The sequence below is a fragment of the Aphelocoma coerulescens genome, chromosome 1, assembly GCF_041296385.1.
Source record: "Aphelocoma coerulescens isolate FSJ_1873_10779 chromosome 1, UR_Acoe_1.0, whole genome shotgun sequence".
Taxonomy (NCBI): Eukaryota; Metazoa; Chordata; class Aves; order Passeriformes; family Corvidae; genus Aphelocoma; species Aphelocoma coerulescens.
This window is the reverse complement of record NC_091013.1, coordinates 78,286,109-78,574,466: the sequence shown is the minus strand read 5'-3', so window position 1 is coordinate 78,574,466 and position 288,358 is coordinate 78,286,109. Positions and strand designations below refer to the sequence as shown.

General features: G+C 40.2%; 2 protein-coding genes across 4 annotated transcripts; both read right to left on the bottom strand.

Annotated features, from left to right (window-relative positions):
- Positions 1-74,826: 74,826 nt before the first annotated feature.
- GUCY1A2 (guanylate cyclase 1 soluble subunit alpha 2) lies at positions 74,827-215,884 on the bottom strand. 2 transcript variants are annotated; one of them, XM_069014608.1, is made up of 8 exons: positions 215,617-215,884; positions 199,767-199,828; positions 199,155-199,276; positions 186,381-187,099; positions 136,975-137,460; positions 118,924-119,067; positions 88,028-88,182; positions 74,827-77,181 (listed from the first exon to the last, which is right to left on the bottom strand). In XM_069014608.1, exons 1-8 carry the CDS (start codon positions 215,869-215,871, stop codon positions 76,974-76,976), a joined length of 2,151 nt encoding a protein of 716 aa, XP_068870709.1. In that variant the 5' UTR covers positions 215,872-215,884; the 3' UTR covers positions 74,827-76,973. The 2 variants fall into 2 exon arrangements, with proteins under 2 accessions (XP_068870709.1, XP_068870717.1); XM_069014616.1 differs by lacking the exon at positions 74,827-77,181 and adding an exon at positions 86,894-87,325.
- Positions 215,885-250,295: 34,411 nt separating this feature from the next.
- Positions 250,296-287,589, bottom strand: LOC138119127 (vitelline membrane outer layer protein 1-like). 2 transcript variants are annotated; one of them, XM_069030694.1, is made up of 5 exons: positions 287,063-287,589; positions 286,666-286,748; positions 271,085-271,182; positions 270,276-270,417; positions 250,296-251,338 (listed from the first exon to the last, which is right to left on the bottom strand). In XM_069030694.1, exons 2-5 carry the CDS (start codon positions 286,672-286,674, stop codon positions 251,267-251,269), a joined length of 321 nt encoding a protein of 106 aa, XP_068886795.1. In that variant the 5' UTR covers positions 286,675-286,748; positions 287,063-287,589; the 3' UTR covers positions 250,296-251,266. The 2 variants fall into 2 exon arrangements, with proteins under 2 accessions (XP_068886795.1, XP_068886785.1); XM_069030684.1 differs by lacking the exon at positions 250,296-251,338 and having other exon boundaries at positions 269,418-270,417.
- Positions 287,590-288,358: the final 769 nt, after the last annotated feature.

Below are 288,358 nucleotides of genomic sequence, written 5' to 3'. Positions count from 1 at the left end.
GGGGCTTAATATCATCAGAAATGTTGATGTGACATTTGGGGTTTTTTCAGACCATCTGATCTACTGCAATTAATAGTCTTGCAACTGCCTTTATTCAGAATCGGTTGGGGTTTTTTGGGTTTTGGGTTTGTTTGTTTTGTTTTTGGTTTTGGTTTTTTTGCTTGGGGTTTTTTTCAGTTTGCTTGTATTTTTCTTTTAAATAGGAAATATTCCTTCAACTGATATAAGCTTCAGACATAAAAGTGCTTCAGCCCACCGTGATGCCTGACGTTATTCCTCCTCAGGTGCAGTTTTTGTCATTTCCCTTTGCTGAACTTCTGGAGGACTCACATCTTCAGGAACATGGTTGTCAAATTAACAGATCCGGCACCTTGTGCAAAATGGGGTGCAGAAGTATCCCAAAAACTTCTGAGGAGAGCAAGGGGCTATTGAGCAACAGTGAACATGCCAAGGGCACGGTCTGGTTCATAAACTGGATAAACTGTCTCTGGACAATCAGGGATCTTCAGAGTGAGGATATGGCCAGCCAAGACTTGGGCCATAAGGAGTGTCTAGTGCTTCTGAGACTGCCAGGTATGTTGTCCTACCTGCTAGAAACACGCTCTGTTTGAGGAGCTGACTTGCCACCTAAACAGCTGCCAGAGGAGGAGAGCAGGTTTAGCTGCATCCAGGAGGATTAAAAGGAACTGTACAGAGACCCTGCAGAGGCAAGAGACTGAACCTGCACCACACCAAAGGAGGGACGACCAGAAGCTGTAATGGTTCAGGGGTGGGTGACAGAGATGGAGGAGGTTGGAGACGTGAGACTTGGAAACAGAGGAAGGCTCCTACTCCATCTTCAGACTGGCAAGGACAGGTTCAGTGGCCTGGGAAGTGACAGAGGGAACAAGCTCCATCATGAAGGGCTTCAGATTTAATCAAACTTGAACCAAGCATTTGCACTAGGAAGAAACAACAGGTGAGAGTGGTTGGAGATCTCCCTTTGTGGAGGACAGAAATATTCACCTACCATCCACATATGTGATCACAGATCAACCCAACACAACAAAATCTGATCAGGCAGAGGAGCAAGATTTTGCATAGAAGAACTTAAGAGGAAACAGACAGCAGTGATGTCTTAGGCACCTAAGCAGGCTAGGGGCAGTGTTTGCAGACTGTCCTGTTAGAATAAAATATCTGTATTTTACTGAGGTGAGTTTCATGCCATCTAGTATCCATTTAAATACCCAGTTCCACTGGTCACAGTATGCTGTCCTTCAGATACCTCTTTCCCATGTGTGGTCAAAGGAAGTGGTCATGCTTGTTGTGTGGGCTGTGCTTCCTGAAAGGAGCTGTGGACTTCTCCAACATACAAATGGAAAGATGTTCTCAGAATCTGAAGGATATATGCTAAAGGTCACGTCATGTCCTCTTTCTTGGCTCTCCAGAGCACACCAGACAAATCTCACAAAACAACACAACGTATTTCTTGGATTTTTAGAGCTGAGGAATGTGACTTTGCTATCAGTGCAGCCACAAGCAGAATGTACAAAAGCCCTGGGAACATCTTGGAGAAATTAATTTGTCAAGGGAATATTGAAGTCATAACAGCTCCCAAGGGAGTACCAGTCAGCATTAAAGACTTTGTACTGTGACTAGCTGGTAGTGAGGGTGGAGTTTAAGCTTTTGTTCTTCCATCCAAAGTGCACAGCCCTTTTAAACAAAATTGGTCTTCATATATGTCACATGAATATTTCCTTTAACTTGCTTTTTAATGTTCCATTCTTTCTTGGAATGCTGCATGTTGTAATTGCATCGTTTCTGTGTGACCATGTTAGCCCTGTTTACTTGAAATTGATATGGAAAATTGCTTAGATGGTTTGTCCCTTCCTAGCAAATACCTTTCACAGAATGACGCTAAATAGGAAAAACTGATAGATTCCTCTTCTACCCTATCTGGACCCTATCCAGATTTCTGTGAGGTGGCTGGAAAGATTCCCATATCTTCTCAGGGTGCCTAGACTCTTAAGAGAGCTGTAAGGGAGGTGGACTACTCTTGGACTTCTGCTGTTCTCATAGCAAATGCAGAGACAGATTTCTGTGAATGCTGAACATACTGTGCAGAGTCCGTGAGCCTCTCTGGGTCCATCGCTATTTATAACAGTTGTTGATTATACTCCATTTTTCTCCCTGAAGGTCCCAAAGGACATTGCAAACATCTGGTTGAACAGCAATCCCCAGATCAGTGACTGTTTCAATCCAGCTGCAACCAAACTAAGGCATGACAACTGCTTAGTGCTTGGAGGGAGGGAAAACAATGGTGTCTTTAATCCTCATACCTCTGTCTCCTGAGCATTTTGAAAAATTTGCAATATATTTTCCAGGATTTCATACATCAGATCCTTCAGCAGGAAGAGTATTTCTTAAAATCAAAGTGCTCATAAATCATAGAAGAATGGCTGCTGTCCATCAACAACATGAAATAAGGCACCTACCTACTCCAGACATTCTAGAGAGAAAGAATTGATGCTGAAGTATGCACCCAGATGGGCTTGCCCATCCTTGTTGAGGTGGCCTTGTATCCACCATTAAAACTCTGATCTTTTACATGACACAGAATTTTATCCAGTAACTCTTATATTCACCTTGGAGTCCTTGGCTGAGGCCTTGCTTTTAGAAAGCTGTTCTGTATTGATTTCAAGTGTTCCAGTAACAAAACCCATCCCACAGCGGCTGATGCATTGTCCCAATAATTTATTGTACTGCCTCTTAGAAGGCACAGCTCATTCTTGCACTAAATTTGGTTAATGTCTTCTTTCAGCCAAGTGCACTGAGTATGCAATTCTCAGACACCGCATTTATGTGCATAAATATGCTCCAATAATAAATTTTTGGTATCTGGCTTGCTTTATCTAGGGAAGATACTATAAATCTATTCTTTTTTGTTCTAATTTATAATGTGTTCTTGGAGTCCTGGTGTTAAATGAATTTAGCACTTTGAAAAAAAATCTTTCTAGCTAATGTGATTTTTCTGGATTAACTTGTGTCCATGACTAAACCTCTTTCCATTCCTAACATATTTGAACAGATTTATAGCAACTTTTCTATGTCTTTATAAGTAAACTGAAGAGAGTCTGGCCTTGGTCTCAAGCACATTGCATGGCCATGTGTGCTGTTAAATATTTAGCACTCTCCATGGTATGAGTTTGGCTTGAGCAAACTGATTTCCCCACAAAACAAATGAGGGAATATTGATATTTCAGAAATCCGAGGGTGGGCAGGAGCAGGATGCCCACAGTGCTTATTTGTTTTCAAAGTCCCTGAGATGCACTCAGTGAGGCCTCCCCAGCTGAGTGTGCAGTGTCAGCTGTGTGAGGACAAGGCAATGCCTTGTTATTTTATTCAGAGAGTATAAACACAACTCCTATGCAAGCCTAAGTAGGCATTATGGAAGAAGTCATTAGGAAGAAATTCTTTACTGTGAGGATGGTGAGGCACTGGAGGAGGTTGGCCAGAGAAGCTGTGGATGGCCCATCCCTGGAAGTGTCCAAGGCCAGGTTGGGTGGGGTATTGAGTAACCTTGTCTAGTGGAAGGTGTCCAAGGCCAGGTTGGGTGGGGTATTGAGTAACCTTGTCTAGTGGAAGGTGTCCCTGCCCATGGAGGGAAGTGTTGGGGCTAGAGTGATAATTAAGGTCCCTTCCAACCCAAACCTTTCTATGATTCTATGACCATGGCAAATTACAGGTGTGTTTATAATAAAACTATTAGGCTTATTCAGAAGGAAGGGGAGGCTCTTGATGTCCCCAGGGGGCTGAGGACCTGCAGCCCATCCAGAGCAGCTGGGGAACACCTGGCTGGAGCTGTTGGATGGCTGGTAGGAAGCTGTAGGTGCTCAGATTATGGATCCACTGAATGGGCAGCTGTCACATACCTAGAGGACCAATCCAACTCCCTTCCTGTGTGCTCAGAGTGCTTCACACCTCTCTGTGGCTGGGAAATCTGCAGAGTATATATACTGTATATGCAGTAGCCATAGGGATGCGTGCAATTGTTACCATCCATAATGTGTGTTGACAGGATGAGTCAAAACATCCACTCTCCTTCAGTGCTATGTTTTATATATAATACCCTATCAGCTGTGTGCAGGAGACATATCCACAGAGGTATGTAGGAGCTTCACCATTTTTAGAAGCCAGACTCCCCCAGTTTCACAGGAAATAGATATCTAAATGCCTTTGTAGAGTGAGTAAAAAGGTCTGGAGGGAGAGTGGCTAATATTTTAAAACTCTTCCTACTCTCTTTTTGTTCTTTCCTTATTTCTGTTGTGTTCTTCTTACACACAACATTACTTTTTTCAGAATTTGAATGAGTATATACATTATGTTACTGTTTTATAATATTATTTCTATAGAGATTATTTTGGCAAGTAAAATTGCCCCCTACATACTGTGATGAAAATATAGCACATTTTAGAATTCATCTGAGTCAGATTTAATTTCTTGACAAGCTGTACATTTAAAAAAAAGTTATTTCATAAAAATTAAACATAGTGCTTATTCAATCATCTGTTGCAACCATCTGCTGCTGATATATTATTTTGATTTATCATCCTAAGCCTGGCAAGACCCCATCCTGTCCCCAAGGAAGTCAACAGCAATTTTATTATTCCCTTCATTCAAAGCAGGATAGAATCTTCATTCAACTTACTACCCAAAGAGAATTATAATGTAATCTTCTTTCACGACTCTGCAGTTAAAAGTTTCTACAGCAATGGCATTGTCATATTGGAATTGTTAGCAAGTTCTATTCAAGCATAGCATCCCTGTCACAAACAATTTACAATCACCAGTAAATTAATTATATTTTAAAATTGACAAGAAAATGTAGCACTAAAGTACAAATATTTTGAAGTGTACTGAGTTACAGGCACTGATCTACTTAAGATGCCACTTATTTGGCACATCAGCTACCACATTAATTAATATTCCTCAAATAGGTATAGTTGGTTTACTTTACATTCAGTTTCCCTGAAGTATATTATCTTTTATATTCTTATATCAAATAAACCAACTATATATGACATAGTAATTGGAGTTTCTAGCTGCCACCTTAAAAATGTATCTGTGATGTCTATATGAACTGCAATATTTTCCTTAAATCCTATTATTGCTGGCTACACTCTAAAATTAGAAATGAAAACTTTGTGTTTGCAAGTGAAACGTGTCCAAATATTTCAGATAACACTCTTCAAGACTAGCTGCTGATTTTTCTAATAAAAGAGCAGCAGGATATTTTCTATTTAAATATTTTTTTAAAACCCTTATTCATATGCACATTCCTTCTTTCTGTACAAAGAAAGATTCTTTTTAAAACAAATGAAGAAGAAGTGCTTCAACTATCCTTTATATGTATGAAATGCAACCATGTTACAGACATATACCACTGCCTGAATGGATATTATCATTTGATGTCCATGTGAATATTTTTATTTTGACAGAAATACATAATATTTTTCCACATAGCACAAATATTTGGCATTTCCTGCCTTCTGAGACAGCTTTTTGAGGAAAAAAAACCCATTTTTAATCCCAAATACAGTTTCAGCCATGAATACTGAACAGCTAGAGGAGCGTGACCATTCCCAGAAATATTTAGGGAAGTGACCAGGGTTAACAGTGAAGAGGCAATACTGTTAACTCCCATGCAAATTTCAAAGCACTGGGCCTAGGTAAAATCAAAGCTAAGTATAAAAACATGAACATATTAAAGCACTTCTCTGCTGCTTAAGATGTTAAAAATTACTCAGACTTCAGTATGTTGTACCTTCCTACAGCTGGAAAAATGAAGTTGACAGCTGTGTATAAATTAATGGTTATTCAAGGGATATTGTAAGGTACACCCAAATGCTGGCTGTGGTTTATGCTCTGAAGTCTAAGGTTAACTGGCTAAAGCTGATGTGGTCTCAAGTGAAATTCTGCATATCAACCCTGGGGCAGATTACACTTATAATTGTCATCAAGTAGTTATGACCACATTATGGATCTCAGCTTGAGTGACAGGAGCTGAATTCAGCAGATTGCATTTAGTATTTGTAAAGTCCTTGGAAAGAAGGTATCCTTCAATAAAGAAGACGAATCCCAGTTAGGATAGGGAGAGTCATTATCTAACTGTGGTTTGGGGATCTTGTGGAACCTGATCAGTAACTGCATTTATCATGCTTAGCCAGAGAGCCAGACTGCACTTCCAACTCCCTGACCTCTCCCTGGGGAAACTGTATCTATAAGTGAAGTAATCATAGTGAAAAAAAAAAAAAACCAAATGAAAGTAAAAATCATTATGATTTCTGAGTATGTTGATAAATCCAGACAAATGTCACTGGGCAGAGGAAGGAACAACTTTTTCATTCTATACAAATCTTTGATCCTATGTGGCCTCTATCTGAGAAAAAACCTGTTTATTCACTTCAAATAAAGAGAGTTTGTTTATTTACTTTACATAAGAGAGTTTTATTTACTTTTCCAAGCAAGCACTTTAAAATAAATAAGTCTGTTGAAAAACAAAATAAAAAAAACCTGCCTGTTCCTCCTACTTAGGAACCTACTACTCTCCACTGAATATAAAGAGAAGACTGATGATCAGAAGTTTTTGAACCCCAAAGCTGAGGTATCTACATCTTCACAGAGCATGAAATTAAAGTGTGACACATTCGTAGGTTGTTGGAGATGCTACCTGTTTAATTAGGTTGGAATTAGAGGCATTATTGGGAGACAATGTACCTTTGATGTTCACTAACACAAAGATACCAGTTTTGATTCAGTAAGCCTCTATCCTGAAGTATGCTGAAAACTGGGAATGCATACAAGGGTAGTTATGACTTCCTGCATTCCCCAGCTCTGCATTTTTCCCTGAGTACAAGTTTCTATCCCCTTGAAGTACATTTCTGACAACAGAGAGGAGAGGAAAGTGACTGAAAGAGCATATGTTTGCCAGGATAAATCGTCAGACCAGCCTGTTTGTCTTCTACAGTAATGTGGCTGGGTTTGTGAACAAGGAGAGAGCAGGGATATCATTCACGTCAACTTCAGCAAGATTTTTGGAAACATCTCCCACAATGTTCCAGTGTTCATGTCTGGACACCACAGTCAAGCCAGGTGGGTAACTATATGGGTAAGAAACTGGATAAGCAAGCTAATCAAAGGTGACATAAATCTCTGCACACACTGCAACAAAATCTAGGGGAAAAATAGCGGGGTTTTTTCAGGTCTTCCTTTTTTTTTCCTACTGGGTCATGGAGGTGTAGCTGAAATAGTATGTCTCTGAGGAGAGGCTGGGGGAGCTGGACTTTAACAGCTTGGAGCTGTGGATTTGGGGAAAACTTAACATCAGGCACCAGTGCCTGTGTGGAGGTCATCAAGATATGCAGCTGGGCTCATCGCAGCCTTGCAGGGTGGGAGAACAAGGAACAATGAGCAGTAACTGAAGCAGGAGAGGCTCACCCTCACTAGAAGGAGAAACTTCTTCCATGAGAGGAGAGTCCGGCAAAGGCACAGGTTTTGCAGCCTTTGTTCTTTTCAAGTACTGACTAGGAGAAGCTCTGAGCAGCTTGGACTGGCCCCAGAGATGAACCTGCTGCAAGCAGGAGGTTGGACCAGGGGCCTCCTGAGGTCCCTCTGTGCCTGAGTTATCCTGTGATCCCATCATCCTCCACTGTTTGACATACAGAGCAAATCTAAAAGGACCTTTTCTCTGACTTGGCATCATCATTCCACTATTCTTCACTAGCAAATGATGAAGAAAAATTAAGGATAAAGGTAGATTCTTTAAAGTAATTTCTTCTCCTTTTTGGTTCCCTGATCCATGTATCTTATTCCATAGCATTCTACCAAAATGCAGAAAAATATAACAATATAACAATGAAATGTATCTTTGGGTTAATCACTTTTCTACGCAGTCCCAAAACAAAAGTTAATTGTTGTAATATAGTTTTCTTACACATCCTGCCAGATGCTTGCTATTTACCCTAAGAAACTGTGATAGTAAGAATACCTACAGAATATTAAGAATGTTTTTTATTTCTCTCAAGAAAATAATTATATGCATTGCTTCCAAACTGTTTGAGTAGCAACAGGTACAGATAAAAGGCCTACATGAATAAAATGTCTGATGATCATGTTACCAGTGGCTGAGAAGTAGATAGAAGAAACACACTCTTCCTCTGATACCTTTACTCAGAATTTTTAAGCTTTTATGACATCTCTTTACTTCCACTTTAAAGAAAAAAAAAAGGGAAAAATCTCTCAGGCAAGAGAGTCACTGGCCTGCTGCTTGCATAAAAAAATGTAATTAGAATTTAGCAACTGTGAATGAAGAAGGACAGAAAGAATTGAAGCCTCAAATTGCTATTTCAAATGTTGAAAAAGGCTGGGTGAATCTGAACTTTGGGCACACTAGGTAAATGAGACCTGGGGGTTGTTTAATTTAGGACAGTGGGAACTATAATCATTTTTGTGTAAGTGGATGCAATTTCATTTCCATAAATGAAGCCAGAGCTGTACTCTTCCTAATCACCCTCTATATTACAGCCTATGTTAGATTAATGTGCTGCTTTTTATTTCCTGTTTTCTCTGTGTTCTTTGGCAAATACTTCACCTTTAAGGGTGACATTCATTTCACCTAATTTTGTCTTTTAAAAGTTGGGCATCTGTCATAGAGTTGAGTATCAGTCATAAAATGCATTCATTGTACAGACAACAGAGATTATAAATGGAGTGATTGCTTTCTTTCCTCCTGCAGTAGAATGTAACTCTGGGACTGCTGGGGAGCAGCAAGGACTCAAGCAAGCTGCCGTGGACCCTCAAGTCTGACCTCCTTCCACCAGACACTCCCACTTCAGTTCTTGGCTGACCTGGCCTCACTGCCAGTTGTTCCCTACATTGATGTTCCAGTTCTCAGCAAGAAAGCTGAGCACTAACAATTAAATTTGTTTCCAGCTTCTTCTGTCTCTCAGCTCACAGAAGATGTTTTAACAGCTTTCCCATCACCTTCCCAGAAGGATTCTCCTGCCCTTAATGCCCAGACTCCAGATTTTCCTTTCCAAGAGTGTTATTTTACTCCAGACAATTTTAGAGATAGGTTTAGACTTCAAAACATCATGCCAATCAGAACTTTCACTTCAGCATAGAATCATAGAATTAAAAAGTAATTTGGGTTAGAAGGGATCTTTAAAGGTCATCTAGTCCAATCTTGCTGCCATCTGCCATGAGGATATCTTCAACTAGATCAGGTTGTCCAGAGCCCTATCCAGCCTGACTTGATTATTTCCAGGGATGGGGCATCTTAACAAATCTCTTGGCAACTGTTCCAGGGTTCCACCACCCTCATAGTAAAAAATCTTCTCCTTATATCCAATCTAAATTGACCCTCCTACAGTTTAAAATCATTGCCCTTTGTCCTATTGCAACAGGCCCTGCTAAAAAGTCTGTCCCCATCTTTCTTTTAAGTCCCCTTTATATATGTGCTATTCCTAATTTAATGGGAAAACACCTCTGAAATACATCAAAACTCTCACAGAAGTAGATATTTATCAGGCCTGACCACAGATCCTTCAGATTTATCTCTCTTTCTCCATATCAGATGTTAACAAAGGAGAAAAAATTTATGTCCTCCTTTCCCTGCTGAAAGCCTGGGAGTCCATAACAGAAGGAAAAGAAACACTGCAGACAATCTGTTGGGAGTCTGTTATGAAGTTCCTCATGTAAAGAATGAAGTAGATGAAGCATTTCCACGAACCACTTGGAGAAGTTTCCCAGGGGCAGTCTCTGTTTCTCAGGGCGGATTTCAACAACATAGACATTTAGTAGTCAGAAAATGCAGGATTGTGCAAGCAACACAGGAGGCTGCTTTTCTTTCCTGATGCAAATCCCAGAGGGGACAATCAGGGTAATGCTCTACCTGACCCATGCTCATAAGCAAGGGATAGCTGTTGAGCCTGGTGTTAGCCAATGGCACAGTATTCAGATGATACCTAGAGAAATGTACTAACAGGGTTGCAATCTGGGTTGGAAAAGACACAAGGTCAGTTCCTACCAGCCACATCAAAGTAGAACCACCTGACCAGGATTAGTCAGTGCATGAGATACTCCAAGGCAGCCATGTCACTGAAAATCACTGCATGTTTTTTCATTAGCAGGCTTTTAGCCAGGCTGAGTGGCACCGCCCTGTCTCTGAGTTCAGTGCAGCATTCTTCTCCTTGCGGTGTGAGGCAGCCACACAGCGATGCAGTTACTAAAGTCCCAAACCTCTCTGAGCCAGAGACTGCCTTTCTCTCCATGATAGTACAATAACTAGCAATGTCAGACACCAGCTTGTTTGCATGTAGGGAACATCAGAGATGTGCGCTACATAGAGGTACCGTACCATGTCAAACAATTAATCCTCTAAAGCTTTCTTTTAAAAACGTTTTCAAGCATTTTTTTCCCTCATGTTGTTTTAGTGATTTAAGGTTTTACAAGTATGAAAAATCAAATATACACAATTACATTTTTATAAACATTTTCCTGTAAAAGATATCTATCTATCTATCTATCTATCTATCTATCTATCTATCTATCTATCTATCAGCAGCATACTGTTAGGCTATTACCCTTTGTGCATCACAATTTGCTCCTTTTAAGTGTACTTTCACAGTGATTGAAGTTAATGATTGAATCTTCTGCTTTAATTACATGTGTCAGAAGTAATTTATCAACAGAGAAGTAATTAATTTGTGCTTTAATAAGCAATAGCTCATATGATCTGTAAAGGAATTTTTAATCTGCTTTTCTGGCCCTTGGAATTCCCAAGGATATTTTAGAGGAGATTGAGTGAGAACCATATTTTCTTAAGTTATTCACAAGTTGTTTTTTTGATGTAGCTTATTAAAAGTGGTAAGAAATCAAGATATTTGGATAAAAGTCATATATAGATACCTTTCCTCAAAACACACACACAGAGTATTTTAAACTTCTGAACACCCATCAACTGACAAAGTTTTCAGCAGAGAAATTTACCTGCAAAACAACAAACACTGTTTAGTGTTACAGTAATTTTTACTTGCAGAAGTGAAATAAGAAAGATATCCCTTCAGATTTGAGAAGACTATTCCAAGCTATAGGTTGGTCTGATTCATTAATAAGGTTAATGATAACATTGCATTGAAGACACAAAGCATCCAGTGAACACCAATAAAATGACAAAGTTTAGCAGGATTACAGCTTTGTTTCACCAAAAAACAAATAGGACTTTTGGATTGTGAAAGACTAATAAATTAAGGGTTGCTGTAACTCACATATGCCTTTAAAATAAAAGGGCATCCTGCTATGAAATTCAGTAGAGCCAGCTAATAAATAAGTGCAATGAATATATCAGGAATAATGAATAATGCTCTGCCAACCAGTAGATGCATTTCTTAGAATAGCAGCCTACGTTTACTTAAATATTTCAGTGTCACCTTAAAATAAAACCTTAGATTTGGCGGAAGGAGTATTTTGACAAAGCATTTCTAACACTCAGCCAAACTACAGAACCTTGTTTAATATCACTTGTTTGCAAAAAGCATTTATAAAATATGCCTTCCTTGAAATTGCTTGTCAAAACATGATATTGAAATTAACATGATATTGAAATTAAAAGGCCACCCACTGTATGGACATACATGAAAGAAAGATGATGGAAAACATAATTTTAGAAATGCACACTTCAAATTTATGGAAAAAATATTTAGAGGAAATCAGACAAAACAAATATAGATGTTCTAATGTCCTCTTAATTGAGCATACTGAGTTCAATGCATAGTTTTTCATGGTGGTCAGATGACCACAAATTCCTTTATAATTGCTTACATGACTACTAAACATTTCATGACGTTTAACAGTTACTTACACTGAGATAGGGCTGGAAGTAATTCACTGTTTTTCATGCACTAGTCTCATCTTTTAAATGCAAGTCACCAATCATAAGCAGAAATTCCATGCAATTCAGAGAGTGAAATACAATGAGCAGGCAGCAAGTAGTCACTATTCCTCTAGAAAAAGCAAGAAATTTAAGGAAATATATCTGTGAATGAGAAAATCAAATGTAATGGAATGAGCCGATCCTCCCTCAGAGAAAACTACTGCAGGTGAGAAGGGGATAAAATCTGATGCCAGTGCAGAAAGCTCTGGGGTGCAAACCCAGGCTCAGAAGGGTAGTGAGTTCTGCTGTGAGATCAGGGTTGACCGCTGTAGGATTTGTCCCATACACTCCAGCCTATCCTCATGTTGTGGCAGATCATACCACACCACATCTCTATCAAAATACCACCTGATGTTTATAGCAAACACTGTTGTGTGACAAGCTCTTGTGCATAGTTTGCTGCCTAAACATCCTCGTCATTTTATAACATGCTGCCGTGTGTTGTGGCATGCATGGACCAGGCTGTTCCCTCATCACAGAGACCTTTCTAACCAAGACTGAAGAGTCATGGAAAGCTCATTCACCAGATGTGGGGTTTTTCATGGGGATTCAGAGATTCATAGGATGCTCACTTTGGCTTCTAGAGCAAGATGCTTCTTGGGCAAGGACAGAGGTCAAATTGTCTTCCTTGGGAATCTGACATTGGGGCTCTTCCTCTCTTCTCCTTTTGGCAGCCAGGCTGTGCCACATGGAGCCCACAAATTTTAGATTCAATAAGTTGGTTCTCATTTACTGTGTCTTCCACAGTAAAGAGCTGAAACTGTTTTGCACAGACACATCAGTGATTCCTGTTCCTTAAACTCTGAGTCTGATTACCTTCAAAAAAAAGAGATGGATGTCCAGAGGAGGCATGGTCTGTTAGAAACTTCAGTTGGTTCCTTCATGATGTAAGACAGTCTTTGTCTAGCCTGCCCTAGCCCTGTGTCTGTACATGCCCTCACGCAGATAAGAAGGCAGCCTTTGACTGTGGGTTTCTCCCAGTGTGTAGATGCTGAGTCTATACTATTCAAATCCTACCCAACACCCTCATTTACTCCAGGGTTTTCCTTTTCTTGTCACACAGAACCACTGAAATAAATGACAACTTGAAGCATTGATAAATATCACCCATTCCGAAACCCTGCTGAAAGCTCCAAGGATTTCAATGTCCTTTTAAGGTTGTCTTGAGCAACCTTATCTTAATCTAAAGACAATCCTGACCAGAGGGGTGGACCATACAATAGCCAGGTTCCTTTGAACCCAGATTTTCCTATGATCCTGTCAGGACCAGTTTTCCTAGCAGCCCTCAATATAATTTTCATGTGCTATTTTAGCCTCTTCTCCTCCAAGGTGTTTCACTAGGATTTTCAACAACATGCACAACATATTTGCCTTCATTACCTTTTATTGTGCCTGGATGGGGTTGAAAGGGAAAGTTCAGAGCTCACCTATAATTTAAAAATTCAAGCCAAGAGATATGGCAAAATAATGTGGAAGGCACTGAAACAGAATATTTTCTGCTCAAGTTTACACATTTGTAATATTTAAAGCTATTCTTCTGTAGTTTAGCTGGACATTCTAATGTGCTTGCTGCCTAAATTGGGGGATTATTTAGATGTGTGAAAAATGCTGCTGTTCAGCTTGGTGCCAGGTGGCAGAAGTGCTGCTCATATCCAATCCAAGAGTCATTGTTCTAGTTTTATATGTCCTCAGGTGACACTAGCATCACTTGGTGGCTGATGCCCCTACGGCATAGATAGAAAAGTTTCCTCTCAAAGTGCTCCAGTAAGGAGATTTATATGCACAGTAAGCTAAGCAATGGAGAAGACTGCTTAAGGAGGCTGCATAATTTCCATGGAGGTTTTCAAGCCCTGAATGGGTGAAGCCCTGAGCTGTCAGGTTCAACCTGAAGCTGAACCTGCATTGAGCAGGAGATTGGACCAGAGACCACCTGGGCTCCTTTCCAGCCTAATTATTCTGTGATGCCAACCCTGCTCATTTGCTAATATATCCTCTATGCAGAGCCACAGTTTCTGTGAGTTTGACAAGGAGAAACATCTTCTAAGACACATCCCTCTGGCAAATGTGACTAGGGTGATACAGAAAGAAAGAACAATGAAATCTGTTCCCCACCCTTTCATTTTGCCACTTCATCAAATGCTGCCTCAGGACCAGATTCAAAACACCTTGCAGCCAGTGAAAAAAACTGACATTTGGATTTGTGTCTTGTTCATTCTGCTTCAGAGTGTGTCAGGGGACACACCTGCTTCAGCACTGTGAGGAGGAACATCATACTGGGACTTGTCTGATGTGTGATCTGAAACACTGGTGTACTCATATTTGGCATCCAAATAAAGGGAGGAGGTTTTGGAGGAAAGGCTGCTTTCTTAAGATATCCAAGAGTCCTTGGTGCACTAGGTCTTGTCGTGCCCTCTAGTTCTGCTCTGTCTGAGCAGAATTGGCTGCTGGATTTTCCTCCTGTTGCCATCACACCATCACTCCTTGCTACTCTATTATTATACTACCGATAATATGCTTCAGTTTTTCACATTTATGCACTGAAAAAGAAACAACATGTAACACAAAAAACAATATAAACTTCACACATATTTAAGATAAAGCAAACAGTACTTGGTTAAACTGTCTCTTCCCCCTTACTGCTTATGACTTTTGTACTACAAGACTGCAAATTGCTGCTTTGGGCAAAGATGACAATCCATACTGGCCAGACTCAGACATGGTTGGTTGTTGCCAGACTTTTTCACATCCTTAAGTTATAAATTTTGTTCTATTTTATGACACATACCTTTCAACAGAAACATCATTCAAAGCTGCATAAAAATATATACACAAGGTGAACATCTTTCCAGAATCTTGCTGGTTTGTTTCCTTTATCTCTTTTTCTTACCACCATATTTTGATGGACTACACATCTTCAGCCTTCCCTTCTTGCTGAAACTATCTGAGAATATTACTTAGAGGAAAGATGTCTCCTTTTTTAGACCATTAGGAATTTAATAAAAGGTTGGAAGGAGGAAAGAGAGTAGATTTTCACAGGCAGAGTGGAAATAACGGAAATGGAAAGAGAAGTAGAGGACAAGGGGTGCTGGGATCATGAATGGAAAGAGAGATTAGGAAGAAATTAAAGTAAAAAATTGCCCAGAAGATTGAATTTTAATTGTCAGCTCAGATACAAATAGGCATTGGGGCAAAGGCAACTCAAGGGAATAAGTGAGATGGGAAAAGGGTAAAATTGAGTTTTTCCCCCTGTGGGAAGAAAGGAAGGAATAGGACTAGGGAGGAGATTTACCATGTTGGAAATGGGGAGGCTGACTGAGAAAAGGAATGGACAAGGAGCTGGATCTTGAGTAAGAATCCAGAGATGGTGGAGGGACTGGGGAACTCCTGGGACAGGGGGAAAGGGGAGGGGTGCAATGGTGGGGGGGCTGCACAGCAAAAGTGATGAGCTGGGAAGAGCTATGGAGGTGAAAAGAGCAATATACTGACAGTGTCAGCCAGAATAGGGGGGACCAAGACTTGCTGACAAGGCAGCCATAGATACCAGTTTAACTAATGCAAGTTGCAGTCCTACCCCTTCCACAGAGTGTATGTTTGGATATTCTGGACACTGCTTTTTTTGGTGCCAATGGTCTCACTTGTCTTTATTTTTTTTTAATAGGAGTTAAAATTAATTTATAATTTCACATAATTAATGAGAGAAAATAGATCCACAGTTTGCAAGACACAATGTTTTCTAAAAATAGATAGAATATAAATAAAGACTGTCTCTCTTGCCTAGACATTGTTCTGTAATTCAGAGCTCGTTGCTCTGGTAACTTCCAAAGATACTTTTTCCTCCTGAACAGAGAAATGAGCTGACTTGTAAAGCCACACAGGCACTTAGTTCAAGCAGATGGTGAGTGACCTCAGAAAACAGGAAAAGAGAAAAGATTACCAAAATTGTCCTGTATTAGGGCTACAGCATCTGTCTTCCAAGGGAAATTTATGAAGTGCTTCTTTTATACAATCCTCTTAACACTTTTGCTCCTAAGTCTGTTATTTAGGTCAGGGAGAAAAGGATCCTTCAACATCTTTTTAAAATGGTCTCATCTCAAATGTGTGACACAGTCACATTGCGATTTCCCTGCACAGTACAAACCATGGTCGTTTTTACATTTGTGAATAGAACAGATGGAGAGGAGAGGAGAGGAGAGGAGAGGAGAGGAGAGGAGAGGAGAGGAGAGGAGAGGAGAGGAGAGGAGAGGAGAGGAGAGGAGAGGAGAGGAGAGGAGAGGAGAGGAGAGGAGAGGAGAGGAGAGGAGAGGAGAGGAGAGGAGAGGAGAGGAGAGGAGAGGAGAGGAGAGGAGAGGAGAGGAGAGGAGAGGAGAGGAGAGGAGAGGAGAGGAGAGGAGAGGAGAGGAGAGGAGAGGAGAGGAGAGGAGAGGAGAGGAGAGGAGAGGAGAGGAGAGGAGAGGAGAGGAGAGGAGAGGAGAGGAGAGGAGAGGAGAGGAGAGGAGAGGAGAGGAGAGGATTTTGCTTTCTCTGTGGAAGCATACTACAGAGTATTTGACAATTATATTGATATCAATTTATTGTTCAGAGTACAAGGACCAGATACAGCTCTCAGAATTTACAGGGAGTAGGAACATTTCCTGCACTCACCCTGTGGACACTGTCAGCAGCAAACTCCAGCTCAGTGTATGTAATGATGATAGAATCAAGGCAGGATTGGTACATTCCAGCCTGGCAATTGATTTCATATAATGTTGGAGAAAGTCAGAGATCTCACACTTTGTTAGGTCCCAGCTGTCCAATGGGCTGTCCCAGTCCTTAAGAAAGCCATGCTTAAAGCTTCACAAAAGCATCTATTCTGCTTTCCATTTGGTGACCTGGAGAAGGGCTGAGTTTCTACAGAAAATCCCATCTGTCCCTGTCCAGTGAGATACAGAAAAATACATTTCTCAAACTGAAAGGCATGTCTTCTTAAGAACCATATGAAGTCATCCTTTTTGTGACTCTCTGATTGCTGTGGACAAACTCCTTTTTTTTTTCAACAGGAAAATAGTGATCCGGGTACAGTAGCACAGGAGCTTTTCTATGCTCTTTTACATCTTACCAGTGATTAAATTATTTTACAAAGTATGCAAGATATAGTAGAATTTATTCATCAAGAGACAAAGCATATTTCAAGCAGAGAAAGATTTTTTGACATCACTAATCTCCACTGTACAGTAATTGATATAAAGCTTATTTTAAAATAATCAGGAATCTCTGAAGCAGTGTATCCAAATGATGGTTCTTCATAGGAAAATTAAAACATGGCTTACTGAAACTAATAACATTATACCATTACTGGTGCTAGCTTAATAACTGGAAAAAGTTCTTTAAGAACTTTCAAAAGAATTCTTAATAAGACAAAAGTTAATTAAGGCCCTTTAAAAAGAACTCTTAGCAGTTTAACAGTTCAGCCAAATCTTTTTATTCATTTCTCCTGCAGGTAGTTTTTGGCCTCCCAACTTCTTGGAGAGAAGCTGGTCCTTCTGGGGATATGCTTTTTCTTGTGGACTGGCACGTATTAGTTTTTTCAAGTACCAAAACAGGAAAAATGTAAATATTTAAATAAATAATTTTAGAAGAAGAGTTTAGGAAAATCATCCATAACCTGTGTTGACAGGGAATCTACCAAAGATAAAAACCTTTGACCCTTTTGTATTAGATTAATCCTGTATGAATGCTGTAAAATGGGAGAGAAACCTGTCTTTAAGACTGGGTATTTGAAAGCAACAGCCTATTTTTCTTGCTGTGCACATGAAGTGAAAATATTCACCATGCTAGTGATCTACTAATTGCAAATATCCTGCCCTGATCTAGTACATTGGTGAGAACTACTCAGTTTACCACCATGTTCACACAATCTACTAGTTTAACCCCTGGTAAGGTTGGTAATTCAGAGAAGTCCCTCACATCAGGAGAGTAGGACCATTTCTTCTGGACCACAAGGGCTTGAAATCAGACCTCAGGGACACACAGCTAAGTCTCATTTGCTGAGATTGCATCAGCCTTGCATAATGCAGTGGGTCAATTCAAGATTGACAGTTTCAGCATTTGGATGCAATGTTCACACCTATTACTTTATACCACAGATTTAATGGTAGTTAAAAGTGTTCCTTGTGATTAAGAAGTGGCTATTGTTCCACTAAAATTCACGTGGAACCAGTCTTATATGGACAACATGGAAGTACTAACGTTGCCACTCTTGCTTATGAATATCGTTTCAGGTACAAATATTTCTCATAAGTGTTGTAACAGAGTTGTTACAAACCTCAGTGTAATTCAAAATCAATTTTAAAAAAATGAACAACTCTACTTTTACTTCCTAAGGACTCCCTGCTCTCCCATGTTCCAGTGCAGTATACAATCAACAGAACTGTTCTTATACCCCATTCTTCCCTCCTCCGTAAACAGGTCGGACAAGGAATGACTGTGTCTTTTTACCATCTGACACATTATCATTTCACCAAACTATATTTAGCCTGTCTCAATAACCAGGTATCCATTTGGCTTAAAAGGAGGGAAAAAATCAAACCAATATCTTTTAATCTTTGCCTTAAAGCTAAACTAGGAATGAGATTATAGATTTCAGCGGAATCACCTCCAGAAATCACATCAAAAAGGCATAGCTATAACTTATCAGAAAAGGAATATTTTTGTCCCCTCTGCCTGACCAGAAAGAATATGAGTCTGTTAGAGCTCTTAGCTGGGAGGGTGGTTCCTCAGTTTCTTTAATCTCTGGCATCATCCAAGACTTTGCACGAAAATTGCAGGCAGGAGGAAAGGCTATTGCACGTAAACATCATTTTTCTGCTCTGATAGCATAAGCTAAGCAGGTTTGGCCTCGAGGGAACGCTGTGGAGTAAGATGATTAGAAGTTATGGAGTATCTCCACTGAACCTCTTTTTGCAAAATGCAGCATCAGCAGGCAAGGTCTGAGCTTGCTGTCCCTCAGCCTGCTCCTGATTGTGAGACATCTCCTTGGGTTCATGGGGAGAAGGAAGGGTGACAGAAGTCGGCTGTGGTGCCTCCTACTGACAGCTCAGAGACATCCAAGCACTGAAGCCCTCTGTGTGCCATAAATCTGTGTATGACTAGTGTCCACATACCGGTACTACTTTGAGGACACCTCGCATATCTCCTGCAGATAGAGTCCTTTGATGGAGCACAGAATAACAAAAACCTGCAGTCACAGACAGCTTGTCACATCCTTCTGGGCATGAGCATCGCTCACACTTCTTCTGCCTTCTAAAATATACTTTAAAGTATGAACACCATAACTAGACACAATATATCCACTGCTAGGCATACTTAGCCACAGAGAGATATATCATATGCAAAGATAGCAGCATATGGCCACTACCACATACAAGAGAAAATCAGGTTCAAGACCATCTAAGGAACCTGAAATTGCAAGGGTCCATGGGAACTGATGAGATACATCCATGGATACTGAGGGAACTTGCAGATGAAGTGGATAAGCCATCATCCATATTTGAGAAGTCATGGTAGTCCAGTGAAGTTCCGACTGACCGGAAAAGGATCACAACCCTTTGAACCAGGCAGTTCAGTATTTCAGTCCACTCACTGTTCACTAAACTAGGGCGCACTTCATTATTTTGTTGATGATGTTGTTATACAAGTTATACCAAACAACTTTTCCTGGTCTCCCTTCATCAATAAGCCAGTTGTCTCATTGTAGGCAGCTATGTTTAAGCATGATTTTCCTCTTGAACATCCATGCCGACTCTTCCCAATAAACTTTTTATCTGTATGTCTGGAAACAGCGTCCAGTTGCTGTCAGCTAATGCCTGAAGGCTCCTGGAATGCTTATGCACCATAGTGTTTTCCTTCCAGCAGATGTTTCCATGCCAACAGGAAATTCTCTCTCTAACCAGTTCTGCTTGAAGGGTTTCCCTCCACCATTACCCATACCATTGCACAAGGCTTTTCCATTATGGTGTCTTAGCCCTTTCAGATCCTTTGCTTTCCCTAGTTTACCCCCTGACGGGGCTCTTCTCATAAATTTTTCCCATCTGAGATTTTACACATAATGCATATTTACTTCCTAATTTTTACTGGTAAAAATGCTGAGCATCATGAGACTTTATCTCTAGTGTTGCACACCTTCACTAGAAGTAAACCTCCATTCAATGTAAAAAGTTTCATTTTTTATAAACTTCCATCTTTTGGCATTTTCTCATTAATATTTCTGGACGTTTAATACCTGGTTTATGATTCTAAGCATTTTTAAAATCTTGCATTATGTCAATGAAAACTCCAGGAAGTTTGCTATATTTGCTTAGGTTTTACTGACTAAAACAGAAAATGCAGCAAAAAATAGGTAAACAGTTTGCTCAATAAGACTTATTTTCTGTAATTCCATACTTGCTGACACGCCTTATATTCCCCATACATAAGATGTAGGTTATTGAAAACCTTATCACATTTTTTCATTACTTCCATTCCTTCAGCAGTAGCTCCAGCTAGCAGAAGAATCAGAGAGTATTTCAGGCTGGTGACAGTGGATGTGAAAGCATTGCCTACATCAGATGATTGCAATGGATTAAATATGTTAGATTTAATTTCTCCCACAGCTAATGGCTCAGCTGCAGTGGAAGCACTATCAGGAGCCCTTGTATGAAAATGGACTACACGGCAAGGGATTGTGACAAGTCAACTGAATCTATTAAATGAGTATTTAAGACCATGGAGAACAGGAGACCGCCTGAAAATGACAATTTTACATGAACTGCAGTTGAAACCTGGGTGTAGATGGAAACTGGAAAGATCATAAATGCTAATTCAGAAAAGCTGGACACTGATCAATCTTGCTGTACCTATATACAGTTGTATTGGGTCTGGCTGATATGGACTATATTTTCCCCCAAGAGGCCCCCACAGTGCTGTGCTTTGCACTGGTGGCTAGAAAGGTGCTGGTAACACAGACAGCGTTCTGGCTGCTGCTGAGCAGTGCTGGCACAGCATCAGGGCGGTCTCTGCAACATCCCCCCTCACCAGCAGACTTGGGAGGGTCAAGGTCTTGGGAGGGGACATGGTTGGGAAAGCTGACCAAAACTGACTGAAGGGATATTCTATATCATATGACATCTGTTCAGAAATAAAAGCAAAGAGAAAGGAGGAGGAGAAGGGGGGATTGGTTATCATTACATTTGTCTCCTGGAGCAACCCCTACATGTACTGAGGTCCCACTTCCAGGAAAAGTGGCTGGACATCACATGCTGATGGGGAGGGGAGCATAAACCTTTTGTTTTCTTCTTCTTCTGCACACAGCCTAGCTTTTGCTTTGTTACACCACCTTTATCTTGACCCATGAAGGGGTTTTCCACCTTATTTTCTCTCTCACTGTCCAGCTGAGGAGGTGAGTGATTGGGCAGCATGGTGAGTACCTGGCATCCTCCAGCCTCGATTAACCCACCACAGTAGCCAAAAGATCAATAAAACAGAAGAGAGGAAATTCTTCTTTATATATTTTCCCTCACATTCACTGGATCCCTTTCTTCCTCACCACCAAACCACCACCTCTTCTGACCCTAGCATTCAAAAGCACAACAGATATATCCCCAGAGATGGAAGTAGTTATGGCACCCTGATAACCACAAGAATAAAAGGGACATTCCTTTTAAGAACTGGATCAGGAGCAGCCTACCAACAGCCTGAAATGTGCAGCACTTTATTTGACCTAGTAAATACTTCCCTGCAGGGAATGACCATTTTATTAATTCTTCCTCACTATAGGCAGTTGCAGCATTTTTCTGGTGTTTACTTAAACCTCAGGCAGTTTATTAACTTTCAGCTTTTTGGCATCTGACTTATTATAGTTTTGATTTTATTCACAAGGCTCCTTTATGTCTCAAGTTTACATTAGCCATAAAAATTGAAAAATTGAAAAAATATAAAATTGAAAACACACTCTGTTTTCTTGAAGAATATTACTCTGACTAGACAGCTGCACACATTATTGTTGGTGAGTTATATTTCCCTGGAAAAGAAGGGCAAAAGAGGATTTACTCTTCCTCGCCATTGTCTAAATTTCTCCTAGCTTGCAGTCACAGCTGGCATATGTGTCTGATGATATTAGATACAATCCACATTTAACTCTCTCACCAGAAATGCTTCAAAGTGACCTGATTGTCTCAGAATGATATTTAATTTACTTCTAGGTTACTCCAGGTAGGACTCTGAAATACTTTCTAACTTCAAAAGTGCATTGTAGTTTGGATCAAGAGTGTGGTCTGGAAGCAAATAGCTTCATGCGGCGACCTCACAGAACACAAATGGGTTCTTCTAGATGAAGCTAAACCAGAAGAGGACCCCACCTTGGTCCTCCAGCCAGTAGTGGGCCCTGAACTCACAGGGCCATACAAGATCCAGTTAGTCCAGGTGAAACTACCTTGGAAGCAGAGACTTTGGGCTCTCAAATCTGTTTGCTTCTCCACATGGTTGCCATTATGCTGCACTACTTTCTAGCTTCAGCTTGGTATTTGACAACTTAAAAAGCTTGGAGTACTCTTGTAAGGGAGGGAAGAAAAGTTTCAGCTAAGGGGAATAGATTGCCTCCAAAGACCTATTCTAATTTTGCCACTTAGGCATTGTCAGGCATGGTTCTCTAATAGCTAACTCAAATCTGAGAGGGCATGGAGCAATTCCCATCTCTCTGTAACTGTGTGCTTTGATGATAGCCATCATTCATGTCACTGGGAGGCTTAGATATGCCTACCAGGACAAAGGATAGCAGCAGTGCACTTGTACACAGCACCCTGTTTGTTTGACTGGGTGCACCACCACAGCAGGACACACATAGCCTTTAGGCACACTGTCAGAAAGACACAGCCTCTTGAGGACACGTGTGCATTTCCCACTGACACCAGCATATTAACATTTCACTACAGTTATCGTGATGGGGCACCCAAGTGTGAATGTGTTGTCAGTAGTGATTAACTATGTTTTCCAAGTAGGTATTTGGCTTGTTGTTAAGTACCAGCAGCAGTTCCATGTCAGCCTACTGAAGGCATTCAAACACTGCTGATGTTATTGGTGCTGCTCTGATGTCATTGACAATGGGGAACTCACCCTTGAATAAATTACACCCCCAAGGAGTCCTTGAGGGCTTCCATAGTGCAGTGCAATCTCTTTGCCCAATGAGATCTAGCCATTGCTGTGGGATGTATGACTCTTCCACAGACAGGACCAGCCTGCTGCAGATCTAGCCCAGGGAATTATTTTTTCCTTGCAGAGGTTTGTGCTCCTCTCTGGACATTCCTGTTAAGTCTTTGTTGGCAACAAAAATAATGGTTGTTATATTGTCAACTGTAAGGTCAATATTTTTAAGTGCTGCAAATTATACTGTAAATCAGTCCAAAAGAGTGTCAGATGTGTTTTGATAGAAATTGCATGTTAGAGAAGCAAAATGGCAGGACTGAACAAAAGGAATTGAGCCAAGTAAGATAAGGGGGCTGTTATCCTACAGAAGATCAGGGTATAAATCCTTTAATAAAGACTACCGTATGTAGTCAGAGAATTACATGTGTCCTGTCCAATCACTTGATTATTAATAAAGAAATAAAAGAAATAGGTGATCTTTATCAAGTTACACCTTTCTCCCATCCACCTTTTCTTCATCTTCTCTTTCAAGGTACAACTTTTAACTACTTAATATACTCCATATAAAATTCCTTTTTTACCTCAACTGCTGACCTCTCCTTATTCAATAGTAGTTTGCTAGTGTCCTTAGAAAACACATACTGGCTCATGTCTGCATTCCAAAGTAGTATTTTCCTATACAGAAGAGAAGAATAAAATTACTTTTTCTACAAAATATATCAAAACAGGAGTGTCTGGTACAGGCAGTTTTGCTCTGAAGAGTTTGTTCCAGAGCTAATATTTTATCCCACTCCCTCAACAGCATCTTGCTAACAGAGGTTGTGAGAGCTATTTGTACACATCTTCATCATTGTATAGAATACAGAAAAGAACAGAGAGCTCTGGATGTCACATTAGACTGAAGAGTCAAATTCAAATCTTCATCACTGCTTTGCCTTTTGCTCTCTGAATCTTTCCAAGTGAGAACAAGCGTACTCTGCAGTGGAATAATTAAAATTTCAGAGTCATATGTGTTCATGTTTGGATATGTCACTTAGAAATCCAGCTGTTGGCACACCATACCCAGGGTTTCCAGCAATGTTTGTTTGTACTTTGAAAAAAAATAATCCTCTCTTTAGCACCTCACAACACATATTTAGCCTAGCTCAGTACCCCAGTCCTGGCAGCACTGCATGCTCTTTTTCTCCAATGCAATTCTGTCAAATTCTGGTAATCAGAAAGAGTGAAATCCTGAGGAGAAAGCACCAATAAAATCTGAGTTAATATTTCACTGAATTCATAAATATTGTTTTCAACAGTGAGAGTCATTACAAGGTTATTTTATGCAGAGAGACAAAGCAGATCTTAATCTATGAGCTTCATTTCCTATTCTAGATAATACAGACTATTCCTCTCAAATGTAAACAGGAAATCTTGACACTACACAGCTTTACAGTTTTTAATCAAGTAAAAATGGAAGGAATAAATCTTATTTAAATACTATTACATTTGTTGCATAAATTATATTATACATAGTTAATTCTTGTTAATTAAAATTTTTAACTAAAATAGATGTCTGTGATTATGACATCTTATTATTTAGCTGTACACTTTTAAGAAGGAAAGTTGTTAGTCCTTTACAAGTGTCTTTCCTAAGGATTTCCTGGCTTCAGAAGTCATTTTATAATACCAAATGCAACATTGTGCAGGGAATTTCCATACAAAGATTTTTTTGTTGATCTCATTTATCTTGGCAAGGGTAGCTTGTGCCTTTTATGTATACAGAATTTATTGACCTTATCTAGAATCATGACAAGCATAATTTTATGCTATTGTACTAATCCATGTCTGAGACGTTGGGTTTGCTAATATGCCTGCAGGCATGTCAATTTAAACTCATGTAGTGGCTATGCTTCCAAATTTTTCCTACAAACAAGCAAAAAAAGACAGAGCATATTTTATCTCCAGGCTGTATGGGCAGTTTTGGAATCCCAGGCTTCATTAAAGCTCCTTATAGTCCAGATGATTCTTTCATTTTACCTGTAAAGGTGCAGATAAAGGTTTGATCATCTCCTTTGACTTCACATCTTTCCTGTAATGCTGTTAGATTAGCTTACTTTAATGTTTTAATCATGATATATACACAGAAGGGGATGAATCTTTTGCTGCCTATAAATTCCTTTGGACTTTAAACAAGAAAGTAGATGAACAAACACAAAATCCTGGTCAGAAACTTCTTCCATGGCAGATGTGACTGAGGATGTGGCAGAGGGGTTTGTCATTCCTTTAGTCTGGCAACTGCTTCATCAGGGAACATCAGAAACCTGGAGATCAGCAGAGCTTTGGGTCATGTCCGGGATACCTCCATGCAGGAAATTGTTGACTGAAGTCAGTTTGGATCACCTGTATTTTTATTTCTTATCACACCTGGTCAGCTCAAGTGGCCACAAATAGTTTTCCAGCCAGTGGGTGCTAAGTGTTATACTGAAATGTACCAGAGTGGGGAGAAATTGCTCTAAACTTTGCTTTGAAGTTGCCATGGAAACCATCTGCCTCCTAATATCTTGTTTCAGTGTAGCTTTACAATACAGCTTTAGTTGCCAGATGTCTATACGAGAAACTTTTCAGTGTCAAGAGAAGAACAGAGTAGAAAGAAGAAAAGATTTATCTACCACCAGCATATAAATGATAGCTGTTCCTGGGTGACTGAAGTTGAAGTTATGGTGTGAATCATCAAGCTCTACCCTTGGATTAGACACATATCTATTGTTTGACCCATGCTTTTAGCTCCAGCTCATCCAAAAATATTTGTGAGCTGGAATCCTGGAAGATCTCTTTTTTTTTTCTTTTTCTTTTCTCCAGGCCAGCAAGATGCTTTCTGTTTCAAAACACACCAAGTGTTCATTGCCTTAGAGTTTCACTTCTAAAAGTTTCTGCCTGAATTCAGCAACTGGAGATGATAGGTTAGTTTCCACAGTCCCTTCAGTTTCTCTACAAGAGAAGTGCAGGGAAAAGGAAAAAGGCAATCAAAGGAGAGTCACCTCAGGTGCTTCTAATAAGCTACAAACTTATTCTAGCTGAAGAGCTGGATCCTTTTGAAAGCACCTATGCTAGATAGCAGAAAGCAGGCTTTTAGGAATTCCCCAGAAAAACTGAGGACTGGAGAAGTCAGATTTCTTTTCAGATGGGAGTAAAAGAGAATGAAAAGCCAAGGGCTTGCAGGCTGTTAAAAAAACATTTCTTCTGGAAGTCTGACCTTGATACCAGTGAATGTGTGAAATACTATCATGACCCATAAAAGATAGGAGGAAATTTGACCTAGAATGAGACACGCAAAGCTAGAGGCATGCCTCTGAGCAGAGCACCCTCACAGAAACATAGGTCCTGCAATGCCCACTTTCTAGATATCACACACCATCTCCTAGGAATCATATGCTGATCCCTCAGCCCTGGTTGTACTGATCAGCATAAGGAAATAGTAATTTATTTACTATTTAAGTCTGTCCCAGACCTGCCTGGCACATTCATAACACTGTGATCCAGGAGGGAAGAGTAATTCATGTGATGAATTTCTCCCATGAAAAACATATCTCTATACCTCAACAGCAGTGAAAAAAAACCCACCAGCTTTAGACTGGTTGTTTATGTACTGGTCCAACAAATATTCAGAACCTTTTTTTTCTCCCACTTGAATGCCTGTGTCTCCACATTGTCAGCGCATGAAGTGTTTAGCTCAGTGGCTGGCCAAAATGAAATACTACTACTACTCAAGATTCCAACCTTTTATAAATAACACATTACTCTATTTTTAGTGGTAGCCAGGAATTTTAAACTACAACTACTTCACTACACAAACAAGAGCTACTGTGCTACACACCAGGGGGAAAAAAGCCACAGTGAGTCCTGCCATATATGCCACTGGAAGGTGCAGGCAGAAAGAAATAGATAAATGTTGGACAGAAGGTGGGAAGATTTGCACATATCAGTTGCAACACAGAGTACAATGTCATGTTCTACAGATGTCATGCTGCTTTCCTCTAGGAAATCATGCTCCTTCACGCTGGAGAGTCCCCCCTTTTGGTGGTACCATTGGTCTATAGACTTAAGGAAATGCTAGAAGAAACTGCTCATTATTCACAAAAGATGTTGTTCTGATGAGTCCTCATTCATTAAAAACATGCAGCTTTCATCCCTACTTCTATCCCACTCTCACACACAAAATTATTTTCATTTCTTCAGTGTGAAAGTACAAAGTTGACTCCATGCAAGGAAAGACCCAAGCATTTTCCCAAGGTCGTTTTAGCTGCAAAACTGACAAAAGCAACAAAGAAATGCAAATGAGCAAGCATATACAGAAATGTCCCCCAAGGTCTGACCTCCTTTCCTGAAATCAAAGCAAAAAAAGCTTTGCTGAAAGGGAAGGCTATTCCTGACATCCCACAGCAGATAGTATGGCCTGAACTGTTAGTGTCCAGCTGCAGGAAAAATCAGGGACTCAAGCATGTGTATAATCTCTGTACAGCCTCCTCCAGAGTCCAGAGGTGTGGTTCAGTTGCTGTGGGGACAGAAACTTTGTCCAAGCACCCACATATTCTCTGAGAAACAAAAGAGAAACCTTAGTTTTGCATGATCCATCAATGTGGACAGAACTAAGTGCTACGCTGGAGTTTGTCTGGGACAACTGTGCTCGGTTTGACCACCAGATATCTCACCTACCTCCATCACATCATTACACGGCTGCCAGGTAAACAGGACAATCCTGAATCCTTTCTTTTCTAGCCCTAGAAGTGCTTGCCAAAGGGCTACTTGGTTTGTATGATTGGGAAGAGAATGATTGTTATTGCAGGTAACAAGGATTCATTCATTTGTCTGTATTTGGGAGCATGCTACGATTTGGGAGCAGACTAAGTTCTATCTGGACCAAAGGGAGTGCACTGAAGTTAGTTCCTAACATTGATTAGTTAGTTTGTTAGAGTTACATTCTTTTGCTGGAATGGTAATGGTTTAAAACAGTGCTAAAGCAATAATTAAACAGTGGCAATTCAAATGCAGGTACCACGGCTGAGGAAGGGCGCCTTTATGTTTCCTGCAGTTTGTCTCACAATACTGAGATTTATTCAAATGAGTTTGACTAAAACTCACTTTCTACATAAAAGACTTTGAGTGATATGAACCACTGCCACTTAAAAACTCCTTTCATACCATTATATTAAATTATACAAAGGAGAACTAGATTAGACTTTGGGGATCACTGTATCTAGTCTCCTGTTTTTGCAGAAGAGAGTTTACATGAGCTGTTCTGTCTTAATATAAACTAGTGAAGAGATAGGCTGCAAGTTCCAACAAAAAGACAACTATAGAATTTTTTTTTTAAAAAGTAGTTTCATTATACAAGAAAAACATCTAAGCCACAATAACAATACAGTTGCAGTTGTTATCACATATTTCCCTGTACAGCACCCCTTTAGTTGGTGCTATGGTCATGCTGCCATGGCCCCTCTGCCTCACAGGTGGATGGTGTCAGTCTGGTGGGGGTGGAGAAGGTTCAGCGTGCTGTCAGCATCCCGAGTCCTTCACCAGGAGGAGGGATGATGGTTTCTCTTTCTTTGCCCTAGGATCCAGGGGGGGTAATTTTCATGATTATTAGCTCACCTATACACTTCCTTTTTCTTCATTATCTACTATACCATGTTACATGTGAAATTACTGTACATGGTGTATTTTAGATATCTCACTTCTTTCCACTCTTCATTATTCCTAAACACAGTTTTGTCTTCATTGATCTACATCTGCATTTCTTTAGGTAACTACTGGTAAGAGACCTCATTGCACTAGAACCGGGGGGTCTGTAGTGCAAGGCCTGTAGCCCAGCTCTAATCATTTCTTGCTTGCAACCTTCTCCACTGCAATCTGCAAACCCATTTTTCCAGGTCTCTGCTATCTGACAGACTGGAATTTCTCCACACCCCATTATTAAGTCACAGTCATAAATATTTCATTCTACAGGGAATGTCTACTTGCTACTACCATCTATATAAAAAAATATAGTTTCATCATGTACAGATAAGCAAGAGTAAAACAAGCTAGGCATAACTGGATGATCATCAGAAAAATTGGGGTTGTGATTAAATGAGAACAAAACCCTAGGCTGGTAAAAAAAAATTTAAAAAACCTTGCCAAATCAGTACACACCCTGTGACCTATTTCTAGTAATGGAAATACTATATTAATAATCCATGGGAGTAGAGATGAGACAATCATGCTGTGACTTCAGGGTGGGTCTCTGAGCTTCTATTCATTTGGCATTTCAGATAATTGCACTGTTCTCTACTTCAGCTGTTAATTTTTTAACTGTTTTTTTCCATTGATCCAATTGTTTGGGGTTTTCTACTTCCATGGCATTGAACATATGTACAGATATAAAATGAATACCTGAATAATGGAAGAGTTTTTGAAGTGGGAACAAATTTGCCAGAGAAAGAGTTGCATTGGGAAAGAATTCTTCTGCAGAGGTGTTAATTTTAGAATAATTTCTTTCATATTAGGTCCCACTGAAAATAATATTAAAGTAAAAATGGAGTAATGGATCTTGTAGAAAGATCTAGGGGGGAAATATAATTGAATTAAGAACAAATTGGTTGGTCCAGTTTTGATGAATCCATGGACTTAATGTGAAGAGCAAAGATCAGAGGCTTAATTCAGTGCTTTCATTTGAGAACTAGAGAAAGGCTTCAAGCTCTTTTACATGCAAGTCAATCCAATCTGCTTATGGAAAAAAAAATTATCCCATTCTGTCCATTTTCCTGAAGGAATGGAAAGTGTTTACTGTATATGTACATCTCAATCATAAGACATAGAGAATGGAAAATGTAGATAAGCAATTTATCTGGGTTTAGGTGGTCAGGTATGTTAATTTATATGAGGTGGAAGAAGAGAGGATGAGTAGAAAAGTTTTGTTTCTGCTTCCAAGCCTTTGACCTGGACAGGTGAGAGCCCAGTCTCTGTGGGCAGGTCAGGAGCAGCTAGGAAGAGCAGCAGATCTACTAGGCTTAGATAATGGCAATTTGCTCCTCAACTGTTGTTCCTAGCACTGACTGATTATCAACTCAAGTTTCAGCACTTTCTACTACCTGCAAAAGGAAAAAAAAAGGTGGTATTCAAGTTATACCAGCATACTTAGAATTAAGCACAAAAGAACTCAAAAACTTTATACTATTAAAAAAAAAAAACCAAAGCAAAAAAACCCCAACAAACAAACAAACAAACAAATAAAAAACCAAAACAAACCCACAAAAACAAAAAAACCAAAATACAAACCAAAAAAAACCCATAGTATATCTTTACCAGAGTGACTCAAGTCATGGTTATATGAAGATTTATGTTCCATAATGAAACATAGATGTGCTCTGACAAATGTTTCCTCATAGACAACAAGCTCTTCAGCAGCTTCCTCTTTATTTCAGTTCCCAGTCATCCAAATGAATTATCAGAACCTCAGTTTTATTACCACTGACAGAGCAGGCTGTCCTGTCATCTCGTCAGATCACAGAATCATGTTATTGTGGCAATCCTAGAATTGTTTGGGTTGGAAAGAACCTCCAAGACCATTTAGTTCCAATCCCCACTTCCATGGGCAAGGACACCTTCCACTAGACCTGCTTGCTCAGGGCTCCATCCAAACTAGTCTTGAACACTTCCAGGGATGAAGTATCCACAACTCTCTAGCCAGCCAGTTTCAGTGTCTTGCCATCCTCACAATCAGACTGGTTAGGCATGATTTATCCTTGGCAAATCTATGTTGAACTGTTCCCAGTATCTTCTTGTCCTCCATGTGCCCAGCATGTCTTCCAGGAGGTCTCACTCTGATTTTCCCATGGACTGAAGCAAGGCAGAACAACCTGTAGCTCCTGAGGGTGATCTGTTGGCTCATTTGGGATAGGAGTGCAACGTACACTTTCCTCCAGTCATTGGAGACCCTTCTCCTACAGACATTACTTTTAGAGATGATAGAGAGCAGATTGCAAGGAATTTATTAGCTCTCTCAGCAGCCTTGGATGCAGCCTGAGTCAAATGAACCCATGCAGGTCAAGCCCGTGCAAGCATTCCCAGTCTTTGTTTACTTCTGGTCATACTCCTCCTCCCTAAACCCCTTCACAGGAGAACTCAGATAAGCTAAGGGAAAGAAAACAATGAGTGTTTTAGATTTAAAATGTTGTTTAAACATGTACTGAAAGGATGTTGTGTGTTCTACTGCTGTTAGTTGTGAAAACACTTGGGATATCTTCAGTAAACATCATATTTTCAAGACAATCAACTTTGCATGACATTAGTTCATGCATACAAATCACATAGATCTTTCACTTCCTAAGCAGTAAGTCTGGCAGGAGAATAGATAATGAGTCTGAAAGAAGCTTTGCAAGGTGCAGGCACATCTGTCAATATAATCTATTTTCTTAGGCATGCATTTTGTAGCACAAGAAATCAGCATCAGAGAATCACAGAATGGTGGAAATTGAAAGGTGCCTCTGCAGGTGATCCAGTCCAGTCACCCTGCTCAAACTAAGGTCACTTGAAGCAGGTTGCTCAGGGCTAGGTCCAGCTGCATTTTGAATGTGTTCAAGGATGGAGACTCCACACCTCTCTGGAAAGCCTGTTCCACCGTTTGATCACTCAGAGTAAAAAAAGCTTTTTTTCTTATGTTTAAATTAAAAAAGATTGAACTATTTTTAGTCTCACTTGATGGGATTCTTGTTAACTAATTTTTGGCTGTGAGAGGCAAATATTGATTAAGATTCATGTAATGTCATAAGATGTCATGACCTATGATTGAATAAAATTAATCTTCTTTCAAAATCCATCTTTTCACCTATTACGGAATGACATAGACAGATAAGCTTAAACACACAAGATATGAATCCTACCCATGGTAAGTTTTCTTCCACAGAACCACACAAAGTCAAAAATGAAACAAAAGAAAGAACCCAGCCAAAAGAAAAGAAAAAAAAAAAAGAAAAAAAAGGCAAAAGAACTGTACTTCTCTGCTTTGAAAACAATCATTTCCAGTAGCTAGGATTTAAAAGACACAGCTATTTTGTTGTCTTCTTTGCTCTGCTATGCTTTGCTTACCCTGTCTGCTGATGGAAACCATATTTATGGGATCCATTGTGTTAGAGGAATAATACAATATCTTATCCCATTCCACTTGTAACTTCTAAGCCTGCTGGTTAACTTCATCTACTGTTAAACTGGGAAAGGCACCACATGAGAGTCCAGAGCCAATAAGTCCTGTGAAAATTTGTCAATTGTTGGTATTGATAATGGTTGATAATGATGAAAAGGAGAGTAGGATTGAGTGATCATCTATTTTGAGAGTTAATAGCCTATGGACCTGACATGAGTACTAGATGGCCAGTTAGTGCACTTGTAATTCCAACCTAGCTACGGGACCTGTTTTTTTTTTGCCTTGAAAACAGAAAACATACATGGAACACAGTAGCAAGGGAACGATTTGGGAGTAGGGGAAGCAAGAGGGATATTGGGCATGTGATAATCTAGATAGTATCATGGGAATTCAGGGAACACAGAGAACCTGGGGATACTGCAGAGGGAGCAACAGGGGGATGGATATAAGACATAATCTTATATGAGAAGTGAGTTTCAGTAGCTCTTAATTCACACAGTACCTCATGCAGTCAGGAACTGGAGTGTGATTGGACAGCAAACGCTCTAATAGCCAGTTTCTGCCCTCAGTTATAGAGCTATAAAAGTAGAATAACTCCCCCATTTGTTATTTTATTCCTAGTTATCACAAGGTGACCCATCTGTTTATATTTTCTGATGCAATGCATGGTGATGGCAAATTGAAATTCCCATCAAATGACAATATTTTGCATATACTTAGCAGCATCTAAGAAACCAAGAGCTTCACAATGTCATATCCTGATTTGTCAAATAGAAAACTACCATCTGATTAACATTTTAAGTGTCAGAGTTGCTTGGATGACACATTTAGCAAGACACAAAATAACTTCAGCCATATGCTTTAAAATATGATAAGAGAATAAAGAGAACTAAGCATAAGTAGTAGCCTAATCCATGGCCCGGACTAAAATGATGGCTGCCTACATTTAGGCTCTGAAAAGTCTAACTAATCATTTTCTCAAACGAATGTTTTCAAAAGAGCTGGGAAATCCAAACTACTCCTGATCATCTCATCTGCAAATTTAGTGCAAGGAAAGCAATCTGATTTGGGATCAAAAACCTTTCTTGAGATGATTTGGTGGGTGCTGATACATGTAACCCAGGTGTCACCCCTTTGCTTTTCATCAGGTGAGAGAGAAGAGTCTTAGATCTTTTACTAGCCTGTGAACCATTAAGTGGGAACACCTTCAATAAGAAGTACATAAACCAAATTCTATTCACTAAATGCCAAAAACTACCTGCTCCATACATATCACAGAGTCAGTTGGTCTGTGAGGATGTTACGGTAAAGACCAAAAGCCTTGCTTTTGCCAAAGCAATGTCCACTGCTTTCCCCTCATCTACCAAGTTACTATTTTCACTGTAGGAGATGATGGTGTTCCTAAGGCCCAATTTATCCTGTGTGTCTGTGCTCACTACTCCCAATCACTTCCCTGTCTTTCATAAGTCTGGAAACAGTCCCCAGGAATGTCCCAGGATTGAGGTGAGGCTAGTCAGTCTGTAGTTCCCAGGATAGACTTTCTTGCCTTTCTTGAATGTCGGAGGGGTATTTGCTTTCTGCCCATTCCAAAACTCCTCCTGTGATCGCTACAATCTTTCAAAAGTAATTGAGAGCAGCCTCACATCAGCCAGCTCCCACAACACTTTTGGGTGTATCCCATCAGATCCAAATAACTCGCATATGTCAGATTTTATTTAAATCTTCCCCAACCTGATTTCTTGCTTCAGCCTTCCCCATTGATTTCAGGGGTCTGGGATTCCTGAAGGCAAATATTACCAATAAAAACCAAAGCAAACAAGGTGTTGAGTGTCTTGGCATTTTCCATGTCCTCTGGTATCAGGTCTTCTGCCCCTTTCAGCATCAGGCTCACATTTTCCCTCGTATTCCTTTTTCTCCTGAGGTACCTGTAGAAAAATTTCTCATTGATCTTCATGTCCCTTAAAGTTTCAATTCCAGGTGGGCTGGGGCTTTCCTAACTGTGCACTCTTGAACAGTGCCTCTATATCCCTTTTGAGTCACCTCTTCCTGTTTCCAAATCTTACATACTTTTTTTTTTTGTGTTTGAGTTTTGTCTAGAGAGCCCTGCTCATGAGGGCAGAACTGCTGCTGTCTTTGCTTGACTTTGTACACATTGGGATGGAGACACTGCATCCAAGTTTCCTAAGACAAGCTAGACTTGTCTAGCTTGATGCCCAGTGTAATGTAATTCCTCCTCAGCCTCTATTCCTTCTGCTAGAGAAAGGCGCAGGGATACAGTCGTTCTTCCCTGTGTTATATGCAGCTGAGCAAAAAACTGAGCACAGGGAGTCATCATTTCCTAGGCTTTTAGCAATCCAGTCATATATGATCAGGTTTATTGAGCTCTTTGAAAAACAAATACATAAATCTCACCCTGTACTTGTGTAATACATAGGAAAATGTTCCGGTGTTTCAGCGTTAAGTCAAATAGCATATTTGACAATGTTATTTCTGCAGATGTGTAATACAATGTGCTTTTTCAGGCATTTGAACAATAATGTCCTTTACAGCGTTCTTGAGATTTTTAAAAAGTTGCACTTTTTGTTGTCATGTATTTAAGCATCCTTAAATATAATAGACATGTTGCATCATATTACCAACATTTCACATTACTACTTAATAAGAAGCCAAAAGATAAATGTCAGCAGGATGATTATACTTTCACCTTTCACTGTACCAGTGAGGAAGAATTAGACTGCAACCCAATAGAAAAGAAGTGCTACAATATGGAGTTGAAAATACAAGGTGACAGCCTAGGAAAAAAACCCCGTATTGCTTTTATGCAGCAGAAATTTCTGGTTCTCTTAGAAAAATAAATTAGATGTATCATAGATCTGAAAGGGAAAGTTAGATCTATAAGCAAAGTTGGAATTCAAACTGATGTACTTCTGCTTTTGGGATAATAAAAGAGAGTCTTGTGGGTAGATGGGGAAGAAAGAGACCAAGGGACAGACCAGTAAGAATTAGGTTAAAAAGGAAGCAAAAATGTGACTGAATGCTCTACAGGTGAAAGGCAGAAAGGGTAAAAATAAGTAAGGACAAGTAAGTCCTTACTTATCAAGTAAGGACATAATTTATTCACCTATGGAAGAAGAGCTCTGGGGAAGAAGAGATGCAAAGGAGGATATTTCTATAAATGTACACCTTGCCAGCTTTTAAAAGTAACAAGACAGCAGAGTGTTCAGATAAATGCAAGTGAAAAGAATTAATACAATCTTGCAAGTGTGAAAGAAATATTTAAGATTTGTTCCTCCTCCCCCTTTTTTTTGTTTTGCTTTTTGTTCATTCTTTGTTTTTTTCATATATACAGATCTACTTACATCTCTGGTTTATATAATGATAGCTGCTTGAAGCTGGGACTCTTCTGTAAAGTCTCCAGACATTGCTGAGCACAACGACGACCATTCTCTGCCTGGGACTTCCAAATGCTACCAACCACCCCCCACTCCCACCCCCCTTAGCTTTTGCTCAGAAAAAACAGTATACATTGCAGGGAAAAGTGATTTTTAGAGTGATTTATGTCAGCATTACGTAAATAAATGTCAGACACTTTGCAGGTTACCAGATTCAGACACTATCTGAATATTTAGGCACTTAAATTTAGGTGTCTACATGAGCCGGAAATCTAACCTTTGATGCTTAAATGGGGATCTGGCTGGTGCAAATATGGGCTCTGGAGAGCCATTTATCTCCTCTAAAAGCAAACACCTACATCTGGACAGGTAAATAGCTCTCTACACTCCATTGGTTGACTTGACTAAATCTCCCTTGATTTTAATGGGAGCTTATATGCCTGGCTTGGAGGTTAAATGTGTTAATAGGTTTTTGCATTATAATTAGAGAGAGAGCAGCACTCATGTGGCAGAACTGGAAGATCCTCACTTGCTATGCTGGTTTTTCTAAAATAGACTTTGTGTCACATATCTGTAGATGTCTGAACCTTTATCTAAATCCTACCCTCAAATCCAGAATGCTCAATACTCTGTTTAAAAAAAAAAGAAAATTAAGAATTTCAAAAATAAATCACACCACACCTCCAATTCATTATGGCCATGACTTACAGTATTGACTTCTGGAGAAAGGAGAAGGGGAAAGGGAAAATGAACTGTGAAAAAGAAAGGCCTTTCTAGATCCAAAGTTATTATCAGAACTGGTAAGGCAAAATCATCCTTCTAAGTGGATTTTGGGGGAGGAAGGGTGTTGATTCTCCAGTTTTATCCATTTTTATATGTGTCTCCTAATGACTACCTGATACAAAGCTGTCAGTACTACAAGATTCTAGTACCTGGCATGATTTTGCCGGTTAGCCACGGGTTTTACTGACACATAGTTTGATTAGAGCTCAAGAAAAGCCCACTTTTAAGGCAGACACAAAAGCACATACATTTCCAGTTCAGACACAGATCACTTCAGAAGAGCTACTAAATAAATTCAGAACAGTCCATTTTTACCATGCTGTAGTGCCTCCTTCCTTAATTGTCATGCAAAGACTACAGTGAATTTCTTTCAAGTTACTCCGAGTCAACTGGAAGACCTTTTAAAGCAATCTCTGCTTTAAAGAACCTTCAATAAATTGCTATAATTATTTTTCTAGCTGAAACAATTAGTAAATAATTGAATTTTTTTCATGCCTTTCGTAATTTCAATTATAAGCTCCTAAGTGCTTTGTTAGTTCTGGCAGCTCGTGATGTTTTTTCCCTGAAAGGGTTAGTGCTCTAGTAGGCACTTCATGTTAACTAGGTGTGAGCAATTGAGAATATTAATTTGTCAAAAAAGAAAATATATGAGTGTGGCAAGCTCTAGGTGTTTATAACTGATGCGAAAACACAAAGCTGTGTCAGTCTTCTCCCTGGCCCATCACAAACTGGGTGCTGTTTGAGCCAGGCCAGCTTCACCAGAAGACCTGCTGGTCATCGGGGCGTTGTCACGGAGAGATAAGTGACCAGGTATGGGAATTAAATCAGATGATGGGATACTATACGATGGTGAACATGGTACATCACAGCTGTGACATAACTGTGGTCATGTCAAATGGAATACGAACAGAGGAAATGTTATTTGAGGGAAAGGACCTCAAGCTGAATTGTGTGAAGTTGCTTTCACCAACCAGAATACTTTCTTCTTTTCAGTTGAATACATACCCAAAGAGGATTCAGAAGATTATTTCTTACATAGGTAGATGAGGCAGCCACTCATCTGGGAAGCAAGGTTTCATTGACAATACAAAAAAAATGATACCTTTACACTCTGAATAAGGATTTTAAACTCAGTCTTGCAACAAAACCGTAGCGAGCCAGAAAATTATTTATTTAATTAAGGTTTTTGTTTTAATAAGAAGATGGTGAGATCAAGGTCCAGCTTGCATACCAAAGGTTTGAAAGCCAGTATTGTGGCATAAGTATCTCTGCTCAGAAATAAATCTGTCTATTGTATTTTATGGTTTATTCCATAAGAGCCAATACCAATAAATTATTCCCTGAAAGGGGTTTCCTTCCTGGTTTCATGCAGCAAATCAGAATCAAAGAGAATTGCAGAAATATTTGGCCTTCCTGATTGATACTTCTGGATCTAAGGATACCCTACTTCAAAATTCAGAGGAAATACTTTGGAAAAATCCCCATTAAGCAGAATTGAATTACAAGCATAACTGTTATCATGAAAACTCAATCCAAAGGGGATTTTGCTGTGTCTTTCTTTGTATGTCTGTCTTCTGTGTTCTCCCAATTATGGAAGAAATCTCATAAATCAAGAAAAAGTTTTCACGTAATTTTCAAGTAAGACAGAACCGGAATATCCTTGGAGACAAAGGGAAAAAGTCCTCCCAGTTCAGCAGACCCATAAGTTTCAAACCACTGGAGTAATCACTGTGAAGACATCAACATCCAAACCCAAATGGATAAGGTTCCTGACCTTCATGTTACTGAACCACTGGCATACTTTATATATTTCATCTTCATGGCTTCCTTGTCCAGTCTAAGTAATGCCAATGTCAATACCCAACTTAGCATAAAGCAACACTTTCAGTGAAAAAATAGGTAAATTAATAAAAAATGCTAAAGTATTAAAGAAAAACCGATTTCTCATCTAGTGTAGCTGGACCTCTATCTCCCAATGGCCTTTCCACAACACAGAGTTTGCCATTTTCAAAATGATCCACACACGCTACTCTGGGGTAACCTCAGGGTCTGGTCAGCTGGCATTTTCCTCCCAGTAAACCCTCAGCCAAGCAGCCTCACAAGTGTGCAGCTCATGTCTCCAGTGTGTGAGGTACATGGAAAGCAGCTCTGCCTGGCAGCCAACTCAGAAGATTCCAAAAGCATGACTCATTAGTTCCTTTTCCAATTTTTAGGGAAATTTTTTTTCTCTAATTTTTTTGGTTGCCTTTCCCTATGTAAAAAACAGTACCTTCTAATCCCTGCTTCAAACATTTCCATAGGTTGCTTCTTTGGTAGGGAGTCTTAGGAGGAACTCAGAAGTATCTGAAGAGCAAAGAATTACAACAAAGTGGGCTGCAACTTCCTTATTAGCAGCAAGAGATGTTTTCACTGATTCCCTGCTGTTTACAAGTATCCAAGAGAAAATAGGGCATAATGGGGAATCAGAGAGAGACTAGTTCAGAAGGCATCATCAGCAGACTGGAGGGAGGTGCCCAGTAGTGCCTCCAGTAACTTCTGTCAGCCTCTACCCCCAACCCAAGGAAAAGAGTCTTGATGGATCACAGCGTTAGCACCTTGAAGAGTTGCATGGTGCTAATCAATACAGCTTGTTGTGAGGGCCGTGCTTCTGATGTGAAGGCTATCCTTGTCAGCTCCACTTTGCCTGGTGCCTGCTCCTCCTTGGAACTTCTATTACGTTGTTAAGAGCAGGCACGGTGCCACCCAACAGATGGTTATGTGTGTAGGCATGTTGGAAACCTGGTATGTACCCATCTAATGCCAGATTTCTCCTCCAAATAGGAAAAATGTGTAGAGCTTCTGCATTCTTTGTTGTCTAAAGTCGTATCTACTTTTAATACTCCTGGATACTTTCTGGCATAGTGAGACTGACTTTTGGTCTCTTGTACAGAAAGAGAAATTATTCCTGAGAGTGAGGAAAGAGATTGTGAGGGATGTCTCTGTGCAACAAAATCGATCTCTATAAAATGTGGGGTGTTGAGTGGAAAATGAATGGGTTTAAAGTTCCTCCAGAGAAGAAGTATACCCTAGAGTGGATATAAAGGTATATTCCTCTCATGTGAGAAACTTCTCAGTTATCTCCAGATTTCATCCCTGTTATTATACATTCCACTAGTCTCCTTCTTGCTATACAATATGACAGGAGGCTTGCTCCTCTCAGATTGAATATGATATTAAACAGGATTTTGCTTCTCATGGCTCAGTGGCTGAAATCTAATTTATGCAATGCACACAAAAGAGAAAAAATAATGTTATATTATTACATATTATATTATACAACCCAATAAAATCTACACAACAGGTTTTTTTTCAATACAAATAGCCATTGCAAGGTAATTTATGCATCTGTTCCACTGTTAGCATTTCACTTAGAAAGAAATACTTTCTAGGAAACTAATCTAAACCTTTCATTCTGTCCCTGGCCTTGCTTTCAGATTTTCCTCAGCAACTCATAGCAGAGAAAGGGATATTCCTGTTCATTGCTTACTGCCATCAGACTTAGTTGTTTTACTGCTTTTCTTATCTCCTTATCTCAGTACCAGTATAACATAGCTGCTTCAGAAACAATCACAGTTCTACATGGCTGTTTTGTTTTCAGCTGAAATCCCTTTTTATTCTGTTAGCTGTCTGTGCTTCACAGCACACATCGCCTCTTCCTCAGATGGATCTCTGTGATTCGATTTCCTCTGCTTCACCACTCTTCTCTGTAGCTGGTCTAATCTAACATCAGGTTTCTTGGTGCAAAATCAATTCTGTCGGGCTGCTTTCAAGGGGTTTTGAAGAAACTGATATGAGTAAAAATTGCAATAGAGGAAGTCAGGGCTTCCAAATATTTGGATGCCAAATTGCTGATTCATATCATTTTAAGGAGAAAGAGATGAAGCCTCTGCTTCTAATAGGAGAATCAAGACTCCCTGCTCCAGTTTTAAAATTTGTTATTGAAAGTAGGCTTTCAGCTCAGTCACCTTGTCTACATGAACGAGGGCAAAGCAAAGATACTTTCCTGTATTCTTTGATCAGCGTTCCCAGCTCCCTGACCTGTTCTGTATCTGGAAATTCTAAACAGCTTGAACATGGTGAGAAAAACAAAAATATCCCAAACAAAAAAATCAAACCAACCAACAAAACCACCAAAACAACAAACAAAACCACCAAACCAAACCAAAATCTCAAATAAGCAAACAAACAAAAAACTGCTTTTAAAGGGTACTTCTAGAAGGTATTAAAAATGTTAACAATATGGAAGATTATGCCTTTAGTTGTGGAAGAGTTAATGCATGGTGATCTTGCCTTTGAATATAATAACTGAGTGAACTGGAGACCATGCTTGGTGTGAAAAATATTTTCTATTGGCAAGAATATGTTTGATTGAGGTTACAGAGAGGGCGCTGTGGCGGGCTTGACATTTTTTGGCTACCACAGCCCCACTCAGATTCTCCCCTTCCTCATCAGGACAGCAAGAGGAAGTAGATGAAAAAAATCTTGTGGGTTGATATAAAGAGATTTCATAAAGAGAGGGAAATCCTGCACTTATTACTGTCATAGACAAAACAGACTCAATTTGACAAAATTAATATATTATCATTTAATAACAGGTTATTAGTCCTGTCAGCAAACCTGCTCCAGCATGGGCTCCCTAACTCTACGGAGCCACAGGTCCTGCCAGGAAACTGCTCCAGCATGGCATCCTTCATGGGCTGCAGGTGGATATCTGCTCTACAGTTAACCTCCAAGGGGTAATTTCAAAATCTTTCCATGATTTTTTCCTAAAATATTTACGACTGGAGCTTTATGTTCTTAAAATACTACATATTGCTACTACAAAACCCTCATAACTGTTTCTATTAGATACTTTACATTTCTTCTTTCCCTCCTTCTCTTAAGGTCATATTAATGGGCTTATGCTGTACCATGGATGATCATAAATGGTTGAACGTGATTCTTGAGAAATTTTCTGCACTAAGTGCAAGACCCTTTGAATGGGGCTACTCTTCATATGATGTTCATATGTTTCTCAGAATTTTTATTCACACTAAAGGTGAAATTCCAAATTTTAAAAAGCTTTACAAACTTACACAAGGTCTTTTCTGGTTTTCTGTGTGGTGGGATGGGAGATGGAATGGAGAGCAGATGCTTTTATAAACAACTCCTGAATTAATGTTTTCTATATGATAATCTGAAAATGCAGGAGACAAAGTTGGAAATCCATTTAACTCCTTTTCATTTATTCCTTTCTCCATCTGTGAGTTGTATTACTTGTGGGTGAGCCAGTGGAAAATAGGAAATGGATGAAGGTGGTAGATCTGCTTACTTAAGGAGAAATATAACATTCCCAGCACAAGAAAACCAAAAACTGAAGTTTCACTATGCACAAAAAGCATTATCACAGAACAAGAATGATACAAAAGAACGGACAGAATCCTACCTACAAAATCTGTCCACAAAATATGAAACCTGAAAAAGCTATTAATTCTATTCAGAACATGACAATAGAACAAAGAACTTTAGACTGCAGAACAGATTATATAGGCAAGTGAAATGTGAAGTTGGTAAGTACAAAAAATCCCCCTAAACTACTTGTTCTTCAACAGTTGAATTAGAAATCTGTTGGTTTTGCCACCTGAGGAAAGAAAGCCATGTATCATTACAGGTAAATCACTGAAACACCTACTTAACGCATCACAGTGACAGAAAAAAGCAAATGATATGTCAAAATGCACATAAAAAGGGATTGAGGAGAATAGTGGAAAACTAATGCGATTATGTTGCTAGTTATACAACCCCAGCCACCATTTCTTGAGAAAAATAGCACAGAATTATAGAGGGCTTGAGAGAAGGGCATAATTATTAAGAACACAGGAAAACACTTAAGGGGGGATTGAAAAGAGTGCCGTTGTTTCTTTTAGAAAGGAGATTAATAAGAGGAGATGAGAAATAACTGTACTAAATAAAAGAATGTGACAGAAAAGGTAGATGGACAATTTCTGTTTCCTCTGGCTTGTGATGCCAGACTATGGAGATATGCTAGCAAACCTGAAAGCTGGCAGAATGAAAACTGATAAAACCCATTCCCTACAGGAGATAATTATGAGTGTGGAGCGAATGCATTGATAGAGGTGCAGTTGAGGTCAAGGATTCTGCAAGGTTGGATGAAATTTGAATGGTTACATGAAGTAATGCCAGAAAGAATATCAGAAAGAAGATAAAGCCTCAGTTTTCAGATCTAAACCCAGTCTCTAACTTCTAGGAACAGGTAGAAAGCTCTCAGTACCAGGCTTCTTTATGTTTCATATAAACTGCATTTCTCACTGCTATTAGTAAGATTCCCACAGTATGGCCAATGGAATTTCTCACATCACTCTATTTTACAGTGTTGTTCCGATTGCATTTTGGGTCTGTTCGCAGTAACATGACAGCATTGCAGATGGTGTAAAAGCCTGTCTCCAAAAAACAATTCAGTCATCACTTCCATTTTCAAAACCCAGAGATGAGTCATTCCCCTCCCACAGGTAAATGTATTTGTATGAACATCAAGCTCTACAGACTTGTATGTATATCCTCACAGTGGAAAAATTAAAAAAAAAATAATGCAGCAGAGTCCTTCTCTGTATTGATAAAAGGCAGGTTTCAGCCCACCCTTAACCACTCTCCAATTTACCAAGTGCTTTTCAAGCAAGTGTAATTCAAAGTACCCAAATGGGTACTGCACTTGCACACTGGACTGTGGTAAAGGGAATATAAAAAGTACAGGTTGGTAAGTGAAGGAATGTGAAAAGTGTTCTTTGGACAGAGCAGGCATGCAGTGGTCAGCCATAGTTCATAGAAGACCACAGAATCACAAGACGATTCAGTAACTTCACTAAAGATGGGGCAAAATGTACCACCAGCAAGTCTCTGGTGACACAAAGGTGGGAGAATTTGCTGATACACCAGAGGGTTGTGCTGTCTTGGAGAGAGACCTCAACAGGGTGGAGAAATGGGTGATCCTTCCCCTTTTATTCAGCACTGGTGAAGCTACACCTGTAGAACTGGACTTTTTAGTACAAGAGAGACATGGATGTACTGGAGAGAGTCCAATGAAGAGCCTCTAAGATGATTAAGGAAGAGTAACATCTGAAATACGGGAAAAGTCTGAGAGAAAAGTCAGGAATGTTTAGCCTGAAGAGAAGGCTCAGGGGGATCTCATCAGTATGTGTCAGGGTCACCTGCCTTGGAGATACTCAAAGGCCATCTGGATATGGTTGTGAGCAGCTGGCTCTAGGTGGCCCTGCTTGTTCATGGGGGCTGGACCAGACAACCTCCAGAGGTCCCTTTGACCTCAACCATTCAATGTTTCTGTGTCTTGTTACACGGGCTCGTGTCCTGCATTACTGCAGCAGACTACTCTGGAGCAGGGCTGACATTCAGCTTTGGTGCATTTCATGAGATTCCCACTGGCCTGTTCCTCTAGGCTGTCCATGACCCTCTGAATAGAAGCCCTGACCTCACGCAAATTGACTTGTCCCCCAAATTTGGTGACGTCAGCAAACTTGATGAGAGTTCATTATCTAAAGGAAATAACTACACAGATGCCATTAGTATAAGCATTTTATCTGTCACTTACTGAGCATCTGTTAAGAATGAGGGGTCTCTCCACTTTGCATAAAGCAGGATCTCTCAGACTCAGCTAAGGAATCTTAAACCTTGAGAGGCATCAGTTCATCCTAATCGGCAAACAGACAGTTTTCCATCTACATTCACTCAAAAGAAAATAGGAAAGACCCTGAATTAACAAAAGTTAATCCCCACTTGTAGAGAAAAGGTTATCCATTGCTGTTGCTAAACCCCATACTTCTGCATTTACAGCTAATTCTGGCATAGTCCTGCTCTGCTGGCCCCTGAGGCTTCTTTATTTTACTTGTCCAACAATAGATATCTCTGTCAAGTTGAGTAGTATGTTAGATAGCAAATATCCTTAGTACCACAATGTTTTAAAACCCACACAGATTTCACAGCAGCAAGGATGACTGCCAAGCCAAAAACCAGGGATAGGAAAAGACATACATCCCTTTCTGTTGTTTCAGCTGTCAGAAACCTGTGATGCACTTCCAGCTCTGGCTTTGCTGGTTAATCTGGTCGTAAGTATGTCCTTTGTGGGTGGCTTTTCCAAATCTGTGTTCTTGCGCATATTTTGCTCAGATAAGGACAAGCATGCACGCTGTCTTCCCACACCAGGCTGTACATCAAGCTTTATCTACACCATCACCTGCACTTGGAAGAGACTGAAATGGCTGTACCTGCTGCTTGTATGTGGAAATGATTTTTAATAAGCACATTGTACCGGGCATGGAATGAGAGAAAGGACAGGACAAGCTGCATCATGGTGCTTTGTGGGAAGTAGAGTGCTGGATTTGGCATGTCACCCAAAGAGCAAAAGAGGGTAGGTGAAGGGCTTTGTCAGTAGTTCCTGGCACGCCTCTCACATTCCCACTGCTGCTGCACCTGTGGCATACACAGGCTCTCCTTGGGTGGTGCATCAAGCGCTGGATGACTTGACCTGGAGTGCTGTATCAAAACACCTGGGCACAGCAGGCTGGACAGGGAGCAATACACAGCAAACCTGTGTGCACGCACTAAAGGGCAAGCCAAATCTCCATATCCCAAATTCTAGTAATGCAGACTTCCTCTTATCTCCTGAATTATTACTATAACTCACCAAAATGTGCCAGAAGAAGAAAAAAACAGTGTCCATTACTAAAATATTTTACATGACTGTGTTGCCTACAGTCAGCACCAGTGATTCAGGCTTGCTCACAGATTGACAATTTCATAGCATCATAGAGTCACAGAATGGTTTGTTTTGGAAGGGACCTTAAACATCACCTAGTTCCACGCTGCCATGAGCAGGGACACCTTCTGCTGGACGAGTTCTCTCAAAGCTGCATCCAACCTGATTGGGATCCAACCATTTGCCTTGGACTATTTGAGAAAAATCGCGTATTTTTTACCTAGGAATCACAAGAAGGCTCTGCCTCTCTGTAATGCTTTTCCTCGGGCTACAGATTTGACCCCTGTAGGCAAAAATCACACTTAATGGACACTGATCAGCCACAGTGTTTGAGTTCATCAGGTTAAGTCAGGGAATTGGGGGGAAATAGTGTATGTTGTTTGGCTAAATAGTATTTTGTCTTAACATGTTATTACAGGAATTTTCTTTTTGATTGAGAAGGCCTCTGAGGCATCTGAAATGCAATGGTGACTCTGTAAATAAAAGGCTGACTTGGCAACCAACTTTGTATTTCTCACCAAGCCACAAGAAGCTGTGGGAGAAACAGAAGAAAGCTGGCAGCAAACTCATAACTTTAAAGAAAAACTTAAAAAAGCCTTAAATGTCTTTTCCTGATGACATTAAAGTTCACTGAAATTCCTGACAAATTCAACGGCAGTTGTGGATAACCTGGACTAACAGAGAGATGTGTCTCCAGTTCTCCCTGTCAGCAGAGGAAACGGCAGCATGGAATTATGGGCTGTTGGGAGGTGTTTTTCGCAGAAAAAAAGCCTGTAAAGCTTCTTCATATCTATAAGGTTGTTCATACATTAAAATTATACAAGTGTATCAGATAAGAAAATTTTCACATTGATTCTCTTCCAATGAGAATCACTGCCAATTCTCTCTCATTTCCTTCTTCTTCCAAATTAAAACCTGTATGATTGTGTATTTTTAAATCTCTTAGCATTGTTCCAGCTGGTGAGATTCTAGGACATTGTTGCAGTATGCCAACCTTTATTGCTAATACAGAACTAAACCAAGCCAATTTGTTTTGTCTGTGGCACAACTGCTAACATCTATGGTACTATTTTCATACAAACTCATTTTATCCATTATGGTCAAGCTCCCTTTCTTCAGCTGGAGGGGTGATAAATTTTAAAGTAGTAAGTAGCAGTTTCCTGTGAGATGAGCATATGAATTTCACCCTAACTTCATGAGAAGATACTGTGACATTTAATGTGAGAAGAAATCATAAAGAAGTATCATTAATAGTTATACTTACTAAGGAACTGTCTGTCCTATAACATTCTTCAGCATTGCTTAAGAGCCTGGGAGGAAGTAAAGAATCCACTATTGTTTACTAAGGCTTTTAAAATTAGTTATTTTAAGGTTATTACTGTATTTCTGAGAGAGATCAGTTATTTTTATATTTATTTATAAAGGCTTCATTAGTTTTCTAAACGTGAAGATAAGGCTTCTGCCACAGTGGTGCAGACACTGACAGAGAATGTTTATTAGATAGACTGATTTATTGAGATCTCTACGCAGGATAATAGAAGGGAAATTGAATCTCTTAGATGAACAGTTGCTGCCTGGTCGGTGATGGGACTCTATGAGGATCATTGTAGCAACATCATCCAAACTGTACTCATGGGGATTTTTTCATATCCAGATGGGCCATGGTCCTACACAACCACACCCACACAAGAAAGGTCCACTGACACTGATTTTCTTCAACTGTGGAAAAGCTTTTCCTATCTCCAGTGTGTACAAAGGACTTTCCTATGTGGCCATTCCTGCATCTGCAGAAGCAATTTCTACTGACCATACAGGTGTCCTGTTTGTCTACAGTTTGGTCAATTCTGCTGCAGGACTGGACTCAGGACATCTTTGGGACTGCAGCATTGTCTGTCCATTGGTCTGTGCATAGGAGCAGCTGCCCAGGGGAATCTGCAGGGCTGCTCAAACTCCCCTGGAGAGCAGCTGTCAAAACTGGTCAAACGCTTCACAGTGAAGCCAGTAGTTCAGCTGAGCACTTAGTCACACATTAGTGCACTGAACCAAACCAGTCTTGTGCCTCATCTATGCTAGGGAGTCCCTGGAGTCCCCAGGGAACAAGTGACTAAGCACACTGGGTGTGCACACATCACTCAACTACAGTGCAAGCTCCAGTTTTCATTTTTTTATCAGGATTACAAGTTAAATCCTGTAACTCTTGCCACGATAAATATATCTGGTAACGAGAACTTCAAAACAGATTTGTATTTGAGTCTTTTGTCAGGCAGAGCCTACTAAATTATTGATGCTAAAGAAAATCAAATAAATATTTCACTGTTTTAATGACAGTGTAAAATACTATTTATTTCCCTGCATAGTAAAGTACTATTTCTTCCCCCTTCAATTTTATTTGCGTGGCTTCTTTTGTTCTGTAGCTCACGGATAATTTCACACCTGCAAAATTTCTGAAGAACTAGGATTATGCTTATCAATTTAAACAATAAAGGCAGACCACTGAGAAACATGCAGACAGCCATTTCACAGCCTGAACTGAAGGCTCCTGGGCTGCTTATGCCAGTGGAGATTTCCTTTTTGCAGCCAGCTGAGAAGCCTTGTGCTCTTAATAATAATGTTATAAGACTCTCAAAGTAAAAATCAAGTGTATAAAACCCCATGAGTGGTAAGAGTAGAAAGACTGTAGTTCACTAGGGAAGCACACACTGTGAGCATGTTCTGTGATGAATACCAGGCAGTTGGAAGCAAATGGTTCTTCTTAGAAGTCCTCCAAGGGCAAATATGATGTCTCCTCTAGCCAGGTCTGTGCACTCTACAGAGGTGGTGCCCAGTCAGGCACAGCATGGGTTACATCCAAACCTTCCTGACCAAATCCTACCAAGAAGCCTGGTAGAGGTTCTTCAGGTAGGCAGCCAACAGAGACAGGAAGAAAAGCTTTCCCTGTGTTTCATGCCACTGGCAAGTTAAGTCCTAGGGGACACCAAGTGATGCTGAGAGGATAGAGACAGTTGTCAAACTGGAGATTGAAAAGAGACAGATTGCTAACAGAGAATGATCAAGGAAGCCCTGCAATCTCTCTGAAGATTTAACACTATGGAGATATAAAGTCAGATACGTGCTGCTACCTCTCTTATCAGAAATAAGGATTATGTTGCTAGAACCAGACTGCTCCAAACTGAATACAGGGTGCATCTGTCTGTCTCAGCTCTGGAAAATGGTGTTGCTGTTGGCCCTAGGCAACAAGGGGTCTGAAGAAGGGACGTTATACTAGGAAGCAGGAAGGAAGGACACTGCAAAAAGCAGTTGTGCTCGCAGGGATTAGCTAACCTGACACTTGTCTAACAGCTTGTTGATATTATGCATTGTGTGCAAGACAGTTTCCAGATGAGTATGTTTGATGCAGTGCTGGTTCTCCAAGGGCTTGTGCCATCTCAAAGAACTGCTTTTACTCCCCCAGATTCAGGGCTGTTGCCAAAAGGTGTTAAATATCTAAACAGCTTTGGACAGAAAAGTGCAGCCTTTGTGATACTTTTCTGTCTATCAATCTTGTAAAGCTGTCTAGACTGTCCCAGGAGAGGGGGTGGAAGTGCAAATCAGATATATGTGTAAGTCTAGAAGTGTAAATCAGATTCTACAAGCATGCCTTTGCAACAGGGTACAGGGAAAAATTGCCCAACATGCTCAAGATGAAAACCCAAGGACACTTTTGAAGCTCTGCTAATAAATTAATCTTCCCTTCTCTGGAATTAAATGAATGGCCAAAATCTTCTAGGAGCTGTGCTCAACAGCTCCACGTCTTTGATACAGTGCAGCTAATACCGTGCTGAAATAGAATCATGACATACAATAGCAGCAGAGCACACCACATGGGGGTGGGTCACAGTGCTGCAAAATTATTTATGTGAGCAGAAGCACTGTCTGGTACCATGGAGGTAATTATGTTTATTATCTGTGAGCCCATGGTGACAGCGAATGTGCCCAGCAATAGCTATATCTCACCAACACAGTAGTCACCCACACTGCTAATATAGTCATGGTCATTTTACGAATTACAACAAAGTAATATCTGAGGAAAGTTATTAAACCTGCTAATGTAACAGTGCCTGTAACATGGTTCTAATATCCACTGTTTATTATTTTAGTTCTTTGCAATAAAAAGCCTGAAACATCATTTCCCTTCCAGGGTTTCTGGCTGTGCCTGAGTTTACTCTGGTCCCAAGAGGAAGGACAATCAAATGTTCCAGTTTTAACAGCTGACAGACCTGAGTTCTGTGTCCTGTCTCGAGACCACAGACAGGCAGCATTTTTTTTTTGTGGGTTTTTTGTTGTTTTGACCTTTTTTTCAAAGATCCAGTGTCATCTTGCAGTTAAGTTGATGCAGAAGATATCCAGCAGAATACAGTTCTGGATTATTGTGTTTATATGTATGCTTTCTAGAAAAATGAACTTGAACCTGCAGAGGCCCATGCTAGTGGCTTTCAATGAAACCTGGGGGTTTTTGTGTAAGGCATTTTCTACTGAGAAAGAAATAAGGTGTTGATGATAAACTATTAGATAAGGATTTTTATATAGAATGAAGACCAGAATAAGTGACATGTATTCTCTTGGGCAAGAACCAACAAGGATGTTAAAGCATGTGCTGTCTTTGGGCTCTGTTCAAATCACCTGCTGCTGCAGCCACCCACCCAGCCAAGGCTGCTTCTCTACCTCCTGGCGATGAGCAAGCAATGAACAGGCAGGGTAAGGAATTGCAAACAACCCAGATATGGTTCCATAGCAGACAAATTCCCTGCTGGTCTACAGGCAAAGCTGAAGGGGAAAAATGTGTCTGTTCCCAAGGCAGTAAAACTTCTGATACCTCTTGCTATATGTTAGCAAGTCAGTTTGTCCTTTAGACCTTATTTTGCCAGCAGGCAAATCTGGACCTCATTTTGCCATTAGGCAAATCAACTCTTCAGACTTCTTGATGAAATGCTGCACTAAATTCTACAGATTGCAAGCAAAGCCTTTAAACTGATTTCCTCCTTGGCACTTCCCAACTTGCAATGCCATTTTGAAAGCAGCCAGTTGTGATGGGAATTCTGTTGCCTTTGTTTTTTCTTCACATACTGATGTGGTTTGCTCCTCAATGTTCCTTTATCCATGAGGGCTCTTGGTATATTACAACTATATTTTTCACTGGCTGAAGCCACATCTCTTTGAATCTTATTCTCTAGCTCTTTTTTTGCTTCACCCAAGTAATTCCCCTGATCTCTTTTTTCAGTTCCTGGGTATGCCAAGAAATTAGTCTGTATTTTAACCACTGTGAAAGTGAATTATCTATGGAAAACATTCTTCATAGCAGAAATGGTCACCAGTGTGCAAAACTGAAAAAAAAAAAGCAGTTATGAGTCATGTTCAGTAAATAATCAGGAAGCAAACATTTAAATAAAAATAACGTATATATTCGATGAAAGTTGCTACAAAGAAATCTGAAGAAAATTCAGCTCAACCAAATCAGGACCACATATAGAAAAGCAAAGCTAAATTATGAACAGCAGTTTTCTTTTTGAAATGGTAAATGAAGCTGCATTAGAAAATAATGAATCTGCACAAAAGATAAAAGCACATTTCGTCAGGAGGACAGCATTCCCTGTCTTTATGTCAGCCTTCCTGTTACTTTTCCTCAGTCTGATGTGACTATGGAAAAGTCTTTCTGTGGAACAGGCTTTTCCTCACTTACTGTCTGTACTTGTCTTTTTCACCTGCTTGCTTTCTTAACCTCTGCAGCAGATGCTATTAAAATAGCTCTGAATAATTCTGTGTATTTAAACTTTGGTTAATTGGAGCCTTCTCTCCTCTTTTTTTTTGGAACTGTTTTGTTTTCCTAGCCTATACATAGATATTTCCTTTTTTATCACATTTCTTCTTCGAAGACCATTTTCTTCTAGGTCCATTTCTTCATTTACACATCATCTAGCGAGGCATGTAGGGAGGGAGTAGGAATCACAAGCATGTCTAAAGTGAGTCATTTCACTCATCTATTCATTCCTGAGTGAGATCCCACATTTTTCAAAATTGACTACATTGGAGCCTAATTAAGGAATTAAGTTCCTAATGGTAGGGAGTGACATTGGAAAGTGCAGCACACAGATTAAAGGAGGAATGCATTTTCATGACATTAATTATTTACATAAGGGAAGAAAATGAACAGGGGTACTGCTATGAGTAAGGCAGAGAATTTCTCATGGCAGTGAGATGGGAAGTGAGCTGAGCTGCCTTGCACTCTTTAAGAGGGGAGGTTGTAAAGAATATCTTGCACTTTTCATGTGTGAATAGTAGAGAAACCCACCACTGTTTTTTGCAGTGGCCTCTGAGAACTAGTTCTTTAATCAAATAAATGCTATGGCATGAACCATTTATTAGAGAGGAGGGACAGTAGAGTGAGAAGTGGCTTTCAGGAAGAAAGAGTTTTATCTCAGAGGGCTTTGTCTCAGTGTTTATTTTAAATGACCATTTTGTACCCAGGGGGACCAGCACAGCAGAGTGCTGCCCAGGAGCAAGTAAGCCACCGGGCTGCCTCTGCTCCTCCTTCACTGCTCCTGTTAGTGACTGGTTATTTTAAAGATTCAACAAGCATTTTCTCTTGCAGGCATTGTTCTGCAAGAAGTTGTGATGTCCTCGGGGATGGAGATACAGATCAGTGCTGCCAGGTGCTGCAAAGCCAGAATAGCCTTGGCATCGCCTGTTTTAGAAAAGGCAACATGGCACCACAGCAACACTTCAGCACAGTGACCTGTGGGTCTTACCAGCACCTGTGACACAGTCTCCACCAGGAATGTCCTAGGTACAGGAGTACTATGGGAAAACCACTAGTGGTTTGGGGTTTTTTTAATGATTTGTAGACAATGAATTTACTGATGAACTAGTTAAGCTTTTGTAAATTATGCTAAAACTAAAAATGCCATCCTTCTCTGACTACTGTATAATTGCCTCGAGAAAATGTAATTAAGACAATATTGATTTACCACACACTTCCAGTGTCACAGATCAGTTATGCCACTGACATTTACACAAGCTCCTTTTGACCTGGAGCATGCAGCAAATTCTCAGTCAAGTAGTAATCTATATTACACTTCCTGGATGTAATAATCTGCTATACAGAATTAAAATTGATTAGGGCTTGATTTTCCAGAGTATCTGAGAAATTCATAGCTTTTTCTGAGACAGAGAAGAATTTTGCTTGATAATAAATCTGAGCCTAAAGTGAAGAATAAGCCTTCTTTACCAATAATCTCCTCTTTATTGCAAGAAAAAATTGTCTTCCTCCATTGGATGCCAGCACAGACATTAAGAGGTAATTCTTTTCTCCTTAGACACTACAGTCTTCAATGTTCAAACTAATTTTAAACTCACACTTATCCTGAAATTCAAGATTATTGTTTTTACTGGTTTCGATGGGTTTTCAGCAGCAGATTTATATAATATAATGGTCTGCAATATTTTTATTACATTATTTAAACAGAAGCTCAGCATCACATTGTAATAGATTTCTGAAGTTTTCTAATGGTGAGAGCAGCATCTCTTTTCTTCTTTTGCCCTTAGCAAGTCCTACCCAGCTTATACTACATCTCCTTCTACCTTCCATATTTTCCCAGACTGATATTTCAGAGGGTTTTGTACTCCAATTTGAGCTCAGTTCTAGATTCTAACTTAAGTCTGATTTCGTGCACGTCAGGAAGTTCTCTTACACACACTCCAGGAACCTTCCAGTCAGTTTCCTCTTTGCTGCATTGTATTTCCAGCAGACAGATGAGAGGAAAACATGGCTCTCACTCCAAACTAGGCACTCTTGCTTCATTTGGCTATGTTTCTGTTGGTGGAGAATCATAGAATCATAGAATATCCACTGAGCCCTGCATAGCACCATCCCCAAGAGTCACACCATGAGCCCAAAAGCATTGTCCAAATGCTTCTTGAACTCTGTCAGGCTGATGCTGTGACCACTTCCTGGGGAGCCTGTTCCAGTGCCCAGCCACCCTCTGGGTGAAGAACCTTTTCCTAATATTCAGCCTACACCTCCTCTGACACAGCTTCAGGCCATTCCCTCAGGTCCTATTGCTGGTCGAGAGAGAAGAAATCAGTGCCTGCCCCTCTGCTTCCTCTTGTAAGGAAGAGTATTTCCTCAATGCATTGAACATTTTTTAATGCTTCTGTGTGTTATTGAGAGAGCTAGAGAAATTCTGAGTCCATTTAGAGAAAGAATCTATTAAGGTCTTGGATATCTAGCACAAGATGTCTTACTGGAATTCTGATAACAAAGTGTTAAGTAATGTAAATGAAAAATTAAAATAACTTCTCTAACACTCTTGTGTCTTCAGACCTGAAAGAACTGGAAGGATCAGAAACTGTACATGCATCTGGGACACAAAGAGGAGAGAAAAGTGAAGCTAAGCCTTTTGTTGTATTTCATTATCCAAGACAGCATTTCCCAAGGCAATGAAAAGAAAGAAAGAGTAAAGAAAGAAAGAAATATATAACATTTAGTCCTAAAACTGGGAAGTTTTCATAGGTGTATTGGAACAAGGAATTAATATCAGTAACAAGCTCCATGACCTGCCCTGTAATGACTCAGGTGTGTGACCATGGGTGTCTCTCTTACCTGACACACCACCAGGCCACTGCCACTGTGGAGAGACCATCTAAGGTTTACAAAGTCAGGGCTGAGCAGCCACATCCTGCCAGCCACAGGACTTCGTGACCAGGAATTGTAGATTGCCAGTTACACAATCAGGAGTCCTTTTGGGTGAAAAGGATTGCACTCAGCTTCCCATACTGCTGCAAAGTTCTCAATATCACCATTTTCATGTGCAGGGTAATAACCTGTCAGCTCCAGACAGACAACTGAAATAAAAGCAGTATTTGTTCTTTCATTGCCACCATAGGACAAGCAGTCCAGCTGTATTTGTGCACTGCAGGATTATATTGATTTTTCTGAAAGCAATTACAGTTATTATACAAGACATAGCAGCCAGAGCAAAGGACGACTATTTGCAGAAATAACTGAGATGGGAGGAAAAATGCAAATTATACAATACTATGTCTATTTCCATGGACTTGACTTCACATATGCTGATAGAAGAACGACCTGCGGTGTTCATCTGGTTATCTAGTTTTTCCTTCAAGTAGTGTGATGTTTTTATCTGGGAGATCAATTATAAACTCAGCACCATGTAATTAATTCAGCTGCCTGAATACATTGATGGCATCTAAGAGGTCAATGTTGCATTGGTGACTATGGCCCAGGACCTTCGAAAAAGGTCTTCAGCCATGTAGAAGCTAGAGAGCAAACAAGGTGAACTAGGGCATATCAAGGGCAGGAGAGGTCTGTGTTTTGGAAGCTGAACCAAGATGCCTTGCAGAAAAATTGCTATTTAACTTCCTTTCTCACATTTTTAAGAAAGGTTAGGAGTGCAGGCAATGGTTGAAGACCCTTCATGAGTTCATTCTAATCACACATAAAACAAGAAAAACTGTTTTAAAGAAGATCACAACCTGGATCTGTCAAGAGATACACCAGATGGTAACTCAGCCTCCTCTGTCTCTTGGCTATTATATCAAGCTGCATCACTTTGTATCTCCTTAGCCTACTGAGCAGGAAGAAATGTGAGTACTTTGAACATTTTTGATGCTATATTCTCTACCTAGAGACATACACTTATATCAGGCACACTTTATGTGTATGCCCTTTAAAGGATGCATGGTTCACTCAAAAAGAAACAGGTTAATTAAATTATTATACTTCCCTTAGGCTTTACATTGCTGACAGTCACAAAAATATCCTGAACACACAGTATTCCACATATGATGACATAAGCAGCTTATGCAATGCCACTGATATCTCCCTGTATCTATCAGAAACAGTTCTCTCATGGTTACACTTGTCTTTCTCAATGACACTAGTGCGTATAATCATACACTTCTTGGTCAGTACCCTTCTATCTCTTTTTCTTCTACTGTCACTTCTAAATTATGAGTTTCCAGTTATTACAGGAATACCTGCAATTAATCCTGGCAGACATTACTTATCCTTTCATCCTACCTCTATTTTTTTGTGGTCTGGAGGCTGCTCTATTCTTCGCTTCTTTCATTTGGCTTTGTTGTGTTGATAACAACTCTTTGTTTTGTGCCATCAACAGAGGTAATTTCTTCTCCTCTGTGCTAAGCTCTTTAATGAAAATACTGAATCAAATTGGTCCTCAACCCCAGTTTCTGTTCCACTAAGACTATGCATCTCACACATGCCCATATCTTAGGAGGCCAGTAAAACAGAATTAAAGTATGTGATCTGCTCATACATACCAAGTGTGCAGACCTACAAGAATAGCTTCTTTATTTAGTATATTTATCAATTTTCTTTGCCTCTGTACTGAAATCAAGGAGGAATATTAGATGTGAGGAAACCTAAACAGTCTTTTACACTTAAGTCTGTTACTGAAAATGCCTCAGATTTCATCCTGCAAGGTTTGTGCCCCAGGTACTCAGGTAGAGTCAACACACAATGGAGTGTTTTTTCCATCAAGATGATTAAAGCCCTCCAAGTTTTTCTTGTAACACTGATCTTGGCCCATTGCTGGGTATTTTTTATTGCTTTGATCTATACTTTTGGGTCTCTTTCGTAGGCATAGGGAAAGTGCTGTGAAAGATCACAGGAAACTTGTTTGTACTGAGACATTTCAGAAAAAAATCTTGTTTTTTGATTTGTCTCCCAATAAAGACCACCTCTTTTCCCCCAGACCAGCTCATATGTCCAGACTGCATATTAACAGCAAGTTTCCAGTGCATTACACTACCTCCAGATGCTGTATGAGTTTCAAATTCTCTTCCCCCTATTCCTCCCCCAGCCAGCAGATCATCCTGGACTCTCTTCTTCCAGTGTCTCCAATACCAAAATACAATCCCAGACTTTTTCTTGAAAGATCCATCTACCCAGCAACTTGTCTGGAATGATATCCATAGGGAATGCTATGCAAAGAGGGGATAAAAAGGTATTACAAGACCTCTGGCTGGGACACTCTCCCAGATTCCTGCAACAAAGGATTAGTGGCTTTCTGAGCTGACAATATCATGCAGTTCAACATGTTTCAAATCACTGAGTGATCGACCCTCCATCAGCTTTCCTAACTGCTCCTATTTTAGTTTTTTAAATGTTCTGTTGGCAGTGACAGTCACAATTTGATTACACACTCTAAGAAAAAAAAAAGTACTTTCTCTTGCATTATTTGTTTTTAATCTGCAGCCTGTAACCTCATTAAATGCCCTCTAGTTCTGCCACTGTAAGAAACACAGAATAATCATTTTCTATCCCTTTTCAACATAGTATTCAGAGATTTTTATCATAGTCATGTCTTTTCAAACCTGAGCAATTTTTTCCCATATAATTTCTGGAACATATGCAACAGCTTTCATAATTGTTGTTGTCCTTGTCTGCACAAATTTTTATTCCGATTATATATTTCTGTCCTGGAATTATCTTTAATGCACATGGGCGTTAAGCTGAAGGCATTTCTTACATTCCTTGCATTCATACAGTCACATAAAGGAACTTTATTGGAGAAAATGAGATCTCAAAATGTAGTTTTATATTCATAAAAGAGTAACACAGCTAGTAAGTCTCTGAGAATTGTCTTTATCATAATTTCCTTGTTGACACACAGTATTCTCAAATATATTGTGGACAAGAACTGACTTCCACATACCAGAGTTATTCAAATGCCCATCTAAAAATTTCAGAGTAATTTTCAAGACAGGAATAGGCAAATTATCATTCTCCTTCCTACAAAATGTTCACCAGGCTTAAAGCCAGCTGTGGCAAGAGCAAAAATCCCTGAAATTTTAGGATAGATTAGACTTTCCTCAGGTTTACCTTTAGCCACATAAAAGCCAAGCACATTTAGAACAAAAATGTCAGAATCAAGCCCCAACAACATTTTGAATTAATTGAAATTCCATTTTCTCTCTTTCTTCCATTCCACAGAAAAATAGGGCAACCAATTCTAGTTAATGGTCTTCTGAAAAAAGGCAGAATGAGTCATTTTCTCAGTTGGGGATACAGAAAAGATTAAGAAGGAATGAAACAGTAGGGAGCATGAGCAGTATTTGTCAAGCTGACGACATGAGAGCATGCCAGCTTCCTTTGTTCCTGCATTGGTAGCAAGCAGCTAGTGCTGGGATTTCCCTGCAATGTCACCTGCTCTCTCACTCTGTTCTCCAGGAAGGAAATTTGCTTCTGCTCTGTTGTTCTACAGAACCAAGAACTGAACAATCACAGAAAAGAAATCAGCTGTTGTAGTATCACCCACACCAGACATTTTCTTTCCAACAATCTGCTAAATTTCTTAAGAAGCTCTGCCTCAAAATGCCACAAGTTCAGTCAAGAACAAAGGCTTGAGTAAGCTTTTAGCATGGCCATGTCCATGAAAACCAAAGATAATACATCAAGGGATATACACTAAATGTATTCAGGCATCTAGCATTTTGTTATATTTTACTGTTTTATTTTTTAAAAATAAATTTGGATTTGGGCTAAAAGGTGAGGTTGGACAGGTAGGAGTGAAAAAAAGTTCTTTTCCAGAAATACCTTCGCTGACTTTTTGGACTGTTTCCACTGTATTGGGTTTTAGTATATTCAAATTCTGCTCTCCATAGGTAAGCCATAAACAGAAAAAAGAAAATTTCAATGAGGCTTCACAACTTCTAATAGACTTTTGCATGATTTATTGATGTAAATATACTTCAAATAACTGGTTGGACGTTAAAGGGCAAATGAAATGTTTTTTCTTTAACAGACAACTTGGAAATGAACAGTATAAATAGAACATAGTCATCACTACTTTATTTTATGTCATTCCAATCTACTATCAATTTCTTTTCATATACAAACTTTTTTGTAGTCTTGAATACCTAGAAAACTTGCATAATGAAACATGTTATTTACACTGTGTATGAGTCACAAATAATTACAAATAAAAGGTATACAAAATGGTTAAACTTTATCATTACATGAAAAGCAAGGAAGATACAGTAGATGTTCCAATTAATTATAAATGCTTACATATTTGTACATACATTTCTAATCTGAAATTGCTAGATGATATATCTGATGATTTTGATCAGGAATACTAGTTCTTATGCTCGCACTACTGGAGAGGAAGCAATATTTTCAGACATAATGAGCCACTCAAAAAACATTTATGGAACTGCATAGGATGAAATGTATTCATTTAAAAAAAATAAAAATAAAATATTTGACATTGCAAAATATAAGCATTTTCATTCATGCCCTACAGATACATCGTATATTAAACCAATACTGTAAGATGGCATCGCAAATAAATCATAACAGAGCTATAACATTTTAAAAATAAGCAATTCACATGGCATTTGTATCATAAAATAGCAGATGTGCAGTATTATTTACATTGCAAACCGAAGAGAGAAAAACCCCATGAAACTGCAGCGAACGAACCGTTCGAAACATTGACCACAGACCTGATTCATAAAATACGTAGGCGTGTGCGCAGGATGTGGGTAAGGCCCGGCCCTCGGACGCGCACCGCTGCTCCGGGCGCTGGCACTGCGGAGCCCCGCTGAGGCCCGCTGAGCCCCGGTGAGCCCCGCTGAGCCCCGCTGAGGCCCGCTGAGCCCCGCTGAGCCCCGCTGAGGCCCGGCCGCCGCCCCGCTCCCAGCACCCGCGCAGGGCCCGGCCAAGGCTCCCTCCCCTGGCTCGGGCCCTGCGCCCTCTGCCACCGAGCACCTGCAGGGCCGCAGCCTCCGGGGCCCACGGAGCCAGGCTTTACACCCCAGTGCCGCTCGGGGAAAAGGGCCGCCCCGCTCCTGGATGGAATGCGCTACGCGCCACCGGGCTGCACTGGGGCTCTGCCCGCAGAGCGAGCAGTAGCCAGCACGGGGAACGCTTGCAGAAACCAGCCACTGATGGTTTTGCACAGCAAGGAGTGTAGGATACGGTTTCAGAGCTCTTTGCAGGCTTTTAGCCCAAACAAGGGCTCCTACTATGTAAAACAGGAGACACATGGTTTTGTTTTGCGAGGATTACCAGGAGGTAGGAAGCCTGCAATTGTTCAGAGCACGGGGCTTCTGGCACGGCAGTACTGACCAGGGTTTTGACTGTGCTGCAATAATCTGCTTTATTTCTGAAAGCTTAGGACCACCACTGGTCAGTCCTGATTCACAATAACATTCAAAGTTCATAACACAAAACCTTGCTGGAAACTGAACCCTACTTGCCAAGACCCAGCAGGGTATTTGGGTATTGACCATTTCAGCAACCGATCTTAAAACACTGGTTATTAAATAGTCAAACACCTCCTGCCCCGTGGCAGTATTATAGCTGCTCAGCATAAAATTTACCTATGAAAATTGAGATGGAACTCCTATGAGACGGCTGATCAGTGTTGACCACTGCACTGGAATGGTTTTAAAGTTCCACATCTGGAGCATGAAATTTGATAAATGAGCTCTGCCTCACAATTGCCCTCATTTGTTTCTATCTTTCCTTCCTTCTTATTTTCCTGTATTTCTAGATAGTTTTCATGACACAAGAGAGAGTAGGTGGTACAAATCATGGACGCCTGCCAACATCTGAAATTCCAATTACTGCAAATTCCATTTTTCCTCAGGATTTGCCACACTGAACTGCATGACCATGTGTCTGCCCTAGCTGAGCAACGTGTCAACATGTGTTGTGCCTTTACACATCAGCTCTGCAGCATAAGGTGAGCCCAGTGAACTGGAAAAGTTGGTCTCCCTCTAGCAATAAACCTAAAATATCCATACAAAACTTCTCACCTGAGATGCAGAATTGCCGTGCACGTGTTTAGTGTGGCCTTTAATCCAGGATTTCCAGGCATTGAGCAGCCCAAAAAAATCTACTGACAAGGTTGAAGAGATGTCAAAGAATTCCAGACAGAAAAAAAAGGTACCACAATAGACATAAACGATCTTCTCTGCCATGGGAAAGCAAGTCTGCACATACTACCAGATGCAGCCTGCACATATGAGAACTCGAGTAATGCAGAGACACAAACTCAAGCTATTTTCTTTTTCTTTTTAAGCAATGGGAGAAGGATAATAAATACAGTCTGGGTGGTATCTTGAGCAGCCAACAGCGTCACTGAACTGGTGCATTTCATACTGTGTTATTACAGTGTTCAGAAGAACAAGCTCTGTCAATGACTTCCAGTGAATTAGCTACCTTTGGGACTACTAAAGTCTGGATGGACTTGGCATCTGGATTGCATTTGCCATGTAATTCGTACAAAGCCACTGGGTAACTTATTTTGCTTTGGAGATCTTTTGGCTTCAAAAGAAAGACAGTGAAGGAAGAAATAAATATTTTGCAAGCAGCTGTTATGTGTATCAGCAAATTTTAATGAGGGAAAAAAGAACTCAGTAACTTCCCTGTTGTACCACCTTTTTAACCATATACACAAGAATTTCTTGATTTGTCCTAATATTCTGTCTTCTTTGATCACCTGTTCAGTGCCTTAGCTCTGAAATAGAGGCATCCTGGTCACAATCAGGATCAAAATGTTTTTCAGTGAAGTTTCTCTGGAGAACCATTTTTTATGGATATTGTGCTACTAATATGACAAGAATTAATTAAAGTGAGATACCTACCACAGGATGAGGTCAAAGAAAGTGAGAACTGTCTTGAAGAAAACCTGTACGATTTTTTAAAAAATCCAGATAATTTCTCCAGTACAGTACACTTCCACAAATAACTGGAAGCAGAAATTAGAACAACTTTTATGAAGGTGTCAGTGTCTATGGCAAAGGCTTCATCAAATATATCCATTATAATGACTCAAGAAAACAGCAAAACTGAATAAGCAATGCGAGAACTTCAGAATTTCCTCAGCTGAACTTCAAAGGCTTTTTGTCATTTTTGCTGATCACTAGTAACTCATAAATGAAATTTTGGATCTATTTATCTTTATGAATCAGGTATTGTGCAAAGGTCATGCACTGAAATAGCTCATTACTTTTCCCTTTCAAATGCATTAATGGGTAATCAGTAGGATGGAGCCCACCACAAGTAAACTAGAAGCATGAGAAGAGAGTATTTGTTTACTAGAAATGTTACTGTTAGTATTTAGACAAGGCAAAACTTTGCTTGGTCCTGTGAAGAACAAGAAAACCTGTATTTCAATTATAAACATTTATATGAATACTAGGCTAAAACTAGAGGCATTGAAATAGAAGATGTATAGTATATTGTATATTGCTTTTCTTATAGAGTGTACATTATGTTTCTAATATGATGACAAACGAGTAAAATCTTTTAGGACAAACTAATAGGACCTTATTGCAACAAACACCATTGTAGCAGGTCACACTGTGAAAGCAAGATGTTAAGTCACAACACAGTGCAGGCACGCTGTTAAAAGACAGTCTGGGGTACTCTGAGAAGGCTGTTTCATCCTTCTGCTGCCTGTTAACAACATACCTACATGAGTTTTGTAAAGTTTTTTCTTCTTGTTTTGAGGCCTTCAGTGGCTTTGGAAAAGGAAAGGTAAAAAAGGCAAACTTTGTCCTCAGTTACACTTTGGAAGAATCATATCACCAAAGCCTACTCAAAAGGAGGCAAAAAGACAAAATTAAGAAGTATCAATAGAAGTGGAACAGAATAAGGTTGGTTGTTTCCTCTAAAAAGGCCCAGGCTATTGGCACTGTTTGCATTTGCTAGAAAATAGAAGTGGCTTATCAGGAGGAGAATCAGGAAAGGCATTCACTGATCTCTCTAAGCCTGCAAAATTTACAAATAGCAGCTGCTTTTCCATTTCCCAGCAACGTACAAAGAAAGACCCTTTGCTGTAGGCAGGTCTGTGTAAACAGTTAGACTCAAAATAGTAATTTTAAAACAAGAAGAATAAACTTTAGATTACATTTTTTTTTTCAGAAGCTCATAGGATCAACAGCTATCAAGACATACATTCTGTTATAGGAAGAGCAGTACAAATGTTAAAGCTTTTAAGACCGTGTATAGTTCACTGCACACACAATTTTCCCATGGCCTACACATATGGCACACCAAGTTTTTACATAGACTTGTGTTCCCATGGAGGGATTAATACTGAATTCTGCTGTGTTATACTGGTGCTGCAGCCTTGAATAAGTTGTTCAGTGCCACAGCACAGGCCTGGTTAGTACATACATCATGCATTTCAACTGCTCACAGTCAAAGACATAAATGACAGAACCAAACTTTACTGTTTTGTTTTTTTTTTTTTTTCAAGTAGGTAAGTCTTTGGTTAGTAATAAATTCAGTTGGTTTGGGGAATCAATCATAACTGAAATAGCAACTTTCAACCAGAGGACTTACTGGAACTTCCAGATCACTAAGTCTGCCAAACAAATCCCAATACAAAAACTGAAATGCAGCATGTGATAGGTTGTATGGACTCGGCTTCTATTGGCAGGTGGATTCCTTTGCTGAACAGCTAGTTAAGGACAAGTAATCAGATGCAATTTTGCAATTAATCCCTTGATTTCAGTGTGGGAAGATTGTGGCTTATATGCTTTCTGAGCTTTTCTGTTCATGCCATTTGACAGTAAAACGCTAACCTGCCCCATCCCTTCCCAACAGATTGGAGGCTGATGTTTTAAAATAATGTTCAGATTTACAAAGTACTAAAATTAATCTCTTAACCATTAAGTTGACAGAAAACTCTAGGGACCCTGCCTTACCTCCTCTGTGTATTACTAAAATGGAAATACTGTCACTAATTAGATTATCCTTTGTCTCTAAGAAATTTTACACAAACAGGTTCAGTTCACAAACGTCTCAGTGCTCCAAACCCTGATAGAGCTCTAGTGTTCTATAATGGCATCCAAGATTATTTTAATGCTAAGCAACCACTGTTGATAGTGCAAGGTTGTAATCTTGTTAGTGCAGAACGCTTGTACAAGTCTCTTCAGAGAAGCTTTATCGGACAACACGGACACAGTATTACAAACTACACAAAAAGCATTTGCACCCAGGGGATATTCATCCATTTCCACAGGAGTGCACACTTTGAGATGGTCAATCTTCACATTTTAGGAGGACTAAATATTTTTATCCAGCATCCAAAACAGAGAAGTTTGAAACAAGACCAGCAGCAATTCTCAGCATTCATAAAGCTAAAATTAAAACTGCACTCTACCAAACAGTTCTGTCCCTGTGGTCTGCTCTCAGTAAATGACACACCAGCAATGGGTGGCTCGTAACTCTTCCTAAAATTCCCACTCCTAGAACTGAGCATCATGAACTCAGGTGAAAATCCCTCTTCCTACAATAATCCAAGTTATCTTCACATACGTCTGGTTCTATTATTACAGATGTTTGTGACCACCTTAGATAAGAATTAGCCCTCAGATTTTACTTTGTCAATACTGAAATTAAAGGGAAAAGTTGAAAGATACAACTCTAAGACATCAAAATTAATTGTCCTCTAGCATTACCTTCAGAGGAAATGAAGATGAGCCTGAATGAATCACCAGTTAAATCACCAATTTCAGCTGGTTCCTGAAAAAATTGTTTAAACAAGTATCAGAAATGACTTTCCATTCACATTTTCTTGAATTTCATGACTCCTGATCAGATGGGAGAACCAGAATCACAGTCACAGACAACTGGAAAATTGTTATCACTTCTTCTAGGCTAGATATTGCATGCAAAGTTTAATTTGTTTTCAAAGGCTTTGGGAAGAGATTGAACTATGACTTGGTAGGCCCAGGCTGTGAATTCCATGCCAATAATACTAGCTGGTTTTGCAAGTTTCTCCTTATTACAGATTTATCCCACTGAAATATATAAACATAAACCAGTAGATTATTTTTAGTAGCATTCAGTTCCTTCTCTAAGGTTGGCCATAGAAGCAGAGCAAAGTTGCAAAGAGAATAAGGGGATTATTTGTGGCTATGAAATAATTGGTTGGACTGTCCAGAATGGTGATCTGAAAATGCCTTAATGTTTATGTGTTGCACCCGTGAATTGTACAAAAAGAATACACATAGCCTCCTCAAAACACTATGGGATCCTGCAAAGAAGAACTTTAGCAGAATTTTAGTAACCTGGGAAAGGTTAAACTCATATCAAGAAAGAATGCAAAGTCAGTCCTAGCAGTGGAGCCCACCACAGTCAGGAAAAAAAAAACCCAAACCCAAACAAAACAGTTACTATTATCTTAAAATACTTTGCTGAAAAATACCTGTGTCAATAATCCCTGGGCTCTAAAGAAACTCAAGTTTAAAAACGAAAGGGATGAAGATGAGCTTTTCACTGAAGTAAGGATGGATGCTAAAGGTGCATGATTTGGCTTAGAGTAATCCTAAAGGTAGGTGGTAATATATCCATAATATCTCAAGATAGCTATCAGACAGTGTCCATATATTTTGTATTATTTATCCCTAACTATATTTCTACAAATTTAAGCAGTCTTAACATGTTCTATAAAACACAAAGTATGCCATGGAATGTGTACATTATGTGTAGGACGTGATGCAGATAACTGCTGGTGCTGCTTGTCCTGACATTTCTGTTCCATCACTGAACATTAACACCCTGGTAATAATGGTACACAGACTGCCAGATAAATGGCACTGATACTAATTAAACCCCAAAATCAAGATTACTCTTGACTTGTTTTACAATAAGGACTTCTTCAAGAACAAAAATTTGCAAAAAGAATTCTAGTTTACAAGATATCCAAAGGACAATGAACATAAATACTTTATAAATGTTTTTCACAGTGATTTGATTCGCTGACATAATTTATTATTTATACCCTACACTTGTCAATGCCTCAGATCTGAAATGCAGAGAGTTTGTAGCAGGTGTGCAGAAAAGACACACACTACAGAAAGAATTTCTAAAGGAAGTGGTGAAGGTTATTCCTGAGCTATGCATAGGTCAGCTTGTAAATACATAAGTAAAAAGAATTACTTAAGTCATAGTAGAAACTGCATGCAACTACTGCCAGCCCTGTCTTCAGCTGAGACCCAGCCTATGCCTTGCAGAATTTCTCACCTTGACCGAACAGGTTGAGGTTCCCCATCTACAGTGGATTGGTGCTCCTTCAGGGTCAAACACAGTATGGTGGAATTGCTCTGCTGCAGAAAATAAGTAACTGAAGAAGAGTGAAGAAGTGGTTTGTTTTGTTTAGTTTGTTAAATCCAAGCAAGTAGCAATATGAACTTGCAAAATCATGGCACAGAAGAGAATTCTTTAAAATGCAAATGTTTGAGGCAATGGAAAATAAATACCCACTTTTTAGTAAAGATATGCTGAGGTTTGGAAATTTGCTTTCACTGTAGCTCTGTTATTAGATTTGGGTTTGGGGACTTTAGTTTTTGTTTTTCAGTTGAATAATTCAGCAATAAATTATCTGTCCCTCCCTCCTGCAAAGAAGATGGAAATCTCAACCCAAAAACTTCTTTTTCTTTTTCAGTATTTAAATAATGGCTTTAACATGACTTTCAGTGCCCAACTTGAGGTACTAAACTTTGAAGGGACTGTGGCCAAACTGGTTCATCAGATAATGCAGAAACTGCAAGGTGGATTTAGAAGGTCAGTAAAAGAGAATTAAGACTAAGCCTTGCCATTCTTCTTCTTTGTGATTCCAATTATTTTTAATACAATGTTATGGCTAACTTGCTTTCAGTTGAGCATTTTTTGTTGGTTTGTCTCCAAATATTATGATATTTTGATGTACCTTCACCTCTGTTACTGAATTCACCCTTCTCTGGCAAGCCCATAGTGTCTATTTTTAGCTCCATGAGCTACTAATCCAGTTTCTCTGACAACTGCAATTTGTTGGAAGAAATGACTAGTGCTACGTTGTCTCAGAGCTATGAGCCCATTTGAGAAATCAGCTTCTTAGCTGACCTTTAAAGCAAGTGAGAATAATGTGCCTGCAATTCCACAGGGTTTGGATTTCATTATCACAGCAGTGTGTATGAGAGGGGCTGGCCCTGCTGCACAACTCTGCTTCTCTGTTTTGTTTTCCTGGTAATTATAGAAACTGTTTACTGTACATGGAAAATCTGCAAGTTTTCTCAGCTCTTGAGGACAATACTACTTCTAATCCCTTTTCTCTGGAGAGTAACAGCTCACAGTGTGGAGGACTGCATACTATTGATTCTTCCCAAGAGGAACTTTCCCACGGACTGTCACTGCGGTGAAAATCACCACAGATGTCTAAGGATCAGAATGGCAACTGCAGACAGAACAGAGACAGATGGGAGCAGTGTAGCAGAGTGGCAGCCCTGGTTCTTCCCACTCCTCTCTGGTGCAGAGCATGACACAAATTCCTGTCGGAGAATCTGGGTTCTCCAAGTGCACAACACAAGTACAATTTAGGACAGGTCAGATAGAAGCATTAGTAACTATGATGATAGTGAGAGAATGTCCAGCCAGCACTTCACCCTCTGCTCCCCTTTTTTTCCCAAGTGATGGCAGACACTGTTTATACTGTTTCAAGAAAAAAAAATTGGTGAGGAAAAATTATCTTTTCAATGTTTAAAAAAATATATATCCAGTTCTGGGATGGATGGATTTATTAAGAAGCTATTCCAAGAAAGAATAGAGCAGTAAATAACATGATGGTTTGGAGAGATGCCTCTTGGTGGATATAACAGATAATACACTAGTGTTATTTTAGAGAAAAAGTGGGGAATTAGCAATAATCACAGATTGTTAGTTTTAAGTTGAAAGGAATGTTCTTATAACTAGGATAAACCCCCTAGCCAGACCTCTAAAATCTTAAATATTAATAATTTTACTGTCACATCCCTTTGAATCCCTGGCTGAAGCCTGGCCCTTGCCCCAGTGTATTTGTCTCCGTAAGTACTTGATGTTCTATTCTTTACATCCTCTAATTCTTAACAGCAGTGGAATTCATCTCACCTACAGCACAGCAGCTAATCTGAACTAGTCCTCCACCTCCACACAGTGGTCACTGGGGAGAAAAGTGAAGAGCGTATCTAAGGCAGTGGTTTATCTCATCCCTAAGATTTTCTTCAGGAAAGCTCAGTCTTTGAAACACCAGGATGTCTGCACTGACTGTAGAGGGAACTCACCAGACTAGCTCACACCAAGCTCACACAAGTCTTAGATACCTAAATACAGATCAGCTGAATTTCACTCATACTTACAGCAATTCCCCAAACCCTTGGTTCTCTAGAGGATCCCAGTCCAATAATGGACCCCAGTGCAACTTGGGCACAGTGAGACAAAGGAATAATAAGGAATATTCTAGCATCAAAGACATTAATGGCTGCAACTTAGTGAAATGATAATTTTCCAGCAAGGCAGTATAAATGTCATGTATTAGGATGGTAATTTTGTCTAGAATGGGGTTTTTTTTTTAGATTTCAGTAAAAGGCACAATGCTGTCCTGTCAGTAAGCACATTTAATACTTGGCTTTGGGATGCTCTCTATCTCTTAATAAGCTCTAAACAACTGAGTTGAATCTTAGCCTTACCCAACATGATCTGCATGGCATTTTTGCAGAAGCTGCTGGGTGAAATACTACCTCCTTGGACACTTACTACAGACAACTCTTGGTTGAATGTGCATTTGAAAACTCCATATATAGGTCTGTTTCTGAAGGAATGGTGTGAACAGTGGATTATCTCATAGACTTTGTACCTTTTTATTATGATGCAACACTATTCCAGGCTTTCTTTCTGTTTAGGTATTTCTAAACAATACTTACTTACAGAGCAAAGGAGTCTCCATTTTTTTAAGAAGTGCTAACATTTATCCCTATACACTTTTTAAAAGACATTCTAACTACCACCTCCAAATTTCCAGTTAGCAAAGTACCTCACTTGCTCTGTTTCACATCTAGTTTTGCATTCAGTATTGAAACTCAACAAGGAATTCTTAGTCCTACAGAAAAGCCAAATAATACAAAAAAGCAGGACACTTTTGCATTTTGCATTTAGACTTTTTAGACTTTCTTTTTCCCCCACAATTCTTTGTAACTAGAGATTCAACTCTTATTTAAAATAAAAAACTCAAAAATCACGCATTTCTCATGCAATTCCACTAAAAGTTTAAGGATTATAGACTCTAAAATTCAACCTTATGCCCTCAGAGTTCATGACATTATGTACAATACTTTCTTGCATTTTTTATGAATAATCTATGCGTCATCCAGCTTCCAAACAGATGAAAGCTAGCATCAGCAGCCCATCTATGTACAGCTGCCCTCTCCTACACACAGACTTCACTTTCTTCGGATGCTTCTTATTTATATACTTGAAGGACCTACAAGAAGTTTCCAGAGAGGAGTGTTTACACACTTACACACTGACAAGCATATGGGACTTAACTTAGAGGGAGGATTTCTGACCCACATATCCAAAACTTATTTAGGCATTTAAAACCTCAGGATCATTCAGCAAAGTAAGATTCAATGTTCAGAAAGAGGCTGTGTTTAAGCAGAGAAAATGGGATTGAGAAGTATACCCCTTAATGTGACTTTAAAAATGCTACCTCCTTCTTCTTAGCAAATGCAAATAATCTGAACTGGGCAGCCATGCTTTCAGTGTACAGTTTCAGAATGATTTCAATCAATCAGAAGTGCCATAGAAACTTCTACAATAAATATACCTGTCGGTACCTCCTTTTTCTTTTCCACATGATCCATTCCCTCATGCAATGGCTCACATTTAAAAAAAATTTCTCCTTGATGGTTATTTATTCCTAAGCTTGTTCTTTTGCAGTAAGCTCAGAAACTGTGATATTGATTTAACAGTATGTTCCAATCTCATTAGGGAAGGAAAAAATAATACCTTAGAGATGTACTGGTAATAAACAAAGCCAAAATGGATTAAACAGTATTTGCCCTCTGTGGGTATTAATCAGTTTTAGCATCTATTTACTGTTGTGTATAAAACAGAGGTCATCCATTCTATACACCTGCCTGGTTAATTACTCCTGTTTATCATTCCTGGGTATATCTTATATCTATTACTTGTACTGCTGTTTTTAGGATGTGAGACTAGTCTTACTCTGTGGGCAGTCTTTTAAAATACTGTTTACATCCAAAAATCTTTTCTAATTCTGGTCTATAGTTCTGATTTTGCTCTTCCTTATTTAAGTAAGTAGCAACATATACTTTTAGAAAACTAACAAAAAAACACCACCTCATAAGATCAAATTATTCCATTACATGCTCTTCTTCTCTGAGGAAGAGGATGGAAAGACAAACCATACATGCCAGGGTGTTATTCTGCCATTTAATGTCCTGCTGAAAAGCGATTTGTTAAGGTGATAGGTGTTGTACAGGAGCCTATACAGAAGAGATTAGCATGGCTTTATTTATTGCTTCAAGAGTAGTCATTAGAGAGTATTGCTAAGGAGTAATTGCCTAGAAAACAAGTAGCTCAATGAGAGACCTTCTGCTAATGGAAGGCTAATTTTGGGCCTACAAATTCACAAAAGCACAAAAAAATGTGTGTTAATAATATCCTAGCAACTATCTCTCTGTTCTTTAGAATTTATATATGTTATTATCATCTTGGGATAAGATTTATGCAGGCATTCTGGCATACAGTTAAGGTGAACGTGGCACAGAGGTTTTGCATAACTGGGCTAGGGGCTCAAAGCTCAAAACCTTTTCTAAATCACACTCCTAATGGCATCCCAGAGTTGTGATTGGCAGTGCTGGTATTATATGCAAAGGGTTCAGACACTAGGAGAGAATTGCAGAACCGCAGTAGTCCCTGTTCGTGACAGTCACCATGGCTACGGTGGTAACCCTTTATTTATCCTGGAATATACTTATCTATCCCTCTGCCACTTAGTTTGATTCAATTGACTTTGGCCAATGCAAAATGCTGAAAAGCAGCACAACAGAAGATCTGAGACACAGCACTTGGGCTGAAAAGAATGTAATTCAGTGGGATCAGTCTCACTTATCTTGGCCATCTTAAGAAACAGATGTCTAGTCTAAGTTTGCCATCTGTGGTCACTGAGAAAGTTAAGCATACTCAAGGATTTAGGCAGCCTTACACTCAGTCTAAAGCAGAGGGGACAAGTGCCTGAAGTGTTTACCTGTCCTCCAGTTTTCAGAAGAAACTTGATTGTTGGAATGCCAAAGAGAGCCAGACACTGAAGGCCTTGCTGCAGCCAAGGTGATCAGTGTGTCCCTCTTAATTCATGTTAATTCCACTCCCTCCTTGCTAGCCAGGGAAGACACTTGTTTCTCTGAAATCCTCTCTTCTCTTTTTGTCCGAATTTAAACATGTTCAGCCTCACTCTCCTTTTGGAAACTAAAATCCCTGGAGCAAACAGCTAGTTTAACATCTGCCTCCACTGATCCTTTTGTTAAGGCTGCCAGCAAAGTTGCCACTTTGCATCACATGTTGTATTGGGCTCTCTAATGTGAACCCCAGTCCAGCGGGAAGCAGACTGAGGTGCCTCATGCTGTTTTTAGAGGCCATTTTGTTGCTATAGTGACACAGTGATACTGACCTGGACCACAGATAACTGGAGGTCAACCTAAGCCACAGGAACAAGTTAGCATCTGCAGCGGTGAATGATCTGTTGCCTGTGACTGAATTGTTGCATTCCTCAGTTTCACTGTTCCTCTTGCTTTCATGCATGATTAACAGCCAAGCCACAAAAGATCAATCATGTATATGAGGTTAAACACTTCACAAATTTTTGTTGTAAGCCTGCTCATGCATTGGAAATTAATAACATTGTTAAGGAGTAAATCCTATCTGCACAGATAAATTTGGTGCTTGTGGAAGCTAAAAACATGCCATGGGCTGTTAATGCACTGACTTCACCCAAATACATCAGTGGTAACTTGCACTGAGGTTTTTTCCCTCTATAAGGATGTGAGGGCCTGCTGTGTCACTGTAGCAGTTTTGTCTTTGCTGCAAGAAGAGTGAGATCAACCCTTTAATCCCAGTTATTCTTTAGCTACAAGCAGCTGTGTCAACAATATATGCTAATAAGAACAACAATAGGAGTTATCTATGTCACATACAGTGTGCTAGGGGAAGGAAAGTGGAGTGTTTTGGAGAGCAGAACCCTGACCAAGAGCAGGACATAGCATGCAAGATGATGGAATTATTAACAGTAGCAGAAGCCAATCAACTCCTACTTGTTGAGTCTACTGAACACGCAGCATCTTCAATTCATCCACAGCCTCTCCTGTCACTGGCACCCCCAATCCTGTACAGCATGATGAATAATGCATTACCTTGAGGGAAAGGAACCAACTGTCTCTGAGTTTGACAAGCTTTTTTAAGCTTCTTGTTTTGTTGCTAATTTAAGCACATTGCTATTTCCAATACTACACATGCACAATTTTGCAAAAGATCACCAGAATCCAGAAACGAAGCCAGAAGATCTAAGACTGCATTAGGACAGGGAACTAGCTCTCCTCAGTGAGCTCTGAGCACTCAGCAGAGGTGAGGTAGTGGCCTGAGACTTGAAGAGGAAAACTCAGAATATGTCCTAAGTTTACAGTGCTGCTGCTGGATCACAGACTTCTTGACAGGACGGTCTGCATGAAGCACGCACGTGTGACAGCTTGTGGCGGCTGAAGAATCAGAAAGCTGTCCAGCAATTCAACTTGCCCCAACAACCAATGCAGATTTCAGATTCATTTGCAATCCAACACAGCAGTTTTGAGTGCTATTTTTTTTCATTCATTTTTAAATAGCCTGAGAGAAGGATCTATTCAGAGCAAGTAATATACAATGTGAAATTGGTTATCAGAGTTTACGTTTTAATGCAGTGCTGATGCTTTTAAATGCATGCAGCATGTAGTGGTTTTGCACTCCTTGCTTTATACAGGAAAAAATGGAAGAGGGATGTCCAATATGCCTGATCCTGCTGTCGGGCTTGGTAGGGAACACTGTAAGCACAGGAGGAGATAGCAGTGTGAAATGGCATGTGCACACACATGAACTGCCATGGACTGTTACTGACTCAATCACTAGGATTTCTTCAAAACAGGCAATTCCCATACAAGATTTCCAAGGTTTTAAGAGCTTTGGTTTTCTGTTTGCAGAGGCATGTTTCCAGGCTTCAAAACAGACTCAGATCTGAAACTGTATGTGGGAATGAACAGAGAAGCCAAAACCACAATCACAGTTAATGACTATTGGCTCTCTGGAATTAAAAATGAAATATCCTTTGGGATCCTGCAAGAAAACCACATTTTGAGAGTCCTGGCTTAGCAGCAATTCTCCCATGCAGAGGCTTTTGTCTTTGAATGGCAAATTTTACCAGAGGGATGCAGAACAAAATTTATCCACCACCCTAGCACTGCATCACTATTTCCTTTTTGCTCTGAGTTCATGACCTTATGCACTGCATCAGAGAAAAGCCTGCATGATGGGGAGCTCCAAGTAGAGATAGGAAAAATCTGACACAAGATCTGTAAAAAGTGTTGTGGGGAAATGACTCTCTTTACTTTGGTCTCGTGATTTTTGTACAAGAAACCGGCTACAAAGAGGAGAATGAACCCACCTAGGGAGGTCCTCACATCACTTCCCCTTTGCCTTGTACAGGCAATAAGAAATAGATCTCCTCCCTCTCTCTTCAGAGAGGGTGGATTTGTCCCACACAGAAGCTCAAGATAGAAGATGTGGCTACTGGCAGCTGTGTGAAGAAACACAAGCATGTAAATTCTTGCCCAGAGGAACAAAAGATCATCTGTTTTATAGGAAGGAAAATATTGAAAGAAAATTCCAACTAGAGTATTGGATTTCTGCAACCATTTCAGACCTCTAACCTCTCCACCTCATCATCTCAAGGTATAAAATTCTGAGAACCTTATTTATGAAGACAATGCCAGGCAAATGAGAACCTTTTCCCTTATCACTAAAATAAGTGTTGTTGAAGAAATGTTGAGTCTGAATATCACCTAATTGACATGACAGCATCAATCTTGATAATAAGTTTCATTTAACTTTGTAAAGGTGTCCAACGAAACAACCTTGCAACCTAATATGAAAGGCAGCAGATGCAACTACTAATTTAGAAAGTGCTGAGAATTTGTTTTACACTTTCCTCACATTGACATAGAAAAATGTCCCCAGAGAGCCCACACTTAGTTTCATTAACTTCCCTCGTCATAACACAAATAACACAATACTTAGCATCTGTGCTGTAGTTCTAGATATGCTACCTTTACATAAGCTTATTAAAAACAAAGACTGCATATTTTTATGCAGTCAGTCTACTCTAATTTGGGGCTAGATGATTTATTTGCAAACACTGTCAATGTATTCATGGTGATACTGATACCAATTTTCAGTTTTGTGAAAGATTGTATTGTTTATTAAAGAAGATGCCCTTTGTTTATTAAAGAAGATGCCCTTAAAACATATATATATAATCAAATATACTCATGTTTGCGTATCCGGAATGATATGTATTGCCAAGTATCGCTTCTGCAACCACTGTATTGCCGTACAGATGCTTGCATAACAGGAAAGTGTGGTATGCCAGATACTGTGTGTTCAACTTCTTCCATATAAGAACAAAAAGGATGATATGCCAGATACTGTGTCTTCACTTCTTCTATATATGGACAAAGAACAAAAGGTCGAACGGAGGACATAAGAGGAAGACTACTTACTTCATTCTCAACGACCACCAGAAGGCAGAAGAAGACCCCCTAGCAACAAGCGGCACATGCGCAGAGTGACTCGAAGCAATGTACGAAGACGGAAGTAAAATCATATAAAAAGGGGACAGCTAGAATACATAGGTGTGGCAGTTGGCGGAGCGCAGACTCCCCTGTCACCCAGCGCTGTAATTTGCTCACTTTCTACTTGCTACAATTAATAAACCATTAATTGCTGCTAATCGATGTAGTCTCAATTTATAGCAGTTTTCACACTGATCTCTCTGATTTTAAATTTCCTTATACAACAAACGGTCTCTGAGAGGATGAGGATGGTGATACAAACTGCTTTTGACTGTTTCTCCAATTTGCTAGTAGAACTAGCATTTATTCATCATTTGCTATGAAAATGTTTCCATTGATCAAGATGAGGTGCAGAATTAACCCAGACATTCTTACTGGCAACTGTAAGAGACAAGTTAATGAACTACAAGCTTTTGGTCTAAATCTCTACATTTGTACTCTTCACATAGGACTGTGGGAGGTGAGAAGAGAAGAAGAGCTTGGCCAGAAAAGCTGGTACTTTGACATCAGCACTACTGAACAATGAAGATGTGCCAGAGAAGTCAGACTGAAATCTAAATCCACTAATGGCTATTTGAAAAAATTTCACTCTAGGGAACCAAATAATGACATCAGAACTATGGATTTATTAGCTGCGAAGTGTCATTCCTCTTTCAGTGGTGAAACATGAACTTTGATCCATTTATGATTCTTACACATCTCACTGGTGTTCCCAGGGTAAAAAATGCATGCTACATCCTGTGTATGTGCAAACTAATGGCTATAGGCTAAAACTTGTCATCCTGTGCAGGAAATTCTCAGATCTGTAGTTTGGATAGAAATTCTACAACCTCAGGCTTGAACAGTTTTTGTAAGTAATTTTTCAGATAGGCCATAGAACTCCATATGCTGTTTATCAAGGTAGATAAAAAAATAACTCCTCTAATCCCAAGAATGCGCTAATACCAATAAAAGAAATCTTTAACATCAGTATTCTACAGAAAGTGAGGGAATTTGCATTAAAATAGGTTTCTGGGCTAATTCCCATGCATCTACCCTCCTCAGGCAAGGAAAAAATCACCCCTGCATAGTAAATTCAGATGTCCTCTGTATGCTGAAGTCTGTAAAGGTTCAAGACGGTCCTCTCCCATCCAGAAAGGCTTCAAGGAAAGGAAGCCTGAAACATATTCAGCACAAGCTAGCAGTGCCATGCTGACTTAATCCCATACTCACAGGGGCTTCTGGTCAAAGGGGAAGAATACAGAACTGTCATTCCCTTCACAGAAAGATCCAACTGGATAATCTCGAAATGTGGTGAAAATTACTTACTTATTTTCAAGAGGTGCCTCATGTTATGACTACTAAATCCATAAGCAAACTCATTTCTGTTCTGGATTAGAGAAATGCAGAGTTTCTCATGCCTCCTAGTTGCTGCTGAGTGTTATCTTTGATTAAAGTGATTAGAAGCCCATGTACAGCTAAGCCACTTCGCAATCACGGCACAGATTTAAACTAAAAATCTACAAGCTCAGAACAACATCACCCACTCCAGTATGATCCAAAGGCAGCACACCCACACAGGGAAACTGACCACCATTACTTTTGAAAAGGAAAACCTGAGAAGTAAACAATGCCTGAAAATGTGCCAGATATACATCTTGCTTGAAGTGGATTAATTGAAGGCAGTAATACTATATTAATTTTCAACAGCAAAGAATTGGCCTTTTTTTTTTTAATCGTCTTTGACCAACAAAAATCTTGAACTGCCATTTACATTAAACCTGGAAGAGTACTGCCTTCCCCTTTTTGGTGTTTTTTTTTGATCTTCACTAGATAAAGCAGGGGACCTTCAGGCAATCCAACAATAGAGGAAGTTTCCAAATGACCAGTCGTTATTAACAGAATGGATTTTCAATAATCAGTCTGGACTAGGAGCACAAGTCCTATTAAAAGATGTGGAAAACCAGCATCCAGAGAGCTTCCAGTGTCTGCTGGAATTCCTCAGAATAAGGTTTCACAAGACCAAATTTTTAGAAAAGTTCAGGCTTCTACCAAAAATCAGTTTGGCTGACAATTTAGAGGGGAAACAAGTCCCACTGAAGAGAACGGTTTTTTGTCCACACATTGATCTTCTGCACTTTGTTTGCATTGTCCTGGAAGGACTGGACATACAACACTGTAGGACAAATACTGAACATTATTTTATATAAGAAGACTGTGCTCATCTAAAGCTTTAGCATAAAAATCAGATAAAGTGATTTACCAAAGTGGGGTTTTTATTCTGTAAATATTGATAATTTTGTTGCCAAAAAAGTCAAGAAATGCCTTCTTCCCACTTGTATAACAATAAGGTTTGATAGGTAGAATGTATGAAATATACAGTAACTTCTTCTGAAAAGCTAGCTAAGCTCACTCAGCTTACAGTATGTGGAATGTAATTATCCAGAAAGTGAAATATGTATAAAAATAGGTAAAATTCCTACAATATTTGTATTGAGTCATAATTCCTCCTGCCAGGAAGGTTACAATAGCTCTACAGTATATGTATGAAATGCTTGTTCATAAAGTTAAAAAACATCATTACCTTACTGAAGAACACATTAAATGTAGGAATGCATAATCAGAACTGACTCTCAATTCTGCTTAGCTGGTGCAAATCTACAGAGAACCATCATCCTTTCTGCACAAAACAAGACCAACCTCTAATCTGAGAGTTGGGGTTTTGTTTTGTTGTTTTGTTTGCCATAGAGGGGCCAGACTGAAGTTTATGAAAGAAATTCCTCTGGAAGTGGAAGTACATTGTTTAATATTTTTTCCCTATCTCCACTTTTTTTACTGACAGCAGTTACCCACCTTTTAAAATGATTATTGCCTGACATTACATGGAGCTTTTTACTGCCTGTTCAGAAGAAGGCAGTGAAATACAAAGAACCTCCAACTCCCCTGTCATGACCCAGTTCTGGGCTTGTGCTTTTTTGACGAGTCTTTGATCTGCAGCAGGCCTCATAGGCTAGTCTCCCGGAGGAACATGGTGCCAATGTTGTAAGACACCTTTCTCACTCTGGCAGATGTGATGGAGGGTTTTGGCGGCTTCTGACCACTTCTGACCTCCAGGAAGTAACAGATCCCAGGAATTTCCTTTGGAAAGTTTTCTGGAAGCTCTTCACGGGAACGAGGGATAAAAATAAAATTTTCTTCCTTTTTCAAAAGCCTAGAGAAAAACAAAACAGAGGGATATAAAACACTGTAAAACACATTCCAGAAATGTCCCTTTGGAAGAGGTGGATCCTATGTGCAACCAAGTAAAAAATGAGTTAACACTAAATGAGTAACATGTAAAGAAATTCTAAGTCAGGATCCTCAGCTGATATATAGGAACTTATCATCATTAACTTCAAGGAGCTCTGTTGACGGAGATCAGCTGAAGGAATGGCTCAAAAAAATATTCTCTGAAAATTAGTGTCAGCATTCAGAAAGTAATGTACCAGAAGGAGAACCAAATTTGTAACGGTCATTGTCCAGAACAAATCATTTGGCTTAATTAAGACACTTCAGTCTGGTCAGTTGGGCAAAAATTAACATTTCAGAGTGACGGCTACCAGCAGGTTTCCCACTGGAAGGCAGCAGTGCTTGGGAGCTCTCACAGATAAAAGCAGGGAGGTCAGTTTGTGCCCTTCTCACACTCCGTAGTCATGTATTTCATAAATTGGGTTCAAATACAGCAAATCCAGCTTTAACACCAGAATCAAATCTGACACTATTCATCAAAGTACCCATAGGTTTAATCTAGGATATTTGGTTGGGTCAAAAAGGGATCCAGGTTCCCTGGAGCCATGAAGCCACCTCCTGGGATGCCTGCTCAGGTGGTACAACACCACAGACCTGACTATACTGCCTTCTGCCATTTGCCACCTTAGCCATGGTGCAGAAATCTCTGCCTGGTTAGACCTGAACATTTAGGGCATCTTTATCAAGTATCATCCCTAGAACTAGCTGAACTTGTAAAATAAAGGAAATAATTCTATACATTTTCTTTTTGTTTCCAATTAATTATGTAAATTAAGTTAGTGGTATTCAATCCCTTGCAGCATTGAAAAGAGCAGTTTTGAGACAGTGGTAAATTCTGAGCACAGCTGGATATACAAAAGCATTCTTCCTCTTTTCCCTCCAATGATATTTATTCTTTCCCAGTTTCAATCAGTTTGAAGCTCAAAAACATAATTGGGAAGAACTTTATAAGTTTCAGTGTAATTTTGTAATAGGTAGTTTATTTAATGTCTGTAAAGTTGCTTTCTGGAAAGTAAATGAATGAATGAATCCCGTTACCAGGAGAATTTTGCACGATTATTAGTATATGCAATGGCACTTCCTTCACTGAGTATTTTTCATGGGTTTTGCATGAGACAATCTGTGTGAGCTCATTGAAATATAAAGGCATTTTCTTTCCAGCTTTTAAATAATCACTTAGTTATAAATAGAACAAAGTTTTACCTTTGAACTTCTGTGGAGATCTTTAGTGTGTGGTTTGAAGGTCCAGATTGTCAATTTTATGATCAAAATACTGCAATCTTTTCTAAATTGCATGAGTGTTTGTGGAGGCCTCTACAGAGAAGCTTCTCTCTTTTTATCTCTGCAATGTTTGCAGTAAATATTTCGTATTTGTAAACTACAGCCTTAATAAACTGAAATAACTCTTTACAGCTTCCCAAACTAGATTTCTGCACATTAACAGCTGAAATCTTAGAACTTTCTGAGCTATATCTATAAGCTTTCACTGTAGCCACTCTTCCCCACACTGAGTATTCACTATGGAGCACCCAGCCTTCCTAAAAATCAGTGATTTCCTTATCAGAGTCTAACATCATGTAATTTTAATGAAAGTTACACAAATCCAAAACTGTAAAATATATCATATCTATATTCTTTTAATCAGGTCAGGGCTGGCACTAAGATTAGTTGATATTTTACACAATTTTCTCATAGAAAAAAAGTGCAAGACATTAATTACCCATCTTATTTTCACTTGTTTTGTGAATTGTAACTTGGTTACAATGAAATGCTCCAGGGCTGATAGACAATTATTGAAGATTCCTCCACTGCTGTGGCTTGTGATAGACTCCACATCCCTGTATCAGATGCACGGCTTTAATCAGCCTCTCACCCTCAGAAATTGTCCAGCTGACCTTCATTGGGATAACATTTCAGCTCTCAAGCAAGCATGGCAGGAAACCTTTGTTACCAAATGCTAATAGAAGTTACTTATAATTATGTTCTATCCTACTAATTTACACTTTTAAGGGGAAAAAAAAGAAATTTCTGGCTCATACAATAATACTATTAGAAAGATTTTAATCATGATGAAAATGGCCTCTCGTTAGCTTTCTCCTAAAGAACAGGTTCTTCAAATTCCTTAAATAATATGTTGGTCCTGACACTTGGCTTCCCAGACTGAGAATGAGTTCATAGTTCAGAAATTGCCTCTGATTTCTTATACCTTTGTGTATATATTAAAGAAACAAGTTATCTGCATATTCTCAGTGCATATGGGTGAGGACATTTTTCTGCAGAAATCTTCCCCTCTGATTTTAGGCCACTTGTGATATCAAAAAAGAAAACAACAGCAACTGATGGCTATGGCCATTTCTAAGTTCCTTTAATTCCTTTTCATGGGTACAAAGAACCTCAAAAGATGCTTGAGCCAAGCAGGTGAATGAATATTGCACATCCCCAGGGATGTGCACTGAGCCATCCTGTGGCGGGCTGACCTTGGCTGAACACCAGGTGCCCACCAAGCCATTCTATCCCATGCAATCCATTTTCTGCAATCCCCTCTGGCTCTGGAGAAGATCCAGTGTAAAACCTTCTGCTCTGGAACACTTCCTGGGTGGTGGCCCACAGTTCTGGTTGGCAGCCTCACCTCGTGGACCATTCTCTGAGCACTCCTTTGTGAACAAGTCAGACCACCTGTTGAGAAAGCCTGAAAGAACAATCTACCCAGAGAGCACAATCTTATCCTTTACCTTCAGCAAATTATGTTAAATTCCTGCTTAAACTGTATAAAAAATGTCCCCAGATTGTCCCATATTCAGAGAGCTCAAGCTGAAGTTACACAACCTCCGCAGTTCAGGAATATGCATATAACAACTAGTCTGAAAATATCCCAAAGCATTTATCTTAGCTGTATTTTCTGAATCACTTCTGTGAATTTCCCTTCAGGGCACTATTGCAAAGGGTATTTTTACACTAGGTTTTTCACAGGTTCTAAATTCTGGGTTCCATTCAAGTGGTTCGATACACAATTTACAATTGTGAGCTCAAATTGTGAGGGTCAGGGTACTCAGGCATTCCTATAAATTGTCTGGCATTAGGTCTGCTCTCAGCTTATCTTCTTTGTTGATGTTTCAGGGGAAGAAGCATTTCTTAAACACTGTTTGCAGTTGATTAACTTGACACCTTTTCCTCCTAACCTGAAATCTTCCAAAGCTTTTTAAATCCTTGGTCTGTCATTACCTTGGTGAAAATGCTCTTGCTTTCAGACAAGAAGAGAGAGTATCTAAGAATTATCTTTTTTTCTTTCCAGTTCCTTCATTTAAGAAAAAAACTCAGGAGGTCTGTGTGTGAATGAAAATTGAGATCATACTTAGTGGGAACCTTGAAGAAGCTTTTAAGAGCTGTAGCTCTTTCTTCACATAGATGAAACGATAGAGTACTTTTATTTCAAACTACCTTGGCAAGAAACAGTCACATCTTCATCAGAGTTTCTATATTCAGAAAACCACAGAATCATAGAACATGCTGAGTGGGAAGGGACCCATCCTGATCATAGAGTCCAGCTCCTGGCCCTGCACAGGACACCCACAAGCATCATACCATGTGCCTGAAAGTGTTGTCCAAACACTTCTTGAGCTCTGTGTTGGGACCACTTTCCTGAGGAGCCTGTTCCAGTGCCCAACCACCCTCAGGGTGAAGAACCTTTTCCTGATATCCAACCTAAACCCCCCGACTCAGCTTCATGCCTTTTTCTTGACTCCTGTCATAGGTCACAAGACTGTAGAGATCAGTGTCTGCCCCTCCTCTTCTCCTCATGAGAAAGATAAAGACTGCAGTGAGGTCTCCCCTCAGTCTCCTCCAGGCTGAACAAACTAAGTGACCTCAGCCACTTCTCATACAGCTTCCCCTCCAGACCGTCTCTTCACCCTCCTTTGGACACCCTCCAATAGTTTAATGTCTTTCTTACATCATGGCACCCAAATCTGCCCCCAGCACTCGAGGTGAGGCTGCCCCAGTGCAGAGCAGAGTGGGACAATCCCCTTCCTTGCCTGGCTGGTGATGCTGTGCCTGGTGCCCCCAGGACAGGGTTGGCCCTCCTGGCTGCCAGGGCACTGCTGACTCATGTCCAACTTGCCACTGACCAGGACCCCCAGGTGCCTTTCCACAGTGCTTCTCTCCAGCCTCTTGTTCCTCAGTCTATATACACAAGCAGGGTTGTCCAGTCCCAGGTGCAGAATCTGGCATTTGCCCTTATTAAACTTCATGTGGTTCATATGGCCCAGCCCTCAAATTTGAACTAAGAAATGGTGATTGCTCATCTCTCCAGTTTGAACTAACAGAGACTTGCTCTTACAGAATTATTTGTTGCAAAGCCCTCTATAATGAGTGCATGTTTCCCATGATGATTCTTACTCCCTCCATGCCCACTCTTTGTCTCTTCATCTCTCAGAGATGTCAGACTTCTGTACTTCTTACTGGATTGCTGAATCAAGAGCACAAAAGCACCCACTCAGAACTAAACTTCAATGTGAACTTTGATTTAGAAAAATTGGTCTGTAGAGACCAAAATTCGAACTAAACTTCTAAGAGAAATACAATGCTCTACAACAAAGGACACTATGCAGTGCATTCCTAAACACAGCACACACCAAGAAAAGAACATTGGCCAGGTCAATTTTCCATGAATGCTCTTTTTCACAGGGAGAGATACAAAGAAAAGAAAAAGGTTCTTTCTGCCCTCACTCTAAAAGGACTGTAAAGCCTTTAGTTAACCTTGTTCACATCACCCCATTAATTGATATAATTAGGAAAGTTTATTTAATGGCTTTCCAAATAGGCTATGAGAAGACTGTTTCCTGTTGGACTGCTGCTCCCTTCCTCTGTGGCAACAAGTGTTGCTTGCCTCACCAGCTGGGATCTACTTGATAACATAAACCAGCTCATTTGTTTCCATATGAATATAGATAATAAATTATTACCACACTCATTAGAAATATTGGAATGCTGCTCTTAAAATACTCTGTATAAAGATATGAATTTGCTGTTGTAATGCTAAAAATCAGTGCACTTGGTTCTGAACTTTAGTGGGATTTAATTTCTCCCTCAGTTTCTATGTATGCTATAAACATCAGGAGACTGGAAAAAAAAACGTAACTACATCTATACCTCGTTAATTGCACATTGCATTTATTACTTTTTAAACGATGGCAGTTAATGTATTGGTGCTCTTCAGACAGATCAACTGTGGTAAGGCTATGAAAGGACAAGTAATAATCTTTTATGGAATATATTGCATACCACAGGTAGCTCAGCTTGGTGAGTGTCTGTCTCTGACCTTTAATACTTTTCTGTCTCACCCACCTAAGCAAAAAGAATACTGTGCCTCTGCTCTCTGTTTGGGACATTAGAGGCTCAGTGCACGGGTCTGCATCATTACTACTAAAAGCCTCAGGCTTTACACTGATGTAACAGTGCTGGCCTCAGGACCTGCCTCGATTTCTCCAGGCTTGAGCTTTTTGTAGTTTTAGCAGTTGTGTAGCCAACAGATGACTTTTGCCTAGACATGTTTTAGCTTTAGATTAGCTGTGTGAAACTGTGGGGTAACATACACTGCTAACTACTGAACAGTGATCTAGCACAGTTATTCTGTGTAGAGTGAACCTTCAATAAAAGTGAACCTGGAATAAAAATCCAGTGTCACAAAGCACAAGCACAGCCAGACACCAGAGGCCCAAGGACCACAATCCCAAATCACAGTGACTATGGGGGTGCAGCCTCACAGAAGCAGGCGACACTGGGAGCAGAAACCCAAGAAAAAGATAGTGTGTTTTGACTATGATTCTAAAATTAGACTGGCAATAATTTTTTGTGTCCATGAATAAGCTGTATTCCCATTCTGTCCGTAAATAAATTGCCTGTCCACCAGCATCTTTTGAGAACATACATAGTGAATTGAAACATATAAAAACAAACAGTTTTTTAAAGGATGCTAAGAAATAAAATCTAAAATAATCTGAAAAGGCTCTTGGAGAGAAAGCCATTGGTTTGAACATATGAGGCAGAAAAATATAGATGTAGAGATAGCTATAATCTGTAGGAGAAATAATACATATAAATAGATATAACCTGTAGGAAAAAGAATTGATAAAAAAAAATCTATAAGGAGTTTATTGAAAATCCTAAGTTTAATTTAAAACCCCTGTAAAGAGAGAAGTATAGAAATACTTCTTAGTTACCTAAAACTTCTTTCATACAACTTTCTGTGAAAGAACTATTAAAAACCTACATGGGTTTTAATAAATTTTAAAGGCTGAGAAGCAATTTACGCAGGTGAACACACAATGACCTCACCCAGCTCAATAAGGAGGTACACCTGGGTTGCCCTCTCTCCTAAATCAAAATAAAGATGTGGGATAGAGGCTGTTCATTTTCGCCTAAGCTCAGGTCACAGATGTATCACCCAGCATGTGATAATGGAAAGTATCTGTACCCAACAGTGAGTGCCAGAAGCACATTATCCACAAGGGAAATACATGCTGCAAAAGACCAGAGGTAGAAAGAAGAGGGAAAAAAAAAGAATTAATTTTTAAATAGGAGTTCCTTGACAAACAGGAACTACTATGTTTATCTGCTTTTAATAACTGCTTAGAAATCCCAAAGTATTACATTGCAACACTATTAGGAAAACAAGACAAATGTGGGTATATTATATTAGTACCTCATAAAAATCATTATTAAAGGCTGAAACAAAAAATTAAAAAATATTTAATCTCTCTTCTGTGCTGAAGAGTCTCATAAATCTTACTGTACTTCCTTCCTGACTGTGGAAAATAGGGTAATTCTATTCAATTCAGGATAATGTAGATGAATTAAATAAACTTTGAGCCAATTCTTTTCCTATTCCTTCCTGTCCATATCTTTAAATAGGGACCAGTCTGGGATGCTCAACTTCCTCTCCAGTTTCCACATTTTCACTGGAAGTTTTACCAGAGCTATTCCAGTGATTTAATTTCACAATGCTCAGTGACTCGAAGCAAATGGGGCTCTGTGATCCTTCTGTCGTAAGACCTGTCTGAGTCAAGAGAACAAGATATTTCAAACAGAAGTGAGGCTTCAGATTCAAAAGGTGCAAAAGCCACCTTTGTAAAAGGTGTTGTTTCACACACAGCAGAGCTCTGCCCAGGCAGGTGTAATTGGAGCACAGCTGCCCCAGGCTCACTGCTGCTACTAAGCAACAAATATCACACCTCGTACTTATAATTTTAGACTCTGATTCTTACTTAGGCAGATTACAGGCTTGAAGGGAAGTGTCTGTAACCAATAATTGGTATTCTGAAGTGTGATTATTATTTGAATGCTGATAACACTTTATGATGCATAATCTCTACTGTAAAATGAAAGCTGGTAAGTACTGGACATGTTTTCAGTATCTGCGTGCTTTATAAGCACAAAACTTATATCACAACTTCCATCAGGGGCCAAGGCAGACACAAACACATGATGATAAAAGCCAGCAGCTTCATTTAATTGAAAATTCTGTTGTTTTCATACAAACTGCAAAATTATCTACTTCGGAAAGCACTGATTCTTAGATAATAAAAATATTAACAGCAGTATTAACAGAGTGTACAGCAGCACAGTATGATCAAATAGAAGCACTTAATAAAATATAAAGTCAAATACAAATACATTTCAGTTTGTGATGAACCACTTTATTTATACACAATAAATATATAGTCATACAAATTGTATTTAAGAAAAGTTATATATGGATGCATCAGATCAATCACTACTGTTTATTTGGACGCCACCAGGATATTATGTTAAATCTCATAACTTTCAGAAACTCTGAATAATTCTGCCCCTTTGAGTATTTTTGTAATTGCAGTCTCTTCTGGCCATTGTTTCAACAGTGTCATTTCTTGACTTCTTCCCTGTTTGTTTTCAAGCTTTCAACTATGTCAGAAGGTATGGTTTGAAATCAACTTTTCAAGTTGCCCCATGCACATTCATTTTATCTTTTCACATCATTTCTGAAGCCTGTAATACAAAATTTTTCCTAGCCTGATCATCACTACTTCTAGCCATTCATCTTGAATGATAACTGCATCTCATTCAAACACATATTTTCTTGCCCTTTCTACTTCCTTTACTTATAACCATGTGTCTAGCCTGTTACTTCCACTGGAAGTTCTCTGAATCAAGCACTGAATTTTTTCAGCACAATAACAGCAGACTGTTTACTGAGTACAATAACACAGATAGAAAATACCAATAATTCTGTATTTTGTCGTGCATTGTTTTGCAATTTTATATTACGGCATTACTACATCCTCAGTCACTTTTCTACCTTCTTCCCTTTTTGAAGCAACAACCTAAATCGATAACTTTCTGGAAGGTAAGTACGGACATGATGGTCATATAAGGTGAAAGTTTGGCCATCTTGAAAAAAATCGTTCTGTTCGTACTGGATTTCTAGGATTAAAGGGAAGTGAAAAAAACTGTAGACCCATTTCTGATACAACCTGAAAGATATGCAAGGTGAGAAGATCTGACTCACGTTTTGGTGCCTAGGACTTAGTAAGAATGCTCTCCAAGGTGACTCACATTTGACCTGCTACGGTACAACAGGACCAGTGGCAGCCAGGCCGAGATGAGACATGGGTAAAGAGAAGTTGACTTCTCTGTGCCACAATGTACTAGGAGTCAGATAAAGGGCAGCACAAACCCACAGATTTCTAACAAGCTCCATACACAGGCCCTCAAACTAACTTACAGTCTTTTATCAGCAGTGTGATGAAAAGAAAATACAGTCACAGAACCACAGAATTAATGGGGTTGGAAGGGACCTTTAAAGCCCTTCTAGCCCAACCCCCTTGCAATGAGCATACACATCTTCAGCTAAATCAGGTTGTTGAACAATGACCACAAATCTGTGTCTCAGAGGAGCTGCCATGTCACTCATAACCAAATTCAACAGAACTGGCACTCTCCACTGGTACACAGAAGTGACTCTGGCTCCAGCATGAAGAGAGCTCTGTGCACCACAGGTCCCACAAATACTCACTAGTTATATTTTCATAAAGGTGTCTAGCTCACCAGTTTCTTCTCTCAGGGACACAAACATGAGCAAGCAACACCACAGCCCCAAGTGAAATCACACCACTGAACCACATTTGTGAAGCACTAAGATCTCTCTTCTGAAAAAGTATGGAATGCACTTTCAGAATATCTTGAAGACTACCTCAGAGAACAGCCCTTTATGAGAACTGATCCTGTTCAAGAAAAGTCCAGCTCCCTGTTGTAGGGCCTTGGTTACCTTTTGCCAGACCACAAACCACACACCAAAGGCCCAGCTACTGTGTGATTTTTTGTTACTGGAGCACAAATGATAAACAAAATTATGGTGACTATTCAAACAAGGTTTTAGAGGATTCTTCCTATCCCACAGTGTCTGACCAAGAGCCAAAGGCTGTAGAACGCTGTATATAGAAGGTCCCCAAGACAATTTCTTTTCAAGTGATACCAAATTCCAAACAGAAATTTCCCATATAGTTATTGAATTTATTTTTATTTAAATGAAAATGTTTTCTGTAAACAATAATAGATTGGATTTGGAATTGGATAGATTTGGAGATTAATAGATCGTCTTTCTCTTGCATGTTACCAGACAACTGTATGAATCTATTTCTGTTCACTTTATGATACAAAGCCTATTCAGTTATTCTACCTCTTGTTCAATTTGCTACACTTGCTTCATTCTCAAAATCTGATCTCAAGTGAATGGGGTCTTCAGAAGAACGTCACTTTATGCAGCACTTTAATTACTTTTAACTTTAATTTCTGACTGATTCATATTTTAGCATAACAGACACTTGAATACTTGGATGAAGAAATCCCATTTAAGATTTTTATTTATTTAGATAGCTATGGGGAAAAAAATGAGATTCACAGTTCTGAATAGGGAAAAAAAAAGAAAAAAAAGGAATATTGAGTGAGCAGCTGTGTACAAATTTACCACACAGTCTCAAAACCTTACTTCAGAAAATTACTTCAGATACAGAACACTGGAAGATTGAGATCTCCTGCCAAAAAAAAAAAAAAGTGAGTGCATCAGCTGTAATCCAAGCAGTAGAAATTCTAATAGTCAAACTGTCAAATTTGAACAATAAGGAACACCTTTTTTATTCAGGAGCTGTTCCTCATAACCAGATTTAATCAAGCCTTCTTTCCATTTGCATAATTTCTTCAAAACATTAGGGATAATGCTTTGCCATTTACAATCTTTTCCCTACGTTAAGAGAATGCTTGAATCAAGCATGTCTTTACAGTGCTAAATAAGAAATTTTGTCTTCAAGAAAGCATAAAATCTCCTTGTAAGCTTGGCTTTACTGGCAAAGTTAGACTTCCTTCTAAGACCATGGGAGTGTGCTTTCTTTCATGAACCATGTTTAGAAGGTGGAACCCGAATCCTTAGTCAAAAGCTGTAATAGTGCATAAAACTATGTTACTTTGAGAGATACCTCCACTTTTTCTGTTAGATGTTATTTTAGGCTGGAATGGCTGGCCTTTCTGTGCCACCTTGCCTCCACTGCCTGACTTCTTTGCACATTCTGGCACAAACCTGCAAACGAAAGACCGACATCCCCAAGCAACACCTCTTTCCAGCTGTCCTGGTGCCCTGCTGACTCTCTGTTGAAGTTCATTGTTGAGGACAGAGCATGTTACAAGATGGAACTGAAAACAGGCTGAAATAAAAACAATAGGGAAGGATTAAGAGGACTTACTGGTACGTGGTGGGACTGACATTGATGCGGCGTGGGTGACTTCCTGACTCGAACTTGCTTGCAAGAGTGACGTTGTTCCCAAAGAGGCAGTAGCGTGGCATTCTCACACCAACGACGCCAGCCAGCACTGAACCTGAGTGAATGCCTATCCTCATCTGGAAAAAACATGGGATCCATGTCAGGCTGCCTCTCTTGTGCCACCAATGGGAATGTCATTAGCACTTAATTACAAGCAATTCTTTCAAATAAAGAATAAACCAGAGAAGAAAGAGTGAAGAAAACAGGTTCTTCTATGCCACTAGCTTAATTCAGATGCAGTTAAAAGAAAGAACAAAAACATGGGGGTTTTTTTACTTAAACTATTTTATTCCTCTGTGCACATTTTCTGGAGACTGTGACAATAAAAATAGAAATCACGAACAGAATAGGACGGGATCACCCAGAGTTACTTGCAATATCAACCATCTAATTACACAAATAAATACACTAAAGAGGGCTATTTTTGCTACCAATTCTAACACAGGCTTCAAATCAAGGCCAAATCTTTCTCAAACTGGCAGGAAGAGTAGTTAAGTGGAGTGAATGAATAAGTTACTTTTATCTCCTTCATATTTTTCTTCTAAACTCTTCAAGGTCTAAGGTCTTTCTCACTTTGTCAGACTGAGAGATATTGCAGTGGTGAGAATGCTGAAGACTGAGGCACCAATGATTTTTAAAGTAATTGCATCCTCCTCAAAATAAGGAGGAATAAATCCCCAGCAAATTAAAAAAACTCATGTGACTATTCTAGCAATCATCCCCTGTAACTGTCTGAGATATGGCAATTGCACAGACCTGTAAAGCTCAGAGTCATCATCCAAGTTTCTTTCAGAGCAAATAATCAAACAGAGATTTATTTTGCATACATTTTAGCTGACAATTGTGTTTGCCAAGAAAATAATTTTTACAGATAGGGAAGTCTTTTTCTCTTGTTAACTCTGTAACAGCAAAAAATTGAAAAGAATATATTTGTATCTTCTGAGGATACTCTTGCTCATAGCAACTGGAGTGCTGCAAAACATGAGGTGAAGGAAATAAATAACAGCTATTAAGAGGGTCTGATGGGGTATGGAGTGACTTACCTAACACTGTACTCAATATGGTCCATTCACTCAATTCACAGTTATTGCACTGTGCTTTTGTCCATCAGTCCTTATTTTTTTTCATAACAAAATTCATATGGTTTCAAATACAAATTAAAAAATCAGTGTTACTCCTTTTTTGTGTAAAGAAAATGCCACCATTTAGTAAGATTGGTGTCCATGAAGTTCTAAGGACATATGGGACCCCACAGTATTTCACTGACTATGGTTCTTCCCACATGCCCAAGACTTTTACCATGCAGTTAAGCACTCTTTTAATTTTGTTCCTCTCTTATATGTCACAGACAATGGGTTTAGAATTGTATCTGCTATACAGTAAGCTCATGCATAACATAAGAATATATTCTCTATTCAATGTGATACTACTTACAACATTCTCACAGGCAGCCTAAAACCCTCAATTTTCACAACAGTGCTGTTAATTACACAGTAGGTTGTTTGGTTTTTGTTTTCTTTTTCTTTTTTTTTTTTTTTTAATTCTGTGAATAAGTATCAGTCACCTTAATTCAACTTTCAAACCTTTACTATGGTTTGGAAGGCAACCACTGAAATCCTTCTAATACTCTATTCCATAGGGTTGGGGAGCATCAACAAAATTGGTCTGCCTACTAACATCTGTGCAAACTCATAATCCTTATATTACTTTGGTCATATTTCCTGCTTTTGCTACAACACACATTTAAACTCCACTGACCATTACCAGTGGAAAAAAGTGCTCCTGCAGTCATGAAGTGAGCAAACAGCCCTTCTCCATACAGTTGAGGTCAGCACCTTCCCTTAGTGAAAGACTATGAGCAGGAAGTCTTGCTCACACAACAGCAAGCATCCTGTCAGCATTCAGTAAATAATAAACAACTTATTTACAATGTCTTGTTCTTGTGAGATGGGAGGTGAATTAGTCATTTTGCACACAATTTTAAGAACAGAGCTAATGAAACCTATTTGTTCCACTGCTACTCTGTGTACTTATTTAAAAATCACAAATTAACTGTGTGCTGTGACCTCTTCTAGGGTACATTCAATGACATGTGAAAGCCAGATCGAAACTGCAAGAAAAAGTATTAGCTTTGTTTTCCTCTAAAAACAAAGGGATAAGAGTATATATTAGAGTGGAAGGATAATATGATAACAAAAAATGTATTAAGAAAATAAAATTTGCTTTTGCAATATATGCAGTGAAAGTTGAAGTTATTGTTGGTTGGTTTTTTACTTTCATTTCTTCCTTTTCATTGCTTCCTTTTACATGGCCACAGTATTTTTTATCACTCAGTGCTTCAGTGACACAGGTGAGGGTTCTTCTATACTATTGTAAGAGCTTTTTAAAAAACACATGCTCCTACAATAAAAAAGGTAGATATAGTCTCAAAAACACAGGTTAAATTACATAGAGTGTCAAAACCTGAAGTTTTCATTGGGTGGAAGAAAGTTGATGTAGGCTTTCTCATTCAACCATAGAGATGAATTATGCAAAGAATGGCTTACAATAAAACTCCACTTCTGCTTTATTATATAGCTCTCTACAAGAAAAGAGCTTGCAAACACTGATGCTATTGCCATAAAGTATTCTTTGATATGCCTTCTTATACCGAGAATAACCATTACACTGGTCATATAGTACTTTTTAGTGAAATATGTTTACTTAAAATGTGTTTTCAAGATTTTACTTCATTTGCAAATACATTATTTTGGCTTTTTCCTCACTGAGTTGAAAAGTCTTGTGTTAACAGCTTAAGGCTCTTTTTTACAAAGGAAGAAAACGTGTAATCAAATTATTAACAAGACGGCACTTACTGGGGCACATCAATGTTTCACATTACCTTTGCAGGAAAAGAAAATCTGCCTAGACCACATAACTTAGGAAAATAATAGCAACAGTTATACCTGTATAGTTACAGTTCCCAAGCTATATTGTATATGTAGCCCCTATCAGTGCTTTCCCAGAACAGTCACCATTAAATATTAATAATAGCACAGAAAGTGAAAATTAGGTGACAACACTAGGATGCATTATTTGTCTATCAAAACTCTGTTTACTCCTTTTAATAAATGTGCAGTACAAATTATACATTTATAAACTGTCTTAAATGGAGCGAATTTAAGAAAATGCATGCTCTTCATCTGTACCAACTGCTCCTTTGTATGTCCCTAATTATTTGGCTAAAGATAAAAATGCAGCGTGTAACCGAACTCAAAAGTTCAGAGACATTACGCATACAAATGGAAAGATAGGTCTTCGGAAACTATCACAAAGAGGAGACAGCCATGAAAAAAACAACCAGTAAATACCACTCCTCCAGTAGTTAAGGAACAGTGAAGAGACTGACAAAAGCCAAAGACATTTCTAAAGCATGATACTGGAAGGCACAATGGTAAAAGAAACATGAACAGGTGGGAAAAATAGTGAGAGACCTGTGAGAAATCTTTTACATAAAGAGGGACAACTTGAACTGAGTACAATGGAAAGATCCAGAATGGAAAATGAGAAGAAAAGATTAACAAATCTGATCTTTGCAAGAGTTGTGGTAATAGTAAAGTGGAGAAAAGCTGATGAGTCAGAGGTGTAAAAGAAAAGCAGCCTGCACTGATCAATGTAGTATGAGAGGAAAGACATGGCTATGTGAAAAGCAAAAGAAGCTTCCAAAACTTGTACAGAGAAAGTGGCAGTATTTGGATATTTCTTACAGGGTAAGGCACAGAGAGCAGAAATGGCTAATACTGAGTGGCAGGAAGGATAGTGATTTTGTTTAATAGTGATAAAGAAAATTCCTAAGGAAAGATGAGGAGTACTGAAGGAGTCTGAAGGAGTACTGAAGGTCATCTAACGGGGAAATGTGACAGAAGAGGTATCAATGAGAACTGATAGTCCAGACTGGACTGCAAGAGGAAAGTCAAGAACAAACAGGAACAAGGATGAACAACACAAAAATATTTGTTCTTTTTCTAAACTGAACATTCTGTTACTGAATTTTTCTGATGTCCTAAATCTTATGTTACTTCTTTACACCTCCTCATTGCCAAAGGATGATTTTCCTTTTCCATATCTAGAAGAGCTGAGGTTTTTGCTTTGTTTAGTTTTGTTTCTTTTTTTATCTGCTGTGCAATTTCAATTACTTGCAATAGCCTGAATGCCTTCTTAGGCACCATACTGAAAACTGCACTCTTCCATCAAAATAAAGCCTATTCCAACTGAGATGAGAGTAAATGCAACACTGACAATTCACAACCCATCCATAGCTGACTTTATGGCGAAGAGGCAAAAATATTTTAATAACAGTAAAGGATGCAGTGGCTTGCCTGAAGTAAATTTCATCATTGCTAATTTGTTTCTTAATAGCTTTTTCTGTTAATCAGTACTCTCACATTAAAAAAAAAAAAATCCAGTCATTTTCTTTATGTACAAAGCTCTTGAGCTTTTTCTCTTTTGAAACCTTGTTGAAAAATGTATTCTTCTTTCTCTTTCCTCATTTCTCCACATAATTTTCAAGGCAAAAATTAGAATGCAAGTGGAAAGACAGTCTGAGAAGTAGCACTTGTCTACTCAAGAACATTTTATAAAACCTCCTCAAATCAATATTTTTTTTACCAATACATGTTTGCATATTGATAGCCAAAAACCGCATTAACCTTACTTCCCTTCAGTCAAAACTGAGGCATTGCATCACAAATATTAAAAATAATTCCTTTGTTAATTAGACCACAAAAAATGGTTCAAGCTGTAATGATTGCTGAAAGGAAAATTAACTGGGTTTTTAACTATTCCTCAAGCTTCTTATGCACATGGTGCTGTGCAAAAATATTTGCAGTCTTGGTTATGGGCTTACAAACCTATTTTAAAAAGCATAACTCATCCTTTATTCAGAAGAAAAGAGACTAATAAGCAACAGCATGAAGAATTGCATAAGGGTGTGACTGTGAAGAATGATTTCTGAATTGAAAAGAAAAGGACTGCAAATATTTTTGCACAGCACCATGTGCATAAGAAGCTTGAGGAATAGTTAAAAACCCAGTTAATTTTCCTTTCAGCAATCATTACAGCTTGAACCATTTTTCTGTGGTCTAATTAATAAAGGAATTACTGAAATGAACTGAAAGGCAGAGAAAGGCAGGAAAAGGAAGAGTCTGTGGGTACCTTTCTTTTTGTCTTCCAGTAAAGAGTAGTTGATGCTAAAACCAGAGTTTCCAACTCAAACCAAAGGTAACCATGTAACCTGTCTCCTGATAAGCAACAATACATGCTCATTTCCAAAGTTCTTTCTCTGCAACTAGCAATTTTTAGTTCAGGGATTTCCTGAGCCAAAAGAAATTCTTTTTGTAGAGAAAAGGTGTTTGATGTTCACAGTTCCTCCTCAAATATGAGCTACGATTAACATTTCTGCACACATTCTTTCTTCCCACCACACACACAGAAAGAAGGACCTTAATAAACAGTTCTCGCACTCTGAAAAACACACTCCCATGCCAGAGAGAAGTCTCAGATTGCCTCACAGGTTAACTGCATCCAGGACACAAAATTCATTTTCACGGAACTGTCTGCCTTACACAGACACAGATGAAGGAGAGAGGGCAGGCTGGGAAGTAGGTGACACAGTTTGGAAGGCAACCACAGCCAGAAGTGATCCCCCACTCAGCCAACTTGGAGCTTTTCAAGCATCAATAATGTGACTGACTGACAGCTGCCCAAGACTTTGTGCAGAGCTGGTAGCAGAGCTCAGGGCTGGTACAAGGCAGTAGCTGTATGAAAATAGCTCCAGGCACACGGATGTCCCAAGCCAGAGAAGCATTTAAATAGAAGAGGAAGCATTCTGCTGGATCAGTACTTTTGATATCAGCTTCAGTAATGCACGTTGGTATCTGTACAGTAACATTTCTCAGACAAAAGCACTCCTCACTTTCTGCCCTAACATACTTAGTGATACTCTGTGTTTCAGTATGGACCTTCTCCCTTCTCTCCTTGCAGTGTCCTTCAGAAACGAAAAAGTCACCTCTCACTATGTCTCAGCTATTAGTCCATGACACACAGACAAGTCCTTTCAAACAGAATCTGCCAAATTCTGTAAGATGTTTTCTGCTCTAATATTTTCTAGTACCTTCTACAAAAGTTCTATCTCTTAAATCTCAACATGTGCCTTACACAGGGACATTTACTTGTAAAATGTCTTAATGCAAAATAGACCCTCCAGAGCTCAGAGGTCTAAAATCAGGGCCACACACTGGTGAGTCAATGTGCCTTTCCGCTCCTTCAAAGAACTGCAAGTTGATAGGACTGACAGCTATGTCCTGACATATGCTTTAGTGTGTGGGTTATCTGTATTCTTAGATAGATTTATAAATATCACAGTGCCTTTCTGGAAAGGGACATATGACAGTACAGCTCACTACAGAATTGTTGCCAAGGAACAGACCTGCTCAGAGGAAAATTTAGATCACTTGAATTTCACAAGGTGTTCTATAGAACAAAACTGCTGGATATACTTCCCCCTGTTTGAACAACATTTGGAGAAATAAACACTTAACGTTTTTCTAATCAGAATTTCCTAGACTTCTTACTCATTGAATTATTCAACCCATCTGAAGAAAAATACACAGCAAATTATACAAGGACAATGAAAAAACAGTAATAAACTAATAAAGAGTGAATGCCTTGGGATCAATAAATCCATTTTAAATAGTTATTGGGTAAAGCAATCACATGGTTTGTGCTGAAGAGATGCAATTAAATTATAACCAACGTCATGCACATTACATATGTACATCCCTGGGCTATGGTCTTGGCATACAGTGATTTCTACTGAATGTGGAAAAAGGAGCTATGAAGCATTTCTACATAAAGAAGCCCCAGACTTGAAGGGTGAAATTATTTTTATTTTTCCCTTGAAGTTCTTCCACTATGATCTAAGCAAGGCCTGCTTTGAATAGCGGTTGGATTAGTTAACCTTCAGAGGTTCCTTGCAGCTTCCTTTATTTTACAACTCTGTATTTCATAACCTGTGCTGAAAAATTACCTACCTGTGAGTCTCCATCATCAGTATGAGGTAGAATTAGATGAAGTAAAAACAAAAACAAAGACTCAGACTAGTTGTGGGAGCTCACTAGTTCTAGCATCAAAAGAAAGTTCACATTGTGGAAAGTTTTTTTAAGCCAAATGGCATCATGTGAATTCACTATGGCACTGCTCAGTGTCTAGGTTAGAAGAGGATTTGGGTCATCTGTAAGGAAACTTCTGACCTGAAATTATTTACTGGAGGGGCTTGTGGGTGGAGAGGTGGGTGTTAAATGATGTAAACCAGAATTTTTAGAGTTGCTAAACAGAAAAATAAAACCTATATCCTTCCTCTAAGATTGCAAAGAAGAAACATTAAAGTTAATGTGCTTCCTCATGAGCTGCTTCTCTCTCACCAATAAAACATTGCATTTCATTGCTGATGGGGCATTTAATCAAAAACATCTTTTATTGTTTTCTTTAAATAGTAATTTCCACAGTAGGAATTTAATTACTATGTGAACCTGTGTGTTCAGGCACTTAAAAAAGAGCTAATCAGTCACACAAGCCCACATAGCAGTGGAGGATTTTTCCCAGCCTCCTCTCCACTGACACCCAAAAAAGAAAAAAATTCATCAGAAAGTTCTCTTTGATCCCTGGTGTAGGAGGACATCTTTGTCTCACAGTGCCATCATATGACATATACTGAATGGATTGGGTGATACTTTAACAAGGATAAATGATACATGCTCAAAATATTTAAGCGAACAAAAAAACTGTATGCAAAAAAAAAAAAAAAGAAAAAAGTTTGACCTAAGTGTTTTAACCTTAAGAAACAACATTTGATACTTTTGCTAATTTAGTCATTAAATTTCACCTAATTTCAACCACCTAGAAGTTAGCCAGCTCATTTAGGTTAGATTTCTAGACTCCTGCTTAACACATGAGGTAAACAACCTCCGGGCTGCAATTCTTCACGTTCCAAAACTGGCACACAGGACAGGCTGAATCAGTCACTCCTGAAGCTGTCTAACTCTCCTGGTGGAACAGAAAGGGCATTTAATGGTAAGTTTAACCTGGACACCTCATAAACAGACAGCGAAAAAAAGGTGAGATGAATCCAACTCTCAGCCTGGCAAAGTTGAAACACTTTTTCCTTTCCTTAAAATAAGCTACACTCTCGTGCCTAAATCATCAAAAAATTCTGGTGTTGATGGATAGGATCAGAAGATCATTCTATTTGTAGAACTGCAGAAATTTCTTCAGATGTTTTAATATAATGGTCTTTGAATCTAGCCTGCAATCTCTGAAACTGCAAAATGAAACGACCTTTCAATGGCAGAGTCATGCTTCATCTTCTGACCACAGTACATGTTTTCAGAGATGAAAGTCAGAGTGATCTGCTTTGGGAAGAGCTTGGAACCAATAAACAAGGATCTGCTGCACAGCAGCTTTTAAATAGAACCACTGATCTCTAACAATCTCACAGTTTTACTACTAGAAGCAACCTTATCTAGCCTCTACAATAATGATGTATCAGAGCCTTCCCAAAGGCTTCCACACTATTAATAAAACCTAAATTGTTGCCAATGTCATTTAAACCTCCACCACTGAAAGGTATTTTAATACTTATTTGCATGAAGAGGAGACACATTTTAAGTGTGGGGTTTCTACTGGATCCCCCAGCTTCTTTCAATCAGCACCAAGGCAGATATAATCAAAATCAAAAAATTATTAAACTCCCTGCTCCATATGGACAGTATAGACACGACAAAAAAATCAGTGAGTCAGGTTTTGAAAATATACCTGTCCTTAAGTTGGGAAAAGCAGAGAGATTAATTCTTTCAGCACTTCTCAGTCTAACAAACAATACAGCCAATTAAATTGTTCAACAAATGATTGAATGTGGCACTTATTGCTATGGTCTAGTTTACAAGGTGGTGATCAGTCAAAGGTTGGTTGGACTCAACAATTCAGGAGGTCTCTTCTAACATAAATGATTCTATGTGATTCTGTGAGTCTGTGATACACACAAATACCCGAAACAAGTCAATATATGGCCTTTTTTGAAACAGTAAATCAGGGAATGACCACATGAAAGATAAAAGGCTAAGAAAACCCCAAGCTGTGTATAAAGAATGCTTAGAATTGAAGGCTATAATAGCTAAAAAATAGTTTACTTCCTTGTGAAGAAACTAAGGGCACTGCTACCATCATAGAGAGCTGAATACTAAATGTGTAGCATGACAACTTTTTCTCATGCTCAAATAAAGCTTGTGTAATAAATTAGTTTGTAAAGAGAAGAAAGTTGCCATGCGACAGCTGGGACATACAGATACTTTATACCTTATATGTTCCACTGTTTGAACAGCTCACTATATTAGATAATCCTTAAATCCTTGCTCGAAAATGATAATGCTGCTGTGTTCTTTTGCTTGTTCACCAGTTTGTTCTTAAGAACTGCAATTTCTATAGACTGAACACAAGACAATGTAAGATGACGACAATTATTTTTGCAGAACTTACACAACTCTTATGCCTGGAGCAAGTCTCCACAGCTGGCAGTGGTGATTGCATACAAAGGGAAATGAGGTTCTGTGACTGCATGGATCCTATAAACAAAGAGACTGAAAGACGTTCACCTTGGCTGTAATTGGGAAGGGGTTTATTAACACTCCTTTATCGGCCTTTGTACTTCACCATCACAAAGCTGCAAATCTTTGCAGGGAAAGTGAATTTCCTCCTCAGTGAGTTCAAAATACACATTCAAATAAAATTATTTTTCTACAGTCTTTCAGACAAGCAAATTCACACAGTTGAGAATCACTACTTCATACAACAAAGGGAATTAGCACAAAAAGAAAGGCAGCCGGTTTGCACTGAACTGAGGATTTTAGCAAATTATCTAAGCATTTAGTGAGTCTCCTGATTCCTGTATAGACAGCACTTCAGCAAGTCAATCAAACTTTCTTGACACCACAAAACAAATCATAACAAAAGCTAGGATCAGAACTCAGAGAGTATTCTGTACAGCTCTGTTGCCTTCACTGAAAATCTAGGTTAAAAAAAGGAAATTTGTAAATAAAATGGCTAATGAATGAATGAAAAATCACTCAGTAACTCATACAAAATGTAGCATTTTGTATTCCTAGAATTAAGGTGGAAATCTACAAGCACTATGGTTGTTACTGAACATCAGATGTACCATGAATACAAATGAGATACTATTTCATCGTTTGTTTAAATTGCTTCAGAGAAAACTGGTAACTGCACTACAATTTTAAGAAGATGATTCAGGATAAATTTGAATGTTCTGGTGTTTTAATGACTAGAAAGATTCTGATCTTATTTTCAAAAAATTAGCAAATGAAGGCTTGATGATGTCAAGGATATGACAAAATCCAAACAGAGACAAATTGTTCCCAGATGAAGGTGAATCACTAAGGGAAGAAAAGATTTCAATGTTAAGTCTAATGACTTTCCTTCATTTCATTCAGTGATCTCCCCCACTGTGTCTTACACTCATCCCTCTCTCAGAGACACGCTGACAAAGAACGGCAACATGTACGGCTGTTTTGGGCTTGTAAATTCTGTAAAAAATAACAATCTTAATGCATTTATTATAAGAAATCCTTTTATGTAGGTTATGCATTTTGCAATTGCAAAAATTCAAATGTTGATATGCTTAGTCAAGATTATCTCTGCCCATCATCACCAGCTTTTATCAACTAATTTATATTTCTATAATTCACAAACATATAGCCAAAAGCTAAAGTGTGCTTATGCTATTATTTGTGTGAGCAAAAAAAGACAAAAAAAGAAAGTCAAAGACTAAATCTCAATTATCCTTGCATGTTCTTTTGAAAATGAAACACTAATCTAGTTTGGGAGGCAGTAGAAGACGACAGTATGGCATATCTGTAACTTCCTTGTTTGTCACTGCTGCCCAGCCAACCTTTAATGACACTAACTGGGTGCATTTGGCTGCTGAGGGGCACAGATGCCCAGCCCTGGATTTCACTTATCCAGCATTTTTATTGCTTGCTTCTTTCCTGCTGTTGCTCCTGTCAGATTATGCTTTATTTGAAACTTTTCCAGTCAAATTCTTCAACCAAGAAGTGGGTGAAGAATCTCTCTTGGTGCAACGTTTGCTGACAAGTCCTTTAGCTCTTAGTCCCATCCTTTACTTCTTTCCTCCCAAAAGCATGCAAGATGTGATTTCATGGAAAGAATCCTTTTATTTTCTGGTGCTTTGTTCTTTGTCAGTGTGTCTCTGAGAGGAAAATGAGTGTGAAGATTAAATCTCGACGATTTGATAATTTTTATTTGTGTTTAACTTGAGTTGAAATTTGTGGATAAATGAAGTAGATAAAATCTCACTCATACTTGTGTGCAATAAATAAAATTCAGCATAACTTATTTTTATTTGCTGTGTTTGTTAATGATCTGCAGTAAACCGCACAGTGCAAGTCAACAGATCATGCAAACTGAATGTATCTAGAAATATACTCTGAATTAAAAATACACAATTCAAGAGAGAAAGTTGGGAAATTCTGAGGGAAGACCAAAATGAACTTAAGGTAGCATGCAATATGGCCACATGAAAAAGTAATCTGGGGTTATGAACATGATCTGACACCTACAGTTCCTTCCTACAGACTTCAACCTCACCAAGCCTATTAAGACCTAGGTATTGTCAACAGGTGTGATTTCTGAAAAGATCAAGAATCTCTTCAGAAAGGATTTGATTAGAAGGAAACTAAAAATCTGTAAATACTCACAGCTTGGCTAATTAATACTCAATAGGGGAAGCATGATAATCATCTACAAGTATGTGCAAGATGCTAGTATCAAGGAGGGACATACGGGGACACAACTAGAAGTAATACCATTTAATGAAGACATAGGTCAATATCCAGCTTACCTAGACCTAAACAGGCTGTACTGTAGTGACAGTGACAGGTTCCTGAGGTAAGTGAGCTAAGTTACATCATTTCATTATGGCACTACTGAAACACTTGAAAACACACTGTGAGGATGTTGACAGCAAGACGGACAGGATGCATTAACATATGTGTGTCTTTTTTAACTCTAACATCATACTGCATTGAAGGAAAACTCATTAAAAAGTGGCGTTACATTTGAGGGTTTCAAATGACTGCTGCAAAGTCTGTTTTCCTGTCATCCTTAAGAACAGATGGGGTGGGAGAAATATTTTTTAATGTCCTGAAGCCACTTAAAAAACCAGAACTTTGAATTTCAGTTCTAAATTAAGTGTAACTTGGTTCACATTGTCTTTAGAATTTCACTAAAACTAAAAAAATGAATAGCACAGCAATTATGTTAAACCAATTTTACTTAAACTATAAACTCAGATTTTTAACTTCCTTTTTTTTAATAATCTCATGATGATCTATGTCAACAACATACTTTGCAGTATCAAGCACACACCATGAACAGCAAAAAACAGTGTAATCTTGACAGAAAACATAAGTATTTAGACAGTCATCCTCTTGTGATGGACTGTCAGTTCTGTTAATGCACTGCAATCATACCTAGTCATGTTATTTTGGCATTGGTCTGTTCCTCATCACAGATGATCACAGCTAAGCTTCCTGTGGATAACTATCAAAACAAACCCTTTCACAGGAAATACTTTGGCTGTTGTACATTCATCCTCCATGAGAATGACAGAAAGAATCACCTCACTGAAGGGCAGCAGCCTCCAAAGTACTACACAGCTACATTCTACGTGCTTTTGAAGCACGTGCCCCAACTGTTCCTATTTACTCTACATTGCTTCACTTTAAAAAAGGGTTTGTTCTGCGTGAAATAGAACTGTTAGAGGAAATTAAAGCAGTAGCTCTTCTCAAGATGTACACCAAAGTTACAACAAACTCATGGGCATATCAGGATGTAAATCAACATTTGATCTTTCAGATCTGTGGAGGCATTTAGTATGGTAGAGGCACTTAGTATGAGGAACTAGATCAGTCCAAGTAAAAATCTCAAAACACATTAAGTATAGATGCAAGGGCCTCAGCACAAACTCCATCAGTCCACTGATCCTTTTCTGTTGCACTGATCTACTGGAAGAGCTGGCACACTTAGTGTGTCATGAGTGACAGGGGCAACAGCAAAAATAACCACATTACATTGGCCTTTCAAACCTGTGATCATGAATTTAAAAATTTAGTTGCTAAAATTCTAATCAGTGACTGACATTCTATAACAATAAATACATGACCAAGTAAAAAAGTTACGGCTCTAATAGAAATGTTCAGGACTGAAATGTAAAATGAAAACAAGGCCATCTTTAATTAGAGTGGTAAGGCTCATAAAAGAAGAGATTCACTTACATAAAAATGCTGTAGATGATCCTTGAACAAAACTAGTCAAAACATATTTAAGATTCCTCATTGCAAAAGTGTTTTAATCCCAGAAGCTTCCCACATTAAGGGTTTGGCTTCATACACTCCAAAGCTGTAGCACGTTAAATTCTAATTGCTTCATAAAAGGTAGGCAGTGTGTGTACAAAAGATACTTGCAACAAAAGACTGCATTATGGTGTGTCTCAAAGCTCATTACAAAGCAGCTAATACAGTGGACTGTGTCTGATAAATCACCAAAATTTTTCTTCATTTAGCGTTATTTAGAACTTGATCTTGGTTTGTAAGCAAATTTACTTCTAGTAATCCCCATGGGAAAGATGAATAATGTTCAGACTACATGTTCCACAGACACCATTCCCTATTGTAAAATTGAGGAAAGAGTAATGAAAACTCTTTTCCTTTTCTCTGAAATAAATTAAATATTTTCTATAAAAATAAATAGGAGCTTTCTTCAAATCAGCAACCATCCAAATTCAGGCAGCTGAACTTAATATGCAAATTTGAGCAAAGAGAAGCAGATCTTCTCCTTTAAAATGTACATTTTATTAATGTCTGTCTAAATCAGAGAACAGCATATCTCAAAAGGCATGCAGATTTTTTTACAAATTATGCTTATGTGTGAAGAACCTGCTTACGAGGTTCACATTAATCATGAGGAAATCTTGCCAAGCAAACACAAGTTCTTTGTATCTATAATTTCTGCCACACTAAGAAAGGCTATTTTTAAATTTGAAATACCTTTAGAGCTATTACCTGCACTGTACATTTCAGTGAGGCATACAGATTCCAAGGTGTGTTAAGAAAAGCTTGTTCAGATCTGACCCAGCATAGCCAGAGAAACACGGCACTGCTGCTGGGTCAGCCCAAGGAGATGCAAGAAGGACTGTCCTGACACAAACCATGGCAGTGGTCAACACCCATAAAACATTGTCAGAACATGACAAATGAAGCGTAATAGCTTTCCAGCTTCCCTAGCTTCCAACCAGCTCTGAGTCTTCTGAGGTAAAAATATATCACCTTCTGCTGAGTTCCATGTTCTGTGATGCCCTCACTAGATTGTTATGACTGCTCAAACTAACTGCACAAACCTGAACAGGTAACTCTGAAATTTGCCTCTCCCTTAGTTCCAACATATTTCTGGTTGTCTTTGTTTGCAGCCGATTTTTCAAAGCTATGCAGTGAGTGGATTCCTCAAATGTTCATGGGAGGACTGAAGGGAGGCTTTGTTATAACCTTCAGCCACTAATTAATGGCAGCTTACTTGACTGCAGCTCCTCTTTCCTTGGTCTGCCCTCCTGGCTGTAAGTACAGAGCAATAATAAACCTGACCTCTAACTCCACAGTAAGGCTCCCTTTTTTCCTCTACATATCCTCCACTTCATTTAAATTAAGTAATTCATTACGTACATACATTAGCATACAATGACTTTTTAAATAATCTTCATAAAAATGGAATCAGTTCTGCTCAGCCTGGAGATGTCTGGAAACCTTTCCCAAAAATTATTTCTAAAAGTAACATTTTTGAAAATGTGCCATTTCTGTGGAGGTCACAAGTGGTGCTTCTGACGTCACCTCAGTGCAGTCCTAGAGAGCTTAAAACAGAAGGTAGCATCAAAGCACATGATTTAGCTCGCTGCTTTTCCACCCAGTTAGCCCCGTGCTGACACCCACAGCTGACAGCACGCTGCAGCAGATCTGAATTACACACAGAGCAGTGTTCAAACCTTGTTAGTGAACTCTCACTGACTCTAAAGACGCCTGGAAAAGGATTTGGGTCAAAGGCAGCGTAGAACAGCAGAGGGCAATGCAAGCTGGTAAGCAGACAGTATGCTGTGAGATGCTTAGGATGCCTGGGTTTATGGAGAGCAGCAATTGGGAAGGGAAGAGGGACCTGTGGCAGTTAAGGGTGTGACACAAGATAAAACACAGGCCTCCTTCAAGACATTCATGGGAAGGACAACAATACATGTTTATCCACTCTAAACCACAGTAATCTTAAATGCTGTAGCTACCAAATCCTAAAGACCATAACCCATATGCCTGAGCATAACCATATGGAGTAAAAGAGAACCTCGTTTATAGAAAATTACTTAAAAGCAAAATTCAAGACAACAAAAGGAACAAGAGTGGAAGAGCATGGAGCAAGGGGACCAATGACAGTTAAGTTTCGGTATGCTAAGCCCGTAGTGAAACTTGGCAGCAACAGAAAAAGATGCACCATCTGTTTTTCATGCACCAGTAAGAATTCCAGATGTGTCACAGTATCCATGGGAAAACTACAATTCCTCTAATAATACTGGGTTATAAAGGTATCAACTTCTGTTAATCCAAACTAATCAGAGAACACAAGTCACATTGTCATTTTGGAACCTTGTCCAACTAAATTGACAATAGGCTCAGGAAATAGTAGCATCTGGATTATTCATAATATTGTCATTACAGTCTAAGACAAATCCTGAGATGGACTTAGAAAACTTTGCAGAGTAAATTCAAGTGAATGCTTTACATAGATGGCAACCTCCACCTCTCCCCATATTCACATATGCATAGACCCACATCCTACCACGGAAGCCACAATTCCAGTTGAAGATTGGCTCTTTGCTGGTGTTCTTGGAAAGGAAGCAACAGAAAAACTGGTATTACAGACCTCTCAGAAATTTCCACAAATTTCAGTGCTTTCTACAGCCTGTAAACCTGCTATTCAGTTCTGCATGCAGATTTGCTGTTCAGAGGTGTCTTTCCTATTGGCTTTTTGCTCCTTTTCCATTTCTGCGGAGGAGAGAGGGAATGTATACACAGAAGAACTTCCAGGAAGCCATCAGGGTTCCATATATCTTTCTGGTTTTCAGAAGACCAAACTAAAAGCAGTCATCTGGTGCAATTTGGTCATAGCTCCAAACAGAGGCATTTATAACCTAATTTTTTTGAGTTCAGATGCCCACTAAACATATATGAGATTATAAGACATGTATTTATTTCTCACTTTCCAAATTCTCGGAAAAACTTTTTGATTCTTCTTGCAAAACATTGTTTAAAACTTAGATTTCATTTTAATATTAGTGTTATGTGGGCTGTGCAACAATGATTCTTGCTGTTAGGGTTAGCAAGAAAATTCCATTTTGTACACATTACATGTTTTAAACATCTTTCCTGAGAAACAAAACTGAAATGACAAAACAATGACAGGCTCAAGAACAGCCACTATCCTATTTGGGGCTTAATGGTACTCCCTAGAATGGAGTGTGGGACATTCACCTTTTTCTAATGGCTAAGCTTGGTTTTCCTCACTCCCCTTAAACACTGGCTGGTTTTAATAACTTTTTGTCTTACCAGAAATGCCATCCTAATCTATTAAAAAAACATTAAATCTAATGCATTTTACAGTAAAGATTGGTTTAATATGAGAAAAATATTTCACCAGAAACAAACAAAAAAAAGAAACCTCAGATAGATCTTCTAACAGAACTGTGAAAACCAGCAACAAGCATGACATACACCTAATTCCCACTTCTAAGTGAAGGGAAGTGGAGCCCCATACTACCACTGTCCAGGATGCAATGGTCAGCCTCAATGAAAACCAGACTGGAAACTCTGAACTGTCTTATAGATTGCAGTTTGTAGAGTGTGGCTCCCTAAGTTAGTGACAATGCAACTGGAGAGACAGTTCTACTGCGAGAACAGCCCTTCTCCATTCTGCAAAAGGTACATTTGCAAACAATCACTTTGATTCTGAATGGCTGTTCATTTCTTTTCAGTCAGCAACAATCAGACCAAAAAACTCAATGTGTTTACAAGGGAACAGATCTCAGCAAAATTAATCTCATTTCCTTTAAACAATAGTCTTCGTGCGTGAACAAGAGTAGGCTTTATTATTTAGCTATTTGCCATTCATTTTCATGCCTCAAAAGCTTTTCTTCTGTCCAGAGAGCAAGAACATCACATAAATTAGGTAACCAATACACACAATGCAACAAATGGCAAACATCAAGGAAGAGCTCATGAAAAACTAGAAGGCTAAAACTTCTTTGGCAAATGCCCAAAAATAATGAAAGCTCTGAGAACAGAAGAAGGCTGTTATAGTGTCCTCAATATGTTTATGACTAGCAATTTCATAAGCTTCCTATGAGTCTGTTGAAGAGGAAATGGCAGTGTATAAACAAACCATGAAGACACGGTCTAGTGGTGGACTTGGCAGTGCTGGGTTAACAGTTGGACTTGATCTTAAAGGTCATTCCCAACCTAAATGATTCCATAACATCCTATTCCATTCTACAAAAATCTGTAGGATAACCACACTGAAATAGATACCGTGATCTCGGTCACAGCAGACAGAAGTTTTGTTGGTTTCGTTATCTGAGCTATCCTAGCTATTAAATATGTCATTCCTTCAGAAAAAGGAGTTGACATTTATCTGCAGAGATCTGTGACTAGGAACAGGCAATAAATTAGATAAGAATGTTGGAACAACTGTACTGAATCAGACCAAAAGACCATCTAGTCCAGTACTGTGGCCTTGGAAGCAGACATAACAGAGAGCCCAGTATGCAATAGATGGTACCCTGGAGACAAATGGGGTTAAAATGAAGGACTCACTGAAGCCTGTGAAGACTTTTTTCTAGACATGATAGAGCAAAGGTTCCAGGGAGTGCCAAACAGGATGCAGTCATACTTTGTTCTCATCGAAGGTTAAGAAAAGTGAGACTGCAAATTTGAACATCAAATAGCTTCCTATGAGATGTGAAGTTTTGTGATACACACATCTAGAAATAAAACCCCTAAGTTTGAACTCCATGTCATCTTTAATTTTTACCTTTGGAAAAGTTACTATTCGCAGTGAAAAGGAAACTGATATTTTGGAGTTCAAAATAATAAAACTATCTTCATCCTACAAAAACACCTTGTCCATGCTAAAATTAGCATGTATTGAAATTAAATTAATTAGTGTTTCAGAGTTTGTATAGGAAAAGGGTCACTAATTTTCATATTGTCTTGGTGAATATAAGCTAAGAATAACCACCCTGAGCAAACTCTTGAAGAAAAATAGATGGCAATATAGAGAAGAAACTGTTCCATCTTTCTGTACATATATATATCCCTTTCAGTATCTATAAACTGATGGTCAGAAATGACAGTTTCACCTCAGGAAATCAAAGTCCAAAAAAGGCAGCTAAATGCAAAAAGATTTTCTACTCAAGTAAAAGGACTTGAGTTCAGGTCCCAAACCACTCACATGTACAAAGGTATAGTTAGCTAACCAGGTTTGAAATTATCTATAAACTCTGGACTGTATTTGATTAAATAAATAGGCATTTTGGTCAAAAAGACATCTGAATGTTCTCTGGGTTCAAGCAATCAGCGTGCTGTGAGATGATCCCATTTTCAAAACATTTTAAGGAAGGTGCAGTGACCAAGTAGTGAAGATGGCATATAAAACCAGGTCTGTAAAGTGGGAAAGATAAAAAAACCATACACAGATGCCAACTGAAATAAATAAATACACAAATAAATAAAAGATCAAAGTCCTATAACCAGGGACTATAAATACAACTTTTTGAGTATACTATCTGCTTTAAAGTTCAGAGTGTGTAGTGGTTTTCATTGTTCTACTTGAGATGACTCCCAGATGCCTGATTTTTAGTCCACAAAACTCAATTATTTTCTATCATAACACCTTGAGATCATAGCATTTACTTAAAAAAAAAACCACAGAAACACTTATTGGAATAATGTGTCATTTCGCATTATATATTTGTTGTCACTGTCATAGATCAGTTGAGAAAAAGAAAAGACTTCTTCAAGTTAGGGTTTTGTAACAGACTGCTTCTTTTAAGTAGATCATATTGATACTCCCAAGGGAAACAATAATTCTGCAGTGTTGCTTGTGGCTACAGAGTGGGCACCACTAAGGAGAAATGACAGCAGTAAAGCAGTAACAAGAGCAGTTAGCCCCTGTCCCAAAGAACTGTATGGCAGTTAAAAAACTTTCTCATTTTTAGGATTATTCTTCTTCTTCTGGTAAAGGTTTTTACTGATTTTTTTCATCCATTTTTTTAAATGCAGCACAAATGGACCTACTACAAAGTAAGCTGTCACAGAAAGAAAAACAGGTATTCTACAGAGAGATGATAGAAAAGATAAATTTTTCAAAAGGCACATAGGGATTTAATTACTCACTTTCCATTAAAATCTTTGTAAGAGGTGTCACTACTTCTACAGAAAAGTGAAAATATACGCTGTTGTAAAGATGTTATGTCTCCCAGATGAACATCAAATTTTAACAATATAAATATATCATCACATTACCTGGGCCAGAATAACTAAAGAGCTCATTAAAGTCTGGATCTGCATGGCTAGGAAGCAGCCTTGCTGAAAGGGATCTGGGGGTCCTGGTGGACAGGCTGGCAGGGTCAGCACTGCACTGCTGCAGCAACAAAGGCACTGGATCCTGGGCTGCCTCTGCAGGGGCATCGCTGGCACAGACAGAGACATCACCACCCCACTCTGCTCAGCCTTCATCAGGCTGCACCAGAGCACCGTGCCCAGCGCTGGCCCCCACTGCTCAGGAAAGACACAGATAAACTGGAGCGTCCAAAGAAAAGACATGAAGATGATCACAGGGCTGGAAAACCTGCTCTGTGAGGGAAGACTGAAGGAGTTAAGCCTTTTTTTCCCTCAGAAGAGACACCTAAGGGAGGAAACTCATCACAGTATTCCAGTACTTAAAGGGCAGCTACAAACAAGACAGAGACTCTTGGAGGACACAAGAACATGACAAGGGGTGATGGGTACAACTTGCATCAGGAGAGGTTTCATCTCAACATAAGAAAGAAATTTTTACAGTGAGAACAATCAATCACTGGAACAACATCCCTAGGGATGTGGTGAAGTCCCCATCAGTGGAGGTGTTTAAGCTGCCCTTGGACAGGGTGCTCAATAATGTCATCTGGGCACAAAAAGTTGGACCAGCTGTTCTTCTGAGATCCTTTACAGCCTCAAAGGTTGTTCTATGATTTTGTGACTTTTGATAACTTTGTTCTAATCAGTTTTTGTCATTTTAGATATTAAAATAATGGTGAAAGGCTTGACCAGTATTAGAATATTAAGCTAAATGCCAAGAATCATCTTACTCATCTAGGAAAACTATATCTCAGCAAGAAATTTCCAGGGCCTTTTGCTTTATGGTATGGAGATTTTGCAGGAGGGAAAAATGGGATCTCAGAAATACATCTCTTCCCATCTTCCTTCTCAGTGTTGATTCTTTTTCCTGGAACAAAGTTCCAGAGTAGATAAAAATCAGGTCTTTCTTCAGGAAAATGATCACTTCAACCCTTCCAAGTTCTGCCAGGTGGAGAAATGCCTGTACATTCTAATCCACTTTTATTTATACCACTTTCCCCTTTCTTTTTATTGATGCAATCAAATAGGTCACATGGTAGGACTAAGCAACCTCAGATTATTTGTGCCTTGTTTTCCCTCCTCCATTCAAAACTAATGTTTTTGCCTCTCCTCTCTTCTCTTTTCAAAATACTAAAGCAAAACCACAATCCAATATAAATATGGAAATTTTTTTGCTAAAAGAAAAGTTCAGATTATTCAATATAAAGTCTTTGAAGAGGATTATTTGCATTGAATTACTTTTACACTAGTTCAGACTTAAAAGAGGTATTTGAACAGAAAAGGCTGTCGCAAATTCCTCTGAAGTACTGGCATTTTTTCCAAAATACTCTATGTCTCATATGAAAGGAAGCTGAAATGCCATGAAACATTTAGTTTATGGATTTATTTATGACAGGAAATGCATTCTTCCTTAGGGAACTAAACTATTCTGAAACTGTTGAACAATGTTGCTGAACTTGTCAGCTTCAAACAGAAGGCCAAGGATAATCCTCCAGCATCCACCCCCCATCTGAACTGTTCCCTCAAATATAGCACAGTGTAATGACTCACTGTTTAGCTCAGAATAATGACAACAGTTGTGCCATAGAGTTTTTTAACTGGTGCTTAAAACTGCAGACTTTGACTTTTCTTCTCTGAGCTGTGCATGTTGGAGAGAACGGGGGAAGCCAAGTAGCGAATGACCAAATGCACTTTCTTCTTAAACTTGCAGAGCAGAGCAGATGCTGGCAGCTGCTTCTGAAAATGCTGTAACTGTGGATGCCAGAGTATTGAGCCAGATCTGCATAAAGGTTAGCATTTCTACAGGATTACCCAGTGGGGCTGAGAAAGACACTGATCTCCATGAGACAAGCCACGAGCAGTTCCTCTGGGACTCAGTGCAAGGCTCTGCTTGCAATCCAGGGCCAGGAAACACAAGGACAACTGAGGTGCTCTTCACTGCATCATGAAAAAGCTTTGCATCTTTCCTCCAGTGACCATAAGCCTCCCAGAAAATTTATATTAAAGGGACCAGAGAACTAATAGGTCGTGAAAAGGAGAACTATGCCCTTCAAATATGTAAAGGAAGTCATACAGTATAAAATAGTGCAGGCAGCTCAGATCTATTTTTTTTCCTTTTTGTATTTCCAGTTACACCTTATCCAAAACTACTCATGCAGTAGCAGACAAGGGAGAGGGAAGAAGCAGTAGAAGGGACGAGGGAGGCCCTTTCTTGAATCTTTTTCTCCAGACTGCATCTGGATGAAAGAAGAAGGAGCTATGTCAGCACTGTCACCTAACCCATGGGCGCCCAAGCTGCATTATCCAGGATATATATATATGTGTTATTTTAGCACACTGCAGATATAATACCATCTCTTTCTTCTAGTGGAGGGCCAAACCAAAGGACAAGGTAGATTTGCCCTACTCACTGCCAAAACCTACAATTTATGATACATTGTGACTCCAGATAAAGTAAACCATTTGGATTAGGTGACTAAACTGTTTGGACCCTTGGAAGAGAGACAGAAACTGGGTATCAGTGATTTAATGGTAGTTCTGAAACAATATTGTCCAGTTTAGAAAAGACAATGTACATAACTGAGATTACAACAGTAAATAAATATCACTAGCTTCCTTATTTTCAAGCAGGCAGACCACAAAGCAGGTGCTGACAGCTCAGCCACTGAAGGGAAAGGCAGATACTGTAGCAATGCAGCACAGGGTAGCAGCCACCTGAAAGCATCTCAGCAGCAGGAAACACAGACACTGAGATAGCAACCACCTCTACAGCTTCAAAGGGCATGGCATTTTCATCTCTGCATCTCCCTCTGAGGCCTCTGGGATCACCTGTGCCTATTAACCCAGTGAGGTAGCAATTCAAGCCTAGCATTTTCTGGTCATGCTTACTGCGTAAAAGCCAATCAAGCATTATTTTTATGCATAGCCTGTGCTTGTTTCTGAGTGTATTACTGCTTATCTTCCGTGAGTCCTTGTAGGTTTGTGTATTCTCATATCACTTCTTCTGTCAATTTTTGTGTAATATTTTTCATCTCTTCTCCATCTCAGGAGATAAGAAAAAATACTCTTGTAGCATGGTGGAAACCTGACTTTTTAAATTTTATGACAGGAAGACATATCGATGGAAGAAGAGAACATACTTTTGGGACTTAGGAGAAATAAAATTTTGCTACTCAGTTACCCTGGATTCCCTAGCTCAATTCTTTAAACATTCATAAATTATTTCAAATTATATGGTTTTATGTCTCTATTATATTTAAACATATAACAACATCATTGTACATGCTGCAATTCTAACTTTAGATTTTTGTCCCTTCTTCCCTTCATAAAGATGCAGCAATATCAACCTTCTGAAATGCTGTATACACCACAGATTTAATTATTTATTCACCTGGTGGGTTGTGTTTCTACTGTTATTATTGCTTATTTTTTGTCTGCATAAAGAGTCAATGTACAATAGCAACAACAGAAAATTTCGGCTTCAGCATGGGAGTCCTGCACTGACTGTAACAGTCAAAGCCAGAACGTGAAGTTCTGGCAGCTGCAAAAAATGTCCCAACCCAAGCCCAGGGGCAAAACAGTATCATAGGATATCTTCCATCCTAGATAAATGAGAATGCAGTGGTCTTTTTCTTCATAAAGATCACAAGTTCAATGCTTTACTCTCTTTAAAGTTCTGGGTTTTTTTCCCCCCAGGTCATTTTCCCAGTAACTACTGGTATTTAGTACTCTGAAGCCAGTTTTGATCGGTAATTTAACAAAATCTGGTAGATATGCCTGATGATTTTTTTTTTTTTTTTATCATAAAGCGTTCTCAGCCAAAAAGTGTTTTCTATGGAAAATTCCCAACCAGTTCTATTACGAGCCAGACATCTGGAGTATTAGTTGGAGGCGTTTGTGTCTGGAATGACTTCTGAACCATGAGAGATGTCACACCGTGACCTTAAAGCTAACCCCACAACCCAGCTGCATATCCTGTGGCCCCTGCAGGGATCTAAACCTTGAAATCCTTGCTGGTTTTCCCTGTGCATGTCCTTATAGCACCTGGAGATGGAAATTAAAGTATCTTCTCACTGTGAGACACTAGGACAAAGCTACAAGTTAGGTGCAGCCACCACAGCAAGGTTTAGTCTCCCTTGAGGAAGAGGAAATACAACTGAATTACAGAGGCGTTTCCATATGCAGCTAAATCTACATACTGTGAGTCACAAAGAGCTGTGAACATGTAGTAATCACTGTGAACTAATAAACAGTGGGAAAGTTCACAAGCTGCCCTGGATAACTGCCCTGGTTTCTACAAGTATGCTTTATCTCTGCCACAGGGACAAGTATAGATGGAATGGCACTTGTGTTTCCTATTTGCCAGAGAGGAACGTCAGAGAACACATGGCATGAAAGGACAATGTCCAGGTCTAATGACAAAACCTCTTCTCAGCTGATCTTCACATTATTAATTAACTCCCTGCTTGTCTTTTAGGTCTCTTTCTCCCAGCAGTCGAAAAAAAAAAAAATATATATGTAGTTTTCTAATTTATTCAAGTTGGGTTTACACTGGGTTACCAATCCCAATGTCATGCCTCTGCCTGGACACGCGGATCCTTATGTTGTGCAGACTCAAGTCCTAGTAGCTTTGAAAATCTACCTTTGTCATCCTCGGCAGACTTTATTAAGAACTGAAATGTGTGCCATCTGAAAGAATGACCAACCCTTTGGGAAACTTCCCTCTTCAGCAGACTAAGTGCCAGTCTAATTTTTCAGACCAGATTTTCACACAAAGCTGCTGCTGTGCACCCACTAGTCCTATAAACCCCACTTTGCCTTGTTACTGCAACACATGCAGTAACGCTGTCCTACAGTGGGTATAACATATGACTGTACATGACAAAATTCCTTCAAAAAAAAAAGAAGTTGCAAATAATGGGTGTGGTTTGGGGTTTTTAAAGATGATTATTAAAATCACACAAAAGGAATAAATTGAGTGAAAATGACTGGCGGGCTGAGGATAATGAGTTTTCCCTTAGAGTAGTTTAAGGAAACTTGCAATTTCCCACATGCCTGGTGATACGTGCTTCAACCAGCTCCTCTCATTTTGCATTTCCAAAGGCACTGGGCTAAGCTGAGGAAGTGCAATTGTGAACTATCCCAAGTCCAGGGAATTGTCACCTGGGATGACTTTGCCTCACCATCTCCCAAGCATGCTGTCAAGAAAAAGTACCAAGCTTCCCTGACATGCAGCTCTGAATGCTCCCCAAAGCTGCTGAGATGCTCTAATGCTGGTAAACCTGTGAAACTACAAGCTCTTGAAAGTCTCGTAATGCACAGGTTTCTTTTGTGGAACCGTTTCTGATTTTCACTTTTAACCCAAGGATATTTCTAATTTCAAGTTCTGCAGGCTGCAGTGGGGTATTATATACCTTCTAGAGTCTGATGTAGACATTAGGTACAAGGCGAAGTTGCTAGGAGACCACAGATGGAGCAAGGAGCATTGCAGTAACGCAGCAGCTTTTCACACAGGGCTGATGAGAACGCCTGCATCAGCAGTCAGCCCTTCACAACTTGAAACAAACCAGACAACCTTTTGCTGCTTACGTAAAGATGCACATTGGGTGAGGACCATTAAATTGCTATAAAACAAGCACACCACAACCTGAATAATAAGCAAGGCAAGAAACACTGAAAAGGATTACACAGATAACACTTGCTACTCTCCCTCATTTTTGGGAATGGCCCCTTCACTTAGAAAACAAAAATCCCATTTATACAAACAAATGTTGGCACTTGCTACTTGTGTCCTGGACCCAAGTGGCATATCACTGAAATACAAAGGGGAATACTTAATGAACCAGCAGAAGATACTGTGCACTCTAAAATTCATTGCCCATTTCCAAGTTATTTAGAAAAGTGTGTCACTCACTGTGGCCATGAGCCATTACAATCCACAGAGCCCTTTTGACTCTTCTGTGCCCTTACTCATGAGTCAGAGTTCATGCTAATTAAAATTTACCACTTGGCAAGCAGAGATTAGAGGTTTACCAAACTCAGGCTTTCATTGTTCCAGTCATTCCATCACAGGTATTTAAATAGACAACATAAACCAAATCTAATGCAGCTGCATGGCTGTAAGGTCACAGATCTTAGACATGCTAATGGTCCCACCCATAAAGCATTATTTGTCACCTGTGTATAGAAAGTTGAAGTATAGAAAATCTGGATCACATCTAAAACTCAAATGGAAAAGCTGTGACTGAACAAAGCTGTGAAACTGTGTTTCAGTTCAGCTCCTTCCAGTGGGATCATCCATCTTGAGAGGTCATTAACCTGTTCACTGTTGAGGTAGGACTTACCTGACAAATATTAATTCATGTATTTCATTATAAAGTAGACACTGAAAGAATATCAGATGAATACAGACTAAATTTACTCTCTTCATTTAAGAGGGAGCTACAGTAACAAGTTTAGCTGTACCTGTTCACATTGTCATGTTTGTAATTAGATTGTAATGTTTGAAATTAGATGATGTTAATGCCTACACTGTTTGAGTGCAGCTTACAAATCCAATAATAAAATAGCTTTGGCAATGGACATCTGAAAGTTAGAAGCTTCAAGTGTGTCAAGTACTCTATCTTGATAACAAAGAAACAACTGAGCCAAGTACCAGATTATGTGCTGTGCAAACACAAGGTCCCATCTACCTCACCTGAGAATAAAGTAATCAGATTGAAGCCAGTATCAGCTAGAAATTTTCTGCACTACTCTATTTAGAGTACTTCACATACCAGGCATTAGAAAGTGAGCAAAAAGAAAGGTGAGGATATGTATTTGCTTCAGTTTGTGATTACAGTATTTACAGGTCTAATTCTCATGTTATGGTAACATAAATAATTTGACAGATACATGACATTTTTCTGCTGTAGCAAAACATTTTACAACGTGTTTCAAATTGCTGTGGTAGGGCTTAACCTTTATGTTTTAGACAAGAACACCTGCACACAACTAATCTAGATAATTGTAGTTAATTTCAGCAGCTTCATGTAAATCATTTACTTTTCCTCTGTGAGTTCCCAGCTCTTATCTCTTCATGACCCTATTACACACACCTTCGTACACCACAAAAATAAGCAGATAATTTTCTCTCGGGAAATCTCATTAGTAGAAACTAGGTATGTTCTGCCACAGCAGCCCTTTTGAAAAAAAAAACTGAAAAGGAGCTCTTTCTCTTTCTTTGGGACATACACTGCACATTGATTAATTAGGTAAGATTTGAAGCATGATAAAAAGTTATCTCAGCATTAACATTCTACAGGAATCCTATATCTGCATTGCAACCTTTCACTGAAGGTCAATGGCCTGGAGAATTCTTCTTACAGTATTATCTCTAGCTATTAAAATTAATGTAATTCCACTTTATCTAAAAAAAAGTAGTAAAATATGAAGCACATCCTAAATTCAAGTAACACTCACTTCAATGTAGGAGGCAATTTTAAGTCAATATTTTCAGACTAAAGTCATAAAGCACTATATATAATTAGTTGTACAAAATGTAAATCAAAGGAGTGCTTCCAGACTAAAATTCTATGCTGAAAGGATAAAAATGTATATCAAATTCTACACACAGCGTCTGCAGCAAAACTCCCTCTTTTGTACTAAGGCCTTGGATCATTCTAAAGTAATGGGATTTTGCCTCTAGTAGAACTGAGTTTAAAAAAATCACACAGGCCAGATAGACCTGGCCATTCTCCATCACTCACAGGGGGATGATCAGCCCATTTTCTGTTACAAATATTTCTTTCTAGGAGGGCAGGCTGTGTTACAACACTGGTGATAGGATTTGTGGGTGTTGCCCTAATACAGTTCGCTCTCTCTTTCTGCAAAACAACAGTTTCTCATTACCCTTCGAGTCACAGGCTTTTCACCCAGGTATAAGGAGTGCAGGCACAGAGTCTCCATCCTGCTCATGCATTTGTGCTGCCTCTGGCTCTGCTGGAAGTACCAAATGCCTGAGTATATGTCAGCTGCACACCATGGTGCTCTCATCAGCCTGCTATGAGCTCTGACTAAGAGCAGGGAGCGTCATCTGGATATAAACCAGACCTGCTTCATACACCTGGCCACCATCCTGAGGTCCATCACTGCTTACTGCCCCCACGAGCATTGCTCTAAGGGGCAGATTTTTCATAAAGTGCACATGGTTGTACAAACAAGTCATTTTTGTGATCTCTACAATGAAAACCTTCATACAATAACTGAGTACACAGATAGCAAGCCTCACTTGATCATCTGCTAATGCACTTTATAGGTGAAAATCTTATCCTAATTTCCTGTTTATGTGATATGGTATTTTTTTAATTTATTGATTTACTTTTTCATCCTAACTTTTTGAGACTTTGTGTCACTTAATAAGATATCCACTGCTATCACAGGGGCGAACATTTCAAGAACTACAAAAAGTAAATCCTTGTATTCTGTTGAATTCAGCCTTGAGATGACAACAAAATATATCCACCAAAGTATTTTAGAAAATACATATATTCTATAAACCATGATCATAAAGTTAGACATATCAAACTGAGTAACCATCAGTAATGTAAAAGAACAGTGTTGTTTACTCCTGAGATCAGAAGGCAGGGACCTCCTATTTGTAGGAACTATGTTTTGAAAAATTGCCTTGTCTGACTTTTTCAAAATGGCTTTTACACTGCTCTGAAGAATAAAGTCAGAATTCAGTCACAGCAAATCACGAAAGATGTCAAAGTTATTAAATGTTGGGCATGAGGAAAGGTGCCCTTTGATTTCAGATTCTTTTCAAATACCCAAATACTGATGAAGGTTTTTCAGCATAATAGAACAAAATCTGCATTAGGATTTTTTATCCAACACACTTGTCAAGGCTCAGAAAATGTGACTTATACTTGTTAACATGAATCACAGATAAGAATTAAGGTCAAAATACAGTCAAAACCCTGAATTTGTTTTGCCAGGTGTATCAACAGGACTGCTCAAAGCACCCACAATACAGTACAATTGAATTTGCTGTTTAAAAGTCAGGCCACATATAAATATCTTATAAAGTACATTGTGTACTTTGTTCTTAATGTTAATTAATATTTATAGATTTTATTGACAAGGCTTAATTGCAAAGGCTGTCACGCCAAGGTTCTGAGCTGAGTCCGTAGTAATTTTTACGGATACTTAGGGGCTCCTTGAATGCCAATTAAGTCCACCTCCTGACTGCACACAGGACAACTTAAAAGTTAAGCATTTATTTAAGAGCATTTTCCAAGAGCTTAAACACATACAGGCTTGGGGCCATGACCACTTCCCTGTGGAGCTCATTCGAGCGCTTGACCACATTTTCCTTCTATCCAACCTGAACTTCCCCTGATGCTGCTTTAAGACATTTTTATGCAAATGAAACTTTTGCTAATGGGAATCTGTGGCACAATGGGCCCCTTCATGGTTTTTTGAGGGAAAAACTGCCAACTAACAAAAATAGGGGTCACTCTAGCCAATTTAACATTGGCTGGAAGGCAAAAGTCATGCCAACTGAATTTAGAAACAGTGAGTACGCTTCTAACTGTGATGATCATTGACATAGCCACTAGGAAAAACTATGCATTCCTTGCCATTTGTGGCAGGACTCATGTGACAGAGTGTAGAAGCTCACAGCAAAGACATCCACATTTAGGTTAGGTCCATAGATTTCCCTTACAGACAACTGAAAAAGCACACGTTTTTAGGGCATGATTCATCTCATCCTAGAGTAGACACCTAAACTAGGACAAACTAAAGTAGACTTCTCCCAAAGTCCTTATTGCAATAGTTTACAGGGTAAATATATCCATGAGAGATTTTAAAACAAATCAGAATATGCCTCTATGAAAGATGAGCCTTATTTCTAAGCACAATTTTAGGTTACGTACAAAGGTAACAACATTCTACAGTATCACCATCCCTCCTGCCCTGAAATCTATTACACCTAAAGCTGAAGACAGGACAATTAAGAAATGATCATGAGCTTCTCAGTACCTCTACTTTCAGTTTAAGTATGATGAACTGACTTTTTTCTTCTGAATTCTAAAGGAAGTTTATTAGCACTTTTTGAAAATATTTGGTTATTCCCAGCATTTTATTCTACACATTTTTCCTCTGAATGTCTTTATAGTCTTTATTTTACAGGTTTTCTTATGCAGACAGTGAAAATATGAGGACTTTTCTGAAAAGTAATGCGTGGTAATGAAAACCGTCACAAAAAGTGAGTCTCAGAGTAAAATATACACCTTCAAAATTTTCCTACAATTGCAGCAGAGACTCAAAAGAAAGTGAAAATATGAAGAGGTTCTGGAAGACAGCTCTCCCAGCATGTACCAGTGTAGTTAGCACATATTAATCAGCAATAGTTATTGGAAAAATAAATAAAACCAATCAAAAATATATATTTTAGTAGCATTAAATTAACACCTGCTTGAAATAGTCATACATCAAAACTGAAAATGCTATGTCTTATGGTATCTCCAGGCAACCTTTGTCTCTTAATGCTTATTTTGTGTTCAGTGAATGTTCACATGAAGCTTTAAAAGAATTTTCTTCAAGATCCATAGTCCAACACTTTTTTCAGAATGATATTCTTTTGAATATGTTGGTATAGGATCTAAAGAAGCAGAACAGCAGAGGAACTTGATAATGTTACAAAAGGACATCTGGTTTTCTCCCTCCTGCTACCTCCTGTACCAAACTAGGGGAAGGAAATGGCATAGCATGGGAAGGAAGCACATTAACAATGAGAAAGAGCAGGCAGTCTACAGATCCTTCTTTTATGCAGGTTGACACCAACTTGGAAAAGAGGCATGTGGCCCGTAAGAGCTGCAGACATATTGATGCAACTGTAAATTCTCTAGTAATAAACAGATTTCTACAGACAGAACACAATGAAATGAATCAGGTCTGTGTATCACTGACTAGCTGAGAATGAAGAGCAAAGGGGGTTACCTTAATAGGGCTTCCATCTGGAGTGAGAACCTCTTCTGAAAGCTCCATCATCTTCAGTGCCATCAGGGCAATGGCTTTGGCATGACTAAGGCTTTTCTTATGGAGCCCTGCTGCAACACAGTACGCATCACCTATTGTTTCCACCTGCAGCAATCAGACAAACCAAGTGTCACAGTACGATAATGAGAGCAGAACCCCGCCATTAGGGCTGCAATCAAATACTGTTGCTTAAAACGTGGGAGCAAAACATCCATAAATAAGCAATTAGACAAAAGAGCATAATTACCTGAGTCTGCAAACAGGTGCAGTCAAAACCCGACATGAAACAGCACAGTGATTTATCACCATTATAACCAAAGAAGATCATCTAGAACAGTGTATGGCATCAGCTGAGATATGACAACATTTTCCCACAGCAGTAACACAGAAAATTGCATTTTCCGAAATAAGAAATTGCTTGCAGCTTCATTTCATACTATCCTGGCTGAGTTTGCTGTTGGGTAAGAATAGTGCTGCATAACTGTAATTCATAATTAGTATTTGATATGCTAGAAAATTGTATCAGGAAAAGAATTAGAAAAAGCAAAACATCACCATAAAGAACAGTGAAGACTATCTAACTTCTCATTAGTGGGTAGCTTTTCCTGGTATAATTTATGAACAGATGCTACTGCTACAGACTTCTGACTGCACCTTTCTCCCTTATTTTCAAATAAGAATTGGCAGGCTCTCTACTATGCAGGCTATCTACTATGCAGGCTGTCTTACTCTGCATTCCCTACCTGCAGGCATGAAGTTCAGCAGACTTATCCCTCTGGTCTCTTCAGGCAGGCCTTACTGCTCTCTTATCCCGATTTTCTTTAGAAGACCTGCCCCCCAGGAGGAAGTGGGAGCAAAACGAATTGCAGAAGCCCTCTGGCTCTGGATAAAGGCAGCCAGAGTAACACTGCAGACCTCAAGGTCTGCAGCTTTATTTACAGCATTGTGTTTTGCAGTCTGTTTGCTCACACATCTGTAACATTCTCGCACAAAATCCATTAACACGGGCCCAAACAGACCTCAAGGATTAGTTTAGGTTTTGTGACATAACTAATCTGGCTTTCACCCTGCACACAACACTACAGGAATGCCAGAAAATGCTTCAGCAAAGACTAGGGTGAGAAGAAAGCAAGCACTGAGAAAGGAGTTATTCAGAGAATAAATATAGCTGATTCTTCTCTCTGCAGAGAATCTACTAAGTAGTAGACCTGGACCTTCTCAGATTAATTTCCAGTCTTGATAAATTGGAATAGTATCTCAATACATATAGTACTTGAAAAAGTAAGCATTACAAGTAAATGTACCCAGACCACGAACTGAGAACAGAAGTAAGAGCTAATACTTCCCACAACCAAACTTAATCTGCTGCAAGCCCACTGTGAAGTTTGCCACCTTAACCCTTCTGGCCGATTGTGCAGGAGGACGTAAATATAGATAAGAAGCTGAGGGTTTCTCATGAGCTGAGACAGCCATTAGAGCTCCTTCGACACCTCTGAAAGCTCCAAATAGCACTTGTATGTAGAACAAAACATGTAGGAGCAATCAATATTGCTGTCTGCCTGCCTGTTTTACCCAAGCCATATCTCAGGATGTCTGTCCACAAGTAGAAGAGACTACCAATGCTCTGCAGTTTAGGAGGTTGTTTCTCCAAAGGTAAAAGGATGGGCAAGTATATTGCAATGGCTAGTGAAAATTGTAGAAACTGGGCAAAAAAATAAGCACAGTGAGAAGAAGTATCAGAAGTTAAAAAGACAGTTTGGAAGAAATAGATGGTAAAAAATTCTCTAAATTGGAAGGCAGGATTAGCAGAAATCCATTGTCATTCTTGAAAATCATGAATAAACATCAGTAGGAATAGATTCAAAGGGGTTACTACAGAAAGAGTTGAGTCTGTGATGCCAAATACAAAAATTAAATACAAATTCTGCTCCTTGTTGAATGACCTTATTTCAGAATGACTTTTCCACTAAAGTTGGTTGCACAGAACTGGGATCATATACTGTTCCACCAGTGTTTAGACAAAACTACTTATTTTGTTAGCTTCTTCCCCCTTGGAAATTTCCATAGCTGTAGTTTAACAGCTAAATTCCACACACTGAATATACTGTACTACCAGAAAAATGGAACTGAAGCTGCCTCATGTTAATCTTTATATAAAAATAAAAATGATAATAACACCATTACTCTTTAAAGTGCTTGTCCCTATGGAGTTCATCTGACAGCAATACTGGAGAACCAGGGGAAGGACTAGGACTGCTTAGCCTGACCTGGTAGTTTAAAGTGGATGTGATGAGTACTGACAAGGCTGTCTAATGATTTACCATTCTGTGACCCTGTTTTCACTTCTAAGATTTTCTCCAGCTAAGCATTTAAGCTTGAATTTTCATTATGAGTATCTCCACCCAACTTTAACCTTGGTTCCCTCCTTCTCCAAAATCAGATTTGACAAATCTTCCAGAAGTTCCAGGAGTTCCTGTAATTCAGATTGTTCATGGCATTTTCATTTGGTCCACTTGTATGGAGTCATAAAATCATGGAATGGTTTTGGTTGGGACACCTCAAGATTATCTAGTTTCAGCTCCCCTGCCATGGACAGAGACATCTTCCACTAGACCAGGCTGCACAAAGCCCCATCCAGCCGGCTTGAACACTTCCAGGGATGGAGCATCCACAGCTTCTCTGGGCAACCTGTGCCAGTGTCTCAACACCTTCATTGTGAAGAATTCTTCCTTATATCAAATACAGTCACTTTTGGTTCATAACCAATGACTGTTGTCCTGTAACTATAGGCCTTGGTAAAATGTCTCTCTCCATCTTTCTTACAAGCCCCATTTATGTATCAAAGGTCGCAACATGATCCTCTCTTTTCTAGGCTGAACAACCCAATTCCCTCAGCCTATCTTCACAGGAGAGGTGCTCCAGCCCTCTGGCCATTTTCATGGCCTCCTCTGGACTCACTCCAACAGGTCCACGCCCGTTTTTTGCTTAGGACCCCAGAGCTGGATGCAGCACTGCAGGTGGGGTCTCACCAGAGCAGAGCAGAGAGAATCACCTGCCTTGACTTGCTGGCCACATTTTTTTTTGATGCATCCTGGAGTATGGTTGGCTGTTTAGGCTGCAAGTGCACAATGGTGGCTCATGTCTAAGTTTTCATCTACCAATATTCCCAAGTCCTTCTTTGGAGGGATGGTCTCAATCCCCCAGTCCATATTAATACTGGGGATTGCCCTGACCCAGATGCAGAACATTCAGTTGGCCTCGCTGAACTTCACAAGGGTAGGTGAGGACATTAAAACAGAGACTGCAATAAGAGTGATTCAGAACTTCAGGGCTCCTGAGTGAGTCAGATGCACACAGGGAAGAAGGGAATTTCTCTTGTCTCAGCTGAAGAGTAGCAGTTGGACTAGAAACACAAAGCACTGCTTATAGCTTGCTCCAAAGTGTCCTCTGGGTAGATCCTGAAACTGTGCACACCAGAGAACAACCTACTCCATAAATATTCAAGTAAATGTCAATAGGATTGAAAGAAAAGGCAGGCACTACTCAAAGTGTCTAAAAATGGCTGCACTCAGAATATGATATTCTTCAAGATGATGATATATAGCAATAAAACTCCAGAGGAAATCTCTGCCATGTGATAAACTAGATTCTGAGCTTTTGACTTTGTAATGTGACTATTAAGATGCAGTAGTAGTAGTACATTTGATTTTTATATCCTTCCTAGATACATATGCAGGAAAAGATATTTTCCTTTCAATTTTGTAAGACTGGAATGCCTTATCCCACTTCTTTAAAAAAATTAATACTCTGTTTGGAATATTAAAGCTGGTTTTGCATATGACTGACACTTTACCATTGATAAGATTTAGTATTATTTTTTCTAATTAAATCATCATTTCTTACTGCTGTTAGTAGTTCTAGCAATTCACTGATTGCCTGGCCTACTGTTACCAACTTCTCATCCCTTTTCACTGATTCATACTTACCATAGCCAGCTTCACTGGAGTTTTCATTAATTGGGAATTAATACACAGCACCATAGAAGAGAAACTGAACTTGGATTTCAAAATTAGACCAATCTTTAAAAACTGCACGATAGAATTTTATTCTTAACTAACAACTCAAGAATCCAGGTAATATTGCAGCTACTTACACTTAAAAAACCCTCCTCTAGAGCCTCCTGTAACTCCCAAATCACTGGAAATGTCCAAATGTTTTCCAGTCAGGCCCTCAACAAATCCCGTATTAAAGTTAATAATTATTTGAAGTGGTTGTGTGTACTCTACAGTTCAGGAAAACTTTCTAGACAGTCATCCCAACACTGCGGAATACGGAAGAGTGATAATGCATAACACTTGCAGCAGGAAGTAAATATCTTCTGCTTTCAATAAGTCATTTTCTATAAACCCAGCTTCTGTTAGTCCTTGGTAGATACTGTATGCATGCTTTAGATATGAACAGTATTTTTACAGAAGGTGAACCCCATAGTAATTGTTTTACTGACACTTCTTCTTAATCCATAACCATTTGAGATGGAATTTTGAGATGGAATTGAACTTGCAGATCAATTTGGTAGCACAGAAGTCAGACTGTAATTTCTCCAATTCTAATGTGTCCAGAGAACAGAGATTAATAACCTGATCCCTGGGCAGCTCCAACAGGTCTCCCAACTACCAGTAGCTAAACCTTGTGTTGTCTTACGTTATTAAACTGAGAAACTGGAAGTTTTAGCCAAATTATGTTCTGCGGGTATAAAGTCAGGGTGTTGATTCAGTGGCAGTTTTTAAGGGAAAATGTGGTGCATTGAAGTAACATCCCTGCTTTGCATCCTTCCTCATGAATTCATGAATATGCACCAGTCATTATATTTGTGAACTTCTAGAAGTAACAAAGGAAAACTGAAGTGTCACACTTCATTTTACAGAGTGACACACATGGGGCAGAGATACCATTCTGTAAGTGAAACTTGAAATGGCAGGCTAAAGATTTTTCATCTAAAATATTCAGGAATTCAAATAGTCTAATGAGTCTTACTTGGAACCTTTTTCAAAGCACAGCTTGGAAATAAACATAAAAAATGTAATTGCAGGGGTCACTCTGTGGTAATTCTAAACTGGAATTCCTACTGCAATCAGAAATATTAAATACATTGAAAGAAATAGCTGGAGGGAGAATTGGCTCTAGTTTTAGTCCTGTCTCTCTCAGCAGGTTTCCTGTGAAAGCCTAATATATAATTTGTATTAGAACTATTACAATGGAGTACTCATTACTATTTTTTTCATGTAAGAGACACAAATAAGTCTATGTGCAGTTTGTGTGTGTGTTTTATTGGGTTAAATTATACTCATATCAATAAGGCTTCTTTGTTTACAATCAAAATGAAATACATACCAAAAATGGGTCTGAAAATTCAAAAACTGCTGTCTTTTTTCAAGAAGAAAACCTACCATTAACAGTACATCTTTTGTAGATCCTTAACCTTCCTCTGAAGGGTGCTTGTGTAGTATTGTTTTCATCTCCAAAATACTCACAGGGCTGTATAGGTATTTATTATCTCACTTGTAAGGGCTGTAATATTTAGTATCCATTTCACTGAAAATAATTTATGTCACTGTCCCTTATAGCCTCTTCAACAGAGGTTTTTTCAATGTAAATTGGAAATAAAAAGTTAGACTGCCTTCCAGTTCAGGATGCAGAGCTACGGGATACTCCTGTTACACACAGATGACCAGAATATAAGATTACTTTGGAAAGCAAATATGTAAGAATTGTATATCAAATGTTTGTTCAAGGCTTCTCTTCCTCGAGAAAAGGTTCATGTTTGATGAAAAATGTATTATGCTGCTCAATTTTTTTTGTGTGTGTTTTCCATTGACATGTACAGATAACCTATGTAAGCGGATCATACACATAAAGTTTAGATAGAATAACCAGACTTAGATATTCTTCAGCCATGTCTTGATTTCTTACCCTTCTTTTTATAGAGTAACAGATGTTTCTTCCAACTGAATTGAGTTTCCATATGCATCAAATCCTGCTTGTGGTCGCCCCCCTTTCTGTTATTTTAATCACCAGAAATATTTATTTCTGCTTAAGTAAGTATGTGTTCATAATCACTGTAATTTTAAGTTGGCAAGGAAACTTGGAATATTAAATAATTTCTCTGTGCTCCACACCCTGTTTACAGACACAGTGTACAAAGTGTATATGCTATATTTAGCTGAAGAGAAGATCATTACTAAATTGTTTCTTATCACATATGAGTAATCTGCCAAGAGCCTGAAACTATCCTACTGCTGGGAGATACTCTATAAAACTTTTCTTTATGAAATTGAGATAATAACAGACAGCAGTTGTAATTATATCAGTTTCCTCTTAAAGAGCTTGAGAGTGAAGAGAACAGAAATAATGAGCAGGGAATGGGGTAACAGTTTATCTAACTGAAGTTTTAATGCTCTTCTGTTCATCACTTAACTATTCTCTCTGAGAAAACTAACTTTTCTAGTTTGTTTGTGGGTCGTTTTTTTTACCTGCACTGAGGAGCATTATTCTCCATCTTAACCTGCCTCTCCTTTTGCCTGTTGCCTATGCATGTTTACCCTCTCCCACCCAAATACAGACACAGCATTCTCGGTGCATAAAATGTGTACTGAGTAGTTAACACTTTTCAAAATATAGTATGTAAAAAAAATCTATAATTTTAAAATTTATCTTTTATAACAAAATCTTTGGGGTGTTTTTCCTGATAATAACATTATTTGCACCTGCATCGACCTACAGTTGATACCAAACTGGGGGGACAGTTCAATTGTCAATTTGCTCTAGGGCAGGGCTGCCATCCTGAGTGACATGTACAGGCAGGATTAATTGGAAGCTTATGAAATTCAGGAAGGACATATGCAAAGTCCTGTTCCTGGGAAAGAATTTCTCTGGAATTGATACAGCTAACTTCCTGAAGAGCAGTTCTTTGAGAGAGACCCTGGGGGTCATGCTGGACAGTAAATGGCACATGGGCCAGCAATGAGTCCTGGGAACACAGACAGCCAATGATAGCCTGGATGTATGAACAGAGACCAGGGGAAGTGCCAATCACCCCCTATCACACCCAATCACCCCCTATCACACCCAATCACACCCACATCCAGTCTGGGGCTCCTCAGTACAAGACAGAGATTGATAAACTGGACCCAACTCAGGAGGGGCCAGCAAGGTGGTGGGGGCTGCAGCACCTGGGAAAAGGGGCTGGGAGAGCTGAGCTTGTCCAGACTGGAGCAGTGATGGTTTCATGGCACTTGAGAGAATAGAGGTGGGCTCTCCACAGCGATGGAGGGTGACAGAGCAAGAGACAAAAATGACATCAGCGTCCTTATGGATTAGGAAACAGGGAAACCTGTGAAACTTACTGACAACAAGGTCTTACTCAGATAAAAAGAAGCTTTTTAAAGCAATCAAACCTCTAAAGACGGGGAAGATTTTCATAGATGCTTCAGCAAATACGGGGATAAGGAACATAATCTTTGTATTTTGCAGCATAAATCTCAAAATGAAAATGCTAGAAAAAAGTTTGCTATATATACCTGACATTTCATAAGTAGCTCACGAGGCATCTTGTATTTCTTCAAGCAGCCACATTCAGTACTATCAAGAATGGCCCATCATAATGCACTGGTTTGGCAGATTCTACTGTAATCCAAGCTAAAACTATACGGTATGCCCTATTCCCAAATATAGCTATTAGTTATGTTACTAATTGTTTCAATGGGAGCGCACAATGATGAGGTGTTTTGACAAGAATCATCACATCCATTTGTATGATTTCTAGAAAGTCAAGCTTTGAATTAATCAGTACAGTATTGTAAGGGATCCTATTGAGAGACAACAGAATATCCATGCTCAGTGGTGATAGGAGTTACTCCAGTGGCACTATAACAAAAAGCAAAGAAAGTAGGAAAGAAGCAACTTGGGTTGATGTTGATTGTATGAGAGAAATTTAAATGCAGTGAAAATTCCTTTCGGTCAGTCAAAATACACTCTGTGCGTTAACCATAGCATGGCATCAAAGTATAACATGATTAAATAACTATAAAGCACATGAAAAGTAGATGACAATAGCAGGGAAAAAGCAGTATTTCAGCCATACAGACCGAAAGTTGCTAAGATGTAGCAGCTGTAATCTACACAGGTGAGATTCAGTTCACCTAACTAGAAATATGTCTCATATAGCAATTTGAATATGAGTTATTCATTCTCAATTCTCTTCATAATCAATGGACTGAATGGGAACTCCTGCAGTCATCTGAACTGTGCTAAGAATCTCCCTCAGAAAAAAATGAATCTCACACTTAAAAAATTCACACCCTATAAAATCAAACTTTCCTTTGTTGCCTGTGAGGATAAGAATAAGTCTAAATTACTAACTCTATGCTATAATTAGCATAGTTTCACCTCTACCTCAGAACTGTAGAAAAGAAAGAATTAACAAGACAATGTGAAGAGGCAGAAGGGCAGATTGAACTTGGAAGATCACAGAGGCAGGTCAATTTTCGAAGAAGGACATGGAAAGTTCATGGAAATCAAACAGTTCTTTAGGAATGCTAATCTCTACATTGTCTGATGAACCTTTCTACACGTCACAGCTAAGTTTCCTTTCTAGTCTTCAAGATTAATCCAGCATTTATCGGAGATATGAACCTTAAGTGATTCTTATGATGAGGTCAGCAACAAAATCAATGCCTTCTAGCGTATTCATTTTGATTTGAAGATTCAGTTACTTAAGCAGCAAAGTCAGAGTAAGTTCTATATGTACTCCTCAGCCTAGACTTACTGGAGCACATCTTAGCTTCCAGCACACCCAGGCTGCATTTCCATGGTAGCATATAAATATAAAAGGAGATGGTTTTTTAAGTTTCATCCCAGCATGAAGCCAAAATGCAGAATGTGAATGGACATGGCACTGGAAATTATCAGGAACTACAGTAAAGACCTATGCCTTCACAAAATGTTCATTATCCTGTTTATCCATATTTCATTCCATATGCAAGACTGAACTATACAGTACCTCAAAACTACACATTTCTTTCACCAAAGCTGAAATGTCTTCCCTCTAAAGGAATACAGTGAAATTCAGCCTTAATATGAAATTCTTGCAAGTATAACTGTAAAGGAAACCTTTGAAGATATTAGTATCTCCCAAAGGGCCTTTCTTTCACCTGTTTTCTGCCCTAAGTTGTACAGCAGGAGAATAAGGAACAGGCTGTGGTATATGGCAAAGTGGTGCTTCAGACTTATCGTTTGGGCTTCATTATTCCTATCCATGACTTCTAGTCCAGCAGCAAACAGGACACTTTTTAAACTGGGACAAAGACTGAAGAAAATGGAGATTCTCTCCATTTTAATTTCAAGTCAGCAATCTCAGCAGACATCACAGGAACAATTTATTTGATATCCATATTCTACCCCAAGATGTTATTGACATCTCCTGTATTTCCCTCTACCCAAATTGTTCTCTCTATATCTCTGCAGATCACTAACAACCTTACAACATTCTCATTCATAATGGAACTCACATTTATCAAGTGTCAGTCACACAAAAATGAAGCTTCAATTTCATCTGCTCATCTATACTCTTTCTACAGTACCTGAAGAGAAAAGTGAATTTTCAGGGCATGATGCATTCCATCCTGAATTCTGTAAAGCTCTTTTTTTCCCAAATAGTACAGCAGGATGCAAATGTGTGTATCTTTGCTTAATTGCCTGCTTCCATGCCCAGACTGTCATTTGATATGGAAGACCCTTCCCATGTTGTCATCAGAATGCTTTTCTGGGCATTGGATGAAAAACAGATTTATGTGGGCCACAGGCTTAGTTTGTGAAACTCTTAGAAGACTCTAGGGGAGCTCCGTGCCTTTGAAAGTGCACCACAGTGGGCATGTTCCTGCTCCCACAAAGTACCCCAGGCCACGAAAAGGACTGCATGAGTGTGCTGACTGCTAGTGCTATGATACCATTTGTCAGCACAACAGCAAGATCCTGTTTAGCTCAAAAAGTTCTGGATCTTGGCATGCATATTCTGGCATGCAGGTCGGGGATGTTATTCATCACTAAGCGGAGGGAGAGCAGATGTGAAGTATTTTGGGCAGCTTACGGTACAAAGACTTGAACAAGTCATTTACTCTAAAATACAGATTCTAAGGAAAGAAATAACAAATATATGCCAGATAGAAACCAGATAAGGTTATTTCCCTGAGACATTAAGTGTGTGTGCTCTTTCTCTGGAGGTGGTGTAAGTACAGTTCCAAAAAGCCGCCTCTGAGCTTGGCCTAGGGATTTTTGATCCTGAGGTAGTTCTAGATCCACATTTCTGTCTACATAGCAAAGAGCGAATACTGTCCTTTCTCAAATTAATCAAAACCTGTTTGGTTTTTTGCTGTTGTGTGAATACAAATTAAGGCCTAATTCTGATTACATTTTGAAGTTTTCTCTGTGTTTTTTTCTACTGCTAAGATTTGTCAGAAAAGCCTTGAAACAGTTGAATTTTGCAGCACTGTGGAGCTTAACAACATTAGTCAGCAGTAAAGCACTATTTACAGGTTTCCAAATCTCTGGTATATTATAAAAAACTTTCTTCTTTGGAAAGGATTTTAAAGTTTTTAAGATAGGATTTGAGAACACTTGTTCTCAAAGAATGTCCTTCAGCTCCTACTTAGTATTTCACTCTCTTAGGTTCTGTCTTTAATGTTTTCAAAATCAACTCCTAGGCAGTGAAATCTTATGCCCAAGTTTCAAGGTAACTTTGCAACACTTTTACAACGTGACATTATGGTTCTTGACTTCAGGAAAACACCTCCCATGTGAGAAGGGGTGGATTACAGATGTCAACCTATGAAGTTCAGAATTCTGTTCTTCTTGTAAAGCTCATTTTTTAAAAGAAGTGACTTCCTATAAAACCAGCTTCCTTTCCCAGGAGCCTAATTAAGAAGAAATTGCTCTTACCAGGCCTGGGGGCATCTTATTTTTAGTGAGTTTAATGATGTTACATACTGGCAAGTTCAGGAGCATTTTGCTAGAAGAGCTGTGTTTGAACTCTTTCTATAGCACCTACTTATCTTTCAGCATGCAATATGTGGAGGAACTCTTTCATCTACACTCTAACTCAGAGTGCTACTTCCTCTACAGAAGAAAAAAGACAAATAGTACTTGCTGTGTAGAATTACTACCTAGTATTTTAAAAGAGGGTTTTTTTCACTCATTGAAAGAGAGTCATGCCAGAAGACTTGTGGTCTACATAACATCAACATCAGGTTTGCACACAACAGCCACAGAATACAAAAGTCATAGTGCATAAATTATTTCTCTCTTCTGTAGGCAAATACGAAATTGCAAAAATCAAACCAATTATCTCTGATGAGTAGAAAACGTCCTGGCTGGTATTCTGCCTTAATGCAATGTCAAAGTACAGAACTGTTCAACAAAATAAGAAAATATTAAAATAATCATGTATGACATAAGACACACATTTCAGTTTAATGTCCTTCTCCAGATGGAAGAGTGGTCTTAATTTGCTATAGATATCCCCAGTATTTAACCTCCTAGTGAACCACAGTATCTTCCTCAAGGTTACACAAGCTTTAATTTCTGTGTCCTGAAATTTGTATGTTGTTTAGTTCCTATTAACTTACTTAAGTATCTTCCATGTTCACTTCAATAATTTAATAAATTAAGGTACAGCTATGAATGCTATTTGCATGAATGAAAATGTTGCATCTTGGTATATAAAAGCCCAGCCATATGTTGTCACAGCTGTGCTATGTATCCTCTAGATCTAACACAACACCAGACTGCTTAAAAATGACAAGAGCCAAAGCAGAGGGGAAGTGAAATTAGTTTTCTCCAGTCCCTCAGAGGTTCTTAAATTTAGAAGGTGGAAAAACTTGACAGAATAAAAAGGACATAGCATCAGAGAGACCTGTGTGCTACATGAGGGAATGCCTTTAGCCATGGTTCCTGCCTAGCCATAGAATATGGGCTCACTCCCCAATATGGAGCAGAGGGGATACCCTTCTTGGCTCTATTCAAGTTAAAGGTCAGCTTATAGCCAGGCTTCACATACAAACTGAGGGCTTGGAAAGTGCTCCCAGGACCTGTAAGCTGGACATAGATTCTAAGGCTCCCATGCAACTTGAGAGAAATGGACCAGGGCAGTTACAAATGTGTCCTTTCCAGATAAGAGAAAAGTTAAAGGAGACAAAAAAAAAAAAAAAAAAAAAAAAATAGAAGGAATTATATACAAGTATGGTATTCCTGAAGAAGCAGAGAAGTAGTTATATACAGAAACAGAAGTCTAGGTCCTTTAGAGGATTCTTGGGTGATGTATTGCAGGAGAACATGCACAGATGTTTTAGTGCTTTGTGCAGGGCTGTATGTTTATAAAGCAAAGAATAACTCCTCTGGAGCCTGAGTGTCTGTTTGCTTCATTTGCAGATCTTCCTAAAGACAGAAAGTGTAAATTGTCCACAACGCTGGAGAAAAGTACATGCTTGAAGTAATGGGAAGTCTTAAGTTCTTGGGTGGTGTGTTACAGCAGATCTGCAGGGAAAATCCGTGGAACCTTTTGTGTTTCTTTTTTTTTTTTAAGGTTTGTTTTTTTTCCCCTTAACTTAACCCAAGAACAGTTCTGAGTTCCCCAAAGACACAGCTGCCCCAGCTTTGCTCTAACTTCATGTTGGAGTGAGATGCCAGTGTGCCATCAAGTCCACATATGGGAAAAGAGTCCCAGGAGGAGAAAGTGTCATTGCCTGCTCAAAGACAGAAGAAAGAAGGTTCAGGAACCCTCTGTGGTGGGACCCAAACAGAGCAGTGTGCTGCAGGCAGCTCTAACAGGCTGGGTGGCACCACAGAGAGAGCGAGCTTCTGGGCAATGGAAATTTTTTTCTATTACCCATTTTCATCTGTTACACATTAAAAACCCGTTGACTTTAAACTATCAGGAAGAAGCAACACCTAGTGCACTGATAATCCTCCAGACTGCCCCATTTCATTTTTAAAAAAATATTTTATGTGCAATACTTTATCATATTACTCCTGTAAGAGTATCACTATCATTTTACATATCTTAATTGCACTTCCTGCCTTTTGCAAATGCCTAAGCTGAAGTTTAGAATGTCAAAACTTCTCAAAATGGCCATGTATTTGTACTGAACTTAAAAGGTTATAACTGGACAGAAAGTTGGCAGAAATAGTGGCCATAGATTTTACATGAAAACTTGGGGACTATGTTTTTTAACTTATGAAACATAAAGCCTGGAAAACTTCCGAATAGTCTGAAACTCATGACCCTGTTTATTGAAGTATTCTTTAGTCATTATAGCACTGATAATAAGGTCGAGAACATGTATTTGGATACAAGATGTATTAGTTCTCAAGAGGGGATAGTCATGGCACTGAGAATGTACTGGTATTTTCTGTAAAATGAATACAGATTTCTGCAACTTAAACTACCAGTACAAAAATGTAAAGCAATATTCTTAGAAAATGGGAGTTTAAAATTAGGTTCCTAAAAGCATTATATCATAACCTAAACATAAACAAAACTGGTGAGTATCAGTCTTGAATAATTGCAGGACAGTCCAGATTTGCCATCCTTTTTCAGTCTCCGGTCTTTACAATGAGCAAACATTAGGGCTGTAGACAGTGTTAGGCATATAAAATCAGAAAACAAAGATCTAACATGCTGAGTGAATCATGTTGCCAGGAAAAAAAGCCCAAGGAAGCTGTGTGGTACCACTCAGAAAGAGTGCCAGTTTAGCCAAATAATGAAACCAAAAAGAAAGCAGAAATTCATATAACAATGTTGTGGATTCTGACTGTAAAATTAACGTATGTAAGTATATTGTCTTATATAAATACTCAATAAACTTTCAATTAAAATTTTTACAACGAAGATGTATAGCAAAGAAATTCTGGCAGCTGACACAGTTCATTTTCAAGAAACATTTAGGACTCTCTGCTTAGACATGGAAAGTGGGACTTAGCACCTCACAGAAAGTGTAGTGTCAAGGAAAATCTGCAATGTCTTCAAGGGCAAATGCAGCCCTATTTAGAGAAGGGACACAGAAACTAACACCTACAGGATCGGGTCTGGTTCTGCTCTGTTTGGCTTGACATTACCAAGCCAACATATATAGCCACACAGTCATACACAGCCAAAAAAACATGCACAGTAAATGCTGCCTTTACACAGTAGTTAAAGGGTGCACAGGGGAAATGTTTCAGAAAGGAAACTGAGGGGAAAAGAGCTGAGAAAGCAGGCCTACAAAGGCAGAAGGGCTCAACAAGAAACAAATATTTTAAATGAGCCAATGTCAAATACATATTACATGAAGGAGAAACAGAAGCTGTGGGAATATTAAGCAGGGAAGATTTCAGACTGCAGGGTTAAGTTTTAATGCCAGCAGACATGGCTGCAGCATATCTAAAGAGCTGATTTGATAAAGAGATGGCTTAACTGAAGCATCATTTCCCAGTACTTGGCTGACAAGCAACAGAACTCAGATGCAGAAAAAAACAGGTCAAAACAGTCAGGCCAACAAGTACATATTTTACCCAAAGCCACAGCTTTCAAAATTTACTGAGCTATCTCTCCCATGACTTCTTCTCCTGGAGTCCATGTTTCTATTTGCATGTCCACAAACACCAGCCTGCCAAGCATCTGCAGCTACACTGCTCTGAACTGCACTCTCTGCTTGACAGCATCTTTTTCTCCCATTCCTCAGCTCCAAACCAAATATAATTAGCTTGGAGAGTCGGCAGCACCAGTTTCCAAATGCATCACCAGGTCTTAGGTCTTTCACCTCCTTGCCCTTCTGTGATTATCACGAATATGTCCCTCCTAATATTTTCACCAAGGGTGTATGTCAGCAGATTCTTTCCCAGGTTTCACTCTCTAAAACACAGATTCTTCTAGATTGCTAAAACTGTCACCCAGGCTCATAACACCGTGCATCTCAATTATGGCAATGTTCTCCCTCAGCCTGGACAAATGTAATCTGTCATGATTGGTATCCATTCAAAATGCTGCTGTGAAATTCATTTTCTGAGCCCATCATCTGTCTGTGTCATTCCTAGCTGTGCTTCCATCCATTGGATAAGCTTTCCCTACCTCATCAGTTATAACTACCTACTTTGATTCTCAAGAAATTTCAAAGTCTAACTCATCACCCTTCAGCCCTCTCCAAGCATTTTTAGTCTGTATCACAGACAGCTGTATAACAGCTCATTATGCTTGTCCTCTATGTCTGGCTAGTTAAATGTGAGGATCTTTGCTCCTTCTGTGCCATATTTCTCTATAAATGAAAATATTATGTTCATTGTCCGAATCCAAGATTAGAAGCACTGAGGTTCTGAATACAAAATTCTGTAACAGTAAAGGTGGGTAAATAATTTACAGCATGGAACTTATTTATTGAATTTTGCTTAATTTTCTGTTTACAAAATGGTGAATTTGGTATTCAGATGTACCCACCAAATAATCTTTGCAAATTATTCCTGCCATGCTGCTTAAAAACAAGCAAATTTAAAAATTGATGTATTTAGGTCACATAATAAATTTCTGTAGCCTAGTTACACAAGTATATCTTTGAGGTGGGCTGGGTACAAAGCCCACCAAAGTGGTGATTAAGTATCTAAAAGTCACTACCTGACAATAACTTCTAAAATCAGAATTGTTGTGGTGGTGATCATTCCTAGCAATAAACTTTGCTTCCAGAATATCACCTGAAACAAATGAAAAAGATATAAACACACAAGCTATTTTCATTTTAAAATGCAAATGTTTTCTTTCAAAAGGATTGCTATTTTATTTGAAGTCTGATTCTCTAGTGAAACAAAAAAGGGTTCATTGCCTGAGTTTTTTCTTTCTGTAGTGCTAAACTGAGTCATTTTCACTTAACCCATCATATTTCTTTTTTAGATTTCTGGTTAAAAAAAAAAATTAAAAACATTTGGAGGGGAGAAAAAACGGTGCATACAGCTCCAGAACAGCCACAGAGCACAGTGCCTTGTTTATTAGTGGGTGGTGGTTGGCATCAGGGGACACGTAGGGAGGGTCCTGGGACAGGGGGAGTAGGGAGATAAGGAAAATTCAGGATGAAAGGATCTGAGAAGGAACCGCCTATATTATGGCAGCAACAGCAGAGAAAGGGTGTTAGAGCTGTAAGCCATTCTTCCACAGAAAAACAGGTTTTATTCATACCTTTGCTCACAGAATTACATGGGAGTCTTGACATGGAAGTGCTTATTCCTTTTTATGAATGCATAAATCTCATCTTGCTTATCTCAACAGCTATGACCTTATTTCACTGGTCAGGACAGTCTTCTCATAAAGTAACATCTTTTTAGCCACAGTAGCACAAAGCTAGGTGAAAGGCAGAAAGCCATGGTCTAAATGATATAATATTCATGACCTATGCATAAATATTCCTCCTTAGTGTTCTCACAGGACTCAGCCAACCTTCCTTACAGTCAGGTCATAGAGTTTTGCATACTTTATATCCTTCAACCATAATTTTCAACAAAGAATGTTCTGAATGCTTCAAAACAGCTGAAATTAATCACCAAGGAACACAGTGAATACACCCATGTGAAGCACGTGAACACACAGCATGTGAAGCATGGTTACTAGGTATCACTCCTGACTCTGGGTCAGAAGTTCCTCAAGTCCTGCTCCCAGAGCTGGGTCCTAATCCAGTGGAGCAACATCAGACTAACACAAACTGAGATCGCACTCACCATCTTTTTCAACTGTATCACTGTAACAGTTTTCAAATGAGGGCTGGTACCTTCCACTGCATTCGTGTCCCAACATGGCCTTTGGCTTCTGAGCATTAGTAAAACAAACCCCTAACCCAGGAGCCCAACTCCTTTACAGTGTGCTTGTTTACTTTGGTAAAGTGCCCTACCAACCTTTAGCTATACCATTTTCAGTTCTATCTGTGGTACGTGCTATAACGTTTCACCCCTGATTATTATTATTTAGGTGGGTAATAATTATTTTTCAATTCCTTTTGAAGTGCATTAAAGGCTAAATTTAAAGGGGCAGCACACTTATGAGATCTTTATCTCTGCAGCCTATCAACAAATACTATATGAAACAGTTTGAAAACTGTTAGTTTGCAAACCTCAGACATATAATAAAGTCAACATGTAATTTTACATCCACATTTCTTTTCTCTTGTGCATTAACATATAAAAGAAACTTGCTCTATTTCTTCTATCAGAAAATTAAAGGTATTCCATATACAACACAGTCTGTAGGTTTCACAGGATAATTACACAGATAATATCTTCAGTGCCTTTATTAAATTCTACCTCCCCTCTTTTTCTCTCAAATACATACTGGACACCAAATCCATTTCAGAGAAGTGAAGATGAGTTCTCTAATGGGACCAACATGTGACACTTCCTTTGGAACATGGCACAACAGTGCCATTTCCCACTCATTACACTGTGCACGGACATCTGCTGTCCTCTTCCTGTTTTTCAGTGGAAGTTTCTTACAATAACTTTTTTTAGTGAATGCTCTGCTCCTTATGGAAAATTTTAGTTAATTCAAAGGAAAGATAAATGCCTAAACCCTAAAGCATTCAAGTGGAAAGTGAGTGCCTCCCAGGAGCTGCAGCTTGGGTTAGGATTCATCACTGTGCACTTCATCCTTAGGATGCTGTTGCTAATGTGTCATCTAAAGGAAACCAGGCTATCATACAGGAGATGTACATTTCTATAAGGAAATGGGAATATGAGGCCTATATTCCCATGAAAGTACCATGATGACAGTTTCATACTAAAGCATTTGAGTTTCAATGGTCGTATTTCAGATTTGGGGTTTTTTGCACATAAAACAAAAATATTGCCTTCATATTTTTATAGGGAAGGTCTTCAATTTAGGAAGAAAGCTACCGGGATTCTTTCTGCATTCATTTCAACTAGCTTTTGCTAGGTTAGGACTTGAGCTATTACCTTGTAGATGTCAAGGAATCCACACTGGTGGTCGAAGCGCGTGTAGAGCTCGTTGAGCATGCTGATGACCTGCATGGGCGTGCACTGAGCACAGATGGCAGTGAAGCCAACAATGTCCGAGAAGAGCATGGTGACATCATCAAACTTCCTGGCCTGAACCTGCTGCCCCTGCCACAACTGCTGAGCCACCTCTTCAGGGAAAATAGAAATAAGGAGATCTACTGTCTTCTTTTTCTCCTCTTCCAGGGCTTGGTGTGTACATTCTAGTGTTGCCTTCAGCTTATCCATTCGTTTTTTCAAGCCATCCTGTGCCTTTGCTTGCTCCCCAACCAATATGACATCACGAGTAGCATCATGGATAGGTATGTCTGAAAGATGGAGGCCTCGGCCCATTAGCTCATCCAGCTTATCCACACAGGGGGAACCCAGAAACAGTATCGAGTTTGATTCTGGCACATGAATCATTTGTCCTTTAATTTCCATCACCTGCAAAATAAAAAAAACTGAGTTTAGAAAAGGGGAAAAATCAGCTGATAGATGTGGATCCTCATTCTACTTTCTCCGTCTTTCCTTTTCAGCTAAAACAACAAACTGTAGCCTTTTATACAGAAGCCTCTTGCACTCACCTATTCAAGTAATGAGACTCACACAGTTTGCTCATCAAATTGAGTCAAAAAACAGCCTAAATCGTCACAAAAGTATTCCCAAATCAGATGTTGGATTTTATTTGTACCCAATTAAATAAGAAAGCAATAATATGTGTTCTCAGAGTGATGTCTAAATATTGCTCCTGGAATGTACGTGGCCTTACAAGCAAATTCCAGAGTTGTTCTTTCTCTGTTACTTAGCTATAAATTACGAAAAGCAAAAAAAAAGTAATGAGAAATTGCAACTGTCTGAAAGCAGGTTAGTGAAACGAAGTACCTTCTGTTCTTTTTTAGCAAAATAGCTAATACAAGTCAATTGTGGCCATTTTACAGAGGAATCAAATAAAAATAGATGTGAAAAACAACTCTATAAAATAACAAAGGGCATGAAAATATCGTACTAGTCCTCCTGTTTCCTCTTTTCCTTCTCATACATGCAGCAGAGTTGAAGGCTGACATTCAGTTAGAATCTGCAGATTTCTTGGTGATAGAGATTCATCCAATTTTTATTTGTGGAATAGTAGAAGGAACAGTAAGGAATGAGCATCAGGTGGTTTATAGCTTTTGCAACTGCCTGTTAAATGGCTAGATGTTTTGAGTGTTGTCCAAGGGTTGCTATCACCAAGGCCATGGATTGTTACCTCTTGCTCCATCATGGCAGTCGAGCACAAAACTACCAGACTGAAATGAACACTGAAAACTAAATTAAATCAGACAAACTGTATCTCTTTGTAAACACAGCTTGCCATAGCCTCTGTCATGAAGAACAACCTGATTAATGCCTCCATTCCAGGACTGCACAAAGACCAGGGCAATACTGTGCTACGTGATCTAAAATACCCACAGCCCTTAACCCAAGGATCTCATAGTCAAAACAAGCACAACACACAAACCTTATGCATCTAAGCATGGTGTTAGGCACCATAATGCCCTATATCTGTGTTTTTGTATTCTACACAATCTCTTGAAATAAAAAGGTCTCCTCCAGTCACCATTTCTTTCATCATGTAGCCATTTGCTCACTGTAACATGATTCACTTATCATTTAATCCTCCTTCCATCCCTAATCCTACCAAGCAAAACAGAAAAACCTCCATCAGGGAACCCAGAGGTGTCTGCAATAATGATGTGATTTAAGTGTCCAGTGGCCTGAAAGCTCCTGCTGAAGTGACAGCTAATCCTACATGGTACTTCCATATTTGGAGGAGATTTTAGGAAGCTACTCTTTCTATTAGTTCTGTTGGTTTGTTGTTTTTTTTTTTTTTTTTTTACATTAGGTAACATACTGTCATTGCAGACTCTATGGCAACATGGGAATTGAGCCTATCCTGTCCCCATTGCCCTCTGCCTTCTCTTCTAGCAACCTAACAGATGCAGCTTCTGATGTCAGCCAGGGAACTCAGCAAGTGAAAGTAAATGCAAATAATTAAAATTGTCAAATTTTTTAATTTATGTTCCTGCACACCTACTAATATTTACATTTCTAAGCCCTGCTTGCTCAGCTTCACTCTGGGACATTCATCTCTGTGAGAAAGCTAGTCAGCTACCTACATGAGCTGATTTAATGCTCCATGGCTAAGTGTTCTTTTTCTACTTTTGAAACAAGGCTCCCTGGAAAATAGGATGCTTTCTTCATGCATGCAGCCTCATGCTTTCAAAAGGGCACATGTAAAATTGTTTTAACTCTGAAGTACAAGTTGCCAAATATGAAATACATGGTACAGCAATTCTAAATTCTCTTCCTGTTTTGTTCCCTTTTGCTGGAGAGTTTCCTGTTTGTAGAATTTCACTCTTGTGTGAAATAAAGGTATCTCATCACTTTCCTCTTCCATCTCCAGGTGAAAAAAGGGTGTTTTCAGCTCAGGAGGTGAGAGTGTGACCACAGACCCTGGCTGAGCCAGCCTGCCCTGGGGGTGAGCTGCTTGTCAGCAAGGCAAGGCACCTGGCTTGGAGTCATGTTTCTCCTGTTAACCTGCTGTGAGACTAGAAGAAAATTAATGCATCCTCCTGTGCCACCACTTCACCTCTGTCAGTTTGAGGTGTTAAACTCTTTGATGTGATCTCTGTCTGTGTTAATGTATTGTGCCAACCATCCCCGGGTGGACTTTTCTCAGGAAACACTGACTGAGTAAATAATGTACTAAACAGGCACTCTGGAGTCCTCTGCTCTACTTCTGGGTAACCTCAGGCAAATTATCAACCCTGACTTCTTATCTGGCCTTTTAGCACAGCAGGAACGATGCTATTGACCACCCTGTAACACACTTTGAGACTTCGTGTGAAAAGCAATAAAAGACAGACAATCCTGTAAAATGCCTAACTAATAATAACCAAGTGAGCTGACCCCCTGCTTCAACAAGGTTGAGCATTTTTAGAAACTTTTGCAGAGATAGTCTCCCTACACAACTGATTAGCTTCCTAAAACTGTCAAAGGTTCAGTGCTATTTCAGCTTTACCCCCTGACTATTATTATCACTTGTTCTGCTTAACAGGAATTGCTGATGTTTCCTATCCCTTCTTTCATGTTACGTTAGTGATTCTGTCATCCTGCTCTCTCTTGATGACTGATGGATATTTTAGAAAAAGTCTTGCCAGTCTCTTCAAGTTGCCAAATCAGGGAACAGGACAACAGACACGAAGCTGCCCCAGCTTTCCTGGAAAGAAACACCCAAATCTTGTAAAGAACAACAGCAGAGAAGAGCTAAGACTGCATCATTCTTCTCAGTTTTTGCAAAGCCCTTTCCTTTCCAAAGAAGCTTCAGAGATGATTCAGACTCTTTCTAGCAGACTTCAGTCTGCAACTGTGATCCAGCATGACTTCCATATCTTCTCTTTGATTTCTCTTGCTTCTTATATTCTTCTTTGTATCTTAAAGTAGAGCTGATGATATAGGATATCTGGTTTACCTGAAGCTTGCCATAGTAAGTCACATTTCTGGGCACCTCCCCAAAGCTGGACAGCTTTACACCTGGACCATAACCCTACATGCAATCAGAATAGCATCATCCATCTTGTAAGCAGGGAAAGATTGAAACATTTCTGTCATCAGTTGTATTTCATTACTCCTACATTTCATTGCCTTCCTGTCTCTTTAATTATATTCTCACTGAAAAAAATTAGAATAATTCCACCACTTTCAGAGGACATTTTCCTGATTTACAATGGTATAAGAGAACATTTTGAAATGAGCAATTGCATATCATATTTTACAGTATTATGTTGCTGTGAAATGACAGCGCAGCCTAAGTAGTTCTGGGATGGAAAACAAAAAACCTATCGCTGAATTTTAGTTCCACCACAAACCCACTGCAATGAAAGGGAGCAAACAGTTCCTGATTCTAAGGAACTCTTTCAGTCTCTCTCCCCAAAGACCTGCCTTGGAAATACTGACAGATTCTAAAGCTGCTGTTCGAGAATATGGAGAGTCTCCTACTGAGCAGTGCACCACCAGCTACTTCATTAGGTACACAATATCCAACCCTCTGCACACCCTCTGCACACTCTGGATGCAAGCCATCCTAGGATCAAAGAGCTTATGAATCAAATGCCAAATCCACTGCCTAATCTTTACGGAAAAGCACAGGGAAAAGCTTCACCGGTTGCACTGAGGGAGGATACCACTCTGCACAAAGATGTGTGTTTTGGAATAGTGACTGAGAGAAGGTGTACACATCTCCTCAAAATGATTAAGGAAATATAAGATGTTATCTTTGAGAAATAACTGGGGGGCTTAAAAAATAATTTTCTTTTTCAGTAGGCCAGACCTCTTCTGCTGCCTCTGAAATCCACAAATTTTAATAGAGCTGCTCCTTTGATTTTGATCAGTGCATAAACCCTCCCAAACTGTGATTATAGTCTTCTTTTTTTAGATTTATTTATTGGGAGTAGGTTAGAAACTTACAGTGCTAGGCCCCACTTTCATACACAGTTACATATGCATGCTTGATTTCATACAATGAACAAATTCAGTAAGAGTAAACAAAGCTGCTTCCTTAAAAGGCTCATAGTTATTTAGAGGATGGAAAGACTGGGGCACAATCAGCATATGATAAATCAACCTGGACACCATCACCATCATCACTTCAAGGCACAAAGAGTATAGGGCAACTTTCAGAAAGGAGGTCCAGCCTGAATTTTAAAACAACTGGACTTCCCTGAATGTCCTATAGGATACAGGGCAGTGTCTCAGGAACATTTACAGCAAGGTATTTCATAATATTTGAGCAGTTAGAGGCTTAGGGGATTTTGTGAACACCGGACAAGGCGACAGTCCACTTGCAGAAAGAAATGTAATGACTCTGCCTGTTATGTTTCCATGACACATCTAGAAGGGCTGAAAGTATAATGGACAACACTGGAATTAAAAAAAAAAAAAATCTCTTAAATTGGAAAAATGGGCGGAAGCCGGAATTCAAAACAAGGGCAATAAATATGCTTAGGCAGAAATAATCAAATGCAAAAGAATGCAAGCAGGATAACTGTCCCTAAGAAGCTGGCCCTGAGTGCAGAGTGGAACAAATGAATGTAAGTCAATATGTCATGCTGTCATTAAGAAAGAAAACACTATACAGGACTACATAAACAAAAATAGAGCTTGCAAAACACAGGAAGTAATCCTTATTCTGTGACCACCATTTTTCAGGCCCCAGATGGGCAAATATGTTCCTTTTTAGCATAACAAAGAGGTGGATCAATTGGAGAGTCTGGTGAAGAGCAGTGAATGTGGTGAAAGGTCTAAAAAATATGACCTACAAAAAAAAATTTTAAACATTGGCTGGTTTACCCCAAGGAAAAAAATCTAAGGGTGGGCATATGAAACTGTTCAAAAACACTTAATGCCAATGCAAAGAGATCAAACTCTTCTACAAATCCAATGGCAAAAGTTTTGGAAAAAAGGCCCTGGTGATCCTGGTGGACACCAAACTGAACATGATCCAGCAATGAGCACTTGGATCAAAGGCTAACAGTACTCTGGGCTCCGTTAGTAGGAGTGTTGCAGCAGGTGGAGAGAAATGATCCTTCCCCTCTGCTCAGAACTGGTGAGGCCACACCTGGAGTTTTGGGATCCACAGTACAGGGGATGCATGGACATGCTGGAGAGTATCCAACAAAGGTCAACAAAGGTGACAGGAACCTGGGACATGTCTCCTGTGAAGAAAGGCTAAGACAGCTGGGACTGTTTAGCTTGGAGATGAGAATGCTTAGCATGATCTTATCCATGTACATAAGTACCTTTGCAGTGGTGCCCAGAGACAGGACCAAAGGCCACAGACTAACCAAAGGAGGCTCCCTCTGAACATCAGAGAACACTTTTTTTATATAGAGCGACCAAGAACTAGTACAGGTTGCCTACTCAGGTTGTGGAGTTTCCATCCTTGGAGATACTCAAAAGCTACATGGATGTGGTCCTGGGAAACTGACTCTAGGTGACCCTGCTTGAGCAGAAGGTTGAACCAGATGACCTCCAAAGGTTCCTTCAACCTCAGTCTATAAAATGACCAAAAAGTAAAAGGCTCGAATTGGAAAAAATGAGTTTAATATGGGATATTCTTCTATTCATAGGGAGAGTGAGAATGGAAACATCAAGGGGTGAGGAGTTGGATTATGCATTAATGGAGATTTGTGAGAACTGTCAAAGGTGATCAGTCTGTCTGGAAAGCAGAGGAATGAACCAGTGACTTAAAAGAAATCTAGGTAGAAACAGGAAGGAGAGAGGTAGTAGGGTATCATTTTGCATTCAAACAAAAATGACGCAAGTTTTTTCTGGGGTAATTAATGTAGTGCCAGTGTAGATCATGTGGAATTGATTGATTCAGTCAGTTTACAACTCTTTCTACAGGCAACAACTGAAACAGGTGTTTCTGGAATAAAAGTCGTGTGATCTACGTGAGACATCTAAGTCATGGTCAAATGAGTCATGCCCCATGTGTAGAAATACCTACATTTCCCTGTTCTGAAGGGAGCACGAGGCTTGGACATACATGCCTATACTGGTCAGTTAAGTCTACCTCCTATCAGAATAAACTTAATTTACAGGAGTGAATGTGCTGCTGTGCATTGAAAGACACATAATTGCCAATATGTAAGTATATTAGGGGAAATATGAGTTCTCTGTTGGTTTAACAGATTTCTATATTAAATGCTCCAAACCTCAATTCAATAAAATGAAAAGGTATGACTGTAAAGTTACTGCTGCTCTGTGGCTGGCTGACCACCAGAGAGGAAGACCATGACTCTGACCTTAAAAAGAGAAAAAGGAACTGGCATTACAACCTCTCCAATACTCCTGCTCTGCTTGTAGAGTGGGGTAAGTCAGAGCGACAGCTAGCAAAACTAGCTGTGGAGAAAGATTCATGAAAATGGGAAAAAATCATATTCTAATGAAACCCTGATTTGCTGTCTTATCTGTAGACAAAAATAACACCAGCTTCCATTACACCTATGTTTTATTGAAAAAAAATATGAGAAATACATATCCTCTCCACAGAAATGAAAAATAACTTTTCAGTCGATGCCTGATGCAATTGAATAAACTAGACAAGGTTTGCTCAGCACAACTCAGGATGTGCTTGGGTTCTTGTGAAATTGTAACTCTCAGCATTTGCTTACAAGTTTGTATTTCCAGCTCAATGCATTGTCAAAAGAATATAATTCCACACAGCAACAAAGTGAATGTTAAAAATTTCTCATTATTTATAGCAAACCCTGGAGTGTTTCATAACATGCAATAGTCTTCAGACCAAAGTGACCAAATTTAACATTTTCTTTATGTCATAGATACCTCACAAACCCAGATTGGCAGCAAAAAATATTGTACCTTTAGGAAACCCAAAATTTTGGTGGGAATAGACTCATTTTCTATAATGTAAAAAAGAAAGTGATAGAGAAACATTAATATCTTTCAGTTGTAAATCTGGATCTCTAAAATAATTTCTTGGTATCAAAAGAGTAAGTGTGGCAGATTGAAAGCAAACAAATTAGGGTTAGATAGGATCTGCTCCACAAGAAGCATAGGTATGCATGACAAATCAAAAGCATGAATTCACCTGTAATGGGGAAAGGGGAAGAGGTAAAGGAGATGACTCTATCCTTAACACATTAGTCTGCCAAACCAACTAGATAAACAAAAGGCAACACTAGATCCCCCTGAAAAAGGTCATGATGATTTACAGTTTATCTTTTCTTGCTTCAAGACACAGAAATTGCTTTTAAGAAGGTACTCCTGACTGCTACTTGGATAAGTCCAAGATAAATCTAGCCCTGTGGAATAAAAACAACGCGAAAAGGATTCCTTCAAAGGAACATCTATCTTCACAAGGCAGCCAAGTGCCATAATTCAACCCTATGTGCTCCTCGGTCAGCTTCCCTGACAGATGCTCCAAGCAGAGGAGTGGGTCAACTCAACATGGCAGACAGGCAGAACATGGCATGGGCAACACCAGACAGTGTTCTTCTAAAACAAGAAGAAACTCACCAGTGTTTCGAAGAGAATTTCAAAATCCTCAAAATCAACCCACCAAGAACAGATTGAATTTTTTTCCATTAATGAATACCTTTATATACTTAAACACGACCTGTGTGAGTTCCAAAGGCACCTATGGCCTGACAGTCCTTGTCCAGTCTTCCAGGACTCCCCTGGCCCTGTCCAGGGCCCTGGACCCCATGCCAGGCCCTTGGGCTGTCAGTCCTGCCTCAGCAATGCTCTCACAGCCCTGCCCTGCTTAGCCACAGGCCCATCCAAGGGCCCGAGGCCCAGCCCAATGTCGGCCTTTCCCCATCCCCAGGGAGGTGCCAGTGCTGCTGCCCCCACATTCCCAGCCTGGGTGCCTGGGACAGGTCCTGCCTGCCAGGTGCTGCCCCTCCACCCTGCAGACTCCCACGGCTCCCGGCACTCAGGGGCCCTGGGCCCTGCTGTACCCTGACAGCATCCATAAAACATTCTACCAAAAACACCTATCAATCAAGGAGCATCTGGACAATGTTCTTGGCCATATGTTTTAGTTTTAGGTAGTCCTGTGAGAAGGAGGGAGTGGGACTTCATGAAGCTTATGGGTACCTTTCAAGGTACAACTCAAGATACTCTATGATTTTCATTTTACTGCAAAATCTATTTCATCCCCTAAGATTGCTTTCAGGTTGTACACACTTCAATTAGCAAGCTAGATTTTTCAACGTATCAACAGTACATCTCTCTGCTTCTTTATTAAAAGCCAGGATACCCTGTGCAGATATTCAGCTGCCCATCTTACTCCAACAACACAGAGTTACAAATGTGCAGCATCAGTGTTAAAAACGTCTGCTTTGGTCAGGAGCAGAGTAGTGGAAATAATTTTTAGAGACACTCTCATTTGTTTAGAATCATAGAATGGCTTAGGCTAGAAGAGACTGTAAAGATAATCAAGTTCCAACCCCCCCACCAAAGGCAGGGACATCTTCCTCTAGACCATCTTGTTCAGGGCCCCATCCAGCCTGGCCTTGGAGAACTCCAGGATGGGGCATCCACAGCCACTCTGGGCAAAAAGCTCAAGATCTGTGAACTGTAAAAGTGGTGATAGCAATAAACATGCTCCAAGCCACATGCTTGCATTAATTTTGCATTTCAACTGAAGCAAAATGCATTTTTGTGCTGACAATCCCACCACATTTTAATTACAACAGATCAATCAAAGTATAAGGGACATTTCCCATATTTAATATTGTCTCTCTTTATGAAAGACAAATGAAGGAGATTACATTTCCAATTAATGTTTGTTAAACATCTGGTTAAAAATAAAAGCTATACATATTTACATAATCAAATCTCTATCTCATGCTTGTAAAAACCTTTATCACTGACAAATATTACGTGTCAGTTTGTTAAAGACAGATATTTTTTATCTATTTCTGTCAATGTCAACCAAGCAAAATTGTGGAGAAATGTGTCAGTATACTGAGGGGAGTGGAGAGGTTGCCATTTTCCAAAGTGTTGTTCCTTTTTGGATTATTTCCTACTGCCTTCAGCCCAAGATTTGTGCAGGTGCATGAATCAGTCTTTCATCTAATCCTTCCATTAGCAGTGTTCACCTCCTAACAACAGCTTCTCCTTTGAAAGTGATCTGTCCCAGCTGCCTGAGATGACCTGCTAGCAGGAAGTACTCTTACTTACGTGATATTTCTTGCAAGTATTTTTCTTTCTCAGATTCAGGTTCACTTGTTTCTTTGTGGAAATTGCTTTTTAGCAAAAAGCAGTGAAATGGTTAAATAAGTGCATATGTTTATTCATGAAAACAGTAGGCAAGGAGCAGCAGAAGCAGTTTTCCCCTTTGATCTGTGAGAACAGATATATATAGCAACCATTAGGAGCTGTGACATTTCATCACCAACCTAGGTATCTTAAAATTCCTGTGATTAAAACATCTCTTAGCCCATGCACTAGCTAGCTTGCAGAATTTTTCTCCTTTAGGACTTATAGGATCCGATTCTTTCCTTAATTCATCTTAAGTATATAAATCTGCTCGAAATTCCTGCCAGCACCACACCAAGGAAACTGATGAGAATTAGAGTCCTCTGTTGGTATTTTTACTTGGCTTTAATTTTTATTATCCCATATATCATGTACTCTTGCAGCTTTGATAAAAGACTCTACCATTAGAATTTGATATTGGGATTAATCAGTTCTGGTCTCTTGGTGCAGTATAAATTTTCGGAACATGAAGAGAAGAAATTTCTTCTTTTCCCAGTCCAATCATTCTTAAGTTAGATGTAATAAGAAAGACCCATTCTACCTCTCACTGAAGTAATTGTAAATATATCAAGCTGGTTTTAGTGGGAACGGTACCAGGCCTTTAAAATTACATTTTCTACATTTTTCTTAAAAAGGCTGAATTTCTTTTAGTGTGTTCAACATAATCCATTACATCATTAGGAGACCTTTCATCCATAACTTGTTATAAGTAGCATATTTGAGAGGTACCAGTAAAAGACAATCTTCATGTGGCATCTCTTACAGGCTACGTTAACGAATTTGGGAAGAATGCACTGGCCTGGTTTAGTAGTCTCAGGTTACGGGTGTCATTTTTAATCAATTCCACAAAGTATTTATTTTACAACCCATCAAGAAATGAAAAGCAAAAACATTAAAATGCCTTTAACTTAACTATAAATAGAACATAGAGTGTGAGAGGGAACAGTCAGATGTAGTGAATATTCACATTTCTGTGCACATTAAAATATGTTTAGCTTCCATTTTCTTCACTGCACCTAACTGATTTTTCCTTGATACAGTAATAAAGAAAATGAAGAAAAAAAAAACAAGTCGAAGGTCATGTTGTAAAAACAAAACATGGTCAGTCTCTATTGCCTTGACTTTTCTAGCACAAATTTTAAAAAGCAGTTAAGCAGGTTGTTTCAGTGACTCAGGCTGACAAGAAATAAGATGTTCCCAGGGTCTTAGCTGCTCACCACTGCTGCATGTGGGCCACCAAAGCCTGGAGGGAGCATGGTGGGATGGGGCAAGTGTGAGTGTGAATGAAAATGGGAGACCCAGCCTTTACAGCAAAGAAGGACAAAGGAAGTGATCAGTCTAAAAATACTAAGAACTGCTACCTCACGAAGCTCCCCACTCAGCTTGCAGACTCCTGACCTTGGATACCTCAGGGGAGCTTTGCACAGCTTCTCAGGGCTTGCTGTGGGTAGGCAGATCGCAAGCCAGCCAGCCCCAGAAATCACAGGACTGCCCTAGCAGGGCTCTGCCTCAGCTGAAGCACCCTGCCGAGAAGCAGAAAATATTTGCTCAGGGGCAGCATGATGCAAACACAGCCACCTTGCTTTTGGAGCATGGCCAGCTTACCCAGGACAGGCTGAGAGGCTGAATAGAGCTAATGAAAAGCTGTCTGTACACAGCTCTAACCAATTTACAACCTATGCAAAAACTGACCTGCAGCTAATTTGGAGATATGAATTCCCTAAAGACCAGAGCACTTGATGAGCCTCCCCATTTTCAGCATTTTGACTCCCACAATTCTTTTGAGTATTAAAGCCTTTAAGTCTAAAATCTGTATTTCAAAAGTCAGTTTGAAAAGATCTAGATGCCTTTCAAAATTTCACACTTTGGATATTTACTCCCTTTGGAAGAATCAGAAGGAGGGGAAGAGGCAGAGAATTCAGGAGTGGTTAAGACCAGGAAAAAGCAGTGGGGAAGGTTTTAAGATTTGGTTATACTTATCATTATCCTACTTGATTGGTAATAAATTAAACTAATCTGCCCAAGTCAAGTCTGTTTTGCCCATGACAGTTACTGATGAGTGACCTCTCCCAGAACTTCCTCTCCCCTGTGCAGCTGAGGAGTGGAGCCCTGCCTAAAGTCTCCTATGAAAATGGTCCCATGAGAAGAGCCAAAAAGAAAACATTCTCTTCGTGGAAATTAGTCTACCTTATTTTCTTCAGGTTTTACCTAGAAATCTGCAGCCTTTTAGCCTAAAACTTTGAGCTAAGTTTTACTGAGCATCCGTAATACATGTGCTCTCAGTAGCTGTTCTGCATTTTCATTTATTTAGGTTTACATGGCCTATCATTGACTCATGTACTTCATTTACATGCACAGGCTCTCATAAATAGTCTCTTCCTTGAGCACAAGTCAGGATATACCTGGATTCAACAAGCCATAAGACCAGTGTGGAGCCTAGTTAATGTATTACATTGAAATTATTTTGCACTGATACCAGATATTGCTAGAGTGCTATAATATCATATAATACATAGATTTTTCCTACACACTTACACTGGAAATCCTCTATTATGAGCATTATCAGTCTTCGTTTTGCAGTACTCAAATTAACACATACACAAAACCACGGAATCCTTCCCTAGCTTTCAAATATAACTTGCAATATTTGGCTAGACATGGTGTCCTCCAGAATGCCTAATTTTTGTAATTGCATTGTTTTTCATAATCTTTTAATAAATTATTAAGACTATAGAGAACACATAAAGGAATATTAAATGTTATTGCATTGTCAGGCTGATGATTCTATGAAATAAAACACTGGTTGATGTACTGAGAATACAGAGTATTGGACTTCTCAAGTGTGATCATATAATTTATTTATAAAGTTAAAATAAGTTAAACTAATTCTCTCAAATACTCTATTCTTGCACAATATTCCATAAGAATTTTTTTTTAAAAAACAGTAAAATTTAGCAGTCCTTAATCACACTGCAACAGTCTTTTGATTTAAATCAATGGCATTATTCACAGTTTAGTCGATTTCTTAAAAATAAGAAACTATTCTTATATCTGTCGAGGAAATGAGAGAGAATTAAGGTAAGAAGAAATGACACAGAAAAGCAGACTGATTATTGCCTGTTTCTGTGTTAAAACACAAATTTTCTCACAAGACAGTATGAGATCTTTTGTTTAAACAAATTTTCCAATTGCTTTCATGGCTCTCCAGAAGGGATGCTCTTGAGCTATGGCAATGAAAAGGCTTAATTTGAAGTCATATGGAATTAACGGGGAGGCTGTTTTTGAAAGCAGCACGCTCTAGGACACAGGGTCACAAATGAGTGGAAAATCCCTCCTTTCTCAAATGATCAAAATATGTTCACCTTTTATTGCAGCACACAAAACATTCTAGGTCATATCTACCGATATACACAAGTATATGCTGCATCAGTGGAAATAAATGGGAAGTCTGGCACAAACACCTCTCTGATGACATTTGTGATTTGTCAGTCATAGCTAAACAGTGTTAACTAGCCATTTTCCCCAATTTCTTCCCACACATGTTTGTGAAAGGAAATAACAGCCTTTGCTCAACAGGCAAGAAAATAAGATATTGTTTATCAAAATTCATTTTGATGTATTAGTGACTTGTGAAAAGATGGAAGAATGAAATTTCTTTCTTTCCTTTCTGCTTTGGTAGATGGCCCCTGAGTCAATTGAAAACACCTTTGTATTCCATACACAATAACCCGGCTGAAGTATGTTAAATGATCACAGATTACCAAGGCATTTCCCTTGCTTTTAGGACCCCAGAGTAAAAATTCTGACACAGTGAAATAAATGGATAAACAGCCAACTTAACTACGTCAAGATTTTCACTGAAGCTTTTTCCTATGCTCTCAAATTATATACTATTTGAACATGGATGACCATATATATAAAACACATTCTCTGCTGATTGCAAAGGTTCACAACACCTTAATGCTCACAATTCACAAAAGCAGTTAACAGCTGAAGTCAAGAAAAAAATTAAATCAAAGCTTATTCTGTAAAAGCTTTCCAGAGATCAGCTTCCATATGCTGACTTGCTCACTTCAAATCACCAGATGCCTAAATTCTGCAAAGGTCAATCAAATCTCAGAGTTTCATGTGTGTAAATCAACATCATCAGGAAAACTGTCTTGGATTCACACAAGAAGAAATGACAACATTGCTGTCTCACAGTGCCTTAAAATTTAATCTGTTATATCAGGACATTCTTGTTATAGAACTTAAAATTTCTGATTTTGTATTAAAATCAGATCACACAAGAAATGAAAAATTTTGGAGATGCAAGATTGTTCCAAATATTTTCGTCTGGAACAGAATAAATCTTCCAGAAATAACCCTAACACTGAAATTAATTAGTGAAACAACCTGAAAGTTGTTTCTTCTGAAGTGAGAATTCAAACTGGAAACATATCTGAGAAATGTATTTTAAACTTAACTGTTTCTCATAGTTGGTGACAGTTTCATATTCAAAGCTGTTGTAGCCACACAGTTCCAGCAATGGCAACTTTAGCAAGCTCTTCAGTCACTCTCAAAAATATTCCCTCCTTAAGGTAAGATTGGGAGATGCATTCTTAATAGTTACAGAAGACACTGACAGTAGCTGGTCAAAAATACCGTAGCAAAATACCTTTTTGTGTCGGAAAATGATAATTCAAGGAAAGAGATGTATTTCACAGCTATACATTACTTACGCCAAAGGATAAAATATGTATCCCTGTGGATATTCAAAACTCTTCAATCCTACAATGAGTGAGTAAAGTGATAAAACATAAAAGTTATGGTTTTATTGAAACAAGCACTTTCAATCAAAAAAGGTGGTAAGGTTGCATAACTTGAAGGAATATCCCTTACTATATACAGATAAAGAAAATTATATTTTCATATACATCAATACTATCAGATTGAAGTTAGGTTCAGGTTATAAATATTTTAATTAAATCTCACTTAGTGATATTTGGGCCAAGAAGAACAGAAACATCTTTGTCCTGATGCAACACAGCAGACTTCTAAAAATCCATTTCAGATGAATTCTGGGCATACCACTCCAATGAATATTCTTTATCAAACCTAGCTGGCATTCTGCTAACAGAGACTGATTCCTTTGCTTAGGCTATATAATGCCAAAGTGATTTCCCCCTCTTTGTTTTCATTTTGACTTCTGTACACCTACCCAGGTGTAATATCAGACCATATTTTTCTTGGTTAGACCAGCAAAGGCTGCATGCTGTGTTTTCTCATGCTGATGCTGCTGTGCTATCACTCTCAATTAAACAACCAATTCCATGAACAGCCTGTATTTGGCAAATAGTATCAGCTTTACACACCTACTGATTAGCCAGGCTGAATCCCTAACACAGAAGTAATCATTTACCTATGCATATTCATACATCAACCTTGGAATAGAATGTGTTCTGTTCAAAAGGAGGTTAATAATGTACTTTTTACCAGCACTGTGATAATACTACAATTACAGCACTAGATTTGCTGTGTTAGTCTAAGCTTTATGTTCCTGCCCTCTGTCTGCTGTTGACCAACACCAGACAGCTTAGACTGAATTACCAGGGCTGCTGATGTACTTTGTACTCAGGAGACATGTTTGGTTTTATGGGGGTTTTTGGAAGTGGTTTTGGAGGTTTGTTTGGTCTTGGCTGTTGTGTTGTGGTGGGGAGGTTTCCTGAGAGCTATCTTAAAAAAGTCTAAGAAGCTGCTGCTTGAGGTGAGGAGGAAGAGATCAGGATTCCAAACTGACCTAGCTAGAAAGCTAAATACCCCACATGGGGTGCTAATGACAAAGTCACACTGGGAGCTCAGAGTCAGCACAAGCAGAACTTCTCTCCCATTTAAGCAGCTTTGCTGTGAGGAGTTCTCGGCCTTGTTTCAATGCAGCTAATTTTTGGTGTTCTGAAATATGTTTTTGACTTAGCCACTAATGCCTTTCCCTTTCTTATAAAAACAGATGGAAAACTCTTTGATGGGATGACTTGCATTACTCTTTGTTCGACAGTGGGAGTAAAAAGTTTAAATGCCTCCAGAGAATCTGGTTTCATCTCTCTGGTTACTGAATTTTCCAGGTGATCCGAGGCCAATTCCCAAGTATCTTCCTTCTCATCAGACTTACTGGTAATCAACAACAATCTGCTATCTATATCATCTGGCAAAAACATCTTTAATCTGGAAAGGAAGCTTGCTTTTCTAACACAGTTCAGACATCATACTTGTCCTCTAGCTGGTTTGATTCTTGTTCTCCTTCCTCCATATCATTCAAAAGAAATGGCAGCACTTAAACCTGACAAAATAAGACTAAGAACTAAATAAGAGTTCAAGTCCATCTACTGTAATCTCTTGACATTTGATTTTAACACTTTTTTTCTCTTCTTTTTTTCTTCTCCTTAGTAAATTCTGGCTTTTGTCATAAACTTTGGCTAGTGATGTCAGGAAACATGTTCTCATTTTCAGTAGTATAAATTTAAAATAATTCCCACTGCAGTAATCCAACTTATTCCACATGTGCAGCAATATAATAAAGCAGTACTTGATTTACAGCTGCTTCCACAAATTGACAGTTTACTGGCATCAAACCTGATACTTTTTTATTTCTTCATGCAAAAGCCAAAACAAACAGCTTTTTTACATAGGTTTCAATTTGATTTTCCTTAGTTTTTCTTAATGTTAAGTAGTCTAATAAATGTACATATATTTGAGAACTCTGACATTTTACAGGTTTATGCTACTTCTTTCTAATTCCAACCACAGAACATAAAAAGTCCTTTAATTGGATGGATCAGAAATTAAAACACACAAGATCTGTTACATCTATTGTATGTCTAGCCAGAGATGCTGTTTTGATTTACTCTAAATAAGTCTCATCTGTCTCAAAAAGAATACAAGCTTCTAAAAGAAAGATGTGTATGTGTACTAGGAAAAAAAAACAAAAACAAAAACAAAAACAAAAAAAAAACCACGAACAAACAACCAAACAAACAAGTGAGGAAATTATCAATATTCTCAAAAGCATCTGCTTCTGGCAACCAAGTTTGGAATTTTTAAGAGAAATAAAATTATGAAAATTATGGGATGAAAAATATCTTTCAAATACTTCACATTCAGCACCCACCATCACACCTGCATGTCTCAGTTGTCATATCCCCTTTTTTTTTTAACATTGCCAAACACAACTGAGACACAACATTACCCACAGTGTTGTGTCCCTTTAGTGGCTTCGGGCTGCTTCAAAGCTATAACTTTTCTTATGATGGATCAGATTGTAATGTAGTGTTACATTATTACAGAAAACTACTCTGGATGTCTCTTTCATGTTTATATTCTTTGTAGAATCTCATTTAATTAGTGAAATGTTCATAATAAGGTACATGAAAGCAAACAGTAGAAATGAAGTTCGCTTCATCCTTCCTCTTGGGGTGCAAAGAGAGCCTTATTGACTTACCAAAAATGAGAAAAATTTAGCAGAACAGATTACAATAGTAAATATATTGAGAGTAAATATTTTTGTGCTTCAAATCCTATAATCTGCAATGTAATTTGTGGTCAGTAACACTCATTTTCAGCAAGTATGAGCGTTCGTTTTATTCTGTTTTGCATGGAAGAGGAGTAGGTTCTACAAAGGAAAGAGCATATATTGTCTTTAAAAGAAATTGAAGTAAAAAATCATTAAATACAACAGAAGCTTCATCCTCATATAGCTAGGAGTCATTCCTTTCAATCTTGAATGATTCAAGACTATGTTTAATTTGTTTTCCCAATCTTGCAGCGTAATTCCTCCTTTTCTGGAACCTATGCAACATCAAGTGTAAACAGACACACTACTAAAATGTAGTTTCTGACGCACATGTACAACCACATAACAAATCTAAACTTGGCTCAATCATCTTTTCTTGCCATGTCTTTGCGTATCTTCCTAAAGCAGCCTCAGTAATTACTGACATCACATGGAACAATTATGGACATTGTATCAAAACAAAAGGCAGCAGATTGCAATAATTTTAGATGGTAATGAATCTAACATTAGATTATCAGAACCCTAATGAGAACCAAGGTGGTTTGAAATGGCATGCTCGAATCAGAATTTAATTTTGTATTCCTTTTATAAAGATCAGTAATTTAAACTTCCTGAATGTGTTATAATCTCTAAATGACATGGTGTAATGGCTCTTGCCTCACAAACAACGTATCAGAGAGGACATACATGCTTAATTTATGTTGCATGAATTCTTGTAACACATACGCAGGTGGAAAACAGATAGTTAAAATATATATACATATATATAAATCTGCCAAAATATAAAGGAAGTGCCAAGCACAAAAATCAGTGGCCCCTGGAGCTATTTTGTATATCAGAACTTGTAAGAATAAAATTATCTTTTTCCCTATTTTATTGTTTGAACATATTCCAGATTTCTAAGCACAGTATAAGCATGGTCCCTGCTGGTTTGGAAAAACTGCAGCAAGAATAAATATGTCAAAGGCCATATAAAACTCCATGCCAAAGAAGTCTTGGCTCTAAAATGTAATAACTGAGATCGCCTGAGAGCTCCCAGATTATCAAAGCAACCACTCAAAACTGTTTTTCCACGGAGTTAAACAATATAAGGCTCCTTCTAAGATTTTGCATTAAGGCTCTCCCATCTGTCTGGAAAAGGCCCTTTCCTCCCCTGTTTTCTTATAACTATATTAGAGAACATTTGTTATCTCAACTATAACTTTTTCAAGCTAAAATCCCATTCTCAGTGAAGCTATGAGCACATGAGCTTTGTGAGATTTTGCTGTTATTTTCACAGTCTCTCTATTCTTTCATTAACTGTGAGTTGACTAAGATTCAAATTATGTGTTTTCTGATATTCCACCTTGTGGGTGCTGTAAATAATAAGCAGCACCTTGTGCACTTCCTACTTTAGGATCCAACCCTTCAAACAGTTCCAATTCTGTCAGCAGTCACAACTTCTAGGACAGTTAAACAACAAAAAATGAGCAATGGATAGTGATACATGTCACTTCGTTGCTACGTTTAAATCTCACAATTAAAGATTAAAAGCCCCAGCCAAATAAAAACTTTTTTTGCAAGATACTGTACATTTCATATCAGTTAGAGCTTAAGATATATTCCATCTGTTTCTATACTGAAAACGAAATCAATACTGGGAAAATCTTATTGATAGCACCAATTATATAGTACATTGCCTCACTAACAAGAAGCATGAATCCAACTGGGATAAATCCTTCTCTCACTTACACTGAACTCTACAAAAATAAGACCATTGAGTCGATGCAGTTAGACCAGATTTACAGCACTGTGATTGAAAGCAGACCTCTTTGCTGTCTTGGATGAGTGAAAGAGGATTTGGCAGGAGAAAAGAAACAATCATGAAGCAAATTCCAACTCTCTTCTTACTGAAGAAGTCTCCCTGACTTCAATAGAAACAGGATCAAGCCAGCGTTCAAGCTTAATCAAACTGCTCTTTTTTTAAATCTAGCAATTATTGTCATGTCGTTGAGAAAAAAAAAAAACAGCTATTAAAAGATTATAAATGTTCAAAGATAATTATAAAATATAATCTCTGGAACCATAGAGAGGAACTTGTTACATTTATTTAAACTAAGTCTCTTAAAAAAATTACTAATGAAGAAAAAGATCTGCTAAAAGAACAAAAAACCCTTTTCTGTTGGATGCTAATGTTGTTGATATTTTTCTTCTTGGCTGAACTCTGCAGGTAAGTTTGTACTTAGCAGATATAATAAAGCAAAAATAAGAAATTATATCATTACTGTTAGCCAACCATGTCCAATTTCACACTAGCTGTCACTAGCAGCAAGTGTGTGCCCCTTAAATTAAAGAAATGAAGTTAATTTGGCACACCCTGTAGCATGCCTTTTTGTCACAGGACAATGATGAAGCCATTAGTCAAGAGGTTTAAAAATCCTGAGACTGTTCAAACTGAACAGCCAAATTAAGGAGCTAAAATGCATGACAACATGGAGAATGTCTTTCAGTAGCCTGCCATTTACAGACCAGACTGCATGAAGGGACCTACACTAAAGGGTGTATTCTGATTTTATTGTAACCTCCCCTAGCTGTTTTGTTGTTACTGATTTACAGAACAGAACCAGGAGGCTGTTTTTCATCAACATACATTTTCCCTCCTTCCTTCAAAATGTGCAGCTTGAGCAGCGAGCTACACAAAGTCATTATCTCTGTTATCTCAATTATTACTGCTGGCTAGCCAGAAAGAACCAAGAGCCAGCCCCACAAAAAGGATTTAGACAACTTAAACAGCACTGCAGCACCCTTTCTGCACAAGACATAAACAGTGCAAGGTCTCACACAGCTGTCTGGGACACGTGGGTTCCCTGGGCATCTCCCTGCTGACCCTAAACATGCTGTAGGGGCCTGTACCCATGCCCAGAGGTGCCCCAGAGGGGTCTGCAGCAGCCAGGCTCCTGCTTGATTCTCTTTCCAGATCAGGCCTGTGATTTTAGTCCTCTCCAGCAGCTAAGAGCAGGTCAGGGCTGGCAGAGCCCACTTTGCTCTCTCCTGGCACGTGCTGCCAGCCCACTCCTGTGAGAGACTTGCTGGCACTGCTCCCGTGCGAGCTGAGGAAACCTGCTGTGGGCATGGGATACAAGACAACAGGGAGAGATTTGGGCCATTAAATGGGTTAAGCAATGAGTCTCTGGTTTTGCATTCACTAATGAACCAGTTATCATGATCCTGGGTGTGAGGTAAATCAAACAAACTAAATAAATGTGCCTCTTCCTAGCTGACACATCTAATTCTTCATATGATTCAGTCCGTAACAACTCCCAAGTATGTCACTATTTTTCTCCTTTTGAGCCCCACCTAATTTTTAATTAATTTCTTCCGAGCTAATCAGGACAATTCATCAAACTGGACTGCCAAAAAGGAAAATTAAAAACCTTGGGTAACGGTGCTTTTATGGTACATTTAACAAATGTATTTCAGCTTTTTCCTCCAAAAGAAATCTGATATTCTACAGAAAACAATAACCTCTGCTACTCATATCAAGCCTAAATGGCTTTGTAATGGCATTATTGCAAAACTAAATTTTTTTAAATGTCACCATCATTAGGATTTGCTGTGAAAGTGAAATATGCTGCAAATAAGTGTTTCATTCTAGTTGCTCTTTACAGAAAATGAAACATGCCAGGCGGACAGTTTCCAAACATGCTGCAGGATTTGATTCTGTCATTAATAACTAAGATTGACTAGGAATTTAAGCTTATCATTTGCTACTCATAACAAAAATTGTATTATCTTTCCTGCAGGAAATAATTTAAACATGTTCTGATCTGTCCAGTTGACAAAAGAGTCAATACACCTCCTTTCTGTACTAAGTACATCTTTTGAGAGGAAATAGCAGTATCTGTGGTCAATCCTCAAGTTTTGGTATATTTGTGGCAATTCATCTCTTTTCAGGGAACCATTTCAAGCATATTCCAACCTTCAAAAAGGTTCAAAAAGATGTAGATGAGATTCAGAGTCTTGCACTAGAACTGTGCTGCTGTGCAGAAGTAAGACTTTGTAAATTTACAACTTAGTAAAGGTGAAACAAACTTATGGAGAAGAATTTTCCTTAAAAAAAAAACCAAACCACAGAAAAATCAAAACCAACACAAAAGAAAACCAGCTATTGCCCACTAAAACTGAATGAAAAAGGAGTAAGTAAAAAGTACCTTCAGTAGTCATGAACATGAAAAATCCCTGCTAACTACTAATTCAAATGCATGGTGAACCATCATCATCACGAGGTGTTATTCTATGATACAATCATGTGTCTTACCATTTCACAGTGGAGCATCACGGCTTTCAGCATTGCATGAATTTGGGGGTAGCACACAAATAACAATATATGCATCTAATAAGCATGGTGCAACAAACCATAAAATGTGGGTATTAAATTCACTGAGTGGCACATTTACATTAATAGCATTTGACATATTCTGTGGTATTGCTCTTGGCTTCCTACCACTGCTCCAAAAGAGCACAGGTCTCCCACACTTCCACCAGCCCTAGGAGACCTTCTCATGTGCTGTAGGGCATTTCAGTCACACCAAATTAATTCACTGTAGACAACTGAATTGAGCCCTGGGTACCTGTTTTCCTGTGCACTGCCTGGGGAGATGTGTGTGCCTCAAGAAGGTAACTGAAAAGCCTGTCTGTTCAGCAGACAGACAGACTGTCTAGAACAGTGGCAGAACAATGGTGAACATGAGATTTAAGATTTTTCCTATCTGCAGATACTCCAACAAGGTGTTTTCAGGATCCAAAATTATCTAGTCAAAGGTTTTCTTTAAAGATCAGGGTTCACTTGAATTAACTTCCTGCAACTTTCAAGTTGACCTTGGAGGCTGCACAGAAAAGAATGAAAGGCTCATACAGCTCATAGCACAGTAATTATGATTGAAACATTTAATTGTTTCAGCAAAATAGTAGATGCAGATGATACTCATCCATTATAGTGTTTTAATTTGGATTGAGATATCACTTCAGAAGCAAAGCCTGGCAGAGCAGGCTTAGAAAGCAGACTGCTCTCTAGGAGTTTCCCTTCTGAATTCCACATTCCAAAGGGCAGCCAGCCCACAGGACCAGATGAGAGCCCATCCACAGTCAAACCCACAGAAATACAAATAATGTCAGTGCTGAGTACTCAACAGTGGCTGTTTTGCCCTCCAGGTCTGTTCCTAGCGCTCCACAATGCTTGCCAGTGTAGACACAGTCAGCTCTCATGACTGTCTGATTCTAATCCAATGTTTATATAAAGCAAAATTCTTGAATAATTTTGGGAGTTAATTTCATGTAGGCTAATCTGTCTAATGTGCCCTTTCTGACATACAGTTTAGGCCTCTTGCATTATGCCAGCTTAAATTTATTCCAATTTGCTAGCATATGTATCTAAAGCTAAACTTGGAAAACAGCTATGAAATTGTCATGACCCCTGTTCCTCCTTGCCTAGAAACTCAAGCAGTCATCTTGTTCAAATAGTAAATGAATGCAGTACACTTCTGACTGACTGAATGTCACTTTACCCAGGTTTGAAGGTCCTTGTAGCAGAAACCTGCTGCAGCAGAGGATCAGCCCTGCATCTTTTCTGTTTCTCAAATAATCACACTGCCAGTTGCCATTAGTAGGTGCTGCTTATCTATCAAAAATACATTACTGCTTCAGAAAACAACCCATTTCTATGGTCATGGATTTCTACTTGTTTTACAACATAAGACTGTACATAGGATTTTCAAAACCATCTAAAGTGTTTTGGAGCCATATTAAATATCAGTTTGGTCTTTATTCTAAACAGCTACTGAAAATGCTGTTGCATTGCCATTGCATGTAAGGTTTGGTCCTTACCTCAAGTACCAATTTGTCACAACATGTCCTGTGGTTGCAAATAATAAACTGAGTTGGTATTTTGTCCTCAAAGCCAGCTAGCTCTGCAATTCCTGAAGTCCATTATAAAACTGGTATTCAATATTTAATATGCCAGACCTTCAGCAAAGGATTGAGACATAGCAGAGTATTTTTCCAGCCCACATACAGGTATATTTTTCAGTAATCATAATCTATCTAAGTTTTTTAAAAATTATTTATAGAACAGAAGTTATAGTACATCATCAGTTTCATATGCTTTTTTTTGCATGCTTATGAAGTCTCAGACGTAAACCAAGACAATGTCACCATGCATTTCACTATAGCAGAGTGAATATTAAATGCTCATGGCATTTCCTGTGCACTTTTCCATCCCTTTCATTAGTTTGCTTCACAGGTCATTACAGACCCACCACTTGATTTTGCCCACTTCCCTGTGGGAGACAATCCCATCACACAGTTAATTTTCCCAAATGTATGAATTGCCATTTTTGAAGCAGTTGGTTTTTTGAGCACATGCTGCACGTCATTTCCACCTGCTGCAGCCCTACAGGAGACCCAGGCAAGCTTAGACATGATAAGGCTTCTTGCCACCATCATACCAACAGCAAGGTATGTCCAGATGGTAGGCAGCTTTCCAAATCACTCAGGTGAGTTTCTTTATCCTCTCAGACTTCTATTTGTGGAAGGAACAATGAATTCACAGGTCTACCACACCAGCATATGGTGTAAAACATATAAAACTCTTCACTAAGGAGAGTAAAGACATTTTTGTGGAGGTAAGATAATGTCTTTATCATAATTTTCTTCACACTTAGCATGCTAAGAAGCTCTGATTAAAGAAGAATAGTCTGAGAAAGATGTCCGAAGAGCTGGTACTGGAAAAAAATGGGTGTAATCACCATACAGTCACAGCCACCAGCCAGGGAAGGTACTGAGTAAGTGGGTCTGTAAACCCCTAAGATACCAGTGTTCAGCTGAGTTCAAGAAGACATTGCATTGTTTTCTTCCTGTTTTGCTAGAAGCTCAGACAGCTAAAAAGCTTCATGTTTGACCATGTGAACTGTAGGCGAGCAGAACATTTGCTCGGTCCTAACCAGTTCGTTCATTATGAAATTACTGAAATAGAACTATTTCACACCTTGATAGGCATACAGGATTGTAAATAGGATGATTTTTTTCCACAGTATAATGGAATCCTATTGAAAAGAACACTCAGCAAAAGGTGAGAGCATGTACAGCACTTCGAAAGCACGTGGCAAAGTTTTTCATAAGATAGAAAGGAAATACGTCTGCTGGATAGGATGGTATTCTGTCATTTCAGAAGCAGGGTAAGGGAAGGAATGGAGGACACAGAGTGATCACTTTTTCAGAGGAGCTCCATTAAGATAATGATATTTAAAGGAATTGAATTTGGTTTTTCCTCAGTGATCTAAAAAAACCCACCAAAGAAAACCCCACAGCGATATTGGGACAGCAAAATGTAAGAGTGAACAACTACAAAGTCAGCAGCCAGAAAGGCTGGAAGGGATCTGTAATACAGACATTAAAGGTACTGAGCTTGTAAGTTTAATGATCCTCTGTCATAATGAATGAGAAAGGCAACATTCAATGAAAGAAGAAAGAGAATTAAAAGCATGATAGGGAATATTCTTTTCAATTAACACTGAAAAATAACCTTGTTCAACTACTGGCAAGATTCATCCAAGCAAAGGATTTGGTAATCACTAGAAAACATTTAGTCCTTTATATAGATAATAAAACATCCCAAGTTAATCCATAAAACACTGCCTTCACACCTCACACTAGACAGAAAGTCAGAAAAAATTCCCCATCAAATAAGTTAGTGTGCATTCCACCTTTTAACTGCCTCCAGTTATATTCTGCCAGTCTCTGAGAGAGACAACATCCTGTATTAAATCAGCCAGTCATATGGTACAGACAAATGATTCAGAAATACATGTCTTGCTGTTCTTCAGATCATTACATTCTCCTGAAAAATGGTAATGCAATCTGGAAATACAAATGCCTGGTAATCTTTATGTCTCAGTAAGTCAGACATCTTCAAGCATCTTCCTGGCAGAAGAGATTTAAGGCAACTTTGGCATTAAGCTCATTGGTAGGGGAGGAAGCCCAGGACCTTCAGAGTGGTACAGGACTGTCAGGAATCTAAATCTCACAACTACAGAGACTTGTGTGATAGCTGCATAACTCAAAGGCGACCAAAGGGCCCACCTCACACTAGGAACCCCACAATATTACTTAGCATCAGACAACAGACTGCCTCTGGATCCTGGGTATTTCCTGAAATCCACAATGCCACAGGAAAAGAGCAATAGAGATGGAGTCACCACTTTTGGCCTCAGTTTATTCACCTTCTTTTCTCTTCAGGATCATCTTCTAACCCATGTTTCCCACCCCAGACAGACATATTAAGCGAAGCTCAGAAGCACTGACAAAGCCACCACAGGCTCAGGTATGGGGATTACTAAGTATCCTCAGGGAATTAGGGCTTTTCAAATTACATATACATGACACATGCATACCTATGATGTTTTGTTGTTGCTGGGAGTTTTTTTGGGGGATGGGGGGTAGGGGAGGGGGGGTTGAGTGAAAAATTTTAAGTATAAATGTTCACAGGTAATCAAGCTGCCAACACAACCTGTGTCCTTACACTGTGGGGGAAGTGTTTTTCTTGTAAACCTAACTTAAGCAGATGGCAAAGGCCATCATCTGTTTTATTAATTACACCTGTAAAGAACTCTTGAATGTCATAAGCTAAAACCAACTAATCATTTCAAATGCATTACCCTTCACATGCTGAGAAAGTTAAAAAACAGTGACTAAAAGCTGCTCTGTCTGCATCATAAGCAATATTACAAGCATCTTTTACTACTAAAGGTGACAAACATTTCCCATTAACAGATCTCATTTTCCATTGCTCGTAAATGTGTCACATTTGAACCATTCAGGCTGAAATTTTCCATTTCCAGTATCTCCCTCAGATTGTCATGACATTAGAGAATTTGCACCAAAATCATTTGGGCCATTAAAAAAAAAACCACCAAACAGAAAGTCCTCACGGTTAAAGCAAATCAATCCTAATATAGTAGGAAATAACAGCCCTTACACTGGTGATTTCCAGTACTGTTGTACATAAGGGCACAAATTTGAAATTTACCATCTGTATCAGGCATGTGGTTATGCCATTCCATCAACTCATCCAAATTAACAGATGCCGAGACCCTGTAAAAACGTGTTTATCAGACAGCTGGTAGCACATTTCATCAGATGTATGGCCTGTGTTGCTATTGTCTGAACAGACAATTCCAAACCCCAGATATTATGTGTATTGCTGGTTGAAAACACAGGAACTGAGTGTGAAGAGATGGCTTAATGGCTTAGCATGTACCATAATTACTCACCTTTCTGGGGGGAAAAAAAAAAAAAAAAAAAAAAGCTAGATCTGTAGATAAATAAGATAAAATCTACCTTTTCCCCAAGGATGTACTTTCAGGCATATTTCTCATTTTTTGGCAGCCAAGTAATCTTGTATTTGCTCAACAGCAAGCTACTGAGCTACTTTTCTTACAATATAGAAATACTAATAATATTTTTGGTAGTTAACAATGCAAAGCTCTAGCTTTCAAATTTCTACCATATCACAAAAAAAGAAAGCTCTCAGACCTGAGCAATTTATTGATAACCTTTATAAGCAAAAACCCGCAAGACTTACTAGCAGTATAAATTTAAAAACTAAGAATAGTTAAGAATATTACTGAAGATGCAGTAAGGACCTATGTGACTTTCAAGCTTCTAACTCCAATTTTCAAAGAAGTTAGGTTAATAGACTTCATTTACAGTAAAGATCCTGCTGAAAATACCAAATCAATGACAAGCTTTCTGAATTTTGAAAACTCTCCTGTATTTCTGGAGAAGATTTTCCCTATGCTCACTTCTGAATCATACAAATAATAAAAAATATCAGCCTTCCATTGATTGCAAAAGTTTTAGTTATATAGTGAGACAGACGCTTTTTCCAACTGATCTATGAAAGCCAGTAGCAATACAAGAATCCAGAAGCAGTATTCATGTAGAGACTCTTCCAACTAGACTACAACTTAATCACTCATCTCTATAATGCATAATCAGAACAATACTTTTAAGATTTGTCTCCATATTTCATCTACTGTATTGAGGTTCAACAAATACACAAAACCTAAAATAAACAAACCTGGAAAAATTCCTCACAGTTGCAAGTCAAGGTGACATTTTCACTGAAATGTTAGCTGTGCCACATGTAAACTATTCCAAAGCTGTTATGCAGGACTCCATAGGAATAATGATTTACATATTCAATGCTATTAGCACCATAGTATATCTTCAACATAAATCATGAATGAAAGACAGATAAATAAAGACGACCTTGCCAGAATATTTTGCTTTAAAAACAACAAATGAAAAGAAAATGGAAAATCTCAAATTGGGGTAAATACAGCAGAGATGAACTTTTCCATGTGAGAAACCAAAGTACCCTGTAACAATTCCCAGGGCTATGGCATATTTATATTTAACAAGCTATAGGTAGGCAAAACTGGCTTGTAATTATCTTGCTGGAGGAATATTCCTAAAATGCATACAAAGTCACAGAAACATTAGATTTGGAACCAAGTTGGGTATAGGAATGGGTACAGTAAAAATACACCATGAAGAAAGCAGCTGTAATCTACTATAACCTATGCTGCAGGGCATGCTTTACTTCACAATAATTCTAAGGCATCACTCAGCAAAAGCTGTCCAAACTACTTTACATTTCCCAAAGAGTGGGCAAGTGAACTGTTAGGTTGGCATAGTGCACGCCCTATAAATAACACCAGCACCCCTATGGAAACATTTCCATGAAGCTGATTCTTAACATCTTGTAGCTGATCCGTGTACCTTTTTACTCTGGTCTCTAAAGTAACATAAATATGCATGAGTGCAACACTCACAAACATGAAGCCATTTACTCAAATTGCAATAAAGCCTTTGAAGCACTTTAAAAGTCAAGAGCATGGCCATCTTCTGGAGGGTGCCCTTTGCATTAGAGATGTCAGGCACTGCAGGCAGAGAGCAATCACAAAAGTAAGTTCTACAGAGGTGAAGAAATATGGGCAAAGCCACAGAGAGTGAACAAGAACTGAAAGTTCATGCATACTGCTATTTAATTAAAAACCTCTATGAATAAAAAATGTTACTGAAAATTCTCTGTAGAAAAAAATATACCAAAAAAGGTTAATTTAGCTTTGTTATAAAAGCAGTGTGGATGGGATGTCATGATGCCACCTTTTCTTCTGAAGGTAAAGATGACAGAGGGCAATGCAAGGCACACAGAGAGGTATTTAGCCGTGTCACCATAGGAACCATTTTGCAGAAACGTGTAGGAGCGAAAGAGCTTGAGTGATGGAAGCATTTAGTGGTGGGGAAAAAAATCAACCAACCAGCAACAAAAACCTGAAATGTAAAATCAGCTACAATGTACTGGAAGAGAGCTGAATCTGTGTGGTGCCTGAGTAAATCAAGATTAGAATAGAAGCCTGGTTCAATTCAATGCAAAGACACTGCAGATGCAGAGCGAAATATGCAGTAATGAGAGAAGGGAATTTTAAAGCAATCCAGAGAACTATACAATGAGAAAAAATAAATATCTTCCACACATGGCCGTGGAAGCAAGCTGTGTTTCCTTAGAAACATCAAAACAAAAGTTATGTGACTTTCACTCAGCAATATTTCCTGAGACAGAGTTAGGACCTACATTAAAAGTTTGATCTTAGTATTAGGTACATTTTATGTAAACTAGAGTAATTGCTCTGAAATGAGTAGAGTAATTCCAGTATAAAATCAGGAACTTGTTTTTCAAATATGGAGTTAGTTTTATTGACAAAGATTTGTTTTCATTATTATTTGGTTTTGAAAATGGGTCTACTCCAATCCTTAAATTTTGTCAATAAATGTAACACAAATCCAACCTGGAATGTTCAGCACATATTTACAGCATGTCAAATCAAGTACTTTTGGTTCTGAGCCACCCTGTCATATGTCATAGATTTAAAATGTTAGGGCAAAATGTTTAAGCTAATTCCTGTTAATAAAAAGCCCCACGCATGGAATGTGGTTCTCAAAAACACAGCAGTAGCAGCCAGAGAAACAACATAATCGTCACACACTTAAAGCAAAGCACCCAGAAACACAAACTCCTGCAGTGAGCATCAGCTTTCCATATGTGTCACCTCAAACCTCTGAGCTTTCAACAGGCTTACTGGGTTGGGATAGAAGAATATTATTAGCTAAGCTGTGACTAAACTGATGGGGAGAAAGAACATGACCATGCCCACTGGTCTCATATGTCACCTGAGAGTCTTTCACATTAATGAAATCTTCCTCTGCCTAGGGCATGGTCATTTATATTGTGCATCTTGTAAGAAGCCATCAGGACCTAGATTACTGTGCCTCATGAGTAGCTTCAACATTCTGCACAACAATAAACAAACACCAGATAACAACAAATACATTTAAACGGGAAGAGAGTGACTCCAGCCATCACGGAAGTAACGTATTGGGACATTCTTGCAAGTAGGAGAACTGGTGAAAAATAAAATTGGAACAATTTAAAATGTCACTTGTTCATTTTATGAAAAAATGAGCTGCAATCCCAGCAGCTTTCAGGGTCCTAAATTTACGCAGTTACTGGGATTATAATGAAAAACAGGCAACATAATAAAAATTTTTTTTAGTAAAGTCAGAAGAACTGAAAAAAAAAAAAAAAAGAATTGTTACAGACGATTCAATTGAAAATGAAAATACCCAGAATATTGAAAAAGAAGTAAATTACAGATTGATTAATAGGAAGACTACACAGAGGTACTAAAATAGTTGACTATAGCTAAAACAATGAAGAAATGAGCTGAACATAAACATCCTTTAGAAAGTTTACTTACTCACCTAATAGCTGTGACCAATGAATTTATTCTTTCCAAATTATGTCCTTGTTAATTACAAATGGGACCAATGCCCATTTTACTAGACAGAGCTGATCTGAAACACAGCTAATGGGTCTAATGTGTCCCATCAGTCTCTAATTTGCTACAGAGTGACTCTAAACCAAAACTCTAGATTTGAAAAGGAAATTTTTAAAAAGCTGGTTTGATTATTTTTTTCTAAAAAAGAGAAATATAGTGACATTACCAAACATTAAATACAATTTAATTCATAAAGATTTCCATAGAAAGGTTGCTGAGTGTTTTACCTCCTAGAAGGAAGAGAGGGAAAACACTTACTACATTAACTGATATGATTAAAAGCAAGGTAGTACTCTCAAAATACGAAGGGAAAAGGAGGAAAACAGCAATTTTTAAAAATGTTTGCCAGGCTGTATAGCCCCTTAGATGAGGGCATGAGGGAGTCATAACTAGTCTTATGAAAACAGATGCAGGTGCATGTGTGGTAAAATGAAATCAGAAGAGATGCCTTCAGCAGAGCAGCACCACCCTCATGGTCTTCCCCAGTGCAAGCCACCTCACTCAGCACCCCGGAATGCTACTTCCTGACCCAGCAGCCCAGAAACAGCTTGTGTGCCTATTATTTATAAATTTTGGTATGTTGACCTAAATTCTGAAGAACAAAGTCCATTAATTATACATTCCTTGATTCTGGGAGATATGTGGTTTTATCTGTTAAGTTTCTTTTTTAACATTTTAGTGTGCCTAGGAAACTAATTAATTAGACTGGTACTTTGTTGTGCTCTGTAACAGAAAAAAGATGCATCTGCCTCCAACGGTGTAAGGTCCATATTAAGTTTGAGGTTTTTTTCTCTGTCAGATATGAAGGTCAAACTTTCATCTTAAATTCCATTTCTCCCTTTGTATTCTGTCTAAAGTGGATCACGCTTCATGCAGTCATTAATTATCGTTCATAAATATTTTTTATTTCATTAAAGCAATTCAAATTGAACAAGGAAAGAAAGGACAGATTTTGGTTCCAGCACTTCATACTTATCATGCTAATAGCTATAAGCAGAATTTTTGTGTGTGCCTCTAAGACTCAACTTCACTGTGAGAACACCACAGACCTACCTGAGGAGGAGTACATGGGGGCTGTATCCCAGCAGGTCCCTTGCCATAAATCCTGCAAGGAGCTAGAATTAGCCGAGACCCTTTGCATGTTCAGTGTGAACTGAAATTTAAACCACCTTAATCCATAAACAAAAAGGTATTTCTGTTCCCTCATCCCCTTCATCCCCTTCATCCCCTTCATCCCCTTCATCCCCATCAAAAGATAAGATATTTTAAGAAAATTCCAAGATCCAGACAATCTAAACGTGGGTTATGGCAATAGTTTTATACTGGAGAAATGGTAAATCTTAAAAGCAGTGTATCTAGACAATGGATTATGAGCTAAATTGTAAAAGGGGCAAAAAAAGAAATGCACACATGTGCCACTCCATGTATTTAGTGCCTCACAGTTCAGCAAGAACACAGCATGGCACACCGACTGCCATGCTGACCAAGATTTCAAATGTCGTTTCTGGTTCTAAAGGCTTGCCCCTGCAGACAAACTTCCAAATGCAAAATACAGAGGCCATTCTTGCTTTGGTTTTAAAAGATAGTCAATACAATTTTACAACAGGGTTATTGAGTTTTCTGTTGCCTTTTCTCCTGACAGATTCAGCTCTAAATAATGACTCTTCAGAGCTGCCACTTCTACCCTGACTGTTCCAAATATGTTCTGCCATTGCCATGTCTTCCTTAGGCTAAAGTACTTTTCTATGTGTTACTGCTTTACACTTGTGCTTCCTAGCACTCTAGCATTGTCTTACAACAGCTTTTTCTCTTGACACTCATCTCCCATTAAATCTTACCAATTTTAAAAAAACTTACTGGGTTTAACTTGGTACAATTTTTTTAAATATTCGTAAGGGCTCTTAATTGGAACGGCTTTCTGCTATCCCAGCAAATGGATTCAGCTCAAGGTCTTTGTTGACTGGATCTGAGAACAAACTATAAATGGTTTGGACTGTGAAAATGATATTGGGACTGCTGGTTTAGCCTTGTATCAACACATAGCATGGCTTATCATGTGATGTTGTATTTAGCCAACAGTTTCATACCAAAACAAAGAAAACATTTTGTTCTTATTGGATATTTGAAATGGCCAAACACATCAACTTTCTCAAATCCCAGTATCATATTTATTACTATAGCTTATCTCCCCTGTGAAAGAGTCCATTAATAAACAAATAATATTTAGATAGTCACATCATAGCTGAAAAAAACCACAGAAAATGTCAAATGTTATAACTACACTCTAGTCATCAAGTTATATGAGAAAAATTTAGACCTTTTAAAATATTTTTTCTCTGTTTCTTTCTCCCTTCCTACTTACAGTATTGATGACCTTTCTTTAGTTAAAGAGACAGTGAAACTTCTAAGTTACATAGTACAATGAGGTGGTTTGTGGCAGACTAGCCTCTTTATGGACATAAGAAACGGAAAAGAAAAATATTTCACATTTAAACAACTCATTCCACCTGCTGCCTTACAGAACAGGGAGCCTGGGTCCTGAGTTTCATGAGTGAGCCCAAAAGCTTTTCTCCCTCCAGTCCTTGTGCCATCTTCTGATGGCAGGATTGCCAGATCTATAAAAAGGACTCAGGACCTTCTTTTCATACAAACAGTATTTGTTCATATCTTGGTTCATATTTCAAGATAGAGTTGGAATAGTCCACTCTATTTAGTACTGTGCAGTGTCTTAATATATACAGACTCTTACTGATTTACAAAGAATTCTGTACAGATTCTGAACACTTAATTTTACAAGAAAATCGCACACTAAGTGGACTATATATGATTCTAAGACATCTGTATTCTCAAAAACAACAGAGAAGAAAAAAATTTAAAACTCTAATTAAAAGCTATATAGTAAAAGCATTAGGGGAATTTGCCAGCCAGTAATAGTAGCATCACAAATCAGTGATGCCAAATCACTAATAATGGCAATTCGAGGGCAATTCTACCCCTCGTAGGTGCTTCCTCCAATTCCTACTGTCCTGAACAAAAATCTAAATTACTGAGAGGTAATATTATCTTTCATCTGAAAAAACTTTTAATGCAGTGCATATCAAATTGCTTTCCATGTTCTACATGAATAGGAAATAAATAAGGTTTTATTTGGCAAGATGGATTCAGAGAAAGGAACTGTTTCATTTGACACTGGTAGGCAAACCCCAAACCCTTCAAAAGAAAATTTTTGCAAACGCCTGACAGGACACAGCTACACTACACACCATTGCAATGTGAACTCCTAAAAGCTGTGTTCACTTTTCATTTCTCAGTGGTTTTCCTGATACAAGCATATGTAAATAATGATATATATGGCCTCACTACTGTTTTTCTATCTACTGCCAGAGTGTCTACAGAAGGTGCACTGTGTTACAGTGTACACGTTATGATCAACTTAAGTGCATGGTATAAACAAGGATTACACACATTATGCTTTTCTGAATGCAAACATGGCTACATGCCATATTTTAAATCAATTAAGATGTAATTTTAAAATATTAAATTATTAAAAATTTCAGAAGTAAGAAAATTTTGAATTTTTAAATATCACCAGTGGTATAGCCAAAATATGTGCAGATGACTTTACTCATGGGTTCCTGTTACCTTTAGCAGAAATCTTTGAATAGAAAATGAAAACTCTTCAATGAGCAATAGAAAAAGAAATCAAGCAAACTGGCACTCTTAAAAGTAAGTACATTTCTGGATTATCAGCTGCATTACATTGTATAGGTAAAAAGATATTTCTTCGCCTCTTCTTTTCAGACTCCAGTGCAAAGCAGATAAGAAAGGCTGCCATAGAACTGTTCCTTCTCTCTTAAACAAAATGCAAGGCAACAGAAAATCAGACTTTCTGAATTGCAATTTGATTTTAGTTGTACAGCATGGTGGTCTGTAATTCCAACAAAAGGGTACTTGAAGGAATATATTTTTGTCTGTTTTCATGTTAGTTAAAATCCTGCCTGCCTCTTTTATAGTAATTTGCACAAATCATGTTAAATTTAGTGGAGACAAGACATTTCTTCCAACAAAGATGAGCACTTTTAAGCATTTGTGCACCAAACCCTTGTGCCAGTGCAGTGTCAAGTACAAGACTCTCTCTGGCTATCTCAGCTTGCTGTTTGCCTATATAAGAACTCATTTGTTTCCTACAGCCTTTTAGTTTTTTCCAATCCCTATGTTTTGCAAAAATATACCTGTAACAAACTTATTAACAGTAAATGGGTCCCAATAACTAGGGCATTCAGGTAAACTTTTCAAGATGTTTCTGATCCCAGTTTAAAACAAACCTTCCACTCCCACTCCTCCGGGAGAGGTTATTTTAAATCTAGATCACTTTCATGAACAAGAACAGAGAGTTATATTATTAGATTCTTCTCACAGATCTGCAGTAGCAGATTGACAAATACCCTTTACTGATCCATTTCTTCAAAGGGAATAAACCTACAGATTAAATTAATTTCTTGATCTTAATTCTACTAAGGAGAAGATGGATTTACTCATGGACTTCATAAACTGTTGTGGGATATCAGTCCTGTTCAGCAGAATGCCTTATTTCTGTTAATTTTCTCTAACTAAAGTGTGAAAGCACCAGACAGCCTCTAGGTAGATTACTACATACAAATACAAATGCTTGAAGAATTATACAGGAGATCTGTTAAGCTTAAACACCCAGGGCACTTTTTTTTGCGATTCACACATCACTTCTTTCGAAGAAGTAAGCCCTATGCTTTTTAATCTATGCAAGGATCAAAAACTACCTCTTTTTTTCCAATTCCACAACACATTATCAAACACTGATCATCTGTACAATTTTCACTTCAGCAGACATGATTCAGAAACGCATGCAGATACTCTAGAAACATTAATAACTCTTCAGCTTGTTAGAAAATGGAATCTGTTTTTCCTTCGCGTTTAATCCTTCTGCTTCCCCAGTCATGTGCGAAAGCTCTGCTTGAACAGCAACCACTAACACTGGCTGCATAATCCACCGGATAAACCAATTAACAGAGGGAAGCTTAAGGCCATCTCTGATCTGGCAACTAGCTATTTCTGTCATAAATTTCAATATTGCATAGCTAGGAAAAATGTTACAAAAAAGTCTCCTTTCAGGAGGGGACCCTCAGTAGGAAAATACTCTTGCATCTGCTTAAAGAAAACTCCTGGGTATCGGCTTCTGTGAAGACTAATCAAGGGCATAAAAATTTGCAGTGCTGCTCCCATTAATTTGGATGACTCACTGCCACAATTATTTTCTAATATCAGGGCTATCACAGCTGAAGGATTGAGGCCTCCCACCAGGCAAGGATCTGGAAACCCTGAAGAACCTCAGGTGTGCTTTGTTCAAGGAGAAGCATATTGTACATGTAAGCCTCACCCAAAGAGAAGGGACGAGGATTCCCTCTGCTCCAAACTGCTCATGAAACACAGATAAGCTGAAGGAAATAACAGACAAAGGGATTAGAAGGTAGTTAAATGGAGAGGTACATGTCCCAGAAAACTTCTTCAAAAACATCCAGTCTTCACAGCAAGTGAAGAACCAGTGTGCTGGTTTAGAGAGCTGTTCATGCAAAGTGGAGAGTATGAAAATGAGTGAAAGGGTCAGAGAAGAAGACAGGTGTGCTCTTTGCTTTGCATATAGTCAGCTCGTTTAATAACTCACTGATACAGGTAATTTGCAACATTATTTTAAAACCCATTTTTTCTTCATCACAGCTCTTTCTTTTGAGAGAAAGTTGCATTAGCTGTCTGCTAATACAGAATATGACTGATCTGACTCGGTGATGCTCAGCTGCAACAAGATTGGGATGGGCTAAATGGAACAAAAGGATATCTGTAACAATTTCAAAAAGCAACAGCACTTCTGCAAGACTCAGGCATGCAGCAGCGGTCCTCACTCAGCTGAGATACAGAAGGGGCCTGAGGTCTGAAATAGAGCTTCCAGGTGAGAAACAAGAGCTCACCCAGATGTACAACATCCCTTTCTCAATGTGATCAGTCTGGAGGCAGACACACTTCTGTAAGATCATTAACTCTTAACCAGCCACTCATGCTCTACGAGAAAAGTGGACAACTTCCATGCCCAGAGACCCTCCTGAGGTTGCTTTCCTGGTGATACCCATTAGGCCGCTGACCCGCTGATGGGGAAAGCTGCAGCACTGCTCGGCCAGCAACCCCTGGCCAGCATGGCTCGGGCATCATGTCACTCTACCAGCCATGACTTGGCTCCTCATTCACTGGCCACATTGCACCAGTGTAGAGGTGGATGGAGCTCATCCATAAATTCCAGCAAAACACCACACGGTGTATTTTAGAGTTATTTGTGTGCCCACTATGTTCATGGCCAGCCCTGCCAATGGCGAGTTCACTGTACCGGAGCAATGGGCTAACACATCCTTCAAAGTTTCACCCAGCAGGACTATTGCCATAGAGGCACCTTCTTTGAGTGAAGATTTAATGCCAAGAGCTTTGCTGATAGGATATTTTGTAGAGAACATTTTTATCTATGCCACAAAAAAGCCAACAGATTAAACTCTTCCTTTCATCATCTCAAACACCTCACTCAGGTGTTGCTTCCCTTAGCAGATTGCAGGTTAATTCCTTGTATATTATTAATTTTTAAAATAATGCCTGCATTAAGGTATATTAAGACTCAATATAACAAATATTTCAATTAAAACATCTTAAAACAGTATCTTGGATCTGCTCTATTTTCTTAGATAGTCTTTGGTTAAATTCTCCTTGACTTCACATTGAACTTATATCCTCACCCAGTAATCACTCAGAGCAGCATTTGACAACTTCACTGTAAGATCTCTTAGTGAAAGGAGCCTTGGGTTTAGCCTACAAAAGCCATTTGTAGCTGAACACAATTCCAGAAATTTGGGTGAGTGATCAATCAGTTCTTTCACCTCATAATTTTGTAGAGCTGTACTTTGGCACAGGTGCAAAACAACGTTAGTCACTCCAGATTATTAATTGGTGATTTTTTTGACATTTCCCATAATTAATGGTACAATCTCTACTTCTACAGTGGCTAGAGAAAGAAGTCTTAAAATGTCAATCAAATTAACACATTCAAAAATATGAACCTTATACAACATTTTAAGTCACATTTTGTTGAATGGTAAATTCTTTTTTTAGACAAAAAGGCTTTTTTTTCTAAAGAAGAAAAGGATTATTTATGATTGTGTCTCTTTTAAGCTAAAAAAACACAGCAATACAGTATTGACGACATTAATGACTCCTATTTAGAAACAAAAGTCTAATTCCCAGAACATGCCATATGCATTGCTTCTGTTACCAAAAGAGTTTCATACTCAAGGCACGTGCAGGAGCAGTCACCAAATATAATTCTTGCACTTCATCATCATCGTTGAAAGGTTTGGGTTGCAAGGGACCCTAAAGATTATCTAATTCCACCTACCCTGCCATGGGCAGGGACACCTTCACTAGACCTGGTTGCTCAGAGCCCCATCCAGCCTGGTCCCGAACACTTCCAGGGACGGAGCATTCACAGCTTCCCTGGAAAATCTGTTCCAGTGCATCACCACCCTCACAGGAATGAACATCTATTCTAAACCTATTCCCTTTCATTTTAAAGCCATTCCCCCTTGTCCTATCTCTACATGCCCTTGTAAAAAGTCCCTCTCCAGCTCTTTTGTAACGCCCTTTAGGTACTGGAAGGCTGATATAAGGTCTCCCCAGAGCCTTCTCTGCTCCAGGCTGAATAGCTCCAGCTCTCTCAAAGTCAAATGAAACTTTACTTTCTTCTCCTTACTCAAAATAAATACCTTCTTTCAAAGTAATCCTGTTGTAACTGGGCTGATGATAAATAGTAAGCAAATCAAGATGTGACATCTTACTTATCCTGAGCAAAAGTACCAGGTTTTGGTCCCACAGCAGCAGCACAATATGCTTAGTTTAGAATTGTAACTTATCAGTTCGGGGTCAGGAGATCCTGACCACAGTCACTGGTACTTCTCTTTGGTTTTATGCTGTCATTTTTTTATTCTTTGTTTTCCTACACCTGCACAGCTGACTACACCAATACTCACAGAATGAACTGGCAGCATTCTACTACAAAAAATGTGTAATTTCTGGACAGTGCAAACAGTGGGTTGCTAGGATGGTTCTTCAAGTCCTGCTAGTCCAGTGTAGCACCCTGGTGTGTTCAACACATTCAGTGAGCCCTTATATAATTATATGACACCATGGGAAAAAAACAGAATCAGAGCAGTAAGTCAGTTATTTTTAAATATTGTTTATGTATTTGTTAGTGTTATTCCCATGTCCCTGGAACTCTCTGTGGAGTTCCCCATCACCCAAAATGGTTCCAAAAGCCTTTCAGGACCCTCTGATGCTGCTGAACATAGTTAGGAAACCTCTCAGATGTTTCTGCATTTTTGGCTGACAGAAAATATTCTCTGTTATTTTATGCTCCTATTCCCAGGAACAAATGCCAGAAACTGAATGTTCAAGACACAGAACAGAAGTTATCCAATAACTGAATTTGAAGCCTTCCTGAGCAAAGAGGAAATAGACTGAATCAGCAGTCCTCTGAGATCAGTGAGAAAATTTGATGCCCTTTTAATGATAAGTTCCATGCTTCTTTCACATGAAAATTAAACAATACTGCTTGTCTGCACAGCACTCACATCGCTGCTGTAGACAATATTTTTATAGCAATTTTTCCTTTAAAATGAAAAACTAAATACAATTCAGTGAAGCTGAAAAATCAAAGTTCTTTCAATATGAAGTATCTCCTTCAATACCTGCCAAGCACTGGTATTTTTCCCTTTGGGTCTCAGTGGAGCTGGAATTAACACAGCCTCATCTGTTCTTTCTTGGTAGCTCTCCTCTACTGGCAGTAACAGAACTCTGAGAATTCGGGAGCCCTTCATTACTTTTGCCTGACATCTACCAGGTGCAATGTCCATGGAGGCAGAATTTACCTTCACAGGGGAGTCATCCAAAAGTCTGCACAGCAAAGGACTCTGAGCCACAGCAAGCACAGCCAAAACAATCCCCAGGCTCTGTTAATCCATTCAAACATTCCCTCTGCTGGGTGCCTTTGAGGTAACCAAGCAGGAAATACCAACAGTTTTACCAAAAAAATTGTCACAATTCTTTTAAGTCAAACATTTAAAATATAATTACTTTAGCATTCACTGGAAAGTGTTACACTAATACAAGAAATCAGCCTGTGCTGTGTTGTATGAGATCAGTTTTAATATCATCCCTTTCTAAGCAAGGTTGTCCTGAAAAGGAGAAGCTACTTGACAATTGAAATGATACAACACTCCTTCTGGGGGGTTAGGATCAAAAGGAGAATTTAAGCTTCAAAGACCCCTAGCATCAGTGGAAGGAGGGAACACAACCACGTTCCCTGATCCACACCTGGTGCCCATCCCGCATCTCAGCATCACTGAACTTCTCTGCTCAAATAGAGCCAAAACAGCACCATGTGCTGAAGTGCTGTGACAGCCTACACCCATCACACACATAGAACAAAACAGAAGCCTGCCCAGTTTTCACTTTCCTCCTCTAGCCATTGGGCATGACTTCACTTCTGCTTTGGGATAGGTGTATCTGCCCTTCAACAGCCATGACCGAGAACATCAAAGTTATCTCCGTTTGAATGTCTCTGCCCATTAAAATACCTGCTTAAGAAACTGATTTATTAAGAGACTGTTTGCATATCTGGGGTCATTCTTCAAGCTCTTCCAAACACAGCACAGGCCAAATACTTTTAAGCTCTAAGCTTTTATTTTATGAATTTTCAGAAGCACTTATCTTTGCAACCTGTCAATGTAAGCCATCTTTTTCTAAACACTTCAATATATTATCTGTACTGTCTCAAGTAGGATCCTCTAGACCTGCATTTTCATCAGAACAGACATTTTTAAAGCTACCAGTTCAACATTTGAGGAAGGAAGTACAAGACTAAGTACTGAGACATGACATGGTCAGATCCTACCAACTACAGTGATGACAGCAATCCACTAAAGCCACTCCACTGGAATGTTCCTAGGAAGATGCTGTCAGAAAGATACAGAAAATAATAGCTGGAATCATTTTTATTAAGATTACACAATAAGTTCATAACAACCCCTTCTAGGAAAGGGAAAAAAGGATTAAATCTCTAAATTGTCAAAGAAAAAGAAAGGTAATGTGAAAATTAAAGTGAAATATGTTTTTATTCTTGTTATAGTTGCATAAATCCTGCTCTTCCAGTGAGCCCACAGCAGAATGAGAATCATGACAGAAAAAAGCTGCTGTCCAGTGTGAACAGGAAGATCAATTCCTGTTCTTATAAAAAAAGAAAAATAGTAAACCCTAACATATATAAAACTCTCAAGACAGACAGAAACTACATTGATCAAAATGCTGAAAATAATATTTCAATATGTCTTCATCTAGGACCAAATTTTAACATGTTCACATCTTTCTGAGGTGTTGAAGTACCAAATGTTTATTATTTGTTTGCAATCTGCAAAGAGGAAAACTTTATTTTTTTAAGAGGAAAAGTATGTGTTAGGAGTATCTTACATGCCTGTCCTGTGTCTGTGGAAGAAGAACATTTAATTCTTTTCTAAGTCCTCACTTAAAGCCAAAGGTTAGTGACAGGAACAAATAATACAAACATTATTTTATGGGTTAAGTCGTTTCACTCTCTTTAATCACAACAATATGAGGGGCGTGCTATATGCTTTTTTAAAGGAAATGTATCTTAGATAATCTAGCTGGAGAGAATGTGAATATAATGGTTATAAAAGGCATATTCCAAAAAAATGCAGAATGAAACAAACTATAAAATTTGGAGAATCCTCAAGACAGCACATTAAAAACCTCTACATTATATTTTTTTCTTTGTGATTGCTTAGCACAGGCAGAAGAACCTGGGCTCATCCCTGTGTTCCCTCTAAGCAGTACCTTCGTGGTTTATGTAACTTCTACATCTAATGTATCACTTAGTGAGTTAACTTCTACCTTAGCATGCCCTAAAAACCTTCAAGTGACAAAGAAATATTCTCAGAGTAGCAAATCCAGTTATCCAACTGCTGGTCTGCCTGGCTGGGCTGTACACTTGAATTGTGACTCCATCCTCAACTTTGTAAAGAACTGCAAAGGAAAGGCTCATCCTTCCTGGCTGAGTACTCTGGCCTCCTCAACCATTTCATCACTGCAAAACACATGCTGAAACAATGATTAGCACTACTGGCATGGGCCACCTGCCTGACTATAGGTGATCTGCTGTTATTGACACTGTCAGTCTCCTGGAAGACCCTGGAGTAGAGCAGGTAAATATCACACATCCTTGGCAAGAGCAAAAGGCAGCAAAATGTTACCTAGTCAAACTTACTCATGTCCAGTACTGCTCAGAGAAATCAGAAACACTGCCCCTGGCCAGGTATTAGCAAATCAACACCTGCCTTTAGAGTACTGATTTTTGCAAATCTCTATTATCTCTCTGCTAATTATTCCTAATGCAAAATGTTATTTCCTATGCAAAATTTTATTCCTAATGCAAGTGTTATTTCACAGTAGTATTCCCTTTGATTAGAGTCTTATGACCTACAAAATCTACAATGTCTGATTCACCTACATTCCCAGAATATAATCAGCTCAAATGCAGGGACAAGTCTCAGGCAAAGTATTTTGCTGTTAACTGCCTATTCTGTCTGGGTCCGTGGCCCAGCAAAACATCAGCAAAGTTTTTATTTCATAGAGAGTCTCAAAATCTCAGAGCTTTGCTTCTGTGGAAATAAAGCATGAAAAATTCAGGAGAAGATCCATGCCCAGTGAGCATGAATAAATTAACATATTTAGAGTCAAACCATGCTGTCAACTACAATTTAAATTCAAAAGACTAGATATTTATGAGATATGATTGGAGGAAACAAGCCAAGTAGTCAAAAACTGGTCCAAAACTACTAAGCTACACTCAAAACCAAACAGAAGGGAATCCCACGGTCCTAATTTGAGGTTTGAAGACGAAATTGAAGGTGAAGGGGAAAAGTGATAAGCTTCCTCTTTCATGTGGGCTCTTTGGCCATGCAGGACAGTTCTGCAATAACCTGGGGTACCTCAGGCTTGCCCTCAGGCACGGAGCATGTTCCAGGAGTAGGGTTAGCAGGAGGTGTGGCAATTGCTGGGTAGAAGTGGCCTTACAACTGAAAGCTGACAACACAGGTAGTGCCAGCCCTGGCATTCTCTGCCCCTCAGAGCAATGCACCCAATGTTCATGCTCAGAGGCACACCCAGGTGTTCTGACAGGCTCTGACTTCCCACACATGCACTTATGAGAGCTCCTGCACAAAGCCCACTCAATCCACAGGGAGACACTCCAGACTTTCCCCTTCTTAGTCCATTCAGCCTCTGCAAAGAGACACATCAATAAAACCTCAGCTTGACTTCACGCACTGCCAAGTTTCAAGTGCCAGCACAGGAAGGAGTAAGGCAAAGAGTGACTGAATGTGTCTGCTTTAATTCAACCATCCCAAGGAAAAGGGCTTTTTACTGACATCACACCCATTCAGATTAGATGGCATGAAAAGCACAGTCACTCAAGAACTCAGATAAGCAAATGAGGAAAAACATGAAAATGTATTGTGAACAGCCAACACCTAACTTTAGGCAGTGGAACAAAGAGGTAGGAAAAAATGCATTCCTGAAAATCAAACTGAGTTGTCTCTAAGTATTCTCATCTGGTAATATAAAAATTAATGAAATGCGTTTTGTTCCAGTTATGTTCCAGTTATGTGCTTTAGAAACCCATTCAAAGTTTTTGCAGCAAATAGAGAAGTATGGCCATTTTCATGTCCAACCAGCTTCCTTATCAAAAAATTATATAAATCGTAAGAGGGAAGAGCTTACCATGGAGTCAGATTGTTTTAATAGTCACTTCACTTGACAAAGCAATTTCCATACAGCTTCTTTGTTTTTCAGCTAATGTAAATAAGAAGGAAGTATTTTACCTTTATATTGCTACACTTAAGTCCTATCACTGAAAACACTTTCAAAATGACATTTTCATTGCCCTGTCTTACAGTAGAAATATTAACAATTCTGGGCCAGTTTCACAATGTTATTAAAGCTCTGCACAACTGTTTGTAAGGTAAGTCATGTCATCTGTTGTTTCTCATAACCCATCACAATCTCTAGAAGCAGTCAAGCCAGCCAATCCAATTCATCTTCAAAACCATCAAAATGTATACATATTTTGACAAGCAAATGGGTGGGATATTAGCATTAGCAGAAACAGAAGACACAAACTGGATTCCAAGAGCTCCATGACCCTACAGAGCAATGGGAGCTTAGTGTCAAAATCTGACTGACTGTGAATAAATCAGCTCTAGGAAAAATTACAATTTCTAGATCATAAGTGACAGATGTCCCTTATGCCAGAATGACTTTCGGGCCATTTCATTTTAATTTTATTAGGAGAAGAGGAAAAACAGTTACAGAGCAAAAGCAAAACACAAGATTGTATACAGTGGCTTTTAAATTAATCTGCTAGTGTCAGGACTTCTTGTTTCATTCAACACTGGGCACCACAAACAAGAGATCAGTGCCTGCCCCTCCTCTTCCCCTCACAAGGAAGTTGTAACTGCAATGAGGTCTCTCCTCAGCCTCCTCTTCTCCAGGCTGAACACACCAAGTCACCTCAGCCACTCCTTGTACGGCTTCCCCTCAAGGCCCTTCACCATCTTCGTTGCCCTCCTTTGGACACTCTCCAATAGTTTAATGTCTTTCTTACATTGTGGCACCCAAATCTGCCCCCAGCACTCGAGGTGAGGCCGCCCCAGTGCAGAGCAGAGTGGGACAATCCCCTCCCTTGCCCGGCTGGTGATGCTGTGCCTGGTGCCCCCAGGCCAGGGTTGACCCTCCTGGCTGCCAGGGCACTGCTGACTCATGTCCAACTTGCCACTGACCTGGACCCCCAGGTGCCTTTCCACAGCTCTGCTCTCCAGCATCTCATTCCCCAGTCTCTCCATACATCCAGGGTTACACCATCACACATGGCAAATGCACAGCTGAATGACTGAAAGGAAGTATTTGACTTGGAGATGGCACTTCCTGGTGCCACAGGAGAAGGACTGGATGAATTTGTTTGACTCGGTCAAATAAGACAATGAAAATGAACAGGAGGAATTCCCACTGGTTTCCACTGAATCAGCCTTTATTTTAAAATGAACTGTTGTTTATTACTCAGAACTTCTAAATCTAACTTTCCAGATACAGGACTGTGGTTTTTTCAATCTTGACTCTGGACTGGTTGATTTTTATTTATTTTGCATCTCTCTAAATCAGTACACTGGAAAAAACTCCTGCTGGTGCAGTCTAGCTTATCTACCACAAACCTCTGCTCCCCACTGACAACAGACAAGGTGCTGGCCTAGACAGTCTGCAACATCAATAGAGCTATAAAAAGCCTTCACTACCATTCTGCTGGACATTTTATCATTACAGAGTTGGTGTTTCTTGAAAATCTGAATTATATGTGGCATTTGGAATTTCTTCCAATATAAAAATTTCAGAGGGTCATTTTCATTAAACCCAGTGTTTTGTATTTTAAATGTTGTATTATAATTTGTAATGTTTTTTCCATATAATTTGTAACTTTTTTCCATAACAAAAGTATTTCATGTCTAAAATTACTGGAAAAAAATTTTAACTCACATATATAAATAAAAGTCATTTTTTTGCCAGAACACATTTTGCTGAACTGTTAACTGGGAAGTTATGGTTTTAATAAAATATTCAAAGCAACTACATTCCATCAGAAAAAAAGGTCTGGACATCTCCAGTAATGCAGTTTTAGGTGCATTTAGGTTCTTAGACAATTTCCAAAGCCCTCAGTGGCCTAAGTCAAAGGCCAGTGAGTATCCTGATAAAAACTGATTTATTTTAAAGATGGAAAAGGGCTGTTAGTCTGAGCTGAAGAGCAACAATATAAGGAAAATACAGCTGCACAGTATATGGCAGGGAACCTGATTTCTTTCATGATTCACTTTCAACTTTCTTCACAACTGCATGCCATGTCACTGTTTCAGAAAGGTGTGCCCACGAACTGGGCTGGCAGGGCTCCTCCTGTCGATCTGTGCACCAAGAGGGCTGAGTCTGGATCAAGGTCTCAGGGACAGTGGGTCCCTGCAAGGGCAGCCCCACCTCCTCTCAATCGGCCCAGCACTGGTGGCTCAGCAGTGGCACGTGAGGAGGACATTAGCCAGAAGAGGGAAAGCAGGAGAGTCATTCCTTGTGTTCCCATTCAGCTAAAAACTGAAGCAGCTCCAGCCACCTCACCGTACTGCCAAGGAGAGGAGTATTTATATCATGTCACAGAAGGCCTTGCTCATAAGCGCAGCCTGAAAATGAGGATGTACCGATCGGGAGCTTCCAGCCCCTGTCTGGGCAAGAAAAGGTGGGGGGACACCAACCTGCACTGCATGCCCAACTCACCACTGGGTGAGCAGCTCCCTCGCATGCCAGCACCCTCACCTCAGTGAAGGATTGACATGGATTTCAGAACGCTCCGTCACATGAGTTCAGACTCAGCCCTCTTAATTTAATTTATCCCATATGTGACTCCGCTAACATTCACTGAACTTCTGTGAAGTACTGCTGCATTAACCATGTGTGAAGCCATAAGCTATCAACCCCAAATGGTTAATTGTCACAATAAATTTATTTCTTATTGTTGCAATAAATAATTGCTCCCATAGAGAGGTATAGAATGAGTTTCCTTAGAGAGGTTAAACAGCAAACATTGTGACCTTGTTATTTAGGGAAAATATCCAAAATTTGGAAAATCTGACTGGATGCTAGTGAAGGTCTCTGGTTAAACACCAAAAAAAACCAAAGGAAAAAAAGATACTAAATAAAAATTAGAGTGAAATGTGAAAAACAACAGAATGTTTGTATAAGAAGTACAGCAGCAGGGCCCTTCAGCATCTGGGGAGTACCACACCATAAGAAAAAACCCAAGAACAAGCATTTAGCTGCATGGGAAAACTGGAAACATGGCGTTGGGAATCGCATTTAAAGCTAGGTGTCCATGTTCTTCACGTGTGGAGTTCTTTTTTTTTTGTTTGATCCCTAGAACAATGGGATCCTGTAAATGCTCTGAGCTCCAGAGAACAGCTGGTGACATACCAAATTAACAAAACTTTGCTAAGATATTAATGCATGAGGCTGTGCTTCTGCAAAGGCAGACATACAGCTCTGCAGGAAGTGCTACCTATGACACAGACCTCACAGGCCTTATATCAGAAATTTAGGATAGTCTTATTTATTCCAATGATTCAAGTACCAGTAAATTGAAACATACAAATGAGCCTTTAAATAAATGGGACAAGCACTAAACACCCTGAAACTAAGCACAGGTGGGGTTTCTTATGTTGCTTGTAGGTTTTTAGTTAGGGAAAGATCACAATTTGTGACTTACTTTCATCTGAACACAGAGCTGATGTCAGGACTAAATGAAAATTGTTTTCTTATTCTGTCTTTCTCACTGCAAGTCTGAAAAAATATATAATTTATGTATTGAAATGAAAATAAATGTCTTTTGAAAAGAGGCTGGAACATCTTCTGTTCATTGTAAATTTATTTTTGAATTTATTTTTTGAATTTATTTTTGAATAATAATTTTTTTAAATTTTTTTTTTTTTATGCAATAAGACATCTGAACAGCTTCAACACTGCAGCAGAGTTGTCCGGGTCATATGCCTACAGCTGCCGTTTAAGGTAACCAAGCCTGAAAAGAGTTGGTTATAGCAGAGTCAGATTTATTGTTTTTAAAAAAGATAAGTAGCTCTAAGTGGGATGCTATTTCAGTATGAACTGAATAGAGGTGTGTGGCAGAGAAATAGGGAAATGTCTAAGTCAGTTACTGGCGACTTTTAAGCAAGGTCATGCTTACAGCCACTGATCTACCTGCCTAATACTCAACTTCCAAACAAGCGTTGACAAATTGAAAAGAATTCCAAAATGAGCTAAATGAGTGACATGAGCTATGGGAAAATAATACAGCATGCAGTTCCCAAGGCTCAGTCTACTTTTTTTATCCGTAAAGGACTGAGCATGACATAAACTGTATTGCTATGTCCCTCCTCCCAAAATCTATGTAAGCAAGTCAACCACAGCTTAGGAATCTGTGCAGCTTTCTTTTTTTTTTTAAAAAAGGGAATATCTAGCAAAATGCATCATATGCTGAGATTTTTTTAACTATTCACAAGCAAAAAATTTTTAAAAATGCTTATCAAATGGGTGAGATGGAGGAAAATACCTCTTTGGAAAAACTGATGTTCTCCAATTAATTCCCGTGCCTGCAGCACAACAGCTCCCCTGCACCTCACCATCACCCTTTTGCCTCTCATTTACACCTTACTGTTCAAGATACAATTTTTCTCCTAACTGCTGGCAGGCAAAGGATTTCCTTTACTGCCATCCCCTTCTACCTGCTTCTCTGGGTGTTAGTACTGACTAATCTAAAATCCTGCCTCCAGCAAGCCCCATTCCTGCCACTTCTCCTAAGAGCAAGCCACAAGCATACGAAACCTGTCAGGTAAGAGAATATTTTGTGTGTTTAACTTGATTAAAATAGGGAAAAAGGCTTTGAAAGCTTCCCTCCCCCACCTAAACCTTCTTCCTCTTCAGAGTGATTTACAGCAGACACGTGAAGAGCAGAAGACAGTCAGAGGGCTATGACTCTGTCCTGGGACAGCAGAAGGTTTCTGAGAGGGATAGGCACGTTCCACATGAAGCATCATGAAACCAGACCCCTTCAAAGGAGAAACAAATGTGTCATAAGGTAGCTCAGAGCCAACACCTACATCCCTTTCACACCATGTTTCCTTTTTGTAATTAAAGGCTAGGGTGACACTGAGAACAGACTCTGAAAAATAAACGCTCTTTTGGTTTTTAAAAGGTTGAGTTACATCAACTAATACAAAATAAAAGCACTAGTTTGTTTCTCTTGGGGGAACATGTTTCCGGAGGAAAATGCACCAGACATATGTTTATAGCTGCCAAAGTATAGTGCCAAAGAGGAGCTGGAAATATTGCTGCTGTAAGACGTAACTGTGTTTTGAATCATCATAGAATCACAGAACCATAGAATGGTTTGGGTTCGAAGGCACCTTAAAGATCATCCAGTTCCACTCAGGGCAGCAGTATTTCCAAGGCACCCACACAGACTTTCAAGGCTTTAAGCAAGTTTTAATGTTGGCATTAAGTACAAGTACTTTGGTGCATAAAACTTGGAACCCTACTTCACACCAAAAAGCTTCCCTTTAATTCAAGGATAGGCATTGAGACAAATTCCATCCAGACACTGGAGAACTCCACACTAAAGACATGTTCTCAGCGTACTCAGCTGAATGCACTGAACTCAACATAGGGCTCACTGGTTAAGGCAGCTCTCTCCTAAAACACTGAGGAAGCAGGCAGTGTAGGAGGACAAGTGCCTATTTGAATGACTGGAATGCAATAAAACTGGGATAAGTACCACTTACACCTCTGGTTTCCTTGAGTGCAGGGAGAGAGGTAAGAAGAAACTTATAGGAAAGCAGCATTCCAAAATACGGAAATAAGATATAGTAATGTGGCAATGTGAAACCTGCAGTGAGAATCCTTCAGAATAAATACTTAAAGCTAGTCCCTAGTAAATGGCTTAAAAACTATTCTTAAAATAATATAGCTGGAGTGAAATTATGAATTAGATATGAGCATTTTGCAAAATTCCTCACCCTTTTATTCAAGTTGTACTGTTCAATCCCACAGTGCAGAATTTTCTGAATGGAAATACCATTATTTGCTACAACTTCACAGGCAAAGCTTATAAATCATCTAGGAAAATATTCACTTAGCTGGGGAATATCACTTCACCCCTGTTTGCAAGGCATGAGTGAGCTTTCCAGAGTACACAGGACTTGAGCTGCTTTTCTCTGAGCAAAAAATCCTCTCCCATGACACACATATAAGCACATCCCCTTCCAAATTAATATTCTTACCTTATCTTTACTTTCAGAGTCAGAATCCTCAAGTTTGGTCCGAATGACAAAGGGTGTAGATAACCTCAGGAGAACTCGTTCAAACGTGGCACTGATTTTAGGAGAGACTATGTCAAAGCAGTCGTGGAATTTCAGGGTTTTATGAGTGTCACATCTGAGCTGCTTCCTAAGACCTTCTCCAAGCTGGAGAACCAGCATGTTTGGATCAAACATCAGGTGAAAGGGGAAAGCTCTGCAGAAAGTGCTAATGCTAATCCTCAGGTCTAAGGGGGACTGGGAAGTTCCTGCTGGAAGTGCTTTTGTGGTATTTGCATTTTCATGTTCTTTGATAAGGAAAGTCAAACAACTGCAGTTACCTGGGTTTGTCCCCTCTGAACACAGCTTATCATTTGTGACCTGTTCTACTTCTACTTCCAAGCGGTAAATCTTCTTCGCTGCTGCTTTTATCATTCCTGTCATTGCAAATCCCACAATCTGATGTGGGTGAAAATAATGAAGCATGAGATTGCCTTCAGGGAGTTCTTTGCATAGGAAAGAAGGAGATTCCAGGGTGGCCTGTCTTCCAAATGAAGTTCTAATATGCTCCAGCAAAGCATCAAAGCCATTGAAGAAGTCTTGAAGGGTCCCACCTACAGCTCGAAGAACTCTTTCATTCTCGTCAAAGCAGATATTGAAGAATTCCTCCCCAAACTTTTCTTGCATTTCCTCAAACTTCAGACCTATAGGACAATGAGACACTGATGTCAACAACATAGTATTGTTACTGTGTCACATTTTGCCTTTTTTCTTTATTTGCCCGCTACTTTTCCAAAACAGGGAGAGCAGCTTTTTCACTAGACACCTATCCATAGGTTTCTGTGGTGGTTTGGAATAATCCTAGAAGCCATTTTTTTAAGTCCTCATTCTTTCAGCTTGCTGTCCCAGCCAGTGATTAGTGGGTCTGTCTGCTTTTCCCCACTGGCACCAGTATTCATTACAATTTCCCTGACTTTTGCATGTCACATCCAGGCCACTGTGGGAATGCACCCAGGCATGGCTGCATCCCTTCCACTGCAGACCTGGCTACAAATGAGGCTCCTGCTCTTACAGCCTCTCTGCTCACTGCCTCTGTGAAGGATCCAGCTCTTCCCAGCTTGAAGAATAAGATTCTGAGACTCAAAGTCAGTTGTCTGGCTTTCCATACACACCGTAAAGCCCTGCAGTCAGATTACACTTTTAATAGCTGGGGAAGGGGGATTGTGAGTTTTGCGGGGTTTTTTAGCCAAAATACTTTTCTCATTATAGGCACTGGGCACTGCCACAAGATACAAAGAAATAATTACTCCTTTTGTTGCCTGCAAGGGAGAGCAAAGCCTTTTCATTTTAAGCTTCTACCTACACTCACCCATCTTCAAAAAAACCCTGCCTCTTAAGAGCAGCTAATAGATGGTCTGTGATATCTCACAACATCACTTCAAGTTTCTATCACATAAATTCAAAAGGTTTTAATTTACAGAGGTGATAAGGCTGGCACTGCTGAAGGGATGAAAAAATACCAGTAATGGAAATGTGTATCAAATCCTGTTCCAGTTTGTTATTTACCATTTTAAGGATAACCTACAAAAAATATTTTTGAGATGGTCATTAAGCATTTTCCTCTGTCTTATTTCAAGGAAGATACACTCTATTAAGTTTCATCAGTATATAATCCCCATGTCATAGTAGAGTTACAAAATTAATCAGATGTTTGTATTGTTTTAAGATGTAACAGTATAAAAAGAAATATTAATCAGTTGTCTGTGAATTACAAATATCCAGAGTTTTCAAAGGAAATTAATACAGGAATTAACAACACAGTTTCTTCACTACATTGAAATCATATAGAATTACATTTCAGTCAACTAGTCAAACACCTTAAAATTTATCTTGCATTTGAACAGAAATGAAGGGCAGTTATTTCTTTCCTGAGGGCACAACAGGCCCTTTATTTTAATGTGTATTCTGCATGGTTTATAACATTGGTAATATCCCAGCAGATCACTGAACTTCTCATTGTTTAGACTGCTTTTAGGCTTTTAATTTCGGAAGAACAGAGTGCTTAGTGACTTTTATACCCGAGGTATAACAGGGGCAGAAGTCATGTTGTTTGCAGACAATAACCTTTAATAATCTCAAGGCAGTGACTGAACACAGGCATGGTTAACACAGTCAGTATTCACAAGGGATTTCAGTGTTCCCCAGCTTTGCAATCTGCAATGATAATTTTGTTTGGACCTTTTATGTGATTAATAGCAAATTAAAATACATTAAATTACATACATAAATATGACAACATGAGAACATGACAAAGCATATTTTATAGAAGAAGTAATAGCAGTAACTTGGGAAACTTCATTCAGATGTCATTACTCATAAAGAAATTTGGTCACTAAACTAGGTTATTACAAAAATATTCCCAGGATCTTTTATGACCACAGATGGTCAGCTCTGCAGCTAAGCCAAAAGAAAGTACCTCTGGTACACAATGCCCCCTAATATCCTGACTCAGAAGACTGTGTGCCAATTCCTGACTCATTACCATTACGTCTGCATAACATGGTATTGTAATATCTTACCAAAAAATACTCACTATAACCCAAAAAAATTTAAATTCTAACCCATACCAATAATGTCGTAACTGGATATTAATAGGAAGTAGCTAAAAAATCATCATATTTATATGTATACACAAACAGGTATTCATACTTTCAAATCTCATTGTTCTGTATCGTGAAGAGAGAGCAGCTTTAGAAGTTTGTATGTAAAAGTGAGCAGTCTAGCAGGGGCACCCAAGGCTGTAAGATTGCAGAGGCTGTGAAAGCATGGGAACAGGACAGCATCAGAACCCCCTGGGCTATTCATACAAATGGCCAAATACATCCCACAAAGCTGCCCAAAGCGACAGCGCAGGTGAAGTGCCTTTCCAGTGTATGATACAATTACAGCGGAGCACTCGGCTGCCCCGGCGCCACTAACTGGAAATGAGGTTTGCAGAACTCCTCACTCCTGGACTCTGCTGCTACGAATGCGAGCCTCGTCTCGTTATCATTACTGGGAACTGTGTCTCAGTATTCAGCCTCAGGTTTTGCTGATTGTCTTAGATTGGTCTTGTTGTCCGCCCTGGAGACCTGGCTATTCAGTCTGGACACAACATACTGACTCCAAGCAACGTGAATTATACTATGAAACTCAGGTAAATGACCTGGCTTGAGGACGTCCCACTACTTTTAAAAACATTTGAGCTTTGAATTGAGTTACACATAGTACCAGCAGAAAATTAGATTAGCTCTAATAGAAAAATGGATATGACCCAACTCAACCAAACTGCTGGTCTGTGTTAGTCTGAATTTTCTCTATAATAACAGACACTATGATATACTAAGAAAATTAAAGTAAGTCAAACAACCTTCAAAACCCAAAAAGTATAATGTACCTAGCAAGGAAGTTTCTTCCTAAGCCTTACCAATAAGACATCAATTTTTGCATGAAGCATGATGTTTATCTTTGAATTAAAAATATTTGTTAAAAAATTCCTATTATACAAACACATGCAAACTAATTTTTTTCTGGACTTCTCTGCAAAGCTATTCGCTTCAGTGATGTCTTTGTGTAAAGTTGCACAGAATATTTGAAAGGTATTTTTACTGACTTATTCCTGCCTCTCTTATTGAAACAGATGATGAACAGATGCTCACATACCACTAATTCTGTACATACTTCATTATAACCTTCTCACTTGCTACCATATAAATGATCCAAATCTTTTGCATATCTTCTGTGGATTCCCTACCCCTATTTCTGTACATACCTGTTGTGGTTTAAGCCCAGCTGGCAACTAAACACCATACAGACACTTGCTCAACCCCCCAGCCCAGTGGAATGGGGAGGAAAATCAAAAGTAAAACTTGTAGGTTGAGATAAGAGCAGGTTAATAATTGAAACAAAAGGAAAATATAACAATAATAATAATATTAAGTAGTAATAATGATGAAAAAGAGAAAAATAAAACCCACATGATAAGACAAGTGATGCACAATTCAATTTCTCACCACTAAAGCCAGATTCTGTCCCCATCCAGGTCACTCCTCCAGTTTATATACTGGGCATGACATTCTAATGGTGTGGAATGTCCCTTTGGACAGTTTGAGTCTCAGCTGCACTGCCTCCCAGCTTTCTTGTGCCCCTCCTCATTGGCAGAGCATGAGACACAAAAAAAGTCCTTGGCTAAGGATAAACACTACTTAGCAACGACCAAAACATCAGCATGTTATCAACATTATTCTCATACTGAATCCAAAACACACCAATGTACCAGCTACTGAGGAGAAATTAACTCTATCCCAGATAAATTCAGTACATTACCAGATTGGGAGATAGTTTTATTACATGTAGAAAAACCTTCTTGCTAAAAAAATGAATCCCAGAAGTCACTGTCTCTATAGTGCATACTTTATTACATTTGGAGACTTCTGTGGGCTAGTTGTTATCTTTAAATATTACATTCAGTATGATTTCCAATTTCAATGTATATGGTATTTCCTTTGGTTTTTTCTTTTATGCTGAGAAAAGACAAACAAAATCAAAATAATCTTCTTATAACCTTCAGGTTATGCATCTACATAAAAAGTCCAATCTTTTCAAATTCATCTCACGCTCAAATTTTTTTTCTGTTTGATTTTGCAGTGGAATAATTCAAATTGAATATGGCATTGAAAATGTGAGTCAACTTCTGTTCATCAAAACTGACAATTTGCTATTCTATTCTGAAAAGCTGGCATTTCCATTCTTTCTTTTTCACTGTGGACCTCTAAGCAAAATTCTTATTCAGCTTCCCAGAAAAAAAATAATATTTGATATCTGTATGAGGGCCCAGCACTCCCAAATGCAGAGGCCACTGCACTCTCTTATCACCTCATGTATGACCCCGAAATGGCTTCCTAATGAGCACTGGCGTGCAATTGATATGGAGGTAAAGGTCTTCCTTGGTTTCACCAAGACACTCCACTAAATGGTAGTGATTTAAAATAAACCAAAAACCATCCCAACACACTCTGCTGCTCCCCAACTGAAGTAATTCGTTATTTTGAGCTTCTGTTATTTACAAACCTTCTACTAATATACTGAATGAAGTTCTAAAAATTCACTGGTCTCAATTCGCTTTCATCCTGGAGAGGGATCTACTGTGCTCCTACTATTTAAGCTAAGTTGGGAGGACAAATCACACATCATAATTTTAATGTTTCTTCCTTAGAAGTTTATTTTTGTTGCTTTTCCTTATAATGTCACTTTTATTCTAGTCTATACTGGAGAGAAATTAAACATGTACATTGGAAATAGAGGCAAAGCAACGATAGAATGAAAATATTGCTACAGGCCTCCACTGAAAAGCACTTTGGGATCTATGGCAAATTATTATTCTTTGAAAATATGTCTCAAAGACATTAAGAGAAGAGATCCTATACTTGTCAGGCAGATCCAAAATTACCAAAGTCTTTAAGCACAGGTTCAAAGTACAAATTAAGTATTTCACTGAACTGGAGCAGAAATAGATGACTTCATCCTGTAATAACATGCTAGCAAAAGGTCTTCACTTTCTTTTCAGCAGTTAATGTAAACTGCAAAAACCCTACCAAATGTCAAGGAATTAGTACAATATTTTTAAGAATTTTGTACATTATGAAGTGGAGAAATTAGATAAGAATCTGTTCCTACAAAGAAAATCACAAATCATAGGCTCTTCAGAAACAATCAGAAGATAAACGATGTGATAAAAAAATCAAAGTAATCCATTAACTGGTACAGCATGCAGAAGCAGTTACAAGCCATCCAGTTTTTCCTAAAACTAAATAATGAAGACAATGGCTGCAGAGTGGCCAGCATCTGACTCATTTGGCATTGAAAAATATCTTTTTTTTTTTCTGAGATACCATTCAGAATCTGTAAATATCAAAGCTTAAGGGGCTGGAACAATTAAATATGCAATTCCAGACCTCATACTGTGAACAGAAGTAGAATTTGCCACCTTCAGTTATAGCAAGTATCTCTTAAATGCTTTTGGATTATCAAATTTTTGGCATCACTAACCTCTTTTCCTTAAACAGACCTTTGGACAGAAAGACAGGTGGCAGTTCAGAATTCCAAAGAATGATTTCAGATGGTAGGGAAAGCAACTTTGAGTCTCTGAACAAAAAAGGTTTTCTTGTGTACAGACCAATGCCGAAGGTACATTAGATGAATCATTTGGCTTGTAAGCGAGCCTAATGCCAGTATCTAATTACTGTATAAATTACTTTGATATTACTTCATTATGATTGTGAATTTATATCATCCTGGGAACCCATATAGCATTTTTATATTACCTTTTTGGTGGTTTTTATATAAATACAATAACATCATTTTATGCCCTTACATCTGGTTGTGACACAACTGTAAAATCTGTACAACACTTCTCCTACAGTGACATACAGGGCCTGCATATCTTTCAAGATTTCACAGAATATAAATGAGAACTACTGTAAAAAAAAATTCCTGACACTTGTTCCCCTATATTATTTTATCCACTTTGAATGAGCTGGTTTCTTTCCTTGTCCTCTGACCAACGATAGAAATACCATTGTAATTACTGCCTCTTGGTGAGGATCTGATCACCCGTTCTCAGTATATATATATAAAAGATTCTGCTCAAAACTATTGACACAGGAAGCTCAGATGAGATATTAAGAACAGGCAGCAGAAGAGGCTTTTGCCCTCATACAGTGCTATCAGTAGCAGCCAATTCTGCAAGCAACGCCAAGCTACGTGAAGCAAGGTTATCATGATTTTATGTCCCCCACCACAACTTGGAAAGCTCACTTCTTATATTTGCACAGGGCTTATTAAATGAAAACTGCAATCATTAGATTGGCAATTCCTAAAAATTAGGCCAACCAGGTTTGCTTTATGAGAACTCTAGAGATTAAATGGTAATAAGGGTTTTTTTCATTTCCTTTTTTTTCATTAAAATAAATATATATGTCTTTGAATTAACATAGGGAGCAGAACTTCACTTCCTGGAACAAATAAATTGCAATGAAATCTAAAAACTCTTCCCATGAAATGCAAAATCATCTCTCATAACTCCTCACATATATAAAGGGCTCAACTCATCTGACTAAATATAGAAATCTAATACTCCTTGAGTCTCCATAAGGCATTCAAGACATCTACAAAAGAACCAACAGATAGTTACTGTATCTGCCAAGATGTGGGACCTAAGGGAGACCTACACATTTTTGAAGGTTTGACAGAGGCCACAAGATGCCTCACAGTACCTCAGATAAAGACAAACACCTACAGTTAGTCAATGAATCATGGCCAGAATATGTTCTTTATAAATAGACTTCTACAAGATGCTATTGTACATCATAACTTCAAACCGCTCACTATCTGCTGGTAGTTCATCTGCTTTCTAACAATAAATAGCTCTGATTTGAGAAGAGTGGGATGTCTAAGGCCATTTGGCATAAATGTTTGTCCTTTCCTAATTGAGATGTACTCATCTCAGTTTTGAAATCACAAGAATTACGTGCTTTTTGTTTAGATTACTTTTGTGTTGCCAGTGCACTGTAACATCTGCTCAATAACAGGAGCCCTGTGTGTATAGTTTGGACCCCCCAGGATAAAGTATTATTAGAATCCATTAGTATTGCCAATCCTCTGGGCCGTGTAACATTTCCTTTTACGCCGTTTGTAAACCAACAACTTTAATTATAAATCAGGCCGTGGATCCCAAATTAGTTGCATCCTAATGACTATCTGCAGTTCTTAGTGCAAAGGGAAGTGATGGAAATTTATATACTTTCAATATAGAAGCATTTACAGTTCTCAGACACCTCTCAAGCAGTCAGTGTGCCAAACCTTTGTTTACCTTTTCCAAATACTACACCTGGTCTAATCTCATGGTAGGCTAAGATCTGTCCTGGCACCTCCGTTTCAATTATTTCCTGCCTCTTCAAATATATTATTTCTCAGCAGTTATTTAATAGTTACCAGAATGATCCCAAATTTATTTCTCTTTAACAACAGAGTATCATAGAACCATCAAATCTTCTGAGTTGGAAGGGACCTAGGAGGATCACCAAAATCCAACTCCTACACAGGACAGCCCCAAGAATCACACCATGTACCTAAGAACATTGTCCAAGCACTTCTTGAATTCTGTCAGGTTTGGTGTCGTGACCACTTCCCAAGTGCTCAGCAGTGGAGCAATAAAAACTGAACAGCCTTCACATCAGTGAAGCTCTCAGCCACCCTCTGGGTGAAGAACCTTTTCCTAACATCCAGCCTAAACCTGCCCTGACACAGTTTCATGCCACTGCCTCATGTAAGAGCTGAGATTTTCTTAGTTTCATAAAGGAAACACAGATCTTTAACTTTGACAAATGTACAGAGAAAAAATTACTTTTATGGAATTATGCCCTTTGTACTAAATGAAGGATCAGCCCTGCAAGATATATTTAGGCACGAATTGAGTTGCCCTATATAAAGCAGCCTGCAGCACATGTTCTCTTTGGTAGTGACAAGCAAATGTCACCCAGAGCAAGAACTCTCTAAAACCTTACACTAACAATGAATTCCACCTCCTCCTCGGTGTCTTGGGGAGGCTGAATGCAGAAACATGATTTATCTCCCTAACAGGACAGGGCTCTGGGCCAGGATTCCATACAACTTATCAGCAGGGGATTAGGGAATCCCTAGGGAATTGCAGCTGCGTGGTATCACACTCCAAACAGAAGATTCCCAGAAAGATATACAGACAAGCAAAGTCCTCACACCACTCTCTGAAGCAGAATCAAAAGAAGGACCATTATTATCCCATAAGTTTCAAATGCCTAATGGAAAAAATTCTTGCAATACACCAGAGTCCACATGCAGAGCTGACTTAACAGCCACTGACATGTGCCATGCATTTTTTAAGGAAAATGAAGTAACTGTAGTAAAATTTTAGGAGCCAAATTTTTGTAAGAGATGAAAAAGAACCCTGATGGATAAATTATTTGCTTGAATTTAAAAAAATGGGGGAGAATGTTTTTCTGTACCTTAAGCAGTGGAAAGTCAGATGGGTAAAATTACTTCTCCAGGCCTTTCTGCTGAAAACATCGATCTGATACCAGTGCATTTGTAACTCCCGACTGTGCGACCAAGTGTTATTTATACAGTGTATCTAACATGGTGCTGCAGTACCTGCAATTTAGATACTGAAGTCTAAAATACACAAATGGGCTTTCAAAGACAACACTTCTACCAGGTCATTAGAGACTGGGTATGAACAGCTACTGCTGCTTTGCAGATTTTGCACAACAGCTCTTTTTATATGAATTTAGGTTACTTTTCATTAGTTTTACTATCAAAGTGAGAACAGATTACAGAGTTCCTCAGCAAGATGCAAAGAGGCTCCAAAGGAAATACCAATGCCATTTAAAAGACTGGTAACTGCCTTAGTGAAGCTCCTTTCTTTTTTTTCCCTGTAAAGGACTGAAGAGTGATAAATAGCTCATGTTCATAAAGGCTACATTAATTGTTTGCAGTGTCTGAATAGAGTGTTTGGAGGAGGTGAGGTGAAGGTTGTACAGTTTTTATCTGACTCCTGCATTTGGGATGTGAGAAATATCACGTGATAGATCAGCAGTACTGAGTGGGGTTCAAAAGGGAAAATCGGGCATTTCTCTACTGCTTTGTAAAGCTCAGTAGCACAGACCTTCTTTGAATATCTGCCAAAAAAATAAACAGGAGATAGGTCATGAAGGCTCTATGTCCCGGAATAAATTCCTTACAATAGTAGTTACAGAACAACAAAAAAAGTTTTCATCCCCAATTTCCTGTTGCCAAAGTTTTAATTTGCAGCTACATGAAGGTCTCCTGCTTTATTTTGGGAGCACTAAAGTAAAAATGCACACTCTAATCTTACTTGAAATCAAATTACTTTAAATCATGAGGACAAAAGCAGTCACATTGCTCAAAATGCAGGATGTACAAGGGGGATGAAATTGTCTTCACTTCAAGAAGGTTGAAATCTGAATAGCATTGACATATGGTTTAAAGGATTTAAAAAATCCTGTTATCTCCATTATACAGATAGGCAATTGAGGCACAGAAAGAATAAAAACTTGCCCAAGGTCAAATAGGAAATCTCTTCAGATACAACTTTTCTAACATACCTCAGTATAAGTTTATAGTCACCTAAGAAAGAAATGTGGTAGTAATCCACAGAACATACTTCGTCATGGAAATCTTTTTCTTATCATTATTTCTAAAGTTCAAACCTACACTGTCAATCTCCTCTGAACAGAGTTTAGTGGTGGACTCTGCAGTGCTGCATTAACAATTGGACTTGATGATCTTAAAGGTCTTTTTCAACCTAAAGGATTCTCTGTTTCTATATGCTTATGAAGGACACTATAAAAGTATGCATGCACCAATTAATGAAAGCAGAGTCCATCATGAAGCTGTCTGGACTATTGTGAAGGGATAGAAAGTTAAATTAAATATTCCAGCCTCAGAAGCTGTCATTGCAAAGGAAAACTGTGTGATTCATCTGGTATCAGACACAGTTTACAGCATGTGAACATGATGGACATGGGTTCCTTTAATTACAGTGGTTTAAAGCAGGGAGGCTTCTATTGATGTCTAGACTTGTAGGGGGAGCAACTCAGCAAGGGGACAAGGAGAATCAGGTCCCTACTGCAGGAAGATGGTAACACACTTTAATGCTGACTTGACAAGAGGAAAGTTAGCAGTATTCATACATGATAAGTCACATGCATCGAGCTCAGTGAACAGCTTGCAGTCAGCACTTTCCTGCGAGCAGTGTAAGCACCAGGACCACAGTGTGAAGCATCTGCTCACAGTCTTCCAAGCTTACCAATGATCTCAGCATTTACACTCTTCTGATGAATAAGGAATGCCAAATGACTATTTTAGAGGCGGTTAGAGGATTGGGAGAGGTGAATCATGTTGGCAGTTTCTAAGGTCAGAGAGCAGGAAGCTGCTTCCAAGCATCTTTAGGGAAACATTTTCTTCCAGCCCTAGAGAGAAAGTGCCTCTTACTGCTCATATAAACTAAGAGCCAGATTTGGTCCAACAGTTTCTCGAGCCTTCATCACAGTCAGATCCATGCTTTCCTCCTGCCTCAGCAATGCCAGTTGTTCTATACATACCTCAGTGGTTACATCCCTCTTTCATAGAGGTGGCTCTTACCAGTTCTTATTCAACCCAAAAAATAACTGCGTATGTGAGAATTAATTACACAGCCTCCATTAATTATTTACCTGTTGTGATAGGAGCTACAATTAAAATAAAGAAGCTGGGTTAACTGCTCATTCCCTTATGTTCTTCTCCCAGATAAGGAGAAGCATTGCTTTTAAATTATCTCAGTGTTTTGCTCATAGTGAATGGGAGGGTTTTTTTGCTAAGAACTCATTCTTTATGAGGTGAACTTGTCCAAGAAAAAGTCTCTGCAAACTAATTTTCAACAAAGCCCACTTTAATAGTTCCCCAAGATAGTAATGCTTAGATGTTATCCCTACACTTTGGTCCCCAAAGTCCAGTCTGCCCCTAATAAACACGCACTGTGAGGATACCACTGAAGAAACAGGTTGCACATTACGCAGCCATGCTGAGGTACTAATACTAACATATTGCTTTAAAAGCACTCTGAAGGTGAAAAATTATTCATAACTGTTTCTTAGAACACATACTTTGTGTCATGGTGAAATAAGTACTGAATGTCTAGTCTGGATTTTTATGATATTAAAATGTACCTGGTAACATGAAAAGTCTCTGCTTTGCATGAGTCCTGCCATATCACTCATAGCATTTGTTTTAGACAGCTAACATGCAAATATTTTTAAATAAAGAAAAGAGCTATCTAACACTGGACATGTTTAAAATTTAATTTGTTGTAAATTCTCTCCATGACCACACATGCAAAATACAAAATTCCAACTCCTTCTAGCAGCAGTCAAAGGCATGCAGAACATCCCTGACAGCATCTAGTATTTTACAGAATAAGGCAGCAGATAGCAAAAAAAAAGCATTTTGAAAGTCAGTGAAAACACAGTCATCTCTCAACTAGAACATGTTTGCTGTTTCACAGAGCACACCAAGTCTGTTTAACAGTTTGCAGTAGGAAAGACAGATACACAATGCATATCCTCCAAAAGTATTTGAAGTCAGCAGAATACAATGGTAAAGACCAGAATGTGAGCAGAGTATCACCTCACGATATTCCCCTGTCATGGAAAGCTAAATCTTATCTTCAGTTATCATACACAGTCAGATTTCAGTGTTGTGCTTCTTGCCAAAGAAAATCTAAGTTTCCAGAATGTTTCATGTCTCAGGTACACCCTGATGTTTCTCAGGCCCTCTGTCCACACAAATGATAAGAGTGTCTGTTGTTTTGCAGAAGCCCTATAAAAACACCAGAGATAATTCCAAAACAAGTCCACTTGCCAAAAGCCTTTGAAACTTCTCTAATCACTGGGTATTGCACAACACACATTCACTGCCTTCACTGACAATCAGTCTGGATTGTCTTAAAGACTCAAAATGTATGTAGAAAAGGAGACCAATGTAGTAACAGTGCACTGTTATGTTGCTGCCTATATCCTAAATTTCCACGGTTGTAGCAAAAATTTCTTGCTTCATCATTGGCATTAGGACGGTCAGTAAACTTTCCTTCCAACTAAAGGAAACAAATTCCCTTGAAAAAATACCTACCAAGTACATTAGCCGTACACTGGAGAATTCCTGAGACATCTTCAGTTTCTTCATTGCCAGAGCAGTCTGTATAGGAGCATCTGTTTGATATATTGTGAAAATTCTTCTCTGCATCTCTGTAACTACACAAAAAAAAATAAAGTTATAACAACTCCTTATACAAATGCAAAGTCAACAAATGTCTTTCAGAAGTTGTGGTAAAGGTGGTGGTAAAGACCTTTCAATGATGGGCAGTTTCAGGATTCAGCTGGACAGAGTGCTGAGCCATCTTGTCTAGACCATGCTTCTGTCAAGAAAGGTTGGACTAGATGAGCTTTGAGGTCCCTTTCCAGCCTGATATTCTATGACTGAAAAAGATTTCCTATTCTCTTTTTATAAGAAACATTACAGTTAATTAAGCAGTCGTCATCTGATGGGAGTGTACAGAAGCAGGACTGAACAGCAGTTTACCATTTACATCCAGATTATGTATGGTTATTCCAAAGCATCTTTAAGAATTTGAGAGAAAAAATTTAGGATTAAATTAAAAAGCTTATCATGCAGAGCTGTGAATTGGGAGGCACAGAGCAAAACATTACCATGCACCTTTCACTACCTCACATTAACACTTACCCAATAACCTGATGCTCAAAATGCTGCAGTGTCTTTTGAAGAGTTTGCCGAATGGTCTGAGGCTACGGAAGAATAATTTTAAAAAATTGTGAGATTAGGGAACTGTAGCACAGTTCAATTAACAGATCTTTTAACGCACTATTTTTCTCCAGTTTTATTCCTCTTTATCTTCTACCTGCCATATGCCCCTCGCAACAACAGATACGAAATATTATTATTCATTCCCTGTATCTTACTTCACCATTTAAATAGGAAGAGTTTTACAATGTGGCATAATTAATACTGCTTATAAGGCTAGTTGCACATAACAAAGGAGCCACTTCACTCTCAAAAACAGCTCTCAAAAACTATCACTCACCAACTATCTCACTAATTTAAAATAATTAATTTGAAATAGTCTGCAAGAAAATGCTATTATTTTGTGATGAAAGTATGACCAGGAAAAGGCATTGAGTTTTTAAACTCTCTATGCTCCCTAGAGTATTTTCTAATAAAGAACATTATAAAGATGCAATTTATTTTGGTTTACTTTCCTGACAAACTATGACTCTTCAGTCATCTTTCAAATTATCAGGAAAGTCAAGTTCATCAAAAGAAAATCACGACATGCTTCAAGCACTTCTATGCTATTTTACTTTAATAGGTGTTCACCAAACTACGTATGTGCATAACTGCCTTTATTTGCATTCTTACTACTACTACAGTGTTAAACAAAATACTTATGTATATAAATGTTTATTTTCTATACTACTACTGCTGTTGAGGCTATTATTATTTTGAATGAATTTGTGAGAGATCTTTGGGCAAATAAAGCACATGTGATATCCATGTAATTTTCTCTTGAATTTTCCAAGTCACTTATGGCAAAACATTATTCCTCCTAAATTACTAGGTTTGAATCAAATCTGAGGTTCTTCACCTGTCTATTTTGATCTAGTGCCAGAAGTCAGAGAGAGATGCACAAATGGGGTTTATAAGCTTTCCTACTGTATCAAAAGCACACATGGACATTATGATCAGACTCACAACAACACACATTGAAATTTTAGAGATATTAGGTCTTTTCCTGCCTTTTGGAATAGACATCTAATTGTTTTAGAAAGTAATAGTCAAAATGCCCCTTAATTAGAGGAATTTCATTCTAAAACCACAATCACTTTTGAAAGTCTCAAATTTTGCTTACTGACCTACAGATTCAGCAGTTCAAGAGCTGAGCTTTCTACCTACTCTTGCTCATGAGTACTCTTGCCTTCCTTTGCAGAAGGAGGCATCTGGCCTGATGACAGCAGGAAGAAGAAAGTGTATACCAGGCTACACTAGGTTTGTACAACTGCAAAAAGTTTCTTTTCTTATATCAAACTATAAGAAAGCATCTACACTTTTAACTTAAAAGAAATGCATGCACTTAACAAGAGCATAAGAGGGCTTATAGGAAAGAGGGGGACAAACTTTTTAGCAAGGCCTGTTGCAGTAGAACAAGGGAAATGGTTTAAAACTAGAAGAGGATAGAATTAGACTAGATAAAAGAAAGAAGTTTTATATTACAAGGGTGGTGAAACACTGGAACAGGTTGTCCAGAAAAGTGGTAGGTGACCCATTCCTGGAAACATTCAAGGTCAAGTTGGATGGGGCTCTGTCTGGGCAACCTGATTTAGCTGAAGATGCCCCTGCTCATTCCAGGGAGACTGGACCAGATGACCTTTAAAGGTCCTTCCAACCCAAACTATTCTATGGTCCTATAAAAAAAAAAATAAACTCGACACAGATGCAAACCCTGAAATAGGTTTTTCTTGTTAACTCTATATCAGATAATCGCTTTAATTCTCTGTGGGAGCTAAGTTACGAGTGCCAAAAGGATTTAAAAGTTGTATGTTCTCTTGTAAAACACAATGGAAGCACCATATGAGTGAAATCATCACATATCAAAAAACCATCCCTTCTCAGTGGTACGGCAGATGTTGAAGTCCTCAGGCCTAATGGACTACAAACATATTTCATAGGATGTTCTCAAAGAGATTCAGAAGCTTTCCTGTGCTCAGCAGGCAGAAAAATCCACTCTTCACATATAGAAAAGATGTATTTTCTCACAGCAGCAACAAAGCAAAACAGAATAGCTTTAAGCAGAGAAGTGAGAGCAGCCATTTCCCATCTCCATACAGCATTTCCCTCAGCCCCTACAGAGAGAACATTAGTACTCCACCGGCAACTCCTCTGACATGAATAGGGAGTAATAGAAATGTTTGATTGTGAAATTAAATCTCCATTCTGGTTGTCCCAAAGTGCTTTTACAGCAAGCATATGGAAGGCAGCAATGCTTGGTACCACAGCAGAGAGGAAGAAAACCAGCTTTTTGTATTCTCAAGAAGTTTTGCAGCTTGGAACACCTGAGCAATAGTCCATTAATTGTCTCTGTCTTTCTCATGCCTGACACACATACTGCACTCCTTAACCATGGAAAAATCATTTTGGTTACCTCAAGATTTGACAGTACAAGCAATCTCCTAGTCCTGACCTTATTTAATTGGTAAACATCCCTTCTCCTGCAGTCTGAATGGAAAAAAAAAAAAAAATCCCATGTTATCTTTCTCTCCTGAAAGCTGAATCAGTTGCCTAGATGTTGTCAGACAATTCTAAACAACCCCATGAACTCACACCCCTTTTCACTAGCAACTCCTGTCAAATCTTAGAAATTAAGTACAGACAAAAATAGGATTTACTATTAAAACACAGGTCATAAACAGAGCTCGATATAATGTGCTCAGAGCCAGAACAAAAACAGATCCAAGGAGTCACAAAGTCTTTCTCCATCTCTGGCAAGAATTATTATGGCATGTTGCTGTGCGTTGTTAAAAAGCTGCTATGCTCACCTTCTCAGTTTGCTGTATTTCATCACTGGTGAATGCCATTTTGCCACAGATGTCATTCTGTAACCAGGGCCATGTCTAAACAAAACAGTGAGAAGAGACATGACACCTGTTTACAGCTGCCTGCAAGGGCAGTCTGGTGTATTACTTCTTCCGCTACTGACAATGCATTGCCCATGAGACAGAGAACGACCAGGAAAACATTTCCACCTCTTTTCTGTATCCAGTAACAAGACTGGATGGAGGCAAAATAGCTAAACCTCCTAGTAGCATGGCACACGTGACATCTCCCAGAAGCACAGTTCTACCACACAAGGAGGTAAAAGATAGCCTTTGACCATACACCTCCTCCACTGCAATGCCATATGGGTGCTCAGTGCCACTTATTTACTGGTGAGGTTGTAAAACTTCATGGCTACTCAAAATTAAAAGATTTAATGTAAATGTAAACCAGTGAGTATTACTTAAACAATTAAATGTCAACAACTCCTTTTGATTATGATGATTGATTAATATTTGTATGCATCACAAAGAGGAATAGTCTTATCAGCTCATGTGCCGACAGACAAATCAAAGACAAATTATTGCTATTCCTAACTGTAAATTAATCCAATGATTGCCATACCAGATCACATCCAAGCTCCAGATGGCATGATGATATATAAGGTATAGGGGAACACTGGAGATACTCAGACTGACCTCTTGCATGGCAGAGAATAGACAACTTCCCTAAAATAACTCTGAATTCAGACATCAGGCCATGGCTAACCCTTATGTGTCAGAATAATTTGTAAAACACAACTGAATCATTGAGTCATATAGGTTTGAAGAAACCTCTGGAGGTCTTCTAGACCAGTGTCCTGCTCAAATTTGAGTTAAAACTGGTTACTCAGGTCATTCCTCAGACAAGTTTTGACTGTCTCCAAGGATGACAATCCCATCTCTCTGGGAAACCTGTGCCAGTGTCTAAACACCCTCATAACACATCATTTTCTTCCCTAATTCTGATTTTAAACTCCCATCTTTCAGCTTTGTTGCCTCTCATCCTTCTCCCACTGTGTACCCCCGTAGAAAGCCTGGCTCCATCTTCCCTACCCACCCTGCTCAGTTTAGCTGTAGACTGCAACAAGATACCCCCAAAGCTCTCTCTCCAGAAAAGCTGAACAAACACAGCTTCCCTAGCCTCTCCTCAGATGTCCCACACTCCATCCCCTGACAATCCTGTTAAGTCTTCTGCTGGTCCCAGTATCAATCTCTGAAGGGCGTGCAGAGGTAAGTGGTTACTAGTTCGACTCTGTGACTCTGAGGGCCACATCTGAGCCCTAAGGTCCAGCCCATATCCCACCCACCCCATCACCCACTCAAGCAGTCTGTATCTCATCAGTTTGGTTCTAATGACACTATGGGAGAACATGTCAAAGACTTTCCTAAAGTCAAGGCAGACAACATTCCTTCGTCCACTGAGCCAGTCATCTCATGACAGAAGTCAATCAGGCTGATCAGGTACAATTCATCCTTGGTAAAGGTCATAAATGTGTGTAAGGAGTGTTGAAGGAAATAAAGAGGTAAGATTTTGCCTGGCTGTTCTCAATCACCGCCTTATTATCCCTTTCTGTGCTAAAAGGATTCCAAAAGGACTTGCTCCATAACCTCCCCAAGAATTGAGGCTGATTGGTCTGTAGTTCCCCGGACTCTTCTTGTCCTTCTTGGTGCTGGGTGTGACACTGGCCTTTTCTCTAGTCATCAAGTACCTCCCCTGATTGCCATGACTTGAAGGCTTTCCTATCTCCATCCCTGCATGCCTCAATTGTCTCCCATGCCTGCTTCCAATTTCTGTTGACATCTTTTTCTGCATTTGAACAAATTAACGATTCTGGTGCTTTGAGGGGAGTGTCAAGGAGTCCATAAAGCTCAACAAGCATCTTGAGCCCATTTACCCTATAGTTTCCCATTGGAGCCTGACAAAAGGAGCTATGAAGAAGCCAAAATCTTCTCTCCTGAAGTATGAGGTAGTGATTCATTCCACTTATTTGTCTTTCCCACTTCTCTGAGTGTTTGGAACTCCAGCATCTCAGAATCACTGTAGCCAGAGATGCTTCAACCTTCAGATCTTCAACCAGTTGCTCCTCTTTTGTGAGCAATAGCTCCAGCAGAGTATCCCCACCCTGTCAGCTCACTGATCACCTGTGTTAAGACACTGTCTTCAGCACACTCCAAAAATCTCCTGCATTGCTTGTGCTCAGACCTACTGCCCTTCTAATAGATTTTGAGTTGGCCGAAGTCCCTCATAAATAACAAGGCTTGCTATTTTGAGGTTTCATCTAGCTGTCTAAAGGCTTCCTCTGCTTTCACTTCTTGACCAGACAGCGTGCAGCAGAGGTACCACCACACCCCCTCTGCTCAGCTGCCCTCTGCTCCTGACTCTCATGCTCTGGGCCTCCTTGCTTTGTCCAAAGGGAACTGCCCACACATAGCTGCCATCTCTTTGCATACAGTACCGCTCCTGCTTCTCACCTTCTCAGCCTGGCCTTCCTTAAGAGCCTGTGTCCATCTCCTGCAGCACTCTTGGCCTGAGAGCCATTCCACACAAGGATGTGTGCAATCCCACAGGAGGTCCAAGCTCAGTAGCAACATGGGGATGTCTAATGCCACCTGTTTGCTCCCCATGCTGCCTGCATTTGGGCACTGGCACTTGAGATGGGCTCCCGAACATGCTGCTTTCATGAGGTGAGCCCAAGAGATTCTTCCATCTTTCTGCTCACCCTTTTCTTCAGAGAATGAACCCCCTTCCCCAATAAGCATCATTTAAAGCCCCCTCCACAAGGTTGTGCAGCCAATTAGAGAAGACCTCAGCTCACTTTGTCAGATTCTTGCTCAGCAGTCCTTGCTCCTCAGAGCATATCCCATGTCCATGGAGATCATAGCCCTGCCAGCAACACCACCAACACAGCTACAGACTGCCTACTAGATGTGCCTGCTCCAACTAGATGTGCCTTCCCCCTTCACCAGCAGGATTGAGGAGACCCCAGGGCACCCGCACACTTCACCCTTGCACTCAAGATGTGTAGTCACTCCTGACACTCAGGGTCTTCCCTGGCTGCATCACTGGTGCCCACATGCATGAGCAGCAGTGGTCATAGTCCAAGAGACAAACAAGCTTCGGCAGCCTCTTTGCAACACTTAATGTGCGAGCACTTGGCAAGCAGCAAACCTTCTGCAACAGCACAGCAGCCTGGCACGAGAGCTTCTGTCTCCTCAGGAGAGAGCTTCTGATACCCACCACCCTCCTCTTCTGGAAGCTTCTAAGTGTTGAGGCTCTGCTGGCTCTGCTGCCCCATCCCAAGGGGGATCATCTCTCCCACCTGTTCACAGGGCATTTTACCTTCTCTGTACCTGCTGAATCACAGGTGGAACAGGGGCCTTACTTATGCTGTTAGAAGTGACAAACCTCCATCCCTCTCCATCTTCAGAGTTCCCACTCTTGACTCTCAAAGCTTATCTCCATTTTTCTCCCCTTCCTTTCAACATGGAGCTCAGGTTCTTGGCTCTGCAGGGCCTCTGGAAAGATCTGTTCATCCTCCCTAATGTGTACAGCCTGCTCACTATCTAGTACTGCTCTTCCCCCTGGCACCTCACTGCTCTCTGACCACAGCACCCAGCTTTTGGCACCCCCAGGCAGCAATCTCAGCAGTGGCAGCCCTGCCACGACAGCCACTGTCACTCTGCCAGCCACCACTGTTCACAAGATGCCCTCCTAGAGAAATGTGTCCTTCCTGCTAGATCTCATCCTGCTCTCCAATAGTGCAAAACCAGTTCAAGTCCTGAAGACAGAGGAGTTCCTCAAAATTATTTTGATGATTAAATGGAGAAAATCTTTATAAATATATTTGTCTAAATGAACTTGAAATAATCCTGGTTTTTAAACTCAGACAACTTCTTTTGAAAAAGGTTTCTAGTTTAAACTGTGGGTTTTTTTCTTTTTCTGAGTTCCATTTTCTCTTCTTGCAGCTTCATTGCCTTGGTTTTCAAGGCAAAGGGGAAAGAATTTCCACTTTAACTGCATCCCTTCTTACAAATGTCTTTCCTAAGGCAATCAAACATAAACTTTCCAAACTTCTCGGAGGACAGAGATTTTAGCCTATTCCCTAGTCATTTTCTGTTGCCTCTGAAATGTCTTTCATTTGATTGCAATACCTGTGGAAATAAACACTAGGGCTCATCTGCCCAACTGCAAGCACCCACAGTGATTCATTTCATCCTCTGGTTGGCATCTAATACATGCCTGAGGACTCAGTCTTTATAAATACCCACTTATTTCTTTTGTCTAGAAGAGACATTGAGTGATTCCTTTAGACTTCGACATCTTAAGAGTGTTTAAGTAAGGACAGACAAACCCCACACTGAGGTGACAGAACTGCACACACTATACCAGATGACTCAGTCTAAATTTACATAAATGCAGTTTCAAATTCTCCATCTCCATTCTCCATCTCCATCCCATTTTTTTTGCATCCTAAGATACCTAGACGGAATTAGGAAAGAAAGGGGCTGTATAGAACACTGCCAAGAGAGCAGCCAGGTACACAGACAGTTCCTCCTTAACCCTAACAAAGTTTCAAAGATTTTTCCTTGGAAAAGCTAAGTGGCTCCTAGCTGAGCTTCCGAAGGGTTCCAGCAGCATGCTGTTAAAAACTTGAGTGCTTAAAATTTTTAAACGTAGAAGTTGAAGCACTGAAGAGCGTAACAGGATCAGCTAGAAACCACTTTGCTTCTATCAGAATTTCTTCAAGTATGTCAGTCAGGTTAGGGAACTCCTTCCCACTGCTGTGTCCTGGGGAGTTGCAAAGCCCTTCCTAAAGGAATCCACACGGCTGAATGCAGGAGAGCCTGCGGACCTCAGCCAAATCAGCACTGTGATGCTGAAAGTTTTAAATGCTTCAAATTTCAAGTGTTCAATCACAAACTCAGCAGATGTGTAAGGCTTTAATTGCCAGCTTCACTGCTGGTGATCATTCATTAATGAAAAACATTTCTTTTTTCATATTTCAAAAGCAATTTTAGTCAAGTCTTTGTGCTTAGGTGATTGCAGATCTCTAAGCACACACGAGCAGGTGTGCATCTGGCCCATCTGAAAGAAGATAAATGGCAAAACAGTCATTTTCAGTCTGGGTATTTTTAATATTTAATATTTAATACCCCATGATCATGTAAGCAGAGAAAAACTGTTCTCTCCCTGTCCTTCTGGTCACCAAAATATTGAATTAAAGAGGTTGTAAACAAAGAATCAAGGCTCCAGCTGAAGACAAACATTTATCAACATTCCCAAGTGCCAGGAGTGGAGAGATAAGCATTGAAATTGCTGCAGCTAGGGGAAAGCAGAACTGAAAAAGAAGGCTCCTTTGGCAACCAGCAATGTTCTGATGATGCAGAAAGGAGGAAGACTCCCTAGCAGGTCCTGCACAGCCAGCATCCCTCCCTGTCCCATTCCCAATAGCTGAAGAATAGAATGAACGGGAACAGACAGAAATCAGAAATGCAGAAGCAAAGTCACAACATGAGCAATCATCTGAAATTTTAAAAAATAAATAATCTTTAGGGGTTTAATAGTGCTTTTGATAATACAATCAGGAAAAAAACATAGTTTTGCTCTCTAGCTTCTGGACATTTTAAGGTGCACTCATTTATTAACTGCTTCTATATGAGATAAAAATATATTTTCTTTATGAAGACCAACTTCCCAATTCCAGATGTTTGTACTTTAGATGAAAGCACCCCCTGCTTGCAGACCTCCACGACTAGCAGCAGATTTGGTTTCAAGAGAGGAAGATGCATAATCCCCAGGAGTGGACTGTTTGGGGATCCAGGGCAGGACGACTGACAGCTGGAGGCAAAACAAGCAGCCTGCAACAGCTCACGATGATCCAGATGGGACCGTGCGAGGGTGCAGCGCCTGAGCTCAGCACCACTTGCAGATAAACCTGAGACCATTCTGTTCCTCAGTTCATACAAACTGGGGTCCTCTTCACAGAGAAATGCTTGTGCCTTAATTTAATAAATAACATTGAGATTAAGAATATTACCCAATACTATTTCGTGGCACTGTGAAGAAAATAAACCAGAGCTAAATAATAATCAGAAATTATAAGTTCTGCATCCCCAGCTGCTTTTCAGCTACAAGAATTACAGATATTATGGATGGAAATTGCCTATTACATCATCTAGTCTAACTCCTTGACAGTGAAGGATAAATATCTCAGGGTGCTATCCCTTATAACACCAGCTGGGATCACTTTGCTAATCTCTGAATTTCAGCCTGGTCTGGAATGGACAGAAGATCTGTTCTGTGCTGCAGAGAGAACGTCTTCAGTAGGTAAGAATATAGTAGATGGTCTATTGCTAATGCTCCCTGTTCATCTTTTAATGCAACTGGTATCTACTACATAAAATCATCAGTGCTACTCCAGCTGACTGATAGGAAATGAAAAGCTTTATATGTCAGTCCTTTTCAGGGAATGTTTTCTGCTGAGATAGAAGAAGAACCAATCTCCCCAGTGTAACTGGACCTAATTTCATATGCAGCTCTGCATAGGTATTTATCCCTTCAAAACCTATGGAGAAACCACAGATGTTTTTCGTCTTAATTTTGAAACTTAGTTTGAGAGTTGGCAAACAGACACATATAGAGAGAATCTGGATACAAGACAAAACAATTTATTTTATTCAAAGCACTTCATAGCAGCCTTTAACATTAGCGCAAGAGATAGAAGGAAAGAGGCTCTCCTCTGTATTAACATTATGCATTTTATCAGAGTACAACCAACTGCTGTGAGGTGGTAACTGGCTCTGCTCAAACAGTTTCAAATGAAGGACATGGATGCTCATTTTGATGTAGCCGTGAGGGCTCACTGCTTCCGTAGGGGCATATATTAATGATCATGGCATTCTCGTCTCCCTTATGTCTTCCTCCATTTGCACCTGCACACTTTGGCCAGGGGAGAGGCAGAGAAATGCAAGGCAATTTAGATCAATTTTGTGGGATTACCACTGGTGCTCCCACACTCTGCTCTGTCAGCCAGTGGGTCAGATCTGCCCGTGGGCAAGCCTATTCCCCAGCAGGGATATGCTTGCTGCTTCCAGGCAGCAAACATGTCTGCAATGTATGAATGTTTCCAAAACACTTTTTCTCCAAGCACTGCAGGGAAGTTAAGATTCTGCTGGGAACTGCAGAAACATTAAGAAAGCCAGTACTGCTATGATTGGTCTAAGCGTTAGATGTCAAATACTCAAATTCACACTCAATAAAATTTCATCAAGGTCAATACAACGCTGCAGGCCCTCGGGTGCAGATAATTTTTTTAATATTTTATTTGCTGAGGCTGAATTTTCTTTGCATCAGATGTTAAACTACTGAACAAGACAAACAACCAAAATCCACTGTGATGCTCATATTGATGACATTTTCCAGAATGTTCCTGTTTGAGACATCACAGCTCTATTCCAGGCTATGAAATAACAGATTGATTGACTACAGACTGCTTGTGTGACCTTCTGTATAATGACTTTTGTCTCTGTTAAGTTGAAAGATACTCGGCAAAAGTCTGGGTTTATTATACTTTCAAAAAAAAAAATTCTGTTTGCCTGCTGAAATTAGGAATTAGAAGTTTCTCATAGAATGTGCCTTTCTTCACCATTTTCATGCTTCACACCCACATTCTTGAGAAGGATGTTACTCATGTAAAGCTCATCCAGCTTGAGCTACTAAATGAATAAGCTCCTCACAGCACTGATACGGGTATCACTTGACATTACCTTATTTCATTCAGAAGGACAGGCAGAAGTCATTTCTACAACAGCAGAGCTCAGTGTTAGGAGCTCAGAATACTGGTGCAAATTTTTTCCAAAATCTTACAGAAAAATCAATTGGCTACCTCTCCTGCTAGTGGCAGCAACTTGTTAAAGGAACAGAAGTAAAAAGCTAGTAAAAGGAGTAGTATTCATGGAGATGAAGTGGTAGAGGTTTATGATGGAGCCACGTTTGATATAAGCTGCTACACTGCTACTTCTGTGCCAAAACCCCACCTCCGCTCACTGGAGGATTCACTTGCAATTAAGCAATTTGAAGTTACAGTAGTTCTGTGACATAAGTAATAGCCTACACACTAACATAAATGACTTCCTTTATGTTCACTTTTCTCCCACTGTCAAGGAAAGGGCTGTATTCAAAAAGACAGTTCTTAAATTCAAACTATTTGGTGGCAGCCAGTAGCAACTTCCCGAATTAAACAGGAAAAAAGTGTTCTTACTTTAATGTGTTTTCAACTGGCCCTTTAAAGAATAGCAGAAATCATTCTAAATGAACAGAAAAGTACAACATAATTGATTTTCACGTAACAATTTTATAAGCAATACGTTACATCGGCCATTCAGAGAATAAAATCAAATGGGAGTTAGTCAGATTAATGCTGTAACTTGTGTTCCAGAAAGATCAGCGCAGTGCTTTGGGGTACACAGTCTCCTCTGAATGCACGCCCAGTCACTCTCGGCTCCTTCAGGGATAGTCTGTGCCTCTTAGATGGGAGCAGAGTACTTGACTTTTCAAATCAGTGACAAATTATGTTTTTCTGATTTTGATTCTATTTTCAGCCTGGTATTGGACACAAGTCAAGACAGAACTGGAGCAAATGTGAAAATTGCTGCAAGGAACTAGAATTCAGTACATACTAAATTGCACTTTTAAAGAATCAAGCTATGTCAACTGGTGCTGGGACACCATTCCCATATAGCAGAGCTCTTAAGGGCAGAAAATATTACTTTGAAAACATATAGCATATAGTATCATGTTCTCTACTTATAATTCATCAAAATTTATGGCTTTGTGGGTGTAAAATTCATCCTTTGAACTGGAACACAGTAACAAAGCTGGAATCAAAAGGAGAATGTATCATTAAATTTGCTTGTGATGTGCATATAATTACCAAGTTATTTCTTAAAAAACAAGTCATAAATCAATGTTCCCATTAAGTTCCCAACATTTTATTATTTATCTCCAATAAACTGAGCTGAGCCCGGTGACAAGGGCAACTGTTTGTTTTGAGAGCAGCTGGATCTGGCTCCAGATTTCTCTGATCAGAGTGCATAACCAAAGACCATTTGACAGCGGTTCAGATGAAGAGGATAGAGGGACATCTGTGTTCTGTCAGGAACATGATTTAGGAACATGTTAGAATGGATAGGAGCTGCCTTCACAATTACTCAGCTTTGTGGGAACATCACAGGGATCAAAGGCTGTGAGAGGGCAGAGACGGTCATGGGGCAATATGCAGGGAGCACTGTTGCCAGGATCTCATGAGCCAAAGGAGTCACAAGAGCTGTGTGCAGATCCTGGGATTTATTGCACTGGGCAGCTGAGTTTGGTCCCACCAACCATCACCTTCACACTCAGGTGCTGAGCACGGCCCCCCAACCCTACAGGCCGTGCCTCCACCCTCCTGATGTCAGTGCACTTGGCTAGGCAGCAAACTGGTACTGAGGAGGCAGCAGGGCAGCAACTTGATGAGATGCTCAGTACTTGCACAGTTCGTTTGCTGCGTGCAGCTGTGACAAAAGAGCTGCCTCTCCTCGCATTGTTGCTGCTCTGCCTCCCTGCCTGGTGCACCCTGCTTCCCTAACCTTCCCCAGCAAGGCCTACTCATGAATGCCAACGGTGGGATATGGATGGAGGTCTCATCACCACACACTTTTCCCAAAAATACACAGCTGTTTTGGTGGGACGTGAGCCCTATAATCCTCCTAGTTCCAGCTCTCAAAAAAGAGAGGGTTTGCAGTGAGCATGTTCCAGGTGAACAGCAGCAATCCTTCACCCATCCAGGCACGTCAGGAAACATTTACAAACTCACAGGAACATAAAATGAACCCATGCTGATTGAGGATCAGGTCCCTACCTCCTCTAGTATAACTACTGCAGGAAAACATCTCCAATAACCAATATAAGAGAAAAGCTGGAAAATCATGTGTGCTGGGAAGTGCTAAAAGCTGTTGTCTGGGAACAAGGAGAATAGGGTGGATTCAATGCTGCAACACAGCAAGGTTCACTTTTTAGTATTTTCCCCCAGTCCCACAAAAAGTAATGTTTGTGCAAAGTCACACTCAGCTAAAATTGAGACCAAGATTACAAGTGATAAAAAATTCAGTAACTTATTTTTGCTGTATTTTAGTGTAATATATCTCAAATACTTCATTACTGCATTTCATTCTACAGAATCTCTGACAATTGACAGTACAGCTGTACTCATGAACGCATTGCTTAGAAGATACATTTCAAATACATTCTTGCACTACCACTCATAAGACACAACCTGTTTGCACAGCCTTCTTGCTGCTCTGCCCTATGGACACCCCTCTTGGGTGTCCACCCAATCTTTTGCCCTTTGGATGCTCCTTCCTGCTCTACTCAAGGCTCTCCACATGCCCAGAGCGGCTCTCAGTAGCTCCTTCTACCATTGAGAACTCTCTGCATGGTACAGTAGTATTAAATACACACACAGAATTTTTCGTCCATGAAAACACAAAACAATATTTTACTGCGTACTTCAAGCCTAGTCATTGGTGAAGGAAAGCACAAAAAACTACAGCTAAGTATAAACATCAGGAACCTATTGCATCCTTCAACTTTGAAAGTTGGGATGACGACAAATAACTGCTGCATTCATGTTGGAAGAAAAAACATTAGACCTTGCAGGCTAGATATATAGTATATACATTTGTATGTACATAAATATGCTTATATACTTAACAGAGACCCCTATCTATAGTGTTATGGAATGAAGATCTATCTACGTCTATAAAAAACTATTAGAGCTTTTTCTTTAGAAAGAACATCTGTCAGCGCTCCTTTCAGACTTGCCTTCTAATTTAACCAACAACATGTATGAGTCCTATTAAATCAATTTTATAGGCAAAGTGGGGCTTTTTACTTCTAATTAAAGTTATTCCTGATTTATATCAGTAGATGTGAAAAAATAATCAGATCCAATGTGTTAGACATATGGCAACTTGACTTGTTGCATGAAGGCATATACTCAGTGTCACAGAACTCAGTAAGAAAGCACCAAATAACAAAGCATCTGAACAGTGGTTTCTCTGAGTTAAAAATAAAAAGGCAGGTGACCTGGTTCTTTTCTTAAACCAGGACTAGGACAACAAGCCTTCTTTGACTTAATGACATTAATTTATGCCAAAATGTGTAAGATGGGAGTGAAGCTGTAGTTGCGATGCCAAGATAAAAGGGGAAATTTTAAGTAATGTGTATCACATTAAAATTTTAAAATAGCCTAATTTTTTAGCAATGAGGGTTGCTATAATTACCTCCCAGGGAAACCACGATGTTTGGGGCATCAATACCAAATTAGATTAAATTTTTGCATTCTTAAACAAAATTTCTCTGAGAGCAGGGAGGAAAGAGGACTTGGATCTATCAGAGTTTTACTCATGTCTTAATTCAAGGAATGTGTTTATTTCGAAAATGAATTCAACAACTTATCTGTAAAACTGTAATTGTCTTCTACAGCAACATAATACAGGAGGTAACAGTCAAAGCTTGGAAAACAAATACTAAGGTTATCTCAAAATACTGCACTGAACTACTTCTGAATACTTCAAATATTTTCAGTAACACATGCTCTAATTATACAATTGCATTATTATCAAATTAAATAGCTGCTTTTTTTTTTTAATATACTGAAACAAGACAGGTCACCTGAAATATCATCTATTAATATCAGCATTACAAGACCACAATTCCCAGTGGAGAAGGAAAAAATCAATGGGAAAGAAAAGTCTCAACTGCAACTGGATGACTATTATCTATTTAATGCACTAACTTCTCCCATTAAACAGCTTGTCTACTCCTATCTAGCACTTAAATTCCAAAAAGAAAAGAGTATATTAAAACCAATGCAACCTGAGAGCTGATGGTGATGAGACTCGTAAGGAATTTCCAGAGCAGTCTAACAATATGAAAGAAGATGACCTAATGCCACAATAGCAGATACAGCTGTCCTGCAGATTAAGACTACTTGTTGCAAGTAATGTTTTATGCCTTAATACATTAAAGTATCTCAGAGACCAAACAAGCATTCAGTTGCAGCTGAAACTTTAGGAGGAAATTTTAGTGATGATCACGGATGTATGTATAGGAGCACAGCACAATCATAACAGAAAGGCTGGAGAAAAACCTTCTATTTTACACTAATCTATGAGAACTCCCGAGACACTGATTTCAGTCTTACAAAATTATACCAGCATATCTCATGGGCTCTACCCGAATTCACTCCTGATTTTAACAGCATACAGACAATGGGTCACTGACTCTCAACTACAGGTGTAGCTATCCGGACAATCATTAAGTCGTGGATTTCAAAGACCGCTTTAAAGAAACTGATCTGTCAGGAATGTCTGCGCGTCCAGGAGATACAGGGAAATCTGTTGCTGAAATATTTCCCAACACATAGCCGGAACTTTGTTTTATGCTATTCAGTACAGAGAAGCCCTACAAATGTACGAAGTTCACCTCCCCTCGATGTTGAAGGTACAGTGCGCACGCCACCCATCATACAGATGTAACTTTCTGTATATTAAAAAAAAAAAAAATTGCTAGCACTAGTGATAAGCACTTTATGACTTTGTTTTCATTCAGAAAGGGACTCAGCAGAAATTGTAAACCCAGCCAAAGGAGCAGCTGCGCCTAAGCGTGACTCCCGACCCGATTTCCAGCACCGGGCTGCCGGGAGCTGTACTCCCGCAGGTTTGCGGGGCTGGCAGCCGGCGCGGGCACGGAGAGGCAGCGGGCTCCAGCGGCCCCGCGGGACCACCTGGGAGGGGGGCACGGGCACCGCCGCCTCCTCCCCAACAGGGACCCGACCCCCCGAGGCAGCCGCAGGGCTCCGCCGGGCGCGGGCGGGGGCCGAGGCCGGGCGCGGGGCACTCACCGCGGGGGCCGTCAGGCGGCGGATGCTCTCGCCCAGCGAGTCCAGGTTGACCCGCCGGCGGCGCGGAGCGCGGCGCGCCCCGGAGCTGGCCGCGGCGGCGGCGGCGAAGGGGATGTCGGTGGGGCCGGGGGGGCTGCGGCTGCCGTTCCAGCAAAGGCGGGACAGGGGACACTCGCCTTCCTCCTCGGGGCTCGTCTCCGGGCAGTCCGAGCCCAGCGAGCTGAAGGACTCTGACGAGATCTTGCGGCGGGACATGGTGCCGCGGGCTCGGCGCGGGGCGGCGGCGGGCTCAGCGCGGGGCGGCGGGCAGCCGCGGCGGGCAGCGCCGAGCTGGGCGGGCGCGGGGGCGGCCGCCTCGCATGGCCGCGGGTGCCCCTGGGCGAGCGAGAGGCAGCGGCGGAGCCGCCGCGCCGGGGCCGGCGCAGACCGCGGCGCTGCCCCGCTCCGCAGCTCTCCGGGCCGGGAGCGCGGGTGTCGCGCCGCGCCGCGCCGGGAGCCTTTAAAGAGGCGGCGGCTGCAACCGCGGTGCCTGCTGCCCTCCTCTGCCTCGGCCGCCCGCCCCGCTCTCCCCTCCCCCGGCTCCCTCGCTGCTCCGCGGGGATCACGTGTTGTTTGGAGCCCGTTCCCCCTCCTCCTCCCGCCTCCCCCGCCCCGTTCTCCGCCTGGCGCGCCCGTCCTCGCTCGCCGCGTCCGCCGCCGGCTCCGCTGCCCCGGGCTGGGGAGATGCCCCCACCGCCCGGCGGGGCGGGCCGAGGGCAGGGCCGGCGCGCAGCCCGAGCTCCCGCCGCTGCCGGCTGCGGGGAGGGCGGGAAGGGCGCTCCGCTCTGCGCCCGGCGCTTTGGAGCGGGGCTAAGGGGACGCGGGGAGGCGGCCCGGTACCTCCGCACGGCTCCGCGAGAAGCGGCGGTGACCGCGGGGGCACTGGGGACGATCCCGGGGCCCTCCCGGTGCTGCCGTCCCGGCCCCGCCGCCGCCGCTAGTCCCGCCGCGGTGCTGGACAGCTCCCTGGCAGCTCCAGCGGCCAGGGAAGCCGGTCCGCGCTCCCTGCCAGCCCTCCCCGCCAGCGAACTTTTGAAATGACATTAGGGAGACTGAAGCTTAGGAAATTAATCGTTTTGAAAACTGGGAAGGCAGGATGCCGGCTATCAGCTTTCAGAAGCAAAAGTTGTGGTCTTTGTGCAAGCACTGCTCACGTTAGCACTGTAGGTCATGTCCAAAACAGCAAAGGAACTAAATCCATTCCCCTGCTACAGCCCTGGCAAGAGGAGAAAGGACTGGATTAGAGGACCCAAAGCAGAGGAGCTTCGATCCCGGATGACATGCAACGTGTCTCCTTTTCCTCCAACTTCCCCTGCCCATGCTGTCAGTTTAAAGACACCTAGAGAGATTCATGCCAATAGTGATAACCCCATGTAGTTCTTCTCAGCAAAAATGCTCCAAGGAAATGTGATCTCAGCTGAAGTGGTTCGTCCTACCATCAAGGAAGACAGCTTGTCATTACTTTCCCTTTGTTCAAACAAAACTTATTTTAAAAGGCAATGATTTTAAGATTAAGTTTCTACTCTACCTTTTTCCTGTATTATGACATGTTTTACAACCTTATCCTTTTAAATGTCTGAATGCAGCCTAAACAAGAACTCGCTGAGGAAACTAGGGAGATTTCCACAGGTATGAAAGAGCTTTTGAGCATGGGCCCAGGCAGCACAAGCCAATGTCTGCTCTCAGAGGGGGCATAGGTCTATGGTTCAGTATGATGCTTTTAGTTGGGGCATGACAACCTTTGCCAGGACATTGCTTTCAGTGTTGTCATCCCTGATTCTCTTGACTCACATGGTGTCTTTTTTTTTTTTTTAAATAGAAATATAGATGAAGTCTGATGGTTGAAGCCTGTGGCTTGAAAGGATGTGTAGTAAAGCCAGAGTGTTCCATACTACCTTCTGTTGCCATATGAAGTATTACACTTGGGATGCACAGAATTTCATTTTGCAGTCCTGGTGATGCCCTCGGCAGCCCTAGGACATGAATCAGACATGACTTTACATGCAAGTAAATCACACATGAACCTCCGGATCTATTGTCCTCCTCTGTGTTTCTTCCTTAAGTGATCAACAATATTCATCAGTATCTGAGTGTAGGGAGATGAAACAATGAAACAGTCACTCTGCCTTTTTTCTTCTTCCCTCCAAAGAAATCCTCATTTTCACAGATTCTTTGAGACCTGCTGAACAAGCCTTTGCGGGCCCTCAGGCCAAGCTCCCGCCATTGAGGGGACTCAGGAATTAAGGGGTCTGGAAGGCGCCCTTTGGTGCTAAACATCATCCCTAGCACAGGGTACTCTGTGCTAAGATGTTAACGTTCTTCACACCCTCTAGTTTCCATTAAATTTACTTCCTTCTCATAGACCATTTCATACAGTCCTCGCTGAAGCAAACTACCACTGGTTTCCTGGCTGATGCAGTGACAGTGACAACTGGGTAAGATCCACATAGTTTAGCATGGAAAATGCAAATACATATTTATAAGTTCTAAACTGCTAAAATACCAAAGTGTCAACTAGTTCCATGTGCAGAACTTCAGCTGTAGGGTAAGCAACTTACTTGGAGGTAATTTACATTTTATTCAGCACTAGGGAAAAGGGTTTAAACATGACAAAAATTATACTTTTTAGGTCTTCTGTTTCCTCTTTTTCTTGAAGTTTAAAGTAGCACTTCCCAGTGCAACTTATTGGCAGCATTTGACACCAATGAGGGTGACTCAGTGCTTCTGAGTTACCCTTGCAGCTTTAAAAATTACTTTCCTCATGCTCCTCATGGCCATATTCCTTTTATTTCTATAATATACTGATCCTAAAGTGGAAAGGAAAATTCTTTGCTTCAGTGACTTCCTGAGGTCAGGACTATTATAACCAAATGTACTTGTAAACCAAACCAACTCTTTTCAAGAATGTAAAAGACATTTTCCTTCAACATCTAGATAGTGAAGTTCACAACTCAGCAAAAAATGCCATTAGGTTTTTCAAGTATTCTTTTCTTCAGATGAATCAGAGCTTTGAGTAAACCCAGACACAGTGTTGCTATGCATTGGCTAGTCTGATTAGATACAACCTTTAAAGCTTGTGAAAGTAAGCCTCATAACTGCCCGATCCAGTTACTAAAGATATCAGTAGTGTGCATACTGCAACTCTGTTTGGGATTCATGATGTGAAGTGCACCGAACCAGACAGAAGAACCAGCTGGAAAACTACCAAACACCATCATAATTTGTCTCAAGCTAAATAGAAATGGACAGCAGAACATCCAAGATGATGCAGATCCTGGAGGTGAGTCTGATGAGACAACAAGTCATTCAGTCCATAGTTAATTATTTCCATTTTATTTCTCCTGATCCAGACACAATCTTGGCAAAAGCTAAATACCACAGGGGTTGCTTCATCTGACAGTCAAATGCTTTTGAGAGCCCGTAGACATGGGCATTTACAGCACATAAGAGAACAAAAGTTCTTCTTTTATACAAGTCTCATTAGCCCAAAAGAGTAGTTGGCATGTTATTGGATGAATAGCAGCATGTCTGTAAAATGGATAAGGCTCACTAAAGCAGTGACGTACTACAACAGAGTGCAATGTATGTGTCCCACATGTATTGCAGACACTTTAGAAAAAAATTGAGTACTTTTAATTCTTCTGCAATTTCTAATGCATAATTACTTTTCTCATTAGACAGCTGGCTGAACATGAGCCATCAGTGTGCCCAGGTGGCCAAGAAGGCCAATGGCATCCTGGCCTGGATCAGCAGTGGTGTGGCCAGCAGGACCAGGGCAGTGACCGTCCCCCTGTACTCGGCACTGCTGAGGCCACACCTCCAATCCTGTGCTCAGTTCTGGGCCCCTCACTGCCAGAAAGACATTGAGGGGCTGGAGCGTGTCCAGAGAAGGGCAACGGAGCTGGGGAAGGGTCTGGAGCACAAGTGCTGTGAGGAGCAGCTGAGGGAGCTGGGGGTGTTTAGCCTGGAGAGAAGGAGGCTCAGGGGGGACCTTATTGCTCTCTACAGCTGCCTGAAAGGACGCTGTAGCCAGGTGGGGGTTGATCTCTTCTCCCAGGCTAGAAGTGACAGGACAAGAGGACATAGGCTAAAGCTTGCCAGTGGAGATCCAGGCTGGACATCAGGAAGAATTTTTTTCACAGAAAGGGTGGTTAAGCATTGGATTGGGCTGCCCAGGGAGCTAATGGATTCACCATCACTGAAAGTGTTTAAGAAAACTGGATGTGGCACTTAGTGCTGTGGTCTAGTTGACAGGGCGATGAACTGTCAAAGGTTGGACTTGATGATCTTAGAGGTCTTTTCCAACCTATATGATACTGTGACTCTGTGATCCTAAGGAAAATATTTTGAAAATCACAAATGTTTTCTCATTTTTTGTATATTTTCACGTTTTTATCTTAGTGCTAATGAGCATAATTCACAATACTGAGTTCAGCCCTGACAGAAGATGCATGGTCTTTAATTTCCATTATTCACAATCTGTTAGTTTATTGTTAATTATTCATTATTTTTATTTATTCGTTATTAACTATGCATTTCTCATCAGACATTATATGCTAGAGTTTTGATATTATTTTTATTCACAAATGCTGTTTTTCTGCAGCTCACACAGCCTTGGAAGATTAAAATAACAAAAACAACTTCATCATAGTGCGTTGCATTGTCCTATCTGCCTTCAGTGAGAAAATGTTGGGTGCAAATCTGCTGAAAGTATTTGAAGTAATCCCACTTAGGCGTTAGCTGCACATATCACATGTATCACATATATAGTTCATATCATTTCACCTATTACATTATATGGCTTTTTATAATAATCTTTTTTATAGTACTGCTGAACCTATAAGTACTTAATTTTCCTTTAATAAAAAAGATGGTTGTCACGGGATCAATGTCTCCCACAGAGAAAGTAAACATCTGTTTTGCAAAGCATTTCTAAAGCAGCAGGAGACTGTTATCCTGTGACAACATTGTGTTACAATTACTTTATTGCAGTCAGGCAAAATGAATGATGTGTAGTGAATTTATTCTTTTTTCACTTTCTGCCAAACCTTCCTGTTCTTTATCCAATGACTTCCATCTGGAGTCGTGCCTGGAAGGATGGCTGGGGCATTCTGCCATTCGTCATTAATGATCTGTTCAATTACAGCTGGCTCAAAGAACAAATCAATTCTATATTTCAACTACTCAGAAATATAGTTTATGTGCAAGGTGCAGCAAATTCACATTGGTCTTTGTTGTTCTAGTCATCAGGTTATGTTTGAGTCCATCCTGTTACAAGACATATTACTGAAGCAGTAATGAATCTATTTTACACTGCAAGATGAGCTATTGTGTAATGAAATCAGAAGAATCTGTGTCTTAATACTCATAAAATGTCTTTAATCTGTGACCCTCCGCACACTTTTAGGACTTTTGTTCTCGTGGATGAGAAAAGCAAACAAAGCACTGGTGACATACCACAAGACTCACACTGCCTAGCAGATCAATAGCAGAATCAGGAATTCCTTGTTGCCTAATCTAACTTCAAGCCAACTTTATTCAGGGTGAAATGGCTTGAAACATGAATGGACAGCCTCAGATCCTGAATTTGTAAATTCAGGGATTTCACTATACTCTCTTGCCAAAATAGGATCAAAACTAGACGTCAGGGCTGTGGAAAGAGCTATGTTATATTGACGCCATCACTATTTCACACACCAAAAAATGAAAAAGGTGAAGAAAACCACTGATGGACTGAGAAAAAGAAGAATGCCCAAATAACAGTGCTTTGACTCAGATGATTAGGTAAAATTGAGATTTGCAAATCTCAGGGAGAAGTGAAGGCATACAATTTAACTAATTATCTAGAATGAACACTCAGCTGGCTAAACATTCAGACCTTAAAATTTATAAACTGCAAAAGAAAAACTGTAGCACATCACTCAAAATCTCTTATTTCCATTCCACTTGCACAGAGAGGTAGATTTAGTGAATTCAGCACAGGGTGAGGTAAACTGAACCTCTTCTTGATCAACATTTCTTCTGTGTTCTGAGTGTTTTACCCTGAGGACACCAGGTAGCAGAGGCAGCTTAAGTTCTGCCTCAGAGTTACCTATAAACCCCATCCAAATTCATTTAAAACACTAAAACAGGAAGATGCTGATGGCCATCTTATATGGTCTAGAGCTACCTCTCCCCAGCTGTCTTCACAGCTTGGTCAAGCCACTATTTATAGAACAGCTCCCTGTAGAAAACCAGTTTGTTTCCACTCTAGCAAACATATTTATCCCAGAGATACTTCCTGCTATAAGCAGGTTTTTTGTAAGGATATCAATGTCATCAGCAAGTCTAATCAAAAAAAATGCAATGGTATGTACATACAAAATTAAATCCAATTTGCTTTCAAGCACCCTCTGTATCATAGCAGGGGTTCAAATAGATATGTTTTCCACACTTCTGCAGGAGCTCTGTCCACTCTTCATGCAACACGAGGATCCAAAATGCAAAGAACTGTAAGAGCTTCTTATATTCCAGACAGAGGCTGAATTAAACCAGGACTCTCAAATTTCCTGAGCTATCTGCTAGGACTGCCTTTTCTCCTGAGGAGAGGCAGAGTTGATGCTCATGAGGTAGGGTGCCCCTCATGTCTGTCCCAGTACTCTGGCTTGCTTGTAGAAATTCCCTTTGGTGGTCTTTCACATGGCATGCTCTAGGCAGCCCTGTGGTTCTCAGCAGCACCAGGAAAGCATGTAGCAGCTCTGGAAGCAAAAGCGAGGAGTTAGCAGGCAAGTCCTGGAAAATAAGGGTAATCACAAAGTACTGACCAGGTTTGACTAGGTTTGAACCTGATCCATTGGAGCAGTCTTCCAAGGCAAGCAGTGCTGCACAGCATCTGGGAGGTGACAGCCTCCAGCAGAGCTTGTGTTAGGAGGGCTTTCTGGAGCAGCTCACCAGGACATGGCTGGGAGCAGGACAGTGGGTACTACCAAGGGAGGCCAAGCCAGTGCACATGGCACAGAGTGTTGCACTGCAGCTTCTTTTGTCTTCTCTGAGCAAGCTGATCCTTTCCACAAATATTACACACTTTTGTTACATTTTGTCACTTCACATACTGAACACCTTCCACCAGATGTTTTCCAATTTGAAGTTCCAAAATGTAAATCATTGCCACCAATGTACCTTAGCAACTGGTCTAAGATTAATTCACACTGATATCTTGTCCGATTAGATTACCTTTTTCTATTTTATCTTAATGACAGGAAATCCCACAGTATTTTACCCAGACTTGTTGAAAAGTGAAACTTTGTATCATATAAGGAGTGGGAACAGTTCCTCTTGGAAGCTTCTTTGAATTCTTTCATTGTCTGTAAAGACTAATTCTCATGAAGCCCAAAAAGGAATGAAGAGGTTTTACTTTTGTATAGTTTTAGCAAAAGGAGAGGGAGAAAAAGAACATGCTTATATCTATAGATGTAGATGAAAAGAAACCATCAAGATACTGCCTGAGCAAATAAAAATTATCTACCATATCTAGCTACAGGATATTATTCACGAACACTGAGTCGGCCAAAATGCTGTCCAAATGAAAGATCCTATTGAGCATCTAGATAAAATCTACTGTGACAAAATCTACTCTATTTCACCAAGAGATACCAAATGATCTTGTTGTGAAAGCAACTTCTTCAAGCAATAAAATGCAATGTACATGGCTCCTCACAATGACTGTCCCAGCCTCTTTCATCACATGTATCTTCAACATGAACTTCAGTCTGTCTCAGCCTAGTAGTGCATAGCAGTTTTATGTACTTAATAATATTCAGAACCCTTTCCAGATGTTCAGCTATCTAATCTGCTGATATTTGTGGATACTTGTGTAAAAACATTCCTAATATTCTAGAGAAATATTTGAAAGCATTGCAAAATATGGTGACTTAAGTTTTAGCACCAGATCAGAATCCACTTTTCTGTTCCTTCCATTCTTCTCTTGTACCTTTCATCCTTGAAGATTTAATTGATCTCTTAAACTCATTCTTCACTTTCACTTGGCTCCTTAGAACAAGGCTATAGGCAAATATAAAGTTAAATTATTTTCCTGTCAAATTAGTTCCTGTCACTGTGTTTTGGGGAAGGAACACAACTTTCAAATATGAATGCTTCTGCTACTCAGCACTGTCACTCTTGCTGATGTTACTCAGCATCAGGATACCACAATTTCCTATTCCACAGCTTCTTGTGCCCTTTGCAAAGCAGACAGTTGGTTCTTAGAGGAATGTTTCTATGCAAAGATTACTGTGAATACTAATAGGGAAGCTTTGCACTAAGAGTCATTAAATAAATGTATTTTGTAATGGTGCCATAACTAGAAACAAATATATATCTATATGAGTAATTTCAGCTTCAGAATCTTGAGTTGGAACCTTGCTAAATTGTTCTGCTGAGGAGTGGGAGGAAATGAACAAACAAAAAAGGAAAATATAGGAAAAAAGACCAGTCCTTTTCTCTATGGAAGACTCCTAATGGATTCTCAAGATCTCTTTCGTATCAACATATTTTATGCAAAAAGGTAGACTACTGTGAGGGAGTCACACACCTGGTGGGGGGTTGCAATATACTTGCCATAACATTAATATTTCACTTTTGCAGCATGTTTCATTCCAAACTTCTCAAGGTGATTTGCAAGCAATTACAAAGCAAATATTTGTAATGTGAATAAGCTTGAATAAGCTGAATGGTTTCAGTAGGGAGTTGAGACCAGTGTGGGCCAAATCCAATAGTTTTCATCCCTGCTGATACAGGCTGAGGTGCTCAGCACCTCGCAGAAATCCTTAGGACTTCTTTGAATCCAGCTCTGGGTGAATCAATCTCAAAATCTTTTTACAAGAAAATAAATCCACAAGCAAGGTACATACTGACATAACCAAAATTTTACTGCTTGTAGCAATGCAGAAATAAATTCTATCTACCAACGTTTGCTGCTAGGGGAATAATGTTTAAAAAAACTTGTCTCTTTAGATAGAAGAACAAATATGCCAAGTATTTTTACAGAAAAGTACTATTAAAATCCTGAAATAATTGAACATTTTGCTATTAAGACCAATTGTTTTTGGAATATTTCTTTTTAAAAGACAAAGTAAATCTTAGTTCTCACTGCAGTGGTGCAGCCAAGTGCCTGGTTTGCAAAGAGAGTGAGTGCTGTAGTTAAGGTCACTGGTACAGTTTTCTATAAAATCAGTTTTTCACTTCATTCTTCAGTAATAAGATACAGCTAAAGCTAAACCACAGATGCTTCTGCAAAGCAATGAGAATTTGATTCCAGGGAGGTGAAAGTGCTAATATAGTTGGTTCAAACTATTTGTAGTACTGATCTGTGCACAATGCAAAGTTTCTGCAAAATATCTTGCCCTGTTTTTACCATGAAGTAAAGTATATACCTGCTGTATAATCTCAAACTGATGGCATGGTTTTTCCCTCATGCTCATGGTTTGTCTTCAAGTGTGATATTTTCCATCCCCTGACAACAGTTTAATGCTTCACATGACTCAGCATGAACAAGGTGTCAAAAATGTTAAAGAGCAATTGCCTTGTTGATTGGACACAAATGCAACCCAAAGCAGATGCGTTGCAGCAGAAAGAAGCAGGTTAACATTGAAAACATCCATACTACCTCAAATGCCAAACACTTCCCTAGATTTTAAGAAGCACCTTGAACTCCTTGCAGGTGAAAACTAAGAAAAAGTGTATGGCATTAGGGTGCTATCCCATTCAGTTCATCATATAGCAGAAATTAATTTTTACTCACCACAAAAGCATTAAAATGACTTAATGCAGACAAGATTTGAAAATGGAAGAAAAAAATGTGAAATCACATTAAAAAAATTATAGAGACATGAACAAGAAACACTGAATTTATTGCCATTGGTATTAAAATCAAGACTCTGAGTTGTTCTAAAATTAGTACAACCAATAAGTTCCTGAATAAACAACTTCTCTGAGGAAGTCTGAGAATAAGTAACAGAAGCACTGTGCTACCGTCTGTGGTAGCTTCCTCCTTGTCCACAGCTGCCAGTAATTCTTGAATATTTTATGTTTCAAAATTATTTTTTCTCTTTTTCTTTCCTATCTTCTCCTGTCCTGTTCTGTTCACTGTTATTTATATTAAGAAAATACAGCTCATTAAATATTAAAACCAGTAACTTTTTGATTCAATTGGACTTGTATAAATGTACAGGTATATAAAACAGGCAAAAGCTCTTCTTCTATTGGTAAGGTAAGTGTATAATCAAGCAGAGCAATTTCATCATAACCTGAACACTTGAGACATAGCTGGGAAGAGAAGAATTTTCAGGGTAATTGGATTTTAAACGGTGTGAAAGGTCTTCTGAGGAGTCTCTGTGCTGAGCAAAGTCTCATCTCTGGTAGAACAGAAATATAAGTGTGAGAGACAGGCAGAGAGGCAGATTTGAAGTTGCATCAGGGATAAATTAGAAATGGATAGGTAAAGTACTCATATATACTTTATCAAAGGGAAAATTCTGCTAATTTAAACTTGTCAGTCTTGAGTCAACTTCTCTTTTCCTCTTTGGATTTTATTCAAAGATACCAGTTCTGGCTTTCCACGAAACAAGAAGCCACACTCCACGGAAATCTCTGTTTCCTGTAGACAACACATATCATCTATGAGCCTAACCAGAAGCTGAGTATCTGTCAGTAATTCCACATTAAGAAATTTAGCAATGTAAAATTAACTTTGCTAGCAAATTCTGGAACAGAAACAGGTCACTGTAAACTTCAACCAACATTGCAGCTCTTCCTTAATTTTCTTTGACTTGAAAGAGAAGTAATAAAGGGCTGCAACATTTGTATTCTTAATTTCTTCTTCTGAAATACTTTGGGTTCTTTTACTGTTGATGAGAGAGAAACGTGCATAATGCATGCATACAACTCTGCATTGAAGACAACACAAATAGTAGAGTTTTATCATTTTAGAGGACTGGAATTTATGAAGTTTGAGTGTTTTTTTTCTGGCTAAGAAAACAAAGATGACTAACAAGAAGAAAATCAGGCACTACTGGGAACAACTGAACCATAGACATGAAAGAAACAGAATTTTGTAAAGATGAGGTGATAAATCTCTTTGTGCTAGGTTTTGCATAATCTTGTTGGAAATGAGAAAAGCAACAAGCTACTATATTTGCAAGAAAAATATCAGAGGCAGAAATAGTCATCTTCCATCCTGAAGAAGTGAGTAGAGTTAGTGGAGAGAGGAGATCCCACTCCAAAAATATCAGGGAGCACCTCTACTCACTTCAACATCACAGCCCAGGGCTGGGAATGCGGTTTGGAGCCAGGACTCGGTGGGACTGGTAGAGCTGTCCCTGCTTTCACTGGGCTCCTGGGATGCAAACCTGCCAAGGCCTGCCCCAGCACCCATCACCTTCCAGCCACCACCCCCACCCCCACAGGTGCTGCAAACCCCAATCCTGCTGGAAGGTTCACACTGCCAGGCTCACTGCAGTCAGCTTAACAAAGGGGAAAGGAGGAAATGTATCCAAACTATAGCAACTGTAAAAACAGGAGTGCAATGTGGTCTTCAGGAACTGGCATTACCGAGCAAACACACTGAGCAGCTTTTCCCTGGAATACGTTTGTCTGAATGCAGCATATTTGGTGCAGTATTCTGGTTCTGTAATGTCCAGGTTCTGAACAGCTTAAGCTTTTATTTTATAATGCATATTTCCATCCCTCTGGCTGGGAAGATAACCAGACAACCTTGAAACCTGACCAACACAGGAGTTCTGAGAGTTATGAACTCTCTCACTTCTCATTACTCCTACTGGCATACTGCCTTAAAAGTCTTAATAAAATTTTAAGGAATTGTATTAATTATTTCATTGAACACAATTTCAGGAAACAAAAAAGGACTGGAAGCTGCTGCAGGGAGAAGGAAGAGACATAGAAAGACAACAGAGAGGAAAGAGAAACAGAAAATGAAGACATGAAAGGCAGAGACAAAAGGGGCAGAGAAAGAGCAGTCCGTGGTGTGCTTATATTGCCCAAAAACTATACATTACTATAACATTAGGGACTGAGCCAAGAATAAGCAAAGATAAAATCTAAAGATCCACTGATTCATTTGGCCAAAAGCAAAAACCTGCAATGTTTTACCCTTTGGCTAGTACCTTCACTGCTCTTTACAGTCAACGCACAGAAATAGGCACTTGGGGGTGGGGGATGATCATTTTGTCCTAAAATAGATGGCTACAAATAGGTCAAGTGAATCACTTCTTGAAAATACCCACTTCTCTCAATTGACTCTGAAAGGAACCTAGGGTGACTTACGCTCGTACCAGAGGTAGCTGTAATTGTGTGAGATGATCCTACTCCCCATCCACTATGCAAAGACAAGATGCTTCCCTTCATCTTTACATGCATCTCTCATAAAGACAGTGGAAGTTCCTCTGTAAACCTTTATTGTGGCTCCCAGACTGGATTTTGGTTCACTCCACCAAACAGATTGTAGTAAGTATGGTTATTAGGTAATACAAAATTATATTTTCTGCAGTAACATACCAAATTGGAAGCTAAAAAAATAGTATAATGCCTCCAAAAATGTTAAATAATATTGCAAATATACCTAGCAAATCCTCCATAATTCACACATAATGAGTTTAATTCAAACGCTACAAACACAGAGAATTTTTGTGATTGATATTGAGAGAGGATAAGATTTGGGATCTTAACAGATCTGGAGATATTTCCAGATATTTTACAGAAACCCTACCTACAAATCAAATATATTTTAGGGCCAGATGTGCTGCATGGTTGTTTCATATCCACTGTCATCTTCCTGTGCTGCAGAGCTGCTGGAGTAAAACTCAGGCACAGAGAGTCATGGTGGTGTGGGAAAATCATAATGGTGGGTGAACTTGACCACTGGTCACATCTTCAGTGTTGGACCATACCAAAGGGATCTGTCTTTTGCAGGATTCAGATGATGGCAGCCCATTGACTCCAACCCCTAGGGCACAGATATCTCACCTTTCCTCAAGTGTCAGCTGGGGGCAAACTCTCTGTAAGAGCAAGATTGCTCTTGTACAATGACAGCGTGAAGAACAAATCAAGCCCATTATATCTGTGACAAAAGGAAGCCAGATTGACTTTTACAGTGTAGTATTATGGTGTGAAAAATATTTTGCCAACATTTGTAGATATTTTAAAGACACAGGTTAAATTTTTACTTCATAAATTCCTGCAACAGTGGCAGAATTTTAATTTGTCCTATTAGCTGAGATTTCCTGGAGAGAATGGCAACAGTTAACGTGCCAAAATCCTGTGGGGTTTTCCTCCATGCCTCAGTCAGGCAGATAACGTTTTGGTCTCCAAGGAGTACTCAGGTGTAAAGTGGTAACTCCTTGGGCAGAAAAGGGCTCCAAAATGCAAAAGATGTCATGCTTGTGGATATTTGTGCCTGGCAGAGAGCCGACAGACCTTAATCATATGGAAAACGTGGATACTGTGATTTTTGATGGCCTTTCTGGTTGGCAGTTCCTCTCGGTGTTGAATCACACACCCCCATCTGGCACAACATAAATTGCAGTCATCTGTTTGTCTCTGGGTGAGTGTCCCTTGCCTTTGTGACTGACGGCACAGAATAACAACAATGAAACAAACACCTAAAACAGATTGATCTGGCTTTTGCCTGCAGCAGTTAAAAAAACCAGCAGAGAGCTGTGAGCTCAGCAGTGGCACAATGAATCACAGTGAAGCTCCCTGCCACTGAGGAGAGATGCGGTTTTTTCCCCCGTAGTGCTTGGCTGCTTTTTACACAGCAGCTTTCACCTGCATCTGGGTTTTGTCACAAAACTACTAAAAAAACCATCCAAACAGTGACCAACAGAAATCTTCAAACTCTGCTGGCAATGAGCTAAGAAGGGCAAATATACTAACACTGAGGGAAATATTAATAGTGGGGGAGACACCGTGCAGCTCACACCACTCATTGGTCTGATGTCACGCTTTTGAGAAAGAAAGTGCAAGGTAAAAGCATGTCCTCTCCATGCAGCACATACAACTGAGTGTGAAAAGTCCCCAGGTAACCTTTAACAAGTCACTGCCTTGCTGCAAACATTTAAACACCCTCTGACAGGGTATAAGACCAGTGGGAAGTGGTCACAGCCCCGCCAGAGTCTGGGTCAGTCCGGCTGGCCAACACACAAGAGCTGCCATTCATTACAATCATTCTAGTTCCACTCTGTGCTGGGGAAATTCTTCTTCCCTGGACAAAAATTGGTGAAATATTCTCTCCACCATGGTTTTCCCTTCTAGCCGTTCCCTTTTCCTTCCTCTAGTCTTCATAGCTGGTTCCCCTCAGGATACTCTGTACTCATTTTCTGTCCCTCTTGTGCCTGTGAGCAGTTTTGGGCACCACAATAGAAAAATATTATGATATTAGACAGTATACAAAGGATGGTGAGGGATTTGGAGGGGAAGTCGTATGAGGAGCTGTTGAGGTCACTTTGTTATTCAGCCTGGAGAAGAGGAGGCAGAGGAGAGACCTCATTGCAGTTACAACTTCCTTGTGAGGGGAAGAGGAGGGGCAGGCACTGATCTCTTGTCTGTGGTGCCCAGTGACAGGACCTGAGGGAATGGCCTGAAGTTGTGTCAGGGGAGGTTTAGGCTGGGTATTAGAAAAAGATTCTTCACCCAGAGGGTGTTTGGGCACTGGAACAGGCTCCCCAGGGAAGTGGTCACAGCACCAGCCTGACAGAGTTCAAGAAGCATATTTGGACAATGTTCTCAGGCACCTGGTGTGACTCTTGGGATTGTCCCATGCAGGGCCAGGAGCTGGACTTGATGATCCTCATGGATCCCTTCCAGCTCACTATATTCTATGGTTCTGTGATTCTGTCCTCTCTTCCCACCTCAATTCCCCTTGCACTGAGATGCTGCTGCTGCCTGCTCAAAATCCTGCTGTTGCTCCCCTTCCTCCTGCCATCACCCAAGGCTCTTCCCCTCTGCTTGCAGGGTAGAGGGGCTGATGAAAGGAACAAAGAAGCGCTCTGCCAGCCAAGAGCTGCTGGGAGGGTGAAAAGGCTATTACCACCAAAATTACTGACAATCTCAGTGAAACAAAGCACTTCCAGTGCCATTCTGCTACTAACAGCTTCAACAAAGGTCCTTCCAGGAGACCTTCACATGGAAAATGCATTTTGTGAGTGCCAGCATGGCAGCAGGCACCCAAGCCCCGGAATTCACCTCTCACTCTCATTTTCCTTTTATGGACTCCATGGCCATGGACTAGTCTCCAGAATAACACTTTCTTTCTTTCTCTTGAATGTTTGAATCCCCCAAAATATGCTGTTACCTGGCTTCTCTGCTGACACATTAACAAAACATGGATGACATCAAGGGGGACATTCTTTATCTGCTGTAGGAGAAGCCCCAAATGGTGCAGAGGGCTGTGCCTGGCATGAACTCTGGTACCAGTGAAGAAACTGCTCTGCAGCTAATCCACCCAGCAGTAGCATTTATAAAGCAAATGTTGGGTCAGGAGGTGGTTGGAGAGAGGAGAGTAGAAGGCACAGACCATAGTGGCAGTGTGACAAAGGATTACCTGATCATACAGACAGGCTGGCTCTGGGTCTTCAAGCTAATTAGTGAGACCAGATTAGAAGACAAATACTGTGGATTTCAAAATGGAGATATCTACCAACTGCTAGCCACGTATGACCAAAGAATTGTTAATTGAGCACTAAGGAAGAAAAGCTCCTAAACTAGAATGTTCCATCTGGAAACCTGCCTGAGAGCTTTGCTTGATATAGCAATAGCACTTTTTATCCTGATTTTCAAGGAAGAGGGTATAGAAACTGTTGTTTAGAGAAGCTGTGGATACCCTAGCCTTGGAAGTATCCAAGGGCTTTTGAGAAACCTGTTCTAGTGGAAGGTGTCCCTGCCCAGGGAGGTTGGAACTGAATGATCTTTTACATTCCTTCCAATCCAAACCATTCTATGGTTCTGTGATGTTGTGATATGCTATTGCAATGTCTGTGTGGGGCTGTGAACCTCCCTAGGCCTCCCTATGACACCTGAACCCCATGGCCAGTATTAGACAATTGCTCAGTAATTCTGATCACCTCCTCACCACAGATCAGCAGAGCTTGACTGGCTTCTTTATCAGAGAGGGACAGAGCGGGTTTGAAAAGGGGGAGTACCTCCTGCAACTTCAGGAAAGGAAGCCTGCTACTGTGGAGAGTCTTCTGTAAATAGAATCTGGCTTGGCCTAGATGCACAAACTCTCCAACTAAAGCTGAAGAGGTTTGCACACACCCTCATTCTGAAAACAAAATGCTAATATAATACCATACCATAAGTTGTCTTCCCAAGCTGCCGCTTTTCCTTTTGATTGGCCTGTGTTTGTTCACGCTTTGAATGCATAAACGTACCTGAAAATAGAATACATGTACCATTTTCAAATTAATCTCCAAACTCCAGTTAGCTGTAACTTCCATTCAAATAATTGATCAATCCTATCCAACTTTACAGTGTTAAAAAGTCCCTATCCCTAATTCATGTCATTGCAACTTTTAAATACATTATGATGTTCTCCATAAGAATTTTAGTACATCTGAATGTGCTTAGAAAAAATGGCCTTTCCAGAAAAATTCAAGTGTATTTTTTAAGAATCATTTTTAGTCCATTCTTAAAAATGGTTACATGCCATTGAAAACAATTTCTATCCTCTTCAGTAAATTAAACATTTCTACACTAATAAAAAATCAACATAACAAGAATGATGGAGACTGTTGAAGAAGAACACATTAAGATACACGGGACTCCATTCTCACCTCAGCTGAAGAAAAGTAACCTTGGAACAACCCTGTTGGAACCAGTGAGGTTATGACTGGGCCAAGGGACAGTGAGCAGTATCAGACTTTGCTCTGCCAGCCTCATGCTCTGTTGTTCATTTCCTGCAGCCAAGAGCAACGCTGAAGAAACTCTCCGGAGACACACTGCTCACAATCAGTGGGTGAAGGGCTGTGAGCCAAGCCAGCATCCTTAAAGAACTGCAGTATTCAATATCTAGATCAGGCTTTGTGTTTGCAGCCAGTAAGTCACCTGTCTGCTCTTGGCACATGGCTTAGTGGAATTTCTGCAAACTGAAGGGTAGGTAGCCATGCATGACTTGACCAAGGTTCTTCTCAAGTCAGTTTATGTTGAATTTCTCACAGACACAAGGTGAAATTCATGCTGCAGTAGCTGCAGCTAAGTGGTTGCATAAATTGGGACTATTTTCAGAACCCCATTCAATATTTTTACAACTCTTCACACTTTTACACACATACAGACATACATATGCAGCCACTATCAACTTCAGAGGATTTAATAGTGGCTTTTTGTCTTGGGTACTGGCAAGATAATGACTATAATAATATAGAAATAGCAGTATAATTATAGGACAAAAAGTACGGATCTCTGTAGGCTTTTTTTTGTCAAACTTTCTTACAACCCCACATGTTTTATTTGTGTTAAATGTGAACTTAATTAGTAATCAGAATGCTAGGTCTCTCTTTTAAGTTCTAAACCTCTGATACAAAATATTTTAATATTCTTCTTTTCTTTCTTTGCAGCATGCTAAATGAGGCATTGAAAATTCAACTTTATACTTGATAGCTCTTTCTTTAAAATATCCAGAGAAGGCTATAATTATTTAAATTTTATTTTATAAGTATTTAAACTATTCAGAAATAAAAGAACTCAAACCTAATTAATCATATTTTGACTAATAGAATACTTTAAAAGGTGATTTTTGTTGCCTGGGTTTAAACAGATTTATTGGTAATTTGGAATGAGGGAATGGTTTGCTGTAAGGATGAAGCTTAAGGAAACCAAGCAGCTGAGAAAAGGAAAAGGGTAATGCCTTGCAGTCACCAGTAAGCCTTGTGTTAGTCAGATGCACAACAAGGTGGACTCAGCTCATGAGAGGCAGGGCATCTGTCACAAAACCTGCCGGTCATTCCCATGCAAAGGCAGAAATGAAGGACCACAGTTAATAATAGTGCCAGTGTGCCTTGACCCAAGGTGAGCAGCTGCTCACAGGCTGGAAATCACAGTGTGCTCATGCCTAAATTAGGGTACAAATATGTTCCAATATTTTAAACTTTTGCCATACCCCTTCCTTAGTCATCCACGCTGGAATGAGGTGACAGAGCTCACGGCAGCTAAGCAACTCACTTGGACTACTCATTTTTTCAGAGAGGCAGATGAAGACTCCTTTAAGTGTCAGTTTAAACAACTTACTCTCCTGCATCACCAAGCCACAGCTGGTCAGGGAGCTGTGACTGGAGACCTGGGGCTGGGTGCCATTACCATGGGCTGTTCCACCATACCTGTGACGAGAGTGGGTAGACCCCATTGTTGCAGCAAGGCAAGAAATGTCTAGCTCTAGTTAAACATTGGAATAGGCTGTCTAGGGAGACACCAGGGTCTCCATCAGGGAAGATTTTTAAGGTTGAAAGTCCAGAAGCCAGACAAGGTTTAGGCACAGCACGGCACACACTGGGGCAGGAGGCTGAAGATGACCTCATAGCTTTCCTTGGAGCAGTATTTTTTTCTGAGTATGTCACCGTGCTGCTGCTCAGGAAACATGAGGTATTGCACAGGGTCCTACACTTTGGCTACAACAACCCCTTGCAGCGCTACAGGCTGGGGACAGAGTGGCTGGACAAGGGCCAGGTAGAAAGGGACCTGGGGGTGCTGGTTGACAGCTGACTGAACATGAGCCATCAGTGTGCCCACGTGGCCAAGAAGGCCAACAGCATCCTGGCCTGGATCAGCAATGGTGTGGCCAGCAGCACCAGAGAAGTCATTCTTCCCCTGTACTCGACACTGGTGTGGCTACACCTTGAGTGCTGTGTCCAGTTCTGGGCCCCCCAGTTTAGGAAGGACTTTGAGATGCTGGAATGCATCCAGAGGAGTGGATCACAAGGCTGGTGAAGGGCTTGGAACACAAGCCCTATGAAGAACGGCTGAGGGAGTTGGGGGTGTTTAGCCTGGAGAAAAGGAGGCTCAGGGGAGCCTCTCTGACTGCCTGAAAGGAGGGGATTGGCTTCTTCTCCCAGGCAACAACTGACAGGATGAGAGGACATAGTATTAAGCTGCACCAGGGGAAGTTTAGCCTGGACATTAGGAAAAAAATTTTCACAGAAAGAGTGATAGGGCACTGGAATCGTCTGCCCAGAGAGGTGGTGGAGTCACCAACTCTGGAGGTGTTTGAAAAAAGACTGGATGGGGCACTCAGTGCCATGGTTTAGTTGATAAGGTGGTGTTAAGTCATAGGTTGGACTTGATGATCTCCAAGGTCTTTTCCAACCTAGTTAATTCTGTGATTGTGTGATTCTGCATCTCACTCAGAAATACCCCACACAGATGCTTAGAGCTCTTCAAGCCCTCAAGGGAACATGAACAGATGACCATCCCTGTGAAACAACAGTAAGGGCTTCTACAAACAAAGAATTGCTACCCTGCCTGTATCAAATAATGACTTCTGTACAAAAAGGCCAGTTTCAAGAAATGTTTACGTTTGATGCTCCAAGAGGCTAAAAAATACCTTAGGAAAAGAGATTGAGCATACTGCCTTCTCCTCAGGAACTCAGTGAACTACTGCTGCAGAAATCCGTGTTCTTACCAATTATGTAGGCTGTATAGAGCCTGTGATTCTACTCAGTACATCTCTAACTCAAACTTTTCCGTGAAGATTTGATCAAAGCTTGATGAAAATCAAGTCACACAAGAAACTTGTTATTTATGAATGATTCTGGTGGCTCCATAGTGAAAAATATCTTGAAAATATCACCATCTCAGGGGCATTTGCAAGTGTAGTAAGTTTGGGTAGAGCTTGGCTATTCTCATGAACAAAGAAGAGGACGGAAGAAGGGGTCCAGTCAGGGGTTTGGGGGAAGCTGTAGGTGTGTCAGCCCTCCAAACTGCAGTTCATGGAGGTAACTGTTATGGGACACAACTGGTCATTTGTCTCAGATCTTTGCTTCCCACCTGAGACACCTACACACCCACCTTTCTCACATACACTAAATTAGCACACTAACATCAGTCTTCATTACTGGATTCCTCTGATATGCAAATTGCCTTGTTTTGTCCTTTGATTGTGTTGAAACAATTCATCCCTATTGACCTCCAGCCATCTAGCTAGTCTCCTGCCTTCCCTTGGAAAGAAGAGGCATTGCCAACGTCCTGTCTGTAAGATTCACATTTCCCAGGCACTATCCTCAGTCTGGCGTTGACACTGCTCACTGATAACCCACCTGCACACCAGCACAGCCATCACTGGTGATGGCTAGTCAGATCAGTGAAAACCCAAGACTTTGTGTGAGAAACTATGTGAAAGACTAAGTGAAATTTGTCCTTTGCTGTTCTTGTCCTCATATGGTTAAATGCCTGATAAAAATAAATTATATTGCTTCTGAAGCTGACAAATGATTAATAGTCATTTCCCCACTGTTCATCACCATGGTATTTTGAAAGAGATAATGAAAATTCTCCATTAGGTTAAGTGCTGGGGTTTCTCTTACGGGATCTAAAGAGCCATTGGTCAACTCAGTTTCAGCAAAGAAAAGTTCTTTTTAAAGAAGCTCACAGAAAAAAACTGAAGGCAAATAAAAGGAGCCCATTAATCACTAATTGCAAGTCATGTCATTATTTTTAGGTCTAGTTTGGCATTCCAGGCATTCCTGTCTTCTAACATTATCTATGAGTTTGTACAATTCTTTAACTTTGGGGAAAGGGAGGAAAGGAGGAAAGGCTATCAGTAAGTTACTTACCAAAATGGTGCTTTTTAGTTTTACCAATATGGATTTTTTTTAAGAAGAAAATCTTTACTATCTGTACACGGGTAAGGGTGGTGAGGCACTGGAGCAAGTTGCTCAGAAAGTTTGTGAATGCCCTATCCCTCGGAATGCTCAAGGCCAGGTTGGATGGGGGTCTGATCAAACTGGTCTAGTGTCCTTGCCCATGACAGAGGAGTTAGAACTAGAGGATCTTTAAGGTCCTTTCCAACCCAAATCATTCTATAATTCCATGAATTATATTGAAACTGATGTGCGGTGTGGGTGTAGTGGAATTTCTTCATATTTCACTCACTCTCTATGCCCTCTTTTCCTCCAGGAGAAGGAAAATGTTTTGGAAATATCCATATTTTGTAGATGTCATTTTAAAATGAAACATTTCATGTTTCCAGAAGTGTGGAAGTAGCTGAGCACTAGTTGAGATGCTACACTAAGGAAAAAGAAAAAAACACTATAAGTTTTTATAATCCCTTTTCTTTCCCAAACACCCTCACATTTCATGGCTTTTGGTATCTAAAATACACAGGAAGTTTGGGATATAATCATCTGAATACCACATAACTGATCTCTTTTTTATTGTCTGAGATTAGCAGCAGACTTCTTCCTTCTTGAATTGTGAGAAACAGCTGCACTGAGAATCAGCTTTCTAGAGACAGACATTATGGAATGTTCAGCCACAGATGTTACAGGATGTTTTCTCTTGTATGTAGGCATATCCCTCGAAAACAGGGTGAATACAAGTTATCATTCCCTTTCCCTCATCTGAGTGCCCTACGTATAAAGTTTAGTGAGTTTTGCACATTCTCATTTGTTCTCTGGCCCCAGAGTATTTAAGTTCTGATATAAATTGGAACAGTTTCAACAAGACAGATGAGAAAAATCCACCCCCAGTCCTGACGTCTTAAAGATGTGGTTGACCTTCCCTGCAACTGTGCTCTGGCTCATTAAGAAAGGAGACTTGATCCTAGACTTCCTCACTCAAAGCCATGACTATCCTTGTCATGTTAGGGCACTCTATTTCTGAAAGATATATGATAGAATTGAATTTCTAAATTTTATTTCCATGATTCCAAAGCATCATGGGACTTTACCTAGGACTGGAAGAATGTGAGTCCTTATATTTACCCCATGCAGCTCTCAGGTTATATTACTTTATCACACATTTAACCAGCTACCAGGTAAGTAATAAGTACCCAATTACTGGACAAATTGTACAAACATAACTTAGTTCAAAAAAAGTATAGTTCATGACTCTTCTTTATGTTAATGATCTGACTATTTAGCAACAAAGCCATCCTTAATTTCATGCTCCAAGGTTTTATTCCAGGTAGGCTGCAGTGCTTTTCTATAGAGAGGTACACATCTACAGGGGAGCAATGGAAAGTAATTTCCACAACTGAGCTTATAGTTTGCTAGTTAGAGCATGTATCTCATGGTAAGATAGTATCTCTGAAAGAGGCGTGGAAAAAAAGGGTCTAGGGCTAGAAAAGCATCAAAAAGTACATTTAAACCTGGAATATCTTCCAGCGATTGAGTGGCTGCTCATATTATGCAGGCTGGCAAGCAACATTTCCATTTTCCAGTATCTATATCCCATTTATCATTTTCATTCAGCACTTCACCATAAATCTAAACATCAAAAGCTAAAGGGCAAACATGAGAAAAGAGATAAAACTTCAGCCTGCTTTAAAGCAATAAAAGGGTATTTTAAATTCAGTTTTTCTTTCTGTATGTTGATTTTACACCTTGTCATACATTAAGTCAACCGCAAGGAACTGATCTTGGCCTTTATTATTAGAAAGATCATGCACAAAAGGTGCACGAATTGAAAACCCAGTAGAAATGCAGCTTGTAGCTAGTCACAGAGGGGCTGAGCAAGTTCTCTCTCAGTTATTTGCTCTTTCCTTCCTATTTCATAAATTTTCAGCCCAGTTTGTACCAATGTGTACTTCAGAAAGCGGGATGCTAATTAAGGGAGCTCTTCCTTCCCTCTGCTACCTATTCAATACAACACATATTCCCAGTAATTTGAACAGATCATCCCTTACCAGCACAACATGAGTCAAGGAATGTGATTTCTCTTTCCTTAGGGACCAGTAAGATTCCCCAAACTGAACAGAATGACAGTCAGACTGATAACACCTACTCTATTCCACCTGTTTTAAATAATTTCCCACTCAAGTACTACTCTCAGTGGGGGAAGGAATCATACACTGATTAATTCACTGCTAGAGCTTCCACAATCACTTTTAAAATTTTCTCCAACTCTAACACTTGGCATAACAAGAACACTCAAACTCTTGTACACTATGACTTCACATACTGTTTTCAATTAATCCTCTTTAAACACAGTCTAATGGTTTTCCCAGAGCTTTGTCGTCATAGACACCAGAAGCAAGCAAATGTCCTTGGGACAGGTACCCAGATCTCCAACACATGAGAAGGGCTAACTCCAGGAGGTGGTGTGCACTGGGGGAGAGCAAATAAAGATAAACCAGAGCTTATCTCTTTTCCAGTACCTGGACTGACCCAGAACAAGAAGCAATTCGTGTTGCCTCACTGTACATACCGTGTGTTTGATGCTGTGCAATTGCCTGTGTGTAAGTTTTCACTGAAAACAGTCATTGTGAGAACAGGCCTGCAACTGAAATCATTCTCTAACATGCATCACCCTATCTTGGTAAAAAGGCACATCTCTTTCCCACTTGACACAAAATTAACTGGTCACATGAGGAATAAATATGAATGTCTTGTTGATGATGTCAGTGGGTTTCTCAAACTCAGCTGATGAATCTTTATATTTCTAGCAGTGACTTGCAGAGTCTTCAATTTTGCAAGCATGAATTAACACAAGAGGAATCCAGAGATAACTGGAGTCCAAATTTCCCTGTATTGTCCAGTTTACTTGTCTTACATATACATATATATATATATATAAAAACCTTAAAGAATGTAAGCCATTCCAGAGGGTACCTTCATACCAGTATATTATTTGGATAGCTCTCTTTACAACAGCTTTCATTGCCTTACATGCCAATGCCTCCTTCAAGGTCTAGCCTGGTGCCTGAAGCTTTTGTCATGAATATGCTTTAGCCTGTAGCTCTAGGATGCAGCTCTACAAATGCACGTATGAACTCTTTACACATATTGCTACAGAAACTGATACACATAGGACTCCATTCATATAAGGTGCATTTTCATTTTTGGAAACAGGTATTAATCAAATTCCTATTTTTAAAAATTAAAAAATATTCCTCAGTATGAAAACTAGATTCCACATTGTTAGGCCCAAGTTACATGTTTTCCTATGTCATTCAATGTCCACACATCTCTCTTAAGGTTTATCTTTTTCTTAATGTTCAAAATCTTTCTTTCTTCCTTCCACTTCAAATTGAGTACAATTTCATTCTGCTTTCCAGGGTAGGAATATCCTCATCGCAGCCTAGATTAAAGGAAGATGCTTAAAAATACCCTGTTGCACAGTGTAAATGCTCACTTGAAAATCTTTGGTAATTTAACACTTAAAGTTTGAGGCTTCTGTTTCATAATCTCTTCATAATGTTACATGAAGTTATAAGTCTCAACAGAGAAAGGAGAGAGAGGCAATCCAATTCATCATCAAGTGGAAGTGTTGATTCTGTAGCTGGCACTATGAACCCAAGCTTCCACACAGCATTGGTTACAGTGCCACACAAGGAACCACGCTTCAGAAGAGCTGCATGGTTGAGGTCCTGACAACTTCGTGGGTATCAACAGCCTCAAAGAACTTGCTGTAAGAAGAAAGTTGTTTACACAAGTGAGTTGTCCAAAGAGAATCAGCCGATATCCACTGGCAGACATCCAAGGGAATCCAAGCCTCTTGTTCATCTTCTATTGGGTGACCATGACCTCTCTCACATTTTTCTCAGAGCTGCATCTGACAAGAACAAAACATAGCTGATACCACTTTCACTCACTTTTTACATTGTGCAGATATTAACAAAGGATTTATAAATATACAGATATAGAAATAACATTAGGTAGTACAGAAAATAAATTTATCTGGCACCTTCTGGTCTTTTTGCTATATCTGGAGTAGAGACTTAGAGTATACTCTATTTCCTTGGAGAAGATCAAGTACTGAGTTTTGCAGAAAACAAGGTTTCCAATTTCTTTGAGAGTACCGCTTTTATAATCTCTGTGTCAAGGAGAGATCTGCAGGGAACATCAAAGGTTACTGGGGCATCTCTCTGAAATAGTTCTGGCAGCTGAGTTGGGAAAAAAAGACAAAATAGCCTGTGTGGTATGAAAAAGCTGAGATTGCTGGGGAACATCACCCATTCTTATGCTGATAACTTTTCTGCGTGGTTTTTCTAAATTATTTATTTATTTATTTATTTACTATTTAGCAGCTTGTTAAAGGATGGTGCTGAAGCACGAGAGTTATGTCTGTGTAGTAAAAAGAACTTGTATTTTGTTGGGATTTTGAAGCAAAGTCATATATGTATAACAAATTAACATGGCATATACAAAACAAGCAGGTATTTGGTGACCAAGCTTGCCAGTGGGAAGGTGCAAGGGCATCATTTGGCCAGATCTTGCCTTTTGCAGAATAAAAGTTAGCAGCCACATGCAAATCAAGGATGTTAGAGCAGTCAGTCCTGTTACAAGTAAATGAAAAAAAAACAAATGTTGTACCAAACCCAGCCTCAGCTGCTTTTGACATGTGTTTACTAAAGGAGTGAAGGCAGATTCAGAAAAAGTCAGAAATACAGTCACACTTATTTCACTGAACACTGTCACAAAGACTAAAAATTGAAAACTGCTGTCATTTCTCCTCAAAAAGACAAAGATTTAAAGAAAGAGACACTTCAACCAGTCTCGAAGGACTGGTTTGAGCCAGCTGCTTAAAAGACACTGGGCTTTATATACAGAGCACTAAAGTTATCAAAACTGAGGAATCTTCTGAATCCTTGGCATTTTACATGGTAGTATTTTCAGGGGATGCTGTGTGTTCGCAATGGGGTGCCTCACACAGAGGAAAATCCCCAGAAGATGGCAGGAGCAGTGCTTGCACCTCGCTATGACCAGCAGAGAAAAGTGAGTGAACTTTGGAGACTGACCATTTAGGAGACCCTACACTATGGGGAGAAAAAAAGGTTTTGGTTCAGCATATAATTTGCTAAGAGTTGTATTTTCATTCAGTAGTCACTAACTGACTGTTCTGGGAGGGAACAAGTCACTTGATGAGGGATATCCAACAAATGGTAACTGAGCAGGGGAGAAGAGCTGAGGGATCCACTTGTGCAGAAATGAGGTTATTTGCATTGTGGAAACAGCTAAGGAGGGAGGAGATGGGCTGCAGGAGACATGTTGAGAAAGAAGCCACCTGCAGAAGCGCACTGCATTCCTTAGGGGACTCATGAAGGAGGAGGGAAATGAGGCATTGAATTGTGTGCAGGTGTTCTATAGCTGAGCTGCAATCTGTGGTTAAACTCTGAGTTAAAAGCAAGACCAGTTTTTTGAAAGAGTCTACAAAGCTTGGGCACAGTTTGCTCTTATGCATCTGTCCCTGGAGACTAAATTGTAAATTCAGTCTGCTCGGTGGTAGAATTTCTTGGAAATAAATGTATTTAAACTTCTGGCAATCTGAAGACACAGTTTCAGTGCAGGTGGTCTGGGGCTGCTGGGCTGCAAACCTTCATCTCATGAGGAGGAGAGAGGCAAAGACCCTGTTCTGGGCAGAGAAGCCAAAAGGAGCAAGCAAACCACAATCCGTTCAAATGAGAAAAAACTAAAGGGAGTATGGAACCAGTCTGCTGTAACCCAGATGCAGCAGCTGAGGAAGATTCCCCCAGGAACAATGATTTTTCATCACCAAAAATTAAATGTTCCTAATGAATCTGGGGCTTATCTTAGAAGTTTTGTGAAGCCATCCATAGAATCCATTACTTAGGAGTCACTTTTAGCCAGCTGATAATCTGTGAGGTGTGCCAACGGATTTTTGGAGTCTGTAATGGACCATGTAGGTCATGTGAAGCCAAACATGCTCTCTGCATGACACAAGGGGAAGGAGAAGAGTGAATAGGGACTAATGCATACCAAAAAAAGCAAATATTCTTTAAGAATAGATGTTCTTACTTTCATATAATGTACAAAGGACATATGCAGATATGTTCCTTTAAAGTATGCTACAGCAATTTCTTATGTTTCATGGAAGATTATAAAGACCTAACAGCTGGGACATAAATTTCTTAGCCTGCAGAAATAAGATAAAACCACCCACAATTCTTGATCTGTTCAATGCTACTTTAGATTAAATAAAAATACAGTAACTTTCACACTAGGCCAGATCAAAGGTCCTTCTGGTCCCACTAACTTGACAGAAATAGCAATATGTTTTCAATAACTTCTATATACTCCTCTGACTTTCAGTAGGAGCTGAAGAATTTCTCTTCTGGATGAGAAGTGATAACAGAAGTATTGTCTTTGGTTTTAATGAGAATTTTTCACTAAACACTTTCATTTTGGAGAAAGAAAAGCAATGCTGAAGGCAAATATGTCTTTACTTGGGATTTTTTGACTTTTATTTAGCTCTGCCCCTGGGTGCACTTAGGAAGTTATCTGGAGTGAAGAGCCAGACAGACCATAAATGGTGAGATGGATATTCCAGAATTATAAGACATGTGAAATAAAACATGAAACTTTCTGTTCTGATTTTCTGTTAGAAGCATTCTTATAAATGTTCTGTGTCAGTGACTGTTTTCTTTTCATGCGTCATATTCTGTAGGTCATTAAAGGTCCAGCTGTACTGCTTGGAAAGTAAGGCAGTGCTCAAGAACATCTAAACTTTCCCTTCCAAAGAGGGAAATAACACAAAACTGGCAGAAACTAAATAGATTTTACTTCAAGTCAGTCAAATCCTTATAAGAAATCCCATTTACAACAGACACGTTTTCACCCAGGTCTGGTAACCAGCCCCAGTGCCCATTCACACTTGTAGGCAAACATTGCAGGCTGCTTTGAACTAATTAATTCAATGCAGACTCATTTAAGCTTTTCATTGAGAAGACCTTGGCTGAGTCAGAAATGTGTACAACACTAGAAAATTCTTTAAGAAGAGAGACAAGGAACCAGTGTCTTGATATTAACTGCCTAGATTTTAAAAAAATCATAGAATTATAAGAGGAAGGCAATCAAATGTTTTCTGCCACTCAAAGGAAAGACCTTCCTGTTGAACTTCTCTTAATACAAAAAATTTGCACCCACAACTGATACCTGCTGTCTTTACACCCTGTGATCTAGGAATCTGATCTGCATTCTCTTTGTTTCTTTTTTCCTAAGATACAGTTCAGCCTCCTAAACTTCAGAGCTCTGCTATATTACACAATCAAATTATAAAACTCCAGCTTTTTTAAGCAAAAGACGCACAACACAAATGGCTCATCTGTCAGGGTTTGCTGTGATCTGACTTAGCATTCAATCCAAAGGTGTTTCTGAGATGTGCCAGTGTGCACAATATCATACCTTAATGCATGAATGCTTGAATTCTCTGTGCTGTTGGCCATTATTTATTCACTCATGCGTCCTTCCATTTTCCCCTTTGGAGCAATCGCCTGCCTCTCAACAAAAAGATTATAGAAGACATTTCAAACCCAAGATCAAATAACAATGGCCCAAATTTTGTACATTTACAACATTGAACTACCTTCTCCCCAGAGTGACACTGATGCCTGAAAGAGGAGAATCTAGTGTTGGGTTTGCAATTATATTTGCCATTAATTAAGGATTTACTATCACTAATGGTTGTAATAAGTGAGAAAATGCTTACTGTTTGGGGGAATTGAATTTAATATTGTTGATGAAATGTTCTCCATTTACAAAGAAAATGTTGTTTAAGAAGGCATAACTGGCACTCACTGCACATCTCAGGTCCTTCAATACAACATTCTTTGGGGTCTGATAAACTGGGGATCTAGATTCCAGCTGAATGAAAGGGCTTAAATAGCACCTCTGGCCTCCCAGATAAGGGTTTCAAACCTGGACTAGACTCCTGAGATTCAAATGTTAAGGTCTGGTCAGGAGCAAATTTAAGTTTATTGCCTTTCTACCATGGTACCTAAGGGAGCCTGAGATGCACCCTCTGAACAGACTTCTGCTCCCAAGTTGTCACCTTTCTGCTGGGTACCCAACGCTGCCGCGTTCCTTGTTTTTATGCTGAAGGTGATAGAAAGGGCTGGCAATCAGAGCAATCACCCAAGGAGGGGGAGAAACAAATTCCAGTCATCCTCAGGCTGGATGAACTGGGACTGACTGCCCTCTTGTTAAGGGAATTCCCAAACCCCTGTGATAGCACCAGGGCTCCCACAAAATCACTTTTCATTTGTCGTGATGGGTCTGTCCTCCCAGTTGTGAGGGCACATTTGAAGAATCAGAAAACAAATGAAAAAAGAGGAGACTTAGCCCACTAATTAGCCCACTAATGAGAGTAGAAAACACAGAGAGAAACAGATTTCAAGGCCTGATTCTTGAGATGTTTCTCTGGCTTTACCTTAAACTACAGCAAGTGAAATTCAAAACGAAATGTTGGGAACAGCCAAATGTCAAGCTCTGTATCTAGAGCAAGAGATGCGGCTTCCATGGTTTCTGAAACCCCAGGGACAAGGCTTCAAAATGGACAAGCTTGAGAGCAGTGAGTTCTCACCGGGGATGGCAGGAGCAACTGAAAGAAGCAGGCAGTGGCTGGCAGCTCCTGTTTACAGAAATTGTTCCTGGAATAATTTGCTCAACTCAAGGATCAGAGAAAAAAATTGAATTTTTTTTAAAATATTAAATTTAAATGACTTGAGGACTGTGGAAAATACCTCACAAGGCTTAAAGCACTCATTGCGGCTGCTGTATCAAAGAAGAGGCTGGAGGGTGATCTGACTGTAGAGATGTTCAGTACCACATTCCTTCTTCATCTTGCAGAGAAAAAAATTAGTTGCAGCAGCTAGAAACTGAAGTCAGATGTATTTAAATTAGAAATAAGGCATACAGTTGTAAGAACAAAGATGGTTAACCAATGGAACACATGACCAAGGAAAATGGGATGTTCTTTCCTCCTTTGTAGTGTCACATGAAGGCTAGATGGCTTTTTTGAACATTATGTGTGGCAAAATACAAGTCCTACTGTGGTCAAGTACAAACTGCTGGGTGCAAAGCAGAATGATGGGTTTGCAGAAGGTCAGATGATATATCAGTAGCACTTATAGAACAGCCGCTCCTGCTAAGCATATATGTTGTTAAATATATGTTAGGAGATTAACTGCAGTTGCCAGATTACCCGCAGTGAGAGCTAAGAGCACACAGCACTGTGCCCTGCTGCTGTGGTGAGGCTTTCTCCACAGGAAAATCAGGGTGCAGTTGTGCTCACCCATCCCTTCCCCTGCAAGGTGGTGGGGTGCAGCCCAAGCAGATGCCAGCACCCAGCAGTGTGCAAGTTTAAACTACAAATGTCCATGACACAGTGGATTTGCAGGAGATCTCAAAAATTCCAGCCCTGTTTATTTTTGTATTTAATTATATATCTTTGAAACAAGAAGAGGGAAAACCAAACAGGTGTCTAAACAGGGAATGAGGGGTCCTGTGGAATATTAATTTCTACATTTTCTTGGTCAGTTTTCATGTGGAAATATCCTTTCTGTGGGGTGTGTCACAGTAAGTCTGTCAGGATACCTGCTGGCTAGTCAGAGTAGATGGGCTGACAACAGGTGCTAGCAGGGAGAAGTGGTGCCCAAAACACGTACCATGGCATGGTGTCTGCACTCCTCCCATGTCCCAGTCCCCTTTCTTGATAAAGGCTGTGCTGTCACAGACAGAATGATGTCCATAGTTCTTGGGGTTGAGGAGCAGAAAGGGCTATGCAGGCCCAAGGTTCTACCACAGTGACTCTGGCAACACACACCCCATCTGCCCTACAATCAGAAGGACATGGACAATCCATCCTTGTAGGTACCTGTGGGACAGGTTGTCATGCAGCTAGACCCTAGAACAAGTGTTTCAAGGTTATTGCACATGTTCACAGTGGCATCAAAACTGATGACAGAACAAAAAAGCAGAAAAGGAAGATCCCACATGGGTGTCTTCACAGCAAGAGCAGGACAAAGGAGCCAGCTGAGGAGATGGTTAGCCATGGCTGTCATGTATAAAATATAAGTTCTCTTTTGTGTATTCATAATGTTATTTTTGGTCCCTATGAACTAAAAATAATTAGTACATGCAGCAGTTGTTAAAATATAATACAAGTAATCCAAAGGGGATGTGCTGGCTTCTACCAGTGATTCTGCTTCTTCTTAGCAAGCAGGAAGAAATAACTCATCATTATAATATTTGCACCCCATTTTACAGCCTGTCTTAATGCAGGCTCCCAGAACCATAACAAATCCTCAGGCTCTCAAGACAAAACTTCATATCATTGCTCTAATTTGCCTTGTTGAGAAATACAATGATGTGTCAACACACTAAAAAAAATATATTGCCTGCATTACATAAAAGAGAGCTACTTAATGTCACTATCCACAAGGTTTTATGTGTAGTTTGAAGAGACAACTTTGCATCCATGTTGGCAGCTGGTGGTTAAAGTTACGTACATGCTTAGTCTCAGGGGTACATTTTCATCCCACGCTGTACTAGATTAATGCAGGTAATACAGACAAAGAGTATGATGGAAATAATCGACACCACATACAGTCAGTTAGCAAAGAAAACTTGCACAGGAAATCCTTCTTGCACAGGAAAGACACTAACACAATCAGCTGATATTAGTCTCATCCTGTGCAGGTTGTGCCTTGCCAGGAGACTGTGCTGTGGTGGCTGCAGTGTCACCTCCTGCCAGGAGCACATAGGGAGGATGGGAAGCTGCGAGTCTCTAGGGCAACACAGCCCACTGCCCTTCAGCACACATGTAGGGCTTCATCTCAGACAGGGAAGGGATATGGGCCACTTCTCATCTGTTGCAGGTAAAGACAGCTGAAAGCAGGTCACCAAGTAAGTGAGAAAGACTCAAGTCAAGTAAGGCTCAAGTAGCAGCTTCAGTACAGGCTGCTCACAGTCTCACTTGGGTCAGGCTCAAGGCAATGAGAGCACTGTGGAATCAAAAGCAGCTTCTCAGTGGGCAAAGAGGAATAGCAACCACAATATCTAAATCTTTATAGATCCTGGAAGTTTCAGATTACAGTATTCTCCCGAGTGGGGCATGCAAAGAGAGTTTGATATGTTTATACCCATCTATTTGTAGTGAAACCAAGTGACCCAACGTGTAGAAATTTCTTGCTGGATCTGAAACTACCAGCTTGAGTCTCCACAGGAGAAGGAAGCCACTCTAGTGAGGTCTTGCACAGTTTCACAGGTTTCTGTGCTCTGCATTACATGTGCCTCACAAAAACTAAAAACATGGTCACTGACGTCAAGACGGGACGTGCCACTGACTTACACACTGCCTGTGAGCACAGCCATAACTGGCCTGGCCATCTTCTCACTGGAACTGGGCAGCCAGGAGGGCCAAGCGTGTCCTGGGGTACATCAGGTACAGCATCACCAGCTGGGCAAGGGAGGGGATTGTCCTGCTCTGCTCTGCACTGCACTGGGGTCACCTCACCTTGAGAGCTGGGGGCAGTTTTGGGTTCCACAATATGGATGCTAAAAAAGTGAGCAGAGAAATTTTCCACCTTTTACAGTCTTCTGTGAAAGTCTCTGTTCTCACGCAAACTAAGCTGAGAGATGGTTTGCTATTTTGTGAACTATTTGCAGGTGCAGGGTGTTGTGAGAATGCAGCGGATATTGTTTTGGTTCACTGAAGAAAATATTTTGAAATAGGCATTGTAACATTCAGCCAATCACTCTGGGAGGTGTATGGTCAAGCACCCAATAATGTTATACCACTTTTGCGAACAATGCTATATAAATGAGTCCATAATTAATTAAATAATGCCATTCCATCCCATTTACCCTGGACTCCTGGGTTGTGATTTTCGCTGTCCCTGTGGGTTACAGAAACACCACAATATAAAAAAGATATAAAGCTATTAGAGAGCTTCCAACGGAGGGCCATGAGGAGGGGAAGGCTTATGAGGAGTGGCTGAGGTGACTTGGTGTGTTCAGCCGGGAGAAGAGGAGGCTGAGGGGAGACCTCATTGCAGTTACAACTTCCTTGTGAGGGGAAGAGGAGGGGCAGGCACTGATCTCTTGTCTGTGGTGCCCAGTGACAGGACCTGAGGGAATGGCCTGAAGCTGTGTCAGGGGAGGTTTAGGTTGGGTATTAGAAAAAGGTTCTTCACCCAGAGGGTGGCTGGGCACTGGAACAGGCTCCCCAGGGAAGTGGTCACAGCACCAGCCTGACAGAGTTCAAGAAGCATATTTGGACAATGTTCTCAGACACATGGTGTGAGATGGGTGGTCACCTTGGGGTGTCCTGTGCAGGGCCAGAAGTTGAACTCAGGGGACACTGATGGATCCTGTCCAACTCCACATGTTCTATGATTCTGTGATTCTGTGAACTCAGAGAGGGATGTTTCACACTTCCTGCTCCCGGTGCTCCTGCAGGTCACGGGGGCTGACAGCCACCAAGCCCTCTCACAGCAGACTTTCTTCCAGAGCATCAGCACATGAGTCACAGCTGTAATTCTGCCTGTTCTGCCACTTCTGGCTTGCACGGGAAATGGCACAGCTGACTTGCAGGTCTACAGACTTGCTCCGAGCCAAGACTTTCCAACTGATCTTCTGAGAGGGAGATATTATTTGGGGGGTAAATTAATCATGCTGCAGCAGGATAGAAAGGACCTTTTCTCCACAGGCAAAGACAGACCTCCTCACCAACTGTCAGTTCCCAGTTAGATAAAATTTCGTGGTTCCAACATATGCTGAAATAATCATGGCTGATAGATTACAGTTGTCACCAAACCTTTTCTGGGTTTAGTAGTGAGCTTTTTTCTTTGAAGAGTACAACCAGTCCACTATGCTGGAGAAATTAATGTGACTGAGGTAAGTCCACGCTCAGCAGCCCTTGGGTTCTTAATCAGTAAAATCAAAGCTTCTACTGGAATCATTTCATTTCCTTAAAACATCTTTTGTCAATATTATTCTCCTGCCTTTCTATCCTGTAATCAATCAAATCAGTCACCTGCCCTTGATGACTGCTCTGTCCTTGGCTCAGGTGGTGAGGCTCAATGCCTTTCCTGCGTCCTTCACACCAAAGTGGATTCAAAAGTCAAATAGCCAACCCCTCTTCTGACCGTGCTTTGTGACATCTCTCATTTTCTGATTTGACTCTCACACAAAGTCAACCAAGCCCTGTACTTGCATAAGCTCATGTAAGTTTGACTGCAATCAACACTATTCTCCAATGTGTGATCCATGGTTGTGCAAATTTCCTGCAATATGCTCTTGCCCTGCCTTGCAGGAACTGTACCTATTTCTGTGCCTAGGGGTTTTTTCCCAGTCTAATGGCTAAGACTGCTTTTTGCCCTGTTCGTAAACACCCTGTAAGTAGGAAATAGAAGCATTTGCCCTCTTGAGATTGGAAAGAGAGGTCATATCAACTTGACAGATTGTAACAAATGGCCTCAGAAAAGGTGCTAGCTGGAAATTAGTTTCCATTTCTACTGACCTGGGTGAATTTCAAAGTGCTAAGCTCTTCATAGCCTCCATATGATTACCCATAGTTTGAGCCATTCAGTCCCCTCTGAGTATTGATTTTTTCACCCTGGAATATTTCTGTTCTGAACAAACATGTTATCCAGCAACTGTTCCATACAAAGAGTTTTTATTCTTACTTACAAACACAGAATTTCATAATAAGTTATGGAAATATTTAAATCAGAAGGAGGAGCTTCATATAATTGCAAGTGTCTCCCTTTACATTTTTTCCCTATTTTCAGATTTCTTTTTCCTCCTTGCTCTTTCTAAGACAAGTGTTTCACATCTGGGCCTCAGCAAGTTTGTGGGCTGTGCTAGTACAAAAAGAATATTTTTTTCCCCTCAAACTGTAGCAGGCAGGAAAGAAAATACTGTCAACAGCTACAGACCCCCCAAGGAGGTTTAAGTAGCACTGTGGGTAATTTCACTGGGAGAAATTTATTGAGAAGAAAAGGCAATGCCTAAATACCATTTTATTTGTTTGTTGCTCGTTTGAATAACATCAGCATAAACATCCCTCTTACGTGAGCCTTTTTCTCCCTTCTGAGAGATTGGAGGAGGTCTGGGAGAGGCAGAAGGGAGCATTGTGTTGCTTTACACTGTGCAACATTCAGGCACACCACGGGACCTTTCCCTCTCAGCACAGTATGTAGCAAAAAATATCACTGTAATTATTATAGGGGAGTGAATAAGAGAGAGCTGCCTTAGCCTGATCTTGAAAATGTGCATCCTCCACAATGGGTTCGTGGGCATCTCACAGCACAAACAGCTCAAACAGCATTTGTCAGTCCTGGTGAGAGTGAACCACATGGAGCCTCTTCCTGAAGAGATTGCTGGGACTGAGCATGCAGCAGGAGAGCATTTTCTAGGCACAGAGCTGGGCTGCCACAGCATGCCTGATGCTTACGTCCACCAAAGGCTTTACAGGTTGACATAAGAACCAAATGGATTTGGAATGGTTTCCCCTGTCTTTGAACCCAGCGTGTTCAACTATGTCCCTGGAGTTTCACACCCCTCTTTTCCATCAAATCCCATGGCACACTGCATCTCTTTGTTCCTAGAAAGGTTGTTACCATGTAGGGGGCAATACATAATGCATCTGCACTCATTCTTCACTGCTGCTAGCAGCAGCAATCATCTCCCACTTCTGCCTTTTCAATTCTTCTCATCCCAGATGCAAAAGGAATCCAATCCTGCAAGACAGAAAAAGTGTCCCTTAAGGGTTTGAGTGCTTCCATTACTCATCCAACTGATCTAGACAGATATTTTTTATATTTATTAAACAGAAAAAGCCACTTAGTGTCATTCAGCTGTGAGGATTCTCTTTGCTACTTCTTCAAATTACATATTCAAACAAGAACTTTCTCCCATATAGCCAGATTCTTATGATTTCACCTTGTAAAGAAGTCATCATCCTTTGTTACAATGGCTGGTCTGCTACCTTGGTAGCTATAACAATTTACATATTGCTCAATTATAAGAAAAAGCAACCTTCAGTACACCTCAGAGGAATAAAAGGTGGCTACACTGCTCAAGGAAGAAAAGGCACAGCACAGACTCCTGCTCCGAGTGGTCACTTTACCGCAACATGCTTTTGACTCTGGAAATTAAGGGCATGTTCTGGACAAAATTTGAGGGATGACTAATTTGCCAAAGATTCTTTTTGGAAAAGAGGCTGCTTTTGTTTTGTGTAAATCATCATCACCAGCATCATCATTGTCTTTCAGCATAATAATGATGAGCTCAATAGTGCCACAGAAGCCAGCAGTGGGTAACGTTCTTACTGCAGTCTGTTAAATGCTCTTAAGGTACTTCCACACCAGTGCTGCAGTTGAGATCAAGAGTGCACACTGCAGCCATCCACTTTTTCTGTGCATTATAAAGTGAGTCTCAGGGGATACAAACTGGATCCTTTCAAACAAAGGTTAGCTAAAGGGCCATGCCTGTCCCTCCCCACCATTGTCAGCACCAAAAGGACCAACACTGAAAGCAACACCACTGTCCATAAATGTCCTTAGCCTGCTGAGAGGAGCAAAGAATTGGCATCGCAATTGTATTTCTGCTCCACAGTTACTGGGATCAAAGTGTACTCCAGTAAGCATATGGAGGGATGGGACTACCCTTTGTCCTTGACATGGCCACAGTAGGGAAAGGTTTCTAAAGCTGCTAACCTGTCCAAACTACTGTGTCTGTATTAGGAGAGACAAATCCCACCTTCTTTCTCTGTCCTTGGATTGCGAGAAGAGTCTGGCTCACATATAGACACCTAGAATTAGGCCAGATAATTTCTATCTTTTATGGCCAGGCATGTGCAAAGACCAGAGGACAACCTGACTTTAAGAGTCAGACATACCTACAAACAACACATGCTTCTCTGTCAAAGGGCATAGGGTCTGATAGACAGGGACAACCTCAGCCATGGAGCCAGTGCAGCTGGTGGTGCTCAGGGCCCCTGAGAGCCTGGGGATCCCCGCATCACAGGGTGGGTAATGCCTGTAGTGGCCTCCATCCTGACTCAGGTGTTGTCTAGCTTGGGGCAGGCGGTGCCCTGACTGCAGGCCAACAGTAACTGTGTGAGCAGGAGGCTTCTGGCAGGAACAGGCTTCAAGACAATGCAGACAAATTCTGTTGAGTGGAAGGGGCAGATTGATTCAGCAGTCTTGAAAATATGTGTTTCCTGGTGAATGAAAGTTAACACTGAAGCTGTGAGCTGGGCTCTGCCTGCCTCAAGTCATTAAATGAAATAGGCTTGATTTAAAAAAACAGCAGTGTAGTGCAGCAGTAGTGCACCTTGGGCAGCTGCTGGGCAGGATGGCTCTTTGTGTTAGTTTCAGCCTCTCAGTCAGACGGAGGTGCATCCTGGGAAAGCTCCCTTATTGTTCTGTATTGCTTAGGATGACATGTTTAAATAGCAGAAAATGAAGTGGGTTTCATTTAAGAAAGCTGTGAGCATCTGCCACAAACCCTCTCAGCAATGCAGCACCACTCAGAAATGGCAAATTTACCCCTGGATGTACTGGAGCAATTTTTTCCACTTTCCAATCATTTCCCTTTCCGATGTGTCACTGCTGGTCTGTGCCCACCTATCCCTCTGCAGATTGCACCCACAAGGTGTCTCAGGCTTCCCTCCCGAATGAAGGACCATGCTGTGACCGTCTGGGACAGCTGGAGGGGCTGCCACCAGCCAGGCTGCCTGCACGGGGACAGGGCAGAGCATCTCTGCCACCATGGGGAGCTGTGACACAGTTGAATCTATCAGACAGTCACTTATTTTTCACCTAGTACAATAGACTGTCACATACTTGTCTCAAGGTCACTGGTGTCCCACTCCACCTGATCCTTCTCATCAGAGGAGAGAGCTGAGGAATTCTGCTATGATTAATAACATTATCTATCCCCTTGGGCTTATTTTTTTCCCTCCATTTTTAATTTTATGTTCTGCTTACCAGCTGCTCTTGCTCATTAAAAAAACAAACCCTCTCTAGTTCTCATTAGCACCATATGTCTGCTGGTTATTTGAGAAATGAACGCAAAATATATTTAAAGGATTAGTAAAACCATGATAGGCAAAAATATTGAAAGGCAAAAAGCTAAGGAGATGCCATTAGACTCTGTCTTCTTGCTGCTACACTTGCTGTCCCCAGTTAAACCCAATACAACACCCCACCACAATCCTCCCTCCCTCCCTGCTCTACAGCCACAATGAAATTGGAGCCACGTCTCTGGCTCTCATTTAATCCCCAGCAGAGGTTTTTTTCTCCTCACTCCTTCTTCAGGGAAGTTACCAGTGACCCAAAACTGGCTTTCAAAGGGAGCCAAGAACTAGTGTTCACTGGAGACAGTTGTTTCTAAAACACTTGCAAAATTTCTCAGGGCTGTTCTGAAGCATTCAGAAACCTGTGCAACACAAAACACAGCCGGCTGCTGTTCTCTGCGTCCCCCCTTGCAACCCTCAGCATGTGCTGTCTGAAGCATTCTCCTGAAATCTCTCTATCATTCCACAACCAAGCACATTTATTTAATTTAAACTGTGAACACAGATAATCAGTTTTCTTGGGGACATAATAAGGCAAAAAGTCTAACCTTTATCTCTCTCTCCAAGAGCTTCTGTCATGCAACAAATCCTGTTCCAGTATTTATAAATTCAGTCTGCATCTGGATACCCTGATTGGTAAAGGAGACTATCAACAGCCCAGAATTTGGCTTGTCTTAACGCCTCTGCACTTCTTCTGAGAGTGTGACATCTCATCTGATGTGCATTACCTCCAGCAACATGCTATCCCTTGGCAAAATGAACGTGTCCAGATTTCTTAGACAATCTATTACCATCAGACCCAGAAGCAACAGAGCTGCTGAGTGACGCTTTTACAGCACTGGTATTGAAATTCATTGTTTAATGCAGACCTGCAAACAGCTACGCTGACAGGAATGAAAATGTTTATGTTCATGTATATGTTTATGTATAGATTCATAGAAAAATTTTCATATGACAAACCATGTATTTCCTCTGGAAATTTACCCTGTAATATGAGCAGCATTACCAATGAGGATCCTTTGGCTTTTGTTTATTGTTTTTCCATAGGAAAAAAATAGCAAGCAATTCATAGCCTGAGAAGAGACTTCCTGCCCAGAGGATACAGGGAACAGTAATGGCTCTAACTGGATCTTCTGCAACAGAAAATATTGTTTAGAGTAATAACAAAAACTTGCAGTTTCTCCTAAGAGGCTGAGCCTATGCTGGAGGTGGGTTATTTTTGTTTCTCCCTAAAGCGCACCTGGAAAAAACTGAAGCATATGAGTCACTAAAGATAATGCATGAAAATGTTGAAAAGGAAGGAAAAAATCCAATTCTGATCACTCACTCAGCATGCTGCACAGAGGGCTCCTTACAATCCATTACAGGAAATTTATGTGGTAGATTGATGGTAATAGTTTAGGGGACTGGACAAAAGCAGTACGGTAGAAATGGCTTGCAGTGGGTGCTGCATGATTAATACGACATTCATACTGGCCATGGGGGAAATTGTAATATCTGGGTTTAATGGTTTATAGCATCAAGTCTTCCTAAGGTTCACATAAAAAATATTTAATAGCTGGCTTGATTGATGTGAGGGAAAACTCCAAGTGCAATTTAATTATATTCAAAATATTTCAGATCACATATTTAATTTCTTAGATGTATGATTCTTTTCTTTATTCTTCCTACTACTCTCTGCAAGGTTTCACTAACCCTGCTTCAGCCCAAGGGTGGAGACCTCTGACTCCTGCAGCTGACAGTGGGTGCCAGACCCATGCAAATATACGGCTGCACCCAGGCTCCCCTCGGCACTGCACCAGGGCCCAGTTTGCCTGGAGTGGGTCCAGGGGGCAAGAAGCACCCCAGGACTGTGCTGCACATCCAATCACCCACCCCCGCTCCTGACTTCCTGCTGCTCCTGGGGCTCTCTGTGCATCAAACTCACCTGAACATCAGGCTCACCAGTCCAACCCCCAGCATCACCCATGGCCCCAGCAGAGCTCTGTGGGTGCTCTGGGCTAACTAAGAACTTCATCACGGGCAGAAGGGCCATGTATACTTTACCTTATTATTCCTCTTGATAAAAGGATTGTTGCTTGCAAGAGGGAAAGCTATGTGGTGATGGTTGTTGTTTTTTTTTAAAAATAAGTGTATTTAGGGATTGAATTTTAGAGATTGTAATTTGATCGGTGTTGGGAAAACTGATAGTTTGAAGAATGTGTTGAATAACTGCAGCATCAAGAACAGAAGTATTTGACTTATGGCTCTCACTTAGTACCAGGAGATCTGTCTGCACTCTGTTGCTTTCAAAAGTGCATCTGTTGATTCCTCCATGGGCAAACTGTGATGCAAAAGAAAGTATGTTTTCAGTTTTTTGTTTATCAAATCAGAATTTCAGGCAAAGATTGTCAAGGGTATCTAAGAATGACTAATCTGTTCTGGATCACTGAGGACAGGGAGTCTATGTTTTTGTATAGTTGAGACTCTGTGTAGTTGTCAATTAAGTGTCATCCCTTCCCTTCCCTTCCCTTCCCTTCCCTTCCCTTCCCTTCCCTTCCCTTCCCTTCCCTTCCCTTCCCTTCCCTTCCCTTCCCTTCCCTTCCCTTCCCTTCCCTTCCCTTCCCTTCCCTTCCCTTCCCTTCCCTTCCCTTCCCTTCCCTTCCCTTCCCTTCCCTTCCCTTCCCTTCCCTTCCCTTCCCTTCCCTTCCCTTCCCTTCCCTTCCCTTCCCTTCCCTTCCCTTCCCTTCCCTTCCCTTCCCTTCCCTTCCCTTCCCTTCCCTTCCCTTCCCCTCTCCCAGGAGAATAAAACCTGCACCATTTCCAGACACTCACATCTTAGAGAAATTTTTCCTTTACCCATCTTTGAAAAATGAAGGGTACTTGGGATGAAATTGTCAATGAAAGGCACCAAGTGTACCAAAGCAGTATAAATCTGATATTAGAAGATTAAATACCACTATTACCATGTGTCAACAGATTTACAGGAGTTTGTAAACTAAGCAGGTGTAGCTGTAATTATGGAAGGAACTGTTTTGCCTTTTTAAAATGCTCTTTCAAATTGACATGAACCGTATTGAAAATAATATGATTGAACACAAAGATAACGCATCTTCCAGGGGTTCCTGTGCTCAGAGGTGGTTTGGGATCTTTTTTTAAAAGATGCCCTCTTCTCAGGAGGCAAGGTTGAGGACTTAGCATGGATTTCTGCTGGGATTCTTGCACAATTGCAAGCATTCAGGCAAGACTGCAAGATGCTGTTATGATTCCATTTGTAGGACACTGATGGAGAGAGAGCATCAGCAGGTGAAATCATTCCTTCGCAATGTAAACGAAGAGCAGAGTGCCTCTTGGTATCCATACTAATAGACCAGTTCAGCATAACACTGGCAGTTTATTTTCTGAACTTGCTGATCACCCAAAATCCGTTTATTATTTTCTTTTAAAAATAGTCAAAAAGAGCTTTTCTTGAGAGAAAGTCAGGCCACTTCAAAAGGCTTTGTTCATTATGGCCTGCAAATTTTACTATTTAATTCTTATACTCAAATTATTGCACATATCTTGTTAGTGTGAAAATTAAGGCAAGCACCAAATGAATGCCCGAATGCACAGATTTGTGGTTTTGAACAGTTAATTGAATCCCTTACCTGGATTTGGTATTACAGGGGAACCTGTGGCATAAAGTTGAAGCTAGTTTATTCTTCTCATGTACAGGTTAATGCTGGGGTGAAGATGAGAATGCAAATGTAAGGTCTCAGATTCTCTTGTGTCGTTCCTGTAAATCCCTGATGACCTTCCTTGCAATGCACAGGCAAGGACATGCCTTGTCTTTATGCGGCAGAGATCTCAGCACAGAGAGTCTCTGGGTCAGGGACAGCAGGAGACTGATTTCAGCCTGCCTCTGATTAGGCTGCCCTATTTTCTGTATCTTCCACTCAAACCACTCTTTGGTAAGAGCAGGTATTTGTAAAAGGCCTACTTTGCACATAATGGTTAATTTTAAAGGAAAATGGCACCTTTGGCAGCAAATTGTCCTTCTGGAAAACTGACCAGTCTATCTATTGACACCTTCGTGGTACTAATTTAATTTAATAACTAGATTTTCCATTCCTGTAGCTCCCATAGGAGTCGAGCTCAGTGCAGCAACAGGTAGTACACCCAACCAGCCTTTTTGTATGTGCCTCTACTTGATGTATGTGTCTGGACTGGGGAGTTCCAACACAACAACTGATAACTGCAGCAAGATGAAATGAAATCCCACTCCTTTTTCTCACTGATCCCGAGAGTTGAAGTCCTTTTGGAAACAGCAGGTTCCCTCACCTCACCACAGATGTCACCACTACTACAGGATATTCTTGCTCTCCTCCTCAAGCCTGGCAATCTGTGCTCAACCCGAGTCTTCCAAAAAAGTATCCTGCTATTGTTGGGAGTTCTCCGGAGGTGGAGACTCTGCTCCTTCCCTGTCTGCCTGCTCTAATTCATGTCAAATTCATATCAGCACCTTATTTTTTCCTACTCACATTTTCCATCTTGAGCATCCAGCTACTGTAACTCATCATACCTTCCTCTGCCCTGAGCTTAATGAGCCATTCATTAACTGATGTTTTCTTCCTGTCAAGGTTTTCTGGGTCACAATTAAACAATGTTTCAGTTTTATTTCCAGCAGTCTGAACATCCCAAAACCTTTGAAGCTCCCACATTTCAGCATTTCCTCTACATATTACATCCTTTTTTGGGGTGTTTTCTGTGTTTTCAGCAGCCTTTCTGCATCCTTTATAAAGCCCATGCTTTAGGATGCAGCATGCCCCTCTCCAAAAGCACCTTCAGAGATTAAAAGGACAGCAGAAGATCCTGGCTCAGATGAATACCATCCTCATAGTGAAGAATTGCTTCCTAACATCTAATCTAAACCCACCCTCTTTCACTTTAAATTCATTACTGGTTGTCCTCTCACTACATGCCCTTGTAAAAAGTTCGTCTCCATCTTTCTTGTAAGATTATACTATATTTGTGCAGTGAACTTCTTTGAGTCAAATATTTAACTTAAAGCAAGATGAGCACAATTGTTTACCAAGGCAAATTAAACTTTGAGCTGTTAAAGGACTCATATTCCTACATGCTGTTACAATCCCTGGACAGGATAATGTCTAGTAAAACACCAGCAACTGAGTAGCAGGTCTGTGAAACACAGACAAAGTATTACCGAATGTTTTGGTTGCTCCACGTCTTCATTTCTGACATGGGGACCATGCCTTGATATCTGATCAATGGCAGGGATTTTCCTGCTGGCCTTGGTGTGCAGGGAATTCTGAGCAGAGCAGATCACAGAAAATGGGAAGAGCAAAGATGAAGAGCAGCAGCCCTACAGTAGGATAGGAGAGGAGCCACCTCTCAGGCCCTCAGAGCAGCAGTGTGGTTCAGCAGTGAGAGCTGTCTGGAGGAGCAGGAGAGGGGCTGGGACACAGTTGTACACTCAGTGGAGACCGACAGCAGATACCCAGTGTTAATGCAGGTCTCCCTTGCTATCATTTGTTGGCTGGAATGGCCAGAAGAGAAGATGGAACTTCATTTAAGGGAGAAAGAGATGAGAAGTGAAGCACGGAAAGAGCACAACACTCTGGGCTGGGAAGTTAGATGTTTGCTGCTTTTCTTCTGTCAGTTTAGACGGCCAGAGTTTGTACATTGACAAGGCAGCTCACAGCTCACAACCCTGCTCTGTAGTCAGAGTCACTGCTGACAGATGAATCAGTTCACAATGAGACAACTGTTGCCATCGGGGACCCAATGCTCCTCTCCTCAAAACACCACTGCGTGGGGGTGAAGGCAACAACCTGGCAGAGCCAACACGTCACAGAGATACTCCTGCAGGTAAGGCAGTTTTTCAGGAGGTTTCTTGCCCTTCCCAGCAACCCATTCTCCTCCTTCCCTGCAACACCATGCAGAAGGAGATTTTTGCCTTTGGAGACCTTTTATAGTTGCTGTACCTTGGTGAGTTCAGATGTATCTTATGGCCTTGGTGCTCCTCACGGTGACTAATGGCTGGACTGCTGCCTGTGTTCCACACAGCCATCATCTGCATGATTCAGGGCTCCGAGAGACAGAGTAAAGAGGGTGCAGGGTGAGTGAGCACATGGATGGCATATCTCAAACTCCAGTGATGGGTGAATGCTTCCTTTTCTGCAAGTGCTTAAAAAGACTGCAAACACAACAAGCAGTACTTCTTCTGAAGATCTTCTGAAGGTGATTCTCAGGGTCCACAAGAGAAAAATGCTGTAGGAAAGCACTTGGTACCCTCATGGTGATTGAGAGAAAGAACCCATGGAATCTCCTCAATAGAAGCCCAGAAAAATTATCCAGGATTTAAAGCATCCCCAAATCAAGCTCTAACCCAAAGCTGGTCCTCAGCTCACAGGCATTCAGCAAAGAGGCACTTGGTGCAAAATCAAAAGTTGGCCATAAAAGCAATATTCACTTCAGACTGCAACATCACAGTAAATAATCGTCTAGGCTGCTGTTATATGGCTCTAAACATCTCCTTCCCAAGATGTTGGATTCCTAAGGGCCTTTGTCATTTAATCTAAGCAGAAACTGGGCTTCTTTGTGGTTGATGTTGCTACAATGAAGGAAAGTATACATCCTTAGAACTCTGGAAGGTTTTGATATGGTAGATGTGCCCCAGTGTGTCTAGGGGCTCTAAGGAAGCGGAAAAGTGCTGCAGGCAATGACTGGTCTGTTTCGTCATAGGGACAGTGAACTTCCCTTCTAAGGTGGATCAAGATTTTCCCTTGTTGCTCCACTCTCTTCACATCTGAAAAATCCGACTAGGACTCCTCACCAGATCTGGAATATCTCTGCAGTCCTATGCCTTGGGAGAGCTAGTGGCATTATCTCACCTCAGATATATTAAGTGTCATCCAGCTTTGGCCATTTGGATCAGCCAAAGGATGAAATCTGACTTGCACCTTACCTGATTAATAGCTTTCTCTTAGTAGGCAGCTCTAAAACTTGGTCTGCATGCCTCTGGTCTTTAGTAAGGATTGAACTACTGCTTGTGGAGTTTTGTGATGTTTTTTCCTTTCTGCCACATCCCAGGAGGTAGCATGCACTTGCAGTAATGCTAGAGAAGCACTTTCTTTCTGCTGGCTTCTTTGTTCCTTGTTTAATTGGGTGCATATCCTACATGACAGTGGCTCCTTTTATGTAATGCTCTCTAGCAGAAATTGGGAGACAAGTTCGTAAGAACATGTCTCAGAGACCCACTTTTCATCAGACATATCACAAAGCCATCAAAGTCCATGGCTGTGGCCTGCATTTGCCTGCATCCAGAGGTGATGCTGGCAGGCAAAGCCATTCCTGGCTGGTGCATACATCCCAGTAGAGCAGAGAGCCTGGCTCTCCATATCACCAGCAGTTTGATGCTGCTCCTGCAGCATCAGTATAAGTGCTGAAATCAAGGACACAGCTTCCAGGGCTAATGGAAACAGGACACGTGTCATGTTGTTATATGAAATATGCTCTAAAATTCAATTACATCATTGTATTACTGTTCTTTATTCATCTCATGAAGCTTAGTCCCTCAAAGGACAATTATAATGCAGATGGCATACTATAAATATCTATGCAAAAAGACCATAGGTCTCCTTGGGAAGAGGAGTTTAAACTATAATTGCCTATTCACTGCTGGTTTTCCTGCAGCTTTCATGCTGCAGGAAATTTCATAATTTCTTCCACTGATTTGCTGGACATCATCAAAGACATTGCCTCACTACCCACCATTGCCTGTCCATGTTTTTCCTATATTGATTGACTCTAAGCTATTAGAGGTCAGGGTGGTTTCTCACAGTGGGAACACATATAACACATCTAAGAGTGCTACCTGCAGCTACCTTCTGTTACCTGCAGCTCAAGGAGATGCGCCCAGGTTAGCTTCTTCTTAGGAAAGCCCAGTGCAAAGGAGCAAAACCAGAGCAGCAGGAATCTGGTTGGAAGTGATAAACACCACTTCAGAGGCTCACACTGCTCCAGAGTACAGATCAGGCTCAACCAGTTTAGACTCCTACCCCAATACAACCTCCGGGCTCACCTACTGAGGTCCTGCACAGGTGGTGAAGGAGCCTTTCTCCTGCTCACAAGCATCCAGTCGGTCCCACCCATCCTCTACCTGCTCAGAGATTACTCTTTGCCATCCCTCCTTCCATGCAACAGAGGGCTTGGGGTCTTGCCTCCAGGGACAGTTTCCCTTCATCCTACCTGATACTGTGTAGTGGGTTCAGCTCTTCCGTCAGTCCCTTCACCTGGAGGTTCAATAGTTTGACTGGAACATAACCCTGGCAGAGATGTGTAGATCATCCCTGGAGAGGTCTCAACCAGCTCCTAGGGTACCCTGGCCTTGCCAGAGCAAACCTGTATCAACTGCCAACCTGCCTGGGACTTTCTAACATTTGGCTATCTTGAACTAAATTTAAATTTAATTGACTTTTTTAAAAATCCCAAAATTTCAGGAAGTAACTCTTATTCTTGGAGGTAAGCATGGGGACACGAAACAACAGCTCATCTCACAGCTGTTTCTCAATCTGTTTTAGCTTCAAGACAGTGTTTGTGTCCCCTCTCAAGCCCAGCTCACTCCCCTTATGCAGGCCTCATGAGCTGGGTGTCACTCCCAGGGTGAAGGACGACAGCTCCAAAAAGAGCTGCTCACCCCTCTCCCTCTCTCCCTGTGCCAGGAGCACAAAAGGGATGGCCATCTCCCTCCCTGTCTGCTCTGCCCCAAGGAAAGAATGCAGGACAGCCAGTGAACCAGGGAGGGATTTTCCCCCATGGAAGCAGAGAGTCCCCAGAGCAGCTGCCATTCCTCAGGTCTCCACCATCCAGTCCTGCTTTAGCCCAGCTGGGAAGGCACTGAGTTCACTCATGGGGATATAATGAGAGCTGACAACTGTTCCGTGCTCCTGCATGAAGTGGAGATTATGTGGAGTCTGGGAGTTTTGTGTCCAGCTCTTGTTGCCTGCCTGGCTCCTGACCGTGGACAAGGCCATCTGCTTTGCAGAAGGGACTGTGTGCACAGAGAGTCCCCATTGTCTGGGGGGCTGTGACCAAGCCATCAGTTGCCATTAATACCCATTGGTCACCCACAGCCAGCAGCCCTGAATCAGCTCCTTGGAAGATTTTTCTCTCTCTGCCTGGAATGTGTAACCTAGATCCAAGCTGAAAGAACTGCATTTTATCCTTTAAACAGAGAACAAACAGGGTTAGGTCACTGCTAAATCTCAGACTGGTTTCCATAACAGAAGCAGAAGACAAGGATGTTGTCACTGATGGACTATATTTTACAGGTCCTGAGTCCATATTCACTCAGGTAAGTTCCACCTGAGGGCACTGTAGTTCATATATCTGTCATTCATAATAAATAATTCTAGCAAGCAAATTCAGCCCAGCACCTGCTTCTGTTTAATTTTAAGTGTTGAAAGTGACAGAACTATTCGTGCACCTACATTAAGCCTATGTGCAGTAGCTTAAATGAATTGCAGCAGCGCTGTATATTTAAACTTCCAAAAAGAAAGAACTTTATACAGTATTAATTAGATGAATCATTATAGTTTTGTCTGGATTTTATTTCAACTTGCTCTGCTCACATTTTTGAAGACACTGAAAGGGTAGGCAGGGTTAAACACAGATCTGTAAGAAGTCATCCTCCTAGTGAATTCATAGAATCAGTAAGGTTGGAAAAGGCCTCCAAGGTCATCAAGCCCAACCTTTGACCAAACACCACCATCCAACTAAACCACAGCACTAAGTGCCATGTCAAGTCATTTCTTGAACACTTCCAGGGATGGTGATTCCACCACCTCCCTGGGCAGCCTGTTACAATACTTAACCAGCCTTTGGAAAAAATTCTTCCTGATGTTCAACCTGAACGTCCCCTGGCACAACCTGAGGCCATTTCCTCTTGTCCTGTCACTGGTTGCCTCGGAGAAAAGACCGATCCCTACTTGGCTACAACCTCCTTTCAGAGACCAATAAGGTCCCTCCTGAGCCTCCTTTTCTCCAAGCTAAAGGAAGTCTTCAGCCATGACCTAGAAAATGAATGCAGTCCTAAACTGCTAAGAGAAGTGGGGTGCAATTGCACAAGAGGAAACAGATTTTTAAGGGGAAATCCTTCTGCCTAGACAATCCCTGTTACATGCTGGTAGTCCCAACTACTAAGGAGAGCATTTAAAACTTGACATGAAGAACACTTGAAGATGCACAACTGAAAGCAATATAGGCCTGGGGAAGAGATCATCAGCATAATTATTGTTTCTGTTCTCGTGGGTTTTGCACTCACTGATATGCTTTGGGAGCACAATTAAGGTCTTTCCCACCTGTAGTTCACACAGTTCTGTAAGGTTTCTCTAGAGCTTTTTAAAACTGAACTTGCAGGGAAATGGGATTCCAGAAAACGTCTGAATGCTGCAAGGTAATTCTGCCATGTGGGATTTAAACTTATTTTGCCCCATGTGAGAAACTTGACTGAGTGACAACTGTGGCATTCTTTTTGTCAGCATAAAAAATGATTTGACTATTCACTGTGTATTTTGCAGGTCTGTGAAAGCTTTTGGGATTATGCTGGAGGAAAGATTTAGTTACGTTTCTATGGAAACCATAACACATATAAAAGTCTGCTTAACAAGCAAGAGTGTGACACTGTATCTCATTCAAGGTGAGCCACCTCTGAGATAACTCATTGATAAACTTCCAGCTGGGTTTTAAAGTCTGGGAGGACACCAGTGGATTTCTTACACCTTTAACAGGAGTGAGACTCAGCAGGTACTGCTGGATAACTACTTAGCACCATAGCATGGGTGTTATAATCTCACATGGAAAGTTGCAGTCATTTGGTTGGACTTGAAAGGAAATTTTTCATCAGGTTGTTTATACAGTAATGATTCCTAAGTTTATGTCTTTCTTACTTATCCCCTACTATAGAGATGTGCAACTTCATTACCTCCAGCATGACCCAGAGGAGAAACCCAGTCATTTTTTTTCCATAAAACACTGATGTATTCCCAGATATTTGTTTGAAAACTCCTAGAAATAGAAGTGATATTTTCTTCACTTAGGTTCTGCTTTTCCTGAGATGAAAGTTTCCTTTAAAATTAGAAAATCTTTGTCCCCTTGACACTGCTCTTCCCAGCAAGCACACAGAAGTTGCTATCACAGTGAAGTACAAACACTGTAGCTAGCAGAATTTATCTTTGTCTTTTCTCCTCAGAAAAGAATATGTTCAAATCAACTTCTAAAATCTATTTTGTGTTTTCCCATTGACAGCACTTCTAGCCATGTTGTGGATTCTATAGCAATAAACTAGAACCAGTAAAAGTGGTCTTATTTGATAAGTGGCAAAAGCTGAGACAGAAAGTTGCTTTCTAAATTACTTCTGGTTATGTCACCATAAAAACTTCACTGACATAAAAAAAATTTCTGTTGTTGAACTTCTACTACTTGCAAAAGGGAAATCGGTTAAATTATTTTTGACTGTATGAAGAGACATTGTCCTTTAGGGTAAGAGTGGCCCATTCTGGATTTTACTGAAGCCAGTTACATAGAGTTTTGTCCATGGACTTCTAAGTCATTCACAGCCAGCTGCAGAATGCTCCCCCTGAGAAAGAGGACAGCAGAAACACAAATGGGATGTCTCAGGTCTGTTCAGGGCCTGATCCTGAAATGACTCACGCAATAACCTGACTTCTCATACTGTCCCATTCCCTCTGAAAATGTTCTTTTCCACAAACCGAGTTAATAAACTCACACACGTGTTCTTGTAGCACCATCACTTTTTTCCTTGTAACACAGCACTAAAGAGGCCATTGATGTCCATTTTGCTGGTTTATGTTCATTAAAAAATGCACCAAACTACCTCTGTCCTGTTGCTGCTGTTGAACTGGTTTTGAGTGATCAAAAAGAAATAGTTGCCACCCTCTGTTGGAGAGGCCCAGCTGCTAGTGGAGCCAAAAGTCACCCAGCTTGGTGGCTTGCTGCAGAAGCCACCAAGCCTTAGCAGACTGTACAGAGTCAGTCTGTGTTGTAAGGGGTTATGAGGTGACTGATGTCTACAAGTTTTGCCCCAGTAGAATGTGGAAAGCTCAGGGAACTTGCACCAAATGTGAAAGTCTCTAAGAAAGATTCTACATTATCTGCCCAAGAGCAATATGTTTTCTATATATGTGGTGTTCCTGCCTTGCTGCTAATTGTGTTTATGCGTTGCCAGACAACTCATTCATTTCCCCCAACTTTCACTGAGCCAGCTACTCCTTCTTCCTGCCAGGACAACAGCTTCTAGCACTACTTTCTGGAGCCTGGACTGCCTTGGATAGGCTCCCTTTCTGCAGAGATGAAGACAGGGCAGGCAGGTACAAACCACGCTCCTCAGACAAAAAGTGTTCAAGCGCAATACCATAGATTTTCAGTCCTGTGGGACAAAGGCACACCCACAGGCACAGTGCTGTGGGGGAGCATGGAAGCCAGAATTCAATCCTTCATGAATCACCTCTCCAGAGTCCTGCTGTTTTTCTTTTCATGACCCATAACTCAATGTTCACTGCTCCTCACATTCTGTAGCAACATTTCCAAATAATGATAGTCCAAAAATTCTAAACCAGATGGTTTTAGTTGTTTCTTCATTGGCAATCACACTAGCTAATTAGGGTTGGTTTTGTGGGGCTGGAAAACTAACTATGGCAGGTTGAGTATGAGCTGCATGGTGCACTCATCCTGTAGAGTATTACCAATGATATGTAGCTAAAGCATCTTCAGGTGTTTTCTCTGCATGTCACAAAAAATAACAGCTTAAGCTTCAGAGCACCTGTGATGGATGGAATATCTATTTTCCTTTTGCAACAGGAACAATATGGCCATAAAGGCTAGGACTTCTAAGGTCATCTTTCTCAGAGGCAGACTCAAAGCTTGGTTCACTGGAGCTCCACTAACACCAGGCCTGATCTTGGTCTGATTCAGTCTTATTCAATAGAATTGGCTTTTAAAAATCACTTCAGGAAAGCTCCAGGCCTGCTGCTTGTGCCAGTCTCCCTGGGAGGTGCGCCATGTATGCATGGATCAGTGGAAAACTCCTCTTTGCCTTCCCCAAGCCTACTCATGCTGCAGATCCAAAATTGCCATGTTATCAGTAGATTCAGGGATAATTCTCGCTTGGTCCTTGGTGTTGCCACCAGTCCCACTAACATTCCACAGGAACTGTGTGTTAGTTCTTTTGCAACATATTCCTGACTCGTTGATGTGCCAGAGACACACAGTGACTTTATAAGTCATGCAGATGCAGCTACTCACAGATTCCAGCTACACACATTTTCAGCCACACCAGCTCCAGCACACTTTGATGATGCTTCTATACCTTCATTTCTGTTATGAGAGTGATTCCTCTACTCTGAGTGAAGTAAATGCCTGAGACCTACTTTCTAGTTTGTGTATGACCCATGTTTTCCAAGTGGATCATCAGAGGACACAGAGCTGGAAATATTACGTCAATATTCAGATGATAAAAAAATAGCTGTTTGATTTTAAGTTGCTGATAAGTACATGAGAAACTACGTGAGGAGGAGATGGCATTCTGTTTTCCAAACATTTCTTGGAACAGCTCTCATTTGGAGTGTCTATTTGCACACTAATAGGAAGCTGGGTTACACCTGGCACAACAGGAAAGCATAAAAGGTCAGTTTTTCTGGCACTATGAATAATTCTTCCCACAGTGAAACCTCAAATTTTAACTGAATCATTCATTTGCAAAGAAGCAGCAGATGTTCAGCATCTTCCAGCCTGAATTACTCTCTGGAAAAGGAATGTGCAATATGAAGCTTAAGTTTTTCCACCATCTACATTTACATATACATACACACATATAAGAAAACAGGCACTGCTTCTTGAACAAATCACTCAAAATAAAAGCAGTTCCTTCTTGCAAGCACTTCAGCTCAGTGGCAATGGTCATTCCAAAAATTAACTCTCTTAGGAATCTTCTCTGTCTGGAGATGATGAACTACCTGACCTCTTTTCCCACACATAACTGGCTGTACACACAATTTAGATTCACTCACAAAGAAAACCAACTTACTCACAGGCTAAAAAAAACGCATTTGAAATGTCCTGTTGTGAGATTTGCTGGTGACACTGATCATACAGTGTTGTAGGATTGAATACTTGATGTTTTTTTCTTGTCCAACATGCTCTGCTGGAAGGTGATCAGTAGTTGGCCCTGTAAGACTTCCGTGAAGTGCATGGAGCCGCCTCTGCCTCACCAAGGGGTTTCCCCAGGCTTGGAAGCTGATGTAAATAATCATGTCACCATGATTACTGCTCACTTTCATCAAATTAAGCCTGTTTTGCTTAGATCAGTGCAGCTATTTTTACTTTTATGTCACCAAATATTGCCTCAGTAATTATACTGGATGTCAGTTTGCAAGCTGAAATTATTCCTGTTTCATAGGAAAATGAAAGCCAAGCAACGAGATGCAAACTAAAATATGTCCTCTGTGGGACTTGAAAACAGCCATTTTGGAAGTTAATATTCAGTGTGGCCACTGCTAACTCCAGTTAACTGTGATAGCATCAGAATTTAGTTTTATCTTAGTTTGGTTTCCTTGTTAAAAAAAGGTTGCGATTTTAGAGTTGTTTGGTTTTGTTGGTTTTTTTTTGTTGGTTTTGGGGTTTTTTTGCTAATTGCTAGAGCTGAGGGATTTAAATGTTTACAGAGAGCTGAATATATGATAAATAAGGATTTTTTCAGAAACTCCCAAATTGAGATGGAATCTAGAAAATCGTTCCTTGAAGCTAATAATCAGTATTTCCAGTGATGACTGGGCTGGCTATACAAAATAAGCATTTAATAAAGCAGTTGCACATTTAAAATGTCTGCAGTCAAGAGGAGGACAAAAAGCAGTTAAAGGATCATTTAGAAATACCAAATTATTAAAAAAAAAAGCTTTATATGTTAAGATCCTGAGATTAAACAAATCAGAGGTATGAAAATTTGCAGCAGAAGGTCTGACTGGAAAATTTCATATTAGTTTTTGTAAAATAAAATCATTCCAATGCAGGAATCTTTCAAAGATTTCTTCTTGCACTACGGAAGCTTTGGTAAGTGCTTCACTGGAAGAAAGTACAGTTATTATTCAAGTACACATGGGGCAAAACAAGTTTAAATCCCACATGGCAGAATTACCTTGCAGTATTCAGACGTTTTCTGGAATCCCATTTCTCTGCAAGTTCAGTTTTAAAAAGCTCTAGAGAAACCTTTTTGAGGTAGGCAACGGTAAGAAAAATTTATATGGCTGAAGAGCCAGAGTGGTGATGGCTATGTACATGCTAAGGAGAGGATGTCAACTGGCAGAAGGAACCCCCACCATCAGCTCTATGCTTCTCCACATGGTTGTGGTCCTGGGCACAACATCCCCACAGTCCAACAGAAGCAGTCACCTGGAGAATGATACCATGCCCCTACCTTTTTTCAAGCACACAAAGATGCACAATGCATTGCTTTGAGGGAATAGCAACAGCTACACTTCCTAAAAGGTGCTCAGAGAGGCAGCAAGTCTTCTCAAACTCTTGCCAGAGAGGCCTGGTGGGTCGATAGAGCGTGATAGTGATCTCCAAATGTTATTTTCCCCTGAATTGAGAGTACATTCTTTACATCCAGCATATCGGGAATATTTTCCAGCTTACCCAGCAAATTGGAGCATAAAAAATGGATGAATGACATAGAGTTTATTTTTAGTTTGGATTCTCCCCCATTATATTTAAAGCATGAGGCCCAGAGGCAACAAACAAAATCCAAGTCCCATGAAAATGTTTTGCCCTGGCAGCCAGGTGAGCAAGCAGAGCACACTGCAAAGCAGCAGCAAGGGAGGCCTAGGGAGCTGCAACCCACCCAGGTGATGCAGTGCCACACAGATGAATGCACAGTGTAAACACACTTCCTAGCCATGTTTCCTAAGGCAGGAGCTCAGGCAGGAGCTAACAGATTGCTTGCAAAAAGCATGTACAAATCTTGAGGCAATTCAAGCTAGGAATGGGCAATGACAGCAAACCTTTGATGCTTCTCATAAATCCACTCAAACTTCTATTTCACCTCATTTGAATCAATAGGTCAAATATTTCAAATGAGGGAAAAATGGGCAGAGCAAGCCTCAAGGAAACCTGCCAGCCAGAGTAAAAGAAAGTTGAGAAATCTGTCGGCTCTGAGCAATTGCTAGAGACTGGGCATTTTCACAGCAACATACCAGCAATACCTGATGCAATGATTCAGCTATGCTAATGTAGCAGTAGCTGTAAAATACATCATCATCTAAGGCCAGAACAGCAAGATTCAAGCAGTCAAAACATCACAGGCATGTCCCAGTATAAAGCCAGAGCAAAGCTTTACTGATATTTCACTTGCTGTGGGATATGGGAGGTGTAGGCAGGGATGAAGGCAGAGCAAGTGCTCATTTGCAGCAGAAGAACTTCACATTGTTGAGAGCTGTGTCATCCTGAAGCCCCTGTGGGGGCTCTACCTTGGTCTGGAGACCGCATATCTTGCAGCTGTTGGTCCACGGGCCAAAGCTGCCCCACGACAGTCCATCACCTACCAGCACAGATTCATCTGAGCACCGGAACTGAATGTTGTTGGCTGCTGTGTCATCACCTCCTCCCTGTGACTTCTCTGTTCTCAGTGAAAAGGAGATCAGGTAGCCTCCAGGGCAGACTTGGAAGCTGGTCCAGGAACCCCACCTGACAAGAAGCAGAGGGAAGAATGTCTGGGCTCTGTGAGCTGCTGGGAAGTGCTCCTTTGCCTTGTCATGTTGCTTCCATGACACAGAGTCCTGCTGCAGTCTGGGACCCTTTACTTTCTCCTTTTTTTTTCCCTTGCCTTCCAAAGATGTACTTTTCTCTTTATTGATATCTCATCAGAAAAACACCAGGAAGTCTGAGACTGGATAGTTATGGTTCTGGTGGAAACTCCAAGGGCAGCCTGATCTCAGATTTTATGATCATCCCTGATGTGTGTGACCGGTACACACCAGGCAGCAGGGAGAGCAGCCACTCTGCCTTCCAGAGGTGCAGTTCTGTTCCCTGCAGCTGGGGCAGGGCTTCAATCAGGCAGTTTCTAAATGCATGGTTAGAAACCCCTTTTCCCAAATTAGCCCCATGTGTTGCAGATTTCCAAAGAAAGACTCTAACCCTGGGACCATACTTCAGGTGTTCACAGTGCTCTGCACAAAACTCAAGGGCAAACAAAAAGTGGTAAAGTGAGGTAACACAACACCTAACCACTTATTTTAATTCACTATACTACAGCACTATGTATATAAAGAGAGAAGAGACCCCTGCAAATGGTGACACCATGGGTGTTTTGTGAGCTGATGTATCACAAACAGGAGAGAAGCCACAGTGTTACTCCCCCACCAAGGACTCAATGGTTATTGAGTCATCCTGACAATGCAGGCGTATGCCATTCAGAGCAGTGTCATCTCTTCCAAACTGGTCGGGCTCCACCTGCAATGGAAGTCACACAGGGACAGAGGTAAAGGCAAGGGGCAAAAGACCCAGGAAAACTCCTTTACATGGCTGTCATAAACACTACCAACTTTCTGTAATGGGAAAGAGAAAATGTCTTGGGAAGCACATGGGAAGAGACGGCTGTCACTGGGAAACTACCTAACCCTTGTAACATGTTCTTTGTGTTTTCTAACTATTTCTGACCCAGCAGGGAAGGCAGACACTCAGAGTCTCAGGAGAGAAAGTGGTGGTGGATTCTTCTCTCCCTGAATCCAGATTTTTGCACTCACGTGACTTCTCCCAGCAACATCAGCCACATGGAGACTTTCCTGGTTTACCTACAGTGGCAACGTTTGCCAGAAGACTCGTAGTTTTTGTACAGAGTATCATACTCAAGAAGAGGAAAAACCTGCAGAAAGTCCTTGGGGACAGGAGATGGTAGGGAATGGAGAGAATTTTACCTTCAGCGCAAATCCATTGGCATAGCCATGATGGCAAAACTGCCGGCTGCCCCACTTGCCCCAGTGGCCTCCGTTGGGCACAGTGAGGACAGAGGTGTGCTCACGCACCCCTGTGCCTGGCGAGCAGAGGAGGAGCAGGATGAGTGTAGCTGGCATGAGGAACTTCATCTCTCATGCTCTGCATCTGCTGAAGGAGAGCTGGAGTATGGACTGGGGAATTTATAGCCTTCCAAGGCTGCTTGCCTTTCCCTACCAGTCTGTTGACAAACACCATTGGAACAATAGTTTCCACCCAGGCAGTGACACAGCACCTGCTGACCTGCTCACCGTGCCCATGCAGCAGATACTGTGGCCATAGGTGCATCCACCATCACTGAAGGGCTGGGGGAACACCTACGTGCTCCTTGCTGTGCTCGTGGTAGAAGCTTAATATCGATTTCTGCTTCTGGCTATGCAGATATTTGGCCATTGGAATGTTTGCCTTCCAAGAGTAACTTCCACAACCCTTTTACCTATTGCTATTTGGCAAGGCAGGTCAAACAAGATGAAGAAACACAAGGGACCTGGTCTGGAACAAAGTATAAGCAAACTCAAGCCCTGTGTCTCCCAATACCTTCTGTTGAATAGGATTACTGGGAAGCTCAAAAAATTAAGTAATTCATGGTTTTAATATCCTTCTTTGCAATAGCCATTTTTATCTCAATAAAAAACTGTATGCTTTGCTTTTGTAGATTCACCAAAGTCACATATGCTGAGATACCCACAGAGATTCTCAGGGCTAAATGCCACTGGGGAAAAGTTGAAAGGCAGGGTTTCCAGAAAGGTAGTACTGAACCTGAGGGCACAGTCTTTGAGGATGTCACAATGCGGGGAGAGGTGAATTTGAAAACCCGGAGTTGAGAGTCTCTTAACATAGAGTTAACCAATGCTTCAGATGGCCCTTGGTCTGTCTTGCAGCATCTGGCAGAAGCTTTCCCTCTGTTCAATAGGCAAAAAAGAGAGAATATATTTTAGAGAAGTATCTTGATCCTCAGGATTTTATAGCAAGATGAGTTGCCAGATGTTGAACTAAAAGAAGACAAAATTTTCCTCTTGTAGGTTTCTCTTCCAATCCCTGTTCTACTCCCTCTGCTCCTGTCCCACTAAAAGGTGATGTTGCTTTTCCCACTCTTGTCTCTGCATTCCTCTTACACTTGTCAGTGGTCTGTACAGGTGGCAATATATGCAAATTAAGACGATGGCAAGTTGGATGATCCTTTTCGTGAAAGGCACCAAAAGAGCACAGCACGTGATGGAAGCACAGCCTGTTTTCTTTTTCAACCAGAATTTTTATTTTATTTCTCCAAAGGGATGTCAAAATCCAAAGGAGATGTGTTTTCTCCGACAAGGACTGTGCAATCACATCTGGCAAACCAGGTGTGTTTGTTCAGGCAGGGTCACAGAGTGGTAGCCGAGGACACTCAGACCTGCCCTTGGCAGCACATGAATGGAAAGGAGCAGAAGGAGTCAAACAGAAATGGCTGGGACATGGTTAAGGTAACAAAAGAAGAAGCAGGACTCTCCCATTCATTTCTCCTTTGCTGGCCCAACACCATCATCCTTGGCCATTTCACTTCTGGCAGCAGTGATGCAGGTCCACAGCCTGTCAGGACCCACCTTCCCCCTCAGACTCTGCTGAAATCATAAGATTCCTGCCTTTTTGCATCCCCAGAGGAGGATCCTAGGGCACAGTGAGCCCCCAGTGTGCAGGGGAGTGGGATGAGGCAGGAGGTGAAGTCACCTTCAGGGATTTGGCCATGAGAAGTGGCTCCTATGCACACTTCAGAAGTACAGGAGAAAATGCAAGCCCAAGAGGAGAACTATTGGAGAGCTATTACTCCAGGGCTGGGGAAGTACCGTTTTCCCATTTATAACCAAACAGCTGGTAACCTGGGCTGCCAAATGGGAGATGCCTTGGACTTGATTTCACAGCCCATGGCTCAGATAGCACTTAATACGTGCAGAGCAGACACTGATTTCTGCTACGGCGTAACAGTGCCAATTTTGCTTGGATCCCTCAACAAGCTGCCAAAGATCAGCTTACACAGACTAGCAAAATCAAAAAAAGTCTACAATGGTGAGATCTGTATCTCTTACTGACGCACCTACCCTGCTTTCTTGCTCCCTCTCCTGTATTTTAATACCCTTGAAAATGTCAGAACAGTTTTAAAGAAAATTGGAAAACTGATGAATTTGATTAATGAAACATGACTACAGTAAAATGATGATGGCACAAGGTATTTCATCCTTTCATTATTCATCCAGTTTAATACAATTATTTTTGCAGGCAGAGGAGCATAAAAATCTTGCCACTACTTTTCAGTTTTTATAAAAAACTTCTATTTTTTTAATAAACTGCTTAATATAATATTAATCAGTATATTGATTTTATAAAATTATTATTGTGATGCTATGACATATTTAAAATCTACATGGAACATGGAAAATGAATTTTATGTCTATAACATATAAAAACACATACCATACAAAATTTGCTTATTTTATGAAGTTATTGAAAAAATTACGTATTAGCTGTTCTTGAAAATTAATTAATTTTTGATTTTTACCCCTAAAAATACCACGCACTTAGGAATACAAACTTCTTTTTGCAGTGCTGTGTTGTCTTTCTCATATTCTCAGATTCATGTAAACCTTCTACTGCCCAAAGGATGCAGATCATTTGAGTTGTTGGACTCTTTTGAGTAAGCTGTAGGAAGGGTTGAAGGCAGCAAGTGCCCAGGAACTCTGAATAGGAGTGGAAGTAAACAGCATTTGCTGAAGAGAGGTCAATAAATACAGAGGAATGGTTTTGACTGAATGACTCTGTGTTTCTGGGCGCTCTAGGCCATTTTACAGTCCTCTCACGCTGTTACCAAGGTACTGGTTGCCGCCCATCAGCTCTCAGTAGCCACGTTCCTCAGCAGCTCTGATGTCGAACTGACCATTACAATTGGGTGTAAATCAAGTGTAAATCACACAGCCTGGCTCTGCCAAACCTTCACCTGCAGCATGGGATGTAGATAAAACACTCCACAGCTGACTGCATCCTGCAAAGGAGCACACTATCTCATGGAAATGGTACATCAGCAAACACAGAAGCCACACCTAGTGCCAAAGAAACGTGAAAGGGCAATAAAGAATCTATTCTATTCTGTGAAAATATGAATAAGCAAAGGGTTGCATTATTTAGAAAGAAGAGGTGAGATTCTGAATGAACACAGACATCTACAGTGCCGATGTCTCCATCTGAAATAATCACAGTGGGCTCCCTTTATAGCTGCTGAGAGAGACAACATGACAACAATAGAGAGGAACAGATACCTTCACATGAGCCTCTCCCTAAAATCATCTATTCATCTCTACTGATGACCTGGAGGCATGATCCCCACCTGGACTAGTCTTATAACCTCAGACTCTGTTTAGGCTTTTTCAGGCTAAAAACAGTACTGCTGAATGAGAATTAGTTTTCAGCAATATGGGCAAATGTTTAAGAGAAAAGGAGTAATCAAATTATGTGCTATCTGGTCCTCATTTTCTCATTTGCTAAATTGACTCAGATTAATAGAAAATTGAATAGCAGGGAAAATATAAGTGAGAGACATCAGAAATGAGACAAGAGCCAGGATTTTCTAGATGCATGAGCAGACAGGGAAGCTTTAAAGCAAATAACATAAGTACAGCCATTTTGCATGTGTAAGAGAAGATAATTTCGCATCAGTGACTGGATGTAAAGAAGACCTGCATGTAGAGGTGGTGCTCCCCTTGTTGTGAAGTTATTTTCAGGTGGTTTCCCACTGCCCACAACCCCCGGCTTTCATATAAAACTTTATCTTAAAAATTTAGACATTTTATTTATCTTACCTACTAGGCCAAGCATACATTATTGTTTTTAACACAGCAATTACAGCCTTTACAGTTTCTCACATTTTTTATTCCTATACAATTAATAGAACTAATTTCCTTCATCTATGAACTATGTAAGTCTTCTTTCTATTGCCTTATTCTTTACTTGCTCGTTGCAATTTTTGTTTACAATGACTAGTAACATTTCAACACATTCTTGTGAAAGCCTGATGTCCCTGCCCCCTGTCATGGAATCTCTCCATTTCTTTCAGTTTCCAATTCCTCTCTGGGACCCAGCATGCCAAAACTACTTTTTTTTCTTTTGTATTTTTCCTTTTTTTTTTTTTTAGGCAGTGCAACAGAACAATGTTGCACTTTTGTTTAAGGACCCTGGAACAATTCCTATCATTTTCACAATGGTATGATAGTGTTGGCTCATACTCAGGTTATGACTCGCTACACTGACAGAGGATTCCTGCCCTTTTCCTTCCTACTAAATTAATTTCAGCATTACCTGCCCACACATAAAAGCTCCACTCGTTATTGAAATCTCATTGTGATTTGCACTTGCATATGATGGCCAGCAAGCAAATCAAATATCCTTAAGAAACCTGCTGAGCAGAAAGAGAGCAGAGACCACAGCCAGTACCGAAGAAATTGCTTTGCTTATGTATCATGGTTTTTTACATTTTTTGCACTGACACATTCACTTCTTTTACTCACAGCTTTGTTATGGGCCAGAATTAGCAGGAAAGGAGGTTTACGAATAAGGACCAGAAAATAGTAGCTAAAAACGTCAGAGTATCTGCTCAGGCAGGATTGTACAATGGCAACCAGGGATGGAGAAAGTACTGTCTGGCTGCAGTCCAGGTGTGCTGGAAAGAGGTGGAGGGAAGCTGTGAAGACAACACCTGGGACCTGCAGATAAAGCCAGAGCAGACAACTCAGTCCATTTCTGCCCCGGGTACAGGACACCACTGGGCAAGAACAGAAACCAAGGCATTGCCTCATTTGGTACTGATACTTGACCCTTTCTGAAGGTCTAATCCCACACACACTGCTTTCTAGACATCTCACCATTTTTGCTGATCTCTTCTGGACTGTACTCTGTTGGGCAAATGCTGTTTTGAACAGCATTTCAACAGAGATCTTGTCACTGCAGCACAATAGTTGAAAGGTGGAAGCTTTCTAATTGTTAATTTAGTTAAAATACCCAACATTTTAGCAAGGGTGGTACTTGGACCACTCTTGCTGTAGAATTGCTGGCTCACCAGTGACTCTCTCTCAACTCCTCACCAGTCAACTCTCTCACTCTCTTTGAAAGTGACTATTCTCATGTTAGTGCAATACTTCACACCTGTGCTTATTTTGAATTCTATCCCCAATCCTCTAGTGTCTTCGTCTCCCAGGCTGAGGACATCTATAAATTTAATAAGCAAACTCTCTATTCTACTGTGCAATAAAATAAATAAAAATATGAGTAATTTCAGACCTAGAATAGTCTCCTGTGGGACATGGCTCGATACGTGTTTTTACAGTTGTATCAGGCTTTCAACATTTTTTATTATTAATTCTAATTGCTAATTAACAAAAAAACCCACAAAGAAACGGAGAGACAGACCCTCCTGTAGTGCAGATTTACTGACAGCCAGAGACCAAATGCCAATTTACACCCACTGCAAATCTTCAACTAAAGATCACTTCACATAGCAACTCCTTCGGAAAATTCACTGGGAAAAGTTCTCAGGAAACCTATCCTTAACCACAGCCACAAGGCTGTTCCACCCCCTTGAAACTGAGTGTGATCCATCCAAAGTGATCCATCCAAAGTAATCCATCTCCCTGCTCTGTGTCAGGGCTGCACTGCTCTGGTTTTACATTTTGCATACACACTGGACTGGGCTTTCTCCTCCAGTAAACCAGGTGGTTCCCTTGGTGGGGGCAGACTGCCATGAATCACAGTATCATCTGCATTGGGATCAGAATGATCAGCGCTATGGGGCAAGCCAGGCCCCGCCACTTGGCTGTGGAAAGCTGCCTGGCGGTAACAGCAATGCCAGCAAGGGTATTTCAGTCCCGGATTGCCCCACAGACTGCCACAGCCCCCTGCAGAGAGCTGGCACCTCTCAGCTGCTCTTGTCACCGATGTCACTTTCCCCAAGCTCCTACTGGTGAATCTTGACCATCCCCCTGAGTTCCTTTCCTTCCTCTTTAATTGCCCCGTGAAAAACAGCAGCATGTGCAGTGGCTGGGTTTTGGCCATGCCTGCAGCGGCAGGGTGGCTCTGTGTGCTAGCTCAAGAATGCCAAGACAAAAAATCAGGCTAAGCTCTACTGAGAGTTGGGGGAAGGAGGGAGAAAGGAGGAAAAGAAAGAAAGAAAGAAAGAAACTGTGAAAAAAGCTCTGAAAAAAAATTTGCATATTTTTAGATTATTTTCATAAGTACCAGATCATTCAAAGTTGCCTTTATTTTTTAAATAAAGAACTTTATTAACAGATCCTGAGCACAGGTTAAGGGGAGGATGAAAAGAAAGAAGAGGGCATGTCTTTCTTTGATATCAAAATGTCTAAAAATGTTTATGTAAACACTCTTTTTCTTATGTCAAAATTTTTTATCTTCTAAGGTAATTCAGGTGTTGGTTGAAAATACTTCAGCCATCACTCTGCGCTGCATTCTCATAAAAAGAGCAGATTACACCTTGATCTATGCCCAGAGCCAGGCAATGCAATGGTCTAGACATGCCTCTTGTTTTGACAAAAAGTCTTGAGGCCATTACCCATGGAACAGAGTCCATATTCTTCCAGGAAATCCATATGTGGAATTACAATCCCCTTCCAGTCCAGAGCAAGGTAGAAATAAATTATGGTCATTGGGAACTACCATGTGCAACTACTGCTGGCCACTGCAGTCTGAACATTTGCACTTGGAGAAAAGACTCAAGCAAGAGTCTTTTCTCTCCCTCAAGAACTCTTCACAGACAGTCGTGCTGACCTAGGGAATTTACTGTGAAACAGACCCTGTTGTCTATAGTTAGGCACCCAGCTCTGGAATTCAGGCCGCAAAGCCTTTAAGCACAGCATTAATCTTCTGGACTTCTGGACTCCTGGACTCCTAAAGTTCACTAAGTGCTAAAGGGCTTTGTTGTACTTGATCTTGCAGCACCTTAAAACCTCAGATCTTCAATTAGCAGCCTTCAGTTCAAGGTCCCAAAGCCCTCATCAGTGACTAGTGAAGTGACAACTTGGGAGGCAGCCCTGGCCCTGCTACAGCTTCAGCAACTTTGCTGATGGGTTTGTCTGGGGTCTCTGTCAGGAACAGTTGAATATGGGGGAAACATTGATTAGACACAGATTAACCCAAAATATCTTGTACCTGGGACTAGTTTGGAGTGGAAACATGGAGGCTAGTCCTGCTGAGTTATGAACAGGTATTTTTGCTGTGGTTTTAAACCTGCTGTATGCTTGACTTCAACTCCTGCAAATGCACTGATCCAGACCTACACCCCACCTCCATCATAGCTGCCAAGAGGGAGAATTGGTCACCACCTTCAAACAATGGTAGCTGTTCAGGGCATGATCCATTTATTATTTACACTCTGTTAAAACCCTGATCTAGAAAGGTCCAGTTTACTTGGTGAGTTTCCATAGTGTTCTTCACTGAGGTCTCCAAGGACTTCACAAACATTAGTTTCTCTTTTGAAACAAGGGAGTGACAGTTCTCCAAGCAATACTCCAGGCACCAAGGTGCACAGACTAAAGACAGAAGCACCCATTCACTCTAAGTGCCAGATTTCCTTGACTATATTTCAAAGTTTCAAGTATTACATAGGATATAATAATTCCAGGCAAAGCTACAACTGCTTGTAGAAAACGCCATTCTGAAGTTGAGACCATAGTGCCTCATTGCAAACAACTCAGACAACAACCAATGATTAGGAATTCATTTATGAATAAGTGAATATAATCCACCTTGAACCACCAAGGGAGTCACCACAGATGCCCAAGGCAGCATTTACAGTCAGGACTCAGGTTTCAGTCCCCAGGACCTGTCTTGCTGCCCAGTGATACCCCACTGACCACATCTAGACCCTGGCTCCCTGCACCTGATCCCGATGCTGAGATCCAGTCACCTTTGCAACATTTTCTGCTTTGTCCCTCACCCAAAGACTTGGAAAGGTGTATTGGGATGACCTTATGATGTGTATCCCCTATCGCTGCCCTATGCCCAGAAATTAACTTTGTGCCTTTCTGTGCCTTTAAACTGAGCCTGAGAGGGGGGAGAGGAAAAAACCGAGCAAACTTCTCAAAGCAGTTGTTCAAGGATACAGAGACACACTCCTCTGCTTCTGAAGCAGCAAGAGTAGAGGAAGCACCCTGCTTGCTTTTCCGCCAGCTTTTGGCCTCTTTTCTCCGGAGGGAGATGGAGAGTTGAACTTTGTTTTCCTGGGACTTCGGGGTTTTTTTCCCTTCTTCTCTTCTGGACTGTTTCAACATCAGAACACATCGGGAAAATTTTCCACCAAGGCCCCAGAGGTGGGCCCACACTAACCCAGCTTCAAGGAGGAGAAGAGAGACTCCATCTACAGAAGGACTCTGAAATTTTCCCAGGTTTCTCTCCACAGCGAGAGGTTTCATTATTTAGCATTATTATCCTTTTCCTGTGTGTTTGTTAAATAAATAGTTTTTATCTCTTTCACTTTCCTCTGAGGAAAATTTCTTTTTTCCTGAACCTGGTGGGGGAGGGCTGGTTGTAACCTGCCTTCTATCAGAGGATATTTTTTCCTCCAAATTTGTCCAAACCAGCACAAAAGGAAAAGAGGGACAATTATCCAAGCATAATTAAAACTGTAGCACTAAATGGGGCATGTGTGCCAAATCCCACTAACTCATGCTGTCACAGGTGATGTTGAGAGTTGCAGGGAGCAGGAAAGTCCTGAGGAGGTAGAAAGAGTGTTGGAGACACAGACCGAGGAGGCAGATGTCTCTGTCCTGGCACCGAGGTACTGAGCATGGACAAAGCAAGGAAAGGCCAGAACAGCCACGGGTAGAAGGCAAGGGAGACACTGTCAGCCCAGGAGAGGGAATCATCCACATGCCTGCAGTGTGCTGTGGGACACAAGAGCCTCTCCCACCTCTTCCCTCAGCCTTGTGTATTCATGGAAGCCCACCTGGAGAAGGCAATATTGGCTGGGACAGTGGGACCACAGTGCTCGCTGGTAAGAGGAAGCTTCTCTTCCAGTGGCTTACTGTAGGTCCCCATCTCCTTACCTGGAGTGCTTGCTTGCAGCCAACTGCTGGGAAGGGAGAAGAGTTGCTGTGGAAGAGATGCTGGACATGAGGCAATCCTGCATCCTAGAAAAGGCAGTGGTTTTCTCTCACCCCAGCCCCTACCTCCTGTTTCAGACTGCGTAAGCCTATTTTTTCCACACTCTCCATGTCTGATTTCTGGTCCCTCTGTGTTTTCCTTGGGAAGTTCTGAACCTATACTGTCTGTGTACAGCACAGGAGGATTTCAGGAACAGGGGAGGCTGTGTCTCTCCTTTCTGTCCAGCACCAAGACAGGTAAAGGTGTGCATCAGCCTCAGATGTTGTTGCAGCAATACTCCTCCTCTGCTCAGGGCTGAAGTTTATCTAGCAGGGATGGAATAACCAGTCCAATTAATGCAAGTGCTGCCAAAGCTCATCTGCATAAGTGAAAAAGGCAAATTTTTTTCTTGTGTTTAATGTTCACGCTAATTAGGGATGACAAAGTGATGTGGAGATGGAATTCATATGATGGATACATTGTCAGAGTTCACATTGTTCCAAAAACACCTGTTGCTGAAATGTTGACTTTTTACAACAGTGCAGAAGTCTCCTAAGAAAGACCTGAAGTTGAAGTTGAACAGACAAGTTCACAGCACAAGAAGTTTCACCACAAATCTTTCCGATGTGACAAAGCTACAACCCATGGAAAATCACTGGAAAGGAACCCAGTCAGGACAGCTGTTATTCCTCCCCTCCACAGTTTCCTCTGGATCCTCTACTGCTTCTGAAAGATTCAAATGATAATTTATTTTCTTTTTTTTTTTATCAGAAGCCACTTACCCACATCCCTACCCACTATAACTTGCACTGAACCCATGCTGGTTTGTATCATTCTCCTAGCTGAAGCCCGTGGGCACAAGTTTCCTGATCCCTTCCTCTCCAGAGTCACCTCAGAGCAGAGGTACGCCCCACACTCATGGGAGCTGACAGTCTCTGAATAGACTTGAAATTTTTGTGGCAGTACCCATGAAAATCCCCTGCCCTGAGAACTTCTCACAGAGAGGATAGGTGCATGCAACGACAGCTCATCTTTACACATGTTTGTAAATTTCTATGTGTGATTATAAAAGGGTTAAACTCTTCAGCAAGTCCCCACCAAAGCTTGCCACTGCAGCTGATCCATGCAGGGTCTTGCCCCCAGCATGTCTCCTACAGGAAGCCCACCTAACTCTTTCTCTTTGCTGCCACAGGCAGGTTTTCAGACAGCCCCTAGAGCTTCTTCTCTTGGAAGACTCATCACAACCATGATGTTGTGTTGCTCTGCTTTGTTATCTCACTGCTCTAAAGAGTCTGCCTATATGCACTTGGCAGTCATGCTGGTTTTGGCATCTCCTTGAAACCCTGACACTGTTTCCATTTCTTCCCCCAGTGTTCATCCCTCATAGCATACTAGAGGGAAGAGACCCTCAGGCTGAGCACAAGGGCTGAAGGAATACCAGAGTGCTTGAGGGTGGTCACTGTCACCTTGAGGAAGGACCTCAGGAATAGCAGAGGGAGAGAAGAAAGCAGACAGCTTCTTTTTATTCTTTTTATGGCATCACCTGCAGGTCTAAGCCCTTTCTCAGAGGTTCTCTTCACTCCTTCAGGTCTGTGTGGGCTGCACCCAAACAACAGGTCTGGGTGTCCCTGGCTGCCACTGTGTGACCCTGCCTGAGCAAACACACCTGGCCCTTCAGCTGCTCTCTTGGGTTCTTGCTTGGTTTCTTATTTCAGGGAAAAAAAAAGTGAGTGCCTTGATGAAAAATCTCCCTTTCTCAGATATTTGTTATGCTATGGTCCCTTCTCTTTTGCACCCAGACAAAACTCCCATGTACCAGGTCCTTTTGGAGTGGGCCTTTGTATCCCAGTCCTGCTGCCGTTGGTCCCTTCAAAAATTATTTTTCTTGCAACACTTTGTTGATCCCATCTTTCCCTTGGTATTAAATTAATTACATAAAAATACTGAATCAAATGAATAATTGGTTACTCATTATATACTAGTTCTTGAGTTTCCAATGTACTTGTTAGAGTGTTTAATTTTCTAAGCAATTTACAAAGGAGCTATAACCCCTCAAAAAATTCACACTGTGGCATTCGTAGAATTTAAATTTGCAAAATTCATGACACAAACCTCCACCATCTGAGTGGGATCACTACTGTAGGAGAAGTAATTTGCCATTTTAGTATATAATTTTTTGTCTTAGTATATAATTTTTTGTCTGTCTCCCTCGAGCCATAGGCTTACCACTGTTCCACAAAACTTTCCAGAAAAACTTTTGCATTGAGTCAGGCACAACAACCACAAATGGAAAAATTCTGCAAAAACAGATATGAGCTGCAAAAGCCACAAGATACTAAAATCAGTCTTAGAGAAGCAACAGGAGGAAGTCTCAACAGGCATTGCTAGCCGGGCTGCACACAGCAATAATGCATATAACTCCTTCTAGAAGAAAATTCTAGCATCATGCTGAGTCCAGATATCTTGCAGTTCCTTTTAAAAAATGAAATTTTTCTCAGATAGAACCATAGAAGAGATTTTTTTCTTTTTTTAAAAAAAAAGGTAATGTGTTCAATGTGGCACCTAATAGGCTTTGTTTAGTGTGCACACAAAGACTTGGGCTGTGCATGCAACAAGCACAGAAAACATGAGAAAAGTAAGAGAAATACACTCTACAAATAAATAAAGCCCCTTGCTCTTAATGTACCTTTCAGCAGCACCATTCTTCTGTCCCATGGCAGAGTTAAGGTGGGGTCAGGTTTAGGGCCTGGGTCCCAAGATCTTTCAGGGCTGAAGGTCCCCCTACAACTTGCTTGGTGGAAGAGTTTGAGAGATAAAACACTATGGTCTAGATAAAACATGCCTGGAGAGAAGATGGAATTACTGCCTGTAAAGATCTGAACTTGTTCAGAATGGTGAACAATTAGAAATAATATTAGAACAGAAAGTTTGAACCTAAGAAAATATTTGCCCTCAACAATCCTTAAGTGTCAGGCAAAGCTAAAGAATTCAGCCATTGCATGTTCTCTATCAAAGTTAGATGTACTTCTGTGCTGGCAAGAGGTAGACACAATTTCAACAGGGAAAACATGCTATCACAAGGACTTCTTTTTCCTCCAAGGGAGGAAAATGCTGCTACACACTGCTTGCTGTGAAACTTGCCTTGCCTCTAAGAGCTGCCTGTGTGCAGCGCTCCAGGTTTCGCAACCACGGAAGCATTCCTTGGCAGAAGGTTTTGTTCATCAAACACATAATTCTCTGTTCATTTGGGCTTACCCCGGGTTCCACCCCTCTCTTCAGAACTGCTGGAAGCCCCTCACAGGGCTCCCCACTTGGGCTGCCAGGCAGTGGAGTGAGCAGAGAGAAGCTGCTAATGCAAAACACTGCTCCCAAGCTTCCCTTCCAGAGCCCAGTGTCAGTGACAGCCAGGACAGGTCACTGAAGACCTGCTCAGCTCTGTGTCGAGGAGCAATGGCTGTGCTATCAACAGGCCAGAGCTCACACACAGGTACTCACCAGGTCACGCACCCAGGGGCTTGGTCTTCTTTCCTCCTGTTGCTTCCAGCGAGCAGGAGCACAAAGCACATTTTTGTCATCCCTGTTCCTAATGAGGAGGCTCTTGGGAAACCAGGGGAAATCTGCACCCTAACTTCAGTGGATGCACTGGATTTGTACTACAGGTAAAAGCCTTCTTTGCTCCCAGTAGTGTTTTATGCCAGCTACCCATGTCATTAACTCCCTCTGAAAACCCTCCTTGATTCCAGAACATGATTTTCCACTGCACTACCACCTGCAGTGACTGCAGTAGTTCACAGTTCCTAGGCTGCATGGCAAAAGCTATCTCATATCTAGATTTCCCTCAGAATGCCGAGTTTTCCAGTAATTTTATGCAGATGGAGTACGGATTTCTTCCCTTTCCTGAAAAGTTATGGACATTTCTCAAGAAAATCTTGCACAAAAATAGGGCAATCCATGAAGACGTGAATCCTGCTAACCTCCCATAAAAATGCCTTATTTGAGCCAAATCAGCCTCTGTTTCCCTCATCTTTACCTATTCCTCCAAGTAGGATTGCACTTGGTCTTTGAAGGGCTTTGCACACTACAAATGGTATCTGCACACTTCACTTGAGTAACACTTGCTTTGGGGATTTTCCTCAATGCTTTGGTCAATTTGTCCCTTCTTCACCCACAGCCAGGTATAGAAGGGCAAAGCCCATGAATTTCTTGAAATTCAGGTCCAACCAGCTTGGCCACAGTAGCTTCACCAGTGAGGCTGATGGCTTTTTTTATTTTAACTGTATCCCTACATGAAACGCAGTTGCAAAATTTAAAAAAAGAAAAAAAAAAAATTCAAAAAATACCACCACAATTTTCTCTCCAAACTGGGGCAAGTCACTGTGGAAAAACACTCTATTAACAGCATGAGTCTCTTGTTCTGTGGCCACATCTGCACAATTTTGTCATGTAATTAGACCTTGGCTCTGGCCAGTGAGGGATCTATTAGCTAAAAGTTCCTCAGACAAAAGGAAGCCTTAGTGCATAAATTAATGCAAATCAAGCGTGGGCTCTTCCCTCCCTTGATGCTGAGAACTGTTATGTTCTCTGTGTTGCTGCAAGAAATGAATGCTCTGCTGGAGCCTGGGGACAACAAGCTGATGAGAGGGGAGACAAGGGCAAGGCAGAAGACAAGATTTCAGGACCTCAGCTTTAGAGCCAGCATGAGAAAGACATACTCAGAAAATAGTCAGCTTTGTGGACTGGTATCGAAACCACGCAGTGTGTCCACTTCACTTTCACTTGTAGGTAACACAGAATTCAAATGCCTTCTTCAGGGATGTCAGGAAATGAACATGCCTTGACAAAACAAAATGGGGATGGCTCAAATCTCCTTAGCAGCACAGCAAATTTCAGCTCCAAAACCCCAACAAGTCCCAACCAGAATACACTGCACCTCTGCAGAGGTGAGCAGTGTTGATGAGTCTCAGCTGCTGCAATGGCACTGGCTGCTACTGGTGCATTGGAGATCTGCTGTCCAGGCTCCCACATCAGGTTTTCACTGCGGCTGCACCAGGGACACACAGACTGGTTTTCCGGTCCCAGAAGAGTGTTGCAAAAAAGTGAACATATTCCAAAGCACACAGTGCAAGTCCTGTTCCTGAAATTGTTCACTTAAATAATTAGTCCAGATCTGGCAATTGTAGAGCAGCTCAAATGGGATCATTTTTGTAGGTTGGTTTTTATTTTGAGAGACAGTTTACACAAGTAAACCACTGCTTCTACTCTCCTTTTCCCTGTTTCACCCCCAAATGTCCTTTCACCTCCCATCCCTACCTTAAAAAAGAGCTGGTGCCAGTCTGAGAGGGAGTTTCCTACCCACAGGCCAAGCCAGATCTGTGTCAGTGCTCAGACAGGTTCACAGGCTCACCCAGCTCCATGAACAATGTTGTAGCTGGAAGAAAGTGCCAAGTATCCCAGAAAATTGGCTCCATGGTATTCCTTTCATGTCAGTGCTAGGCAGGATTTATTTCTTTGTTTATTTTCTTCACTGCTGCTTGGGGGATATTTACCCTTTGCTAGGCTTACACTGCTGGTCAGGAAAAGGACTCCCCAGGCAGCAGGAATTTGATGTCCCACAGTTTCTTATCTGCAACTCTAATCCAGCTTGTATTAATAAAGGTTGAAGATTATTTAGGACTTCCAGTCTGCTGGCCAGTTACAGAGGGGATGGGAAATTCAAGATGGACTTACAGGAAAATGTAACGCATGCAATTAGTGATTTTACTAATATTCTCATATACTTAATCCAATAAACACAGCACATGCTGTAATGCATACATGGCCCTGGTTACTTACATTCTCCATCAACAGTTTGCGTAAACAAATCCCAGCTGTTCGACTGCCTTTGCTTGGATTCTCGATGTTTTCCCAATTTTACCCTGGAAATACAGAGAAAATAAACACTTTGAAATTATGCTTTTGGCAGCAGCCCTCACCCATTTACTGATGTGAAGCTCTGTAGACTCCTGTCACTTGACATTTCACACTCCACTCTCTGAGGCACCGACAGAGGCTTGGGTGCCTGGGAGTACAGTGGTGCAGGGGCTGAGGCAAGCAGCCAGGCAAAGCCCCAGGGAAAGGTGTTCCCAGCAAGCCTACAGGCAAATGTGACATGAGCCTAAATGGCTGAGGGGGAGCATCGGCATCTCCCTCCCACCCCTGTCCATTCACTCACACCTCCAGCAAACAATACCTCAGCCGCGAGCCTGTGGCTGCAGAGTCCCCGTGGTGCACACTGAGCCGTGCCCAGGAGAGCTGCACTGCTCCCCATGAGGCTCTTCCCACCTGGGTCCCCAGCACCCCTAGAAGTTACATGCCCGGTGAGTCTCCAGAGAGGAGAGCAGCTCCTGGGAGCTCCGCCTCCTGAAGGTCAGGATGGGCTCTTGGCTTGCAGAATTAGTCATTTGATTAGAGCAAACAGGTTTGGAAAGATGTTCAGGAGGTCTTCTAGCACATTCCTACTCCAAAGGAATCACTGCACATGAGGCACACTGATGCATGTCTGCTCAAACTTTCCCAAAAATCCTCCACTGATAATCTTGCAACCTCCCAAGGCTTAATTATTGTTATTAAGGATACTCCTTGGTCAGTCTTAGCCTGCTGCAGTACTCATCCATTATTCTTTGTCTCAGACAGAGTCCTGGCCATTCCATTCCACCTTTCAGCAGTATTCTGGACTGTTGCAGGCTCTCATCCTGTCCCTCTCCTGCAGCAGCTGTGACCTGTTTGCAGTGCATGGGGACTTGCTAACCTCACTCCCTGCAGACCTCATGTGACTGCACTCCTACTGTGATATGGTTTCTAAGTCCCTGGAGCAATGCCTACCTCCCCAACACATTCCTCCCCTACCTCCCATACATCTCCCCCTTGAGCAGGGGTTCTGTACAGCCACCAGCCTCCCTCCTTCACCCCTTACAGTTGCCACCCAGTCTGGCTCTACATGGCATGGAGGGAGCCCAGTGAGGAAGAAGACAGAAAAACCTGGGGTAGACTTTGTCCCCTGAGCTCCCTGCATTGTCTTTCCCACATCCTCCCATGGCAGCACTGGCTGTAGACCCCTGCCAGAACTGCTATTCCCACGACTCCCTCTCTGCTATCCTCCCACATCTCGGTTACACGGTCCCAGCTCTCATGCTCGTTATGCACAGGTCATGTTTTCCAGTCTGCTGACTGTTTTTGTTGCTTTCTGTTGGACTCTATCCAATTGGGCCACATCCTTCTGGAAGTTCAGTGCCCTCAGCTGAGCAGAGCAGCCCCACTCCGGGCTCACACTTGCTGAGAAGAAAACTCACTCCATTTGTCTTGCAGGCTGTAATTTGGTTCTTATTTCTCAGCATGGAGATGACCTGACACCGCTGACTCGTGCATTGCCTTTGATCTTTTATGACCCCCAGACCCTTCTCTGCAGACTGATGTCAATGCAAGTATTTTTCTTCATGCAGCTGCTTATTTCTGAAGAAAGTGGGAGCTCATCCTTGTCTCTGCAGAA

Excerpts from the sequence above, each read along its gene's own strand:
- GUCY1A2 (XM_069014608.1), bottom strand. The coding sequence starts at position 215,871 with ATGTCCCGCCGCAAGATCTCGTCAGAGTCCTTCAGCTCGCTGGGCTCG. Across the intron at positions 187,100-199,154 it reads GTGTACGGCTAATGTACTTG|GTCTGAAGTTTGAGGAAATG; the intron begins GTAGGTATTTTT and ends ATTGTCCTATAG. Across the intron at positions 119,068-136,974 it reads GATTCCTTGACATCTACAAG|GTGGAAACAATAGGTGATGC; the intron begins GTAATAGCTCAA and ends TGATTGCTGCAG.
- LOC138119127 (XM_069030684.1), bottom strand. Across the intron at positions 270,418-271,084 it reads ATTGAGTCCTTGGTGGGGGA|GTGGGGTTCCTGGACCAGCT; the intron begins GTAACACTGTGG and ends GCTTCTTGTCAG.